Source organism: Perna viridis, chromosome 13 (assembly GCF_037379345.1).
Source record: "Perna viridis isolate PV_CMFRI_1.1 ecotype Kerala chromosome 13, ASM3737934v1, whole genome shotgun sequence".
Classification (NCBI taxonomy): Eukaryota; Metazoa; Mollusca; class Bivalvia; order Mytilida; family Mytilidae; genus Perna; species Perna viridis.
In genome coordinates this window covers 19295851-19530165 of record NC_142457.1, presented here as the reverse complement: position 1 = coordinate 19530165, position 234315 = coordinate 19295851, and the positions used below count along the sequence as shown (strand labels likewise).

The following is a 234315-nucleotide window of genomic DNA, read 5'->3' as shown; positions in this document are numbered from 1 at the left end:
CAATGAAATTGAATTAAAAGAAACCATACCACTAAAAAAAGTTTTGATTGATTTACGGGGATATACATGTAACTCTAACAATTAATTAAGGACCAAAATTAAGTTTTTTTTCTGAAACTGCATAATCTCATTATTGATGTTATATTCACTAAGTGCCAAATTGGTTGGCAAATAACTAAATAAACAATCAACAGTTTCACTGGATATTTGATTAAAAATTTTATGCATATAAAGAGTTTTATTGGCAGTTTCATGAACCAAAAGAATTTTTCAATCATGGTAAAAAATGAAAAAAAGTTATAATGATTTAAAAATGATGCCCCATGCTACTTGATAATGTTTTTCCTACCAAAATCAAATCACAAGTGATGACATCACAAAGAACTCTCCTAATGCTTATTCTGAATATTGACAAGAGACATACCAATGCATAAAAAAACAGAAGGACAAATCAGATACATCAGAATTTAGAGTCGAAAGACATGGTCAAAGCAGGAAACAAAGACCATAGACACACACACACCAAAGACAACATGCATGATAAAATGAAATTATTTGTTTAAACTGAAAATTAGAAAAGACAAGGTGGTATCCAAAAACTAAAGCACTTACAATAAGTAACCTTGAGTTACATCAAGTGCCTCAGAAAGGTAAGCATACACAAATGTACCCTGTTCCTCCAGCCGCATCCATCCCAAATTCCAGCAATCAATCCAGTTCGGTGGGTTGTCAATCTGGTAACAAATAAAATCTAACGAGATATTTTTTTCTCATCTGTGAGAAATTATTATTAATATATGTTAAATTGCAATGATAACAATAAACCTTTGGTGATGATAACATTAAAGACTACATACATTTGTGTTCAAAGCTTGTTTGATAGTGTCATCGCTCTTACGGAGTCCGTGTACATACCATAAACACAACGGTAACGGAACAGCTGAAAAGTTAATACCCCTCAGGGGAAGTTTACAATTGGAACGTCAAACTCATCATGCGTGCCAATAACGTCATGTACATGTATGGATAGGTTAATATGGTAGGTAGATTTTGTAACAAACGGAGGTAGATATATATACGTTGTCCCAGTTAATGTCGATTTAAAAAAATCAAATTTTCGATCGGCGGCCATCTAGGAAAAGCGGCCATTTTTTTTTAGTTTAAATAATATTCAGAAGTAGTTTGATTACAACACATTACAAAACATAATAAATTAATTTGAGATAAATACTGTAATCTGATTGGTTAAAATAATTTTGTTATATCAATGGATAAAAAAATATTGACACGCCCTTATTCAGTTAAATTCAGAGCTACTTTTCTCGTGTTTAAAGATAAAAATTTTTTTTTTAAATTAATTTATAAGAATTGGCTATGATAAAAATTTTGTCTATTGAAAAATTTTTATTATTGCCAATTCTTAAATAGTAATAAGACAAGGATTCGGAAACAAGCATAGCTTATACAAAGTCCGTCTCCTAATAAAAACGACAATTTGGTTAGCACATATGTTAGAATATCGCACGCTCACATGTTGAAGGATATAATATGTGGCGAGAAGAAAATAAGGCATTTAGAAAAAAAAGGGGTGAAATGCATTAATAGGTAATTGATTGTAGTCAGGTGTTCACAAACCGTTTACTGTCTACTATATACTTTTGCACATTTGTAAATATATGTATGTTTTGTGCTAAAGTTAGAGCATCTGATCCATGAAGCAAAATTTTGGGAGTTAACGGGATTGATAAATCTAACGACAATATGTGTGTCTGGCGAATGGCTGGATACTTATTACAGAGAAGAAGATAATGGGCTGCCGTTTCAGATTGACCGCATTTACAATATGGGTTATCGACAAGATTTCGCACAAATAAATGAGCATTCAAAGAACTACTATCCACATGTAATCGTGTATGGAGCACCTGACCGATTCTACTGCCGATATAGAAATATGTTGGGCATTTTACATTCTGAACTTTCAAATAGTTCTTGAACGTTTTTACGAATGTCAAGAGGCAAGTTGTTCCATAATTTGACACTTGAAGGTAAAAAGTAACCAGAATAGATATTGGTTCTCGTACGTATTTCGGCCACGTTGTTTGAATGTCGAGTAAAATGATGATGCAAGTCCGAAACCGCGTTTGGTATCAGGTTACAAAGATAGTCAGGAGCATTCTTACGTACCATTTTATAAATCATAAGTTTATGATTCTTTCTACGATCTGCGAGCTTTTCACACCCTGTCTCAAGGTATAATTTTGTTACAGAAATTAGTTTAGTCCCACCCATTACTATTCGCATGGCCTCAATTTGCACACTCTCGGCTTTTTTAGACAAATATTCTATATTGTTGTCCCAAATGACGTCGCCATCTTCCTTTCGTGGTCTTACGTACGAGAAATACCTTTTTTTCGAGTGTAAATTTATCAAGAACTAATCTCAAGCGACGAAGTGCATTTACACAGCCATTTTTTTTATTTCAATATGGCCGACCGAAATTTTTTTAATTTTTAAACTAAATATCAGATCCCTATTCTTATGATTCTTTTTTGTCTTTAAACAATTGAATTTTCAGTATGTGCATGTACACCTCCAAATGGTGACCTGTTTTTGTGCCAAGTTTGGTTTGCGAGAACACAACATAAAAATACCAATCGTATTAGTATTGCCAATTTCCTTCATCAGCAGCATTAAAATCAAATATAAAGAAAAATATTAATTAAAAATGTATTATACATACAAGAAGTACTCAAAACCAAAGATATCGATCAGAAAATCAAGTCCAGCACCATGGTTCTGCCATGTGCAAAACAAGGATTTATATAACGGAAGTTTTTGAGGAAATGACCCAGTTGCTTCCCATTTTTAAGTCGATATTATTGTCAGCGATTTCTTGCACTCGTAATTTCAGTACTTAATATTCGCATATGATTTGCATGATTATATACATTGTATTTATACTCCACGTAATGCTGCAGATCTTCGCCGTGTTTACAGCCAAAGCGTCATAGTTCTAGCTTAATACGAGATAAAAATGTACCTCTTAAGTATCATACACATAGTGTTCTGTGTGTGTTTCTTGCTTGTACGAAAACGGGAAGTTACATGAAATGATCGGTTACTTTAAACATTACCTGTTTTCCTATTCAGGTACCGAGGCTCGTAACAAGACTATATAGGTCATATACATTAGCACGCCCCGATATTTATGAATATTCATTGCCAGATGTTTAATCTGGTTTCTAAACTGGTGCCCTGGTTAATATCATAAGAGACTCAAAGACCGCTAAAACGTATCTTTTTAAAACATATCATACACATGTCCATGCGTATTTGTTGCTTGTATTAGAATGATAGTAAATATTTGACAATTAACGACTTTGAACAATCTTTAAACAATCCTAATTTCGGGGATTTGATACACCGCATCTACCCAAAAGAACTTGAGATAAAGGATACTACAGACACTGTGAAGTCAACCTCATATCTTGACCTACACTTAGAAATCGATGGTAAAGGCAAACTATTGACCAAACTTTACGACAAACGTGACGACTTTTCATTCAGAATTGTCAACTTTCATTTCATCTGTGGCAACATCCCTTCAGCTCCTGCGTATGGAGTGTTCATATCACAACTCATACGTTATGCCAGAGCTTGCCGAAACTACGCAGACTTTTTGTATCGCGCTAGAACTCTAGCAAATAGGCTTCTGGAACAGGGTTATGTTGCTACAAGATTGAAGTCATCACTACAGAAGTTTTATGGTCGTCATCGTGACATCGCAAAACCCATACCATAAGGCAAGCTGTAAAAGGCATCAAATAAATGAAGTGAAATTATTGATTAAAGACGAAAAACTACTCAAGAGAAAAACAAAACGTAAAACCAATCAATAAACAACGACAACCACTTGACTACAGTTTTCTGGCTTGGGACTGACATCCATTGGACTACAGGTTCCAGGCTTGGGACTGACATCCAATGGACTACAGGTTCCTGGCTTGGGACTGACATCCATTGGACTACAGGTTTCTGGCTTGGGACTGGCACAATAAGTATGTGGTGGGGTTTAACATGTTTGTGAGCCCTGACCTGGGACAGTGGTGGGAAAATACTACAATACAACAAACGAACTATAAAGATCTGTTGAATTCGAATTTAACTCTTGTGATCAATACAGAATACAAACACTTCAACAAATAGAACAAAAGACAAAAAGCTGTATCTACCTCAAAATGGAACTCGCTTTTTCTGTAAGCTGGTTAAAAATTCAAAAAGCATGCAGCTGATAAGCACACATTGTTTGCTCAAACAAAAGTATCAATTAAAACACAACAACGTCCTCATTCTGTTACTATCACAAACAGCAGAAAAAAGGGATACACCAGTGGACAAATGAAAATGACTTTTGAGATTCTGACGATTAATCACATGCAATTGACACGTCAAGCAATTGATGGAAATAATGTGTATACCTAGAGTCGAACAGAATCTACTGAAATATATCATAAAACGTCTAAGTAAAACCAGGTATTCGATGAATAACCAATGACGGTTACATGACACATTTTTGACGAGATAAAATGCGGATTTAGAAAATTTTTCCAAGTTGAGAGTAGAGCCTTCTCTTACTAAAAAGTATTTTCATAGTAAAAGAGAATATCATTCTATTTCCCTTTCTTGCATTTTTTAAATACTGGAATGGACAGGGCTGGATTCAGACACTTTGAAAAGGAGGGGTGCCAGTCGAGGTACCTCAGAAAAAGGGGATGCCAAGACATTATCTGCCTTTTTTTATTGCAATTTTTCACATGAAAATGACAAATTTTCCAATAAAAAGTGGGGATTGCAAATCTCCTGCAATCCCGTTTTGGATCCACCACTGAATGAACTGTGTCGTTACTGCATTATACTGCCTCCTCATTCTGTTACTATCACAAACAGCAGAAGAAAGGGATACACCAGTGGACAAATGAAAATGACTTTTGAGATTCTGACGATTAATCACATGCAATTGACACGTCAATCAATTGATGGAAATAATGTGTATACGTAGAGTTTGATGATGTTTAAGTGTAAGTATTTGTAAGAATCAGGCAAAATGGAAAAAAATATCAGAATTATGTCAAAACCCCACCGATCTGACAATACGATTTCAATCAAGGATGCTTTTTCTATTTGAAAAAAATGATCTCTGCATTATTGGATTTCCTGGTAAATTTTTCAGTGGAATGTTAGTAAAACGAAGTTTTTGAAAGAGTATCCTACCTTTAAATGTTCATTTTCAGTGTATTTCAATGAAAGTATACCTCAATGCAGCAAAATGATACGGAAAGTATAAGTATTTGTAAGAATCTAGTAAAATAGAAAAATCAAAAACATATCTGACAAAATAATTTCCCTCAAGGATGCTTTCTGAATTTGAAAAGACCATTATTTGACCTCTGCATCTCGGATTTGTTCGTAAATTATTTTTCAATAGAATGTTAGAAAAATTAGGTTTTTGACAGAGCTATCTACCCTTTTTATGTTCATTTGTAGTGCATTACAATGAAATTATACCTCAATGCAGCAACATGATATGGGAAATCTTTATTTTTTCCCTGGATTCTGATCGTGCAAATAGTTAAATTACACTATCAAAATTATGCGTTTTTTTATACTACGTTTCATCCACTGCCTGATTCTTACTAAGACTGACACTTAATGGTATATGTCTCAGAAGCCTTCTCAAAGCCTAAATATGAAAGGTTTATTTAAACTGTATTCAATTGTTTGTAAGATAATATTAGTAACTTCTCGAAGTGCAAATTTGGTCAATACACGATCTATACGATTGGTACATGTACGTATGTTGGCACGATTTAATTCATATGAAAAAAAAACGCAGTTCAATAGGAAGACACGTGCTAGAGCGTATACGTAGAAGGTATTTACTGGAACCGCATAGAATAATAAATCCTGCTATACAATTGTTTTAATAAAGGAATTGCTTCCACTGTTATTCCAACAAGTATCAAATACACAATTTGCACTCAGCGTAGATAACCCTATCTCAATATTCAACATTACTATACAAACTCACCAATTCGTGGAAACGAGTTGCTCAAAAATGCATCGACAGCACTTTTACACTCAATGATCTAAATCATCTCAATCAACCGACACTATTATCAACGACGGTAATGGGAAACTAGATGTTCACATATCAAGTTCAGCCAACAATAATACAAATGTAAATACCTTGAGCTTTAATTTCATTACAGTCATAATACAAAATATATTACATTGTATATCATCAAAAAATAACAGTGTATTCAAATTCATAAGGAAAATGATAATACAATTTTTGAAACAATATTAAATTTCTTCTAATGCTAACACTCATACAAATGCCTGTTCCATACATTTTGCGTAACACTTAGTAAACATTCAAAAGGACTATAAACTTACTGATACAAAATATGATACTAAATAAACAAAATATCAGTAATGCAATGCATGACTATGAGAGGTCTGCAAGATCTTAGAACGTAGTACCATGTATTGTAGTGGAATCAATACTTTACTAACAGCACTACTAACATATGTGTGCAATATGCACAGCTACCTGCAGCTGAATTACTAATGAATAATGGAATATTTCATCCTATTGCATTCTCTGAGATCATATCAAACATCCAATACTTTTTATGTTGTTCAAGTCTCTCTCTCCCTAAACTGGGACCACGGCTTTATAAGCCAATCAGAATTCAAGACTCGCAAAACACTTCAGTGAACACTGAATACCATAAGAAAATCAATAGACCATAGACAATGGAAGACACAGTTATAAGACATAGACCATTGAACAATCAGAATATAAGGACAGGTAAACTCAAAAACATTTAATCAGTTTTATGAAGAATTTTCTATAGCCCTGAAGGATTAAAACAATTAATAACAATAAAAAGAATTAAGGAGGTAGACCTAAGGTAAGGGACACAACTCTTACAAATCACTAGAACGTTTCCATTCAACATTTCAGATCAATCTCATGTAAGCATTAAAGTAACTTGAATTGATTTCATTCTGTGTCAAATAAAAGCTTGATAGGCTTTGGTGAAATTGAATATGATGCAAACATATCACTGATTTCAAAAGTAATGTACCTCACTTATTCTTATCTGTTGACTTATGATGCCATTCAAACTGCATCCTGGTTCTCCTTCTATATCATTATTTGTCCACGTGAACCTTTTTCATCTAACATCTAACATGCAAGTTTGCGTTATCATATCATATATCAAAATGTTTCTTCGCATGTTTCTGAAAGTTCACTCTTAAATCTTTTTCAATGTGGTATCAATGTTGTTTTTCTCTTTTTCTGTATCATTTCTTGTGCCATATAGTTTTAATTGAGTAGAGTATGAATCTAGTTGTGATAATTCTAGGCGGGATAGAACAGAAATGGTTTTTTTTAATCTTCCTGTTTTCACAAATTCCTTCTAAACTTTTTTTGGAGATACCAGAACACGTGCTTGTCTGAGCTGTAGAAAAAAGCATTCCAAAATTTAGATGTTTGTTTGTTGGGGTTTAACGTCCGAGCAGCAATATTTCAGCTATATTCAGACGATGAACATGAAATTGATGACAAAATGAACATGAACCAAAAATTTAGAAATAATTCACCGAAACTTCATGTTAATATAGCATGGTTTAAAAACGGGAAGACCACTTAAGTCGCATTGTTTTACCGAGGGATTAAATAGCGACATTAATGGCCAGCCCGTGGTAAAACAATGATAAAAATGATAAATAGAGTTTACATGATTTATTTCGATTCTAATGGGACTAGTTTTTTTCATAATTTTAAATAGACGCAGCCTATGTGATGCACGAGTAGACTTGATTTTCAGGTTATTCACATGACAGTATAGAATATAAACAAGCTAGAGTCACGAAATATCCACATACTGATAAACATATCAGTGCACCCTAAAATCCAGGCCACTCTTCTGATACTGAACCCTATTGCATGTGCTGTCGCGGGGATACTCTGCTTGGGTCGTGACGGCTAAGTAACAGGACAAGGGTCTCTGTTCCGAAAGTCGTGACAGCTAAGTGACAGGACAATGCTCTCTGTTCCGAAAGTAGTGATAGATAAGTGTCAGGACTATGCTTTCTGTTCCAAAAGTCGTGACAGCTAAGTGACAGGACTATGCTTTCTGTTCCGGAAGTCGTGACAGCTAAGTGACAGGACAAGGCTCTCTGTTCCGAAAGTCGTGACAGCTAAGTGACAGGACAAGGCTCTCTATTCCGGAACTCAATCAAGAACTAGCCGCACTAGACAGAGATCACGTGGATATACTGGTGTAAAACACTATATGTCTTCATCAATATCGCATACTTGATTCTTTTATTCAAATATTTTAGTATTTTTTTTAAATGAAATTTGAATGAGAGCCAAAAGATTATACAACGAATGCAACTATTTTATCTTTTATTTTGTTGTTGTTGTTTGTTGTTTAACTTGTTTGTTTGGTTGTTTTTTGTTTGTTTTTTAAGGTTATTTTTTGTTTGTTTTTGTTTTATCACAAGATTCGTCTTTCCATTTCCGTTTTCTATTCTATACACTTGTTAAAGTCGACAGTATTTTGTGTATTTTATTTTTAAATAAAATTACTAGTACATGTATATATGGATAGCTGTTCTGTTGTTAATGGGCATGTGTCTGAGAATATTCGGCCTTGGTAGGAGTGACGTAAGAAGTCGAAAGCTTCAACACTTACATATTTTATTTTGATGCGCTATGATCTAGATCATTCATAGACCTTATGTGCACGATTACAAAATGCATATACAAAATTTTCATTTTATATTCCTTTATCAATTCTATCCAAGAATTGAGCCGCCGCCACCACCAACGGGCCTGGAAGAAAAGGAAATGAATTTAGAACAGTTTATAGTTTGTATTCACATAAACAATGTTTGGACGATACAGCTTGTATATGTACGTGGCTTCGAATACCGAATTTGTTTTGTTTTTAAGAGATAACGTTTGTGCACGAGAACCCATCTGTTTTCGCAAGTTAATACGGACAGGCCTTGTTGCATACAACGTAAAAAAATTTTGAGGATTTTAATCAAATGTTTCATTAAGCTATCTAATATTGCACGAAATTGTTGTTGATGATGGATTCGCGAAAATTCTCATATTGGTTCTTTTTGATTTTCACGAAACATAGACCTGGTTGTATTCCATGTACATGTACTTACACGTGCTCGCAAACAAAGTATGCTCCTTCACCACATTGTTCGGATTTCCATCTATTGTGATCATCTCTGTCGATATAGAGACAGTTTTTGTCGTTGCTATTGTCTTGAACACTGTGGATGCCGAGGCCGTTCAGATCTATTTCTGTGTTAGTATTAGCCCAAAGCCAGTGTCCTTCTCTTAGCATGTCTGTTCCATCGATCCAATATTTGTCCCCGTGCGAATCTATAAACCAATTAACTTTTTGGGTTATTTACCCTTATTTAAGATATATAAAATATGTATTACTCGAAAACTTCATTTTGGATATTGTTGAAAATTTGATTTAATCTGTATTTTATGGTACTTAAAATGTGCACAGTTTAAAAACGACCTCATTCATTTGTTCTTAAGTTATTATCTGGAGACCGCCGCGCGGGAACGGACAGACGGACGGACGGACGGACGGACGGACTAGCAACTTTTCAGAAGGAACCCATATAATACCTCGCCACTTCGTGTGGCAGGGTATAAAAGCATTTTTTTTTAATTTTTTTTTTTTGGATCTTGTATATATATCATTGATACCACCGGAAGTGCCCGCATTGTCAGAATCCAATGATTGCAATTCAATCGGAACACCTCAGCCCTTCTAGTTATTTTTTAGTGTAGCGGAAATGGCCGGGTAGTTCCGATTGGATTGCAACTGATACTTGAATAATCAAGTGACGTGTGGTTTTAGGTAGTTATATAATTATAAGATCATAGGAGGTTGCTTGATATTCCACAAAAACAATATTTTGACTTACGCCTTATAAAGGACTCAACAAAATTCTTCACTTGTAGATCTGGGATTTGTGCCAGTTCGCCATGGAATGCTTCACAGAAGGCCTAAAATGTTTATACGTTACGATTATTTACGTTACCATTGATTTATATAGCTTTCTCTGAATGTATTTTTCCAGCACACGTGTTCATTCGCTACTTCAAAGCTCTTAAAACTCCTGTCATATTTCAGTATTGCATAAACGTAAAAAGCAGTAATTGTCTCTTGTGATATTCTCTGTCACTGATTTTGGCTTACTTTCAACCTCCAAAATGGCAAGAATGCGATGTGCTCTAAAATCGGGTGACTTCCGTTAAAATCGTGGTTTCCATGATATGATTGCTTACTCTTCCGTAACCGTGATGACCTGGATGTTTTCAATAACACGGAACCAGATTAAACAACTGGCAATGGCTATAATGACTATATGCCTGATAACATATATGACCTATATGTAGTCAATTGTAACGAGCCCCTGTGTGTGAATCGGAAACTGGGTAATATTACATAAATTCAATGCTAACCGATCATTATATTATTTAATGTGAACTTCCCGTTCTCATACAAGCAAAAAACACACATAGACATGTACAAATGTATGATTTTTTTTTAAAAGAGGTACGTAGTAATGATCCTTGGGTCGCTTATAATATTGACCAGGGAACCAGATCAGGAACTAGATTAAACAACTGGCAATGAATATTCATAAATATTGGGGCCTTACTAATGTATATGGCCTATAAGGTCTTGTAACGAGCCCCTGTGCCTGAATCGGAAACTAGGTAATGTTCAATGCTAACCGATCATTTCATGTAAACTTCTCGTTCACATACAAGCAAGAAACACACGTAGAACACATATGTATGATATTTAAGATGTGCATTTTATCTCACATGAAGCTAGAACTATGACGTTATGGCTGTAAACACGGCACAAATATGCAGCATTACATGGAGTATAAATATATAATTATGTAAATCATATGCGAATATAATGTACTGAAATTTCGAATGCAATATGTCGCTAACAGTATACGCGACTTAAAAATCACTTATAAGATTGGTACTTTTTTTAAAATTCAATAGCGACAGTTGTTTGTTAATTTGAAACTTACAGATGCGTCCGTCCATTTCAGTTTTGTTTTACTAGCAAACCAACAGGAACCTGAACTTTCAGTCCAATCTGTCGGACATGCGCCCTCAACTGCAACTGTGTGAAATAAAACATTCGTGATTTTTCTGTTAAAATGTCTCTTTTTTTCCCTCTTTGCTTCTATCTTATGTTTTGAAAATTTTTAAAAATTAAATGGCTTCCCTTGGTAAATTTTCTCCAATAACACCCTTAAAATTTGCAAGCTTTGCTTTGCTGAATTCAAGCCCCTTTAAATCGAAATTAATTCCGTGATCCTACGATCGGTGCATTGTGGAAATTGTGGAATATCTCTCAAAAATTCGTCATTTCGTATCACAAGGAATGCTTTATAAGTATTGAGAGAGACATATTTTCAATTTTGATTAAAGAAAACAAATGCATTTGTTATATTCTTGAAAAGTCAAAATTCAAACTTTCAAAAATTCAGGAGTCAGAAGCTGAATTGAATGTAAATGCTTTCAACAACTGGAATTCCCGAAATACTACACACAAATGTGGTTTATTCTCTTTATCAAAGTGTACTAACAGTTACATGTAGCAATAATGTAATCTTTCACAAATGTATTTAGAGAACACGTTTTCAGATAATGTCGGATCTGACGATTCACTTCGTAAAATACAGTGCCAAATTCAAGGACATCGAATTATAGCTTAGAACATCAAACATAATTATTATGGAACGTTGTGTCCATGTTTTGACTTTATCAGAGATATGACTTTGTGTTTACATTGTGCTGTGCATTGAGCATTTTATGTAATATGAATATTCTATACTTATCTTTCAGGACATTTCTAAAGTTAAAGTCTAAATTCAACAGGACTGTATGTATTAACATCAAACGTATAATTTATTATTATATTGTACCAATATCGTCTGTGGCGAATGAAAGTCGACAGATACACGATGGTAAAACACTAGAGATAAAATAGAGCCATGACACCTTGACATTTTTCACCATCTAACCAACAGTGTAAAATGGCATGCACAAACCCTCGTAATTTTTTGTTTTTCAAATTACTTTCAGTTTATTTTTTGTTTGTTTGTTTTTGTTTTTGTTTTTTTTTCAATTATACTTAAATTTCATTCTTGTTCTTGAAACTAAACTATTCATACGCCGGTTTCGCGTGGGATGGTACTCGAAACTTAAGTTCAATAGTTATATCAATAAAGAGATATATAACGTTTGTCCGATTTATCTTAATTTGAAAGATGTTTTTGTGAAGTCAGTCTCATATCTTGACCTACACTTGACCAAACTTTACGACAAACGTGATGACTTTTCATTCAGAAATGTCAACTTTCATTTCATCTGTGGCAACATCCCTTCGGTTCCTGCGTATGGAGTGTTCATATCACAACTCATACGTTATGCCAGAGCTTGCCGAAACTACGCAGACTTTTTGTATCGCCCTAGAACTCTAACAAATAGGCTTCTGGAACAGGGTTATGTTGCTACAAGATTGAAGTCATCACAACAGAAGTTTTATGGTCGTCATCATGAACTCGTGGATCGTTATGGTGTATCCATCAGCACCATTAAAACTGATTTGTTCAACGGGTCATAGTTTTCCTTTCCTCGTTTGTCTACCCCGGACTTGACTTTTTATGAGCAACTCGGCGGGTGTTTCTAGAAAAGCAGAAGACGCTTACCCCACCGGTGCACCTGGTCCATGCTCTCAGTTTTTAGTGGAGTCCGAGTTGCTCATTTACTTTTGTTACTTTGTATGTATGATTTTAGTTACTCTATGTTCTTTGTTGTGTATGTCTGTTTTACATGTCTGGTCTTTGTCCCTGGATTACATTCTTTTGATTACCGCTATAACCTTGGTTCCCTTGATTACGCTTTGAATTCCACGAAGTCATACATCCCAGGTATATTCAATGTTCTGGAGTTTTTTGTATTTTGTATTGTTTTTAATTATTTTATGTAAACTAGCCCAGATAATACATTTTGCAAAAATAACTATAAAATTACCTTTATATTTAACCAATCTTGCATCTTACACCAATACAAAAAAAAAGTGCAACTTTCACATACAGTAAAAACATATCAACATTTTTGTCCATTGAACATTCAACAATAAATAACTGTCTGTATTTAAAATTACATAATTTCGGCCTTCAAACCAAATCCCGTGTTTATTATACAAGCTCTGATGTCCAACGACCCCAGCTTGTCTGGCAAGTCAAAGCAGTCTCGGACTAGCCACATTGTAACCTACTATAGATCAGATATAATTCAATATGGAACTGTTAGCCTTCTTATAAGAGATTGACACTCAGTTAATTTCTAATGGTTTCTTATATACCTTGTAAAAAAGACAAGAAGTCATTAGAATAAGAAATTCCTTTCTTTTGTGAACTTGTAAATTAAAATATAAATAATAAGCGTTGGCCAAATGAAGCAATTTTTTGGGGCTGAATTTCATCGTAGGATATGATTTCAGGCCTGTCGGACATCTACTTCTTGTTTAACAGAATTCGGCAATTTTTGTCCTTGATTTATTTTTTAAATATAAGCTCCATATCTCATTTTAAATTGCAGTTAGATTTCCGAAAAATATTCCACTTAATTTAAAGACGTTCCAACATATCTAGAAATATGCTTTAGACTCATCAAATGCATGATGAATGAACAATCCATGCGTGCCTTTAACTCGAATGCTCTTAACGTTAACACGTGAGAGAAATAGAAGAACGAACAAAAAGGAAAAGTTACCTGCGAGCATTCTTAAAACAGATAAACAAACATTAAAAGATGCACGAAAGATTTATAGAACAAAATGTACGTTTCGATGAATGATTTCAGTTTTACACACCTGATTTAAACGTTCCCCATTTGTTTTTCTCTTAGAAATGAAATATGTGCCTAATTTTGAAACAAATATATATTTTATTTGAAATTTGCTGCATGTAAGATAAACTTTAAGCTATTCAGAGGAAAGTTGATGTCTTACCAAACACGATCCCGAAAAGAAATATTAACACCTTCATTTCTTTCCACCACGAAAATCTGACAACTCTTTGTTGGACGAGGCAACAGCTTTATGTTCTAATCTGACCTAATTTTAATCAGAAGTAAGGCGCATACGTGTGTCAGGAGTGAAGGAATTGACATTTTGACCGTCAAGTATCAGACAAAATGGTTAGATGAAAATAAATGTACTATCATACCTAATTTCGCACATGTTTTAATGATTTTGGCTTCATTCGCGGTCACGAAAATCTTCATACTCAAAGCAAAACGTTTGACCCGGCAACTAACCCCATGAAAATTACCAATAATATGGTATATCCGTTCACATTGATGTCATCTGTGTTCCAAATTACTTATTTTCTTAAATATGAATTACATTTTTTTTTGGCCTTTGTGATAAAGAAAATATATCTTTACCTGTAAAAATATCTTCAATATTTTGTTTTCCTTTAAGATTTGTTTTCGTACGCGTTATGTCACATTTCTTTACTATTTGAAACTCGATCACGCACGAATGTATTTTCTCTTGTCGACGTTTTTTTTTTTTTTTTTGGAAAGAAATATAAGTCTAGGTTTGTTGGCCACTAACTTTGGCGTAAGGTTAATCCACGAATTTCAATTTTCAACTAAATGGATACCATCTTTTGTTAACTTACCTAGAGTCTCTACACGAACCCACGGACTCAAAACTCTGCGTACAAATGAAATTGTGACTTATCTCGAATACTGATACAACACATATAAGGTAACATAGATGTCATGAGATCTAGACATGTCATAAGAAATGCCATAGGACATTGGCTAGAATAGTCGTATGACCAACTTACGATGAAGCTTAAGTTGCACAACAAAGAACAAAGCCATCTTACAATCGTTATAAAGATAGTCTTTAGATGTTCATTACGTCTCATCGCGTCATTTTGTAAAAAGAAAATGGATGTGATGTACATGCAGTTGATGAGATATGGTGTATCCATGTTTTTGTTTTGTTTTTTTTTGTTAAGTTAATATAACAAGAAAGTGGATCAACTGTATTTTTTACAAGTATTAATATGTATTATCAGATGGAAACGAAAATACAAGTCCTATATATTTTAGTAAATCTTCATAGAATTTCATTTCGGAACTAATTCGCAAACTTTTTGAGCTGTGCCTACACTTATTTTGACAAATTGGTTCGATACAATAAAATTCCATGATATGGTTTCGAGTACAATGGAGCCGTTTTGTTCAGGAAGCTATCAAACACTACCACAAATGCCAACAAAACTACAACTTTAGGGAATAATTTGAATTATATTACTCCACGTCTTATCTTTAAATGATCGCATGACTACAAATTTTAGGTTCTAAAGTTAAAACCAAGATAAAGAGATATCTTTATTACGACATCTTTGATAAACAGACTAAGGACTAAGATACACCCTAAGACCATTATAAGACATGTCTTAGTTTTAAGAAAGGTTCGTAAAACAGGCCCCATGCACCGTACTAATGAATTATATTGAGAAAAAAAATTCCACACAGTCGGTATATTTTCGCTTTTTGTCAAGGAAGACTATTTACAGCCTGAACTTGACTTAGAGATCGTCGGCAAGTGGGATTCAACCGGAAGTGGGATATTGCCACATGGAACCGCCTAAATATTTTGCGGTCTGTTCTCTTTACCCTCCCCCTTTTCAAACTTGCAAAGTTTACGTTAGTATATCTCTCCGCCGCCGATCATTCAATTATCCACACTCCCATGACAAGTTTAACATGTGATGTTTTATTTTTCATAAGAGATGGAGGTATAATAACATTAAAGCTTTTGTAATATTTGTTGAATTGCAATATTTCTAGGATTATTTGCTTATTTTAAACTATATAAATTTTGTTTTAGCGAACAGGACTATGTTTTTCTAGTTGACCTGACGCACGTTAAACACGTACCTCCAATAACCGAGAACATGTCTCTTTTCCGAAAACTACATGGAAAAACCGAAACCTGGGTGTATATATCTGAAAACCTCAATAATTTTTTTTTTTTTTTTTGTTTTCTTTGTATAATTGCTTATTACGTCATTTAAATATACTATTATGCATTTTTTTTGTGAAAAAAATTGCTTTTATATATATTTCAACACTTTCTAACTAAGGGCAAACTGACTAGGGGGCACAATCTTCCGGTAGCCTCCATGTTAAAAATTTCCCTATCACTTAAGATTTTCCACAAAGTTTTTCAAAATGTAATTTCTAGCGTTCGAATGGACAGATTTACGTGGAATTGTGATATATCGATTCAGAAAGTTGTAAATTTTAGATTTATCATAAGGAGATACACAAATTTGGTAGATATAAAAAGAAATTAACCAGGTAAGTGGAAAAGCCATGTTTATCATTGTCCTGGTAAAACCGAGCCTTGGTTTTATGAAAAAAAAAACTTGATTTTGCCCATTTGCACTTAATGTTTTCATAGTTATGTTAAGATTTTTCAATTATTTATCATCATTTATGATATTTATTTGCATTTTAGAGAAATTTTATTGATCTAGCTCACATTTGCAGCTCATTCTACACATGGCTAATTTTTTGTTCATATTGTACTAGTCCGCTATTTCTTATGTGTGTTTTTAGGAACCCCCCCATTGAAATACAAAATGTATGAGATGATGCAATCGTAAACAAGATTAATTTCATCAACGATATTAATTTGCTTAATATTATTGCAGATACTAAGATAGAAAGTCGTGACAACTAAGTGACAGGACCAGGCTCTTTGTTCCGAAAGTCGTGACAGCTAAGTGACAGGACAAGGCTCTCCATTCCGGAACTCAATCAAGAACTAGCCGCACTAGACGGAGATCACGTGGGTATACTGGTGTAAAGCACTATATGTCTTCATCAATATCTCATACTTGATTCTTTTATTCAAATATTTTAGTATTTTTTTGAATGAAATTTGAATGAGAGCCAAAAAATTATACAACGAATACAACTATTTTATCTTTTATTTTGTTGTTGTTGTTGTTGTTTGTTTTTTAACTTGTTTGTTTGGTTGTTTTTTGTTTGTTTTTTAAGGGTTATGTTTGTTTTTGTTTATCGCAAGATTCGTCTTTCCATTTCCGTTTTCTATTCTATACACTTGTTAAAGTCGGCAGTATGTTGTGTATTTTACTTTTAAATAAAATTACTAGTACATGTATATATGGATAGCTATTCTGTTGTTAATGGCCATGTGTCTGAGAATATTCTGCGTTGGTAGGAGTGACGTAAGAAGTCGAAAGTTCCAACACTTACATATTTTATTTTGATGCGCTATGATCTAGGTCATACATAGACCTTATGTGCACGATTACAAAATGCATATACAAAATTTTCATTTTTATTCCTTTATCAATTCTATCCAAGAATTGAGCCGCCGCCACCACCAACGGGCCTGGTAGAAAAGGAAATGAATTTAGAACAGTTTACAGTTTGTATTCACATAAACAATGTTTGGACGATACAACTTGTATATGTACGTGGCTTCGAATACCGAATTTGTTTTTTTTTTTCTAAGACATAACGTTTGTGCACGAGACCCCATCTGTTTTCGCAAGTTAATACGGACAGGCCTTGTTCCATACAATGTGAAAAATTGATGCAAAAGAGATGAGCCTCAATTTTTTGAGGATTTTAATCAAATGTTTCATTAAGCTATTTAATATTGCACGAAATCGTTGTTCGTGATGGATTCGCGAAAATTCTCATATTAGTTTTTTTTTATTTTCACGAAACAAAGACCTGGTTGTATTCTATGTACATATACTTACACGTGCTCGCAAACAAAGTATGCTTGTTCACCACATTGTTCGGATTTCCATCTATTGTGATCATCTCTGTCGATATAGAGACAGTTTTTGTCGTTGCTATTGTCTTGAACACTGTGGATGCGGAGGCCGTTCAGATCTATTTCTGTGTTAGTATTAGCCCAAAGCCAGTGCCCTTCTCTTAGCATGTCTGTTCCATCGATCCAATATTTGTCCCCGTGCGAATCTACAAACCAATTAACTTTTTGGGTTATTTACTCTTATTTAAGATATATAAAATATATATGACTCGAAAACTTCATTTTGGATATTGTTGAAAATTTGATTTAATCTGTATTTTATGGTACTTAAAATGTGCATAGTTTAAAAACGACCTCATTCATTTGTTCTTAAGTTATTATCTGGATACCGCCGCGCGGGAACGGACAGACGGACGGACGGACTAGCAACTTTTCAGAAGGAACCATATAATACCTCACCACTTCGTGTGGCAGGGTATAAAACATAATTATTTTTTTTATTGGATCTTGTATATATCATTGATACCACCGGAAGTGCCCGCATTGTCAGAATCCAATGATTGCAATTCAATCGGAACACCTCAGTTATTTTTTAGTGTAGCGGAAATGGCCGAGTAGTTCCGATTGGATTGTAATTGATACTTGAATAATCAAGTGACGTGTGGTTTTAGGTAGTTATATAATAATAAGATCATAGGAGGTTGCTTGATATTCCACAAAAACAATATTTTGACTTACGCCCTATAAAGGACTCAACAAAATTCTTCACTTGTAGATCTGGGATTTGTGCCAGTTCGCCATGGAATGCTTCACAGAAGGCCTAAAATGTATATACGCTACCATTATTTTCGTTACCATTGATTTATATAGCTTTCTCTGAATGCATAAACGTAAAAAGCAGTAATTGTCTCTTGTGATATTCTCTGTCACTGATTTTGGGCTTACTGTCAACATCCGAAATGGCAAGAATGCGATATGCTTTAAAATTGGGTGACTTCCGTTAAAATCTTGGTTTCCATGATATGATTGCTTACTCTTTCGTAACCGTGATGACCTGGATATTTTCAATTACACGGAACCAGATTAAACAACTGGCAATGGCTATAATGGCTATATGCCTGATAATATATATGACCTATCTGTAGTCAATTGTAACGAGCCCCTGTGTGTGAATAGGAAACTGGGTAATATTACATAAATTCAATGCTAACCGATCATTATATTATTTAATGTGAACTTCCCGTTCTCATACACGCAAAAAACACTCATAGACATGTACAATTGTATGATATTTTTTAAAAGAGGTACGTAGTAATGATCCTTGGGTCGCTTATAATATTGACCAGGGAACCAAATCAGGAACTAGATTAAACAACTGGCAATGAATATTCATAGATATTGGGGCCTTACTAATGTATATGGCCTATAAGGTCTTGTAACGAGCCCCTGTGCCTGAATCAGAAACTGGGTAATGTTCAATGCTAACCGATCATTTCATGTAAACTTCTCGTTCACATACAAGCAAGAAACACACGTAGAACACATGTGTATGATATGTAAGATGTGCATTTTATCTCGTATGTAGCTAGAACTATGACGTTATGGCTGTAAACACGGCACAAATATGCAGCATTACATGGAGTATAAATATATAATTATGTAAATCATATGCGAATATAATGTACTGAAATTTCGAATGCAAGATGTGGCTGACAGTATACGCGACTTAAAAATCACTTATAAGATTGGTACTTTTTTAAAATTCAATAGCGACAGCTGTTTGTTAACTTGAAACTTACAGATGCGTCCGTCCATGTCAGTTTTGTTTTACTAGCAAACCAACAGGAACCTGAACTTTCAGTCCAATCTGTCGGACATGCGCCCTCAACTGCAACTGTGTGAAATAAAACAATCGTGATTATTCTGTTAAAATGTCTCTTTTTTTCCCTCTTTGCTTCCATCTTATGTTTCGAAAATTTTTAAAAATTAAATGGCTTCCCTTAGTAAATTTTCTCCAATAACACCCTTAAAATTTGCAAGCTTTGCTTTGTTAAATTCAAGCCCCTTTATATCTAAATTAAATCCGTGATCCGCCTTTTTAAATACGATCGGTGCAAAAATTGTAGAAATTGTGGAATATCTCTCAAAACATCAGTCATTTCGTATCACAATGAATGCTTTATAAGTATTGAGAGAGACATATTATCAATTTTGATTAAAGAAAACAAATGCATTTGTTATATTCTTGAGAAGTCAAAATTCAAACTTTTGCAGGAGTCAAAAGCTGAATTGAATGTAAATGCTTTCAACAACTGGAATTCCCAAAATACTACACACAAATGTGGTTTACTCTCTTTATCAAAGTGTACTAACAGTTGCATGTAGCAATAATGTAATCTTTCACAAATGTATTTAAAAAACACGTTTTCAGATAATGTCGGATCTAAAGATTCACTTCGTAAAATACAGTGCCAAATTCATGGACATCGAAATATAGCTTAGAACATCAAACATAATTATTATGGAACATTGTGTCCATGTTTTGACTTAATCAGAGATATGACTGTGTTTACACTGTGCTGTGCATTGAGAATTTTATGTAATATGAATATTCTATACTTTTCTTTTAGGATATTTGTGAAGTCTAATTTCAACAGGACTGTATGTATTAACATCAAACGTATAAATTATCATTATATTGTACCAATATCGTCTTTGGCGAATGAAAGTCGACAGATACACGATGGTAAAACCCTAGAGATAAGATAGAGCCATGACACCTTAACATTTTTCACCATCTAACCAACAATGTAAAATGGCATGCACAAACCCTCGTAATATTTTTTTTCAAATTACTTTCAGTTACTTTAAGAGATATATAACGTATGTCCGATTATCTTAATTTGAAATATGTTTTTGAATTCCACGAAGTCATACATCCCAGGTATATTCAATGTTCTGAATTTTTTTTTTTTTTTTTTTTTTTTTTTTTGTATCGCATATTGTTTTGAATTATTTTATGTAAACTAGCCCAGATAATACATTTTGCAGGAATAATTACACAATTACCGTTCTATTTAACCAATCTTGTATCTTACACCAATACAAAAAAGTGCAACTTTCACATAGAGTAAAAACATGTCAACATTGTTGTCCATTGAACATTCAACAATAAATAACTGTCTCTTTTTAAAATTATATAATTTCGGCCTTCATACCAAACCCCGTGTTTATTATAGAAGCTCTGATGTCCAACGACCCCAGTTTGTCTGGCAAGTCAAAGCAGTCTCGGACTAGCCACAAAGTAACCTATTATAGAACACATGTAATTCAATATGGAACTGTAAGCATTCTCAGTTAATTTCTAATGGTTTCTTACATACCTTGTAAAAAAGACAGGAAGTCATTGAAGGCATTAGAATAAGAATTTTGTTTTCTTTTGTGGACTTGTAAATTAAAATATAAATAATAGGTGTTGGCTAAATGGGCTGAATTTCACATAATGAAAATCGGGTTATAGTACGATGAAAGTTGATTGGGCGAGCGGGCGGCGTGGGAAATTATTTTTGTAACACTTTTCTGACCAACTACTTATCGCAAATTCATAATATTTGGTGTCAAACATCAGATACGGGTCCCATATCGTAGGATATGATTTCAGGCCTGTCGGACATCTACTTCTTGTTTAACAGAATTCGGCAATTTTTGTCCTTGATTTATTTTTTTAATATAAGCTCCATATTTCATTTTAAATTGCAGCTAGATTTCCGAAAAATATTCCACTAAATTTCCTACGCATTGAGATGTTCCAACATATCAAGAAAATGCTTTACACTCATCAAATGCATGATGAATGAACAATCCATGCGTGCGTTTAATTCGAATGCTCTTAACGTTAACACGTGAGAGAAATAGAAGAACGAACAAAAGGAAAAGTTACCCCCGAGCATTCTTAAAAACTGATAATAAAACTCTTATAGGCATGCGTATAAATGCACGGAAGCAAACGCACAGATAAACAAACATTAAAAGATGCACGAAAGATTTAAAGAACTAAGTGTACATTTGTATGAATGATTTCAGTTTTATAAACCTGATTTAAACGTTCCCCATTTGTTTTTCTCTTAGAAATGAAATATGTAACTAATTTTGAAACAAATATATATTTTATTTGAAATTTGCTGCAGGTAAGATGAACTTTAAACTATTCAGAGGAAAGTTGATGTCTTACCAAACACGATCCCGAAAAGAAATATTAACACCTTCATTTCTTTCCACCACGAAAATCTGACAACCCTTTGTTGGACGAGGCAACAGCATTATGTTCTAATCTGACCTAATTTTAATCAGAAGTAAGGCACATACGTGTGTCAGGAGTGAAGGAATTGACCTCTTGACCGTCAAGTATCAGACAAAATGGTTAGATGAAAATAAATGTGTATGCCATGTACTATCATACCTAATTTCGCATATGTTTTAATGATTTTGGCTTCATTCGCGGTCACGAAAATCTTCATACTCAAAGCAAAACGTTTGACACGGCAACTAACCCCATGAAAATTACCAATAATATGGTATACCCGTTCACATTGATGTCATCTGTGTTCCAAATTACTGATTTTCTTAAATATGAATTACATCTTCAGATGAACTTTAGGACAGGATCAATTTTTCTCTAGTTTTTTTGGCCTTTGTGACAATGAAAATATATCTTTACCTGTAAAATATTTTCAATATTTTGTTTTCCTTTAAGATTTGTTTTCGTACGCGTTATGCCCCTTTTCTTTACTATTTGAAACTCGATCACGCACGAATGTATTTTCTCTTGTCGACTTTTTTCTTGGAAAGTAATATAAGGCTAGGTTCGTTGGCGTAAGGTTTAGCCACGAATTTCAATTTTCAACTAAATGGATACCATCTTTTGTTAACTTACCTAGAGTCTCTACACGAACCCACGGACTCAACAAAAACAAACGAAATTGTGACTTATTGTAATCGAATACTGATACAACACATATAAGGTAACATAAATGTCATTAGATCTAGACATGTCATAAGATATGCCGTAGGACATTGGCTAGAATAGTCGTATGACCACCATACGATGAAGCTTAAGTTGCACAACAAAGAACCAAGCCATCTTACAATCGTTATAAAGATAGTCTTTAGATGTTCATTACGTCTCATCGCGTCATTTTGTAAATCATCTCTTTTGAAAGAAAATGGATGTGATGTACATGTAGTTGATGAGATATAGTGTATCCATGTTTTTTTTATTGTTTTATTGTTTTTCTTTTTTGTTAAGTTAACATAACTAGAAAGTGGATAAACTGTATTTTTTTTACAAGTATTAATATGTATTATCAGATGGAAACGAAAATACAAGTCCCATATATTTTAGTAAATCTTCATAGAATTTCATTTCGGAACTAATTCGCAAACTTTTTGAGTTGTGCCTACACTTATTTTGACAAATTGGTTCGATACAATAAAATTCCATGATATGGTTTCGAGTAAAATGGAGCCGTTTTGTTCAGGAAGCTATCAAACACTACCACAAATGCCAACAAAACTACAACTTTAGGGAATAATTTGAATTATATTACTCCACGTCTTATCTTTAAATGATCGCATGACTACAAATTTTACGTTCTAAAGTTAAAACCAAGATAAAGAGATATCTTTATTACGACATCTTTGATAAACAGACTAAGGACTAAGATACACCCTAAGACCATTATAAGACATGTCTTAGTTTTAAGAAAGGTTCGTAAAACAGGCCCCATGCACCGTACTAATGAATTATATTTTATATTGAGAAAAAAAATTCCACACAGTCGGTATATTTTCGCTTTTTGTCAAGGAAGACTATTTACAGCCTGAACTTGACTTAGAGATCGTCGGCAAGTGGGATTCAACCGGAAGTGGGATATTGCCACATGGAACCGCCTAAATATTTTGCGGTCTGTTCTCTTTACCCTCTCCCTTTTCAAACTTGCAAAGTTTACGTTAGTAAATCGCTCCGCCGCCGATCATTCAATTATCCACACTCCCGTGTCAAGTTTAATGTGTGATGTTTTATTTTTCGTAAGAAATGGAGGTATTATAACATTAAAGCTTTTGTAATATTTGTTGAATTGCAATATTTCTAGGATTATTTGCTTATTTTAAACTATTTAAATTTTGTTTTAGCGAGCAGGACTATATTTTTTTCTAATTGACCTGACGCACGTTAAACACGTACATCCAATAACCGAGAACATGTCTCTTTTCCGAAAACTACATGGAAAAACCGAAACCTGGGTGTATATATCTGAAAACCTCAATAATTTTTTGTTTTGTTTCTAACTATCCAACGAGAGGCTCTAATAATCAATATGGCGTCGGAAGGACAAACCGACTAGGGGGCTCAATCTTCCGGTAGCCGCCATGTTAAAAATTTCCCTATGACCTAAGATTTTCAACACGTTTTTCAAAATGTAATTTCTAGCGATCGAATGGACAGATTTACGCGGAATTGTGATATATCGATTCAGAAAGTTGTAAATTTTGGATTTATCATAAGGAGATACACAAATTTGGTAGATATAAAAAGAAATTAACCAGGTAAGTGGAAAAGCCATGTTTATTACTGTCCTGGTAAAACCGAGCCTTGGTTTTATGAAAAACACTTGATTTTGCCCATTTGTACCTTATGTTTTCATAGATATATTAAGAGTTTACAATTATTTATCATCATTTATGATATTTATTTGCATTTTAGAGAAATTTTATTGATCTAGCTCACATTTGCAGCTCATTCTACACATGGCTAGTTTGTTGTTCATATGTCACTAGTCCGCTATTTCTTATGTGTGTTTTTAGGAACCACCCATTGAAATTCAAAATGTATGAGATGATGCGATCGTAAACAAGATTAATTTCATCAACGATATTAATTTGCTTAATATTAATGCAGATACTAAGATAGAAATTTTATCATATACAGTTAAAAGGCAGTATTCTGAAATTAACCTTCTTTTACAAAATGTATGTACATTTATTTCAAACACATTTCCAGTCAAGTTGTCTGAATTACATTATTAAAAAGATACTTAGAAACTACTGGACAACAAACCAAAAATAACAGTAAGTCAGTTAGTAATACATTGTATCATTTGCCTTTACATGTATGTGTGTGTGTGTGTGTTTTTTTTTTTTTTTTTTTGGTTTTTTGGTTTGTTTTTTTTTTTTTTTGGGGGGGGGGTAGGGAGGTGTGCGCTATATTTTCACAAAATAGTAAGGCAGGATATAGTTTACAAATGTAGCTTTCCATAGAGATAAAATGGTTGCTCCTTTTGATTTTAATTCATTTCATTTAAACATTCAATTTTACAATGATATACAGAACAAGAGGAATCGAACTTCCTACTGATTGCTAAATATGACATGAGTCCACCAGGAAACTGTCATTAAACGTATTTTCTACTTAACAATGTATTGAATACATACCGAAACTGCATAATAAAACACAATCAAGTGCAGTATCACAGTTGTTACCATCCTTTTCAATCAGGTCTGAACAAAATAGTACAAGTACATTGTACATATAATTTATAATCTTATATAGATATTATAAGCTTACAATTATAGAAAGCTTTCAATTTTTGTATGTATTACATGTATATTGATATTGGTTGGTTTTAATTTTCAGCATTCTAAGCAGTGTGAATTGAATTAATAGACAATGTACATGAAGCAGAAGGAAACATGACTTGCATGTCTATTATTCAACTGATTTGACCTATTTTAACAGCATATTGGACACACAATGACTTAAATTCAGTAAATGTTAAGTATGGGAGAATCCACACATTATTTATATTTTGAGCATAAGGAAGGCACAGATTAAATATTACATATATTTACCAATTTCCAGGGAAAAGTATCTGCCCAAGACTGACACTTATTATAAAAATGTAAAACAATACATTTGTAAAAGTTTTCAGTATCTACAATAAGACATATTGTGGTATAGTGTGATACATTGTACATGTATAATAAAAGAAAAGTTCTTGTTTCTTATATGTGGCAAAGCCCAGTGGAAATTTCATTATTCTGATATCAGGTACATTTACTATATACATTTGTACATGCAAATACAATTTGCATTAGGTGTCCATCTCTTTTTTCCACTTGTTTTTACACATTAGGCCAACACAATGGACAGTCCAATTAAAACATACTATCATTATTACACTTTTAAATTTAAACTTAACCATTACTGTGAACAAGGATTTATATATAACTCTGTGCTGTGAACACAAATTTTGCATAACCAACCAGTGTATTACTTAAAGCAGTAAAGCAGTGTTCTAGGATTCCTATTTCCCATTACCCGGGGCAGGTGAAGTTTGGGTCAGGGAAAGTTAGGTACTTAGTTACACTTTCCCGTGGCAAGTTGAAAACTTCATATGCTGTAAGGATTTGTTTTGTTAGGAAAGCAAACTGTGGAAAAGTTGATTTTATATGGATTTTTCCTGAGGAAACTTCAATTTTTTAAAAATCCTAGAACACTGGACTTAGTACATGTACATTTGTACATATTGGTTTGACTTAGGAATAACATATCTGGTCAGCAGTTTAAAAAATAGAAAATGAAAAGTTTTACATGTTAAGTTGACAATTACAAAAGTCCAGGAAGCCATGCAGTCAACAGAGGCTAATTTTGGTATCAGTATCGCCTGCGCTTGTGACTTTAGTGTGACAGAAGTGACATACAGGCATCTCTGATTCAAGTACATTTTTTCCATCATTGCCAAATGTTACATGCATACATTAAAAATAAAAATGTAGCATTATACCACAGCAAATATCAGGGATACGTGTGTCTGGACTTACATTATATTACTGTACTGAAAGTTCACAGTATGAAAAAATTAATATGAATGGTTTTTAACATCATGAAAGTGAACTGCTACATGTACGAATGTATGTAAGATTTTTTTATAGTTGCAACTCTGTAAAGTCTACTTAAAACCTTGCAATCCCTTGTTAACATGAATTTTCAAATGAGTCTCTGTACCCTCAATGTGGTACAGACCTAATTAAGATTACAATGTAAGTAAAGTTGCAACATTTTGATCATTTAAATATATAAAAGATGGTAGAATATCTGTATCTAGAAATTTACAATATAAATCATAGAACACCTTTCAGCTCATCCAATTATTAGTGGTATAAAGAGTAATTAAAGGAACCAAGGTTATAGGGTAATCAAAAGAATGTATTCCAGGGACAAAGACCAGAAATGGAAAACAGACATACACAACAAAGAACATATAGTAACTAAAATCATACATAAAAAGTAACAAAAGCAAATGAGCAACTCGGACTCCACTAAAAACTGGGAGCATGGACCAGGTGCACCGGTAGGGTAAGCGTCCTCTGCTTTTCTAGAAACACCCGCCGAGTTGCTCATAAAAAGTCAAGTCCGGGGTAGACAAACGAGGAAAGGAAAACTATGACCCGTTGAATAAATCAGTTTTCATGGTGCTGATGGATACACCATAATGATCCACGAGTTCATGATGATGACCATAAAACTTCTGTAGTGATGACTTTAATTTTGTAGCAACATAAACCTGTTCCAGAAGCCTATTTGTTAGAGTTCTAGCGCGATACAAAAGGTCTGCGTAGTTTCGGCAAACTCTGGCATAACGTATGAGTTGTGATATGAACACTACATACGCAGGTGCTGAAGGGATGTTGCCACAGATGTTTTCACATGAAATGGATGAATTCTACAGGAGGAAGCATGCAAATTTCAATTCTCAAAGTCATCAGTCAATTCATAAATGGCTAATCATATTGAAAATGTAGTACGTAATATTGAGTATGAAGTTGAATAGATATTTACGATGACATTAAATTTAATGTGAGCATTTTAAACGGTTACATTTCTTCTATTAAATTTCACAAATGATAATTACACATTATAATATTAGAATCAAATCATATCCAAACATAAAGAATCTTAAAATAATGTCCATATAAGTAAGCATCTCAATTTAAATGTCCATAATTAACACAAATATTATTCATATAAACAATGCGCAACGAGAAAGGTAGGTAACTCCGTCCACATTGCTTCCAAATCCACACACAAATACACATAGTCTATGCGTTTGCACTTAACTAAAGCATGTGCAAACATTATAGGTCTATTTGAATACAAAGAATTGAACTTTACCTTTCAATATTTAATCAGTCAGTATGCAAATTATCTATCGTAGTAAGTTATCTGAACCAATAAAAAAAATCCGGAACTGTTCTTGTTCCTTTAACTTTTCTCTGAAATAGATGGCAATAATTAGAGAGGTTCCGATGATGTAAGCCATATATCATTAACATCTGAGTCGACTTTGGTTCCCCTATCTATGAACTCCCCTGAACTGACTGATTACAAAGTACTGACGCCGTTTGGATTATTACCGACTTTCGTTAGGTAGCTAGAAAGTGTTGGAATACTAATTAAAAAAACTTATTTGCAAGTATATTTAAATAACACAGTGAGCAATTAAACAACCCTAAAAAGTGAATCATTGAGGTTTTCGGATTTTCAGTCTGGTTTTCGGTTAACACCGAGGTTTTTGGTTATTCGAGCAACCCGGTCAAACTTTCACAAGAAGATGTCGGAAAATTTTAATGACGGATTTTTGGACCTGCAGTGTAGACTCATTGAGTTGTTAGTATATTGTTAATGCCTACAATTACAAGATGGGTCATGTAGGTTTGAAAGTGTTAATTTTTTTGTCAGTCTTACCAAAGAGTTAAATATAGACTACTATCATGACTAAAACATCCTTGTTCTTACTCTGTTATTAAGAATGTCGGGAGCTTCTAATAATGGATTTTCAGAGCTGCAATGTACGTTTTTTGTGATGTACAAAAAATGTAAGTATAGTTTTAATGTTTATGATTACAGTGATGGTGCATGGGGTTGGCATCCCTCCTTTTATGAGAAAAATGTAATTTTCATGTATAAAATTGACAAAAAATGGCAAATAATGACCTAGCTCCCCCTTTTTCTTGGGAACCCAATCTGCCACCCCTCATTTTCAAAGTGTGTGGATCCGACCCTGCCAGATGGGTCCTGAAGATTTGAGAAAGTGTCCTGGTGTTTATAGATTACAGATATTTTTGTGAACAATTTTGATAAAAAAATATTTTACACATGCTAAGAGTTTTTAAGTTGTTTTATATTTCATACACATTGTACTTTTAAATACATACATATCCTATATACATGTATATCATGTGTGTTTGATTTGATCCCAGGAATTTAAAAATGCAAGCAATGTGTATATGTACATGAATAAAAATACATGTAGCAAACAGTATGAAGTATTGAAACTAGAAAAGAAATATTCTAATCATGGAATTGTTAAATTAGTACAATTTCAAAGCATAGACAATAACAATGTCGGTTTCAAAGGTAAGAAGGAAGTCATGTGACACAGAAAAAAGGGGGAGCAATTAAAATCTAACCTGAATTAGATTGGGAAGAAATGAGGCCATGTGGCATATTTATCACATTAATCAGTTGATCTTGATCTATAAAAAAAATCATGTGACAAAGAAAAAGGGGGAGCAATTAAAATCTAATCTGAATTTGATTGGGATGAAATGAGGCCATGTAGCATATTTATCACATTAATCAGTTGATCTTGATCTATCAAAAAGGGGGATATCAAGTAAAAATTAAGTATTTATATATAGCCAAACACATTTTTAGAGCATAACGAGTCTCAGCTTATGACGTTCCTGCTGGAAATTTTCCTAAATATGTTAAAAATGATTTTATTACATTTTGATTGTATAAGAAACTGCCCCATTCTCAAATTTTCAATCATTATCATTGTGGCTGACCTGTGATTTGAATGCCCTATATCACACCCCTAGACTTGTAGCGCATACCCTAAATCACAAGCCTAAAACTACTTTGTGTAGCCCTAGACCTACATGTATATTGCATACTGTACAAATGTACATGTATATCACAACCCTAGATCTATATGACATACAGTATATACCACATTTAGACCTACATGTATATCGCATACCGTATATCACACCGCTGGACTACATTGCACCCTTAGACATACATATGTACATCATATACTGTATATCACTCCCCTAGACCTACAGGTATACGGCATACCCTATATCTCACACCTAGACCTACATTGCATATCCTATATCACACCCCTAGACCTATATTGTATACCTTATATCGCACCATACACAGTACACACTTGAAGTATTATTAAAATATATGATTTAATGAACATGACATACCAAAATCTGTATATGATGGGGTAACAACCTCGACGTATATCACCCCATGGATCAATGACCCTAAGTGGGTTGACATAGGAGTCTTCTGTTGATACCGCATGTGATACAGTTTTTGGCATGTGATATTCAGTATGGAATGTAAATGTGTATTATACATCATGTATCCATATACATGAAAGTCATAACTGATTATCGATAGTTTTTTTTAGCGTATTGTCAAGATATACCAGATACATTTATTAAGAATGCAGATCTTAAAGTTAGATACTGGATTTTCATGACACATGAAGGACACAGTCAATTAGGTTAGACATTCTATGTCCATGAAAGTGGATTGAAAATGTGATGGATATCAAGGCACCCAAAAGTATACCTTTCCTAAGAGCTAATTTTCAGGGATATTCATACATGTACAATGTGTAAGGTAAGTGAAGGTATACATAAGTTTGTTCATATACTTCCAATGTACACAATGATTTAAAATGTTCAGAGCTGATGATAGGTCTACTGTAAGCATTGCTGATGTAAAACAGTTGTCATATTTCTTAGCAAAATTTGCAGTTTACATTTGTATATCTATGAACAGGAAATTTATACTGAAAACAACAAAATTACATGTACATGTACTCTAACTACGGTTACTGGCATATGCAGTACAGTATTAATTAAAAATTTCATACTTGAAAGAGTAATCAAGGAAACCAAGATTATAGCGGCAATCAAAAGAATGTAATCCAGGGACAAAGACCAGAAATGGAAAACAGACATACACAACAAAGAACATATAGTAACTAAAATCATACATAAAAAGTAACAAAGGTAAATGAACAACTCGGACTCCACTAAAAACTGGGAGCATGGACCAGGTGCACCGGTAGGGTAAGCGTCCTCTGCTTTTCTAGAAACACCCGCCGAGTTGCTCATCAAAAAAGTCAAGTCCGGGGTAGACAAACGAGGAAAGGAAAACTATGACTCGTTGAATAAATCAGTTTTCATGGATACACCATAACGATCCACGAGGTCATGATGACGACCATAAAACTTCTGTAGTGATGACTTCAATCTTGTAGCAACATAACCCTGTTCCAGAAGCATATTTGCTAGAGTTCTAGCGCGATACAAAAAGTCTGCGTAGTTTCGGCAAGCTCTGGCATAACGTATGAAATTATGATATTTGTAATATGATAATACAAGTATCTAATTTGTTATCTACTTTACAGTGTGATATTAATTGATCATAAATAATTCAACATACAGGGATGGATATAGATATTTTGAAATGGGGATCTAGACATTATAAATAATCAGGTAAATGGAAACCATACATGGGAGAAGTCCTAAAGCATTATCATTAGTAAACTTTCCATTTTCTGTATTTAGAAGATTTTTGTCTAGTACATGAAATGACTTTAATTTATTGTTATAGACTCACCACTTCAAGCCACTTTAATGATGTATATTTTCATAATTTACATTATAACATATTGCTTTTATTAGAGACACTGTTATTATATTTTTTCCTTGATTTATTTTCAGTGGTTATCCCTTTTAAAGTTTCACTAGATGTAGCGAGAAGAAAGCAAAAGCAAAATGGACTATTCATGTGCTGGGACACTATTTAAGCATGATACAAAGTTCATGATACTCAAGTGCTGGTACATGTCAACATCTCATAATAAAGTACTACATATATGAAGTCTTACATGATTGATTTCTTAGCACTTATTTGTTTGCAAAACATAAAAATTACTTGTATTGTAATCTAATACATATTTGTGAAACAATCATGCAGAAAAAAAATGAAAGAAATGCACATACATTATTAAAGGCAGACAGGTATAAACACTCTGCTTAAGCGCAATAACTATTCATCATAAAAAGTGGTACTCATGGCCCATGAGTCATGGGGTATGGGTCCACTAGTAACCTTTTTGTTCTGGAGAGTAGAAAAGATGGATTTATATTCAAAGTGCATTTGTTATAAAGAAAGACATGTTTCCTGTATTCACCTTTCTCTTAATCCTTGACTTTTCAAATTGATTTGAATCTTAAATTGCTAAAATATATGAGGAACAAAGTTTTTTTAGTTTAAAGATCTTTAAACTGCATAGTAATTTTGATAACAAGAGTTTGTATCCTTGTTTGAATTGAAAAATTCCTAGAGAAAGGTAATCATTTATTGTTATAAAAAAGTCTACAGTTTAGACCTTTCTCAACTCTAAACAATAATTATATGGACAAGGTTAAGTAAATAATGTTTGAAAACTAATAATATTGACATATTTGTTCATTTAATCTATTACAAATCACTGTCAAAGTAAGCACAAACAAGGAGAAGTTTTTTGCTCATTTCTCCCTTTAGATTAGGTTTTGGTGAGCCCTCCCTAGTCCACATGATTCATTTCTACTTAAGCATCTCCAACCCGAAATTTCAAAGTGTGGATTCACTTTTACTTTGAAAATTCATCTAATATTGATAGTCAGGGATTCCCAGTTTGAGATCATATTTTTGAAGAAATGTTGGACTAGGTGTAAAGTGTCAAGAAATTTGAGGACATAAACGTACACAGCCAGAAATATTAAAAGCAGTAATAGAAAAGAAGATCCATAAATACATTAATAAACATGCAGTATGGATATCCATTTCATTAAAACAGATGGTTACTCTTTAAAGTTTTTGATCGGTATTTGGTTACATGTATATTTATAAGGCATTCCTTGACTCGGTGCCTCAGCACTTTGATTACCGTTTGACCTTAAACACTCTCTTCTATGGAAACGCAAGTCATCTGATCGCAATTCTCTTAACCGATTAGGTAAATACTGATAACTTAGTAGAGTTCGAAAAAAAATGTATCGAAAATTGAAATTGTGTGCCATGTGACGTCATTACTTACGATCAACTTCACACTTTTTGTGAAATCGCCGCGTATTGTTCAAATGTATTATCACGAGTGTTGATGTCTTAAGGTTATGTTCAGTAAAGTTCAGAAGGAACTATATACATAATATGCCCTAAGCTTTATCATACTGACCCTGACATTTTGGAAAAAGATTCTTATGATGAAAAAACCGAAATTGATGAGCGGAATATAAAAAACGCCGAAAACTGTGCACAAAATGACTCTACCACCACTACCAACATTTCGAGAAAAAAATTACGGTCTTCCAAGATCTTCAGTTTGTACTTAGCGGTTTGATTTTATCCAATTCAGCTCACAACAGAATTAATTCAAACATTATGTGGTCCATCCCAGTGCTTTTAAAATTGAAAAAAAAATTCTACGCTTCTTTCCTTAGATAGATTATCTAATCGGATGTCTTTACCCTACCTATAGGGAATGGGGAATAAGGATGGAGAATTGGGATTTCATAATTGGGATAGAGACTTTGAATGGGGACTCGGAATTGAGAAATCAGTTTACAAAGTTGTTACTTATGTATATAATGTACTGATTTCAATGCAAAATTAGAGTTTAGATATTAAAGAATCTTTTTGATAATAAAAATAAATACTATAATAAAGGGAAATATGCATTGGGTATTACATGTATATGGGGAAAGGAAATGGAAAATTATCTATATAAAATGCGGATGGGGACGAAAACGAATGGGGAATTTATGGTGTAAATGAGACATTTCTGCTATTCGGTGAACAATCGGAACACCTCAGCCTTTCTAGTTAAACAGAAGACAAACTTCGGAGGCACTGGTAATAATAGGTTAATTAATTGGAAAGAGTGGATAACCAAAATATTATCACGAGTACCGAAGAACGCCTAGATTTAACAAGTGTGCGGAACTTGAATCTTAATGCGTTCTTGGCACGAGTTATTCACGATAACCAATAGATTCTCCTATTTATTATATAGATTTCTTCCATTATTCATTGTTATTTTCAAAAAAGTCAAATTAAAAATTTTGTGAACGGCGGATTGATATTTGTGATGTGACGTTTTGGCGGGAGAAAGCGCGAGAGTGAAATTACCAAATTTATTTCACAGTGTGAATTATAGAAAACAAATACACTGCGAACAATCGGTAAATTACTGCTATCTATATAATAATGTACTATCAGGCCATTTTCAAAACTATTTACTTCCTTACTTACAGCTGTCAAAGGGGGTTTCTGGTCTTACAACGACACTTGTTACTCCCGTAATGGTATCAATTCAATGTGGATTCTATGAAATTTGAATGATAGAAACAAATTTTGCTGAACTGCTCGCTGACCTATTCCTACACTTTTATCAGGCTGACACCGTAGCTGATCTTTTCCAAAAGTAGGGACATCGTTTAGCCAGGTCATTTGATCTCGGGACCCGCTATATAGATGACGCGATGTCCTAAAAAATCCAAGTTTCCATGATTTTATACTTCGTATCTATACCACCAAAAAATAGATAGAGAACACTACAGAAACAATAAAGTCAGGCTCATAACTTGATCTAAAATTAGAGATCGATGGAAAGAGAAAACTTATTACGAAACTACTCGACAAACGCGATGACTTCTCATTCCGTATTATCAACTTGCTGAAACAACACGTATATTTTGTACTTATTTACCGTTTTTGCTATATTTCATTTTACAAATAGGCATCTGGGTTAGGGTTACGTTGCTACAAGGTTAAAGTCTTCACTACCAAAAGTTTATGGTCGTCATCATATGCATGAACTCGTTGATTGAAATGATGTATTCATCTGCACCATAAGAATCGATTTTCTTCACCATGTCAGTCTCCCCTTTCTCATTCGTCTACCCCAAACGCGACATTTTATGGGTGGGTGTTTCTAGAAAAAAAACAGAGGACACACACCCTACTAATGCAAGAATCTTTGTACGTGTTATTTGTGTTATTCCGTGTTCTTTGTTGTTTGTGTCTCTTTTCTTTATCCTTGTATAATATTTTTATCATCGCTCGCTCGAATCTTAGATCCCTTGGTTATTGTTATTTTGTAGTTTCTAGTCTATTATTATATATAAATATATATATATATATATATATATATATATAAATATATATATATATATATATATATATATATATATATATATAGCAGTGATTTATTGAATGTACCCAGTGTATTTTTTTTCGATAATTCACACTGTGAAATAACTGTGAAATAAATTCGGTAATTTCACTCTCGCGCTTTCTCCCGCCAAAGCGTCACGACACGAATATCAATCCGCCGTTCACAAAATTTTAAATTAATGTTGAAAATAACAATGAATAATGCAGGAAATCTATATAATAAATAGGATAATCAATTCGTTATTCGGCACTCGTGATCATATTTTGGTTATTCACTCTTTCCAATTAATTATCCTATTACCGGTATTATTTTGATAATTTAAAATTTGTTTCTTTCTTAAATACAATGGCTTCCATGTTATTGATTTTCACGTGAGCGATATCGACACTGGCTCTTTAAAACCAATATTTATCACTTAATCTGATTGTTATTAGCATTTTCTGTTTTAAAAGTATAAACTTACGAATATTAGTAGGTAAAAAGAACCGATTTTTCTATTTTAAAATTTCTTAGTTTTTGAGGCATAGGAATGATCACATTAACAGTGAAACCTGTCTGAACCAAAGCCATTCGTTTAAAAAAAACAAAATTATCGAAAACTGATAATTTGATCGTTTTCACTAATTACTCAAAATAATAATTACATTTATAATAAGGATGTAGACGTAGGGAAAGGGAAATAACTCTTGAAACCAGTGATATGTTTGTATCATATTCAATTTCACTAAAGCCTATCAAGCTTTTATATGAAACAGAATGAAATCAGTTACTTTGAAGCTTACATGAGATTGATGTAAAACGCTGAATACAAACATTTCAATAATTTGTAAGAGTTATGTCCTTTACCTTAAGTCTACATCCTTAAACTGATTGAAAGGGTACTTTTAAAATGTTTAGTTTAGATAAGTGTTCGGATTGTTCAGCGTTCGTTATAGGGGGGTGCTAGAACACATGTATTTACATATTTTATATGGCTTAAGATTTTTAGTTATTTTCCATCTAAAACGATTTTATCTGCCAGGGGTGGATCCAGATATAAATGACAATCGATGTTCCAGGCTACCATATGCTTCTGTTTGCAAAAAAAACAATGCACGTCATCTTCCTTCTTGCAAGAAATATCAGCAGACGGTCACCTTCTTGTACTAAGTTAGTAAACAAACGTTACAGTCAAGGATGTTGAAGAGTCAGTGATAGTGACTTTTAAAAAGATATCGGCTTGACGTACTTAATGTTGGTAATCTTTATGTGTCAGTCCCTGTAAGAATCAGGCAGTCGGTGAAACATGGTATGAAAAAAACCATCATTTTGATAGTATATTTTGACTATTTGCACCATCAGAATCAAGGAAAACAGACAAGATTTTTCATATTATGCTGGACCTTTGAGTTACAATTTCATCGAAATGCACTGAAAATGAACATTTCAAGGGCAGATAATTCTGTCAAAAACCTCATTTATCTTTGAAAAATTTCTGAGCAAATCCTATGATGCAGAGATCAAATAATGGTATCTTCAAATAAAGAAAGCATCCTTGAGTGAAATCATATTGTCAGATCGGTGGGGTTTTGACATGCATGTTCGGATTTTTCCCATTTTGCCTGATTCTTACAAACACTTTCACATAAGTGCATATCCAACAAGTGCCACTGAAAGGTATTGGATGTGCGTGTATCTACAACTCATTGGTAGTCAGCTACACGTCAACACTTATATCTAATGTCAAATGGTTTTCTCGAAGAAATCTTCAGCAGTTTTACTCTTTCTTGAGGTAGGTTGTTTTGTTAGCTATAAACGTGGAGATCAATTCATTTAATTAACCATAGCCTCTGGTTGAAGTAAATCACGCTGTGGATCTTCGTTAGCTGGAAACAAATACCTCGTATACAGTTCTATGTTAACGTCATGCACATGATTAATTGTGTTTATGTTGAAGACAATTTTTTCTCCACCTTATTATGCATGTATTGTTTTTAGTGCTAGCGGGTAGTTGAGGCACATTCAATATGATGATTAAAACTGCAACATCTTCAGTGGTAAGCAAATTCATTGCCTGCATTTCATCATGATTGATTTATTGGTAGCCATCGTTTAAATATATATGTTTGTCATATTGGTCGATAATACAAGCTTTTGGTGTATATGGCATGGAGTCTACGAACATTAAGCAAGTTACTTGTTTGTTGAGTTCATACGCCTTGTGCGATTTGATGACGCTTTGCCGTAAGGTGACCAACCCTTCTCTTTCTCCGAGGCAACACCCAAATGCATGACATGGCCCGTTCAACATTCAATCCGATGATTTCTTACTTAAAGCCGCTTCCAAAGCAAGGCCTGTTGTGCCACGCTGGGTTGAATTTATACAATATCCCTCGCAGATCTATAACCGCTTGCTGAATTACAACGTATCTATCAGCTGGCTTACAGGCTCAGCTATCAACATGACATGCGCACTAATCATTACAAATCTTTTCTATTGTACTAATATGCATATAAAGGCGGGGTCTAGCAATTAGTGTGGCAGCGGTGTAAAGCTTTAAAATTCAAATATACCCTCTGTGCGCGATATTTGAATTTATAGTGATCATAGTTCATTTGAGTTCACAAACAGGACCATATAAGGAATGTGGTAATCGTTAACTGTAATTGTAAGCAGCTGTAATCGATTACATTTTTGCATGTAATTGGATGTAACCAGTATTTAATTGAAATGTGCTTACTTGTAATTTAATATAATTAATTACTGGACTAAAATGGACAGTAATCATGATTACTTTCGATGATTTTTATTTGATTATATTCTGAATACTTTTTAGGGGCAAGAAATTCTTTTGGCATCTGATCTAGTATTTTTCTGCTTATTCTATCAACCAAAGCCGTCTGGGTCTTTTCATATACATTCCTACATATCAGAAGAAAGTGCCCCAAAGTGTTGCCATCCCATACATTACTGGAAGGAGAATAATGCAAGTTATTCCACATTATCTATGATGGCAACACCACATTTGGTAATACCGCCATCATCTGCTCCACTAGAGAGACTCTTTAACAAAGAGAAAAATATATTTCGTCCAGAGAGATGCCGTTTTAGTGATGACACGTTTGAAAAGCTACTGATGATAAACATTCAAACATTCAGTTCATTGCAAACATTGATGTACACTATATACATGTTTTGAAAACATGCTGACTTTGTTATCTACCTCAAAAATGCTCATATTTCTTGAGAATGTTTCATTAAAGATGTACCAATAAAGTTTAAATTTGTGGTATTACTTTCATGTATCTTTGCGAAAAAGTATAAAGTAATCCAAAGTAATCATGATTACATGACTAAATGAATTGTAATTTAATTAATTAAACTGCAACTATGTGATTTAGTTGTAACTGTAATCACAAAATGTAAAAAAATTGTGCCTTAATCAATCACATGTCTGGACCACACCCGTTTTCTGGTATAGAGATGGTTGAACGGATGCTAGTGAAACCATTCTCATTCCCTACTTTCTGGGCAAAGGCAGTAGGTTATGCTTATCAAGATCTCATGGAAGTTTTTATTCATAAACTATTCTTGAGACTATCAACAAACATTGAACACAAGTAGAGAAGTTTCATCCCCCATTTCTTGTTCGTACCGACTCCAATTTCTTGCTGAATGAGATGTACATTTTACATTTTTAGTGATATTAGGGATACATATAAGCTGTTCAGTGGTCGGACATGGGCTCCGAAAGTTGAGCATCATAGCCAGCAAGATTGGGAAGGAAGAAAGATATGAGGCTATTTTTGTATTATAAGTTATAATCCACTGTACGATATGGCCGTAAACTCACCTGCGAAATGACCGCCAACACCCCCTCTTCTATGACCTTTGTGTCAAATTACTTCTTAAAATAGTTTTGTTCTTGGCAAAGAAGGCATCGAAGCCTCGCTGGAGGCTTTCAACTAGGGTTCGTGAAACTCTTCTTTATGGTTTTGCATGGTATGAAGCTCTATTTCCATAAACGAAAATTCTTGACCTGGCTTGATTAGCCCAACGGCATGTGATTCTCATAAGTTTTGGTGTCCGGTCAGGAACTCTTGAGGCCATTTCCATTTGCAGACACTTTCTGCCTTCTTTCTACGAAATTAAGTTAGCTACCAGTATCTTCAAAGTTAACCTCGCTTTAAGCCGACTGCATAAGACCAGAACTAACACGAGACAATTTAAATTTGCAAAACACTAAATTGCAAATCTTGCGCTGCTTTTTCTTCAACCTACCATGTCATATGAGTAACCATTGGATGCAGATTTGCATGGGATTTAATAAAATGCATTTGTTTTACAATATTTACTAAAATAAATTTGTAGTTACAATTTGAAATTCATGGGACTTTTTTTCTCCCATGGGATTTTAATTTCTCCTATGGGATTTTTTCTCCCATGGGATATCTTGTGTTAAAATACAATGATAGTCATAGAGAGTGTATGCCTTACATATTCACTTAGTGCATTTTTCTTCTGTGCAGTATGAATAAAAAAGCTGAACGACTAAAAGAGAGAGGTTTTTTGTATTGTTTTGAGATGTTTTTGAAGTTTTTAATTTTTTATAGCTTTGAAATGAAATCACTTTGAAAATTCACAGATCAACCACAAATGTAAAACAACGAAATAGGAAAAAATATTCAAAGATACTCTGACTATAAATATGCTGTTTAAGAATATAAACTTAGAATGCTGTATGAGAAGTACTTTTATCTTAGTATTTAAATAAATTATAAAAATTCTAGTGGAAGTCTAAATTCAGGTCCATAATCAACTTTTTGGCACTTCTTTTTTTCTTGGTCAGCTTCAACCCATGAAACATGTTTCCTTTCTCGTCTCTGTAGAATAAAACAAGTAAAAATCTTTATGCAAACAAAATATATAAAATATTTTACAGTACCATTTTATTTGTAATTAAAGTGATCTTATTTATTCTTACTTGATATATGTTCATTTCTAATATCAACAGCTGAAATTACTTGCAATCAGACATCTAAAAGATAACATGAACAGACAAACAGACACGCAGATAAAGTGCTTTCTATATAAGTTGGTGGCAGCACTTTTGATTTATTGTGCAAAGTATGAAGAACAGATGGACGGACACCAGTATGCCATAATATGTCCCATCTCAAAAAGCAGGAGTACAAAAATTCTGGAGAACAGTGTATACCTGATATGATTAGCTATCAAGTTTGCATATACTGAATTAGTCATTAACCATAGAGGCAAGCAGGTGGCTGGTCCCTGAAATGGTGAAAAACAATTCTGCATGATAATACATATGGTACCTTTCAATTTAGTTGAATTAATTTTCATTGCAAGCATCCTTAAAGCAGTTATCTTGTAATGCACATAAGTAAAATTCAATGTTAAGTCCAACATGCTGGGGGTAAGTTTAATCAAAATTAATTAAGAGATTGTGGAGAAAGCTGTCGTTGAACTTTCAAAAAATGTAACAAGTTTAGTGTAGTCTGAGTTGCTCATTTACTTTTGTTAATTTGTATGTATGATTTTAGTTACTTTATGTTCTTTGTTGTTGTCTGTTTTCCATGTCTGGTCTTTGTCCCTGGATTACATTCTTTTGATTACCGTTATTACCTTGGTTCCCTTGATTACTATTTGATAATCTAAAGTTCTGCTTGGCTGATTCACATTGTTCAAAGAAAGATAACTCTAACTCAAATCCCTTTCATTTTTTTCTGACAAAAACAACATGGGCTATTACATTCCTTTGCTTGCTGTTATTACATTGGTTCCCTTGATTACCTTTGAAACAATAGGTATGTTAGTGGTGCAAAGATAAGAGCTTAAAAAATAATGGTCCAGTTCAACTATAATTTTAGAATAGGACTTGACAAACTCTATTTGCAATTGAATATTCACACAATAAAGATATTTGTTTTTGGCTTAATCATATAACAAAAGCATCTGTATATAAAAAGAGATATCTCCTGATAGCAAGTAATAGTGATTTTTAGCAGAACTTAACATCTAGCTAGAGCTTGTTTATCTTTCATCAGACATAGTTGGTTTAATATTTAATTGTGCAAGTTCTTTATACGTCACTCACCTTTTACGTGTCATTACTAAGAATCCTTTCATGCATCCTCTAATCTCTCTTGAGCAACATAGAGCACCTTCAAAACAAAATTATACTTATTATGCATTATTTCAAAATTAGATAACTTTCAGATTCTGTATATAGACAGTAAAATGGAGTTATAAATATGTAACTGAAACAGAGGCTGCACTGGCTTCAAAAATTCTGTCACCAATTTTTTTAATCAATGTTCAGAAATAAGAGCAAAAAGTGGTGCCAAAAACAAATATTCCAATTTTTTAAAAATATGACAGTACTAAGTCCACTGATGAAAGTCCATGAGAAGAAAAAATGAAATCAGTAAAACTTATATGCCATATATATATAATTTCCAAATCGTAACACCATTTCTCTTCAAACACAAGAAATCTGACACCCCAATTCCCACTAATGAAAACTTGCATCCAATCTTCAGTGTGTGATGGACAGGTTGAAAAACTAAACTAGTATTTTTACATTTAAAATGCTAAAATCAAAACTCTGTACTATAGTTGGGTCTAGAAGCACTGAATCTATTATGGTTTCAAATGATCATATCTATATTGTTAATTTCAAATTTAAAGCCTTTCTGAATTGTTAATACAGAAGATTAACAACATAAACAAGTAACATTTGTACCCATAACTATCCATATCTACATTTTAACCAAAAAAAAAAAAAACCATTTGTACTGTATCTTATGTGAGAAAGTACCTACCTCTATCTAGTTTGTCTTACTGCGTGCACAGATAAACTTATGGAACATATACATAATGTATTAAAAACTATTATTCCAGGATTCAAAAATGGTCATTGCTTAAAGTTATACTGTTTTAGTCACATTTTTCTCTCAATATTTATTCCATCACTTGTAGAAGAATTACCATTGCAGTACATAAATAAAAATCATAGCTTAAAATATGCAAACTATAAAGTTTGACTCTGCCACATTTGCCCAAAAAATGGCAAAATATTGAAAAAAAATTCCAACAAAAAAGGGGGGTCTAATCCGGATCAAACCCATTGAAAAGCCATCATGTTTACACGGTTTTAGTAAACATTATCTGGAAGTGAGACCTGCTCTTGTTGTCCAGTACATGCAACCCCACTTGTAGCATTAAAATGTTCATGACGGAGTGATCATTCAACTCGCGTTTATTTCCGTTTAGTAAACGACAATATCGAATACTCGGGAATGAATGATACTAACTTGTTTCTATTTTGGTAAGAACGAGTTTAAAATATTAATTGCATCCAAGATTTTGAAAGCATTGAAAGTTATTCTCGCGTGCTTATTCTCATGCGAAGAGTTTCTCAATGAGTTTGGAAATGCAGGGGAAAGGAACGAATCATGGTGTAATGTGACAAGTTATGATTTGACCACGGACCAAAAGGAAACAACACATGGAAACGTTCTATCGTGCACCACATTTCACACTCCTAGTATTTTAATCGTAAGTACATTTCTTTATCAAGCTTTCTAAAAATCAGACAGCACGTCAAAAATCAACCCAATTTAATTTTATTTCTTGTTTAGAAACAGTAACTGATCACATAACCAGTCTTAGTTTTTTATTTGTTTGTTGCGCTAAATAGAGCAAAGTATGTACAAAAATGTAGATTGTAAATGAAATTTGCACAAAAGCATCGTTTGTTTGGTAGGTTTTTCTTCACCGTGAATAATTTATCCAACATGAATCACTTCTCCATTAGCAGTGTCTGAATTTTATGTTGATTGGTACTTAACATTTGATCTAAACGGAACCTTTCAGCCAATTCAGGGCTCTCCTAAGTGTTATTTGTACAAATTTGTTGTTGAATTTGTACCAAGTCTGCAAAAATATTTAACAAAACGGACTTAGTACAAAAAATGCCTTACTATATGTTAACTATGATAATTATCACATTCCTTGTATAGAGATGTCAAATAGATAGTGTGCTTTGTGCACAATGAAAAGTTTCGAGGATGAATTTCATTTTGTATCGAGTTGTGACGCCAGTATGTCTAGCCTTATTATTTTGGAAGCCCCTCCTCTTTCAAAATATAGTATATGCATATATTTCAAAATCATTGGAAATTTCAAGGTGATGCGTAATTTATGTAGGTTCCTTTTCCATGCATTTACAGTCTTAACTTAATTACTTTAATTATGATTGTGTATTTGCAATTGTAACGTATATTATCTTCTGTTCAGTTGTTAGAATACTGGGATATGTACTGTTGTTTGTTGTAACATTGTACTGGTGAGCATGATTGCCTTACTTAACTTATACAGATATTGATTTGATTTTATCTTTACAATGAATTTTAAAAAATCAAAATCTGCAGTCAAAATGTATACGTAAAACTCAAATTTTCGTTTGTTACGAGAAAATGACTACAGGCATTAGCAGCTCGATATTCCATTTTACTGTTAATTAAGTACAATATACAGGAAGTGGTCGGTTTAGCTGGGGGCACTTATAATCTAGGTAATAAATACATCCCGTAATATGGCTTCGTACGTGTTTCGTGTGGCAGATCAAGAGATTTACAAAATAGGAGCTGACATAGGACCCTAAATTTACCCAAGAAAATTATGAAAATGATACATTCTATTCACTTTTGTCGAAAATATGTGAAGCAACTATTTGTTTGATTATTTCCTATGCACAAATGTCACATTAAAAAATCAATTTATAAGAGGACCAAGGACGGGCGCCATAAAACCTGGTTTAATCCTCAATGTCCAAAGGAAATGCCTGTACCGAGTGACGATGACCATTGCAATGGTTGCAAACTTTCCGGTTGTACTTTGATAAAACCATTTAAATTTTATGCAGACTTTTCATTTTGACTCTTATATAGAGTTTTTCACTTCGATAACTTTGTTAATAACCATACATTTGTTATAGACAAATATCCATGTTTGTCTCTCACCCTTTGTTTTACGGTAATATTCTACACATAGCACGGAAAGCTCAATACTCGCCCAATAAGTAAATTAAACCGTTTACCGTAAAAATGTTATGATATTCTTGTCAGATCTTTAAGGATGACATTTTTTTGGTATTTCATTGATTCGCTCATGAAGTCTTTAAATAGAAATTGGACCACTATAGGAGAGTTCGCCAATCTCATTAGTGATGTCATATTCACTAATTTTCATATCACTAAGTGACAAATTGGGTGGCAAATAAACAACGAAATAAACAATTAGCAAATTCATGATTAGAATCCCAATTTTCAAAACTTTTTAACTTTGTTATTTTATATCCAATTTTGGTTCTGTAAAATGTTTCGTTTAGATAAAATAATTCATATTTTGTGTGTAAATGTTTTACTCTTTTACTTAAAAAATAAATTTGAAATGATATTTGGTAAACGGACGGAAAGTCACAGGACAAAAAGTCACAATTTTGGTAGGACAAAAAGTCACAGGACAAAAAGTCACAATTTTAGTAGGACAAAAAGTCAAAATACTTTATATAGCACCATAGACATTTTATACAAAACAATAAACACACAACAATATAAGCACAGAAAGTCAATAAATAAAAAGTTTTGCAAGGTTTTCTTTAAACACACAATATCTCTTTGAGCATTTTGTTTAAACACATGAGTTCATTTTCACTATTGTCACTGTTTTAGCAAACACTGTTGAAAGTCTATTTAGTTAGAAACGTCTAACTCTGCACCTGCAGCTGTAGTACGTCTACCCAGGCAAATGTTGGAAGGCGACACCATTCAGGAATTCTGGAACTGTCTTTCTGCCTGATACACGGTCTTGGCACAGATTCTGGAGTCGTTTCTGGAGATGAACTATCTTCTGCCGAACTCTCTTTGCTGGCTGTGTACCGATTGCGCCTTGGAGAATAATTCTGGTTCTGGCTTCTGGACAATTGTCGCGGAGGACGAAAATCTGCTGGTCGTCATCTACTGTAACTGATAACTCAGGTGGCACTGTAAGCTCTTTTAGAGATGCTGGAACAGGAAGTTGAGGTCTGCGACGTCTGATGGATCTTTTAACGTAGTCTTCTGTAGGAAACATGGCTTTTACTGCATTGGATGTAGTTGATACACATTCTGCGAAGATCTGGCTGGGCTTGTTGAAAGTAGACTCTGCTTTGTGGTTCATGTTGTTGCGATATTTTATGAGATTTGCTGAGTCTTCTTGTGGTGCATGGTTATGTGGTTGACTTGGTACTGGATTCTCATTGTGTAGGTCTGTGGACAGGCTGCCTCTGCACCCCTGACTGGACTTTAAGGTGCACTTCCACCACTGCTTGGTCTTGCGTAAAGCATGTCTTTTGTAGGTGTAACCTTCAAAGCAAAGCTTTGAACCGCCTTTGTTGCTCTTTAGGATCTCCATTTGGAACTGAATGACGAGGCAACAAAGCCTGTCCTTTTTATGCCAATTTTGCAAAAAGCCAGACATTTACTCATAAAAGCTCTACCATGGACAGAGATATATTTTTGGAAAAAAATGAAAGTTGGCTGTCTCCTCTGTATTGTTTTCCTTTCTAGGGAAGCCCTAAATTATCCCACTGATTATAAATTGTTAAATGTTGTAAAAACTAATTACTAACTATCTACCCCAAATTGTTTATTTCGCAATTAGATTGTTGTTTTAATTAGTACATGCAGGTCTGTCCAGATGTTCATGCATTTCCTTGGAAGCCATACATCTTTAAAATCACACATTGATTGGTCAAACAAAACTCACAACTTTCACTATGCACCTCCTATCAAGTCATACAGATTTTGTAGCACATTCATTGGTCATAAAAAAACTACTGGAAATTTCACTTCTACAAATGTATATCCAACAAAAAAGAAAAAAATAATAATACTTCAAATTAAATATTTGCCTGTAAACTTTAGCAAAACTCTTATTATTTTACCATAATTGAAAAAAAACTATTTAAAAAAAATACAAAACGAAAAATTAATCCTCCCAAAAATTAAAAAAAAATATTTCTATTTCATATTTGCCTTAACAATTATCAACATTTTATGATTTGTGACTTTTTGTCCTGTGACTTTTTATCCTGTGACTTTTCGTCCGTGACTTTTTGTCCTGTGACTTTTCGTCCTACATTCTGATATTTATATGTAAACCTCTATTATCATTAAAAATTATTTTAAAATTTTTATGCTCACATAGTCTAATTACTGAATATTTATTTTAAAATTCCGTGGATAAAAAGAGTATTATTGGCAGTGTAGAGAACCAAAAGAATTTTTCAATTATCTTAAAAAACGAAAACGTTATGATGATATAAAGTTGATGCCCCATGCCACTCAAGGGATTTTTTGCCAACCAAATACAAATCACAGGTAAGTGATGACATCACGAAGAACTCTCCTATAGTTTAAAACAGTTTTTGGCATGACATGGGTTGTGTCCTTATTGTATGACGTGTGAAGCACCGTGGCTCAACCGCGCATGGGAATAATTGAAATTGATTTTACATATGATAGGGACATCCAGACTTGGGACCGGCGAGTTATCCGGGCGGAGTTAATGTTCATTTAAAAGATTTTTCAATACTAGATCCAATACAAGGTAAATCTATTTAAGTGTAGATTACATCTTTTTGGCATTTTTTGGATATATATATTCTTAACATCTATTTCATATTCACATTTTTATGAAATATTTGATATCGCTACCTTTTACCGGTAAACTGACACAATTAGTGCCAGTCTTTTTAAGCGCAATTCAACCACGGGGAAATATGTTGGGACAATTAAACTAGTTTTTATCCAATTGGCGCAAAAGTTGAATCGAAAAACGCGCAATGTACGCTTTCATGGAACATCAACGTGTAGACACTTGTAACCAATATGAACTGTACAAAATAGTATGTTCAGTGTACACCAGGTATAGATTGTACATATAGATTCCACCGTATAGTGTTTCGAAAAGTAGAATGGGTGAATCTTATTATACGTATGTACAATACAGTTTAATGCATATCATATAAATTTTAGCTATAACCAGAGGTATGAAAAACTTTAGAACTTCAGTTTCCCTACATGTAAGCAGGCGATTTTGAAATTATACAATTAAGAATTTTTACTGCAATGTTGGAATATACTAGTATACCTTTGTCATCATCCCATCTGGAAAAGCTTCTTGTCTATAACAGGAACGCACTTTAGTACACTATATACACACGGATGATCAGAACTGTAAGGGAACGAACATTTTCTACTGCAATATTGGACAGGTAAATCCTGTCACCTGTTGAGTCACCTGTTCTGTCTGAACCATAAAACAATTACTTTTTTTTTAAATTACCTCAGGGCGATTCTATTCGTCACCTGGTCTGTGTAGTGTCGTACGTAAACTTAACCGAGATTTAGAAAGTGGGTTCTAAAAGGGGTGAGGGTCTAGAAATAAGGGGTGTGTCATAGTATAATATTTCCTCATTTTCACCCAAATTTTGCATGAAATTATCCACATTAATCCAATTATATCATTTTTAATACTTTTTTTTAATATAACAACCGAAGGATTTTGATAGGCTATTATAAAAGTCCTTGTATATAATTATATTTACTGAAAGGATCTGCTGACTAGTGAATGAGTTTTTTTTTATTTTTTAATTTATATAAGTTTTTTTTTTATAATTTTACTAGCGAATTAAAACCGTACATGTAATAGGGAGTTATAATTAATTACAGGTCTATGGGTGTAACTGTCACCAATGATTTTACAGTCCATGCTTTAATTTAAATTACAAAACCGAATTACTGCAGCGCGTGAAAGAGGTTCGCTTGCATGGAAGTTATTTTCTGATATGGCACCATCCTATGGACGAACGGAAATGCCAGCATCTTACGTTAGATCTGGGTATTAAAATGTACACGTACTATGTTTAATCAAGACGAAGTCCCGAGAAAGTGCAGTTTCATTCGTTAGCCCAAGGATTTATATTATATATAGCATTTACCTAAATTTAACTCCTTCGCTAGCTATGAAATAACTTTTTGTACAACTATTTACTACGTTACTGGAATGCTCATCTTATGCGTTCCTGCATCGATAAAACAACAAGTGTTATACGAAAGGATAATTACAGAGAAAACCTCGGATATGTATTGTCAGTCAGTGGCGAAATGGGGAGGCGAAATCACGCATGATGCAAGACGCTTTTGTATACTGTTCATTCCCCGCTATGACCTCGTCCCAGCAGCGAGATAAGTGTTGATGCTGCAGTCGTTCAGAAACTAACGAATTCAATACAGCAATGAATCCATACATCAAGTTCCTACTATACAGTAAGTTAGGAGTTGTACTGCTCCAGAAAATCTGCATGATTTGCTCTGACTACTCTGCTCCTGAAACAGCCTCCTCCTTCCACAGTCACAGGTTGGGAACTAAGCTGAATTCTCGTGCGGCGTTTACCCATTATAAAATTAGATTTTTTTTTTAGTATTTTATTTGAAGGGGGAATATTTATTGTATCTAAAGAATCTTTTTTGAATTAGGTTCACTGTAATTGTAATATTTAATGATTAAAGTTACCGTGGTCAGGGTATTTATATTACAGGGACTGGTAACTCCTTACCAAGTTGATAATATGTGGGGTAGGCATTGCCTAAAACAGCCAGCACTGTGAGCTTTACTATATATGTACTGTCAAAGTGGGGGGGGACCCGGATGAAAATTTTTGATTCGCAAGTGCAATATTTTTTATTTATATTTAACCAGAAAGCAAAATCAATATTTCTATTTGAAAATATGTCTTGTTAGTTAATGGGGAGTTTTTTTTCAGCTATACTTGTTTAGTGAAAAAATGAACACCCAGCCCTTTTTACAAATTTCTGGATCTGCCCAGCATATAGCTACTTATCTGTCAAAGAAGAATTAAAGTATTTGTAATCAATTAAACCTCATTTGAACATTAATTACAAGAATAAGTCACAAGTTTTCAGTCAGTAGAATAGACTTGCAATTTGTTTACTTATAGTACAAAACAGGCACTACCTGACAATCCTGCAAAAAGTTTTAACCGGATTTGTTGCTTAGTATGTGTTCCTAATACATGTTCGTTCTTAAAATTTCTTAAATAGAACTTAAAATAAGATATGCTGTGTGCAAAGATTGAAATATGTTGATAGGCATTTGTTTTTTTTTTTTGGTTTTTTTTTTTGTTTTTTGGAGGGGGGAGGGTTCAATACCAACAGAAATTTTTCAACAGAACCATATTCAACTCAATCTTTACACATGTCGCTGGCATTTTAATACTTGTACAACTACATTTGTCTAGCTGTATTTTTATTTTTTCAGAACTTTAATAAGTGAAAGAGTAATCAAGGGAACCAAGGTTATAGCGGTAATCAAAAGAATGTAATCCAGGGACAAAGACCAGATATGGAAAACAGACATACACAACAAAGAACATTAAGTAACTAAAATCATACATACAAAGTAACAAAAGTAAATGAGCAACTCGGATTCCACTAAAAACTGGGAGCATGGACCAGGTGCACCGGTAGGGTAAACGTCCTCTGCTTTTCTAGAAACACCCGCCGAGTTGCTCATAAAAAGTCAAGTCCGGGGTAGACAAATGAAGACTTGTATTTAAAAGAGAGACACTTACACATTTCTTAGAGAAGAATATTGACCAATTAAAAAGGGCGATTATCATTTGACACATTTACTGTAGCAGTAATTACGTATACATGCAATACTCAGTGATTATTAAATAATTAAACAATTTTTTTTCATCCACAGGTATGCATTTTTTAACATAATCTTGATGACATTGTCAATAGGCTGAAACACTTTTGCTTTGAATACACAGGAAGCTTTCATGACGAGCATTTTAATAGAAAGCACATTTAACTCGCAAAATAGTAGAGGAGATGTTTGATTTTGTTTTTCGTTTCACAGACTATCAGAAACTTTCACACATACTGTTTGAATGATTAAAAAGTCATCTAATTTTTTATATTATTAAAATTGGAAAGTTAGGCTTTATTTAAAGATATAATATATGCACTAGACCCATAAAGGGAGATAATTAAACTGATTGTTTTTTAATGTGAAGACCTTGTTAGCACAGCTCTTCCAAAACCACTCGAGGTATTTAAAAAAAAAATTATGTGAAGAAATGCATCAGTAGAGATTCAATGCAGCACTTTTAGCTTTGTATATTGTAGGGACAACCTGATAATACCAGATGACTATTAATACATTGACCAACCTGATGGATTGGGTTTTGGATCCTGTAGTGAGAGCAATATGTGATAACTTGTAATTTCAGGTATTTCCTATATATACATGGTAAAGCATTACTTGTACATGATTTTGATGTTTTTTTTAGGTAATCAGTTTACTTCAAATTGTTATTAATGTTGTGCACTCTGTTAGTTAATTTAGCACAAGAAGCATATTACTTGTAGTTAGTCTTTATACATGAATGAGTTCCATATAAATCAGAATACATTAATAAGTTATAAATATTTGTAAGAAACCTTTAAGAGTTGAAGACCTACAGATTATGCTTTGCATGGCTTTGAAAAGTGAGAGGGTGGTTCTTGCCTGCTGAAACTGACCAATCACCTTCAGTAATTAGTCAGCCAGTAACACAATTCATGTTTACACTAGGTTGTTACTTTATTATCTTTCAAGGTAGGTTTTTGATAATTGGCGTGTTGTTAAGCATTTTTAAGATGTATAGCCTTCTACATGCTCTAGGGTTAATTACCATTGATCTTGACATCACATTTTTGTGCTTTGTTTGCATTTTTTTAATTAAAAATCTACCCAATACTATGACATTTTTAGTTCTTAACTATTTTTTAGGTATCATTATTGGTTGGGATTCTATGGTCAGAATAGCTACTGGTATACAGCAAGAACTTCCTGCAAAATTTTAGGAGGATTTTCACATTATATTTAAGAGCAACACTATCGTGATCAGATCATCACTACAAAGTGTGCAGTACATAACATGAGCTTTTACTATTATAACCATCAAATGAGAAATTGAGAATCTCCTTTTGGTGATACTGGAGTACAGTTGTAAAGAAATCATCATTGCTACCTAAATATGATATATGTAAATACATGTACTTGTGACTGCTAATATTATTCCCACTGAAGCTAAAGTGTTGACATTCAAAAAATAGTTTAGATGTATCAGCCTCATTCACAGAAGGGTAAAATTGGAGGAAACTGTAGGGGTTTAGACATAAGCAACAAACATGTAAATTTTGAAATAGGAATGTAGTTACACATTTATTCATCAGAAGAAATCAATTCATTTTATTCAAAACCCCACCATTGCAAAAAAGGTTTTAATTTTTTTAAATAATCATTAATAAATGTCTGCCGATTCAGGAAAAACTTAGAACATACATTATTGAACCTTACTATGATTTGATGTGCTGTAATGTGTATCAAGCATTCATTTTCTGTTTAAGTAATTTTATATCTGTTTACATTCATGACAACATTAGGTGTTTTTATTATGTCTATGTTAGCCAGATTGGAATAGTTTATATGAACTGTGGTTCTTGCCCATGATATAAGGTTCAAAATGATAAGTTAGACTTTGATTCAGACATTTAAATCCTGTCAAATTGCATGGGCATCTATTTCATATCCTTAGAAATTATGAAAGACGGTTTAGGCGTTAATTTGCTCATTTTTGCCAAAATTTTGCACAAAATCAACCCAATTTTTACACAAAAGGAGGGGGGTGTATTAAATAAAGTTGATTTTGCATTTTAACACTTTTTGTTTAAGAATGGACATAAAATGCCAAAAAATACAGATACTTTTGTGTTGAATGTGGATATCGTTATGAAATGTTATGGAAGACTAACCTTTTTGTAGTTTATCAACAATATCAGTACTTTTGCAATGCAAAAAAACTGAACTATATTTTGTTATAAAGCATGTTCAAGAAATGACACTTATCAAGATAATTTAGCTTCAATTCTTTTTTAAGTTGAATAATTCAATACATAAAAACATATTCCTTATAAAAAGTAATAAATATACTTACTAAAAGTGAGAACGCATTGGTTATTACTTGCTTATAAATAATAGAGATGTAAAATTATTTAAATTCTATAGCTTCATTCAATCTACACACACATTTGTACTTTCTGGTATCTTATCATAATACCTCTTCATACACATGTACCCATTTTTATATGTCTCTAACTGTATTGATTTACAAACAAAACAAACCTATGGGACAAAAATAATCCCATGGGAGAAAAAAATCCTATGATTTTTAAATTGAAACTATAAGTTTATTTTATAAAAAAATTGTAAAATAAAATGCATTTCATTAAATCCCATGCGAATCTGCATCCAATGGTTACTTACATGACATGGTAGGTTGAAGAAAAAGTGGTGCAAGATTTGCAATTCAGTGTTTTGCAAATTTAAATTGTCTTGTGTTAACTATGAAGGGCTAAAATATGCTGATGGAAGTAGACGATTGCGCAATTGCTCCTTCCATCATTGGCATAGCCTAAAATCCTATTGATTATAATGATCATTGGGACATGTTTCAATTTCTAAATTAAAATGATGTATCTGGCTTGATGGGTTCTATTAAATTTTATTTCTTTTGATTTCGTTTTTTGTTTCGTTTGATGTTATATTGAGTTCGTTTCGGACTTTACAGGTACTTCTGACACTCTTAGTTTAAACATATTTTATTGCTAAAATTTACAGGCAATTGGATTGGACATAAGTTATACCAACTTACAAAGGTCCTTTCCACATAATTAATTACAAATATTCTGGCACTCTGTATTATAATTGAACCAGGAAGCTTTAACACAAACTGCAACAAGTAGCTATATTATTGTGACTCAATATCACATTGTTTGGCAGCTATAACAAAATGTTTCATACAGAAATTTATAGTTAAGTTTTCTAGAACTGAAAATTTGAAGCTGATATTCGGCCTAATTTAATTAGTGACAAGAGGTGTCAAGTAGGGACCAGAGGTCAAGAAGTCCAGAAAAGCGACAAGGTTTATTTCAATTAAAGGCAAAATAAAGTGACACAGGAAAAATCAGATAATTGTTGAAAACAAAATGAGTTAATTATTTTTAGAAAAATTTTGAAAAAAAATGGAAGTCAACTGTTACAAATTTAAGATTTAAAAACATCTTTTTTCAATTTGACCAATGAACAGTTTGAACAAATTAGATACTACAATTCATGAAGAAACTACAGTACTGTATATCTATATATATCAGATCTGATTTGACGTGTTTTCAAATTGATAAAAATATGGGAACATGTTTTATGTGATATTACAATTGAAAAAGTAACAAAAGGAAATTGTTTGGATTCAACATTCAGTGGTATGATTCAAAGAAAAGATGATTTCTATACGCCCGTCAAAGACGGGACGTGTTGTGGTATACTGTTGCCCGTCCGTCGTCCACACTTCGGACAATAACTCAAAAAACGCTTTCACAAACTTCAATGAAACATTGGAGAATTGTTCATATCTAATATCTATTGACTTAAGCTCCTTTTCGATTTTTATAAATTTCAGATTTTCGTTTCCTTGTTATGAATTTTTTCCTTAAAAAGGGGGCGATTTTCAAGTTTTCGGACAATAACTCAAAAGCACTTACACCAACTTTTATGAAACTTTGGGTAATTGTTCATATCTATTGGCATAAGTTCCCTTTCAAATTTTATTAATTTCAGATATTTCGTTTCCGTGTTACGATTTTTTTTACTTAAAAAGGGAGTTTTTCAAGTTTTTGGACGATAATTCAAAAACGCTTTCACCAACTTAATTGAAACTTTGGTGAGTTGTGCATATCTATTGACGTAAGCTCCCTTTTGATTTTTATAAATTTCAGATTTTTCGTTTCCGTGTTTTTGATTTTTTTTTTCCTTAAAAAAGGGCGATTTTCAAGTTTATGAAGTTTTACTCTTTAAAAAAGGCCGGAAACGGCCAAGGAAATTTTATTCGTTGAAAAAATGTATAAAACAGACCATTTGTTAATGGTCGACTAATAAGTATAAAAGGTACTTGGTAACCTTGTCAGAAAAGTGTGTTTTAAACAAGATAGAAATGTATGGGTGAAAAATCAAGACAACAAACTTAGTTAAAATTAAGGTAGCCTTGATAGTGCCAAATTTTTTGAGCATTTTTTATTTACCTTTCTGGTGGGAGGATATTCACAGTATTTCTAGTTGATCATATAAATTCATAAAAAAAAACACAAGGACAAGTTAAAAGGGAAACGGGCGTATCATGCGCTTTAAAGCGCAGCTGTTTATATATTTTCTTAAATGAAAGAAAAATATATAGCAACATGCATTGTTATAGAAGAAATCAGTTCAAAATATATGATAAAATGGGTTATTATCTAGAGAGATATGAAAACTGCAAAACAATAATACCAAGTTGAGCAATATGCGTTATTCTTTAAAAAAAATGGGAGAATTGAATCTTCTTCACATATTTTGAAGTCAGTTTTATTGATTTATTTCTTTCTTTTTTATCATTTTTCTTTAATGAAAAAAATCTTCCGGATGCTATTATCATTTTGGAAATAATTCAAACAACCTTTTACCTGTTATCTTCACATTTTTACCTGAAAAATATTCTTTTCCTGGTTTTTAAAATCAATATTTTCCTATTCTTTTTTTTTTTTTTTTTTTTTTGCTTGAAATCAAACACACAAATAAACAATTGTATATCTCTGTTTAAATGAAAACAAAAAAAACGAAAACTTCTTTCCGCTATTCGACTTGTTGTTTCTTGTCGCTTTTTGTCACTTCTTGTCGCCAAATAGTGAGACCCGCAGACATACGTCATCATTGAAACAGAAACTCCGCGTCTGTCTGACCGGTGGAGGACCACCGCTAATTTACTTCCCTGACCGTGCTGCTTGTCTGTAAGTCATACAAACATTTGTCCCTCAATAACTGTGATGATTTTCAAACTTGATATTTACGGTTGTGCCAAATTAAGACATGACAGTAACCTTTTGGGATTCGGTGCAGGAGATATTTTTTTTGTTTTGACCACCACCGATCCCTACAGGGATTAGACATGACATTACTTAAATTTGAGATTCCTGAGAGGTTTAACCTTACTCATACAACGTAAGAAGTTGGAATTCCGTTCCTCCATACCCCAACTCTTAGGATGGCACCAAGTCAGAAAATAGCTTGCCAGATGGCCTCTAGCATTGTTGGAGTAGGTTTAACCTGTGTAATCACAACTTTTGATTTGATTTTTTTAACGAAAAACAGGGGCTTGATAAACATGTACACACAGTCGTTTGAAATTAAGTGACAAATAGCAAGAAAAGAGCCAAATATTGCTATTTGTCACTAAAATTCAAACGACTATGATGTACGTAACTGTATAGTATTTTGACCACTCGGCTCCATGAGGGTTAACCCATATGAATAGTAATCAAGGTTCTAGCAGTAATCGAAAGAAAGTAATACAGGGACAGACAATACATGGAAAACAGACATATACAAAAAAAAGAACATGAAGTACATGTAACTAAAATAATACATGTACATAAGAAGTAGGTTAAGCGTCCTCTGCTTTTCTAGGAACACCCTCTGAGTTGCTCATAAAAAGTCCATGTAAGTTGAAAGATGAAAGGTTTATATAAACTCATTCTTAAGTCGATAAAAAAAATTTGGTAATAAGCTTAATTCACCACCGTCTAAACAAAAAAATATCCCCAATGCCAAATGCCAAATCACAACATAATAGTTCAAGCTACATCCACGTTTCGCAGCTCAGCTTTTACCCGAGTCCCTTGTAATCACACCTTTGGGGCTTAGGAGTAGTTTTTGTAACAAGATATGATAATGTACATGCAACCACCCCTCCCCCCCTACAATATGCTCCATGAGGGTTAACCCACTGTTTTTGGATTTGGCGCTGGAGATGTTTTTTTGCTTGGACCACCACCATCAAAACAAAAAAATATAACCAATGCCAAATCCCAAAAGGGATTATACTAAGCTATATGTTAATGATTTTAAGAAGTAAGAATTAAAATCCTATAGTTCTCTATTTATATTACAGAAAAATGGCATCTGAAAGCTGCAGCATCTGCCTGTTACTAGAAAAGACCAGCACTCCTGAAGTATGGTGTCCACAATGTGAGGAATCCCTCTGTCCAACATGTAGTGATCACCACAGAGTACGAAAAGCAACAAGGGACCACAGCACCATACCTTACAAAGATTACCTAAAATTACCATCTTTTATCCATAACATTCAACTTGACTGCGAAGAACACAAACAAAAATATCAATTTTACTGTAGGTCTCATGATTGCCCCATTTGCAAAAAGTGTTTGCTGAAGTCACATAAAAAATGTGATGATACCCTAGATATAGACGATGTCATCCATGAAGTAAAATCTTCAGCAGTTTTCGAAGATGTTTGGAGAGACATAAAATCGACTCAAGAAATCTTCGTGAATGCAATCATTGATAGGGAAGAAAATATGAAAAACCTACAGGAAAAAAAGGAAAAACTATCAACAGAGGTGAAAAAAAGAACCCAAAGTCTTATTGATCAAGTAAAGAAACTAGAAAACAAAACATTATCAGAGTTAGAGTCAGTTGTCAATGAAAATGTAAATGAAATCAAAGCCACCACAAAAATCCTGGAATCAAATGAAAGAAAACTTGGTGAATTATTGGGACAGGAGGAACTCATTAAGAACCATGCATCAAATTTCCATACATTCATAGCAACAAAACAAATGGAGAAAGAAGTTGAAGAATCGGAAGAAATCTTACACAAATTATCTGAAAAAGGAGCCATGGATAATACAGACATAGAAATGAATGAAAACATCACAGCAGACGACACAATTTTTGGAATAAAAACTCTGTGTGACATTAAAGTATCAAGAGAAAAACAAACAACCTCCATAGACATAAACAAACCAAACATGGGTCAGGCAGAGGTGAAGACAAGATTCCCCAGACAACTGACACTTAAACAACAGTTTACAATAGATCAAGGTTTGTGTCGTGGTTGTTGTACGCTGCCTAATGGACTCCTGGTGTTGACTGATTGGTACAATGGTGTAGTAAACATACTACACAGTGATGGTCAACACAAATCATCAGTCAGATTTAATGGAGGAGACCCATGCCCATGGGATGTAACAGTCATCAATGAGAACCATGTTGCTGTTTCTAATCCTCGCCATGAAACAATCTCCATCATAGATGTAGACAGGAGTAAAATCATTAAAACACTTCAGATAAAGAGTGATGTCAGAGGAATTACACATAGTGATGGACATTTATACTTCTGTGTACATCAGGTAGGAATCCGAAAAATTAATATAGATACAGAAAAAATAGACAAACTCCATGATGACCGGACTGTTTATGTTCATTCATATATAGACACAGATGGCAACAGAATATGTTATACCTGTCCTTACTACTACAACAACACAGTTACTGTCTTAGATTCTGACCTCAGAGTTATCTTCACATTCAAGGATCGCAATACACTGCCTCGTGGAATATCAATGGATCAACACCGGAATATTTTTGTGTGTGATAATAACAACAATAATTTATTACTAATTTCAAGGGATGGAGATAAACATGAAGTTGTAGTCGGTGGAGATGATGAGTTGTGTTACCCTCAGTGTGTACATTATGATAAAGTGAATCATCATCTCACTGTTATTGATGAGAATGTGGTCAGGATATTTACTGTATATTGACTTTTGATGGAGAACCAACAGGCAACACTGAGATAAACAAATTATTGAGATTAATTCAATTTCAAGGTAAGAAAACATTTCCACCTTTTTCTTAATTGTCAGACATAAATAAACATGTGATAATTAACTTGATTAAAAGAAAAGAAAAGAAACATGATTTAATTTTTGGACTTTATTTTTTATATGTAGATCTACTCGAATTCACCTCAGCCTGTTTTTTTTTTTTAATTATCTTTTAAATTACTTATAAGTTCTTTTTAAAAAATTGCCATTTTATTCATGTCTTTCTATACTACAACTTTCATACAAATATTTTTCGTTCTTACCTCCGAGATCGAAATATTTCCATATTTATTTTTTATGAGAATTTTGCATTGAGCGTATTGTTTATCCGCCATCTTGTTTCTATGGGTATTTTGAAATGTTCCCTATTATCTCACAATTGAAGAGCTGACATACCATGATTTCACGCCACATGTCTGGTTCCCTGCCAATTGAATACTATATGTGGTAAGTTATATATTAAGTACCAGTTGTAACATTTTCATTTGGAACCGGGTTTTTCTTTCATTAAATGTAAATAGCAGAAATATGATATAAGATCATTTAAAAAAATAAAAACAGGCTGAGGTGAATTCGAGTATATAAGGTTTGTTTTTCTAAAGTAATTTTAATCATATCAGACATTTCCACCTTTTTTTTTAATTGTCAGACATAAATAAACATACATTTGTTCATATGATAATTAACTTAATTAAAATAAAAGAAAAGAAACATGATTTAATTTTTGGACTTAATTTTCAAAAATCTTAACAATATTTGACAGAACTTTCTACTTTTATATTGGCATAAGATTACAAAAATATGATAATTATTAACTTATTAAAAAATCTTTCAAATAGTACAGAAATTTCATATTGAGTACAGTGTAAAATAAATTTAATTTATATTTTTTTATCAATCAGTGTTGGTCTTCATCAAGATTGTCAAATACATGTACATGTATCTACATGTAGATGTGTCATCATTGAAAATAATTTTTGCCTTTTGTTGTATATATTTGCATTTTCATGTTTCGAAATAAATGAAATTTTCTCGTTTGAAAACTGAATATAATTAAAATTAAAAATTTTAATAATAGTATCACTTTGTGTAAATATCTAACACCATTACAAGTTCCAACATCAAAATATGAATGTGGTAAAAATTAAGTACACAGACCCATCTAAACCTGCCGGACCGTCGGACCTGTCCGGTAAATACACGTTGCTTGTTGGCCCGGGTGTCCCATGTTTTTTTCTTATGTTAAAGAAGATTTTCTCAAAACTGAAGTGGTTTTTGTGAATAACTAGAACGTTTTTATAATTACGTGAATTAGTCTACAGTCTAGCGAGATAGTCAATCAATTTGATTGTAAACAATAATATGTAACTTCCAGTTCATTCGCTACACGTCATTTCGTCCTTTGATATATCGTCCCTTCCGTTGTCTCGCTACTCGTTTACATGTGAAACATGCGGTCATTATATTGTCAAAATAATAATGAAAAAAATAATAAAGTATATTTCTTTTACATCGAAATTGATAAAGATTAATAATTGAACATCTGATAAAACAAATTTTCATTTGAAATTTTGTTGGGTCGAACTGTAAATGAAACCCAAAATCAATCCAAAGAGCCTGTTACTAATACCAATTTGGAAACTGAAAATGAAACACAAAATACTGTTGATGTTATAATGACTAATGATGCAGATGTTGAAATACTTGATGAGGAAAAGAATGATATTGATAATGTACAAGTTGAAGTTAACTCAACACTTAACATTGTGGAGAGCCTTTGTGACAAAGACAATGATGATGATTATGAAGACAGTGAATGTTTTGACTATCAAGATGAAATGTTGAATTTTGAAATGATTATGTTATATGCCAGAGATTGAGAATAGATTTTATAATTTAATAACAATACTTTATTTCAAATTTAAAAAATCAACAATATATAATACAAAGAACTCAAAACAAAGTACACATGTTTCGTTTATGAAGACTCATCAGATACACTCTAGCCAAAATGAATAATGGTGACAAATTAACAAATTCAAGAGCCCATACCCAGTAGTTTTAAAATCAGCTTGATAATAAAATGTACTTGGAGATTCCCACCCCCCATCAAAAATGTTAGCGTGTCCATAAATTGTTCAGAGTTTTTTCGGTCAGACAAATTGTCGTTCGGTCAGACAAGTCATCACCTTGTGTCTGACCGAATGTCAGATGTGCTTAAAAAAATTTCGATGGGTCTGAGTACATGTACATTACTGTATTAGTGATTTATTCATACCCAGTATTTAGATGTAGGCCTTTAAAAATAACTTTCTTTAAAACAATAATTAAAAAAGTACAGTCATGTAATGTACATGTAGCATTTTTTTAGTCATGGTTAGAATTAATTTAATAGAATTTTTTTTGGCAACATGTGATATCCTTATAAGTCTTCATTGCTTCAACTAAAATGAACATATTTTTTTTAAATGGTTGATTTATTTCAGAACTTTTATTGTTTTTTTTTTTTTTTTTGAAATATCAATTACATGTATATTATTGAAAGATACTACTAAGGACATTAAATTACCCACAACAGTGATTACATGTACTTGCAACTTCAATAATTAAAAGAAATACATGTATCTCCAATTTATTGATTCACATGTAGGTACATGTACATCTACATGTATAAATGTTGATTTTTAAGTTTGTTGTTCAAAAATAAAATGTACATGTATGTGTATTTGATTTTATATATTTAGCACTAACGGGCGGATGGAGAAATTATGAAAAATGGGAGGGGTGCCAGGTTATTACCTGCTCATTAAGGTCCATAGATTACAAAAATTAGTAATTATTTTGTGTGTGTGTGTGTGGAGGGGGGGGAGGGAGTTGCACCTTGAACCCCTGGATCTGCCACTGTAATTATGTTAACACCTATACCTGTATTTTATAATTAGTTCAAATCTAATGAATGATTCATGTGAGGAACAATGCCAGTTCATATTTTTTTTAAAGGAATGAGCAAGTCATTTAAGACAATTTAAACGACAGTAGGTGTCAATAAAGTCGCAGAAAATATTTTAATTCAAATTTTAACAGTATGTTATTTATGTGATGCCGAGTATAATAAGATTATAACATGTATATGTACTTTGAATGGTGCATTCAGAATGATTTGGTGTTTTTTTTTTCTCTTGATGGACTAAGACAATATTAATTTATTAAACAAATTCAGATTTAAAGATAAATAAAATATGTTTAATCTATAATGATTTAATTTATCAGAAATCTTTATAACAATATCAGAAATAATCTTTTTTTTTCTAAGAAATGTTTTTCAGAAACATGTTTTAATTTATTGACTTAATTATCTTTAATAACTTTTTACCTTTTTATTTACATAAATGTAATACATTTTGCAATTAACTTAATTAAAAATCTTTAAAAGAAATAATACAAAATTAGTTTATATAGTAAAAAGATTGATTTTTTTTTGGAAATTATTTCATATTTCTTTATAAATAAGTCTTGGTCTTCATCAAGTTTTTCAAATACATGTATCTAGATGTGTCATCAGTGAAAATCTGTTCTCTTCATTGTTGTTGTACATGTATATAGTTGTATGTATCATTTTCATGTTTCTATCTTTGATTTAGTCATACTCAAATGATTTAAGAAATATTTATTTGTTATTTGTCATGAATATCATATATACATGTACATGTATATTCTTTAAAAAGACTCTTTAAAACAATGAACATTTTAGGCACTGTAAACAAATAGTTATAACTTATTGTAGTTATAAATATTATGAATACATGTACATGCATGTATCCTTTTACTGACTATTTATAAAAACAATACTTTCAAAAAATTAAAATGAAACTGTAAAAGAAGTAGTTATGTAAAAACATGTACTGTACTTTATTTTTATTTTTATCCATGATTTGAATTTTTTTACAAGACATTTCACCTTCAACTTTGGCAACTTGTGATATCCTTGTACATGTAAGTCAAATTTAATTTTTTTTTTTTAAATTTAAATACATTTCTTCATGCACTTCATGCACTGTACATTTATAAATCCTTGTGAAGTTACATGTATATTCATTTTTTTTTCTTGAAATTTTAAATATTTTTAACTTTAAATAAATAAACTGGAAATTATTTTCACTAATTGTAAATACATGGAGATTTCTTCAATACTTACCATGTGTACAGCATATCATCTACGTTTAAATGTAATTTTTATCAGTATATAAATGTACATGGCATGAGTAGAATGCACATTTATTTATTTACAATATTTGTTTATTTTTCATTTTTATTTTTTTTTTTTGTAAATATATATGTTTCGTTTTCGTGTGTATGTACAATGTACTACAGAGTTGGATTGAGAAACTTTTAAAAAGGGGAGTCCCCCAAGGGCACTCAGGTCATTATTTGCTCATTGGATATTTTGAATGAAGATACATGTAACACAAATTTTCCAACACCCCATGAACCCCCTGGATACCCACTGTAAATATGTTTACATCAATTATTTATAATTCAATTCCACCAAAGTCTGACAATTTAATAGGAAATCTCAAGTGACTTGTTAACAAGGCTTTTTCCTGAGATGGATAAACCCAGTTTTTATTTTAGAACTAATGAGGCCTAGCCATATGGAATTACATATTCATGTACATTGAACAGTAGAATGATTTGGAATTTATCTTCTGATACACTAGGAACAATATTCGTGTATCTGCATGTAGATGGCCAAGGCATGGTGGAAGTTTGTTTTAAACACTAAGTGAATTTGGATTTTCCGATAATGGGTGAATCCAACATATTTTATCATGATCAATATGGATATTAATGACAAACCTAATATTTAATGTCCATCAAAAATGTGACACATTCCAATAGAGTCTGTGGAATATGTATTCATCTTCAGGATGCAGTCAACATGGACTATTTAAAGATTGTGTATAGTTCAAGCGACTTTGCCAATTCACGGAGTCTTTAATTATGTACTCTGCCAATATGGATTATCGCATGAAAGACAGACTAGGTGGATATGCACACAAAATGAACATTTCAAGGGCAGCTAATTCTGTCAAAACTTTATTTTTTCTTACTTTCTCTTAAAAAATTATTCTGAACAAATCTATTGATGTAGAGATCAAAGTATAATCTTTTCAAATAAAGAAAGTATCCTTGAGTAAAATTATTCTGTAATATTTGTGGGTTATGGACATGCATTTTTCCTGATTTAAAACTTACACTTAATTATTTAGTATCAACAGAGATCCAGTCCAATGATATTAATTCTAAAGTACATTGTATTACATTGTACAGGTAGTTCTAAGGGAGATAATCCATTTTGCTTCCATGTCAATGCTGTCCATCATTCATCAGTAGTAAAATTTTGTTTCTGTGAACAAACAAGAGTTTGAATCATCAAGATTTTTTTCATAGTGGTGACTTTCATTGTTTTTGTTTTTTTTGTTGTTTTGTTTTGTTTTTGTTTTGTTCTTTTTTGTACACTTTATTACAATATTTTAACAACATTTACCACTTAATTTTTTTGGAATTTTTTTTAATGCAATAGAAATTAAAGTTCTAAAGTTACTATTGCAATAACTTAATAATACATGTATGTCAATTTTGATCATGTGTAAATTAAATATGCTTTCAATTCAAAATTACTGTGAAACATTAGCAAGCTATTGCAGTCCTCCATATTAGAAGAGAAGAGTTATTGTTCCTGAATTTTTTCAAGTATCCAGAATTTTACTTCTAATCCAAGCAAATTTGATATTTTTTGTGTAAATTGTCATGTAATAGTATTCAGACTGCTGGTGTAAAAAAAAATAAAACATTTTACGAAAATCTCTTTTTGTTTGCCCTTAAGGGCTAGTTTTAATGTCTTGGCCTGTCTGTGGCCATTTTCTGAAGATGTTCCCATGAGGGGTTAATTTTGCGCATTTCCAACACAATGGTATGACGCCATGTTATCTCTTCTTGGCTTTAACTCTAGTGTCAATGGAAGGGCTGTTAAAGTGGTCTTGTTGATGTTTTGTCAAGATGTGTCCAATTTATCGCTACCATATGATGATGGTATGTTTCATGCCTTCATGATTGTATCTACTAAAGAGGTCATGTCTTCCTGATTGTATCTACTAAGGAGATCCATGTTGGAGGCCTTATTAAAGAGGGTTCCTTTCAATTTCACTAGTATAACAACATTTTACACAAGAAAAGTTTGAAACAGATAATTAACTGTGGTGGAATAATGGTATCACGCTGTCGTCAGTTCGTTGTTGTCGTCTGCCATCGAATAATGGTATCATGCTGTTGTCCGTTTCTTTATTGTTGTCTGTGGTGGAATAATGATATGCTATAGTCAGTTTCGCCATTGTTGTCTGAGGTGGAATAATGGTACTACACTCTAACTAGTGTCGTCATTGTCGTCTGCGGTGGAATATTGGTATGCTGTTGTCAGTTTCGTCATTGTTGTCTGTGATGGAATAATGATATGCCATAGTCAGTTTCACCATTGTTGTCCGAGGTGGAATAATGGTACCACGCTGTTGCCAGTTTGGTCATTGTCGCCTGCGGTTGAATAACAGTATCACGCTGTTATCAGTTCCTCTTTGTCGTCCGTTGGGGAATAATGGTATGATGTCGTCAGTTTCATCATTGTTGTCTGCGGTGGAATAATGGTTTAAGCTATAGTCAGATTCGTCATTGTTGTCTTGTGGTGGAATGATGGTACTACGCTCTCGTCATGTCATCATTGTCGTCTGCGGTGGAATAATGGTATCACGCTTGTCGTCAGTTCATCATTGTTTTCTGTATTTGAATAATAGCATCATGCCGTCGTTATTGTTGTCTGCAGTGGAATAATGACATCATGCTATCGTCATTGTTGACTGCGGTGGAATAATGATATGCTATAGTCAGTTTTGTCATTGTTGTCTGTGGTGGAATAATGGTACTACGCTCTCATCAGTGTCGTTATTGTCGTCTGCGGTGGAATAATGGTATCACGCTTGTCGTCAGTTCATCGTTATCTGTATTTGAATAATGGTATCATGCTGTCGTCAGTTTCGTCATTATCGTCTGCGGTGAAATAATGGTATCATGCTTTAGTCAGTTTCATCATTGTTGTCTGTGGTGGAATAATGGTACCATGCTGTCGTCAGTATCTTTGTCGTCTGTGGTGGAATAATGGTATCATGATGTCAAGTTTCATCATTGTTGTCTGTGGTGGATTAATGGTTTAAACAATGGTCAGTTTCGTCATTGTCTGGTGGAATAATGGTACTACGCTCTCATCAGTGTCGTCATTGTCGTCTGTGGTGGAGTAATGGTATCATGCTCTCGTCAGTTTCGTCATTGTTGTCTCCGGTGGAATAATAGTATCCTGCTATAGTCATTTTTGTCATTGTTGTCTGTGGTGGAATAATGTTACTACGCTCTCATCAGTGTCGTCATTGTCGTCTGCGGTTGAATTATGGTATCATCTTGTCGTCTGTAGTGGAATAATGATATCATGCTGTCTTCAGTTTCGTCATTGTTGTCTGCGGTGAAATAATGACATCATGCTATCGTCATTGTTGACTGCGGTAGAAAAATGATGTCATGCTATAGTCAGTTTCATCATTGTTGACTGCCAATATGGATTATGGCATGAAAGGCAAACTATTCAGATTTTTTTTTAAGATGGAATTATTTTTTCTAGCGAGAACTTCCATTTATGCAGAAATAAGCTATCAAAGGTTTTTCAGATATTATACATTGTGTCGTGATTATTTTGATTGAACTTGCACTTCAGCATGTTGAAGAGTGAAGTTAATAACACTTATAAAATACATGTACATGTAGTGTTCATTTGTAATTATTCATTCAGTTGTAGAGAATTCCAAATTTAAAACATTATTGGTAATTGGCTAAATTGGAAAACACTGTCATGAGGCAAAAAAAAAATTGTATGTCAATATTACTTGTTTTTTTATTTTAACACCACACCACAGTGCACTTTAAATGCATATAATTTTGGTAAGGTGAATTATAATCTTAATGAGTTTGAATCATCAAGATTTTTTTCATAGTGGGGACTTTTATGTTTTTTTTTTGTTGTTTTGTTTATGTTTTTTTGTTTTGTTTTTTATCTTTGTCTGCGGTGGAATAATGACATCATGCTATCGTCATTGTTGACTGCGGTGGAAAAATGATATCATGCTATAGTCAGTTTAATCATTGTTGACTGCAGTGGAATAATGGTGTCATGCTGTCGTCAGTTATCGATTTTCATGAAATTAAACCACCAAAGAAAGCCTGGGATTGATTTTAGGGGTTTCAACTTGAACTAATTACGAATAAGGGATCAGAAACAAACATTTTCCTGTTTTGCAGATAATAGCTTGAGTAAAGATGAATGGATCTTATAAATGAGCCTCAAGGTGACATACCTATCCTTAAAAGAAAGGCTTTGATTGATTGTAGGGGTTGTGCTTATTGAGCAATAAAGGGCAAAACAGGGACTTTGGGGTCAAGTTCTTTTCCTGGCTAATTGCTATTAAAATTGAGATCTGTATCAAGCTTGGAAAGTGCGTAAAATTTTTGGCCAAACTGTTCATGATTAGACATCTGCATTCTAATCAAACATTGCACTGCGAAGCAATCCTTTTGCTTAATATGAAAGTAAGACACAGACCATTTTCTTTTTGAAGGGGCTCAGATTAAATGTTGAGTTAATTTTTGCCCACACACGAAAAGTATTTCTTTTTTTCAGCAGCAGTCGTAGTTCAAAATTGTATTTGAATATCTATATTGTTAAGGGATGGTGGAAATATTAAACAATATAAATGTTTTTTTTCAATCAATGACTGAGTAAATACTTATGGCTCAAATTTGGAGTAATCTTACTTTTTCCATAACAAACCAAGCCTCCCCCTCAGTACAAAAAAATGTTTTGTGCCTAACAATTGGTGCAAGAAACAGATTAAAGGGAAATCTATTAGACTAAGAAGACAAAATTATCAAAAGGGTGGTTCTAACCCTTATACCCCACATGGAACTATAGCACGTGAGCTGAGATAGCACCCGTGCACATCCCCCACCCTAATCAACTAAACTATGATTTTCAGGTACCCTTATACCTCCCATTTCCGAATCTTTTTGACACCAAGAGATAAACTGAAGCATTTTTGTATTTTTTTGGCAAATTTTAATACCTCACTGAGGCAAAAATCAATTTTTTAAAGTTTTTTTTTCTACTCAATTCTTCTTTCTTCTTTAGGTCAATGCCTGAGAAAAAAGAAGATAAACAAGAGGCTCCCAGAAGCCTGAATCGCTCACTTGTTTAATGTTGCCTTTCAAAAGCAATACATTTTAACGAGAAGTTTTCCAACAATTTTGACTCAAGAATTCTTTGGTAGGACTTATCATAAGATCTTCTCAACAATTGAAAGTTTCTTTAAATCTATCATAGTTCTCAAGATATTGACTGAAAACTGTTAAAAAAGGAGTCATTTTCCCCTTTCAAGGGCAATAACTCATCTGACAACTCTTATCCCAGAAGACTTTTGTAGTCCTAATAATATGGATCATTTCGGCTATCGAAAGAATTTTGCTAAACCTAACGGTTTAGGAGATCTATGTGAAAAAACTACTGTCTGACCCCTATGTTCTATTTTTAGTAACAGTGGCAATGTTTTTCGACGAATCAAAAATCCCCACATTAGTTCTATGCAGGATACCCCAAGGAACATTGAAAATGGCAATAATCATTGAAAAAGGGCAACAACTCCAACATTGCTTAAGGTCTCACTAACCACTTCTAACGTTTCCATTACTTTACATATTAAAAAAAAGTAATTTCCAAAGTCTCACAGTGAATTCCCAGGACAAAAATCATTATGCTAATGGTACGATGATTGTAGAAATTCTTCACAAAATTTACTTGAATAAATAATACTGAAAATTCCACATTTTTACCTGTTCTGCTAACTGACAGCACGGAGGCAAATTACTCAAACATGCAAACAATATTCATACACTTTTGTAGTTAATTGCATATATGATTTTAAAGTACACATTCTCAGCTTTATTTTGACTACTTTTAATCATAATACACACAAATAATGCACTTACAATGCATATGTCTAAGTTCAGTGTGTTTTTGGTACTACATAGGGGGAGTGACCATTTGACCTGGAAGTGGTTAGTGAGACCTAAGAGATTAAAACCAAAATTTGACCTGAGATAGATCTCATCATGCTGAACACTTTTACCCCTGTCAGAATTTAGCTAAACCTAACGGTTTAGGAGATATATGTGAAAAACTGACCCCTATGTTCTTGTTTTAGTAATGGCGGCAATGTTTTTGGACGAATTAAGAATCCCCACATTAGTTCTATACAGGATACCACAATGAACATTCATACCAAGTTTTGTTTCAATTGGTGAAGTAGTTTCAGAGGAGAAGAGTTGTGTATAATTGATAACGACGACAACAGATGCCAAGTGATGGCAATAGCTCACTTGGCCTTTGGCCAGGTGAGCTAAAAATGGCTTAAATTTTGAAAATTACTTTTCTCCAAATTATCCGACCCCACCCTCTTTCCCTTCAGTATTAGAAAGATTCAGTGCCTAAGATGGATATAGTGTTGGTCTTCAGTTTTCTTTGGGTTGTAAAAGAAGTTTTCAAATATTATGACTATAAATATTAAGAGTGAATTTGAGAGAAGCTAAAAATGGTCTAAGGGAGGTAATTCAAGAAAGTTTTCACTTCATATTAAAAAAAAGTTTGACACAAAACTAAGATGGTTTCATATACGGTGAAACGTGTCTATACCAAACACTTGTTTTTAAAGATCTTTATATCAGTGTAAATGTACATTTTGGAACCTTAGAAAACCAACCACCTATACAAGTCTGAACTGAGCCAGTTTTAAATTTGAAATATATAGGTTTAGATAGATTTCTCACTATGTAGTTTTAATAAAATAATGCTCACAGATAAATAAATATTGCGACATTCCTTCGTCAGTTCATTTTGTGCCTTAAACAGCTTGCCCAAAACCTGAAACTAGTAAAACCTGACTCAGGTTTTTGAAACATGTGAGAGTTTCAGTTGCGTTCTCAAGAAAAAAATACTGAAATTGACTGTTCATTTAGTAGTAATTGAGTTAATGGCACAGATTGTTAGTTAGTTGCACTGTTTGTTTGTATAATATTTGAATTGTAATGTAAATTGTCATATCAAATGGCCTAAACCCTACAGATTTGGAAAGCCTTAATCACTATTGAGTTTATTACACTGAAAAAATACATCAGAAATGTAACAAGATGATCCTCACTGGTTATATTTCAAACCCCCCCCCCCAAAAAAAAAAAAAAAAGAAAAAAGGTCAGGCTGGTTTTAAAAAAGGAGGTTTAGGCTGGTCTTTAAAAAAAAGGGTTAAGCTGGTCTTAAAAAAAGAGAATTGGGGTGGTCTGAAAAAAAAGGTTAGGCTGGTCTTAAAAAAGACGGTTAGGTCGGTCTTAAAAAAGGAAGGCCTAAATATATTTTAGAATACTCAAGAGGTCAAGCTGATTTTACATTTGTCTTGAGAAAGGGAGAGTCGGAATCCATTCTGGAAGATTGAAGAGTAGAAATTCTATGGTAGGTCCCCAGTTGCTGAATCTACGGATGATGAAATGCCATAATCTCAAACAGCCCCATGCACATAGTACTGGAAGATGATATATACACAGTCAAGATGAACATGGAACAATTGAGGTGAAAGCAAACTTTGATTCCATCTGACAAATTCTTCAATGCCACTAGATACAAATGTCCTGAAAAAGAAGAACAAGAATAAGAACGCTGTACTTCCATGCATAAAATCAGTAACAAGTGAACGAATGACCTTAATATCTAATACTAAACACTAATCTGTTATCAGTGAACTAATGACCTTAGTATTTAACAAAGAACACTAATAAGTTACAGTGAAATGTTTATTTTTATATCCAAAACAGAACACTTAAACCTGTCTTAACTGAACCTGAATACCTGTCTATAATAGACACTTTTTAATACAAAGAACCTTAGTGAGTGCGCTAATATACCCCGCACATCCACAAATATGACTCAAATTAAAAGTATTTACAAAAAAAGTTCAGGGGGCTTATAGAAAATCTCAACATAACATGGACTTGATCTGTAACTGATCATGATACATTGTGAACTCACATACCAAACATCAGCTCAATATGTTGAGAAAAAAAGTCCTGAAAATGTTGATTTAAAAGAAATTGTTAATTCGAAGGACTGTAATTTTGGTAAAAGTCAGCGGAGCAGAACAAAACCTATGGATACTCAGCATGGTAGAGTTACATACCAAATATCAGCTCGATATCTGTAAGCGTTTAGAAAAAAAGTCCCAAAAACTTTTATTTTTTAAAATTTGCTCAGTCCAAGGCAAGTAATTTCGGTAAAAATCAGCAGAACAAAACGTAAACATGATCTGTTTCTCAAGATGGTAGTTTCACAAACCAAAAATCAGCTTAAGGTACGAGATCACAATTATCTGCCCTTAGCTATTCCTTGCATACGAATATAGTTCCTATTTTAATAGGGTATTTTTTAAAATTTATTTAGACAACCTTACCTTAAGAATTTATTATTCTTTTTTGGTTCAACTGAAAGAAGAATAATGGAAAGAATTTAATAGATGTCTTGAATTAATAAAAAAATACATATAGGGTGTGATTTGGTGAGGTTAGAAAGGGTCAATTTTATGGCCTTTGGAAGCCATTTTGGGTCAAATTTGAGGGGGTCTCTGTGTTCAGTAAGTATGCTTGAGTCAGAATATTTATTAACATTATCAATTAAGCTGGGTAACTTATTTTCAGCTTATTACATTATGTAGAGGCGGTCTTGTTTATTATCAAAAACTGACATCTTAACCGTGCCCTCCTTCCTTCGGAATCAAATGTCATCCCCTTGAGTTTTAAGAGGCTGACTATGTAAATTTCCTAATGAAGCAACCAATTTTTGCATGAAATAAAGAGTTGTCTTCCTTTTGAACAAATTTCAATGCTTTCTGTGTAATTTATTTTTCTTCAGCTATTGCAGGTTATCTAACTACATGTAACTGGTTTATTTTGAGAAAGGATACATTTGTGACATGAAATGGAAGAAATTTATTGAAAACAGAATCTATCATGTGCCACCAACTGCCTGGTTTTTGCATGGACTCCTATTTAACGTCACTGAGACAATAACTTACAAATGTCCATATGGCAGTTTTGATAATGTATATGAAGTACATGTAAAGTTTCAATTCAAAATTATTAATTCAAAACCTTTATGAAGACATTTAACTCTCTAATCATTGGTCTAATTGTTGTTTTCTTTAAATTTTAAGAGAAGAGTTATTGCTCTTGAATTTTTCAAATATTCTGACTTTTACTTCTAGTTCAAATTAATTTTGTATAAATTAATTTGAGATAAATACTGTAATCTGATTGGTTAAAATAATTTTGTTACATGTATATCTCATTGGATAAAAAAAAATAATGACACACCCCTATTCAGTTAAATTCAGAGCTACTTTTCTCATGTTTAAAGATAAAAATAAGCTTTAAAATTAATTTATAAGAATTGGCCATGATAAGAATTTTGTGTATTGAAAAATAAACTAAATTTTCCATGTTCATATTTTGTTTATTGCACTTCACACAATAAACAATATGCACATGGAAAATCTGTTATTTTACAAGTCAAAATTTTTAAAATTGCCAATTCTTAAATAACTTTTGTAATTGGCTTTAAATACTGACTACTGTTGTATAAAAAATAAAATATTTTATGAAACTCTATTTTTGTATGCCTGCAGGGGTGAATTCAATATCCTTGCCTTAGGTTAGAGTGATTATTGGATCAATGTTTTCTGATAAGCAGTTTTACATGTACTATGTATCCATTTGCACCATGAAAACTGATTTGTTCAATTTGTCATAGTTTTCCTTTCCTCTTTCGTCTACCCTGGACTCGACTTTTTATGAGCAATTCAGCAGGTGTTTCTAGAAAAGCAGAGGATTGCTACCCTACTGGTGCACCTGGTCCATGCTCCAGGTTTTTAGTGGTGTCCGAGTTGCCTATTTACTTCTGTTACTTCGTGTGTATTATTTTAGTTACTTTATGTTCTTTGTTGTGATTGTCTGTTTTCCATGTCTGGTCTTTGTCCCTTGATTACATTCTTTTGTTACTTCCATGGGCTAGCACGTTTAACAGTTAGGTTTGTTGATTGGATCAAAGCAGTTCTTACTGCCCTTAAAGCTATATGGCATTTGGCCATCTCCAGTAAGCTTCACTGTGAGTGATCAAGTTAGCTTATTTCTGACAAAGTAGTATGCTGCCATGTTATCTTGGACCTACCTCTGCTTTCCCTCTGGTGTCTAAACAGAACCCGAATAGTCCAAACACCTGTCTAAACCATTTAATCTGGAAACCTGTCTAAACCAGACGTGTTAAAATGTATTTAGACACTTAGTAATCCAAATACCTGTCTAAAAACAATTTTTTAAGTTCAAATAGGGTTCAGTTGAAACAGGTTTAATTGTAAACACAAAGCATTGAAAACATCAACAGCATTGACTGCAGGCTTATATCAGTCAGACTGTTACAATTAGGTTACACACATAAGAAATCCAGGCTTATATCAGTCAAACTGTTACAATTTGTAGGTTACACATATAAAAAGTCCAGGCTTATATCAGTCAAACTGTTACAATTAGTAGGTTACATGCATAAAAAGTCCAGGCTTATATCAGTCAAACTTAAAATTAGTAGGTTACATGCATAAAAAGTCCAGGCTAATATCAGTCAAGATTGTAACAATTAGTAGGTAACCCACAGTGTCCAGTCTAATATCAGTCAGATTGTAACACATTAAAAGTCTTCATGTATCAGACTATAAAAATAGTAGGTAACACATACAATGTAGAAAGTCTGGGCTTATATCAGTCAGTCGTATTGCAATAATTAGTAGGTAACACACACTGAAAGTTCAGTCTTATATCAGTCTGACTGAAAATTAGTAGGTAACATGCATAGAAAGTACAGGCTTATATCAGTCAGACTAACAATAAGAAGGTAACACACAATGATAGTCCAGGCTTATATCAGTCAGAGTGTAATTATAATACATAACATGCATAGAAACTCCTGGTTTAAATCAGTCCGACAGTAACATTTAATATTACACACACATAGATAGTCCAGGCTTATATCAGTCAGACTGTAACAATTAGTAGGTTACACACACAGAAAGTCATGGCTTATAACAGTGCCGGTAACCGGCTTATATCAGTCAGACTGTAACAATTAATGGTAACCCACATAGAAAGTCCAAGTTAATATCAGTCAGATTCTAACAGTTAATATGTAGCACACATAGAAATCCTGGCGTATATCAGTCAGACTGTAACTATTAGTATGTAACACACAGAAAGTCCGGGTTTATATCAGTCTGACTGTAGCAATTAAAAGGTAACACACACAGAAAGACCAGGAGGTTTACATCATTCAGACTGTAACAGTAGGTAACACACAAAGAAAACCTGGGCTAATATCAGGCAGACTGAAAAATTAGTTGTACATGTACATATAACACACATTAAAACTCCGGACTTATATCAGTCCGATTGTACCTATTAGTAGGTAACACACATAAAAAGTCCGGTCTTATATCAGTCAGACTGAAGCCATTAATAGGTAACACACATAAAAAAGTCCAGGTTTATACCATTCAGACTGTTATTATCAGTCAGACGGTAACAGTTAGTAGGTACCACACATAGGAAACCCGGGCTTAGTGGGTACAAGTAACACACATAGAAAGTCCTTGCGTATATCGGACTAGCAATTAAAAGGTAACACATATTTAAAATCAAGGCTTATATCAGTCAGATTGTAACAATTAGTAGATAACGCACATATAAAGTCCAGGTTTATATCAGTCAGACTGTAACATTCAGAAGGTAACACACATAGAAAACCCGGGCTAATATACATCAGACTAACAATAATTGGGTACATGTAACACACATAGAAATCCTGGCGTATATCAGTCAGACTGTAACAGTAATTAGCACACACAGAAAGTCCGGGCTTATATCAGCCAGATTGTAACTATTAGTAGATAACACACATAGAAAGTCCAGGCTTATATCAGCCAGACTAATATTAGTACGTAACACATAGAAAGTCCTGGCTTATATCAGCCAGACTATAGCTGTTAGTATAACATAGAAAGTCCATACATAAGCCTGGACTTTCTATGTTATACATATTTTATATAAGTCAGACTGTAATAATTAATAGGTAACACACATAGAAAGTCCTGGCTTATATCAGTCAGACTGTAACAATTAGTATGTAGCACACATAGAAAGTGCGGGCTTATATCAGTCAGACTAACAATTAGTATGTGACACACATAGAAAGTACGGGCATATATCAAAACAGGAAATGAAGAGACAAACTCTTATAAATACAAATGCATAAAAAACAGAACACCATACAATTACATGAAAACATTAAGAAATACAGTACACAAAACCTGAATCTATTGAAATATAAACTCCCGCTAAAAATGAATGTGACATAAGGTGTTCCAAAGGGTAAAATCTAACTAAAAATACCTTCTCAGTGCTTACTGTGAATTAGAGACTTCATGCATTGTATCTGTCACACAAATTGTGTTGAGGGCCATAAAACGGCTGTAGTTTCTTTTATATAAAAAGCCGAACATATCCCAGTCTTAGAAGTTTATTTGATGCTACAAGCTGAACAAGGGGCGTAGCTAGGCCTGTTTTGGTGGTACGCAAAATTACGTTGAGGGGTCTTTGGGGGGGGGGTTGCTCAAGGCCCCCAGTGAGCCCGGCAAGGCAAAGCCCTGAGGGAAACTCCTGAATTTTAACGATTTTCGAGCCAGTTTTTCAGAGCCTATACTACGTTCATGGTTTGCATATGCGATAAATAACCTGTATTTCATCTTTTAAAATGTGTTTTTATTTTTGTTACTTTTTCCGAAAGTACGCAACTGCGTATTTGCGGATAGGCAGCTACGCCCCTGTGAACTATGTCCTCCAGTTCCCTAATAAATACCAGCTGCACGATATCCTCCAGTTACAAGATGTACGATATCCTCCGGTTATCTAACAGTTACCAGATGGACGATGTCCTCCACTTCAATAACAGTTACAAGCTGGACGATGTCCTCCGGTTACCTTACAGTTACCAGCTGGACGATGTCCTCCGGTTACCTTACAGTTATCAGCTGGACGATATTTCCAGTTACCTAATAGTTACCAGCTGGACGATGTCCTCCACTTACCTTACAGTTACCAGCTGGACGATGGTCTCCAGTTACCTAACAGTTACCAGCTGGACGATGGTCTCCAATTATCTAACAGTTACAAGCTAAACGACATCCTCCATTTAACTAAGGGTTGTATATGACTACTTGGGTGATTATCACATTGCAACCAACATTTATAATTCACTATTTTAATGTAAAGAACAAAAAACCAAGGCTGTTGACAGCTTTGATTCTATTTCTATCATTCGACAATCTGCCTGGTTTCTGTGAATTTGTTGATTACAGAGCCAATATTTCCAAAGTTATATCTGCATAACACCCTAAAACAGTTCCTCGTTAGATATATATTCAGCACCAACGTCTATATAAATGCCAGTGGAATGTGGCAACCTCCGAAAAAAAATCAAGCATTATTAACAGTACTTACATGATATAACTCTAATTAGATGATTATACATGTAAAGGGAGTGAAGGAAAAAATATTATATTTTGTATATTGTTCATCGAGAGGATGTTAATCAGGAAGTATATTCTGATCGTTTCCTGGTTCAGGGATTTAAGTCTTGACGGTGTTAGGGTTGTAACAGTGATTTCGTTCACTTTTATTTGAGTAAAAATGCATTTACCACACTGGTAGGTAAACTCCTAACAATAACCAAAAGGGAGATAATCAAAAGAGGTTATTTTCGTGTTACAAATGCCAATGGAAGTGATACATGCGGTTGTAAAGAGAAATGTGACCGACATGATTTAAAAACAAGAGACACATATTCTGGGTCTAGCAGTAGAACTACTTTACAATTTTTTTAATCCATCGTAAGTTCATGCGCGGATACAAAGATTTTGTAAGAATGGCTTAAAGATTATGATTTGGGTTTTAGCTATATATTATTGTTCAGTGTTTACCTATAAATATACAAATTACATAAGATGTGTTCAACTGAAAGAAAAACCCATGGATCTACCATTGAAAATCGTTGATGGATGACATAGAACAGTTCAGTGAACTCCGAAATCTGCTCTATAATTGCTTGCCATTTAACTCTGACTTCTTTATTTTTGTTCTTTTTCAGCTATGCAACTGTTGTATTTGTTTTTATTACTCCCCGTTACTTCCAGTCCATTACCTCAGTAGATACTGTTTTTGGGGTTTTCTCCAGTTGTTGCTAATACATTGCCAAGCTCGTCTTTTTTTTTTTGATCTAAAGACAGTTTTGTTTTTTTCTGGCTTGTAAGCTCCCGCCAAATATTCGTTTGTTATTTTTATTGGCTACCAACTTTTTTATACCGTATGTGTCGTAGGCATTTATAGGTTTTATTCTGGATTCTTTGTTGAAGTACCGCTGTTATTTTCCATCTGTATTAATGCCGCTGATGATAGGTTACTCCTTAAAAACATATTCAACTATGCGCCGAATATTGCAATATTTATCAGATTAGTATATTTGTATTATGAAACTCATCTTGATCGATTCCAATGGAGTTAACAGCTAAGCTTTATCAAAGTTTCAAAGGGAAACCCGTTCCATCCATTCCAATTTGCATTTCCGTGGATGGAATTGACTAACATGTTGGTATCATAAATATACCACATGCACATGCCTTAAAGATCTAAAAAAAAAAAACGACAAAATTGACATTACTTTAAATAAAACTATGTACTATATATATAATGTATTACAGCTACAAAATTTAGTAGTTTTCCCTATGCAGCTGGTAAACACACAAAAGTATATACTTTCGCCGCTGAAGATCGAACTCATAACCGCGCTCTGCAATAAGACAGTGACAAACCGATTCGACAGAAGAATTAATCCTTTAGCCAGGACAATTAATTGACTATTTAAATCTCACTACCCATCATACAACACAGAAAGGCCGCCCTGTCACATTTTGCTTAATATTATAAAGCATTTTTGAATAGTTGTATCTTATATATTCATTTACATGTTTGCTTTGCTTTGTTGTCTTATTTGTGTATGTGAGTAGGCTCATGTCTTGAATGTTTGTTTTCTTTTCTTTTTGTTGTTGTTTTTGTTGTTTATTCTAATGGTCAACTTCAAATATTTCCTTTAATCAAAGGAAGACAAACTCTGTTCCCTGTTGTTAATTGTCTTACCCGCTGTAAATGCGGCTACATGTATATACAAAATTTACCAATCATATTTATCATGATTGTGATAGTGTAGAAGGTGTGAATAAGGGCGAGACTAGTATACTTCGAAACTAGAGTTCGATTTTATTACCAGATGTTAATAAATCTGAAACAACAAATAATACAATGAAATGATATCACAATCTACGCATACATGTCATTTATATGAAATATTTCATTAGTGCTTGATAGTACAGCTACATGTATATCAATTAAATCTATAAAACCACGCTTCCTTTTAACTTAAAAGTTACACTTTCAACACGGTGTAAATATGCAGTTGAAATGTAAAAACAACGTTATCACAGATATACACTTTATACATATATATCTGAAAATAGTCCGTAATGTACTTATCTTTTTTCATGTGCTATGTACTTATGACCATCTACATGTATAAATAACGGAGATAACTCCATTATGAAATTCTATATGCGATAATCTACAAACAATATTAAAGGACCTACCAATTGTGGATTGAAATACATCCGGTTTACATATGACACCAGTTTTATGGTAATCTCTTCAATACCCAAAAAACAAATACGATTATAAGTATATTTCTACACTTAAGCTTTGTGCGTATTGCCGACAAAATAACAAATAATGTAGAATTCACAATTACGAGCCATCATAACCATTATCTGAAAATATCGTACGTAACTTAATACAATACTTGTAAAAAATATTTACGCGCCAAACCGCGCAATTACAGAATCTAAAATCTTGTTTACTGGTAATTATAAAATAAAAATTATTAATAATCTTTATCGTGGCTCGCATTCTCCCTATCACTCTCATAATCAAAGTACTCATGTACTGAATCAATTTATATCGATCGTTTAAGTTTTTACGCCGCAAATATTCTTTAAATTGCAAAAATTGGGCCGGATAAAAGGAAAATACCAGGACCAAATTCAAACGTATCTAAACATAAGCTTATTGTAAGTTCACCATTCTGATTACGAAGGTCATTACCAAAAACACACACCAAATCCATGATGCATCGTAGCAGTGCGCCAGTTTGCATAATATTCAGGTTCGATGTCGGTTTACATTGAGCACCTAAATGAATGAACACAAAACTATCCGACATACTGGATAATTGAAAAAGTAACTACTAGTTGGCCTTTCGCAGTTTCTAAATTTCCAAATCAACATTCAATTTATCGACCACCGAGTTGAAATATCTGTCGAATAATTCAAACTTCAGTCGCAACATTCATTGAAATATATCATCTCCTTAGATGCATGTCCCTCTCAACTAGCTATATTCCTTAGTTTAAACCTTTATACCTCAAGTGCTTTAATTTATCGCATAGACACCTATGTGTCATTTAAAGTGCTTGATTTCTTAGGCACCTTGTACCAGACACACGTATTTTAACATAAACGCCAAAGTCTTAGAATATAATTTTAATAATTAGGTCGTGGGAAGATACTACCCATGCACTTTTAAGGCCTTGGATCACCTGGAGCATCCGCATGCAGCTCTAATATCTTCACACATGCACAAAATTATCCAATAGAATGATTATTACAAAAAAGCAATATCAGCAGACCTCAGAATCACACCATCCTGAGAAATGCATTATCAAAATTCCTACGCTATCGTCTAAGCAAGATTTCATTTTTATTTGTCTTCACCGGGCCTCCGATGTCACATGGCGGTAATCGTAATAGAAATACTATATATCAGGATTTCTGCTACCCTTCTGTACAAAATTTGGCCCAAAAACGATAGCATTGAACCTCTTTCTCTATATAAGTTTCTTGATCGGATCCACATCCCCCTTTTTGTAAATATTTGGATCAGCCAGGGCCTGCATGAAATATCTAATGACAGCTTCTATGATTGATGAATATTTATAGCCTCGCACAGTTTTCATTTCTAGCTAAACATTAAATAGGTTGTTATGCGTCTAAAATAGACAACTTGAATATATCGACAGCGAACGACTGGTTGCTTAGAAATAAACAGGTACTGATAAGAAGTTAGAGGTCAACTATTTTTAATTGGATCGTTGTGAATACAAATGTACTCCTAATTAATCAGCAAATTTAGTTTGCAGTAAAAGTTGTTTATTGGGTTTGTTTATTGTCGTAAATAGCGTAGAATTAAATTTGATATATTAGATTTACCTGTAAAAAGGACTCAATTTCTGTATTTGAACCTACATGGCGTATGCCAATGGGACTATTTTACGGCGGTAGTGTAAGATAATCGCAGATGCCATTAGGCTCTACAAATTTAAAGGCTATGGCGACTGCTATATCAATTCTGATCTTCGATCTAAATTGGTAAAAATCGGTCACACGGGCATTAGGAATCGAACATGCCGTAGTGCAATCAAGCGTGTAGGTTTAGCCAAGAGAATGTACTTTAACTTAGCCTGTTAATTGCATCGTTAATTGTGAAAAATGAATAGAAAAGAATAGTGCAACTTACGTCTTCTGTCGGAGGTCGGTGTTTACTGAACAAGACTACATGGAACTGATGCAATGTACAACGAACTAATGTTAAGAAGGTGTGTCCAGCTCGAAACCCAAAGACAAAATTACCTAAACTTATGAATACAAAATCAACCGCGAAAAGTATGAACTCACTCACTGAGAACCAATCAAACACTACCAAAACTCGGTGACCCTAGCACATATGCAAATTTACAAGTACATGTACAAGAATAAAGGAATGAATCATTTTAAACAAAGTTTACGCCACAAGGGAATGTTAATATTTTAATTGTATTTTATGTCAATACATATTTATTTCATAAAACAATACAACTTTACTTTACAATAACAAATAAGCACTCTGCTACAATAGTAATGATTATATTCTCCCTATTTCCCACTCGACATTGGTAAGAACTCGGCCATTTCCGCTACACTAAAGGCTAGAAACCACTAATTCCACTTCCCATAGGCTTCCATGCTAATTTCACAATATTCAATGGCTTCTCTGGACTTTACCTTAACTTTAACCTGCAGAGGACTATATATCAGCATGATTCTACATATGTCAGCTCACGATTCTTAGAATGGCATGTGGGGTTAACAGACTTGCAGTGCAGTACTGGTCACCGGAAGTGAAGGGTCTATAAATAGTATGGGAAATCTCAGTGTTTTCACAAGATAGGGGTATATTTAGAAATCATTATGGAGATTAGGCTTCACATCACAAGAAGCAAAATGCACCTATAAAATGTACAGAAATGTTTTTCCTTTCATAAACTGTTTAAAATTTTAAAATAAGATGAGAACTTTTTTCACAGGGCTATGAGGAACAGGGATAATTTCTGCGTAGGACTATTTTTACGTTCCAAATGCTCATTGGTTGAATTGGTGGTCTGTAACCTAAATTAAACTTTCTCCGTGTAATTAGAAAGGCCGATTATGCGCAGTTCCGATCGGGTGAGATATGCTTCAATCCCAAGACTATTCGTCAATAAAACATAACAATGTCTTGCACGATGCATAGTGTGAACAGTCAATGTTAAGCCCATTGACATATAGTCACAAGATGTTCACTTGCGCAATAGTCACATACATCCGATCAAAACCAGGTTATTTCGCAGTTTGACTACGTGAGTTCTACTAAGGTAAATATAAAGTGAAGACTGTTGTAACAATTTATTTATTTCCCGAAAAGGCATCCTGTGGATATACTTTAATGGAAGGTTTGAGTTTTTTTTTCTATTTTATTGTTATCTTTCAAAATTTATTGTTCTATTGCTCTATTTCTGTAATTAACATTTTTTTTATTCTGCAAAGGCGAGTATTGAATGAGTATTGTTCTTCCCCTTTGAATACTGGGAAATGAATCTGTGAGGACGTGTATCAAAAGAGTATTTTGTTCTTTGAATACTGGTAAATAATTCTAGGAGGTTAATGATTCCAGGGTGGTCGAGTGGGTACGGCACTTTGGTCGGAATCACCGGGAAGAAACCGTTACGGGTTCGAGTCCCTCATGTGCCGAGACTACAAAACGCCTATTTTATCGATTGGAGTCAACATAAGCATTGCGACCATGCGAGAAAACGGCCCTTAATCTTTTAGTGAAATTTTATGTTAAATTCATAAATTTGACTCGGTGAGTGTCAAATTATATTTGCTCAATTCTAGTGAAAATTGTATGCAATATGTAAGCATTTGATATCCAAAAATTGAGAATTTTTAACAGTCACAGAAAATTCGAGTGTGTTTTTGATTGACGTTTGTGTGCCCTCTCCCTCCTCCCAAAAAAATGAGTATTTGCATTTAAAACTGTGGATTTCGAGGCGATAAGAGTTCTTCTGATACATCGCATTTAATTTCAAAAATATCGTGTGAAACATATATCCCCAGCTTTTTCGCGGGTAAAAGGCTGTACGACTTATGAGTACAAAGCTACTTACATTTAAGTGCGAATGTCTAAGGTCACAATATTAGGACGGATTCTTGTATCAGCTACAAATTCGTTCTACAAAACCCTCTTTTTGACCCGTCACATTTCTGGCCATCTAACCCGCGAAAAATATCAAAGGGGAGACCACCTGACTTTTGATAAGGTATACATAATGAGTGACTTAATTTACATGTATGTCTATACCTGACATGTAGTTGAACTTCGTTATTTAGAACGTTTTGTACTACTACGAGTTTAGCTATATAATAAAGCGGGATACACGTTCAAGACAGACTCGGAAACAGATCGAGATTTTGGAAAGGGGTTTCGTTCCCACAAATAGGCATGAAATTAACTTATTTAACCAAAGGGGAGTTAAAAGAATGACATTTTCCCTTGAGATACGTCCATTGATTAGCTCAACCATTTCATTTTACAAAGGAACTGCATCAGAGTGTTCCAGACACTTTGAAAAGGAGGAGTGCCACTCGGGGTGCTAGGACTTTGCCATTTTTGTCAATTTCACACTTGAAAATGACAACTTTTCTTATAGAAAAGGGGTGCCAACCCCCTGCACCCTCCTCTGAATCTGCCACTGTACATTTTGATATAAATAAAAAAAATACTTTTTTTGAACTGGATTTTAGCTTTACCCCATTAAATTAAAATATTTCAAGCCTTTGAGCTTTTTATTTCACATCATATTGAATGACTCATCATAGACAGATCTATGGGGAATGGTTGACGTGTCGCTTCTCCATGCTCAAAAACTTTCGTTGTGATTATATAGAAAAAACCTGGAAATGCCCCCCCCCACCCCCTTTGGAATTTCTGAATCCGCCTCTGCTAAATATGTAAGGTTGGTACGCTGTTGCCAGTTAAAAAGAAGTAACAACACCGGAAATGCATACAAGGAGGGTGTTAGGATAAAATAATTCAGGGAACACCGAAAGAACAATGTATATACCCAGAAAAATATGGCTCAACACAAAAGAACTGATCTATACGCACAGAAAAACTAACTACATGAACTCAACTAAAAACTAATTTTTATAAATTTCATCAGAGCAGTGCAAAAAATACAAGTGTGAGATAGAAACCAAAGTGAAAATAAAAGGAGGCGCACTCATTCAGAGATTTTGAAAAAGGGGATTCCAGCTAGGTTCATGGCTATTACTTTCTCGTTTATGCCAAATTTTTGCAAAATGTTCATACAGAAAGGGGGGGGGGGTTCCAAGCCACGGAACCTTCCATAGATCCGTCACTGTTATCTGACGCTCACATTTACCAGTTGTCTATCTAGATTTTTTTCATTATCGCTGTTAGCCATGAATTTTATAATTTTTGACAGTGAATTTGCTCTCGATCTAGAAAATACAATGACATTTTATCCGATAACGTTACCTTAACCAGATCATTGCTGTTTACAATTTAAGTGTAGTAGATTATCTGTATATACAGAGTGGACTTTGCTTAGTACTTTTATTCATTACTTTTAGGATATGGCCGGGAGAGAGGTGTTTCGTTATGTCCGTCAATATTTGGGCCCGGTGAAAGCTGTTATTTTGGACTGGAGTGGAACAACGGCGGATAAATATGTTATTGCACCCGCAGTGGTGTTTGTTGACGTCTTTAAAAAGCATGGTGTGCCGATTACTATGCAAGAGGCCCGGGAGCCGATGGGACTCAGAAAAGACCTTCACATAAAGGCTTTAACGGAGATGCCAGATGTAAGAAACAGGTGGCGAGAGGTGAAAGGGAAGGACCCTAATCAAAATGACGTCGATGCCATGTTCAAAGACTTTGTTCCGATGCAGTTAGCATGTTTACGAAAATATACGGATTTGATTCCTGGAACAACTACGGCTGTAAAGCAACTCCGAGAAGAACTCAATGTCAAAATCGGCCACACTACCGGATTTCTAAGTTCAATGGTTGAAGTTCTGCTCGAAGATGCAAAAAAGCAGGGTTACGTCCCTGACGCCTCCGTGGCTGGAGATGACGTCATACACGGTGCCCGCCCGAAACCATTCATGGTTTATAGAAATATGGATTTGCTAAACGTGCATCCCATTCAAGCTGTTGTCAAGGTTGATGATACCGTATCAGGCGTTGGAGAGGCGCTTGAGGCTGGCTGCTGGGGCGTCGGTGTTTCTAAATATAGTAATTACATGGACGTGCATAGTTTAGAAGATGCTGAAAAGCTTACGTCGGAAGAGGAAGCTTACAGAATTATTAAATCACGTGAGCTATTACGTAAATCTGGAGCACACTACGTTATTGACAGTATAATCGAACTACCGGAAGTTGTCGAAGACATAAATCAAAGACTGAGACGTGGAGAAAAACCATGAATAGAAGGCAAAAAAAAACCTTGAATGACACAAGTTGCTCAATGAGCTTTTTCAATGTATTAGTTGATTTATTCATTTATTCGGGAAAATATAATGTCCAAACTATAAAACTCATAACCAAGTTGGATTTACTATAGTGAAGCGAATGTTAAAATACAAAAACAATAAATTTACATCTTAAATCGTGCTTGTGTCGACGTCTTTTCATGCGAAAACCATGAAAAATGTCCCCAATTAGCGTTTTGCTTTGTAGACCTGATTGCATTAACGCATTGCTGAATTGAATGCATGTAGATAGCCACTTGCGAGTCTTGGGCTCTGTTACCCTAACTACTGCTTAAAGATAGACTTTCTTTGAACTAATCTCATCTGATTCTCCTTTTTTAAAAAAACCTGTCTGCAGTCTATTCAAAGAAATCGGTTTCAGCGTGTAAGTTTAATTTTGGTATCCTAACGCGTCTAGTCCACCCTGTTTTTGATTTTTTTTCTTTTCAAGCGAACCATAGACGAATATATGTCTCTGAGCGAACTAATGAAGCTAATTCAAGTTTACCTAAAAGTACAGATCTCACCTTCCGTGGATGTTTATCCTGAACATGCATAGTTTTGGGACAAATATGCTTAAGTCTTAAAAGCTGGCGTAGCTAACAGTCGTGTGCAACAAGGGAGGCTCCCAATAACACTATATGTTGATAGTGCTAGTATTTAGACGCACAATCAGCTGGAAAGGGGTTATTATGTGAGCTTGGTCGGTATTGACCCTATAGCTATTAACTAGTGTTTTAAAGGTTCGATGTACCCTGGGGTAACTTTTACATGGAATAAGCAAATAACTTGGGTTATCCTTTCCTGAAACGGATATGTTTATTCTGTGAAGGAACGAATTCCAGCAACTTTCGTTTTTTTAATGCATGATGCGTCCTCTTAAGTAAGGGTTTGGCATGGATTTATTTTACCCTGGCTGCTTAAATGTACAACTTGTGCTGCTTTGTCTCGAGTTTCAGTTTAGCATGTCGCATATGTTACAGGTATCAGGTAAACATCTTGTATTTATATGCTCGTATTGTTTTTTAATCTATACACAGCACTGCTTCTCCTTGAAAAAATGAAAACAGAAAGATATGTTATTAGTTGTTGACAGAATTTCAACAATCTGGATGTCTTCACTACAGGGTATGCCATTCCCAATTTTTATGTTCAAATCCCCTAAATCTGAAGCAAAATAATATAAAGCCCACGTATTTGTATTAACGTGTACTGTACGATAATATGTCCGTCAAAAGACCAAGTGTAAAAATGCTTGAATTAACCATGAGGATCTAATGGAGGCGGAGGGGACGTTCGCCCCCCTAAAATTAGGATTTTTTTAAACATGAAATCTTGATTTTTAACGAATTCCACTCCAAAAATGTTTTTGCTTCGCTTCGCTCAGCATTTAATTCTATTTACGCCAATGGTGTGACTCGGCCGGGGGTGGAAATGAGCACAATACCCCATGGCCACCAAAGTTGGGGAATCAGCAAAGGGTTAAATTTCCGATGGTTATAATTCTCTTTTGCTGGAAAAGTTTTGTGATGTTTAGACAAAAATGGGCAAATAGTAGCCTGGAACCCTTTCATAAATTTCTGGGTCCGTCATTAAAGTTTAACTTACTTAAAGCCTAGCTTTTACCAAGGTATTATGAATAAAAAATCATATGAAACAGTCTCGTTGTTATAATAGAACAAAATTGGACAATTTTCAAGCAATAAATACACACAGTATGTCCCTAATTCAATGGACAGAAGTTGTCTACTTAAAATTACCATGTATTTGCCTTATTTTCAATTTGTCTTCCAGCCATACCTTTATATTCCTCTGCACTTATTACCTTATTTACAGCAAGTGATATACAAAACTTCGTGGAATAAGGTTGCTCATTCTTTGATTGAATGACCATAATTGAAGTTCCGGCCCATTAACTGTTCCGGTGGGATCTTGTATTCTATAATTGAGGTTTCGCTTCACTGTAATTCTGGTTCCCCTCGTGTACGTCAGGTTCCACCCAAAGAGAGGTCAAGTCGTCAATTAAAACGATGACAACTTTCAATCATTCAAAAAATTTGTTAGAAAGTTTATATCTCATTGTCAATCATCCAGATAACTAAGGTGATTGTCATTTAATAAAGGGAAGACAAACTCTATTATATTAGCTGAAGATAACCACATTACTTGCTGTAAAATTACTGTATTTTTTAATCCATTGTTACCCTACATGTTTAAGTAGTATGGAGCATCAAGACCTCAACGTGTTGCTCAACTCTGTTTTTGTTTCAAAATATTTAAAAATCTAATCTGAAGGTTCTCGGCATTCCATATTCCTTTGATAATTCCTAAGTCATTCTTACTGATCTTGAACTTGATTGATAGTGGTTTTACGTCTTATGGCAGATATTTCATGCAGTTTAGGAGGGAAATGTTTGATCAATAAAAAATATCCTGTTTTGTACTAGTTGGGACAAAAAACTACATGTCACACCACTCCAATTATAATTCTGACTTCTATATGCAATATAGTGGAAAATTTTCGGGATGTTCTATTTTTTTTTGCTATATTTTAAAGGTTTTGGGAAATCACGAAAATAAAAGCTTGCCAAATTTTAACCACGATATTTTTCATAATTACTTTTCCTTTATACCTGAAGATGTGAAAAATAAAGACCAACATTTAATAATCCTATTGAGTACATTGTGTAAATTGCAAAATTTGGCACTGTTAAAAATTATCAGCTTTATGGTATATCATACATGCTTGGCAGATAAGCAGTGTCTATAGATTTCAGTCTTTGTTGTGACTCGGCTGGGAACTTAGTCACAATTCTTTGGGTTTGATCAGGTGCAGATCTAGATATTTTGAAAAGGGGGTTAAAGAAAAAAGGAGGCTCTAGTCGATTATTTACTTATTTTTGTCTAAAAATTCTGTAAAACAGAACTAAAATTTCCAAAATCAAATGCTTCACAGGGCTTAGCTTGATATGACTGCAAACAATCAAAATGACAACAATAGCATAACACCATTATACAACATTTGTTTAGGTTGTATAAAAAGGGGGAGGGTACAATCTAATGAACCCTAGATCTACTACTGTTTGACTATTTTTCACTTGCAAAAAAAAACTAACAAATTTGTCATAAATATGGACTTTATTCTCTTATATAACCACATATAAATTGTTTATTGTAACATTCCTACAGAATTCTCTTCACAATAAAATCATAAGCTAGGAGTCTAAAATTAGAAAAGGGGTTTTCCTATTTCACAGGGAGTCTTTCACAAGTGAATAATAGACATAAATTTCTATTTTTTTCAGGAAGAGTTCAGACAATAACTAATTTTGAGCCTAAAATTTTCTTTGTTGCACATTTTTATAGTCAAATTAATATTTTAGGGTTTAGTTTTTTATGTTCTATTTTTGTTTTCTGCAAATTAAGTTTTGGAACTGTCAAATTTCTTTTTCCAAAATTGAAACAAAATAATCAATTTCATCCACAAATGAAAGAGCTGTGAAATAAGTTCAAAAGAACAGGGGAGATTAATCCTACCCAATAAAGAACTGGTTTCCTAGTTACAATATCCTACATTTGAGGTATCAGTTTTAATCTCTTAAACACCATTGACAAATAAATTGAACTTAAAGCAGGAAGGAACACAGAACTACATGTAATGAGGTGAGGGGCCACATAAAGGAGAGATTTAACCCTCTGCTTCATGTATGGAAATATGACAGTGTTTTTGGTAAATGGAAGTAAGTTATCAAATCTTCAAAATGTCTTGTGGAATTGTGTATAAAAGTTTTATCTCTGAGTAAATATATCAGAAGACAACAGAAAAAAACATGACAGAAATCACCCTTCAGTGGCCCCAGTCCATCAGATCTACTGAACTTAGACTTTAAGCATTTTACATAAATCTTAGCACTATACAAAGTATATATACTAACTCTCAAATTCGAGTAATAAAAATTTGCAGAAATACAACAACCTGCTTGATACTATTTATAGATACATTTTTACAATGAAATAACATATGTTACCAAAAACAGACACATGTACATAAAAAAGGGGAGTTTACAAATTGCACCAAAAGCAAGCAAGCTTTACACATCAAACATTTCATATCAAATGTGACGTTCTTCATCAAAAGAATCGATATAATTGAAATTTTTCTTTCAAATTTTGAATGGAAAAAAAAGAAGAAAATTTTTAGAGACAATCAGAAAATTATTTGGTAAAAATGGTATCAAGCATTTTTTTACTTACATATATTTCAATCTTTCTCTCTCTGTACGTGACATGACAAACAAATATGTCCTAAACATGAATTGTATCTTTGGTGAAAGTTCATCACATTTTTGAGAAATAAAAGATTTCATTTGAGATCGTATATATAATAAACCTAGATTGGATCTTTCGGTTTTGGCTACACAATTTTTTAACACTCAGATGAAAATAACAACTAAAACTAAACATCCGGCAAGATCTTGATAGAGAAAAGAATACGTAAATGCATTACATTTTAACCCGTAGATGTAGTAACAAAAAGCTAGAAGCTCAGAGATACATAATTAGAAAGATACACTGATAAAAAAAACACCTAAATTAAACTGACACAGACCAATATAGCTATTCACATCAGTGTGCATGTTCAAGGATAAAAAATGCAACAATGAAATAATTATCTCAATCAATGTTTGCTCATAATAAACGAAATTTGGTGTGAAAAGACTAAGGCTAAAGCGAAATATGAGCTGAAAATAAACTCACTCAAATAACAAAGGAAATATCCAATTTCCCTCTCGAAAGAACAATACAGTACATCAAATGCTATATATGTCATGTGGGTACAAAATATTCATAGTAATAAGAGGGTAATTCCCCTCATTATCAATAACATAAGGGGCAGCTGCTAAAAATAAATCTATGCACTGCACTAAAACGGTAACGCTATGCAACAATATTTTTCATAAATATAGATTTCATATACACATATAAACAATGAAAATAATATTATATAGACATGATAATCTACAACCACTCATGAAAAAAACAACACAAAAATGACATGAATAAAAAATTTGCATATTCCTCCATCAGCCAATCAGAAAACATCAATGTATTTCATCATAAAATGCCATTTTCAAAATTTTTACAAGGCACATATCATATGTTCTTAACAATGAAATTTATTGCAATTGTGACATTGTTTATTTTTTTTTTTTAATTAGGGGCTTTCCACCATCGAACAGCTTCATGGGGTTGAACCTGTCCTTTTTTGTTGTTCTATACTTTTATATTTGAGGTGATGAAATTTATCAATAATATTAAAAAACTCACAATTGGCTAACATGAAGAAAAAAACAATCTGTGATGTAAAGCTCATGTAACAAATGATAAAGTCACAAACACACTAACTCATAACACACTTACATACACAGTTTATACATGTATGTGAACAATAATTAAAAAATAAACAAACTTCTAAGTCATTAACAACATAAAGCTGACATCAATTTATATGTACTAAAGCATAAAAAACTTTTTGACATTCAAAATGGCCACCATAGCGCATAAAATCTGAAGATCATTTCATCAGTGTTAAAAATTAGAATGGATTTCTTCCCGCAACTTCAATTCATTGATTTTCATCATTTCATGCCGTTTTAACATCTAAAATCCTCTTAAATCATTCTGAAACATTCTCTAAAATTGACATTTAAACAATTGACATTATCGATTCGTTTTTGTATTCCAGTTCATGCCATTTTGACAACATGAGGTCATGATTATAAAGTTGCACTGATGATGTTTTTTTTTTCCAAACAACAACTTATACATATAGGATACATTTATTGTAGCTGCGTAAATATAAAACGATACACGTTGCATTATCACATAATCCTTCACTTCTTGCTACCCTGCCCAATCATTATTTTCGTTACAAAGTTCACAATGGCTGAGGCTGGTTGTTCAGGATCGAGTTCAGCAAACAGATGACAGGCATTGTCTGAAGCACCGCTGTGTTTCCTAGCAACAAAGCCAAAAACTCGACTGTCCTGTGTGACTCCAGCAATATCAGTGTCTCGCTTCCATCTGTGAAAATAAAGCAACATTATAATACATCAAAATAAAAGCCACTTCTTAGTTTTCTCTATGAATTCTTTGAAGATGTCGGATATTTTTTAATTTTACATTTTTCTTGGCTGTAAAATGAAAAAAAATCCTTTCAACATGTTGATTTTTCAAACCTTTTTTTTATAATTTAGAATTCTATCTGAAAGTGGCATTATTAAGAAACATTAAGAGAAATTAAAATTTCATTTCACCAAAATGCAAATATAGAAAAAATGATTCATGCATGCAATAATTTCCTAAATTACTGTACATCATTGTTTAGCAAATGTGGAAATAATTTCTTCACAAATTTATTTCTGCAATATTACAGACATACAGACTGAAAAGATATTAGCCCATTTTAATGGCTGGGCAATTAATGTCTAACTTACTGACTAAACTGATATAATTTTTATATGCAATGGTAATTGTGGGCAGATGTACAAATTTATTTATTGCAATTTTAATTCTGCAACATAACAGACAGACACACAGACTGAAGATCTATTAACCCACTTTACTGATTGAGACATAAACTTACTTCCTGCTTTCAGGATCCATTCCACAGTATGTAACAGCTGATACAGGGTAATGTCTTCTAAAGAATAATCTATTGAAACAAAAAAAAAATAAAATAAACATTTACATGGTTTTCAAAGCAGGTGCTTCAATCTGGGACATAACTTCTGAAATGTAATAATCTGAGAAATACAGGTTTACACAGTATTCAAAGCTAGAACTACTGTCTGGGACATAACTTCTAAAATGTAATAATCTGAGAAATACAGGTTTACACAGTATTCAAAGCTTGTACTACTGTCTGTCTGGAACATAACTTCTTAAATGTAATAATCTCAGAACTACAGGTTTACACAGTATTCAAAGCTTGTACTACTGTCTGTCTGGAACATAACTTCTAAAATGTAATAATCTGAGAAATACAGGTTCACACAGTATTCAGAGCTTGTACTACTGTCTGGGACATAACTTTTAAAATGTAATAATCTGAGAAGTACAGGTTTACACAGTATTCAAAGCTTGTACTACTGTCTGGAACATAACTTCTAAAATTAAATGCTAGAAAATACCTTTTTGTAGTAACTCAGAGTGTTTCATGAAAAGCTGAGAATATGCTTATCCTACCAGTGCACATGCACAAATTTTAATGTTGTCCTTGTTTTGAGTATTTACATTAAATTTTGTATTTTCTGTATGTTTTCTGTATTTCCCTTGGTATTTCTATGCTGTTCTTTGATTCTTTCCATCGCCTGAATATAGCTGAAATATTGCTGCTCGGGCGTTAAACCCCAACAATCAATCAATCAATTGTTCCTTTCCCATTCTTCCAACTTGATTTTTAAGTATTTGATTGATGTCTGTTTTTCAGATACTTTAAAGAATTCAACTTAAAAAACCTAACTTAAAAAACACTGCAAGGGCCTTTCCTGAACTCTTTATGAACCACTTCCTTTTTTCAATAAAACTTACTTTCGTTGGTTGTCTGTCAGCGTGATACCCTGATTTGATACTTTAAAGTGCACCACGGTTGTTGTTGGTGATGGAGCTGTATCAAAGGTCAACTTCAGTGCCCTGGCAACAGCTTGTGGGCCAGTCAACGACTCAGTGTCAATTGAGTTGATATACAACACATTACAAGCTGCAACAGATTGACTGATTGATTATGCTGACATTATTTTGACTGCCATTCAACCAGTTAACTCTAATATTCTGTATTTTTTAAAGAGAAGCAGAGACTACCATACCGGTTAACCCTCCCACATTAGAGGTAAGACTCTCACAAAATCAATGAAAAATTGAGAATCTTTCTAAGGTTCATGGGAGATATTTGGTTAATACTAATATATATTTTATGAAAAATACTAAATATTCTAATTTTTAGATAAAAACATTTGCTTTTATGTAAAAATCTCTTACCTAACTGTCAAAAAGCTTCAGATATGTTATAGACATACTATAAATTGTTTTTTTTTTCTTAGGTTATTTTTCAGTTAATCTAATATTGTGACAAAGCATGGGTGTCTTGCAAGGTCATGTTACAGATCTACAGACATAAATGTAATGCCTTGTCCCTCTGGGCTAACAAGGCAGTTGCCAAGTAAGTTGCTCAGAAAACTACTTTGGTGTGTGAATTAAAAACCACCTAGCTTATTAGGATATGAATTTATAAGATTACAGACAGACAGACTTTAAAGAAACCTACCTGCCCCCTGGGCTAACAAGGCAGCTGCTGATGAAGGCTGTTCTGATGTGTGAGTGACATCCATACTGCTTTCAATTGATGGATCTGTAAAACATTGTATATGCTAAGTCACCAAAACTGGAGAATTTATAAATAAATGGGGATTCATTTATTTATACATATGTACTATGAATCAGCTTTCACTTTGGAATAGCATACAGCCTGTAAAAATCAGTATATACATTGAGCTGTTGTGTGAAGTGAGCTGCACAGATTGGAAACAGACATTGTAAATCATGAGGAATGGAACCAACCAAATAAAAAATTGTTCTTGATTTACAAAATAGCTATAATGAATGCACTTAATTATTTCTAAAATTACTTTTAAATGGATTCAACATAAGTTTCTCTTCAAGTACATGAATTTTTCATTGTATATGACTGTTACAAAAAAACAGACACAATTATGATTTAAATTTATAAATAAAAGTACAACTCATAAATATTTTTTCTATACTTTTCTTCTAAAAGGAATTAATAAAATACTAGCATGATATAAAGGGTACAAAATGAACTTCATTGTTTTTATCTAAAGATATACATGTATGTGAATAAAATAGGTATAAGCTTAAAATGTCAAAATTACAAAAAATGTTGGAGTCCTTTCATAAATAGATATAGAAGAGATCTTGTAGTCAGCATAGCATTAATACAATTTAGGTAATAGACTCATGCAAAGGTAGTTTTGATGAAGGATTTTTGCTCTCTACTCCAAGAAAGGATTTACTATTTAAAAATGGGAAAATTTCAGATTTCAGAGTTTCGCACAGTATCATACTTGAATACATGCTTAAACAGTACAATTTTCAGAGATTTGGTACACATAGTTCACCTTCATAAACTGGATAGTATGTTGGAAGTCTTGGAACAGCTGTTGATATAATGTATATTTACTGAGAAAATTTTTTTTCTTCATTTTTTGTTACTTTGGTCAAAATTCCATGAATGGATTTGACAATAAATTATGCTGTCTTTTAAGTGTGAAGTTTTTGCCACTGTATAAACGAATTATCATGGGATGTGTGCCCCAATTTTCTTTGTTGGATTTTTTTTTTCCAACTAACTTTCAGATTAAGTGTATACAGCAATTCAGAAGAAAATCTGTATTTTCAGTCTTAAATATAACTTATTTTTTGCTTATTTCCACTGCCTAGGTGTTCTATAAATACTTTTCTGTTCAATTTATAGCTACTCTAAAAAAAGTTATGTTCTATATTTAGCAACTCTAAACAGTTTTCTGATATATTTTTGAACTACTTACCAACTTCAGGCAGGACAAGTTTACATGGCAGAGCAAGTGGAGTTATTGAGTGCTGATATACAAGAGATGCTAAACTACCTGTAATAATATGAATTAAAATGAAATTAAAAATTTCTGTGAACGACTTTTGTAAGCAGTTTCAATTGTAGAAATACTGGAAAACAATATTAGCTGTGACAAGCTATTTAAGTAATTCAATATTTATCATAAAAATGTCTTGTCATACTTGCATAATTATGGAGCCCCCAAAATACCCTTCAATACATTTAAGAATCACATCATCTGATGTTACAAAAAATGTTTAAAAAAAAAAAAATATAAACACACTATGTACACTTACACAGGAAGGAGTTGAAATTTAACTTAGCAGATGTTGAGATAAATTATTTACTTTCATCCAACATTTCAATTTTTGAAAGAGCTGTCTGTTAAAAAACAAAAGAGATTTTCAAAAGTCTGACTCGGATTTAGTCTTACCAAACACTGGTTCATTGCTGCAGCCTCGTAACCGAACTCCTTTTGGAGTTGGTTCAATCAGGAAGTGTCTCACCAAGTCAGCGGCAGGATCGCCAGATGACTTTGTCTGAACATTTGGAGGTATTGTAGCGACTTTCAAGGCAAGACCGAAGGCACCTGGGAAAGAGTTACTGTCCCTGACAACAAAGGTTCCGGGAGCTTTGTCCTTCAGCATTGAGATAGCTTCAAAGGGAGATAATTTTAAATAAAACTGATGAAATTGCACTTCTTACACAAAACTAGAACAAAATCTTTATAGAGATATCACTGTTTTTGATATAATATTTTTCATGATTCCTACTTCCTAATTTCTCAATTTTTTGTTCATTCAGCAAATTTTATATCATCAATTCACTGGCATTAAAATGATGATTTTATCAATATAAACATGTTATTTATAAGAGAACTCAAACAACATAATACTGTGCCTTACCCATATCATATTTTTATTTTTATCAGTGCTACAGTGGTTAAGTACGTCATAATGTTGATCTCTACTGGTTTTCTGAGCTACATTGCAATTTTTTCAATGCATCATTAGCCTTTGAAAACATTCAAGTCAGATAACCCTTGTGGTATGATGTAAATGATGGACTTTCAAAATTTCTGGCATACAGCAAAATATGGACTTACCTTCTTCCCTGGTAATATTTGGCATGTACCAATATTTGGATGTGTTCTTTACAAACTTTGGAGTGGCATGGACTGCATCGGCAGTATCTGAAATTAAATAATCATTTTAAAGGCAGGTATCTAAAGTCTATATAAACACAATTTTGAAAGTTTGTATCACATTTCACAGTTCTCAAGTCAGAATATCCCTTGGCTTTTGTTCATATTTTCAAGTAGTACCCAGAGTTTAAAAAAATTTGCTTAATGTTGCCAGGGAGACAATAGTTTTAAGTTATTTTTAACTTTTCCCTGAACTGACAAAACCTGTTAATTTTTGCTCCAATGTAAAATTTGATATTCTGACATGCCCAAAGTGCTAGTTATTCAAGAAATGAACCATAATTTCCTGATATCTTTAATGTAGGCAGGCAAGTGAACAAGCTCTTAATTCTAATTTTAAAGTTTTCAAGAGATACTGGTGTTAAAAGTCACATGATAGATTCCTGTCTAATTGTTGTACATTTTTGTACCAAACTTAAAGTAATCACATACATTTATGTACCAAGCTAAAAGTAATCATATATATTTTTATACCAAGCTAAAAGTAATCATATACATTTTTGAACCAATCTAAAAGTAATCAGTATTTTTGTACCAAACTAAAAGCAACAGTCAAAGAAAAGCACAAAGTATCTTACCTGCAAGCGATGTCAAGCTTCCCCTCCTTGACATGCCAAAGTACACACTTGGTGAACTTTGACCTGTCATCGAGTGGGGGCCAGGACTAAGAGCACCCCCAGAGCTGGAAGACATGTTGTGGGCTACATGCAGCTGCTGACGTAAGGCATTCAATGTGTCAGGCGAGTGGGGACTGAAAAAGAAAGAAAAAAATTATAATCAAGTGCTAAGTTTTATACCATAATTTACTTCTTTTTACAAAATACTCATCTTGATTTCTCTTTCTTAATATTAGTTCTCAGGTCATTAAGTTTTCATGCTCTGAATTTAATTTAAATTTAAATTATCTACAATGTATATAATGGGAGCATGATACTTCTACATGTATCATTTACTACATGTACATGCATGACATATTCGATAAGCACTAGTATACATGGGGTACAAATTTTCATGATTTCTAAATATTTGGTCAACCACGGTAATTGGCCCATCGAAATGTAAAATCATAAGCTCTACACAAATCAATAAATTTTAAACTCAACGAAATTTAGATTTTAAATGAATAGTGATAACATACACCTATAAGCAACTTCACCGTACATGTATTCTTGAAAACGAATTGCTAAAAAAGCAATAACAGATTTATGATTGGCACTCCCAGTAGCAAAAGGTATTAAAATCAATTAATTCAAGGTCTTAGAAATACCTATGCCAAGAGAAAAACATACAAGATAATAAGAAAGCTGACAAACTAATTACCGATGTACAAAAATAAACCACTTACTTAAATATATCTAAAATCAAAGGGTGTTATTTCCCCAAAACATTTGCCGTTACACAACACACCAGATGATTCACATGCTCAAGGTAATAAAGTTTCAATAAATGACTTTTTGAAATGTTGATTACCAAACCAGGTACACACATTTTACTCTCGTTATTATATAACTAGACCAAGTTAAGCATGGATTTAAATTTAATACAACCGGTAATTCCCATTATTTAACATGACCAAATGAATCATGTGAAACACACTCTTCAGATGGGGTACCTCCAACGGTTAGAATGGGGAAACATGTGTGGGGTCTGGTAGTAGGCCACAGCATATTTTGACTGAGTTCCTTGGTAAGTTTTCCCAAAGGATGGGTTCTACCACCAATATACATTGGTTTTTCTAATCCACTAATACCGGCCATGAGAGACCTGTTATTAAAGGTTAATAAAAGGCCCTCCCCCCCCCCTAATCATCAGCAGGTACTTCCAATTAGGTTAACTTCATATACTGTGAAACCTGCTTAAACCAAACCCTAGGGACATGAGATTGTCCATTTGTGTTTGGTTAATAAAGGTTCTTGATGTACTCTGATTACTATCAAGGGAATTCACAGGGAATCTGCTTTAGACAGGTTTTCAGTTATTTAAGGTTCAGTTTAGACAAGTTTCATTGTTTGCTTTATGGTTCTGTCAATCCAAGAATTATGATTTCCCAATAAAATAAAATTTTCTATGATTTTTAATAAATCTCCAAATTTAAATCTCCATGAAATAATGAAACTTAAACTACTCTTGAATCAATCATGAAATTGACCTGCTTTGATCGAGTCTGACACATTGACCTTATTATGCTAGCTCACAGAAGCAATAGCCTGACTATGTTCCAAACCTAACAAGAAAGTCAATGTTGAACTTTAAAGAGTTGTAAAACTCAGCACATGGCAATTTGAACTTGCTATTAGATATAGCTGTAACAGTGCAGCAGAAATGTTAAATGAGAAAATTTACTGTTCAAATTTTTCAATTCCAATTCAATAATTCTTTACAAGTATATTATCAACTTTTAGAATTTCAAGTCCTGTAAGGTGTGAGAAAGTGTTGTAAACCTGTCTATTTTGCATTATATATGATCATATGATATAATCCACAATTAATTAGAATGTACTTAGCTTTTACAGTTTGAAAGATAACTTTCTTTCCAGCTGAATGCTTTATACACCTATGGTTACATATTGCAAGCTTGAGAGGGGACCAAAAACGGGGTACACGATAGAGGCATCCCTTATTTCATAGTATTAGCCAACAATTCTAACCTATTTGTCCCCCATCTTATTTTTTCACGAATAATTACCACATTCTCAAATAAAAGGTTTATATAAAAAAAATGTTAGAAGCTTGAGACAGAAGATTTTTTTCAAGTAGGGTCAGAGGTAAAAATTCTATGAACATGGGACCAGCTGATTTCAGACCTAGGTAATAGCATAATCAAAATTCCCCCATTTTTATTAATAAAGTCCTACATTGTCCTTTAACACCAAAACATAAAAAAAAGAAATAAAAAAAACAACAACAAAATGATGGAGGGACAGATGTACAGACATTTGAATACCATATGCCCCATCCAGAAAGACAGGTGTACAAAAAGAGCCACTTAATTTTTTTTCAGATGAAAATTTTGATTAAAACCCCATGACTAGCCTCATCTTAAAAGCTACAAAAGTAAATTCCATTCTTTTATACAATGGCCATGAATCTTTTGGAATTTTCATAGAAGAGCAAAAATGTTTCATCAATCACATCAGTATCTCGTGAAGCAAATCACATCAAATCTTAAATCTTAAGACAAGACACCTGTGTAAGGTAGCTGTCCAACTGGTATATACCTGTCTTGGTATGCAATGAGGGCATACTCTAAAACATAGGCTGGTCCAGCTAGCATGGCCTGGTCAAGCCAAAATTGAGGCTAGACCAGGTCAGATCAAGCCAACATCAAGGTAAGGCCAAAATTGAGGCCAGACCAGGTCAGATCAAGCCAACATAAAGGTAAGGCCAAAATTGAGGCCAGACCATGTTTTAGAGTATATCTGCCAAGACTACCTCAAATGCACTAAAACTGCCAAATGGCTTCATTGAAATGATTGATAGATTGTGTTGGTAATAAAACACTTCAATTTAATTTGATATATTCACCTGGCAAATTTACACTCTAAGATGTTAAATTTTCAAACTTGAAAACAGCTCAAACTAGCAGTAATGCCAAAATCTAATGAAGCATTCAGTAAAAAAAAAAGACAAACTGGCAAATTTTCACATAATCTGCAAATTTTCAAAACTGAAAAATTAAGAAGTTCGACAGAGTCGCCAAAATGCAAAGTATCAGTAATTTAGGATTTAATTTAATTTCAATAGATCCTTGGCAAGCATACTTAAAATCCTTTTTAAAATTTGAACGCAAAACATATTTCTTTCTTTGAAAATATTTAAGGTTTTTATGGCCAGGGAACAAAAACTTCAAAGTATGGGTTCAACCACTATGTGAAAGATCTAAAAAAAAAAGAATCAAGTGTCTAAGAAAAACTTTACCCTAGCACCTTTGCAGTGCAATACGAAACAAAACAAGTAAAATAAAGTGATAATGGTGCCAATTTTCAGATGATTGTACCTAAATAATGGAAATAGTTTCTCTAATTAGCAAATTCCATGCTGATTACACTAGAAAGAAGAAATTAGGTGCAAGATAATTTGGCTTAATCAATGACCCCTATATTTTTATCATGTGACCTTACTTACCTCCCTTGTTCATAAGCACTTCAAGGAATGAAGATTTTGCTTAAAACACATACAAACTTTCTGGCACAAGTAGTTGGAAAAAGGATGTTTCTACTGCTAATTATATAAACATGAAGTTGCTGACATCACTAATTCTAAACAATTTATTCAGAGATTTAAAGGGCAATAACTCCTCCATTTTTACACAATAATTTTTGTTTAAAGTTCTTAACTCTTTTTATTTAATAAGAATACTGATTAAACGTAAATTATTCTCAAGAAATCAGCTGCTTGGAAAGTAACAACTGTTAAAACATCTAGATAATTTCCTTCGATTGCGGAATTTTAAGTAATTATTTTTTTAATGAAAACTTGCCAAAAATTAATATGTCATCAATAAAGTACATTAATTTTCACATTTTCAAGAGCAAGCATTTATTTATATTCTCTTAATAGCCTCAAAAAGGTAATAAAATCAGAATAACTTATTTTGATACAAAGCATAAATATAATTGCATTATATAACCCCCTTAATTGAAAAGAAACTGTCCTCATTTCTAGGCATAGAATAAGAAGAAATGATGATAAAAGGAAAAAAAGAGCAATAATTTTGGTACAAAACTTAAATAATAATTACATAAGAATGCCCCTTACTTAACAAAGAACATGTTCTCCTTTCTTGGCATAGAAGAAGAAGAAATAATGATAAAATCATTTTGAAAAACAAAATTCCAATCTTTTTTTAACCATGTCAACTACAAGTACATGTACTAACCTTCTTGCATAATACATAATGGGAGAACTTCACAATATCAAATCAGCTTCTATCATCAAAATCCATAGAAAACGCTCTAACAAAAATCACAGACATTTAAAACCCACCAAAGAGTCCAGAACCCAGATCAATTCCAATGCTACTGTGTTACAAAGTTTGAAAACAACATGGTAGTGTCACATTATACAATGTCAAACTGTCATGTAGCAGAAAACATAGATCATACTAAAAACTGATTGTAATAACATCAAATTTGTCAATGCAAATTGTAATTATGCATTATGTGAATATTTCCTAAAAACATCACACAACTTATAAAAATAGAGAAAAAAACCTATTTTCCATAGAATCTGCACATCAATGTCAATATTTCATGAAATCCATTTCAATTCTTGCTGTCAAAATGTACAAGTGCATCAAAACTGATTAACTTGGAGAAATGCCATCAAAATTACTCTGTTGTAATTAATAAAGTTGCATTGCAGATTTTTTTGTAATTCCATTCCATTTAGCAAATAAACACCTTCAGAAAACCAGTTTTTTTTTTTGTGAAGTGGGTGTCAATTTCAAAACAAATGGGTGATCCATTTCGCCAATAATGTTGAAATATACATGCACATCAAAACAGATTACATCCAAATATCAGGAATTCAGTAGAAAAGCATGTCAGTTTCAGCCACAAACAAATCCATTTCACCACCCGCTGCTAAAATCTACAAGATCATCAGAACTCATTTATATTGATGTATCAAGAATTCGTCTTCAATGTTTCCAATAATTTACAAATCCTTTTCATGTCTTGCTGTTGAAATCTACCAACTCATCAAAACTCATTAGATTGATATAGTGTAAATTTCATATCAATGTTTCCAATTTCATGTCATGCCATCAAAATCTACCAGCTCATGGAAACTCATTCATACAAAAGCATGAAGAATTCATTATCAATGTTTTCAATAATTTACAAATCCGTATCATGTCATGCTGTCAAAATCTACATGAACACAACATCAATTATACCTTAGCACATGGAATTCCTCTGCCCTGTACCCCTAATGAAACAGGCTCATTTTCTACTGTGGTATAATTAGAGGCAACATAAATAATGCATATCTAAGTATAAACATTGGAAAGATATTATCTTCCTAGTAAAGACTGTTGAAACAATCAGTAGAAAATGATCCCAAAACCAAGTTCTTCTTAGAATACTTTAAAGAAGACAGTAGAAACTTCTGAAGTGCTATACTCTGTAAGAATCGGGCAGCAGGGGGGGAGTCAAGGTGGAAAAAAAATACAAGTCTTTCCATGAAATGTTATTCATAATGTTATCTGAAATGCAGAAATGGCACTCATTTCTTTTTTAAGTGTCAGTAATTTGAGGTATAATTATATGAAATGCATTGCAATTTCATCATCAAAGGGAGATAACCCACTTTTCCCCTATCATTCTATTGTAACTGTAAACTCACTTTTCTGCAATCCTCTGATACTTCTCAGACAAACAAACTCTCCACTCATTTTCAATAGACCAAAAACTAAGATGTGCCCACAATGTCATATTCATTTGGTTTTTTTTTTCTGAGTATGATTAATTATTTTTCAATTTTGCTTGATTCTTACAGATACTAGCAGTTCAATTATAATAACATATTGTGAAGCAGTATTTTCTATGGTGTCAACATTAGAAAGGTACAATCTTTAACCTTCTCTCAAGATACTGAATGTCAAATCAATCAGCAGACAGATTAGATTTCTGGGAGCTAGAAAAGAGTGGGAAGTTTCATGTGAATCATGTCATCAAGTAAAAAATGTCATACTTTATAGGTTCATAATGCAAACTTTCAGGGATTTTTTACTTTTGTTAATCAGCAGGGGTGGATCCAGGATTTTAGATTATGGGGTGCACAGTTAATATTTCGCTGAGCGGAGTGAGGTGACAAAGTTTTTTAGGTTAAACTTTTGAAATATTCTTAGAGTGGGTGCAATGTAGATATCATTTGAGGTAAAATTGGCGAGAAATTAAAGTTTCAACTTAAAACTGCCTAAATCTACCCCTGACAACCCATGCTCTGCAAATTTTAGGGGTAGGAGTGGGGGTGTGGGGGAGGTGCACACCTGCCAGGCCCCTGCCTGAATCCGCCCCTGATAAGCCTAAGAGAGGTTGCAAGTTCATTGACGGTTTGGTTAAGATAGGTTACACTGTAGAGAACAATAACCTTGACCTCCATTTTTTCTGTATCCACTTCTCTGTTTCAACACATGTATGATAGCATCTGTATCATAATCTATTCTAGCATGTGTGTATTTTGGATCAGAAATAAATCAGTTTTTTACACCTCTTTTTTCTAGATATCTATTTCAACATCATATCCAAAAATAGTTCAGGGACAGACTGACTAATGAAGCAAGTTAAAAATTTTTTTGTCTTCATTTTTGAAAAATCAAAATGCCATGAAAGATTTCTATCTATTTTAGAGAGGCACAAACTTGCCTTTCCTATGATTCCAAACATCTCATTACAATTTAGGCAAAATCAACAAGATATTCACCCCCCTTTTTTCCAATAAAATACCAACACATACAAACTTTCAACACACCCATAATTTCAGGCATAAATAACCTGAAGTCCTCGACATATTTCAACTTTACTTGTAAACACTGATAACCTGTGCAATAGAAACTATTTGTCTTCATTAAGGCTTATATACACACTAAAATAGTTCTAGATGATATTTCTGCTACCTCTTCATAAATGAGGTTCATTTCCTATACACTAGTTCTCTTTTTTAACCCTTAAGCAAATATCAATACTTTTTATCTGACCCTCTATAATCTCAGATCAATTGAAACAGGAAACCCTTTTAACCTTGATTACATACTACAATAAGACCATTCAGGTTTTCTAGGAATTGAATATAAGAAAAGGCTGAAGCATTTGTTCTGTTGTTTCCCTGAAGAACCAAAAAAGACCTCTCTTTTAACTGTAAACAAACCTTTCTTTTAGCCTGAACATACAGTGGCAGATGTGGAAATTCTGAAAAAAGCATTAAGGAGATCACTGATTTCTAGTTTTTTTTTCAACTTTTCAACAATATAGCCCCCCCCCCCTCCAACATGGATCCACTCATGCAAAAGACACCCTGCTGTTTCAATTATTTCCATGATAATCCCCTTTCAAGCTACTTCCAATAGAAATCCCCCTTCTCAGTTATCTCCACGACAATCCCTCATTTTGCAGCTTTTCTCAAAAGAATGCTCTCCTGCTAAGGTTATTTTCTATTAAAAATCCCACCTTTTTAAGCTCTTCTCAAAAGAATCTTCTTCCTTTTTCAGATATCTACAAAAGAGTCCCCCCTTTTTTTAGCTATCTTCATAAGCCCTTGACATACCTTCAACCTTATTTGTGAATGATGATAAACCATGTATTGTAAATGTTTTATCATCATTTAGTGGTAATTTGTACCTAAAAAGGTAACAATTTAAGATTTGTTTATTCAACACATAGTCTTAAGCGATAAACTTTACATAAATAATGCTATCAAAAACTTCTCTTTAGGAGGTAATATGATACAACAATGCAGAAACATGTACTGGTACAGTGACAGATTTGGAAAAAAAAGGGGGGAGGGACCCAGAGGCTATTATTGATTGTTTGCCCTAAATAAGGCAATACATTTGCCAAATTTTCCAACAAAAGTGAAGCCAACTACAATTTACAAGAATATCACTTGGGTATCCTAATGTTTTAAAAGAAGCTATCAATATAAATTAAACTATCATAACAAGAAACAAAACTTTGCAATGTATCAACTTCAAAAGAAGAAGACATCATCAAATTTAAGATTGATTGATTGATTGATTGGTATTGCCCAGGCAGCAGTCAAATTTAAGATTGATTGATTGGTGTTAAATGTCCAAGCAGCAGTCAAATTTAAGAATGATTCACAGATTGGTGTTTAATGCCAAAGCAGTAGTCAAATTTAAGATTGATTGGTGTTTAATGCACAGGCAGCAGTCAAATTTAAGATTGATTGATTGATTGATTGGTGTTAAATGTCCAAGCAGCAGTCAAATTTAAGAAAGAAGGGGTTCTTCTTTTAATTAGCACACCATACCACTCTTTCAATCAAATTCTCTGTTTCATGGTTTAGCACCAATTTTTCATGAGATGCAAAAATATTTTGCTCAGAGGACAGTTAACACAAAGCTTTGAAGCTCTTCAATTAAATTTATTACCTAAAGTTTTTGCCCTAGTTTCAGGTACAAGTACATGTACTACATTAGTCTATCTATGAACATTACATTTGCTTAATGCAAACAAATTTGACCTTATTTTAGTCTTGTAAATAAACCTTGACCAAGAAAAAGGTTGAAAAATATTGACCAATGCTACATGTACATGTACTTTAATATAAAAAAAATAAAACCAATTCTAATGTAACAGAAATGAAATTAACATTGAAAAAAAATACATTTGTATCAATCTTGATTTTCAAATCTTATGCAAAGTAACCCTCTCCCCCCTAAAAATCAAATTTTACTTACTCCCCCTCATTATAAATCCAGGATCAACCCCTGTTAACATGTGTGATACTAAGTAGTACATGTACATGTGCACCTACAGATTTTGTAAAATATTCACATTAAAGTAAACCCTACCTTATTAAATAGTATCCTTAAAATACACAAATATTCCATAGAAAGTTTAGAAAACTTTCACTTTTCAACAACACAAAATAATTTTTTGATGGACATTACAGTGTTTGAACAAAGTCAATGAAAATGTAATAATTGAAATGAATGATGGAATTTGAGGTACCCTAAGGAGGCTTTTTGGTAATATTCTTGAAGAATTGTAATATTTTAATGTTAAAATTGATAGACTAAATGCATAAATTCACTATAATTTAGATTCAAGGAATAAAGAAAATGTATTTATGCTTTGTTCTTGGAGCTTCAGATAATATTAAAAGAGAGTCCCCTTAACAGTACCCCAAACATCAGTATCCTTCAGTGATCAGTATAATATGGTTCATTTACACATTATTAAAAGTCAAAATTTTAATGAGATGATTTTAACTTTCACACATCAAAGAAAAGACTATGAAATATCAAATACTAGAATGTAAAACTAATGCTAAGAGAACTTTTAAGAAAATGTTAATATCTTCGATTCATTATGGTAATATTAATTTTGGTACAATTCATAAAATGAAAGTTTAAAACTTGTATTGAGGAGATATATCCTGAACAAAATTCCATTTCCTGCTTAACATCAAGACTGCATTCATTGAAAAGATTGAAAGATTGATCTAACTGGGGATGTAATTACATATTAAATACTCTTTTGTATTTATTTTAAGAAGATTTTTTTCTGTAATAACTGGAGCCAGTCCTAAATGGTATTTTTTTTAACAAAAATATTTGCTAAAAGTGGCCTATTTGGAACAATTTTTGGTAGAATATATTGAACCTTCCACTTTTATTGAAAAGATTTTGGAAACAAACTATGCAAGTTGAGAAAACCAAATTTGTGCAGATGTGACACACTAGCCAAAAGTAGGTAGACCTTGCTTACAACCCAAACCTGCTTCCAACTCCTCCCCACCCTTCCTCCCCCCCCCAAGAAAAAAGGTTCTTTTAGAGGCCTCCATTGTATATGCAACTTATGGACCAAGACAGACAGACAGACATACAATCATAGATGATGGGGCAATACAATTCAATTCTCCTTACCTTGCAGAATGAATATAAAGTATTTTCAAATCCATCTTAGTCTATATGTAACTTAAAATAAAGAGTTAAGGCCTTGAAAATCAACACTGATTCATATCATGCACTCCCCTGTATAAACATTGCCCCTTAACTTCAAGTGCTTCATAAATCATGATTTTGCTTTTATAAACTTTTTCCTCCCATAATAGCAAAGATTATGACCTTTCACAATCGTAACATCATGAATTCAACATAAGACACTAATTCCTTTCATAATGTTTTTTAATCTGTCAAAACTTAGCCCTCTTCGGTTACTTCAAAATCGTAATTGTAAATAATCTCTTATTGTCAAAAACAGGTAATGACCACTCAACAAAGATCTTGACCTTTTTCATGTTCATATTTAACGATGATGCTAAGAGACACTATCTAATTTTACAGCGTATGAAGTACTTCAAATTCCAATAATTTCACACCCAAAACAAAAATGTGTAGTTTAAATCATGTCCAAGCAACACTGCAGGGGTGAATCAAGAGATTTTGAAAGGGAGTGGGAGGGGGGTTCTAGGCGATTTATTATTTTTTTTATTTAAGCACAAATTTTGGAAGAAATTAACAAAAATTTCCAAAGAAGAAGATCCAAGCTTCAGAACTCCCTACCCCACATGGATCAACAACTGCACTACAAGCCAACTGACAGATATTTATTTTATGATGTCAATTCTTTTTCATGGTAATCTAGTCCAGCATCAAACACTCTCTATAAAAAGGTTTTATGTGATAAAGAAAATTATATATAAATTTGTTTTTGTGTAATTTCTTTCTTCAGAAACTAGTTGAGTACACAGTATCCTGATTTTACTTGCAAACTGTCATTTTTTTTGTCTACTGATTATTAGAACACAACCTAAACAGGAAATTGATATAGAAAGTCCCTTATTCAAACAGTAATTTTCACACCAAAACACTCTGATATTTTAGTTTTTGCTTTGATCTTTAAGTCTTACAAACCCAGTCATTATGTATTTATGTACATGTATCAGTTCAAAACACTTCCCATTAAATTTGCAATTTGACCAGGTTTTAGAAAATAACTTTACCTCCTTTAAAAAATATATCATACCACTACATTTTATTAACAATAATATCAGAAATTTTCAACTGTAAAGAGTCAAAACTTTAATATTTGACTGAACATTGAAATACTGAACAATGAATTTTCATATTCTTACTTACACGGAAAAGATTAAAAATCCATTTCTTATTTAACATCATATATACACATATCGTAAAATTGTATGCCGTAATATCGTATTGACTGTATAAATCATACTTACATCCCAGCTGATACACCAAGTCTTGTCAATTTTGTTATAAAGTCTCCACTGACTAATAATTGTGTATTGATTTTAAAATGTGTGACAATCCAAACCCAATACACATCAGTAGGCCAACACTAAAACATGTAGTTAATATGACTGTCTTTGTTTGCGTTTCGTGCTTCAAGTAAATAAGTTATAAAATGAAAAGTTTTGTACATACACATATACATGTATAAAGGTTTCATTTCATTCACAGTAAAAGTTTAAACTCTTGCATTACTAACTATTAATGAATTGAAGTAAGTTATTTGTTATATTAACATCAAATCAGGGGCGGTTCACAGATTTTAGATTGGGGGGGGGGGCACAGTTAAAATTTTCAGATATTTTAAATTTTTTAAATATTCTTCTAAAGTGGGTGCAATGTAGATATCTTTGGTGATAAAATAAGCAAGAAATCAAAGTTTCAACTTAAAACTGCCTTAATCTACCCCTGGAAACTCATGCTTTGCAATTTTAGGGGGTGCACGCCCGCCACGCCCCTGCCTGAATTCGCCCTTGCAAATACTAGACAAGGTATTTTGTTTTGGGTGGTAATGCCTCTTACCAGCATTACAAGCAATGAAAGACCAAGGAAAACCAGGCATGGGAGAAACCTTCGGATGCCAACCCCCAACCTCTCACCTCTTTAAGGAGAAAAAGAAGGACAGGCATTTCAATTAACACCACCTCTCCTAGTTATAGAAGGTAATAGTGCTTGTTAGACCATAATTATATCAAACATGATCATTTGAATCTTAAGCCTATCAGGCCTCTTCAACTGAACTAAGACATAGAGTGCAGAATCTTAAACACTCCTTAACAAATAATTATATTTCTACCATTGTCTGATCTGAAAGTAGGTATCAAATTCTCCCAACCTAACTTCCTGTCAACTGTTATTCTTCTACTTAGCTTCCTGTTGAAGGTAGTTTAAAAACATTCAATGCACTTTTGCCTCCCCCATTTTTTTAACTTAAAAACTACACTTCTGCTCTATTGTTACCTTCTTTATAAAGCAACAAATAAGCTTGAAAGTACAATTCACATATTAATTAAACTTTTGCCTCCCCCCCCATTTTCTCTTCCCCCTTTTTAAATATGAAACTACACTTCTGCTCTTTGCAAACTATTGTTACCTTCTTTATAAAGAAACAACTTAGCTTGGAAGTACAATCACACAAATTTAATTGAACTTTTGCCCCCTTTCTAACTAAGAAACTCCACTTTTTCTCTTTGCAAACTAATATTACTTACTTTATAAAGTTGAATGATTCATTAAAATTTATTCCTTTGAACTCAAATCACTAACTACATGACCTAAAGTTACTGGTACTTCATGGTGACAGTAAATATTGTCTACACCATGCACTTATACCAAATACAGTCTAATTATACTTTCAAATACATACTGTTGTCTGGGATTTTATACCTTGGGGCAAGAATTCAGAAATTTAACATTGATCATTAAATATTTTAACTTGGAATATGGTCTAGTTAGATTACTTAATAAATTCTTAATGACTTATGATTCGACACACAAACATTCCAGTTAAAAACTTCAAAGAAAAAACTTTTAAACTAGAAAAGCTGAATAGTTTAAATAAATGTTTAGTCTATGTATAAAAATACTTTTGTTCAAATCTAAAAATATTATTTTCAACTTTTAATTTTTTAAAATGTGAGTAAATATAAAAAGTTATTTACCTTTAAAATAAGTAAACATTTCCAAATACATACATAGTTTAATACAGCCTAGAAAAATTTCCCTCATCACATGTTAAAAAAAAAGACAAGTTGTATTACGATTATACCCCTTGGCACTTTGAAAACATCTAAGACAGCTTAAGTTACGATCAAAATACAATCTGACTCCTTTGGATATCAATCCCCCAGGTAAGATGTCAATTTCTCAGGTCAAAGGTCAGAACTTAATGTTTTCACATTAAAGATAATGACAAAATACAGGTGTGGCCCAGAGCAGCCCATTGCCCTTAAACATAAAATGTACCACATAAAATATGAAATTGTACCTTGGTTTTGATAAATTTGACCCGTTTGTTGACATGCTAAGGACTTGATGTATTGTTTCTTACAAACAACAAAGAAAGCAGAATTAGATCTTTTTTATGGCAGTGTTAGATATTTGTCTCTAGATTTTGTCATCATTTTCCTTTGTAACACCATTGATGAATTGAAAGAAATCACCTAACACAGTGTATGAAGTGTGCACATCTGAAAAAAGCTTTTCAACTTCATCCTTTGTAATTCATTCAGACAGATAAATTAGTTTGAATTCAAACAATTCATTAAAATAATACCAGTAATTATGCCTGGGACTGGGAGAATTGATTTTTTTTTCAATTTTAAATCAAAACTTGAGTATTCTGGAAGTACACTCATACTGACACTCCTCCTACTAACTTTCATTACATGCCTCTATATATAATATGGCAACACTCTAGTATCCCACTATACATAGGGTGAAAAAAGTCCAACTTTATTTTTTTTTTAAAACAACCAATTACACTGTCATCTCAAATGGAACACAGAGACAATGGGGAATATACTGTTACAGAAATAGACAAAACATGAAATGTTTTAAAACAGTTTTAAGGAAACTTTATAGACTTAATGACCATGTTCAGATCAAAATCATGAAGGCAATTATCAATTTAAAACCCTATAAAACTCCCACACACCTTCATTCAAGTTGAAAAGTTTGTTGAGTGAATGTAAACAATCACAGAAGGACGGAAACCTTCAAAGGATGAGTAGACCCATTAACAGCATGCTTGTGTAAGAATGCAGGATTAATTTCTCAAGAACTTTAGTCAAAATTCTCAATAAATTCAAAATCATAGATTTGTTATATTCTTGACAGGAACAGACCTGTGGATTTCCTGTGGATTTTGATGATCATATCTTACACAAAAAAACATGATTTGAAGACAATATTTCATTGTATGCGTAACTAATACACCAACACTTTTTTTTCTTTGTGGCCTTTTCAGAGGCGTAGCATCCAGATTTGTTTTGGTCAGCAAGTCAGATGGTTTATTCATGAAGAAAGGAGGGCAATTTGCATGCTGTGTTAAAACTTCTTCAAAGTTAGGCATATCATGCCATATCTATAAAATTATTAGTAAAGAAAAGCAAAAATGTTCCTGCTTTTTTTATAAGCAGAAACCCAGCATTCTTTTATACAGAGGTAAATAATTTTTTTAACCTCCTTGAAAAAGAGCAAACAGTTGTCATAGAAACAAGAAAGTTTTTCTTACCTTCCGGCAGAAGAGGGTCCACTGTGCATACTTCTGTTAGTGGTGTCAACATGAAGTGAGCCATTCTGCTGTGAACCCATGGTGTTGTATCCATGACCTGAGCTCATGGTACCGAAGTTCTGTGATCCCATAGTTCCAAAGCCATCATGTGACCCAGATGAACTCATGGTATGGTACTTCTGATGTTGTTCTGTTCTGTAAGACTGGTTGGAGCCGAGTGTGTTGAAACCTTGTGGTGACGAAACCGAACCATGCCCTGAACTCATTGTATTGAATTGGGAGCCACCTAAAAACCAAACAATCTTTCTTGAACTGAAAATCAATAGACATTTGAGCACTGAAAATGAACAATCTACTGGTGCAAAAGTCATACTTTAATCTTCTTCCTAATTTTATTTTTAAGTACTTCTCTGTCTAAGAATCAGGCAGAATGTGTATAAAATGAGGCACAAGAAGTAAAAACTCAAGGGATTTAATTACATTATCCAAGTATTTTTTTTATCTCATAGCCTCCAAGAATACCAGTAACCATCAAAATGTTCGTAAAATTTGCCTTTTTCACATATTAATAGGTCAAATTTAGTTTGTAATGCACTATTTAAAAAAGGAGAGAAAGTTTTCTCACATTTTTCCCTTTATAAACAGTAAGAAAATATCTATGTCACAGATGCTCCAGGACAACTTTAAATAGCTTTCCATTTTTTTTTTCTTTTTAAATATTGAATATATTTGAGAGAAAAAAGACCCAATTGAGAATAATGATGTGCCAGTAATTGCCTGATTCTTACACAGAATGATACTTAAAACATTTTCACTATTCATAATATATAGTTTCATAACCAGTCATTAATATCAGACCAAACATACCATGGTTGTGCTGTATTGGCATATTTTGGACAGGCATCCCATCCAACATGTTGTTGATATTTTGCTGAGAGCCTGTATGGTATTGTAGTTGTTGTTGATGTTGATTTTGTTGTTGTTGATACCTACCCTGTTGATGTTGTATAGGTATATTCTGGGCTGGCATTCCCTCTGTCATGTTGATGTGCTGTTGAGAGCCAGTCATAAATTGTTGATTCGGTTGTTGGTTGTAGTTGAAGTTCTGAGTATTGTACTTATACTCCCGATGTTCTGTGTGTTGAATCTGTTGTTGTTGTTGCTGGTTTTGTTGATGTGATGCTATGGAAATGGGAGAAACTGAATTAAGAGTATTTAGCACCAAACCAGGACAGTCAAATTAGGAGGAAAGACACAATCTAGCCTCCATGGTTTCCATAGTTACATGTTAAATACTAAGTCTACCTATTAATCTTGGACTATTTCTATTTAGAAGATTCAAAAACTTAGAAGAGCAATGGTAGCATATTTAAGTAGTACTCCAGCTAAGAATCATGCAAAATGTGATTCATGGGTAAAAAGCCTACATATTTTTATTTTTGATAGTTTACTTGAATTGCCATAGTAAACAGAAATTAACATTCAGTTTTTCATATAACCTGTGTTCTTAGAAGATAAAAATTATATAGAATGCACTGTAGATTTCAAAATTAAGGGAGATAACTCTGTAAATGACACCCAAATACAATAGAATCTATTGGATTTTCAATGTTGATTATCTCCTAAGAGCAGGCAGAATTGAATGAATAATTACACATTTCATAGTATAGACCCATAAAACAACTTAATTACAAAAATAAAAATATGTAGCCTTTTTTGGGGTGTATCTCATTTTTCAGATTTTGCATGATCCTTACAAAGACAGTTACTTAAATTTTGAGCTTTCAATTGATGCTAATATCTTAAAATTTCAGAAACAAACGTATTTGAAATTTTAAAGACTTTCTCAGCTATGCCCTCGGTAAATTGTATGAGTCATTCTGCTGAGTGTTTACAACCAATGTATTTATAATTGTCAGTGGGATAAAAAACCAGCAAGTAGGAGGCAGTATTTAGCAACTGAATTTTCAGTTATTGAATCTACTTTGAGAACATGAAATTGTGATCATAATTAAAACAGTTTCCTAGCACCATTGTGAAATTCATTGTCTACTGCAAGAAAAAATTATTTTACAGTGTAAACTTTGACTACTGGTACACTGACTAAATCAAATTGATCCACTTCTTTTTAAAAAAAGTTTCTTTGCAAATAAGAATCACTTGATTTTCAGTATGTGTAGCCAAAGTTTGAACTGTTAATACAAACAGGGAGCCAGTGCAGTGTCAGGTACACAGAAAGCAACCAACAGATGTGATTGGTTATAAGGAAAGTTACCAGTCCTAGTTGAAACCCAGATGCGTTTCCTCAAGAAGCAAGAGTTATCTTTCTTACAATGCAAACAACATGCTTAAAGTTATGAAATGGCATGTTAATAATTGACATGCTTTATTCTAGACCTCATGCAGTTGATTATATTTGTTGATAAAGTTGTGAGAAATATTTTGCAGCTTTGCTTTTTTTTCTATAAATATGAAAAAAAAATGCATTTTTCTGTAGGTTATTTGCAGCAAAAAAGCATTGTATCTGAGTAACTAAAGTTTTGAAAACAACATCAAAATTATTTTCTCAGAAAACTTGCAATACTTCAAATCCCTCAGCAAAGGAAAACTGAAAAATTTTATAAACCTACAGTACAAAAATGATTCCTGCTTTTAATAGAAAAAGCAAAAGTGTAGACCAAGCAATGATCGATTCTCTTTCCACTTAATAAAATAAAGTGCCAAAAGGCAGCAAAATATTACAAGCTTTCTGAAAAATTTGGATGATTTCAGCATTTTTAAATCTACCTGACTTATGCCTTTTAGTAAAGTCCTCAGGTATAGATGCATAAAGGGCTTCAGGACTTTGCTCCGAAGCTGATCGTGCAATCTGTCGGCTTACAATACGATTGTAATGCTCGTCTTTGTCAAAAACACTATTTGGTGTGGTTGGTGACAGACTTGGCATCGAAGCTACACAGCCACAGACAAAAAGCAAGATGCAGAAATTACTCGCGATAACAAACAGTGTTTGAGAGGAGTGAATTTGGCGTTAAGCAAATTTAGGCTAATTTTAACCAAAACTAAAAGCATAAAGTGGAAATAAGCAGGTTTAGTATAGTCACTATGTTTTTAAAATGTTATGGTTATTTGAACTGGTTCCTTTTCAAAGTTAGTTACACTGCCCCCTTCTTTGAAAGAAGTCTGTCCTCACATTATCTTTTATCAAGCTTGCTAATTCTTGTTCTGTAATACTTTCTGGCTTTCTACATATTGTCAACTAAATCTACTGTAAATTTTATTTTCATCCTCATTTGCAATATTTGCTAGGTCTTTTTATTCAATTATTTTCAAATTAGTGAACAATATTTTTCTTAATATAGTATCATAATAGTAATATGCATTCTTTCCCCAAATATATAAAACTGAAATCATAAATGCACTTACAAAAGAAAATGTATATATTCAAACTCAACATGAAATGAAAATGTAAATGAAAATGAAAATAAATGGATGAACTAACAAACTGAGGATGAAAAATGAAAAAACAAAAACAAGAAACAGTTAGTTGTTGCTATTTGAAACAATGTCTGTTAAAAAAATCTCTCAATATTATTTCATGGTAAAAGGTAGGAGCTTTAAATACTAAATTCATGAAAAGACTATCAAGTGTTTCCTGTCCAAAACCATCCCCTTGATTTTGAAATTTATTTATTCTTTCAATACCAACAGATTCATGGATAATTTACTAAAAAGTCCTAAAATTCATTCAGTTCCTTGCCCCCACAACCACCTCCTTACAAAAGCCCTACATCTTTTACTCTCCATTAATTTTAGAACAATGTATAAACAAATCTTGTAACTGTTTTAGAAATAGGACACAAGTCATTAGTACATGTACATGAAATAAAAACACTTCAAAATAGCAACAACCATGGAAACACAAAATGCCAGACATGCTTAAAAGTGTAAAACATTAGAACAAAAACACCATGCAGGGATTTAGTAAGTGAAAGACAAAAAAACAAGTTAAACATACGAAAAAAAAAAAAAGTAAATTAAAAGATAACTCCTGAAAAAAATTGTGAACTACAAAATGGGCTTTATTTAGTGAGTACAGTTAACAATATTAAATATAACAACAGTTTTTCAATTGTTTGCTACAAACTGTTATCATAGATTTCAATTTTAAATTTTCAAAATAATTCACAATTTCTATGTAAACCCATAGATCTATTATGTTGATTTATGTGTAAAAAAAGGAAGAAAAAGGAAAATAGTTACCTTGCATTGTATAGTACTTGGGGGTCGTCGGGAATGGAGGTGTCACTACAAACCAAGGCAAAAAAAAAAACGTCATCACAAAACAAAATAAAATACGCAACAGCATTCATCAAATAATCAAAATAATTTAAAAGAGGATGCAGAAATTTTGAGATGATGTCATCATCACTGGACACTATGCCAATTCTTTTCTCATCAGTTTTTTTTTTCTCTCTAAATTTATAATTTCTTTTCATATCATACTTATTTTCTAAAATTTTCTGCCTCCTCATCTTTTACTGTGAACCAGGCATTTGAAATATGAGTTTTCATTTAATGTAAAAAAAAATTTAAAAAGCTTAAAATATGTGGTTCAAAAAAGTTAATATCTGCATATGTGGTTCTCAATTTTATTCATAGGTTTTTTTTTTTTTTTTTTTTTTTTTTTTTTTTATATAAATTTGATCATTTCAGTGATGTTCTGAGCTCACAGTAACAATACAATATCAATTTCAATCGTGAACAATAGTTAAAATACACTACATTTCCAATGAATGTTGCAATTTCCACCTTCCGTGGTAATTTTGTGACCACATGGTGAGTAAATCTTTTCATGGTTTTTTTTTCATCACAGATGATATTGAGTAGGCACATTCACTGAAGTACTTAAACATTCTGATGTGTAAAGTATAACTCTGAAAAAGACTGCAACACTTAGCCATATATTCCTCTACTAATGGTAAAATTTGTAACATTAAAATGAAGTGTGATATGCTTATTAACATACCATGTCAAACCACACTTCGAAAACCTTAACAAATTCAAGCACTGGTGACAGACAGACAGAGACTATTACAAATGGGGCAGTTCAGGTAAATATTTAACATACAATTGATCCCCATAGACAGGTGGGAATTGTGAAATCCATCAGAATGTAGTGCATAAATGCAGTCAGTAAAGAGCTATTATTATAAACATACAATGTAAAGTAAAACCTGCTTAATCCAAACTATTCAGTAAAACCTGTCTAATCCAAACTATTCAGTAAAACCTGCCTAATCCAAACTATTCAGTAAAGCCTGTATAATCTAAACAGATTCACCTGTCTAAACCATTATTATAAGGCATGCTCAATTAAAAAAATATTTTAGAATACGTTTTAAATGTCTTAATGCATTCTTGAAAAATTTAAGCGTAACACTAAAGGAAATAAGAACTTCAAAACAAACAATTGTTCAAATATATTTGCTTTTTGTTAGCAGAAAATGTTTTTTGTTTAATTTGGAAGTAAATGTCAAAAAACAATAAAAAGAAACTATTTGTTGTTCTTAATAGCTAATGTTGAACTTAAAAAAGAAAAAAATTGGCTTTTAGGGCAAAAAATTCTAATTTACCAAAAGCTAAATTTTAATTTACATGACTGTTATCCAAAATACATTCAACATTCAATTACCGGGAATTACATGCAACAACGAGGTTAAAATTCACAACACTAAATCTGGAAATTTGATCTTGTGGGGGAAAAGTATAAAATTTGGAAAGAACAGACTATCGGACATAAAGTACAGGTTAGAGGACTTAACAGATTTTGTTCAAATACAAAAACAATTATCTCCCTTTGTGCTATAGTGAAAAAAGCTTTTGGATAATAATTTGTGCATTACTTTAGGTTACATGTGCTACTCAAAGTAAATCATAGTGAATATTAACAAGATTCTTTTGTTCAAAATCCACTAGTGCAAGATTTTATTACTGGTTAAAACTGACTTAAAATCAATTTTCAAATGTACATGCTTAATTTCAATTAAAATGTAAAAAATAAGATTTCTTACCTTCTAAATTAAAAAAAAGTGAAAAGAACTCAAAGAATGAAAATGTTGTTACAAAAGAGTTACAAAGAAAAAAGTTCAAAGAAAAGATCAAATTTGAAACAAGAGTTAGCTCCCTTATGTCATTTAAAAATGTATCAAAATATGCGAAAAAATACAGTTTTTCTAGATACATGTACATGCAAAATAAAGGATAATGATTGTATGGAAATAAAGGAAGCAACAACAACAACATATTTACCATGTTTACTGTTAATATCTCGGACGGATCCGAGGGAGAGCCGACGAACCTTTTGGTGTACTGACTGAATAACTTGTTCTAATAGAACGAAATCAATTCCATGAGTAAAAGTTCTTTTGTAAGTAAAGAAAGGGGATTACTTTGCAAAATATATTAATGAAAAAATACAACTTATTTTAGTGAACTTTACTTCTGGTCATTTTTGTGAAAAGAATGATTTTTTCAATAAAAGAATAAGGGCATGAAAAATATGATGAAAACAAAAATAAAAAAATGATGAAATTAGTAAATTAATTAGTTCCAAGATTTACAACTAAATATACTTTGCTCACACAAAAGATGCAAAAAAACTATTAATAAATCTGTTAATTTCACTGGTCATATGACATCCAAACCCAATGCAACTCTAATCTCTAAACCAAAAAACAAAGCTGACAAGAGTTATCTGCCCTTAGGTCACACTAAATCTTACTAAAAAGCACAAAACTCAAAACAGACAAATTCTTTCCACTAACTTACTATCTTCTATTTTGTCAAAAGCATCTGAAAATTTTTCGCAAACAAAAACAAAATTGAAATGAACTATCAACTGTAACTTAGCAACCATATAAGATGGACTAAATTAAAAGAGGAACATTAATGTAAATCTACTAATTTCTACATAAGTCACACAAGTGAGTACTGCTAATTTCCAAATTTAATGCAATTTTCTACAACAAACTAAATACTTCATTTTTCTTTCTTCTGAACAGTGTGTAAATTTTGGTGAAAACTAATGTTTCAAAAGGGCAGGTCATTTTTCAAATGTTGGAAATTTTTATCTTTTTGATAATAAAATAAATAATTTGTTCAAGTATTTACAATGTATATATAAATTCAACAAAAAATATTAAAATATAGATATGTCTACTGGTATATAAAAAATTCCACATCTTATCATTTCAAAAATAGCATCCAATCAGAACTTACCTGCAGATGCCACAGGGCTGACTGGAAAACTGGGAGTAGTAGATCTAGGCAAGGTACCAGTCTGTATGCCTTCTGGTTCCAGAGGTTGCATACCAGGTCCAATAGGTCTCAAACTGAATCTGTCTTCTTCAACAACATTGATGTGCTTAGGTCTGGGTTGGACTTCTTGTCGTTGCTAAAAATAGTTTACACATTTCATTAAAAGTTTCAATGGTGTTTAAATTTTTTATTGTCAAATGTAACTTCAACTACTGGTACTTAAAACAGATAAGATACCTATGGTCCTTTCAAATTCATGTACTTTTGATCTCCCCTCCTTTATTTTAGGAGTGGGTAAAATTGTAAGTGCAATGAAGATGGTGAAAATGAAGTTTATGCAAAGAAATTATTTTTCAGTTAAAAAAATGTTATTTCATCATTTGATTTGAACTCTAATGCAGCAATAAAGTACAGATTCTGGTTAAGGGTACTTTTCTATTTAACATACATGCACATGTGTGCAAGTGTTGTCAATTTCATTCAATATCTAAGCAGATTTAAATCTTTAAGGATATAACATTTCCTTGAACCTGGCTTTATTAGCTACTAGACTATAATAATAATAATCAGCAGTCATTTTCTAGCAAAATAAATTATTATTAAAATCTAACAGAAGAGGAACTAATTGTCTTATTCTTCAATAATAGTGAAAAATTGGAAATTTCAGATTTTTAAACTTTAAACATTTCATGATGTCAGCTCGGGCTTACTCCAACATGGAATTATCATTCAAAATATAAATATTCTACTAATGTTTAAAAAATATTTACCATCAGTATATAAAGCATGCAAAGATATGTAAAGTTCACAACATCAAAATACCAGTATAAGGAATATTTCATGCTTTTACCAGATGGACAGACATACTATCTTTCATCTGTCTGCTTTTACCAATAAAAAGAATCATACCTTATTGAAAAATAACAACACATGCTAAAGTTTTGTATACAAAAAAGAAAATGGAAAAACAAGGATGCATATTATATGATATTGCTTGTAATACATTTTATAATACTTATTTATATGGAATATATAACTGGTTCTTTCTAGAATAATACTTGTATAATTTTTATATTTACATTAAATGTGAATAGTTATTTATTGTTCTTGAATATGAAAACTGAAAGTACATTTTGTATAAGTGTTGGTATACTTAGAACTATATCACATGTTTATATGATAGTTAAACTTATGAAAAATGGTCATTTGCATCTTGTAAACAATAAAAAAATACACCCTAACTTGACATGCATACAGCCATATGAATGAAAGTTTTCAGAAAAAAATATTTGAAAAAAAAATAGTGGATGAAAAGTAATGTCCCTTTTTCACCCCAAGCTTGTTTCATGTTTTACAATTTTTTAATGCAAATATCTAAGAAAGATATATATATATATATACTATAAATAGAAAACAAGGAAAAAAAGAAAGTAAAAAAGAATTGCAAATAACTTCTTTTTTTAATGCAAAGTAATATTTAAGTAAATAATATTTCTTAAAGAAAATACATTGAGAGATTTTCACTGTAGATAAATGTATCTTGAAAAAAATAATTTTGTCATGCAAAAAACTACCTCATTTTCAATAAATTGTTCCATTAGATGTGAAACTTCCGCATCTAATTCCTGCATCTCATTCTTTAAATGGATGAAAGTATAATCATAATCACCATTTGACATTTTGAAACTGTATTATATAACGAGGCAAGGACGAGGTTCATATACAAATAAAACTTAGTCCATGTAAGAATCACTCAAAACTTTAAAGGATTCCCCAAATTTTAATTATCACAATACAATATAAAAAACATCCACAATGTTATCCTCAGTGTAGCAAAGAGAATTTAAGAAATAAATTAATGTTTCAGTCAAAATAAATCCAAACATATTTCGTGATAAAATCCAGTAAATATCAACAATTTTATCACTTCTGACCAGTCCAGACTGTTTAATCTGTATAAAAAGGTCATATAATCCCCATCATTAATATATTTTATTGTATTTATCATTTCCTGAAAAGTATTGAGAGACACACGTGTAAAAGTACAGATCCTTTTTGTAAAAAAATATTGATGTCATTTACGGTCTTAAGTTACTGTCAAGGTGATATAAATTACTATGTCTTAATTTTAGCTTTTTTTACATGAAATACATGTATGATGAAAATGACTGGTGGTACAAGAGATATAGTCATGCTGAAGTTCAGTGAAGTTGTGTTAAATTAAACAAACTTATTGTTAAATCAGGAAAAATGGGATATTTATGGAAAAAATAGGGTAAAAATGAACTTAATAGGATATAAATAAAAGAAAACTATTTTGAAATGAAATCTTTTTTAATATATTATTCAATTCAAAATTTTACAGCAAAAATATAATTGACTTCAGGAAATAGAGTTTATGTTCAATTGATTCAATAACAATCAACTGATAAACTTCCTATGTAATTACCTGGACAACTGGCAAGGTGATATAAACTTTCTATCAAACAAAAATTTAAATACCTATGAACACAAGGTTTAAATCTCCTGATTAATTGTCCAGGTAAGGAATTTCATCAGGTAATGCTAATTCAATTAAGGGAAGATCAACTCTGTTCCCTGAAGTTTACTATATTACTGGCTGTAAAATATTTTCAAAATTTATCCAACAAAAAATAAACATTTCATAAGAGAGGACTCATAAAGGTAATAAAGCCAAGATTTCATTTCAAATGGAATTTCACATACTACTAAGTGCATACATGCATGATATCTGCACTGCTTTTCTTTATTTGAGAATAATTTAGACACCATCAAACTAGAAAAAAATTTAGTTTCAAATAAATTTCTGTTTACTAAAAGTCATTTTACCAATGTTATGAAAGATGATAAAAAATATATAATAATAATTCAATTCTTTTTGTTTTAAAGTGCAATTCACTCAGTAGTTTGCGAAAAATGAAACTAAATACACAAATACATACATCGATAATTTGAATATCATGCGATTCTAAGTTATCCCACGTCGGTGACATGCTCCGTTGCTCTTCTGTACTCACTGATTCTTTATTATGAGTCTCATAAGTTCTAGTCTCGTATTTACGAGTGACTCTCTGTGTTTGCTCGATCTTTTGGAAACCCTGGTTCCCTGTTGTCGTCTGCTGTTGATTCTGTACTTGCCATGAGGGTTTTGTGGCAATTATTGAATTAGAGGCAGCTTGTAATGATCGTTCAAGTTCGTCCAATGACCTTGACTTATCAACCTCAGTCTTTTCCGTTCTTTCCATTGACTTCGTTCGATGGTGCTGGACTGCGAAATAAATTGAATAATAAGATGACAATGTCTTTTTCAACAAGAATTTATTAAACATTTGTGTAATTTCCAACCCAAAATTTCCATTTTTCTATCAATAAAACTTGACAGATGAAATTCAAACTCATAGACAAAAATAAAATTAGAATAAATAGAAATAAATTTCCATTTTATGCTATTATCATACTTTTTTAACGTAATCCTCACAATGGTTTGAAACTTTACCAAAAGAAAATACTCATGGAATCTTCAATACAATGAAAACCTGCCTAAACCACACTTTTTAAGCCCTCTTTATATCAATTTAAAACTGAAAACCTCTATAATTCAAACACATTTTAAAATCCAAAAGTGGTTGCTTTGTACAGGTTTCATTGTAGGTCTGAACTAATTTCTAGCTTCAGATCCTTTAACAATTCATGGTGCATTTTAAAAAGTTAATTATTAGGAATAAATTGTTAAGTTTTTGTGAGGAGGTGAAAACTAGTGTGCACACAGCATTAAAAAGCAAATTGGCAAAAATATTTGTAAACATGCAATTACAATGAAATTCATTTTAAATCATTGAAAAACAATAAAATCTGAATAAAGAATATGGTTCATTCAATATATTATATTATCGAAGCTTTTCATAAACATATTAAATTGCAAATTCTTGCCCAACCCCTTTTTTTTATCAACATATTGAATGAACAAAAAATAAATATAAAACTCATGCAAGATACTTTTATCACTACAAACTTGTATTGTCAAATATTATTTTCTAATATAGATTTTAAAGTGTCATGCTTGAAAATATACACCAAAACCCTTCAAAATAAAGCAAATTTCAGTCTGACTCTTTCAAAATAACTGCTTTGATGTCAACATGATATTTGATTTGCATGGGGAGTGATCAATCATCCATTCATGGTTCATCCTATGTCTATTTCGCTTCCGTAAGACCAATTTTGAATTCTTTAATTGGTCAATTTTACACAGGAAATCACAAAATAAAATATGAAAGGTCAACATGAAACACCATTTGTATTCATGTATATTAAAAGCGAATCATCAACAAGTTTACTTGAAATAATGATATCAAATGTAATGGAGGGTGTCCTACAGTTCTGACATTTAAATGATGTCTACCTAAAATATTAAAATACAACAGCTGAAGAACATTCAAATAATTGTTTTTTGTCAAATAACATGTTTTTTTTCCCATACACTTCTTTTACTCTACTCAGAAAAGAACATTTAGCTTTCTTGAAAAGCAGTTATTTTGAAAAAGCCTGAAAAAAAAAAAAAAACTAGCAACAATCAAATTTAAAAAAAATCCAAAAACTCTGTAAAAATCAAAAACACAAAATTGCAATCAGCAACACATTTAGAGTTATCTCCCATTCCATAGCAGTAGCCTCCCTTGGATCATTCCTTGATTAGTGTCTAACAACAAATCATGGCAGTTTTACAAGTTGAAAATTTGGATCATTCGCAGCGGTCATTCCGGTAAAAATGCATTCTATTTTCAGAATCATTCTAAATATATATTTGCAGTCTATTAATAGTAAAAAATTTGACAACATCAGGAAAGGTAAAACTAACGCAAGGTGCACTTGAGAGATACTACCTACCAGTGACTTTAAATATCTATTCAGAGGCTTTTTGTAATTTTAAAAATTAAAATTTTTAAAAACAGTTACTCAATTAAAAAAAAATACAAAAATTATAAAAAAAACAAGAATAAAAGAATGATTAAAAATAAATATTTAAAAAAAAAAATCTAAATCACAAGTGACTTTAGACAGTTTAGACAAGTGACAGTTTATTTTCAAGGTCGAATTTTTTTTTTGAGTATCTCTAAAGTGCCAGATATAAAAGGAAAACGGCGGAAATTTTGCATGTGAGCTAACCTTGATCACTCGGGGCATCTCCGGCAGTTCTATGAACATAAACTTCCGTGATGTAATGAGATTTCTTATCCCCGTCAGGGTGGTTAGTTTCTTGTATCTCCGTAACCTTGGTTTTTGTAGGAGAATATCGTGGAAGACTCTTAGTAAAGTCGGGTGACTGATCACGAATTGTTTGATGAATTTCGTAAGATTTTTTAGAAGTCTGCTGACTTTGTTGTGAAGTTGGTGAAAAACTTCGCCTAGATTGGGGAGGGGTCGTAATAGTAATAGTTTTTACAACAGGTGGTAAAATAACTTCTGACTGCCGATCAAAAGTGTTGTCAGAATTCTGACGATGCAAATTTGATTGGCCAGGTGAAGACTGCCATGAATTGCTGGTACTACTTGTTCTTGTACGTTGCATGAAATCTTTGCTACTACTCCTAATAGGGGGTGAAACAGGCATATTTATTTGAATATTCGTTCTAGTCTGCCCCGGTGATGGGGGAGGTTTGTTAGATTGTGATTCCGTCCTATATGACGTGGTTGAGGTTGAATATGAGCTATCACCTGGGTATGAACGAATAGGCTCCGGTGTTTTTTCTGTTGAATATGTATGAGTCTTTTTCATAGAATATGAATAATTTCCTGACGTGGGTCCATTACTCAAAGGAGGTGGTGATGTGCTTTGGAAAGAGCTCATCACTGCTTGTTCGTCTGCTTCATTTTGAGCCCGTTTTGTAAAATATTTATTCTGTGCAGAGCGTAATTCATCGACAAGTTGTCGTTCTTGCATTTGTCTCTCTTCTGACTTGCTATCTTTCCGTTCTCTTAACTTTTGTTGCTGTTGCTGTAACCAAGAATTATCTGTTTCAGACCTTGAATATGAGAACTGATCGCCGTTTTGAAAGTCTGTTCTAACACTGTATGGTAAAGTTGTAGTTTTTGATGATTCAGTTCGTCGCGCCAACTCAGGTGACGCAGGGGTGTAACTGAAAGCATTTGGTGGCACATACGACTTACTACTACTATTCTCACTGTGTGCTGTTTTGTACGAGTAGCTTTGTTGTTGGTGCTGCTCAGGCATTTTGAAATTAGCCTCGGCAGTACGATACAAAACTTTACCATCAGGACTTCGTTCAACATCATATTCCCTGTAAGTCCGTGTCTCATTAGATTTATTTGGTGGACTTTGAGGGTTAGACACAAAAACTTGGTCATTAAGCAAGTCACTTAGAATCATATCTAATTCTTTTTGTTCGTCCATTGTTGCTGGTTTTTTCGGCAGTGTGCTTGAGGAGCTATAACTAGATTTCATGGTATTTGTGCTTGTGTTGTAGCTTTGTTGCATGGGTTCGTTGCTTCGCACTTGAGTACTGTATTGGCTTTTACTTGTATTTCCAATCATTCCTGAAAGAATATCAACATAATTAAGGTCATAAGTTCAAGTTCAATAGTTCAAAGCAATATTTTCACTTGTTGAAGAAAAGTTGAACAAGAAGTTTATACACCTAACACCATTAGTGAATAAATTATATTAATGTATGAATTAAGTTATGTACCTACCATGGATTGACAAGGTCAGAGGTCACTAATGACTTAAATAACCTTGACCTTAGATCATCTTCAATTCTTTTTTTTAGTAAAAAGTATGTATATATTTGATGATGATATACATATTTGATGATAATGCCGTTAATTGTGAGAGTTAGGTAGATGAAGAGTTAGTGATTTGTATATTGTATGACAAAAACAAAAAAGACGAAGTTCCAAATAAGTAAAAACAAAATTAACCCACAATCTAGCAGCAGAACCAAATGTTATTTAAGTCTTTTCAGTAAAAAGAAAATTGATAATTTAACTTTTATCAGTGTCTGATAAAAATGTACAAGTAGATCAAAACTGCTATATAAACCTTCACCTTTGACCTGATCTCTAAAAATAAAACTTTTTTTTTATAAACTCTTGGTTTGCTGCTATAAAAAAAAGCATGTTGGGAAATAAAATGAATACCCGAAGAAGCAGAAATGCCAGAGTCCACGCTCGACGCCTGGGACCCATTTTGTTGGTGGGTAACATCATTATGAATAAAGGTCGTGTTTTCGACAAATTCATGCTGTCGTTTATTGACCCTTGCATACAAGCTCCCGTCCACAGGGCCCTCTGCATGTGCCACACCGTATGAAATTCGATTCAAGCTCTTTTCTCGAACATCTGAAAATTAGTAGCTTCTTCTAATAGGTAGAAAAAAAAACATGCATCTGAATAAGTTAAAAATGAAGAAATCTATTCAAACAATTGATTTATTCACCAAAATTTAGGGTTCTCATAGATGAAGGTCAAAGGTCAAGGACTTTCCACCTAATCATAAAATCAACCATGCAAAATGTAGGTATATTGCACAAACACAACTATCTTTTAATCTGTTTAATTGCCATCCAATATAAAGTCCTTGATAACTTTACTGTAAACAGTCATTCAAATTTGAACTCATAGCAGCCAGTGAAGCTATAATGGAGATTGCTTCTCAAAAAAAGCCAAATTTGTTCATTCTTTTCAAACTTCAATTTTTATCAAATTACCTATACATTTTTTAATTACTGTAACATAAAGTTTCATGAATAGATTTCTTGTAAAAATAAACAACATAAAATAAAACTAGCATATGGAAATAGGGTGCAGTAGTGGGAAAAAAACAAATATTGTGATTGAAGTCTGTAATGAATAACCCAGCATGCTTGAAAAAGTTAAAAGCACAAGTGTTGTAAAAATCTGGCAAAAAACTTTGATAACTGTTCACTTTATAAACCATGCAAATGATAATTCTGGCCATCAATATTTCACATTTCAAAAGAAAATGATCATGATCAATTAAAATGAACCATTCCATTTTACCAGTCCATATTTTAGTATTACCCCAAATTTAATGGTCCAATCCATTATGCCATTTCAGCTTAACTACTCCTTATTTCAGTACAGATTACACTTAACCAAAGATGGGCAAGTTCATGACAACTTTGTGAAGGTATAACATAAATTAAGGAGTAGAAACTGCAAAGGACCACAGTTAAATCACACAAAATCATTTTTCTTGTCAACATTTTTCTTAGCCTTTGAGCTGGAGGCTGAGTTTACTTAAGAACAACATCAAAGAGGCTATGACTAGGAGATATGAGTAATAAATATGTATGTACTTTGTGAAGAAGTCATATTATCTGATTATATACAAATTATCAAAAAAATGTTAGCTTTGTTTTGAAACATCTTATACACATTTCAAAGCAAAAAAATACTTTATAAAAACTTAAAGCCTAATGATTTTAGAGATAAACATATACACTATCTTGTTTATTTATTCCTACTCTTATTTCATTTCATTCAGTACACGAAAAGCTGCACACAGTTAACTTCTGTAAGCAAATTCCAAATCAAAGATGTTGTCTGAAATCATTGTATCTTAACAAGTACTTATTATCTTATTAGTACACACATAGATTATAGCTTTTTTAAAAACCTATACAATACAGTGGCTAGACCCTTTCTGGTCAATATGTCACGAAACCTTAAGAAATACAGAAAAAGTGTGAAAAAAAAAAAAAAAAAAAAAACACATCCAAATCAACAGAAAATACAACTGTATAATCAAGATGTATAATTCATATATGAAAACTCAGGAGTATCTTAGCCACTTACTCTTCCGTAACCCTGGATCTACCTTCCCTTTGGGAATCAAGAGATGCTTCAGAAGTCTACTCCTCAATAACCCTGGATCTACCTTCCCTTTGGGAATCAAGAGATGCTTTAGGAGTCTACTCCTCCATAACCCTGGATCTACTTTCCCTTTGGGAACCAAGCAGTGCCTCAGTAGTCTACTCCTTCATTACCCCTGGGTTTACCTCACCTCCAAAAACCAGGAGTACCTCAGTAGTCTACTTGTCCATAACCCCAAGATCTACCTCACCTCCAAAAACCAGGATTGCATCAGTAGTCTACTCCTCAATCACCATGTGATCCTTTACCTAAGATTTTCATACCTTTTATGAAAATATGGGGCAAGTCTGTTACCATACTCTTTCCAGCCCTCCTATCATCAATGTTTATTTACACAAACAACTAGCTGTTTATAACCAAAACAACCAGACAAGTTAAACAATTTACAGATCCTGGTAATTAATGTTAGATACTCCTCAGTCTAAATAAACAGTTGGAAGCAGGCTAAACAAACATTCATTACAGACATATGTACTTTGACTCAAAACTACCCCTCCCTTTTGGATTATCAACACCCTCTATCTTATTTAGTCAAGCTTGTAGCCCTAATGTTGTATTACTTTTTATACCACAGGAAGTTGGCATAATACATATCATGTATTCTACTCAATACTGCCCTCCTTTCTTCAAAAATCCACACCCAAAGTTGGCATAATACATATCATGTATTCTACTCAACACTGCCCTCCTTTCTTCAAAAATCCACACCCAAAGTTGGCATAATAAATATCATGTATTCTACTCAACACTGCCCTCCTTTCTTCAAAAATCCACACCCAAACTTTTTTTTAGCTTTTACCCACTATCACTGTATTACTTATCATTTACCACAGGACATGTGCTACATGTGCTATATCTACATTTCTTAGAGACACATGTATTTTTACAAATGAATATAGCCCCATCCTTTTTCTAATCTATATAATTTACCACCACCCCTCCTTTTTTCTACTTGCACCAGATTGTCATATCTTATACATATGTATCTTTCAACCACACAAAAAAGTTAAACCACATATACTATTTCAAATATAAATAATCCCCCCTTTTTCAATCCTAATAAACATCTCCTGTTTATTTTATCTTGCACCTGCAGGCCATATCTCAACTACATGTATTTCTCATCCACAGAAAGGAAGACGGTTAAACAAACAGACTTACAGACACATGCACTTTTACTCAATATAACTCCACCTTTTTTTTGCTGAAATAACTTTAACCCTCCCATACTCTTATTCATGTATGTAATTTCCAATATACCAATTTTTTTCCCTTTGTTTAGTAATTTTGATAATTAAGCCAAACTTTTTTAAGAAAAGGAACAGACATAATTAATTATTGCTACCACTCATAGAAACATTAACTTAAAACATCCATCCAAGTTATAACAACTTAACAACTTCTTTGAATTTAGTAATTAAGGTATCTTTTAATTGAAAGAGTAAACAACATTACTGACACAACAGGAAGTTCTCATTTTTTCTTCAAAATTTGAATTATTACTACATGTAGCTCGTCATTGAAAACAATTATTAGGATTGTAGCAAAATATTTTTAGTGGTTTGGAAGGCAATAGTGCATTACAATTTCTGAGCTACATTTTTAAGTTCATTCTTCTTTTTTTTTTTTTTTTTTGTTGTTGTTTTTGTTTCCAAGGTTGAGTTTGGTAATTAAGGTAATTTTTATATCAGAGCAACTTGTGCAACAAGAAAACTTTCGTTTTACTCTCAAAATTTCAATTATAGCCATCTAAGAAAACTATCATTCTCACAAAAAAATCACATTACATTCCCCACTTAATTTATTCTCATGAACATTTGAAAGATAATTTTGGTAATAAAAGTATCTTTTAATCAAAAGAATACACAATTACAAGCAGTTACCCTTCTCCCAAATTTGTCCCTCAACCCCCACTTGTTTTCATGCCCACTATTTTGTCTATGAAACATTTTGGAGGTAGATTTTTGTAATTAAGGTATTTTTTAATCAAAAAGTAAACGAACCATTACAAATATATTATACTTATCGCTGAAGAAGAAACAGATTTTTGGCAGAGGAAACTGTGAAGAAATTCCAATCTAGCTTCAGTATAATTGGTTTCTGACAAAGAACCAAAATATCTGCCTATTATTTTTTGCTCTGAAGAGATACTCCACTATTCTATAGTTACAGGTAATACAACAATATTTCACCTTCTTATCAATTATCTGTACAATACAGTAAAATCTGTCTAAACTAAACCCTTTTTACACTTTAGAATTGGTTTGATTTAGACAGGTGTCCAGTTTACCAAGGTTCAAATTACATCTATATTGATGTAAAAGGATTGTTAAAAGTGCCTGGTTATGACAGGTTCAGATTATTCAGGATTCTGTTAAGGCTGGTATCACTGTAGCTCAGGAAAGAATTAATGGTATACTGCAAGGGTTGAAGCAATACTAAAGCACATTGACAGTAAAGAGTAAACAAGTGAAACAAGATTCAAGCAGAAACCAAAAGAATATATTCCAAGGATAAAGACTAGACAGAAAAAAAAGACAAACACAACAGAGAACCTGGAATAACCAAAATAAATCGTACAAAGAAACGAAAATAAAAACATACTCCCACTTTACCCAATACTTCTAATTATTTTGTCGCATTGAATGTAAATACCCCCTCCCCTCCTTTTTACCCTAAATGCCACTCATGTTAACATTACCTGGAGGAATGTACACAGTACATGTAGCCATTTTGTTCTAAATAGAAATTCTTTGCTGCAGAAAACTCCTAGATCCAAAGTACAAGAACCTAAAGCATCTTCTGCATAGCTTTGGTTTTTTCAACTAAAAATCCAACTTGAACTTCTAATCCAACTTCAGAATAAATCTTTGAAAAACTTTGAAAAGTTATTCTAAACATTTAACTCAAACAAAGAATATACAGGATCCTTGCAGCAAAATTCAGTTCGAAAAATGCACAGTTTCCAAACACAGCTAAACACGAATGATTAATTTCTATGTTATTTCTCAATAATGCTTTAAAATTTAGTGAATCACTGGATACTCATTAATGACACCCACAATTCCACATAGTACTGAATCTCTGCCACAAGTCTGAGAACAAACAAACCTAAATCCAGACATCGAACAAAACAAATATACTTATATTATGTCACAGGAAACTTTAAAACTTTCCGAATTCACATAAAAAAAAACTTGGCATCAAAGCTATTCCTTCCCCGAAAAACTCAAAACGTAGCAACAACTAGTGAAAGAGGAAACTAGTAATCTAATAAGCGAAAAAAATTTCCCATTATTTATCCAGCTATTAGAAGGAATAACAGAAGCAACTCATCAAATCCCACAGGTAGAGTTCCTGTATCATAAACACATATCATGTCATAGCAAACAGTTCAAACGCACCCTAAAATGCTCCAAAACCTATAAATACTAGCTGCTGCTAATACAACACACTCGGAATGCTGTAGTCACGAAAGAAAAGAGCAATAATTAGTGACACATGTTTCTCATTTACGATCTTGTCTATTGGAGATCATCTTCATCATGTTCATGTAGTAGAACAGTGATGGGACATTGAGTAATTTTATTTTTGTCTACAGAGGAAGTTCATCTTGTGCCTTATCTGCAAGGAATTATCTTCATGTAGTGGAGCCAGTTAAGACTGTGCAGGGCATCAAGTAAATTTGTCTGTAGTTAAAGATTAAAGAGAATTTTTCAAACTCAAAATTAATAGAATAATTCAATGGTTCAAAGGTCAGCAAGTTAACCATTATAGTAGTGGTTTTAATGATTTCAAAATTATTTCTTAATTTAAGCATTATTTTAGCATGTTTTGTTAAAAATCTGAACGAATACAAGAACACTCCTCAAGTGTTTTAAGATTTTTGAAAAATTAAGGTTTCTATGGGAAAACTCAAATGAAAAAAAAAAAAAACATTCCTTTCCAGCAAAGAATTTCTGTTTTCTAAATTTCATAAGTCCATTCCAAATTTTAAGTTTTCTATTTGCAAAAGAGAGAGTGGAAAATGTCAAACAACTTCCCTCATCATAATAGTACTTGTCCCAGGTGACGGGGAAAAAGGGAATCCTAGAACATTGTTTCTGCAATTCTAAAAAAGGGGGTTACTGACTGGTCGGGTGGGGGTTTCTATTTAATCCTCCAAACTGGAATCTGTTTACTCATGATCTTTTTATTTACAAGAATACAATAAGATTACTGGTAATATAATTAACAAATTTATAAAAGCATTTCTGCATCATATCAGTGCAGCCAGATCTTTGAAAACAAAAACAAATAAGATAAAGTGATCAAAGGATGTTTTGTGCTGGCTAAGTATGTACTTTGTTCTCATCAGTGTGAAATCTCATTCATATTCCCATGTTATTACCCAGGATGCAATTAAAAACATGTGGCACAAGCCAGATCTGCTTCCCTGCTGAGGACCAGATAACATGAGAGGATGGTAATGGACAAGAAACAACTGCTTAGTGTTATCTGTAGATTATGGTGTATATTTAGATTTTACTACTATTTTCCAGCTAATTTTTTTCAATCAGAACCTAATAAGATTTGCTTTGTCTACCTATATTTTCTCTACAAATGCCTAAAAGACTGAAACAAGAGAAATACCTGGAGTAACAATGCAGGAAAAAATTGTATTAAAACTTCCAAATATTTTCTTTAGTATCAATCTTCTGCTACTTACACCATATCTGCTATTATCTAAACAAGAACTTCTTGACCCAAATTACAAACAACTTCAAATAATGTTGGTCCACAAATTCCTCCTATCAATGGCACACCTGTTTTAGCACATAGTAAGAAGCACTTAAGCTTACAATTTTCGTGTTTTCAGCCTTGTTTTAACCTGAACAGCTGATTGGCTTATCAAAACATGAGTTGCATCTCTGAAAAGCCTCATTGATAAAACAGATATTCTATATCCTATAAATGAAGATGGACGAGATCTTATCAAAAGGCAGATGCATGTTGGCACCATCTGAGTGTTCAACTATATGGGTTTATATCTTTATGGCTAAATGGATTTGCAAGACAGTTGTCAGTGGGTGAAAAGAGGCAAAAATAGAGACAAAAAAATCATTTAAGTTACTTCATCTCAACTGATGGCATGTAAGATTGTCTCAAGAGGGAAAACAGTAGCATGTAGAGGGGGATATCACTTGAATGTGTCCACTTGTTTTAACATTAAATTCTTTTTTTTTAATTCAAGTATATGACTTAGTAAGAAATCGAGCAAAATATAAAAAAAAAATCTTAAACATGCATGTAAAACAGCTACCAATCTGCATCACTTAAGATCTTTGGAAATTTTTCATTTAAATGTTTGAAAATTGAGGTTTGAGTTTTGATAGAGTTATCTGCCCCTGAAATGTACACGTGCAGTATTTTTCTATTTTTCAATATGAAAGTAAAAATCTGCAACAAGAACCTCTATTATACAGCTGAAGTTTTCAAAATCTACCAGTCAAAAATATTTTGAATAGGTAATAAGCTTCAATGCCACTGAACCCCCTTTGAAAGAAAGAAAATTTGAAAATAGCAGATCCCTAGTCCCGTAGTTTAGGCTTACTGTTTATCCCCAATCCCACCTCCCTTTATAGTAATTGCAGCCATGAAAGATCAGCCTAAAATATGGAGGACTTAATCAGTACCAAAATAAACTGAGCTAAAAATTCTAGAAATGAATCATTACAAACTGAATGAATACATGTCTAAATGCAAGTTCCACTTGAAAAAGAATTTAAATTTGGATCACTTCCAGAAAAAGAGCATCATAAAATCATCAATTATACTGAAATTCATACATCTCAATTTTAACTACACCCATAGTTTTTGTTTCTAAAATACCTACACTGATTAAAATTACATATTTCCTTCTAAAAAAACCTGGATAGAACTTGGCATTCATAAGGAAAGTGATGCCTTGACCACCTAAGACAATAACTACAATGAAAATTAAGAGAATTTAATTTTCAATTCTCTATCAGTGCTTCAGTTCTTTTAATTTTCTTTAATCACTGACATAAATGAATTTTACTTTGATTTTTATTGTCCATTCTCTTTCTGCTTTCCATTACTTTTTTCAAAATTTTAGACCTATATCATTTAGTTTATTAGACAGAGACAGATGACTATGGAAATAGGAAAAGACAAAATATCTCTGCACGAGTTAAAGATTATATGAAGTTGCAAAATGCACACACCCAAAGAGAAATATACAACTTCAAAATTAGCAACCTGTCAATCATTCCAAGAGACAGAGGGTGATATAGATTATTATCAGGTCGTTAATCAACCAATCACATTTCAATGTCAAATTTGTGGCAAAAATAGATAACAAATGTAGACCATTGTCAAATACAATAAGAAAGAAAATACAAATCTATGATGGATGGATGGAGAAACTTTGCTGGACATAAATGAGATGAAAACATGCTGTGAGTTATCTAATTCTATGCATCTTATACATAAATCAGCTTATAGCTAACTGTTCGATATTTATTCTAGAAGATAAAATTATCACTTGTATTACGTAACAGATATATTCCCAATAAAAATAAAAGACACTTATGATGTTGTATGACTTGAAAGTTGAAAACGACAAAAAGGAATAGTGTTTGAGTTAGAAAATTACATGCTTTTGTAAATTTATGACAAGTCCATAAATTCCAACACTTGAATGGTTTTCAGATGTACTTAGGGCCAATAAGAATCCTTAATACCCCTTTTCCTTTAGTGTTAAAATAGATGAAAACAACTATTAGGAATAAAATACTGGAAGCATCAAACATTAAAAAAATAAAATTCAATCAGGTCTTTAAGTCATGAGATGGGGAAAAGTGGAGAGTAAAAGCCTTGTTTTGGACAGCACTTACCATTGGGACGATTGGTATGAATTGTGGAAGGCATTTCTAACAAACTTCCGAAAAAAAAAATCACATCTACATAAAAATCACTAAAATAAATATCCGTCTAAAAAATCTGTGTACTTCCACATAGGATGAGATATAGATCAGATTCCTGATAACCAATTAGAAATCACTAATTGTCAAAATCCCAAACGAAATTGATCACTAACACTTTCAGAATTAATGCCTTCCAGATGCAAACACTCTTCACTGATGCATCTTTTTCGCATTTCCTGCCAAATTCCTATCTATTTTTGGAAACTTCTTGATAGTGATAAAAAAAATCTCTCCTTTAACCACTTCTTTTAATCCATATTACACAATAAGCTACTTTTCCTTTTTAAAAATAGACAATATGAACAAAAAAAGATATTTTTTTTACATAGTTCACGTTTTTTTCCAACTGTTTCACCCCCGGCAGCTTATTTGAATTTTTGTTTCAAATCAGTGGCCATACGAAGCAACTCAAAATGCCTGTGCAGTGATGTTTGCTGAAGAGTATTAATGGTTCAGTTATGAACTCAGGTAGATGATGACTACTGCTGCAAGGTACTATCTCCCAGATGCCTCTGCAATTAATGACTGGGGTTACCAAGGGGTGATCTTATTTATTTAATTAGAAAATTATTTCCTGTTTACACATGAAGTAGTAACCACTGATTCAAAAGATAAGCATTCATTAAACGATTGATGAACTCCATTAAGCAGGAAATTAGGATGGCTTAGTCAACGATAAGCAATAATGTTCTTTTTGAAGATTAAAACCTATTTATAATGGCAGTGCCTGAGTTTAAAATGCATTAGACATAAAAAGATTACACACCCACCTCTGACTCCCACAAGTTAAAGAAACACAATTTACATATACATAAATGTAGCAATAATTTCCTAATCATTTTAAGGTTGTTTTTTTTTTTTTTTTTTTTTTTTGAAATATTTTTAAAACAAATTTCATAACATCAAAGTACCATCAATTTAGTCATTTTATTTGAGAAACTTAATTAATTTCAATCCTTAATACATTGTATCTGTTTAGCTTGACCCACCTTTTTCCACAACTGCACTTTATTCCCTTAAGAGCCCCCACATTCTTTATCCTCAGATTAATGCCTCCTGGGATCAAATGTAGTATATTTATAACAGTTCATGATTGTTATATATTACACATGTAATTAATAATGTACATATTTGTGATAATTTTTGGATAGTTGTTACTGTGCATGGAAAAAAAGGGGGGGGGCATCTAAACCTAATTATCATCAATTGGTTTTGATAGTCGTTTGAATACCCAATCGATGAAAATGTATTTCTGTATAATGGTACCATTTAGGTGTTAAGTATCCCACTTTTGGCAGGTACCTCCCTATGTTTCATGAAAAATTCAACAAACTTCTACTTGCATGCCAAAGTCAAAGTGGGAGATTATTTAGCGACATTTGCAGAAATTTTTCCCCTTAATTTAAATTTTTAGCTAAAAATCATATTGAATTACTTCAATTCTTGTCAAAACATGACAAGAAAACAAGATCTATGAAAATCTCCCATTTGAGAATATTTTGAGAGGGAGTTCTCCCACTTTAGAATTTTTTAAGGTTAACACCTATGATAACTCTTGAGGATACACATAAGTGAACAAGTACAAAAAATGTACCTACAAACTGCTCAAAGAAAAAGGGAGGGGTTGTTGGCCATTAAAAAGGGAGGAGCTAAATACATGTCATAGACTATTACTGACAGTCAATAAGAACAAGTAATTGCAAAGTATAGAGAAACCTCTGGAAAAATGGGATGCACATCTTTATTAGAGTGTTTTATAGTATTGACTATATAATTACCACAAACAAAATTTCAAGTGCACAATCCAAAAAATGAGTGAAAATAGTTAAATATTTTTATCAATGATTTTCATTAAAGTTATGAATGAAAAATTCACCTAAAGGTTTTCATGTACAAGTTGATACAAATAATTTATCACAGTTTTCACCTTTCCATGTAAAGACCCGTTAGGAGTTGTTTACGTACCATCTTGATACTGTAGTACAACATGATGACTTACCAACCGCTTTTCTGATAACCTATGATTTATTATCAACAACCTGACAACTAAGCATAATAAATAAAAAGTATAATTATTTTTCTGACAGTTGTATTGTTTAATAGTTCTTTTTGTTTTTATTTTTGTCATCTTATTTGTAAACAAATGATTCACTCTAAACAAATATTATAAGTTAAATTTAAGAACACCCCCTTTTTTTCATATATAGATTCTGATTTCAGTTGAATTCAATTTTTTTTGTCGTTTATTTTGAGGATTTATGAATTCATTGATATTTTACATGCCATTTTCTTTTTTAACTGAAGAAAATACAAAAAAAAAATCATCCTAAAGTTTTGTTGAATTTCTTAAAAATTCATTCTACATAAATTATTGACTTTGGAATGAAAGGGAACGATTTTATCCCACAGATAATGATTTTATTAAAAAAAACAAAACTTTTAGCTAATTTTTATTAAAAGAAAGAGAACTGACTTGCAATCCCTGCTAGGTTTCATTGAACTTTTACTTATGAAAAGTTCATTAACAATTCAGTTCAAAGTTGAAGAATTAACTATATTCATTTTGGGAGATCAACATTTTTAAAATAATTTGGTTGACTGGTGGACAAGCTTCAATAACTCCCATCTTGCCTCCTATATAACCAAATTTGCCTACAATATCCCACTTATAAAAAATATAACTTCCATCTTGCCTCCTATATAACCAAATTTGCCTATAATATCCCACTTATAAAAAATATAAAACATATAAGATAAATAATTTGTCCAAAGGGCAGATAACTCTTAAAACATAATTGTCCCAGCCATTTTCAACTTGACTAGGCAAGTGGGCAATTATTGCTAATTTCAAATATTTCTAATACTGCCCTAGATTGTATCCTACTACATTTACAAAGGCAATAAATAAAGTTAAATGAACACATAAATGAAGTGCTAAGCAGATAATAGAAAAATTCCTTCCAGTACAACACTGATCAGTGTAAAATATACAGCACAAAAATGTTTCAGATACACTGCCAAGATTCACAGGCCAATAAATTATAAAGAGTTCAAAAATAGATGTTTTATATATTCTTAATTCCTTTACAAATAATACAAGGCTATTGAGGACTTCACAGAAATGTTTATGTAAATTTACGAGCCTAATATTCCCGTTAAGAAACTTGCCACATGCAATTATGTAATTTGTTGAGTACATGTCAGAAATTAAAACTTAGTAAGTTTTTATAGCAGTTTCTGTATTTCTCCTTAATTGGCTAGAATTACAACAATTAGAGAAGATGCAAAGCTTAAGAAAAAGCACTATTAACAACATTACGTCCTGCCATGTGGGTAGCACCTCAATTTCCCCTTTCCTCCAGCAAGAAAAACATTTTCTTTTAAGAGAAAAGTACATTTTCCCCATAAATCAATCATAGAACCCTGTCCACCCTACCCCTCTAAAATCCCTACAAAAAATCAGTAGTTTTCTAAGAATAAATCTAGATCTAAGGAAAAATCCAGTTTGGACTTCGAGTCAATATTGATACCAGCATCATCAACATTTTCCATTGAGCAATCAAAACTTCCCCTACAATAGTAACTAAATAATGGATATGCCAACAAATCATTGCAATATCCAAGCTACATGTACTCTTCTGACAATGGACTCCTCAATGTCTGTTAGATCACATAGCGATATAAATCCACAGTGTAGCTATGTAATCATCCTTTTAATCATTAACAGGACATCATTACTTGTCAGTATCAATGCATAATGAAGTCTTTATATTATTCACCACCTTGCAAGGTTGGTGATACATGTACCTAAGCAAACTGTGGGTCACATGTTTACAGGCAAACTGAAGTTCAGAACGAAGGTTCTATCACAAACAGGTATCCAGTCTTACAGAAGCAGATCTATTTTTAGTTACAATGACATTAATTTTGGGGCAATGATCGCAAAATTAACTATTATTGAACACTTGACAAGGTGGCATAACTTCTTTTCATTAAACTTAGCAAAGTATAAAAAAAAATGGTTTGGAAAAAATCAAGTAGATGAAAAAAGTAGGAAACTGTAATTCATATTTATAAAGAAAGGGTGATAGTTTGAACACATAATGGGTTTTCATGACAACTTAGATCACACAAAATGACATTCCAATTTGAAACAGGCAAATAAAAATTATTTCCCATGTAAGAAATTATCATTCTTTTTATAGGATAAAAAAAATAACTTGGAAAAATTTGTATTCAGGAATCAAATTCAAAGCTGCATAATATTGAACAGAAGCTATTTAAGGAGGTAGACCTAGGGTAAGGGACACAACTCTTAAAAATCATTCAAATGTTTGTATTCAGCATTTTACATCAATCCTAAGTAAGCATCTAATTATCTTTTTATTTTATTTTATTCTGCTTCAAACTAAAGCTTGAGAGGCTTTGGTGAAATTGAATATAATACAAACATATTGATTTCAAAAGTTATGTCCTTGACCCTAGGTCTACCTCCTTCAAAGCAAAAAGATAATTTTTTATGTCAACTCATTTTAATTTCATAAATACAATTTTTTTCAAGAACTTCTATAACACTGTGTGAAACAAGTTCATATTCCTGGGACATGTACTTCAAATTAAAATAAAAAATACTAACAAATCGTGACAGAAAGTTCTACATGAAAAGGCCATTATGAAAAACAGCTGAAAAATGCCTTTAAACTCAAAAAAACTTTGTCTAAAAAGTTATACAAGCCTAAAAGTATTTACAGTTATTACAAGAATACTAAAGGCCAAAATATTAAAGTATTTATTCCTTCCTTAAAGTTTTGAAAAGTCCCAATCCAAAAACTAACAAACAAAAAGATACATATTACTTGTATTGGATCTCAGAACTTATTGTACACAGTGTAAAAATCAAAGACAAATAATGAAATACATGTACATGTATATATTAACTTAAAAATAAAACATTACGTACAAACTCACCTCTAATTTAGTAAAATATAGCAGCACTATTCTAGAGGCTAAAAGTCGGAAAATTGTGACAAAAAACTAAACAAATAAATAAAAAAATCTAACTATGCCCAATTGATGTGGACCACCGAAACATGCAAAATGGCAAAATTAATCTTTTAGTGATATCCAAACATAAAATTATATCCTTTCATCTTTTTTTTTCCAGATCATTAAAAAATATAGAAATTAATGATAGAAAGAGTGTTTGGATATCATTAAGTCCCTTGAGAGGAAATGACCTTGAATCTATCAGCAAAGGTCAATGTCAATGCTAAAGTTCAAAGTTCAATAAGAAACTCGGAAGAACATTGTTTCTATATGATCCCATTCCCCAAAGAATATAACTATAGAAACTTGAATACAGTGAATAAATTTATAGATTCTATAATTTTAGCATCCACCATCCAAAACTTCCAGCCAACTTGCTAAGTGACAAGATAAAATTTCCCATCATGCTTTGACCAATATGGAGGTATAACTGCCTGCTGCCATGTGTATTTTGTATATTGATACAACTGTAGGTGTGTGAATAAGTGTGTTATATGTGAGTATTTACCATCAATGTTTACTCCTCCGCTACGGAGAAAATTCTCATAAGAGTCTGAGCGTTTTAATCCATCCTCATCAATTACTGGAACTGTAACATCAGATTTGAAATCTTGAACTGAAAAAAAAAGTAAAATTTTTGTTTTTCAAGAAGCAAATATGTGATTGTGAAGCTTATAACAAATTCATTTAAGTGAAAGGACTTTTGTTTGTAATGAACCAGTTTTGTGGTTTTCTTTCTTCACACCATTTTTCAGTTACATCTTCCCCACAAAGTTCAGCAGGTGATTTACTTGATTTTTATTGTATTAAGGAGGTAGACCTAGGGTAAGGGACACAACTCTTACAAATCATTGAAACATTTGTATTCAGCATTTTACATCAATCTCATTTAAGCATTAAAGTAACTTAGACTGGTTTCATTCTGTTTCAAATGCAAGCTTGATAGGCTTTGGTGAAATTGAATATGATACAAACATACATGTATCACTGATGTCAAGAGTTATGTCTCTTACACTAGATCTACCTCCTTAAGGAAGATTAAATCCAATCATATTTAAAAGTACAGCAGAGAGTTCATTTTGAACATTTATTTATTATTCTTTTCTTCTGTTTTGTCTACTGGTTTTATTCAATTTTGATATGCAATTATATCTCCTACGTGTTTGTGTTGAAATATATATATATATAATATTCAACTGTTAAGGAAGCGGGAGGTTTAGTTTAAAAACAAGGACCATTGCAGTAATCTCAAATTTTCCCTGATATAGTCATTTGTTATACTATCTTTTCTTTTGATTAAGTCTAGAGAATATCAGTTCAGCAGTTTTTGTTATTACCCTTCATCATGCATGTATGTGAATTGTAGAGCTTGTGTAAAATTCATAAATGTGAATGAACTAGCTAGTCATAACTGTTTTAGTGACAAATAGCGAGAAAAGAGAGTCAAATATAACTTGGACTCCACTAAAACCTGGGAGTATGGACCAGGAATCACATTTTTCAGATTTTGCATGATTCTTAAAAAGACAGCTACTTAATAAAATTTCATTGTTATATTTGTATGTGTTTAATACAAAAATATATTACAATGAAGCCTGTATAAACCAAACCTCTATGGGACTCTAAAATCATTCATTTCAGGGAGCTGTTTGGTTTAGACAGGTTCAAAATGAATTGATATTGATATGAAGGGACAAAAACAAATCTGGTTTGGACAGGTCAACAATTTATTCATGGTTCTGTTTAGACAGATTTCACTGTATTGAAATAACTAGGTTAATTCCACGTCAAAAGCACCTATACCTGTAAACCATTGGAACCATCCATGTGGGAGATCCTTACCAATTGACAATGTCTTCTTTGGGAAATTTTTGCATAAAAGCAAATTTTTTATGTAAAAATTCAATTATTTCATACTTTCACAGAAACTGTTATAATTTTAAACAAAAACCTCCCTCAAATCTTTCAGTTTTGTGTGGAATATTCTAAATTTTTCATTGACTTTGTGGGAGTTTCCCCCTCCCTTTATGGAGGGTTAACAGAAATAGGAATCCTTTTTGAAATGGAAAAGTTAGGTTTTTGTGTAGTCACCACAGAAATTTTTTTATCCTTGAAAATGATTTTCTTGTAGCTTGGCGACTTTCAGAAGTACATACCTATAACTCTGCTATCTTGAGATTTACCAAACACAAATTCTACTTTTCCGTTCACCGGAAACCGAGGATCTGAAAGAAAAAAAATGAATGTTTACAATACAGACTCTATGTAATGGCAAATGATCCATCTTATCCTACCGGTGCACCTGGTCCATGCTCTCAGTTTTTAGTGGAGTCCGAGTTGCTCATTTACTTTTGTTACTTTGTATGTATGATTTTAGGTACTTTATGTTCTTTGTTGTGTATGTCTGTTTTCCATGTCGGGTCTTTGTCCCTGGATTACATTCTTTTGATTACCACTATAACCTTGGTTCCCTTGATTATTCTTTCACATAAGAACCATATGGAGGTTGATAAATGAACTGTTTTTTTTTTTACTGGTAACAACAAATGATAACAAACAGAAGAAGATTCAACAAAAGTGGAGAAAAAGTAACTGAATTATTGTGATACATGTGTTTAAAAATATAAACAGCAGGGGAAAAGTTTGAAACAATTTTCACAAAATTCAAGATTCTGTGTGTGATATGTATAGTCACAGCTGTTTGAATAAACTGCAGAATTTAAAAAAAAAAACAAAACTTCAAACAGTTGTTTTTCTTGTTTATAAACATTGCAGTTATGCATTTTCATCAGTCTGAGATAAACGTTACACCAGTTTTGAAAAGAGAGATTATCTCCCTGTTGGGAGTATAAGCATAAGACCTGTTTAAATAGGTTTTCTGGTTCTCTTTTGAGGGTGCCATATTACCATTAACTCTTTGAATAAATAGTCCCTTCTTTTTTTTATATGGAAAATACAAAATGGAAAAATAGACATACAGACATCAGACCAAATTAATTGCCATGACCTTTCTATGGGCTACAACAACTACTTTCGTTAACTTAGAACAAATTACATGGCCATTATTTTCTGACTTGACAATTAGCACTTTCCTTCTAAATGGAAAAACAGACATATGGTCACTAACCCAAATTAAATGCCCTCATCTTCTAAAGCGTGAAAAGTACCTTCTTTAGCCTTGTCAAACTGTTTACACCAAATATATTTAGCCGTAACTTTCCAAATGGTTAATAATACCTTCCTTTTTAGCAAAATACAGATTGGAAAAACAGACCTACAGGCCAAACCTAATAAATTGCCCTCCAAACTTAATGGGCAACATTTACCCTTACCTTCTTTAGCCTCATCCAACTCATTTTTAGAAAATAAGACACTCATATTAGATATTGCACAAGTATGGAACTGTGAAGTCCACATCGGTTCCCGACTTCCTGACGGATGTTTGTGAAAGCACTTAATCATAATGTCTCCTCGCAATGGAATTCCTGGGGATATTGATATACACACTTTTTGCATCTGGTCCGTTACATTGCTGAAAAGACAAAAAGATAAAATTGCAATATTTACAAAATTAAAGTTAATTGAATGGACTAATTAGTGATTGCAATTTTCAACAGTCTCTGACACTTCTAAGATAAATGAACTGTCAATTCATCTTCTGTAGATCATAAACTAGGATCAATAATGTCAACTTCATGAACTTTTTTTTTAGCATGTTAAATTTTTATTAAATTTTGCCTGAATCGTACAGATTCCAGGATTTAAGTGTACAACCTTTGTGTCATACCACCAGAAGGGCAGGACAATATGTCCCCCTTGAAAATGGTAGGAGGAGGAGATATGTAGAAAATAATATGCATGGTGTGGCAATCCACCTGTTTTCTACTTTCCAATTTCACTTTCAAACTATTGACTTTAAATATACAGTTAAGGAGACAGAAAAAAAAACATTTTTCTACATCTGAATTAAATTAAAATTGTATTTTTTTCATTTTCCTATCGAGATAATTACATTGCAAAGTTTCTACCTCAAGATCTTAGCTGGTCATGTTCAGCCATTTTTATCAGATTTTCTGACTCGTCTGATCTCATCCATTCCATAAAATTAAATTTTTTGCCCCGTGACCCCCACTTTTTTTTCCATAACTTCATTAAAATGTTATTTGGGAAGTTTTTTTTATGAAATTCTCATTATTTCTTCAGAGGTTTTAATAGATGAAACCAATTAAGACAAAATCTATGGACAATCTAGAGAAACCCTTTTCATGACAAAATTTCAAATGCTTATATCTGAAAACAAGCACTTTCTTCTTATACTGTTAAAAAAACTTAAAAGATTTCACAGCATTTTGAAATTCTAGTTATTCTTCAAATAGAGCAGTGAACATCCTAAGTTGTTTCAAAATTTGCATTTTTTTCTCCTGAGTATATACCAAACATTTTGAGATAACTTCATTGCATCTTGCTGTTATTAAATATCAACCATGTAAAGAAAACCCTAAAAACTGGATTACATCTCTGACAGAAACCAGGGCTTGGCATGAGAACATCAAATATGGGAGGTAAAAACCTCCACATTTCAATTAAATTGATCCGTAACACCTTAACTTGGTTTTTCTGTTACCATGGCAAAAACATCATAATTTTCATCACTTTGTTAAACAGATTTATTTCACAGTTAATCATCCAAAAAAGATTCTTATAGCTGGTTTTTGTCTATCAAGAAACAGGTCTTAAAATTCAAATTGTAAAACAAGTTGTGGGCTATAGGATTGGGTTATAGAATGGCTTTAATTTATACTAGAGAACACATAGAATTTAATTAGCATACATTCTATTGATTTTTAATGACATTTCATAATACAATGAAATTGTTGTTTTTATAATGAATCAGAGCAAAATAAATCATGTAAGAACATCCTTGAGACAGACAATGTACTCCAATAAGTATAATCTATTTATTAGTTCAACAAATCTAATGAACATATCCACTCCACATTTTTATATTTGCCTCAACTATGAAAAGATATAAAAAACAGATCTCCTTCAATTTGGAAGATGTTCAAGCCAAAAATAGCAGAAACTGGTAGCAAGTTGCTTCTTTCAGATTAGATTACATTTGGGGTTCATCACAGGTAATTTAAAGTGGTATTTTAGTTAACAGAATGATTATGTCAAGAAAACATGTATGTTTATACTGGAAGCCCCCCCTGAAGACCCTTGTCTACTGATAATGAGATTAAATTGCTTATATAATGAGGAAAAGCATGAAGATATTTGTTTATAAATGATTTTCATCCACTGCATCTGACTAAGATAAAAGAAGATGGATGTTTTGAGGTCCTCAAGAGTCAGCTTCAGCTGTATTATATTACTTTTATTAATTTGTTTTTGTCACAGGTTCAAATAACACTTAGACATTTAAAGTTTTTTTTATTTTCAAAAAGGACCCTCCTACCCGAAGTAAGCATATATATTTATATAGAGGGATTAAATAGCATGTAAAAGTAAAACTTCCAGCCCTCTTTGATGATGGGGGGGGGGGGTATTTTAATTGAAAGAATATCTCTCTTGCTTAGCAATAGAAACAAATATAAAATAAAAGAACATTGAAAAACTGCCATTTCATTTGCAATAAGACTGTTAGCATATGAAACTGCAAGTTCATTCTTAATGGTCTACTATGGTAGATTTTTAAAATTTTTTTATCTGCAAATGCAGATTTTACATGCATTTAGAAAAATTTGTAAAACTATTGAGACAGGACCTTTTAATTACTCTGTCAAAGGAATAGCTCTAAGCACTGGCACAGCAAAAATTTGATGGTCTTAGGGCAATAGACATCAAAGCAAACTGTACTCAATGCACTTTACTTATTTTTAGGCATTAACTTCAAGGAATTGCATAGTGTGCACATTCGCAAAACCCCATGTGAGCACCCCTTAAAAAAACCACCATCAGGAATTTTCTGTGTAGGAGGGGAGATAAGATGAATCAGCACAGCTGACAAACATTTCAATAACCCTTAAGTCAGGGTCAATCAAAAGCTTGGCTACTGATGATAAAAGACTATGATGCAGGCTAATTAATGTAGGCTTCAATTGATGCCCCCACATGCATACCAATGACAATTTATCATGTAATTGTGGTTGGAAATATATATATAATAACACCCAGTCAATGAATTACCAGACATTAAAACCTGCATACTTTATAAATTGATCATTTATTTGAATCTACCATCCCCAAATATAGCGAGTGAACAAGTTTAAGGTGTTGATTTAAATGGAGAGGGGTCAGACCCAGTCTCTCCTTAATCCTCAATTTAAGTAGTTGTCTTTGTAAGAATCATGCAAAATCTGAAAAATGTGATACACCAAAAAAAAAAGGCTACATATTTTTATTTTTGTAATTAAGTTGTTTTATGGGTCTATACTATGAAATGTGTAATTATTCGTTCAAATCTGCCTGCTCTTATGAGATAATCAACATTAAAAATCCAGTAGATTCTATTGTATTTCAGCATCATTTACAGAGTTATCTCCCTTAATTTTGAAATCTACAGTGCATTCTATATAATTTTTATCTCCTAAGAGCAGTGGTTATATGAAAAACCACATGTTGATTTCTGTTTACTATGACATTTCAAACAAAATATCAAAAATAAAAATAAGTAGGCTTTTTACCTATGAATCACATTTTGCATGATCCTTAGCTTGAGTGCTACTTAAATCTTCAAAAGCACTACTAACACCAAATATAGTTGGTGTTGATCAATTAAAATCGGGATGGGTGTCATAGATGTCCCTCGTCCCATTAAAATGAAATGAAATGTAATCATGAAACATCTATTCTTCTGACATCATAGGTCTAAATATTTTAAACAGTATTTTGTACATTCCCCCCAACTTAAAATCCTGTACATCAAGAGTGGCTATACCATATACAGGCCGAGTAATTGTACTCTCTGTTTTACTATTGATATGAATGAATAGCCCAAGGGTTGAGTAAATACTTACTATACTCCTGAAGTAAAGATGGCTTGCATTCCCTGGTAAACTCTGATAAATGGCTGACACCCTCCTTTGGCATCATAGTTAGGGACACCATGGATTACGAGATGATGTAAGTATAAAGGGTTACTGTTAATTTTAATCTTTCCAGAGAGTAATCCTGCAAAATACTGTACATATCTGAAATGGAAAAAAAATTAAAATTAAAACATTAAAAACTGCAAATCTCACTAGTAGATACCCGAATTCCCCAGCAATTTAATTTACCATATGATAAAAAACCACTGTACTGCGTGGTTTTTTATCATATGGTAAATTAAATTGCTGGGGAACTGGGGTATCAAATACTGACAGAAAAATGAATTTTCTTAATTGATAATTGGGCTTGTAGGTCTCGTCAAGTGATCATGTGAATTCATGAGAATGAGAAAGCAAAGGATTAGTACTAAATACAAATCAGTCTTCAGTTTTAAATAATTTCAACAGTAGAAATTTCTGGTCGAAAATAAAAAGGGAGACAAACCCTATACAAAAAGCAAAACCAACCACCTGCGATAAAATACAGAGAAGGATTTAAAATGAAATTGATTTAATTTTTTGATACCACAAGATCAAAGACTCTCAAGTTCCCTTGTTCTATATAAAGCGTACCAAAACAACACTGCACTTTCGTAGCTCTTTACATTAATTAATTGTGACTGATATCACAAAATGCGTAAATACAAACATTATTACAGCGAGGTAGTTTGGCAGTGTTACCGTTTCTCTTGGCAAGACATTTAATGCGTTTTCTTAAGTTTATATTTCGGTCATTACTTTGATAACAATTGGACTTTGTTATTGAGACTTTAGAATAATTGAGATAAGTTTTACATAAATAACCCTTAAGTTTTGTATACTAAAAATATACAAAGGTAAAAGTACTTTTCTATTTGAAGACTTATTCTATGATCATTAGCATTTTGTTAAAATGTACTTTTGATACTGTGAAAAAAATGTATTTCATGGTGTATCAATTTTTTGGCAACTTTTCACAGTGGACAGATACCTGTGAAAATTAGTACCAACTTGGTTCTTTATAAATTACACATGCAAATGTGCCACATACGATAATCATATGGTAATCATATGACAATCATATGATATTTAACATATGATATTCATATGATTATTATATGATTCTCATATGTTAATTTTGGCATGAAAACATGACTTTCATATGTTTGTGAAAAAAAAAAACATATGATTATCATATGATAATCATGCAATTATTATATGTAAACCGAAACATATGATTATCATGTGGTGCTCGATTTAAATGATAATCATATGATGCAAACCATATGATTCTCATGTGTGGCACATTTGTCTGTGTACTGGTTATACATAGAAAAAGGAACAGACATGGCAAAATGCAACAAATACACCAGCCTATAGTTAACACTTCCAGAAATCATTAAAAGGTCTGCAACAAGTGTAAACACACTTTTAAGTAAGCTCTGAAAGGCCCTGACAACAGAAGTAAAAGTTTGTTTGTTTGTTTAACGTCCGAGCAGCAATATTTCAGCTATATTCTGACGATGAACATGAAATTGATGATAAAAAGAACATAAAATGACGATGAAATGAAAAAGGGATGGGACACAAGGACAATGGGGTCGACAAATTTTGATTGCCACTGGAAATAGGGAGAGGTGGGTATGGTCGGGAAAATTAGCCTCCTGTGGCGGAGCCCTATGGTTCCTACTCCGGGAGAATACCACAGCAGGGTTCTTTAACGTGCGAGGAACATGGCATCTTTCCCAACACTGTGCACCATTATGGTTTGCAGTCAGATTTTCCGTATTATAGCCTGACAACCCCAGCATGTAACACGCCAGGGGTACCCCATTCCACCACCTGGGGCACACATCTCAGTTGCTCTGTGGGCAGAGCGCCCTAGCCCCCGGCTAGGGTTCTGAGCACTATTTAGTCACCTTTTACGACAAGCTTAGTGCTGCTACAAGCCTATTCTTTTAACTCCCGGACCTGCATGGGGCCAGAAGTAAAAGTAAATAATTCATTGTAACATAATGATAACATGTTTTTTTCAAATAAACTGAAAAGTCTAATAAGGACATACATTTTTTTGTATGCTCAAAAATGTGTATTTGACAGAAACCTAAAAAATGTAAACAACTGCAAAATCAGTCCCTTTATGTTTAATTCGTAAGACTACTTATTAGCAAATGTATAAATACCAAGTATTTTTGAAAACTATGGTTCAATACAATAACACTTGCAAGTTTGCAATAGCTAAAACTTGGACTTCAATTTTAACATGACAGACTTTTTAATATCTTGCAAAATTTAAAACAGACATTCTCATCTTCATTTAGCATTTAGAACAAAAATTTACATGGATAAAATGCTCTGCTTTTTTGCCTTATTGATATTGAGTTGAAAAGGTCTTAACTATACTTAACAAATAAAAAACACAGACAAACAAAATTCATGCAATAAACTTAAATAGAGTTATCATGTATTTTTAGGAACTTGTTTTTTAATAATTAAAGAGTAATAAAGAAACTGAAAAAAAATTCTAGCAAACCCTCTGCTTGTGGGTTACCAATCCTAATGAATAAGAAACTGTTGGTAAACTTATCATCTGTACTACGAATCAAATCTAAAGTGTAAAGTGTTATTTGGTCATATCAGTAATAGAATCTCACCTCTCTTGTGAAGGCCTTAAAGCACCACCGAGTTTATCATCATAAAATCTTTTCATGGCAAATCTGTCCATAGCTTGGTCAGAGCTAGATAGAAAAAAATATTGGTGAATCAAAATTATCTCCCTTTGACCACAAACACAGTGACAACTATTACAATATCACTTTCATAAGAAAAAAATGACAAAAGTCTTAATGCTTTTTTATTAATATGCAGTTTTCGTTTTTTCAATAATAAATAGAATGTTTTGGATTAGAATGTTAAATTTTTGTTCTTCTTCATTTTTTGTTCAAGTTGATTTTTATCCTTTTCATGAAAATAAAATCAATAAAAGAAATGTACATACCTTGCACAAATATTGCAATAATGCATAAAAGCTGCTATCACCATGGCAATTCTATCTTGACCTCCTTTGCAGTGAACCACAGCAACATGATTGGGGTCAGAGTTCAGCCAGGAATCCATTGATTTACAAATGTTACACAGTCTCTCAAGTGGTGGAGCTAGGTGAGCAGGCCATCCATAATCCACTACTCTCTGAAGCATGAAAATTAATGTAAAGTAGGGATAAAAGAACTACCCGTAACAAAAACTGTATGCTTATCTTTTCCCTATCATATCGGCTATATATCAATTCTACCATTCATATTTCAACAGCTTTCCCAGTCCTTTGGTGAAGCTACTGTCAAATTTAAAATTTTTGCTGAGCAAACTGTTGCATTTCATACAGTTAATGTTGGTTCACCATGGCATAGAAAAATTTCAAATTTGTATTGAATCGTAAGTTTTCCTGTGGACAGATTGATAGTCAAATAAACACAATTATTTATATCTCCATTTCTCTGTTCCAAGATATTGATTATCAAACAGTTATCTCCCTTACCTGTGTAACTTTCTGTAGGTCAGGTCTCTGTTCTGAGACATTGATTACCATACAGTTATCTCCATGCTTCTGTTTAAGCATGTTCATCACTTCATTTAAGTTATACTGGTAAGTTGTCTCATGGCCATCAGAGGGAAAGGACATAGCTGAAAAAGACAGAAAAGGTTCAAGTACACCAAGAGATAAAACAGGCCCCTTAATTTTTGCAAAAACAAAATTATGTTTGATTGTAGGCAACAACAAACAAACTGCTAGACAAAATTTTGATATCTAAAATTACTTTTTCTATTTTAATTTTTTTAGTTGGTCTTCATCACCAATGACCATAGATATTGGAATTCTTCAAATCCAGGGATTAATACCTTTATACTATTTATTATTTTTTTTATTACTCTAGAGTTTCTTTGCAATATTCAGCATTTTTCACATATCTAGTTTTCCTAACTACTATTAGGTTAGGCCACAAGTAATTTCATAAACTGTTTCACAATTAAAACTGCCAGGTGATATAACTCTTTCACATCAGTATAATTAAACTTCAGAAGTAACATACATTTTTTATCCATGGTAATAATTTTAGTTTTTTTAATGAGTTGCACGGTAAAATATTCATACATCAAAATGTTCTAAATTAAAGCATAGAAAATTGTCTATGGTTTTTGCAACTTACAGATAATCCTTTCCGTGATGTAGACAAGGTCAAGGACAAGGTCGTCCTCCCTGTTGCCATGGTGATCTTGGGCCCTGGTGATCATGTTTCTCAGTGTTGAGGATGATGACATTCCAGGAGTGCCAGAGAATTGCTGGAAAGGTGAAAGACAAATCAAAACACATGGAAATTTACAATGTACCTTTCATCCTACAATATCACCACAATACTGACCAATAACATTGCTTAAATGTACCATTCATCCTACAATATCACCACAAAACTGACCAATAACATTGCTTAAATGTACCATTTGTCCTACAATATCACTACAATACTGACCAATAACAATGCTTAAATGGTCAAAGATGATTTTTGACAGGAACTATTGTGGGTCTTTTCTTCAGAAAAGCTTGGCTCCAAAATCAGGGAGCACTCTGACACCTACTTTCTGTATTTGGATAAAGATTAGGAGCCTCTTTAAGGAGGTAGACCTAGGGTAAGGGACACAACTCTTAAAAATCATTGGAACGTTTGTATGCAGCATTTTACATCCATCTAATATAAGCATCTAATTAACTTGGATTGATTTTATTCTGCTTCAAACAAAAGCTTGAGAGGCTTTGGTGAAATTGAATATGATACAAACATATCACTGATTTCAAGAGTTATGTCCCTTACCCTAGGTCTACCTCCTTAACTATCAGAAAGGATATCAACTCATATCCAAAATGAATATTTTTTTGCTAATTTCACGAACAAGAAAAATGGCGAAATTAAATCTCCATGAGCATGTTTCTTCATTACGGAAGACACAGTATAGACAGAGTGTTGGGCACGAAAATAAAAAGTAACAAAATTGAATTGATATCAAGAAACACAAAACAATCATCAACTAAAATAGGTTACCTCCCTTAATTTTGAAATCTATAGTGCAATCTATATAATTTTTTTTCTCCTAAGAACACAGGTTATATGAAGAACTGGATGTTACTATGGCTATTCAAACAAAATATCAAAAATAAAAACATGTAGGCTTTTTACCCATGAATTACATGTTACATGATTTGTAGCTGGAGTGCTTCTTAAGAATTGGTTTGGTTTAGATGCATGTTCAGTTTACCGAGGTTCAAAACACATTTAAACTGTTATAAAGAGACTTTTATAAGTGTCTAATTAGGACAGGTTTTTGGATTATCCAGTGTTCTGTTTAAACAGGCTCCACTGTATATTGTTTCCACACTGCTTGTTTTTATCTAATTAACTTACATCTCTGGATGTTGAATATTGGTATCTGTTTACTGTCTCATGTTTCTAAAAATAGAAAAAGGTCAAGGTTAAACCAAGTGCAAAAAGTTCAAGTAATTACTATGTCTGACTAAGTTCAGAACAAGATTATTGACAGAAGAATTTGTTTACCATCCTCAATTTAGAAAGCCAAGCAAAAAATGAACAGAAAACAAGGTGAGGTAACTCTGCCATGCTTCTAACTAGTACAGAGCATGGTCTTTTCCATTGGTCAAATTTTCTCATCCTAAAATGCATGAATTACCAGCCATAAGACTAAAACCAAAATCAATTCATCAATCTGCTTAAAACATGAAAATACATGCATTATCATGCTATGTATACCGTAAAAAACATGAAAATACATGCATTATCATGCTATGTATACCGTAAAAAAACATGAAAATACATGCATTATCATGCTATGTATACCCTAAGTCATATAGGATATTGGACGTTAATGGTGGACAGACATCAAAATCACTGAAAGTCACATGTATATAAATTTAAATCATTGGAAGTCTAGATAATTGCAACACAATTTGGATATATAGGCAGACAAGTTGACTCCAAAACATTGCACACTTGTTGAGTTGGGGTCTAATATCAAGCAAACTTCTGGACAGCACATGAAAAATTCCAAAGCACATAACCATACAACCCCACTTTTATTTAATTGCTTTGATAGTTTGACAGTTTGACAGTTTGCTGCTATACTTTGCACTCACGCCCCTCTTTTATTTAAAATCTCTAAGTCCATGTCTGCTTGGTTAAAACTATTTTTTGAAAGTGAGAAATGTGATTTATGACCTATTTTTTTCATGTACCTTATCCAAGTTGAAAAAGACATGTAATGGTTTGTTTTCTTCCATAAAACTTCAAACCCTTTTCCTTAGCCTCATTAAAAAGTGTCAAACAAATTTGCTCAAGTACAACTGTTTTCAATATTTCTAAGTTTTCTGTAAATTGCAGCAAGAGTTTGGAAATGGGCTGTCCAATTACTTGTCCAAATCAAGAATAAATTTGACAGTTTACACTGAAATACTCATAGTTACGTCAAACTACGGTAAAATTTCGCTAACTCCAAATTTGATAAAAGTGAAAGACAAATATTCCATTTAATCCCACCACTTAATCAGCGGTGAGTACAACCTGTTCGCCAAGGTATTTCATAGTAAACTACATGTTTACGAACATGTAATAGGCATTCTTATCAAGTTATTAATAATATGTAATCGATTTTCACTTCCCACTCATAGCCAAATACAGGGCAGAATACCAACACTTAAAATAGCTGGATAAACAATAGTTAGGAAAGAATGTAATGATTGAATCAAGATTTGAAAAAATTCTACAGATAATATTACATAGAGGCCAACAGATCTAAATATTTGATTGAATTGAGACTGGACAAAATTAGAATGAGGCCAAAGGAACTAAATATTTGATAGAATTGAGACTGAACAAAATTAGAGTGAGGCCAAAAGAACTGAATATTTGATTGAATTGTTGTACAGATAATTTTAGATCAAGGCCAAAGGAAGTAAACATTAGGTTCATCAAATACAAATAGTACTTACAAATGTAATGATCGCTAGAGACAATTTTAAAATTGATTTAAAAGCACCCTACTCTAGTCTATCAATTAACCTTAGAAAGTTTCAAAATAAGATGTTAATGCTTGTATGATGTGCCTTCAAATTTTCTTCTAACATGCTAGAATACCTCTTATCACTATAATCATGTGCTCAAAGTTCAATAGATTGATTGATTCATTATGGTTTAATGTCCTATGGCAAAAGTTTAATGGAAAAAAAACATTTTTCCTCACAATTCACTTCAACTTGAAACTGAATTTATTATTAAACTTAAAGATTTAGTTCATAATTTTTTAAGAGTGAATTATTTGCCTTTTCCAGGAAAAAGTAGTGAAGTTAACCTTCCCACATTAGGTAAGTGAATGAAAGGTTTGGAATCACCCACATATACAAATATAAGATTTGTGGGAGATTTTTGGTTCAAATTGCCATATTTTCTGTGAAAACATTTTCATGTGAAAATTTTATTTTTACTGCAGAAATTTTCCCCATGAGGCAGTTTCAATAGGAATCTCCTGCATGAAATGTTAACAACAATAGTAATGAAAAAAGTTTTACAAAAAAATTATTTATTTGCTAAATTTTGCTTCTTTGAAGTCAAAACTTGTAAAGTTTCAGAATTTCATCACTGCAATTTCTCACACCCTTAGTGAGGACCATTATAAATTTATCAAAATATGACAATTCTGGGTCATTGAAACTCTTGTCTTTATGGTTATCATAGCCTTAACAAGACAAACATTTTTAACACCTTGTAATATACATCAATAAATAAGGTTATAAAATTGATCAATTCTTCAATAATCTATTTGAGTGAGGAAATGGGGACCTACTTGACACGTTCCTCAAGTGGACGATGATTATATTGACATTCAGATCACTGTCGTTCCAACTAAAATGACCACCAACGTGGAGTGGTTAGACAGCAAAATTTTAAATTTTATTTCTTTTCAAATAATCTATGTAAGCGTTTATATTAGGACCAATTTGACAAAGTCTAAAGTGGGCGATGACATTCAAATTGACCACCACTGAAATACGGACAGAGAAATAATTTAAAATTTGTTTTGGTCTTCACTGTAACTCTTTCCCCTTTGTATGTTTCTTTACTATTTAATGGTAAGGACATTAACTAAAACTATTAGTTAAGTCATGAGTGATACCCTTAATTCTCTTTCATGATTATAACCTATAAGATGAATTACCATATGGCTCGTTACTTTGGCAGGTGTTAAATTTGGTGATTTTGAGGGAAGTGCATACAAAAAAAATTTGGCATTTCTAATTTTTGCAGATGCTAAGTGGTGCAGTGTAAACATTTTGCAGAATTCATTTTGGCATTTTAAGACAGTCCATTAAAATATGCAAAAATTAGCACCCTCTATATATATATATATATAGCTATAATCATCTTCCTCCATAAACATAAAATATAAAATGCCATATCTTCATAAAAAGTTTGACATTAAGTCATAGAATGGTTTTGGAGACAAGGTGATCCCTATTTCCCCACATTTGATTTTAGACCATTTTTGGGAAGGGGAAGTCTATAAGAACTACCACACTAACACAAGGATAGTCAAGGTTTGACAGCTATAATGACTTTTTGTTTTATAAAAAAAATGAGCTACTTAACATGGCCTGTAAGTAGCCAATAACAACAGAGCTGTCATTTTTGTCACTTTATTGCAGGAAATGACCACCAAAGAAGTCTTCGAATAAAGTTAACCACATGAATACATAATTTGACTGATGTTCTTCTATTTGGTGATATTAAAGCCATAAAAGAAAGACATAAAACAGTAGAAATAAATTAAAGTGCAAATGTAAATAATGCACTATTTTTATCTTTATTTAAACAAACACCGCAAAGTCCATTTCTAGATTTATTAAAACCGTTTTCCCACAAAATCAGACTATATTCAGAAACTTCTTTATGTCCGTGGAAAGGGAAGGGGAAAATAGATAAAAAAAAATCTAGGAAGAGGGGTTTAACTCTACAACACAACCTCTTTCTCAGTAGCCATAAGTGCAACCATCATTCCATACACTTACCCTACTGGTGCATCTGGTCCATATTCCCAGTTTTTAGTGGAGTCCCAGTTGCTCATTTACTTTTGTTACTTTGTATGTATGATTTTAGTTACTTTATGTTCTTTGTTGTGTTTGTCTGTTTTCCATGTCTGGTCTTTGTCCCTGGATTACATTTTTTTTATTTCTGCTAGAATCTTGCTTCACTTGATTACTCTTTCAAATGGTAACACTTGTATACTGACTAATGCAAAAGCTGCATTCCTTAGTAACAAAGTAATTCTATGATAAATGGACAGACAATATATAAATCATAAAATAATTAATGGCCAATAAAATCACTGCCTGAGACAGACAGATTGTTCTGAGTGACCTTTGACATTCAGAGTACTAGGTGAGATGAGACAATACTTTTTAAGTGTCATGATGACAAAGTCATGTTTAGATTGAAGATTGTCACTTATGTGGTTCAAGGTCACTGTATATTGCCATAAATACTGTAGTGGGGGTGTACCAAGGAATATTTGAATGAGCTTGTCTGTCCATCTGTCCTTTATATTTTATTAACATCTCTAATTACTTCTTCAATGAAACTTTTTACTATCACTTTGATGGAAGAAATTTTGGAAATGACCTTTTCTTGGATTTCAATGAAACTTTACATGAAGGACTTCAAATATAGATGTGCATGAAGCAAAACATTTATCACATATTGTAAGCAGTGGGAGACAATCCAATTAAAGGGTTCCGCACAATGCAAGCATCACTCAACTGTCAATTTACTGACATTTCAAATGTTAGTGGATGGTCAAATATGTGTGTATTTCTTAGATTTTTCAGCTTCAGAAATGTCATGTGCCCATGAATATCTACAAATCAACTTTTATGGCTTATGGACCCAAAACATAATAGCTGTAAAATTTTAACCCCAGAAACAATAATAGCTTGATATAGTATACAATCCTACTGCAGAAAAACCCCTTGAAAATAGAAAAGATTTTGTTTCAACTTGGGAGTTCAAAAATTCTTTTAGCTATTTTCCATAAAAAAAAATATTTGTAAAAAATATATAATTCTTTTTAATACCACCTCTTTGTAACTCCTATTTCAGGGTTAAAGGTCAGGTGTCCTATAATAATCTTAAAAGAATAGATACCATAAGAGTCAAACTTGGCCCCCAAAAACAGTAATGTAAACATCCTTGTTGGGATCTAAATTGACTTGTAACCCAATGGATAGAAATTAAGTGCTCAGAGAATGAAAGTGGCCCTTGTTTTCAATGACTCTTATTGGCTAAAACTAAGATTTTTAATAGAAAAACTTTGTCGTTAAAAGGCTAATAAACCTTAAAGTCTCAGATCTGATCAGCGACAAATACTTGGAATTTTACCTGATATCAATGGCCAAAAAATCAGCCTACCTATACCCACTCCTCTAGAAAAAAACACCTGTTCAAATGACTTCAATTTCCATCAAAAGGTGACAATTTAATTATGTTTTCTAAACCCAAAATAACTAACACCAATACATATGGTTGCCATAAACCTGTTTTAGATCATGATTTTAGTATAATTTTAGGGTAAAAATTGGACAAGAAAATTATTATTTGTGTATAAAATTGACAGTTATAGTAAAGAAAGGTTAAATGTTCATTGTAGGGGGTCAAAAGACATCCAGGAAGACACTACTGAGGCTCTAAAGGGGTAAATCTAATCTTTCTTCATAGTACACATTTTCAACTAAAACTCAGGCACACATTGAAAAAAAATATCTGGCTATTACACTGCAGTAAAATATTATGAAGTACATTAAACTGAATCTCCTATGGCAGATATTTTAAGCAATTCGGGATGAGAATGTTCTATTAATGGGACAGCCTCACTTTGAACCTGTCTGACACACTGAGTCAATGATAGGCCAACAGCTCACAGAAGTAACAGCCCACAGGGATAAGCATTTCATCCCATTTTGATGTATCATTTAAAACTCCACGCCATCTATACATCCCTCTTTCTCTGATATGGTGCCTGTTGTTCAGAGAAGTGTGACTACCTGTCCCAAAGTCTTTGACTTGACTTTGACAAGGAATCCCACCAACGATCTCCCTAACTCAAGAACAGCATGCTTCTATGGGACAGCCCCACCTCTCCCCAACAATGACCTCCCTAACTCAAGAACAGAATGCTACCATAAGACTGCCTTTAGTGGTCTCGTGGTAGCACCCCCACCTCTTCCTACTCAAGATCACGACCATCAAAGTAGTGGTTACATTTGTGATTCTTAATTCAAAACCAGTACTTACCACATCATGACTATTAATTTGTGGGACACAAGATGTCATCACCTGAAAAAAATAAAAAAAATAATTAATTTGTAAATCAATAATTCAACATCACTGAAATTTAACTTAAAAAGTTTAGATGGAAATTCTGATAAAGGTTACATTTCACATCCATGTACATTGCCAACACTAACAAGAAGACCCTATTAGATAAAAATAAAACCTTTATAAGAATCAGGCAAAATAGAAAAAATTCAGAAACATGCATGTCAATATCCCACTGATCTGACAATGTAATATCACTCAAGGATACTTTCTCTATTTGAAAGACCATTATTCAATCTCTGCATCACTGGCTTTGCTCAGAAATTTTTCAATAGAATCAAAGATAAATGAGAGTTTTGATAGAGTTATCTGCCCTTGAAATGTTCATTCTCTGTGCATTTCAATGAAATTGTAACTCGATGGTCCAGCATGATGTGGAAAATCTTTTCTGTTTTCCTTGATTCTGATGGTGCAAATAGTCAAATTACACTATCAAAATGATCTATAACATGCATGTCAAAAATCCATTGTTAACACAGTGTGCTTTCACCCACTGCCTGATTCTTACAGAAATGAACTGTTAAAACTAGATTTTAAACACCCCTATTTATAACATAAAAATGTCAAAGCAAGGACTATCTTTGTTCACTTAAAACATGTATGCACATGTTTCTGTGATTGTATCTTTAATCCCAAAAAGACCATGTAAATAAGTCAAGAACAGCTCATAGCGCCATCATTACACTTCTAATGTTTGCATCCCACCTCATCTTAAATTTCAAAGGTAAAGAGTGCACAAAAAATTGCAAACCTATTTCACTTTTAAACCTATTTCCTTTTAAAATAGATCAATCATATGCAGAAAAATACATTATCTGTACAATCTGCGAATCCTACACAGGTTTCAGTTCAAGTTTACCAACTTTCAAGTTGACTGCACAAAGAAAACATTACTTTTCAACTGATAGTCGATTCCTACTTCAAAAACTACATTGAAATTCATGCAAATTGCAGCCATTTAATAATAACACATTTCATATGCTGAAAAAAAAATTATGTAAATTTTGCCTTTTTGAATAGTAAGCAAAATTTGGCCATGTGCAACAGACCTGAAACTTTATGCAAGTATTCCCACCATGTGCCGTGTTATCATACTTAATAAAGCATATTTCAATAAGCCACTGTAAGTGAAGCAGACTAGACATTTTTTTTTCCCCAGTTACAAGTATTCAAGTCCTGATAGTCAATTAGCAGATAACTGTTTTGTATTAGAAGATTTGGTTTTCAATCATTGATTTGTCGGTTGCAAATTGAGTTAACTCAGGCCACACATCAGCAGTCAACCAGTAAACATTTATTTGAGAGATCATGAATAAATCTATGAAAATGGCCTTAAATTTGTTCAAAAAATCTCTCAACAAGGATCACAATATTGCACTGATAATCATCGAATTGATATCCTGAAAAAGTAATCAAGTGAACCAAGATTCTAGCGGAAATCAAATCCAGGGACAAAGACCAGAAATGGCAAACAGACAAACACAACAAAGAACATAAAGCAACTAAAATAATACATAAAAAGTAACAAAAGTAAATGAGCAACTCAGACTCCACTAAAAAATGGGAGTATGGACCAGGTGCACTGGTAGGGTAAGCATACCATGTAATCCAATGACATTGGAAGCTGCGACAAATGCTGCATTAGATTGTAAATTTACATAGTCAAAATCACAAAAAACCAACGGAAGGGGAACCTGGCCTAACAATAAAATATATTATTATGACATACCCAAGTTTTAGTAGTAGAAACTTAAAATTTGCCTTTCAATTTAGCACAAAACCCAATGTCACAGACTGAACTGGCATGTAATGTTCCCCTACTTCTCAATTTTTAAATGTCCAATTAAAATTTTGTGAAGAGTCAAATTAGATTCTAGTTATATAACCTAAAAGTACAAATATCCTGAAATCTACACTTCCTTATATTCAATTATCATAATAAGATAAATATTTTATAAATTATGAAGGGAAATTATTCTATGTACTCTTAATTTATGATTTTGTCCAATGGAATGGATATTGTTTGAACTGAGATTTTGTTTAAATGAATATGAAACCAAAACCATATTGAAAATATTTCCAATTCTCTATAATTAGCATAATTAGCTGCAGGATGAAAAAGTTCATTGGGACTTCTATTACGAATCTCTTTTTCAAATGAGATGTCTTTCATAAGCATAATAAAATTTCAATGTGATGAAGCCTTAAACCATTTTATGAACAGTATTGGAGGGTTAAAAGGAAGACAAAAAATAATTTCCATAATTACCATGTCATGTTCCTATAAAGAGATGTGTAGAAGTGCCCATCATACATGTAATTTGACAGGTTATCATATTCCAAGGTGGTATAGGCCTCCGGCAATATCCAGATGTTTTCATACAAAAAATATCATATTGGCCTAGGCTCAGATAACATTATTTTCAACCTTTTATGTATAAATGCCCAGTGGTATTCATAAACTTTAAAATGATAACACATTACATTCAAATGTTTTGAAACCCTTTTAGCAAATTGTCTGCTGCCCTTGAAAATGCAAAATAATGTATGTATTGTCCTTGTAAGGAATTTCTTCAGGCAAAGGTAGGTCAGGGTAAATTTACATATGTACACCAAAACAACTTTGAATTCTATGAGGGATTCAATTTATAAAGGTTTTACTGTATTACAAAAATAATGATAGCTTTTTCATTATTACCCAAAAAGACAATGAAAAAATTTCACAATAGAAAATATGAAGAATTGAAAAGTGGAGAAGTTCAAAACTAGCACTAAGATACCAAGAATAAAATAATAAATTGTTAAACACGAAATAAGCTTAAAATTGAATTCTTGTATCTTCAAAAAATTCAGATATGCCTTCAATAGATCTGTTGAGTAATATACTGAATAGATAGTCAGACAGACGGACGGCCAGACACACAACTTTCACATAATACCTTGCCACTTTGTGTGGTGGGTATACAGTACCTGAACTGATCCGTGCAACAAAAATCGCGATCGGTCATCGGTCACTGATCAGTTTCAAGTCAGTCATCAATCCGTCAAACTGATCCATTAAACCAATGATCGCAACTGTGATAAAATTGGTCACCAGTTATCGGTCATTGAACGGTCAGCGATCAATCAGTCAACAGTCATCGATCTGTCAAATCATTGCGCGGATCGGTTCAAGGACTTAAAAAGTCAAAAGAAGGAAAGTCCATATAACACAAATAGCAATATAAAGGCAAGAGTTTGGACGTTGGAAACAATGTTTCAAAAGGAAGAAGAAAACCATGCCTGTAATGTAATAAAAAGAAGTCGTAAAAATATGAACCAATTTAGTACTAACAGGAACTCATTATAACAGATCCAACCCCCATTGTAACACTACCCCCTCCTTAATTAAATTTGTCCCACTAAAGGTGATACATCTAATTCACTAAAAACATCACACATATCAAACTGCCTTAGTTGCATAATCAATTTCTCGATAAAAATGTGATCAAAATGCCGTAAGATCGATATATAATATAGAAGAGTCGGTTTGAACAATGGTGAAGTGAGAAAAATTCAATAATATATAGAGAGGTTCGTCAATAGATAAACATGTTACTATTGTAACAGGGGAAATTATTTTGACGAGTAATGTCCTTGAAGGGCTTAAGTAAGTGGAAAAAAATGGTACAGGGTTGACCTTTTTGGACTGTCAGTACTTCAAAAGTTTAAAAATATCCCTTGTAAATTGTAATGATTAGAAATGGGTGGGACAAGACAGTAATTCTAAGTAGAAATATCAACTGAGAAAATAAATAAAAAACTGACTCACTCACAAACAGAATATTCTGTCAGGGGCTGATTCAGGCGGGGGCATGGTGGGCTTCGGTCATAAGTTGGAACATTTCTAGGTAATTCAGGGTTTGGTTTAGGTTGGTTACATTGTAGTATTAACTGTCTTTAACTCTACAGAAAGTTGAGGAGATAAAATAAACAAATTTCACAGTTCTCCTTTCTTGTATTTTTAATATTCTGGGTAAAGACATCCTTTATAGTAAAATTAAAAATTCTAGATAAAAGCAGCACACAATACACTGTTCTCTACAAACGAAGAATTTTACAGACTTACATTTAAACACCTTTACCATGCCGTACACATTTCTGAAAGAAGGAACACTTTAAATATACACCCCCCCTTTCCTATCTAAAAAGAACTAGCCAAGAATACACTGACATTTCCCTCTTCAAGAAACTTTTAAGACCTACCATTCAATTACCCTCACTAACCTTACACATTTCTGAAAGTTTGAAAACAAAAGATATGCTCCCTCCCCCACCTCATAAATGAAAAAAGCAGTACAGAAAACACTGCATTTCTGTATCACCACCTACAAGGCACAAGGCAAAAAAAAACAGAAAAAATGCCTACCATATTGTTCCAACTCATTAGTTATAACTTCCTCTATAGTAAAGTATACATAACACCCAAAATAATACATATTGTTAAACCTCTATGTAAAGATTCGTTGAAGAGCAGTAGGAAAAAAGTTGTTGACCTGAATCCAATGGTATTATGGTATTACGATATTCAATGAACACAATATGGTGCATTGACAAGGGCAATTTCCTCTCATTGTAAAATGTGCAATATTCCTGAAAGGGAAATGGTTAAAAAATATTCATTTTTTAGACACTAATAGACAATATATAAAGTGGTATGTGTTAATAATCCCTATAGGTACGCAATGGCACTTGCAAGTTGAAAGATGATACAAGATTGTGTGGCAATACAGATGAAAGGGACTGAAAGACTAGATGAAGGGACTGAAAGACTTGATGAAAGGGAATGAAAGACTGAGAGACATCAAGACAGACAGACAGATAGATAGATAGACAGGCTTTATGATTCCACAATGCCAAATATTCAATGTTTTCACTTTACATATCCCAACATTGAATATCTAAACAAAAGATAATCCAAAACATGAAGAGTAGTAATTGATAAGGAAAAACTTGCCGACTGATATACTGAATCAAGCACCATAGCAACTTTTTCAATATTGTGTTGTTATAAGAGAGAATATTATGTAAGAAACTACATGTACAAAAAAAACAAATCAGCAGATGACACACTATCTCACTGTTCAAGCTATTCCAACAGACAGACGGACAGACAGACAGACACTATAAGACATGAAAGAGCAATGGTTGTCACACTTAACCTATCCTGTTCATGCTAAATAAATCTCTTCATCAAAAACATGTTTATAATTTTACTCTCAAGATTTTGAGCAACCAAATATTTCACTTATTTGAATTCAGCATCTTGGCAACGCTAATATAAAGAAATTTCTCTTTTATAAAACCCACACACACAGTATTGATAGCTAAGCACTGAAAAAAAGATGGGAATATGGAAAATTTGGCAACTAACTAAGTTTGAGAATTTAGCAACATCAGTACAAGACAATGACTATATTATCTATGTCACATAATCAAAGTCACTTTACAGCAAACTTTTTGCTTTTGTCGACTCACCCTTTTTTGCCTATGAAAAACAAACTTTTTGTTTTCCACCAATAGAAATCCTCAGAAATAGAAATTAAGGAAAAAAAGTTACCAAAATTAACACATGAACATTTTTTTTTAAAAAACTTGAGGCAAATTTCAGCAATAAAGAAGCAAAATAGAATGAACATCAGGAACAGGTAAATCTAGATAAACACATTGCCCCCCTTATTACTCTAAAATGTCTCAAACCACTTAAAAGTGATGGAAAAGCAAAAGTAATTCTAGGGAACATGCAGAGACTGGTTACTCTGAAAAAAAAAAAAGAACTATCCTTCATATGAAGACAAATAATTCTACTGGACTCTCTGCATCCCACTTGTAAAAACTGCCAGCAACGGAAACCATTTAAAATTTTTAGGCCAACTTATAACACTAAAACAAAACCTTTTCAAACCCCATCCTATCGTATATACCACTATTGAATACTTTCTTTCTCCCATATGTTGCTATGTACTTATTTAGCTCATATGAAATGTAACGACATGTTCAATCAAGTAAACCGCTGATGTAAGACTTTGGATGATCGATGAAAAACAGGGGAAAACTTGCCCAAAGAGGCAGATATCTTCAGGAAAGGCAATATATTTGCCTTAGGAGGCAAAACATTTGCCCAAAGGATCAAATAAGGTGAATACCAAGATTTAAGAATTTTTTCAAAAGGTACTTGGGCTAATATAAATAGAATAATGTAAAACCTTAAAAATTAATGGGCAAAGGGCTATCATGCACCAAAAAATGTCCACTCCAATAGCAAGATTCAAACGATGTCAAACATTCAAAAATAAGAAGTTTTTGGAACTACCGAGTGAGGGTAGCTTAAAAGTAGCAACTATTCAATGATGTACAGATTGAACTTAAAGACTTTCCCAATTTTTTTTAAAGGGGTAGACTTCAATAAGCGTTATATCATAAATAGCTAACATTCAAATTGAGTCAAAACAGGGGCGAGGCAAAATACTTTACAAAAGATGCTTTGAAGAATTGATTGCGTTCAGCTTCAGCCTCCATCTTTAAACCCAGCCAAATATTCAATGAAGTTTTACTAGTAAACTTACTTATTATACACACAAAATACTACACACTTATTATCCAATAGACACATGTAATTTATGCAAATTAACTCCTTAATGTATTCCAGAATGAAAATGTAAATTCTCCTTTTCACAGACAACCACGTTAACAATGAAAGTATAAGTCCGAAACTACATAAAATAATCCAAATATATCACAACGAAAAAAACTGGCCTGTATGGCTACATTAATGTCACATGAAGCCGAAATACATCTTCAATTTTCTACCAATTGATAGAAGATGTTTTGAAGATGAAATGCTAAGATAAAATCCGTTTTGATAATCAAAAGTGTAATCTGTTTTCCCAGGTAAGAGTTGCTTCACACTTCAGTAACTTGATGTAGGCGAGAGGAATTGGGAATGTTGTAAAATATGGAGCAATGTTAAGGATTGGAATTTTGATATGGTCAATGTTAAATTGACACACATCAATGTAGTAGAAATTTTGAACAGTAAAGACAAAGGATTGATTTCAGTCACAGTGCAAAGATCCTGAGAATAGAGTTGATATAAATTGTGGTAACATTTATTAAACTGGAAATGAGGTATGTCATATTTAATTATCATTATAACATTATATTATATTATATTATATTATACATTTGTATTATATTATATTATATGTAGTTAAATAGTCAAGAATGTTGACGGATATCATTTTGTTGTGTTATAAACTGGCTTTATAATGTTGTTATGAATAGTGAAAAACCTTAAATGTGTGTTCTGTAAACTTTTTTTTATTTATCTAAACAAAATTTGTCCCTAATAAATTCTAATTCTGTTTTTTATTTTTTTTCATGCAAACTCCATACAACTGATATATGCTTATCAAACATATTGATGAATCAATCTTATTGGCTAACCCATTTATTATTCATGACTGACAACTCTTTTATCTAAACTGGAAAAAAAAAACTTGTTTATCAAAATTCTAAATGTCCACATTTCACTATATCCCGCAATGCAAACAAGCCATCAAAGAAAACAAATTTGGTGTTTAAAAACAAATTGTAGTTTGTCAATGAACAGATATTTGTACAAGAAATTAAAATGTTAAAAGACTTCATAGAATAAAATCCGTCTATTCTAAAAATACAGTTAAAAGACACTATTGTACCTTACAGGAGGGTTCGCCCTTTTAATCAAGTTTATATTCAAGTTAATGTTTCAACCTTCGGTATTGATGAAAGACTCGTCTTTTTAACATGGGTTGTGTGAATCAGTATGTTAAAATGAGACCACTTGAATCATGAAGTATTATGAATGGATGTTTACTAGAGTGTGTTATGGGTTGCATAACAAGATCCCTTCTTGCTAAATTGTTGCAATATTCACCATTTTCTCACGAATTTGAAAGACATGGAGGGTACTCCAAACGATAAATTAGTCTTTTTAATGACAATACAGAAGTTTATATTCCCACATGACTTGCACAATTTAATAGATAATAAGCTGAAGTAACATTTTTAATCTTTCTCAGTGTCCTAGGTCACTGTAGAGTATTTTTGAACTCACCCTATTTTGACATTTATGGTAATACATGGAAAAGTAATTGATTTATGACCCAGAACTTTTTACAAATCAAAAATATTCCAAATATAAACAAGATTTTTCCAAATTAAATAACAACCTAATTTGAAAACTCATTTTCAAAATCCATCATAATCTGATCACATAAGCCTATATTATTCTTCAAATAGGTGAACAAAAAAGAAACTCTTTCTGAACCCACACTTTATCAAAAAAATATTGTCAAAATAAAAATTTTATGTGAAACATTTAGTAAACAAAACGTATCATATTTACCTGTCAATTTTCATGAATGAAAAAACGTCCTTAAATTTTCGTGTGTGACAATATATGCACTAACTGGCCAACACGAACGGTAAGCAACCTTGAAGATTACTCGGCCATTACGATATCAACATACATGGTAAAGCTATTTAAATTCGTACACCCTGAAAATTCTAAAGGTGATTGTGTGCCCAAGCGATATGCATACTAATAGCTATATTGTTAGTATATCAGCGTATACGGTTTCCACTAAAAAAGGGGGAATGTCGATTCACAAATACATAAAGGGTGACAAATTTTCTGAAATTCAATTTGAAATTTAGATATAGAGATCATATAAACAGAACTGATAGTAACTCAACCCAAACATCTAAATTTCTGATCGCCTGAATATAGCTGAAATATTGCTGCTCAGGCATTAAACCCCAACAATCAATCAATCAATCTAAATTTCTGATCCATTTTGAAGTAATAACACTAGTGAAAAAAACAGGAACTTATTACCCTGAACATTTTTCACACAGTCCTGATTGAAATCAGTCAAAGAACAATCAAGGGAACCAAGAATATAGCGGTAATCAAAAGAATGTAATCCAGCGACAAAGACCAGACATGGAAAACAGACATACACAACAAAGAAAATAAAGTAACTAAAATCACACAAAGTAAAAAAAAGCAAATGAGCAACTTGGATTCCATTAAACACTGGGAGCATGGACCAGGTGTACCGGTAGGTTAAGCATCCTCTGCTTTTCTAGGAACACTCACCAAGTTGTTCATAAAAAGTCAAGTCCTGTTTAGACAAACGAAGAAAGGAAATCTGTGACATGTTGAATAAATCAAAATTACTGTAAATGTATTTATTTTCATGCCTGCAAATTTTCATGGATTCTGTCAAGTGAACATATTCACAGGCATCAATTTTCAACGATTCAAAAAAAGTGATCAGCCTTATATAGTGTTAAAAATTATTTTACAGGATACTATTTTTCGTTGTATTCTTTCCACTGCCAAAATAGTGAAAATAAGCACATCACGAAAAATAATATATTTTCAGTAATTTATGGATGCACAGGTTATTGAGTTCACCCCCAAACAGGGAAGAAAGCATTTCTTTTCAACTAAAGTACAACCTGAACCAAGAATAATCCAAAAACTTATTAAGTAGCGCTCCAGCTAAGAATCATGCAAAATGTGATTCATAAGTAAAAAGTCTACATATTTTTATTTTTGATATTTTGTTTGAATTGCCATAGTAAACAGAAATTAACACTAAGTTTTTATATAGAATCTACTGCATTTTCAATGTTGATTATCTCCTAAGAGCAGCAGATTTGAAGAATAATTATACATTTCATAAAATAGACCCATAAAACAAAAATAAAAATATGTAGCCTTTTTTGGGGTGTATCACATTTTGCATGATTCTTATAAAGACAGCTACTTAAAAGTTGCTTTATATTGGATCAAATTTATAACCAGAATGAATATTGTGAATACAGATATGTCAAAGAGACAACCCCACCACAACGAAAAATGTCTGCTCAAGGCCACCCATGGGTCTTCAATGAAGAAGGAAACCTTTACAACATAGGACTGGCTGCAGCTGACCCTGGTGTATCATAACCACCTCTCTAAACCTCTATTTACCTGATATTGACCTAAATTGACAAATTATTCAAATTAATATCAGCCAAGTGCAATCCGGCTTCTTTGTAAAAGATCTAATTCCACTTTTACATAAAAAATCTGCTGCTTTGAAGTTGACATAAAACACTTAAATATAGTGTATTGGCATTTCATCACATAACATCTTATAAATTCAACATTATTATTATTTACAATTGAAACGTTAAAATAGGCTGTATTAACTATATACACTGAAATATTAGATAATTAACATTATGAAAATCCAACCTTTTGACGGAAATTCAAGCATGAAATGTATGTTACTCAATAAATGGGTGTTCAATTAGTCGGTAAAAAATAACGTGTTGATACTGACATTATCAGATAGATATTTAAAAATAGTTTACGACAGATTGTCACGCAATTTGGACTAATGTTTTCATTATATGGGTGTTATAATGACGACCTTTGATAATTTTTTTTCTGATATGTATCAGGTATGAAATTTGCAAGAAAATGGAAGAAATAACAAAATATGGACTATAATGGCAATATGCAGGTAGTTTTTGTTTTGGTTTTCTTTTGCACTGGACAAATAAGCATAAAATTAAATCTGGCAAAATGGATTTTCAATACAGAAATCCTTCAAAACCGTGATGGTCTGATTATAGTCTAATGGCAGATATTTGAAGCATTTTAGGACCAGAATGATTCACCAATGGAACAGACCCATCTTTGCACTAGTTAGACATTCTACGCAAGAACTTAATTGCACTAGTTCACTGAATTTTTCAAAACCATTTAAGTTGATACCAGTGAATATGGTCCTGTGACAGAATCCATGAAATTAGCAACCGGGAAAGTTATTATGATTACAGTACTTCATACACTGCATATTTATCTATTTTAAAATAATATCAATTCAACTCATAGAAACAAATCCCATCTTTCACAGTACCAAACTTAAGCTTATTATGGTTGTGAGAGGGGTTTAGAAAATGCTCTCTTGACCTAAAACCTGCATGTGATTTTAAAAGAAACAATGATTTTACCAAACGTCTCCGTTCCATACCACGATCTTTAAATATAATTATACTATTGAATGATGCTTACCTTATTCACAATGATATACATTTTTCCGTATTTCTCCAAAAAAAAAAAATTAATTTCATCCATGAAAATCTCTGTTTAAACACAACATACCCATAATTTGAAATATTATCTAACACTCGTTTTGTTGACTTTCCGGGTGTGAAAAACTAATCGTTGTTTGCAGTTTGTAAAATCATTATTTATACGTGTAAAAGATATGTTATCAAAAAAATATTCTATCTTTTATATTTTAACTGATGATATATTTTTGTAAGTAATCATACTGAACTTCAGAGGTAAGTATCTGAAACTAGCTCTTTGATCATAACTTGAATCTAATCAATAAAATTTCAATTACTGAAGGAGCATGTTTACAAAGATCATTTTTGATCCTAAATACTGTGGGTACATTTTTTTCATTTTCCAACTACATCAAGTGTATATGAACTAAAATTGACAAAAACGACTTAAAAACTATCAAGACTGAAATTATTTTTTTTTCATCATTAGCTTTTAAAAGCTATGAAAAAATAGATGAAAACTTTTCTTTCTATTTTGGGACCTAACTACAGTATTAGAGTACCAGGTCCTTTTAATTTCCTGTCATATTTGCTTTGGGTAATTGGTAAATAAAGACCAACCAAACTTCATGTACTTGTAATTTTCAATAATTTTTCACACCACCACTTAAAATATCAATTAATGGAACTCAACATTGAATTTTCTCACAATGTTAGTTCAACCCAAGCCAAGGAAATATAAACAAAAATGAAACAGAAAAGAGAGAGGGAAAAACAAATCTTGTAATCAAACACTGGGTGAAATGTTAAGTCTAGACGCCGACTAAAAATAAGCAAAACTTTGAAAAAGAGAAAAAATAAAGAAAACATGGTCATTAAATAGACTTGTAAGATGGAGGTTAAAAGGTCATGTGTAGTGGTATTTTCAAGGTCAACTTAGGGTCATTCTACAGCCTATCTAGTTTTCCCTGAATATAGATAGTAAAATCTGATATCAAAGGTAAGCCACAAAATTCCTATATATGTTACCATTAGCCCATCTACCAATGATGAAACTTCAAATTCACAAAAATGATTAAGTTTATCAACTCCCGTAAAATTTGTTTAATTAAATGGTCCTGTTACCAGAACATATCATATTTAACTACAAATGTAAGTATCATACAAAATTTCAGTCAAATCAAGGGAAGTAAGTCTTATAGAATGGCTGTTCCTTTATCATATGACTGAGACCAAAACCACTCAGAATGCACTTCTTCAATTGATAAAGTGACATGATCAAGTACTTATGATATCTAACCTCCATACAAAATTTCATCAAAATCAGAGAGTTAGTCTTACAGGATTGCCTGGATTAAATGTTGACGAAGAACACAAAATAACAAAGAATGCATTACTTTAATTAATACAAGTTATACTTGCCAAAATCCAATCAATTCACTTTTTTCTGCCAAATGCACATTAATCAAATGTGGTCCTTTCTGCAATCATTCCATGTCAAAACCTGCTTAATCTGTTTTTTATTACATAATACATCAATTAAGATTTATAAATAACATAAAATTAGATATTTGAGCCACATCATTGCAAAATTTTCTAATTAGTTATTTCCTCTATGGAGAAAAAGAAAGGTATTTTTAGATTGGTTCGAGCTTGCTTGAATTCAATTCATATGCACTGTGAAGAAAGATTTGATTATATTACACTCCCCTGCCCTCTTAAACTCCCCAAAGAAGTATAATTTCATTATTACCTTTATACACCATTAAATAAAAATATACACTCAAGAATTCTTAGCATTACACTCCCCCTCCTTCTGATTCCCAATTCTAAATTTTAAAATGTGCAAAACCTTTTTTTTTTAATGTTTCAGTGTCCATTTAGTTAGAACTTGTATTTCTGTTATCTTATGAACACTCACCCCCCTCCAACAGTTCTAAGGAACTTCCATTTCATTTTTTTTTTAATTCCCATAGACATGCTTTAATAACCAAAGCTGCTCTCTTTGCAGCCAACTGCAAATTAATTAAAATGATCAATCACAGTGAAGGCGCCATTTAATCCACATTTCATTACATAATAAAGCCATTATGTTCCCATAATTCTACAAAATAGGATATTTGAGTCATATTTTCGTTATTTTTTCTAATTAGCAATATCCTATTTGGGACATTACAGGAAAGAATTACACAGATGGATAAGCTTAAATTACTTGTACACTTAGTTAGTAAAATGTTGCTATAGGGAGCATAGCCAAAAGACACCTTTGCAGGATGCAGCTTGATACAACCACAGATGCTGAACCCTGAACAGTTGGGGCAAGTATGGATAACCTATACAGTTTTAAGTGGCTGTCTTTGTAAGAATCACGCAAAATCTGAAAAATATGATACACCCCCAAAAAGGTTACATATTTTTATCTTTGTAATTAAGTTGTTTTATGGGTTTATGTTGTGACATGTGTAATTATTCATTCATATCTGCCTGTTCTTAGGAGATAATCAACATTGAAAATTCAATAGATTCTATTGTATTTGAGCGTCATTTACAGAGTTATCTCCCTTTATTTTGAAATCTACTGTGCATTTTATATAATTTTTATCTCCTATGACCATGGGTTATATGAAAAACCACATGTTACTTTCTTTTTACTACGACATTTTAAACAAAATATCAAAAATAAAAATATGTAGGCTTTCCAACCATGAATCACATTTTGCATGATTCTTATGTGGAGTGCTACTTAAGTTTTGATTATGATAACATTGACAAACCATATAAACAAGTTCCCACTTTTTGCCCTCTTATTTCTAAATGGTTCCAGTCATAACTTCAAAAATAAATCCAGACCTTCTCTTAGGGGTATGGTACCTTGTAGTACAATTTCTAAGAGATACATTACCTGGTACTCAAGTTATCACCCAGATATCAGAAAATTCTTGTTTCTGTCCCTTTCCTAACTGGATCAATTCAGAACACCAAAAATTTATCTTGGCTTCCCTTTGATGGTATAAAACCATGTGGTACAATTTCAAAAAGATCCTTCATTCATAGTCACTTATAGGCTATTGTCGAGGTATCCGAGTGAGTAAAATACTCGTTTCAGACCCCTTTGTGGCCTCCCATTCTTAAATAGAGGAAGAAGAAACTTCTGGTAAGGTTTAACTTCTTAATACTATCAAATGCAGGTTCAAAAACAGCTATCTCTCTGGTTAACTCAAATCTATATTATGCAACAGAAAAAAAACATTTATACACTTAATTAGATTAACAGTAGTCAATTATCTTGTGTTACACTTGTATGAACTGATTTTTTATCAAATAACTATTAATGTGTGTGTTCTGTCAATGTAAGTCCATACTTTTTCTTCTAATGGGGGAAAACACACAAGAAAGTGGCAGATCCAACAGGGTTTCAGGGTTCAGACCTTCTCTATGTTAATATAACTTGTTACTTTTGGGCTAAATTTGGCAAAAATGAGCCATAATTGCCTTGAACCCCTTGAAGTAATACATGTACCACAGTAGTACAAAAGGAATAAAATTAAATGCAGTGATACCTGTCTAAACCAAACCCTGGATAAACTGGAGACCTGTCTAAACCAAACCCTAGATAAAGTGACCTTCTTAACCAAACCCTGAATAAACTGACGTTTCTAACCAAACCCCAGATAAACTGACCTGTCTAAACCACACCATAGATAAATTGGAGACCAATCTTAACCAAACCCTAAATAAACTGGAGACCTGTCTAAACCAAACCCTGGATAAACTGGTAATCTGTGTAAAATTCATATCAATTACTATGCATTTTAGAATTGAGTAAACCATACACTTGCCTTATGCCAACAACATTATAAAGAATTGTGGAGAATTGTGTTTGTGATCCACATAAAAATTTTGGGACCTTGAGCAATGCAGCATTCAGCAATTTCATTAATTATGTATTGCCATACGCAGTATTGTAAATTAATGAATTAATTCTTCTTACGGCATCTTCATGATTCCCCTTTATTCCCATTTTCTTCCTGTTCAGTTTATCATTACTTCCTTTCCTCCCAGAATATCATGTCCTACTCATCAATAAGAGACTTTAAAATGATACATGCTCAAATTGATTGCTCAATGAGCAATTACGATCACTACTTCTTTCCACTATATCAAGCATTTATTATTCCTGTTTCCTTCTTTCTATCTATCATTTTTTTTCCTCCTACCTTTTTTTCGGTCAACCATTTTCCATGTTCTCCACCAGTAATTTCAATTCACTACCAGACAAATATGTTTCTAATCCATTTCAACCTGTCAGTTTCATTATGTGAAATTAATTACAGACCCAATTTGTCAATTTCTCAATTATTCTAAGCCATAGGGGTCCACTGATTAGCATCTCAAAGAATTTATCCAAGATGACCATTGGTGTAAGTTTTCAATTTCCTACTATATGATAAAATGCTACAGATTAGGATAAATGAAATGACCAAGTGGGCTTCAGATCAGAATAATTGAGTCATGTTGAGTTTCCCACTGCTCAGTTTTGTTAACTAGTAGGGTCAATTTTTCATAGGAAATGTCCTTCAAAGATGTATGTGAAGGTAGTCAAGGACATTAAAAAAAACCCATCAGACAGCCATAGATATATTAAGAAACTGCTTTTGTATTTGGCATCAAAATCATGTAGTTCAACTCAAATTTAAGCTTTGAAAGTGTAATATGACCTCTTTAGTGATAAGGGCCACATTAGGCCTCAACTCAGTAATAACCTACGCTACATATGGCAAAGAACAGAAAATAAAAAAAAAAAGACTACCTTCCAATCATTCAGATTTTTTTCCAGACTATTAGAAAGGACTTGTACTATACTAAGAAACCACAACACCTTAATCTTAGAAATAAATGAAAATCACCATTAATTACACTCCAAGATCAAACAATACTGACGCACAAAAATCCAACTTCAATTTTCAGAACTACAGATATTTTTACCTGACTTTTAGGAAGGACTTGTACTATAAAAATAAAATGTGAACAACTTTACCTTGATCATAGAATTATCAGTAAATCACAATTAATTCCAGTCCAAAATAAACAACACAGAGAAGTCATAGCTTTCCCCCTACTGAGCAAAACATTCTATTAGTTTGAGAGTTTTCCTGTACACTGATACACCAATTTGAACCCCCGCCAAAAACGTTACAAAGTATGCCAAATCAAAGAGATTCATTATAGAAATTGGTTTGATCATTTTCAAAGTAGAGTTTCTGTTGAGTGTTTTGATAATGCAAAAAGAAAACTTCTGTGTAGTCTGTAAATTTTAATTTCTGTTGAGCTAGATATATACACATGCAGATTATTTCCTTTTTATTAAGTTAGGGCAAAAAAAAATTCTGATGAGCTAGATATATACACATGCAGATTATTTCCTTTTTATTAAGTTAGGGCAAAAAAAAATAGTCTCGTTTCCTGTGACCAGCAAGAAAAAAACAGGGTAAGTATGAAGGGTAATTATTTATTTTTTCAAAAAACATTTTACATTGAGTTAATGGGGAAACATTCGACTTTAGCAGTGCTTGAGCCAAAATGGCCATGAAATGTTTAGGGTAGGCACAAAAAAACTAGGATAAGATGGGTAACAGGAAACAGACATATTTGTTTTACCTTTAAAGGTTTGTTTTGTATGATCTATCACTGAAACCTATCAAAAACCTTTTTGACTTCAATTTTGGTTTCGTTTAGACGGGTGTTTGGTTTAGACAGGTGTTTGGTTTCAATAGGTGTTTGGTATAGACAGTGTTTGTTTTAGACAGGTGTTTTGTTTCAATAGGTGTTTGGTATAGACAGTGTTTGTTTTAGACAGGTGTTTGGTTTCGACAGCATTTATTTCAGACAGGTGTTTGGTTTAGACAATGTTTATTTTAGACAGGTGTTGGATTTATAAAGGTTCAGAAAACATTTAAATTGATATAAAGGACTTAACAAAGTGTTTGGTTTAGACAGATTTTAAAATCTGTAAGGATTCAGCATAGACACATTTCAATGTATTTTCCCATTATAGCAAATACATGTAATGTCAAAATTTCAATTATGAGGGAAAATTTCAATACATGAAAAAAGTACTTCTACAAGCACTGTAAAACATACAAAAAATATACTGTTCAACCATTGCGTTTTTAAAATTTTTGCAACTTTGTAATACCTGCAAAAATTGAAAAGTTTGGGAGACTTTTTTTTTAATCCTGCATTTTTAATGCTTAAATTTCACATAACAAGTTTTAGTTTTTGCAAATTCAAGCCGTACCTATTTTTCAAATAATAAAAACATAGCAATAATTTCTGAATTTACAGAATGCCCCTTACCACATTGTAAACATCCTGTGAAGGGGGAGGTAACTCAATCTCTGGAGAACTTCTCTGATCTACGACACATCCAGTACACAATTTCGAAAAATCCTTCATTTTTAAGAAAAATACTAATCCACACAAGCATTTACACGAAATCTGCACTTCAAATTGAGAAATCAAAATAATTATACAAAAATAGCTCCTATAGTTAGTCCATGGTATTAATTTTTTCGCCTATTCAGGAAATGAAAATTCCAATTTGCATAAAACTCACTCAAAGTTTTCAATTACTACAATTCCAATATCCTGGTAAAATTTTGGTGAAATTAGCCTAATTCACTGTTTCTCCAACTATAAAATCAAGTAGAAATGCTACTTTAAAAGTGAAATCTGTAATTTTGTCCTGCTTTCACAACAAAATAGCCTCAATTATTGGTCACTCGGGATTACTCAAAATGTCAACATCAAGTTCAGAGCAGACTAATTCATTACATGGTCATTAAAACTGTCATCTGCAAACAAGGATCCCTTGCTCATGTACTTTAACCATCAAAGTCTTGTTTCTGTACTCTTGTTTGTACAAGCAAATTTTCCGCTTGTTGAATGCACTTCCAATTATTCAATTAAGTAATTTTAAATCTTTTTTTAATTTTTTTTATACTTCCAAGTTCTCCTCTCAATTCAAAACAAATGAAATGAATTCACAATTATTTTTTTCAAATAATACAATTAATTCTGTTACATGAGAAAAATTTCCTAACATCAGCTATGGAACTCATTCCAAATAATTCCACAGCACGAAGTAAATCTCCATCAATATTTCAATGGCATAAAAACTCAACCTTACTGAGTTAATAATAGCTTAAAATCTCTGAATTAAGATAAAAGTTTCATCATGAAGATATACTAGGTTCCTGTTGGAGTAATATAGTTATTCAGCGGAAATCTATTAATCTCAAACCATAGCTAACTAACGTTTACAAATTCAAACATATACATTCAATCAAATGATGCAACATTTTTTATCTATTTCCAGGTGAGATCAGAAAAAAGATATTTTCAACCCCATTTGATCTCGTAAAAAGATATCTTAAAAATCAATCCATCACTTGGTTCCAAGAGCTTAAGTTTTGTGGTACACAAGAACTTGTCTCCACTTCACCCGTCACAATTAAGGCTATCATAACACAGCCATTAACATTTATCCTTGCTTAAAATCCAAACTCACTTAGGAGCACTAGATGTCGAACATGAGTATAAAAAAATTTCATCTCCAACTGCTTATCTTATTTTACAGGGCAAAAATGCAACATATTTTGACCCCAATATGCTAACATGTTGCAGCAATTAAATTTCATCGCTTAATGATTATTTGACCCAGTAAATGGCTCAAATTTCTGTATCAAAATATATTCCTCTTCCTGCACCCCTGGAACGCCACACCCATTCTCTGTCAGTTACACTTTTTCACAGTTTTGATTGGCTGAAAAAGGACAGAAGGTTCAGAACTTTATCAAGGGATGAAATTTGTAATCACTGCAACTGATAAGGGTGTCTATTAGATAGGAATATGGGGATTTAGTGCTGAAACCTACTGTCCATCAGACATGCTTTGATAATCTGGAAAAGTGTTTTAATGTTCATTTCTAATGATGCAGTGTGGCTCCAAAAGAGTTCCCCAGGCATTACTGACTAAAGGGTGCATCTGGGAAGATAAAACAGAAAGCAGATCTATTATCTACTGTACCTCAAAAATAAAGTAAGCGGTTTCTCATCTTATGACAGTAATGCTATATTCATGTTTTATGAGGCAGCAGTGTCTCTAAAGGGCTTCCATAGGTAACACTGCATGGAAAATAGAAAGAGGATCTATTCTCTTCTATATCTAAAAATGCTTTCCAGAAACCATCACTAAGATGATCACATAACCCATAGAAAACCATCAATACTTTAATTAAAGGAACAGAAACTGGAAAATGGACTATACTAATTAATGTATGTACAGGTAAGGTTAAAAACTTGGCTTTGATAGCATCCTCTGTTTTTTTTCTGAAAGTACTCACTAGATAAAACCTCTAGACCCTCAATCATTAGGGGAACAGAAAACAGATGCTTTTGAATATAATAAATCATTATACATCTGTCATGTAGGTTTATCTTATCCTATGACTATGTAGTTACTGGTACAGTTGCATTGAAGATAGAGATTTTTGTAGACTGAGAAAACTCCCTAACTTTATGATGCATGCTAAGTCAATTTAGCATTATCTGACAAGAGGAAAATCTCAGCTGGTGTAGGAACATTCATTGCAGTGAATATGGTATATCAATGAAATTTACACAGTGAGGTTGAGGTGATAATTATGTGTAAAACTGAGGCAAAATGACCTCCTCTAGCTCGAAATCTCTGGATGTGTCCCTTTCATATAAAACCTAGTTTTTTCACAACTATATTGTCTTTTTTTAACAAATCCTGATAAAAATCTCACTTTCTTTTCATTTAACTTGCCGGTGCACTGAAGGCCATAACGCATACAGTCAGGCAGACCAACAGACAAACAGACAGACAGCAATATGCCATGTAGGCAATGGAGCTAAAGTTTCCACAGTATAGCCCATCAAAACAACCTTGTTAGTGATCCTGATTAATATGACAGGACAATCAGCTAACAGGGCATGAAAATTATGCTATAATCATTTGACATCTTTCTTGTCATATGAAGTTTTTATCAATGGCATTCCTGCATATCAAAACAAAGCTCCTGTAGGAAATATGACCCTAGTTGTGACCAGTTGACAGAGGTCAAAAATGTTATTTTTCAATGAAGTTATTGTCTAAAATTGTTGACATATTTATGAATTTAATTTTATCATCATCAAATATCACAATAAATTCCAGATGGTTTTTGATGATACCGATATTGTGACAACCTTGACCTTAAAAGGGGCACCACAAGGGGAAAACTTTTTTACCTTTTGTATTTTAAATCAATTTTGTGTATTTAAATAATTGACAATTTCCTTATACATGAAGTTGTACCCTAATATTCTAATATTTCTTTCTAGTTAGTTTATCAAAACATAGGAACAGCTTTGATAAACCTTTTTGTACCCAGATGTACTGAACAAATTCCAATGCTGTTTTCTATCAATAAAACATATCACTTACCCATCATTAAAACACTCTAAACCATGTCATTTTACCAGAAGGTGTGAAGTTCAAATTATGTACAAAAACATGAATTTTGATATCATTTTTATAGTTTCAACAGATAGATGGTCATGTGGCTGCTAGCAAAAAGAAATAAAACAGAGAGATTTGACCCCATAAATATCTGATCAATTCCTTATAAAATTGTTTTCATTCAATATAATGCTCTCTGTTTAAACATTGTTAGTGTTTTCACACAAATATTTTTTTTTGTTAGGCTCAGTCATCTATTTTCATTTAATATCAAAAGGCAGATGCTCTTAAGCTATTCCAACTAGCCTGGTAGGTAGTGCCAGACTAAAAATAAAATTGCTTCAAATCCAAATGGCTCCATCTGCCATGAAAGCATTAATAAACAGTAACACACTTTACATTTTATTTCTATTTGAAGTCCTTTGTTTAATATGCCAGACATAATGAAGATAGTCCTATAACTCAAAAGAAATATAACAAAAGAGACATAACCCTTTCAGGAAGAAAGATAAAAACTATCAAAGGGACATAACTCCAATGAAAAATTTTAATCACACAGGTAAAATATTACAAATTCTTGAGTCAAAACAAATTAGAAAGTGGATAGTTAAAGTGGTACTTGACTGACTTCAACATTTCGGGACCAAGTTCAATATTGAGCCCAAAAACTAAATGGAAAACATTGAATTTTAATGCCAAATTTATTCCAAACAAAACTTTAAAAGCTCTTTAAGCTAGTTAATCCTTAAACTTTCTCTGATCTACATTTCAAGGCTTTAAAGAAAAAAAATTCAAACACTATTGACATAAAACGATAGTATTCCAGTCCTTTGACCTTTAATTTCAAACAGATAAAAGGCCCAAATTTATACAAACCAAAAATCTCCATGTTTATAAACAGTGCCAAGATAAAAAAAAAAAAAAAAAAGCCAAATTTTAATGGCCTGGATCTTCAATATTTAAGGTCTTCACTAAGAATGGTCAATGTCATTATATCAAGATGGAAACAAATAATTTGTAAAAGGTTGGCCTTAATGACAAGTCCTTGAGTACATATAATTTGTACATATTGGCCTTATTGAAGACCTTGATTCTTCATACAAGGACATTTTTTTCACCAGGACCCTCAATTATTTATATGAAGACAAAACCTATCCAAAAGTCCTCAAAATAATATACAAATCCTTATTGAGAAAATACTTATTCCACAAGAGCCTTTACTCTTGAAAATATGTAGATAAAACTAGATTTATATTCTTTACTTGAAACAAAATTTTAAATACAAGAAATGATTAATCAAAGCCTATTATTTGTCAATTTAAAGATTTTAAAAAATTTTAAAATTAAGTGGTTTCCTGTAAATCTCTCAAACATTAACAGAACTTAAGACAGGATTTATGACTAATTGATATTCAAGGTTGAACCTACAAAGAAGAAAGATCTACTGTCATTTAATTTGATTTTTTATTTCTGTTCTTACACTTGGTTTTTCAAGGTCTGAAGTTTGTCATGGTAACCTTGAATATGTTTACAAGAGGTTTAAGTTAAAGCAGAAAATCTGAAATTCAACATTTTTCAACTATGATTTTATACATATCTTTTTAATTTAATGCACTTTCAACATCGTATTTAACAAACAAAAAAATTAATTTTTCGTTTAAGAAAGGCAAAACTACAGAAAAATTGTCTCACCTTTTCTGTGACTACTTTTATACACAATCCCCTTTTAGCTTTAGTTGGCATTTTATTTATTCCAATACACAATTTTCAGCAAGTTTTTAATACTGAGAATGTTTTTTTATGAAAACAGTATTCCAACAGTGCAATCTCAGATAAAGTTTATCTACACAAAAATTCTTTTCAATTCCATCAAAGAAATTTCATAAAAATTGAAATATAATGATTTCACTCGAAACCCCATCACACAAAATTCAGAAAATCTTCAAATACACTGATTTCTGTCAAAATCCAAATACAGAAAATTCTGAAAAAAACTAAAATAATTCACTTTTCTTTCACCTACATGTACACATCCAATACACTAACTACATGTACATGTAAAAGCAAACATTCCTACATGTAAATAGGACCCCATACTGTTTGTCCCACTAATTAAATGTCCAATAGCCAAGCAATTGACTAGGAAACATTGTCCCCCTATTGTAATCTATAGTAAAACCTAACTCATCCAAACTGTGACAAAAAGATAGAAATCAACACGAGTGGAAAGTTGGTATCAAAGCAATGTTGTAAAGTGAGATGTTTTTTCAGAGAAATATTTCTGACTCTATTTTATTTTTTTTTTTATTTTACAATATACTGGAATAAAAGATAAAATGGAAAATTCAAATACATCCGAATTCTTTCAGTTAAATCAAATTCAGAAATGTTCTTTTTTTTCTGGTAATTCACTCTTTTCTTATAAAAATCATTGTTGTCGACTACAACTTGATTCATTTGTTCAACATACAAGTATTAAATTTAGACACAATAAGATTATGAAGAAAAAACAGCTATTCCAGGACAAAATTTCAAGGTCCAATAAATGATGGTTATACTGTATAATGTCCAATGACCTATGACCTCTATCCCATAAATATCAACTAATGGCAATTGTTTGAGTATTTTATTGGTTTGAGGTGTGAGTTTAATAATACAGTACACGATTAATTGGTTTCTTGGGCCTTTAATTTGTGCTGTGACCAAACGCTTTTGAAAGAAGGGGGGGTTTGTATAAGTGTTGTTAAGAAAGAATTTTAAAATTAAGTGTGGGAAACAAACAACTCTTTAAGTACAAGGAGACTTAGTTCTTATTAGAAATAATCAGATAAGAAATGAAAAAAAAAAGAAAAAAAAATTCTTTATAAAAATTTTGATTTTACGACAAAAAAAAGGTATCTCTTGTCTGAAACAAAACAATTTTGTATTAAGTAGATGAGCATGCTCCATTTACACTTTCCACAAGAATTTTCCTCCAAGAAGTGTATATTGAGAATGCTCCCAAGCATGCTCATTGACAATCCAACAATAAGCACAAAAGGTTCTATTACCTTTGAGAATAAAGACTGAACTTGTCCTGTCAATTTCATTTTTTTCTCACAACAATAGTAGGGGAGTGTGCTGGTATAATTTGCACTTTTTTTTACAAAAATATTCCCAATATATTACCACCATATATAAACACAGACCAGTTAACTGTCCAAAATAAACATGTATATGCAATACTTTTGATAATATTAATCCCTTATGAAAATATAAAAATAAACCTGAAATTTAGATCACCACCTGTGATAAAGACCTTTAACTCAAATCAGCCATGAAAAAATTTGACCACCATAAACCTTGAATTACCATAAGAATGTTTAAAATCTGAATGACCTCTGGGTATGGTCTTGACCACAGTATAACATACAATAACTGTAGTTAATCCATTGTTCAAGGGGATATAACCAGGGACAAACAGAGACCAACCAACATAACTTCATTTAATATCCCAGACATTATTTATTGTAAAAACTACTGGATTTGATGATGGGTAGATATGAATTAGAAAAGGACAGTGGAATAAAAGGGTTTGCTTTTAGCCTACTTTTGAAATAAAGTCAAGCAAAATCTACTTATAATTTAGTGAAATAGTAATTGTAAAATCTACCAGATAGTTGGTAGTTGTAAATTAGGAAAGGATTGTGGATCTGAAAGAGTAATCAAGGAGACCAAGGTTCTAGCAGAAATCAAAAGAATGTAATCCAGGGACAAAGACCAAACATGGAAAGCAGACATACACAACAAAGAATATCAAGTAACTAAAATAATACATACAGTGTAAAAAAAAGCAAATGAGCAACTGGGACTCACTCAAAACTGGGAGCATGGACCAGGTGTACTGACAGAGTAAGTTTCTAATTTTGCCACATTTTAAGAAAACTCAAGGCAAATTCCATACATATACAATTTACTGAAAAAGGGCAACATTTGTACCTTGTAATAGTTATTCTAAAATGTATGCAAAGCAAGATCCTGTTATCAGCATATATTTTGATACACTTACCCTCAGAGATCATAATCCATTCAAATCCTTGAATTTCAAGTACTTAAAAAAATATTTCAAACAAAATCATATTCACTGTCGTATCCTATTACCAATGTAAAATGCTGCCAATGAGAGGTATAAACAACAACTAAAGCTACCTAGATTGGAGTTTCACCCTTCAAGTTTTTATTGAACTTCGAAATAGCCAATATTGGAACAGCTTCAAAAGCGGGCTTAAACCTAGTATTAAAGTATCTAATTTAATTCAGGCTCAACATTTATACAATATTTGCTTGTAACAGTGCATATGAACTGACCAGATGTCCAGTATGAATCGCTGTTTCTCCCACTAAGAGGATTAAAACTTAAAGAAAACAGTAAAACTTGATTTAGCCCAATATTCACCTACACTTGGTTTTTTTTAAAGGACAGCATTAAGTAAATAAAATAGTACCAGAAGTAGCAATACTTGGAACACCAAAAGAAAAAAACAATGCTGGGAATACAAAAATGACAAAACAATGCTCAGGGAACACAAAGTCCAGGACCTATATTGATGAAATTTGATGTCCTTCGTTAATGATGGAAGGTTCAAGACTGTGGACCTGCACTAATTTGGAGTACAACCTTCTTGTCTTTTGAAAAATATTGTGAAAGTATTATTGTTCATGGGGTATCAATTTTCTTGGTTTTCGTGGGTTCAGTAAACCATAAAATTACATTCCCAATGAAAAGTAAATTTTCCATTCATCTGTATGATAGAGTTGTCAAATCCACGAATTCAAGAACCAATGAAATGATAAATTTTCCCTAAACCACGATTGACTGATTGATTGATTGACTGTTGGGATTAAACACCCTAGCAGCAATATTTCAGTTATATTCAGGTGATTTAAACCACAAAAGTTGGTACCCACGAATAAAAGTACTTTCACAGTAGTATATTTCTGACTATATTGATTATAACATTTTCTTCAACTGACCATTACATTCAAAACTAATATTCCATTTTTATTTCCACACTAGATGTATTAATCACTTTTGTGCATGTACATGTAAATATGCATGTACATGTAAATATGCCACAATAGAGTATTATGTATATTCATCTATGGAATAAAACAGATTCAAAAGTTGTAAAGAATAATTAGAAGATCAAATCTGACACCCATCACATTAATCCTAAATCTTATTCTAAAATTGCCAGAATGTCATTGATCAATGAAATGAATCCCATCACTTCTTCAAATGTACAAATGCTACATCCCAGGGGAGATAATCAAAAGAACAATAGCACTGACTGGACAGCATATGTTATAACTGAATATGATGTCATAATTAGGACCTTACATGGTCAAATCAGCCCCTGAGGGTGCGGAAACATGTCAAAATTGTCACATTATAAATGAAGAAATTTGAGAAAACAGGGTTTGTTTATTAAAGGGGGTGATTCATCTATTTACAAAAATTGAATATTTTCATTATAAATTCAATTAATTTCCTGTTGACTTCAATGGACCATACATGTGATCATTATATGAATCAACATTAACTGATCATCACTTCTGATATGAAAAAAGAAGTCAAACAATTTTTTTTTCCCAAAAAAGAGATTCTTACAATAAGCATAAAGAGAATTAGCATTTATCAAAAAAGGAAAATATAATGCTAAAAAATTTTCACATTTGATATCTTTTCAAAAGGTATAAAAAGTAAACAAAAGATTCATACTTTTCCTTATTTTTAATAAGCTGTGATTATAACTGATTACAATTTTATTTCAGAATTGCAGAGTAAAAGATATTTGACTGAGGCTGACTCATCGTGAGTTGCATTCTCTCCTCCTTAGAAACTGGCATAAACAATGACCTCAATTCAGGAATCGTTAAACACCAAATTTATAAACATACAAAAATCTCGTATAATTATCTATCCGTTAAAGCCTTCAATTTGTACCAGGTTATGTAAACATTGCAACGATGCTGAGCAGCAAACTAGAGTTGGGAGAATTTGTCAACATTTGTGCAAATCTATAACTAGAGACTGCCTATAGTACATCACGTTCATCATATGGCAAACAGACACAAGATATGTAGGTCACAGTTGTTATAATTTAGGTCAAAGGTCAATGAGTTAGAGCATAATTCTTAAAAGTTCCAAAATTTATTGCTATACAGGTAAATTTTATTTTTTAATCTAATATAAATGATGAACACAAAAAACAGCAAAAGAACCATAAAGAAAAGAAAAATTTTAGTCTAAACTAGCGGGGGGGGGGGGGGATCTCAAAATGAACTCTTCCAAAGGTATGCTATAACCCTTATTTTACTACATGTCAAGAGAAATATACATTAACAGAACCTGTCCTGGACCAAAGATTTTCTCTGGTTTGGACTATGTTTGTTCAAAACAAATAATTCAATACAAAAGGATTCTAGACAGGTTCTGTCAGGTTTAGATAGGTTACACTGTACTGCATACTTTGACTTTCATACAAATCATTCGAACATTTGTATTCAGCATAATACATCCATCCCATGTAAGCATCAAAGTAATTTAGACTGATTACATTCTGCTTCAAAAAAAGCTTGAGAGGCTTTGGTGAAATTGACTATGATACAAACATATCACTGATTTCAAGACTTATTTCCTATACCCTAGGACTACAAAGTGTGTAATGTGTTCAAAGGGTACATGAGTAAATATCAAAACTTTATTTTTCTTCAATTAGATATTTTATTTTTCTCTGCTCTTAATACTATCACTACACCCTGTCTTAATAAAGGCCCAGAAAACTAGGCCTGATATTTGAAAGAGGCCACAAATGGACTGAAAATTTGTTTTGACGAAAAAGAAGGAGCAAATTTCTCTTTAGACACAGTGTGATATTTGTAGTGGATATGGTCCATAACTTGAACTTCAAAGAAACTTAACAAGTTTAACCACTTAAATTCTCCACATCATAAACGTGAAGCAGGTCCCGTCGCATAATCAATGTGTGCCGGTACTTGGCACCATAACATGCACGGCAAATATAAAGATTACATAACAAGTCCAATTGTTTATTTACAATCCAAAATTGTCGAAATCTCAAAAAGACAGCTAAGAAGTCATTAATTTCAAAATTTTGAAATCTGAATATGCTATACACCTACTCAACTGCATTTTTAGCAAAATGTGTGCCGCAATTTATCTTCAAAATTTACGAGTACTTGTAACTTATATTTGTTTAACAATGACATGATCGCCTATAATACTATAGTCTCATAAATTACCTAATATTAACAATCAGCATTTTAAATCCTCTATGATATTTTTCAGTGAAGATGGGATGATGCAAGCTCCCGCAAGGATCTGACCTGCGCTGCAACACACCCAAAATAAATACATGTACTGCAATACCTTTATCAACCAAACTTATATTTCGTTTTAAGTAGCACTCCACCTAAGAATCATGCAAAATGTGATTCATGGTTGAAAAGCCTACATATTTTTATTTTTGATATTTTGTTTAATGTGTCATAGTAAACAGAAAGTAACATGTGGTTTTTCATATAACTCATGTTCATAGGAGACAAAAATAATATAGAAAGCACTGCAGAGTTCAAAATTAAGGGGGATAACTCTGTAAATGGCACTCAAATACAACAGAATCTATTGGATTTTCAATATTATTATCTCCTAAGAGCAGACATATATGAATGAATAGTTACACATTTCACAATATAGACCCATAAAACAACTTAATTACAAAAAATAAAAATATGTAGCCTTTGGGGGTGAATCACAATGATTGCATGATTCTTACAAAGACAGCTACTTAAAGTCTAGACAGTTATTTGATTGATGCAGACTAAATATGGGTTAAAACAGATACAATGAAATTTAAGAAAGTGAACAGGGCTTCAAATTATAAGTGATCTCAGGTCCAAGATCCTTAATTTGTAATCCATCACCATTGAAATTTCATTTACCAAGATCTGGGAAATTCAGCCTTATACACTGACAATTTACTGAGGATTTTCCCCAAGTGGACTATTGAAGAACCAGAACAGTCTGCTCTTAAAGTAAATTTGGACCCCTGAATGCACAGAAACAGAAACAGAAAAAAAATACCATGTATGAACCAAACAGGTTGTAATACACATAAAAAAAAATATTAGCACAAAATTTTATTGCTGAAAAACATTCCATGCACATAGAAAACACTCTAGACTGGAACAAAAGTTTTCACAATAGTTCACTATACAGTTAAAAAAATGGACTGTGTGTGAGGATCTCCATGATTCTTAGAAAGCACTGTATTAAGAACTTGACTAGACCTGTCCTCATAATACGGAAGATGGCTATACTGCTGTACAAACCATTTCAAATATTAGAATGCTAAGCAAAGATCAAGTAAGAAAAACAAAATTTGATAAAAACAGTGGCATTTCCAAATTTTCTCACATTTTTCACGTAAGTTTCTGGGGCTGTTTTTTTCTGGAAAGGGGAATAACTCTATCACCTTACCTGCTGAATGTGGTGAACATCTGAATCATAATAATTCTCGCATTGGGCATAATCATAAAACTCTTCCATCTTGGTGAGAAAATATTTCGTCAATATGCTACCCTTTGTACAATCCTAATTTGATGTAGTAAATTCTTTTCGATTGAATTATAAAATTTAAAAACTAAAGTACTTTCTAATTTCCTGATTTCAAGAGCAATTTTATATGCACAGGAAAAGATATAGGCATGCCTTACATTCATATCTAATTTCTCATGCAAAGTATGACAAGAGCACCTTCGAGTACAGCTTGATATGACCACAAAGTTGCTTAGCTACCACACAGGTTTTTTTTTAAGAATAGCACCATACAAGTGGATACAGTGAAACCTGTTTAAACTGATCACTGACAAAATCAAAACCCTGTCTAAACTGATCCCTGACAAATCAAAAACCTGTCTAAACTGATCCCTGACAAATCAAAAATCTGTCTAAAGGATCTCTGACAAATCAAAAACCTGTCTAAACTGATCTCTGACAAATCAGAAACCTGTCTAAACTGTTCACTGACAAAACCAAAAACCTGTCTAAACTGTTCACTGACAAAACCAAAAACCTGACTAAGCTGATCACTGCCAAAACCAAAAACATGTCTAAACTGATCACTGACAAAATCAAAAACCTGTCTAAACTGTTCACTGACAAAAACCAAAAACCTGACTAAGCTGATCACTGCCAAAATCAAAAACCTGTCTAAACCAGACTGTTTTCAAAGTCCTTTTATACTAGTTCGAATGTACTTAATGTCTTTGTAAACTGAACACCAGTGTTAACAGAACCAATTTTGAAGTCCATACAGGCTTCAGTTTAGACTGGTTTCACTGTAAATAAAGACAGACTGTGTTACAGAATGCAAGTTATTCAAAAAACATTCTTAATTTCCCAATAAACAGGCATCATTCCCTCAAAAGTGTACTGAACAGTACAAAAATACTAATGACTTAAACCTCATCACAATATTGACCCTATTAAACAAACCATCTGTCACAACAAAAACCAATTGTATGATTTTTTATTTTTGAGCATTTGAATAAATTATTAAACAGTATCTACAAGCCTTTGAAGTTTGAGTATGTAGAAAATACTGATAATATCCCTGTTATATTGATATCAACACCATTAATATGATTAATTAAATTGTTTCTCCCTATTTCCATGTTTCAAGTAGTATCAGAGTCTACTAACTCGAAAACTACATTTGGGACTTTGCTGAACTTTCAATTTAACTTGTATTTTTTTTGTGGTACTATACAACTGTGTACATTGTTTACAAAAATCATTGAACTGTTCTGAAGTTATCATCTGGCTGGGTATAAAAACCATTTTCCTATCAAAGAGTTTAATGAATGGTCAATGGCCAACCAAAGCCTTGATTTTTTTTTTTTTTTTTTTTGGGGGGGGGGGAGGTAACTGTTATTTTAGGTATCCAGAAGCTGTTTCAAAGGAGAGCACAGGGATATTTGACCCTACTAAAAGAAAATAAAATGTGTATTTTTTTATTGGAAATATGTATTTTCCACAACTTTTACATATTTTTAACATTAACTGTCACAAGACTTCCAAATTCAAAAAACCAATATTTCCTCAAATAGGAATCAGAGGAGAGCATAAAAGACATACTTATCCATGACCATTGTTTAAACAAATGCACACACAAAAACAGCAGTTAACATATGTTTGAAATTGGATTGTTGTTGGTTTTCACCACAAAATGATTTCATCCCATCCTTCAAATCATTCACAGAAACCAAAAAACACCTTCATACATGAGAGCTACATGTTACAGATATTTGCCCTGGGGCTCCAAATGGGTGTAACTTAATATAATTAATTATTGGCCTCTTGGCTTTGTAGTATGTTATAGAATAAATCTCAGGTATTTATCCTATAATTCATACATTTCTTGTTGGGTGTTGTCTCAAACATACCTCAAGATTAGGTAAGAGGTCGTCCATCTTGACCCAGTGGCTTTCATCCTTTGAGAAAAAGAAATACGACAACAGCACAGTCATATTATTTTATACAATGACCCAAAAATGTCAGTTATTTGGTGCAAATTCCAACTTCTATATCAATTGTTCCCTATTTTTTTGTACCTAACCTCTCAGATGATAAAAGCTGTTTTTATTCCTTCTCAAATAAAGTATACATATAAGCTATTGAAACTGAATCCTGAACCAGCTAACACCAGGTAACTTTTACAGCCCTCTCGTATGAGTGTCAATGCCTTTTGACCCTGTCTAAAAAGAACATGTGGTGTTTTGAAACTGTCTAAAAAGAACATGTGGCATTTTGAACCTGTCTAAACTAAACATGGCATTTTGATACTGTCTAAACAGAACGTGTGGCATTTTAAATCCCTCTAAACAGAACATGTGGCATTTTGAATCTGTCTAAACAGAGCATGTGGCATTTTTAACCTGTCTAAACAGAACAAGTTGCATTTTTAACCTCTCTTAACAGAACATGTTTCTTTACAAAACAAATCCTTCCCTCCGAATAAAATTCAATGAAAACAGGTTTCACTGTTCCCTTGGTTACTCTTTCACTGTATTTTATGACACTAAAATAAAAAAAAATATCATTGAAATGAACAAATTTACTATTTGACCCTTATTTTTGAAAAAAAAAACTTAAAACTAATCGAAAAGCCCATGCAGTAGTCATGAAAACTAGCACAGTACCAATAAGTCAAAATGTCTTCAGTCCTGTAAATTCAGAGAATTTTGTAATACTATCTTATGACCAATGTTTTAAAAAAACAACTTGAGGGAAGCCATACAATGAAGCACAAGTCAAATAGCTTCACCAATGGCCTTGAAACAGCAACCTCTTTGAAAGACAGAAAACCAAAAAAAGCTATTTATTGCTAAACCAATGTTCAATCTGAAAAAGAGATTAAAGATGTTTTAAATTTCAGTACAAATAACTTATAAGAGTTATTTTCACTAAGCAAATAAAATCTAGCCATTATCTAAAACCATCTATTTTCTATTGAACTCCATATGTAACCCAAATATCTTTTTAAATTTAAACTTATGTAAAAGTATGGACATAGTACTCAATCCCAATCACAAGACATCAAAATAAAATTGTCCTTGATTGTTAAACATTTAATATCAAAACCTTCATCTTATTTACATAACTAGTTTAACAAGGGAGCACTGGAGAGACATGTTGAAATGAGGACACCTACATTGGAATGGATTTCAGCTTTGGAAATATAAAAAAATTGTAGAATGTTGGAGTGCATTTCAGGTATAAAGGGAAAAATGTTCCAACCAATGATTTTTCAGTTCTATTTAAATGTCACAAATCTGTACAATATTATACGTCCATAAAAGTTATTTTATGCAATTTAAGTTAATTTTGTCCAAATACATACAAAGAAAAAGGAATGGATATGATATTTGGAAAGGTTTAGCCAGATTATTAATATTTTTTTATTATTGATACCAGCTATGATTATTACTTCTTTCAACCATGAACTATCTATAAAGCTACCAAAAATTCAGATTAAAACAGCAGCTATCCATAAAACACGTAATTATATATGAAAACAATTCAGTATTTTTGAAAATATAAATCTGCCAGCATGAAGAAGGTAACAACTAATTGCTGATTTCAGGAAATGAATTACACATCACTCAGCATGCATATCTTCTGCAAAACAAATTGTTCTATAATAAAACAAAAGATCAAATTCTACAGCCTCAGCAAACTTTTCCATATTTCAATTTTATTCAAATTTATTGAAAAAGTTGTTTTTTTTTAAATTCATTACATCCTTTTTAGATATCTTAAGTCTATTTTTGACCTTGCAGTTGATAGCTTAAGAACTTCAAGGTCACAAAAATCATGGCAGCACTCAAAATTATCAATACTAGATATGCACAACATCATTTTGTAATTCACTGATGATTTCATAGAACTATATTATACTTCATAATCAAACGCAGCTTGAAGTAAATAAAATGGTCTAGGAAGCCATTTTTATAGTCGCCATGACAGCATCTGCTGCTAATTGTTTACTCTTATCTTAACCATCCTCCCTCCCACCTCAATTTTTTATAAGATTGCAGTTAACATGACATGATGCTATTTTTAATCACGATCAGAGGACACTTGTAGCTAATCAACAGTAGTTATCAAATAATTAAGTACTTTTACTCACCTATGAACCCAGTTTGCCCTTTTCCGAAACCCCTTTTGCCTCTGACCTCGAAAAGTATCCTCCAGGGAATTAACACAGTGTAACGGCCACTTTTTGAACAGTTGGCAAAACTTTTTCTTAACAATTGACCAATTGCTAATAGTATCCTATTTTGAGAACAAACATGGATCACCAAAATGTTTGAATCAGAGTCTGAGAGGCACTTTGCAGTATGGTTGCTAGGGAGAGATATCTTAATATGGCAATGCCAGTGTTGGTAATCAGTGTGTATTCATAAGATCACTTATCTTACTACAAGGAGAAGCTACTGTTTAGGACAAGCAAATGTAATTCATTGTTTCTTACTTTAGTTTTTGGCATGGCAATTTTAGGATAAATCTAACCCAATACGTATATCAGTAGGTACATCAACAAGAAATACTGTGTGGGACTATCTAAGTTTACTGTTGAATTCAGTTAAGTGTGAAATAGATTTTGACTTGAATGTTCATGAGCAAGATATTCACCCATTAAATCTTTCTAAAAGACAATTTTGAATAAAAGACAATAAATTTCAAAATTGCCTTCAAAGTCTGCAAGATACCGGTACAATTCTCATTCATTCAAAACCTTTCTCTACACATTACCAACTTATCCAAAACTTCAATTGATGCAAAGAAATCAAGGTTTTCTCTCTAGCTTTTCTATAGTTTTAGTCTACCACAAGTGCAAAGGTCATATACAGAGTCAACAGAGTATCTCATTGAAATCGTTCCTTTAGCCTAAGACTGAAATTCCATTATTACATAGCTATACTATCTAGGCGACCAATACTTACAATACAATATACCTGTCTTTTTTGATTAGGTTATGTTTGTACATTTAATTACTTGTATCATAAAAAGTATCATGGCACTAAAAAGGGGGTTGTACATGGGTGTGGCAGACATTCCACTTAAACTTAGTTTTATCTATGTTACTGTTACATATCACAGGACTATTAATATCTTTTTTATTAGCTTATATTTGCATGTTTCATTACCATATAAGCAAACGTCAAAATGCAATGAGAAAAGGGGGGACTAGATCAGAATGCTGAATTAGTCCTGACAGAGGATGGAGTTAAAAAAATGAAGACCAAATGGTTTAATGAGCTATAATAACTGTGTTGACAAATAATGGCTTTTGAAGTTAACTTGGATTAGACTTTAAGGATTCTGTAGGAAATTAAATTGGCACAACAGTCATAAATTAACACACAGAGAAAGAAAAGTAACTCTGATTTTAAGCATCATTCCTCCAATAACAAGCTTCCTATATTACTTTCACTTTGAGTAGATTGCACAATCAACATTCTACCCCATTCTATCCATGTCTATCCCAAATTTTAAAGATAACTTATTTTTAGCTATCAAGGATCCAAGGTATTTCCCCTAAATTAATACTTTATCTTTCAGCTTACATTTCCATTCCCATTTCTTTACCTCTAATCTTTGCTCAACCCTAATAGTTTCTTTCCCTACCTCTACATCTCCAATTACAGCCCATTCCTAACAGTTTCTTTCCCCTTTCTTTGCAGTCCTATCAAAGCCTATTCCTAATGTTCCTTTCCCCTTTCTTTGCATCCCCATCAGAGCCTGTTCCTCATAGTAACTTTACCCTATCCTTAGCATACATCCTACCATGGCCTATTCCTATTAGTTTCTTTCCCCTGCCCACCACTGCCTCTTCTGTGTCTCTTTTTTTTCTATCAAATTTCCACTATAGGCTAATACCCAACAAAATGCATCTACTAGTACACTTTATGAAGCTGTAATCAGTACTATTTCATTTTCTAGAACACTCTTAATGTCGACTACCCATTTCAGAACTGCACTGATGTCCCGTTTCTGACCAAAATCTATAATGTTTCCAATTTAGCATAGTCACTGTTTTCCAGTATCAGTTTACAACATGATATTGCACATTATGTGCAAATGTTAAGGTAACCTTACAAAATATAATATTTTCATAAATTGAATATGCAATTTGTATATCTAGGCATGAGTGGATATGTGTTAAAATTACACCATTGTGCTAAAAAGATGGTTTTTAATGAGTTACTGCATGAATATAAAACATATTAACATTATATAAAAGAGTTATCTATTCTCATTAAAGTCTTAAATTTCAGGCATCAATTTTTTTAACAAACATAAATTTCAGGTATAAATTTTTTTAACAAACATATATTAAAATGTTGTACAAGTATTCCTATACTGTATATTATCATATTAAATGCTAAAGTAAGGATGGCCGTAACATAAGAATAAATTTTCTCTTTCGTTAGATCCAAAAAAGATAAATGAGTTATCTCTCCTTTAAATCAGATTCTATGTAAATTTACTTTTAAACACAAACTTAATTTTACATTCATATTTTGGGAACGATGGAGAGCAAATCGTGATCCAAGCATAGCTGAAGTGTGGTTTCTAGTTTAGAAAAATATATTCAAAATGTACCAACTCATGGCATTTAAACTTATTTTGTCTATATAATCTTCAACAGGAAAAAAAACTTATAAAGAATTAAAAAATTAATTAATTCAAATAAGCATCCATTAAACAAGCAGTCAGACTTTTACAAACACATCAAAGATATTCATAAGTATTAACCTAATTCACATAATCACCCAGGGGGGACAACTGTGTATTGAACTCCTTCAGGGGACATAATCAAGAATAATGATCCTTTGATCAAACCAAATACAAAGGGATGGGTCATTCACTTGTGTTTAATCAAATGTTATCTCTTAACACTTTTCATGAAGAGTTCTTTTCATTGAAGACTTTATTTTATCACCTATTTAAGACATAAACTTTAAGAAAAATAGAAAAAGACATCCTTGTTGACAAAATTGATACTATGGTCAATGTGAATATAAATATGTTAAGAACTTGCAATTAAACGTGTTATTTTCTTTCAGAAAGATAATCCTCTTACATACTCACAGCCAAAGTGTCACCCAAAAAAACTTATTGTGTGGGCTCAAAATATGACATTGGATACCTCTACCAAAGGGAGGAAACTCTTTCCATGCTAATAAAGATGTTATCAATGAAATAATCAGTCTGGTTATTAAGCAACAAAAAGGAGAATTTTTTTGTAATACTTTCTATTTGACTATTTAATGAATGATGTTAACTACATGAAGGGATCATTCATGGATTTTAAAAGTTTCAACAAAATTTAGTGTTTAATTGATGAAGGCAGATGCAGAGATGCAAAGATTCAATGATGAGAGTTCTGGCAATATTCAGAATTTTATAGTGATATGCAAAGTCTACAGGTGTGTGTTATATCATTTACAGGAACAGTGAAAAAAGTAATTTTATCAAAATGCAACCAACCATAAAATTTGAAATTGAATAAAAATATGAAACATATTTACCATCTTGTCTTTTTACCAAGTTGAATGAAAACAAAACAATATTATGAAATTCCTCTTTTAACGAAAAACATTCAAATCCGCCAATTTTTTTTTCTCACAGCTGCATAACTACACCATCCTCAATAGAAAAATAAACCTCTAATACAGATAATTTTCGGTAAGGGACAAGATTTATCTTCAGGGCTTAGCTACATCTTATTTTATCCAGTGACACCCACGTTCCGGTTGACATCACATCCCAACCTCAGTTAATTTGCTTCAAGTCGTCACACTCATCAAAAGCAAAAATGTTGGAGATGATAGAAAAGAATAATATTTTTCTCTGTTTGCTCAAGTAACATTAAAATGCCTTAAAATACATAAATATTTTTTCACATAAAATGCATACATCACCAAACATTACACGAATAAATTAGCCGATTTTTTCTACTAAAATGCAAAAAAAATCTGGCTTCATGCTCCATTAATTATGACCAGGAGACTCATTATATGTTTATTTTATATTCAGTAGCACAAGAAAATTAAAAAATAAGCAAATACTTTAAGATATGAATGTTTCCTTACCATATAAGAGTATTTAAACAGACAAATATATTTTCTAAATTATGTAATCTAACAAAATTAGGCTCATTATGAAAATTTTATAGAAACATAATTTCACGCCCCTAGATCCATCGATTGCACTGTATGAATTGGCTGATGCAACTTGGAAAATCGATGAAGCGTAACTATGCTGGATTTTTATAGAGAAACTGCAAAGCAAAATCAATTTTTCCTTGTATGAGAGATGAAAGAAAACTTCTACATGATCTATTCCCTATCAGACAAATAAATGGCCCAAAATTCATTGATTTTACAATTTGTGAACATGCCTAGCATGCAAGAGAAAGCATATACTAAAACATGGTAAAACTCTATGGAATGGATTTAAGATATGGATCTTTCATATTCCAAACATTCTTAAAGTCAGTGCTTTGAATGTGAATTAACAGTACTGATATTTCCCCTTGTATTAACAAAACTTTGAAATCTTGAAATTTCATAGAATTCCTAAAACTGCAGATGTAAAAAATATTAAAAAAAAAAACAAATTTATTTCCTAAATACCAATTTTGACAACTTAAGTACCTACTTCATAAATCTACTTCACATTTTAATATCTAACACATAAAAAGAAAAAGGATGTTTTCAAGTATAAATTGCTTAACCATGACTTATTATGCAGGTCTTATTCTGGTGTATTTCTTTATCTATAACAAAATGAGTGTATTAATGGGGGTGCAAACATCTAAGTACTTCTCCGTCTAAGAATCAGGCAAAATGTGTATAATATGTGGCAAATGAAAACAAAAACAGAGATTTTATTGCATTATCCATGTATTTATACCTCATAACCTCAAAAAATTACTGTCAGAGTGTTTGTAAAGTTTGCGTTTTTAACATATTGATAGGTCAAATTCAGTTGAAATGCACTACGAAAAAATGGCGAGAAAATTTTCCCAAAGTTTTTCCTTTTAGTCAAAAAATATCTACGTCACCAATGCTTCAGGAAAAATTTAACTAGCTTAATAGTTGAATATATCTGAGGCAAAAAGAAGACCAAATTGAGAAAACTAATGTGCCATCCCTTGCCTGATTCTTACACAGAATGGTCCTTAATATGTTAATAATTTTCTTTTACAAATACAGTCGAACCTGTACTTGTGGCATCTGTGTTCAGCAATAGCCTGTCTTAAATGACAAATATATCTTTGTAGTGCTTGCTATGATAAAATTATATGCATTAAAGACCACCTGTATTATGGGATCATAATTCCACTCTCCCTTGGAAGTTGACTTAAGATAGGTTGGACTGTAATGAGAAATTCAGAACTGAGCCAACAAAACTTTCACAGATATAAAAATTTTCAATTTTCTGTTTTTGGACACTTATTTTGTTCATGTTTCACCATATCAATTTGACTGGCCGTAATATATTTTCATGACTGACACTTAACCTAATCTGAATCCTATAATGAAGGACCTAATTTACAGTTATATATTTTTTGGTCTTTTTTCCCTTACTTACAAGTTAGCAAAACAAATCACTCACAAAAAGAAGCATGCATTTTCATTGAAGAAAAACACTTATGTGCCTTACTGTCCAGAGTTATGCTGCTGGACATGTTTTATAAACATTTTCCCTATAACTCTGTCTTAAAAACACCACTGTAAAATCTGTTCAAATTGATTTACAAAGTCAGGTATAAAAAGTCTTATTAGAAAAGAATCTAAAAAAACATGGCTGATTCAGACAGGTTTCCGGTTTATTCAAGGTTCCAGTTTAATAAAGGTTCCTTATAGACAGGTCTTAATGAATTTCCATGTTTTCATAAACACTAAATATTGGCCTATTTTTCTTAGGATGTTAAGTTTATTATTGTAAACAATGTAAATTGTCTCAAAGGCTTTCAACCTCTGACAAAAATTTTGTCATATATTACTCAAATGAGACAGTAAGCCACCATATTAAACATAAAACAAGTACTTTTCATGATATTATGAAACAGAAAAGTTTCATCTGCAACCCAAGGAAATGGTTTGTTGTCTGCAACCCAAGGAAATGGTTTGTTGTCTGCAACCCAAGGAAATGTTTTGTCATCTGCAACCCAAGGAAATGTTTTGTCGTCTGCTACTTAAGAAAATGGCTCCTCTGCTGTTTATCTGCTACCTAAGGAAATGTTAACTACTCTGAAGGCTCCTTTTTAGTCAGAACCACAAAAGGATTTTCATTCTAAAAGTTCATTTATTTTGTCTTATGCCTTACACGTATTGTATGTAAACAGCCTGAATCCAGGATTTGACTTCAGAGGGGGTTTGAAAAGAAGATACAGGCAAAGCAGAGCTCAGAACACAACTTTTTGGTAAAACTATAATAAAATCAAAATTTCATGCAAAAATTAGTCATAATTTCTTCAAATTTAAGAAAATGAATGTGAGGGAGTCAACCTCTCCTCTTACGAATTCCAATTCTATTGAACAAATTGTTACACACCCTTTAGTTTATCTTTAAATTCATAAAAAAAATGTATAATGATACAATTTCATGATCATGTAAGATATAAAAAAAAGTGCCCTTAGACTTTCAAATGACAGAAATCTACATCATTTTGTTACTATGTTTAAGTAAGTGGTCAAATTGCCCATTTTTGTGTCAACAATTAAGTCCTTATACCTCCATATCTGATAAAGTGACCACAGGACAGGGTTTAATATACTTCCACACAGGAAACTGGGGACTAAAATTAATTCCAAGCTTTTCTCCCACCCAGATCTACTAAGCTTAACATCTTGTTGACTTTGAATGACAGGTTTATGAATTTATCCCCCTACTAGCTACAAACATGTTCTGATTTTGGAAAATTCCTGTGTTGTCAAGTTCTACCGATGACTAAACTGGAAAACAATTACACATCAATTAACCCTGTACAATGCTCCAGATCTGAGACATAAATACAGTATTCTGCGGCAGGGTGGCTAAGAGTTAAGGCACTTGATGTATAATCATCAGGTTGACACTGTTGTGTGTTTAAACCCAACACGTGTCAAGCTTTCCAGGCATCTATCCTAGCCAAGGGGTTTTACTGATTTTCAAGTCTGGTATATCCAGCTTTCTTCCTCGTCAAGCCAGGCAACCATGAGAAGATCATATTAGCCAAACAGTTGTAATTTTTGCTATTGGTTAAAAAGTTCTCTGGGACTTAAGTTTATTGCTAACCAACATTAAACGAAATTAATCTTTATACCTTTATCTTTACTTAAAGAAAATATTAAAGAAACCACAGATAAACTCTTAGGTATATTCTACAAAAACAACAGTTACTGAACAAACACCTATAACATCAAAAACCAATTCCTGAAAGTCTTATCAAGGGAACCAAGACTTTGTGATAATCAAAAAAGTATATTCGAAAAAAAAAGACTTAACAGAGAAAAAAGACACACACAACATGAAATAACAAAGATAACATCTTCAAAGAAACAAAAATGAATGAGCAACCCCGACTCCACTAAAATCTAGGAGTATGGACAAGGTGCACTGGTAGGGTTAGGGTAAATGTCTTGAACTTTTCAAATAAGTTTGTATCAGAGCATTTCACACTCTGTTTTCATCTCTTTGTGCACCAATACCTGCACCTTTCTTGGTTCAAGTCCTGAATCCAACCTGATTTAAGATATAAGAGAGATGCATAAATATACATTTTTCATCCCAGTGGAGTTGTTGTCTCTTTGACATATTCACCATATACATTCTTATAAAATACAGTAGATCCTGGGTACACATGGAAAGACTAAGATATAAATTCTTGAACCTTCTGAAATGCATTAACATTTTAAGCTAAGATCCCTTCCCAAAACTCTTTCTATCCCCTTTCAATCATTAAATGATGATTTTGCAAGGCAATAAATGGAGTCATATTAACTTAATCAAAGCCATAAATCTTTCCTGTTCAGGTGAAAATGACATCAAAATCTCAGATATTCATGAAATTGGCTGCAAAAAACATTTACAAAATTCTTCGCCAAATATTGACTTTTCTAAAGTAAACAAATCCCGTCTAAAATTTACAAAATTACGATAGGTTACGTCTTTGTTAGTGAACAAGTCCTTTTTTCTTATAGAATTTTGGAGTCATGACTAGGTCAAAGTTCAGCTTGCAAAATGTGTCTCAATATCATTCCTGGGGGTAAAATCATTGATTTAAAGTAGACTTTTCCGCAACTACTCAAACATAGTCTAGAATTAGTAGACATATGTGAATGAAACTTGGCACAATGGACTATCCTGTTATGGCCTTCCGCTGATAAGTTTCATACATTTAGAATCTCACTGCAAAGTTTAATCAAAATTTGACGCAATAAAATTTCATTCTGATAGAAGGGTCCATAAGGACATGCATATTGGCACCTTTCAGCATTTTTTTCAAACGTGTGACCTACATTAGCTATTAAAATTTTGGAAATCATACTAGGATGTTTTAATTATTGCAAAATATGAGACCCGAAAAATGACCACAAAAATCAATTCCCTAGTTTTGGCTTCAACAAAAAATATCAGCCAAACAATATAAGAGTTCAAGTTATGCAGAGTCACTTACTTGCCAGAATATTATCGAAGTGTCAAAATGAAAAGGTCATAATTCAGGATGACATGTAGAGCCTTATAACAGATTTTCGTCTCCTCAAAGGTAAACAATAATGATCAGTAAATCAATGAAGATCTATATTTAGAAAGCAGTATATTCTTATATAATACAGTCAAACCTGTGTCCACAAAACTTTAAATGAACAGGAAATGTATCTTTTACCAATACCTATATAAACCTAAAACCTGTCAAAACTGAGCTAACTTCCTTAAAATTTTGTAAACTTAAGGAGGTAGACCTAGGGTAAGGGACATAACTCATGAAATCAGTGATATGTTTGTATCACATTCAATTTCACTAAAGTCTTTCAAGCTTTCATTTGAAATGGAATGAAATTAGTCCAAGTTACTTTGATGCTATGTAGATTGATGTAAAATGCTGAATACAAACGTTCCAATGATTTGTAAAAGTTGTGTCCCTTACCCTAGGTCTACCTCCTTCAATTACAATTCCAAATACTACAAACATGCCCAAAATTTTCTATTTTTGTGGTAGAAAAAAATAAGTGATGAAAAAAGTACAAACATAATATTCGTTTACCGATCCTCAATCAAAAACTCATCATTTTGTAAAAGCTCGAAAAATGAATACCAACAAATTATTTTCATTTGACAGAATTAATGAAACTTTGTAACCAAATTAGTTGATATCTTTACTGTACATACAAATGATATCAATAACTTGATATCCTGCTATCTTTTTCTGATAACATAGTGGCGTTCATAAAAACTGTATCAAAATTGCGTACAATATTTTATTTCCTGAATGAAATGCAGAAAACTAAAAGTAGAAAGAACAAAATTTTACTGCGTCGGCTTTTTTTTTTTTTTAAAGATAGTACTTGTTTCTTCTATGTTTAAGTCTTGGTAACTACTGCAATCAGTTACTGAAATATCGTCAAGAACCCCCCCCCCCCCCAGAAACATTCTCCTCACTATTTTTGGACAAAGTAAACTATGGTAGGATGGACATGAAACAATTCAGCTGTTTTTATAAGAGCTTATAATTCAGGGATAATTTTATGAGGTCTACAAACAAAGCACAAACTCGCAAAATTGGAAGTAAATATACAGTAAAAAAAGAATCATAATGGTAAAATCTTGATTTAAAAATGGCCAAATTCTGCTAAAAAGCAGAAAAAAATCATCCCTGATAATTACATATCCAATCCAATGCCTTGCAAAATATTTCAAGGGCAGATAACAAGGCCAAACAACTAAATCTGGATGGTATAGTGGTCCTTATTCCTACTGTTGGACCCAGAGTGGGTTTCATAAAAAAAACCTCAAACTGAAATTATCCTCAAATCATTGAATTTTTCCTCAAAACTTCAATTTCAAGTAATTTGATTGGTCAAAATTTGAGCTAAGAAAAAATATTAAAAAATCTCAATTTGAGATTCTTTTTTGAAACCAGGTTCAGTTTATCATTGTGCTGTCAAGTTGAAGTATAACAATGTGTAAGTTTCATGCAGGAAGCCTCATTCATTAAAATAAGTTTCAAAATCAAAAGATTTTGCCTAATTCTTGAAATAAGTTATATGTATACTTAAATAGCATACCTCTTTCTTCTTTTTAGAATTTTTTCCTCCACATAGAAAGCATCCAGACATCTTTTAAAGTAGTTTTTCTTACATCTATTTTAAAACTTCAAGTATACAATATCTAAATAATCCAAAGCACAAATTATTAACTCCAATTATTATATTTCATGTAATATTATTTTACTGGAAAATCCGGAGTCTGTTTGTCCCACAATAATGATGTTTATACACAATTATTGTTTTGGCAGCTTTTTGTTTTTATTCTATCAATAACATTACTGTGTCAAACGGATGTCACAGAGAATTTGGAACGCATCGCTTTTTTTTTCCTTTAAAAATGAATTGACAGCCAATACAACTTCCTGAACAAATATTTCATATTCTAAAAATGGTAATCAAAGTAATTACAATGAAATATTGAGTATAAACTAACACAGTCCTCATGCAGGAATCCCTCAAAATTTGCAATTTTACACAATAATATATTCCAAGAACGTGATTCTGAACAAATTGTAGTGCTATGTTATAATACCAAATAAAAGTTAAACAAATTTTAAACAAAAAAAAAACTGCCAACGTGCCAATACTAATAGCTTGTGTCCACTTCCATGTAGTTCAATTTAATAATCCAGTAATAATTTTTTTTTAAAATATCATAAAATATTTTCAGATCCTAAATTTGAATAAGCACACTGACCACGGCTTTGAATTCCAGCAGAATTTCTAAGAAACGACATGACTTTTGACAACCACAAATCTTTATAATGCCACTATCAGTACTTATCCAGTGATAAAATTCTAAAATTTCAACTTCCGATGATAACAACGACCATTCCAAGTACTACACATCCTTGAAAATAGTTTATACTTCCTAAACCATTATAACAATACAAAATCTAAACTCAAAGAATCGCAATACACAACAAGTGTTGACAAAATTGAAAGTTTAGATTTCAATGAAGAGTCATCACCTCTAAACGTTTATCGAATACTACTCAGCAGTCTCTCAGATAAGGGCCTATTTAAATTCATATACGATTTCTATAACCCAGTTTATTTGCATTAGTTTCACAGGGTATTCAGCTATTGAAGGGTCTGAGATATCGTGATTCCACGTCAACCAAGTTCTGCTTAATTCTGCTCCATAGTGAAAGCAGAATGTTATACAAATTTGGTCATTTTGTGATTGGGGCCTTTCAAAGGGTGAAATTGTGCAATTTTAAGGTCCAGATAATGGTTAAAGTTTAAGCTTTTAATCCTTAAAGAGACAAAGTTATCTGAATATCCCACCAACTTGGCTTTTGTTATTGTTGTCAATGTAGGATGAAGGCATATTCTTTTTCGTATTGAAAATCCCACATACCAGTACATGCAAAACAAAATAAGGGGGATCAGGACTTCTATGTGGGGTGAGGGGGTGGCTGAATGTGTTAAATTCAATAACAATTTTCATCACTTTTTGGGTTTAGACGGGTGTTTAGTTTAGACAGATGTTTGGTTTAGACAGGTGTGTTAAGTTCTGACAGGTGTTTGGTTTAGACAGGTCTTTGGTTTTGACAGGTGTAAGGTTTAGACAGGTGTTTGGTTTACCAAGGTTTAAAATACATTTACTGATAAAAGTGTTTATTTTTAACATTTTTCCAGTTTATTCAGGGGTCAATTTTTACAGGTTTCACTGTAAAAGTGTTTTTTCTTAAAAACAACTGCTCAATCTGGAGGATTGAAAGTAGCATTTATTACTTCACAGTCTTTTCAAAGTATCATGTTAACTAGATACTTTAAATAACATGGAATTCAGGCAGGCATGTGTCTGAATATCAATTAGGAATTTAGGGTGGGTGATTATTCCGTCAATTGTATACATGTAGTGTCATCTCATTAGATTTACAAGTACATGTAATACATGCGTTCTGAATATACATGTTGTCATGAGTTTCAAAATGACTTAATTACATCTCATTGACTTTTTACTTTACCCTTTTATTTTGTAACACAGACAAAATATTATATCTATGGACAGCAAACTTGCCAGCATCTATTAGTGTCCAAGAGGAACAAAAGGGGGTCTGGGGGTGGGTGGGGATAAGTTCGCACAATTCTTTGAACAACCATTCTTTGGGTCTTATGCTATACATAGTCTGCCAATTTAAAACTTATAAACTGTGAACATTCATACTACTGTGTCTAGTGTGATAAGACCATACTACTGTGTCCAGTGTGATATGACCATACAACTGTGTCCAGTGTGATATGACCATACTACTGTGTCCAGTGTGATATGACCATACAACTGTGTCCAGTGTGATATGACCATACTACTGTGTCCAGTGTGATATGACCATACAACTGTGTCCAGTGTGATATGACCATACAATAGTGTCCAGTGTGGTATGACCATACTACTGTGTCCAGTGTGATATGACCATACTACTGTGTCCAGTGTGATATGACCATACAACTGTGTCCAGTGTGATATGACCATACAATAGTGTCCAGTGTGGTATGACCATACAACTCTGTCCAGTGCAATATGACCATACTACATGTACTGATGTTCAGTACAATATGACCATACTTAACTACTTTCAGTGTGATATGACCATACTCCCATGTCCAGTGTAGTATGATCACACTACTATGTCAAGTGCAATATGATCATACTGCTGTGTCCAGTGCAATATGACAATACTGCTGTGTCCAGTGCAATATGACCATACTGCTGTGTCCAGTTTAAATATGACCATATTACTGTGTCCAGTGCCAATGTCATTTTAAAGGTCAACAACTAATTTGTTCTCCCTGATATCAGTATTTGTACAGTATCTTATCAAAACATCTGGATTAAGACCAGATAACCGATATCGCCACAAGCCTTCCTTTCCCTTTACTGGTGTGTAAATTTAGTTATCAACTAAAAGTACAAGCATGGGCTTAGTCAAGGCTTCAATGTGGGTTATATAAGGTCCATAACCAGAAAATCTTAAAGGTAGGAAGGAAAAGGGAAGTAGTATTTCGGAAAAAAATGTGCCTGTTTTAATAGTGCTTAACAAATTTAAAGCTCATTTTTTAACATCTTTGAATACTTTTTTGCTTAAAAAATGGGGTCTCATAACAGTCAGGTTACTGCAGGCTTCTCTGGTCAAACAACAACCATGGATTCTATAGCTATCGCAGCAGGCTTCTATGATGCAGGCAAGATTTGTACTCATCCCGTTATAGGCTATAAGTCTTTTCTTTAAAATGTGAGTTAAAAAAAATAATATTTTTTTTACAAGGTAGAAACTTTAACATGTACATGAAATAAATTCTTGAAAACATAGTAAATGGAGACAATGCAAGTCTATACTTATTTAAAAAAAAACATAACTACTAAAATTAAAAAGCTCACAACTGGAAAAAGTATAAAAGCACTTCAGGCTTGTAGCATTTGAATGTTACTTGGCAATAAACCCAAAAAAAACCTATCAAGGAGTTATCTCCCTTTATTATGGCAGTAAAGGGTTTAAATTTTCAAACAAGATTCCAAATAACAAATTAAATTGGAAAAAAAAGGTATTTTAATTAGACTCACAAAACAACAAAATTTGTTTAAATTTCAAAAGTATCATTTCTTCCAGATAAAAAACAAATAAATAACAAAAATAGCAAGAACTAGACAAATTTATTTTCTCCCAGCTATAAATCAGTCGTCAAAATAAATATTATCAAAAGTTATTGCCTTTATTATCATATCAAATAAAATAGAGAATGGCAAAAACCTGGGCAATGTTGAAATCAAGAATTACACTAGTATAATAGAAGAAAAAGCCTTTTTTTTCAAATACTTCATATGCAATTTCCTGGTGCACATCTCAGTGATACATTCACAGAGCACCATTCGGCCAAAGAAAAAACTTGTCTATTCAAGGGTATCCTACCTACCATATTTTTCCTGCCAAGTCTAGCACATCTTAAAATCAAGAAACCCTCCCATAAGTGTCTATATAAAAGAAAAAATAAAATGATTTAACCAATCTTTCTACACCATTTTTTCATCCAATGTAATCTATTTTTTAACCTTAACTCATTTCTAGGATGAAAATAAACATTTGAGTTAACCTATTTAGAAGATTGATTCCAACAGGGAGGAAGATGACCAGGAGTTTGTTTCATAAAAAAACATCCTCTAATCTAATTTTTTTCCCACAAACCAGAAAACCCAAAACTTCATTAACCTTCACACAACCTTCCTCAGCGGAAATCTTTATTTGTTAATGTTTATACAACGATTATTGAAATTTCCTTGGCCTTTCTACCTATGAAGCCTAAAGGTGAAGAATTTAAACAGATTTTTGCACCTTTCTTACAGCAAGGCATCTGGTTTTTTTTATTAGTATTGTTATAAATAAACAAACCTGCTAGCATGCAATTGTTTATGATTCACGTAAACCCAAAAATAAACTTTTTTTACTTTTTACCTTGGTAAATTATAATTAATTAGTTCTAAGAGATTCTTTGCATATAATCAAGAGCTGACTCATACAGTACTTAAAGATTTTGAGAGGCGCTCATTAGCGAGTGAAATCGAAAGGTATGCCAAGTATCAAATTTTTCTAACCAAATAGAGACTAATAAAGCCTTACTTTTAAAACATGCAAGGCAGTTGCACAGATTTCATGTTTTTAATTAAGCTTTTAAAAGCAATGAAGTTCTCTAAAAGTACATCAATAAAAATTTTATTACTTCCCTCCCCATTTTTCTTAGTAAATGAAGTATCCACACTATTAGTTTCTCTGAAACAAGAAAATATCATGTACATCAGAATACAAAATGAGTATATTTGAAACTCAAAACTTTAATAAAATACATGTACAAAAATGTGCTTCTTGCTTAACTTGCATATTGTTTTCTTCACATCCCATAATTTTAGTGCATCTGACAGAAACCATTATAGAATAGGTAAATTATACTATTTGTTGCATTTTAAAAGTATTTACCTAGATTAAATAGGGCACAGAAACAAGCAGCACTTGTTTAAAAATTCTTACAGAATGAATCAAGATAATTAGAAGGGAGGTAACTCTAACTTGTCTCAGAGAAAACAATAACAAATAGTTTTAGGGGAAAGTATCTGACAAGTAATGCATTTTCAGTGAAATGAGCAAACTAAAAATTAACACACCTGTGCTGTTCAATATAAACATTTTGAAATAAAGACCAGATAAAAAATAAGAAAACTTATTGTTTTCTTTTCACATTTTCAAAATAGAAAAAAATGTAATTTAGCCATATGAACCATTTTAATGTTAGACCAATAGGTTGTGAAAACCTCTATTCTCAGAAGGTCAAAGTGATTTCTTTCCAGAGTCTGTCCATTCTATTTAGACAGGTACCTTGACCTTACCAACTCCTATAATTTTCTTCAAAGTACTCCCCATCAACCAATCCAAAGAGGGTCCAAATAGTGATCCAAAGTCTAGGAACTTTTAAAGAGTAACCAAAGGCACAAAGATTCAAGTAGAAATCAAAACAATATAATCTTGGTACAAAGACCAGAAATGGAAAAACAGACACAACAAAGAACATAAAATAAGAAAATACAAAGTAACAAAAGTAAACTCAGACTCTACTAAAAACAGGGAGCATGGACCAGGTGCACCGGTAAGGTAAAAGTCCAGTTGTGACCTGGTTCGATAAACATCTGCTGCTTTTCTAAAAACATTCATAAAGTTGCTCATAAAAAGTTAAGACTGGGGTAGGCGAAAGAGCAAAGGAAAACTATGACACATTGAACAAATCAGTTTTCATGGTGCAGATGGATACACCTTAACAATCCATGAGTTCATGACGACAAGCATAAAACTTCTGTAATGATGACTCCAATCTTGTAGCAACATTACCCTGTTTCAGAAGCCTAATTGTGACTAGCATGATACTGTTACATTTACCTTGGTTCATGAACTTCAACCATTTCAATTGACGCTTTTTATTTTTGACTTTTCATTTTTAATAAGTGGACCATTGATTGAAACTTTGTGATGTCCAGGACTTTCCATTTTTGAAAGAAAATCTGAACCCCTACAATAACAAAATTTCTTGATTGTAGGTACGAGAACACAATTACTTTCAAAATGCATTTCAACAGATCTATTTTGACATATCAAAAAAAAATCCACCACCAAAAAAATTGACCATCATTTTTTTTTTATTTTTAGCACCTATACTTAGGAGACCCCGTAGAGATGACAAGGGACCACTGCTAACTGTCGTAAATTTAGACTTCTTCCACAGGACCAAATCACAACATTCACATAAAATTACAGAATAAACAAAAGTCTCTATTAAATTTGATACTTGCCCTACATTTCTGCAGCAAATGCTAAGCAATAAAGTTTAGAACAGCAGAGAAAAAAAATCAGGAAGAAACACACTGAAAAAAAGGAATTATTTTCATATACAACGAAAAATCAAGGGCAATGAATTGTGATCTCATACCTATTGTACCATTTTGTCCCTTCCTATATATCACCAAACAGTATTTTCTTGCCAATTCATATCACTTTTCACTTCAAACCTGCCTACTTGTCAGTATCATAAACTACCTACAGACATATCTTTCCATCACATCTAATCATATAACTGCTACTTAACACACTTTTAATCGACTTTCCTCTGATAAATATTTAATTAAATCTCTTTCCTGTGCATGATAAAATTCCATGTTCACATGCTGCAGTAGTTTTATGCATGTGTGGTCGTATCATGCAAGTACTTATTTATCTTGCTAATTACAAAAATAAAGCACATTTACTCAAAATAGCAGGAGTGTAGCCTGAAGTGAGTGGGACAAAAATGTCCCCTTTATTCTACAAATAGTACAGTTAATAACCCTTTCAAAATTATGCAACACTTTCTGATGCTTCCTAAAACTTTTAAATAAATAAGTAGAAATTTTATAGAATAAGATAAATGTTCCAGGACTGAAACAATACCATTCATTATGTTATATTCCTAATCCAAATTTACCGAACTGATCAAACACCCCTTTTTTTAAGTGACTACAAAAACTTGAAAAAAACTTGACACCAAAACAAATACCCTATTTTTATAACAGACAAAAAGTAACCCAATAAAATGTATATCACTCTAAAAATACCAGAATAGTGGAGTAATATATACAAGTACAACCTTCAGTAGGAATCAGACAAACCATAGCAGATATATTCAAGCACACCTTTTTTTGAAATTACACAGGTAAACCATAACAAATAACATGACTTTAAAAGACAGAAAAAGTGATACAGAAGGTGACAAAATAGGAAAATCCTTCAAAGTTAAAGCTGGGAACACCAAAATGAACATATGAAACATACAAAACGAAAATACTCAATAAAAGGAACTGCATGAATTCAGGAAAGCTTTCACTCACTGAGATATTTAGGTGCAGAGGCATAAAGTGTCACATGAGAGCATGACAGAAATAAAAAAATGATATCATCACCACAGAGGAAGGAACTGGAGACAGGCCAGTAACAAACCAGTTTAGATAAAGAATTAATTCTTTGGACCATATAACTAACTGGCTATTTAAATCTCACTACCTGTTACAAATGTATTATGCTCCGGAAAAATTCTACTTTCAATAACCTTACAATTATGGAAGCACTAATGGTAGGAGCAACTACCTATCTTAATCATCTGATCAATGGAAGGATATGGCAACTTAAAAACATCAGTTCTTATAGTAATGAAGTTAACAATCAAGTAGAATACTCAATTCTTATTTATGAATGAACTCAAATTCACAAAAAGGGGTAGGGTGGGGTGGGTGTTTTAGTTAAGCTTACTAAAACCCTATTCCCAACTCTCACCCTGAATACCCTCCAAAACTCTAACAATATATTTTTTCATATAATGCATGTATATTTTACAAATAATGAAAGTAATTTTAAAGGAGAGTATAAGTTTCACTTAATTTAAATGATCCAATAAAAAAGTGGGAGAGATGAAGTTTACTATACTGCATACCATAAACTTTTTGCAGCAGTTTTATTTTCATTATTTTCGGGCCAAGATTCATAATGAGAAAATGAAACTGTTTTGAATATTTTCTTCGAAGAACATTACTGTACAATTTGAGGAACAATCGCTAATTTAAAACAGTGCAAAAGCAGATTTACAGCAGAAACTGCAAAGAAGATAGCGTGAAAATTACCAGGTTTACAGTAATTAATCCCCTACCCCAAGATTTATTCAGCACACACTATTTTAGAATATTGAATACAGTGAAACCTGCTTACAAAGAACCCTTTCAGGACTTTAGTTTAGTTTAGGCAGGTGTTCAGTTTACCAAGGTTCAAAATAATTCAAAGTGATATGAAGGGACTTCAAAATCTGGTTTAGACAGGTGTTCTAATACAGGGTTCAGTTTAGATACGTCTCACTGTATAATTAAAGTTAAGTGTCAGTCTGACTCACTTCAGCCTATATTTTTCACCTCTAAATAAATGACCTTGGAAAACCTAAGCAACAGTAACAGATTATGATATTTTCATCATAAGTGCAAAAAAAGAAGAGAAAAAAAAACATATACAAAGAAAAAATAAAATAATGAAAGCTGTCAGAATGTGATTCATGGGTATTGATGATAAACTATCATAAGAGAATTTTATCGGTTCAGAGTGATGCTTTTCAGATAATGTCAGCTTAGCACAGTTTAACTGCAAAATGTTTTTTAAAAAAATGAAAGCTTCACTAACACCCTGACACACAGGGAACCAGCATGCACATAGGGAAAAACTAGAGGCTCCAAAAGGGTTCACTATCAGAAGTATTCATTGACCATGAATATTTCCCTTCTTTCAAAGAATAATCAAGAGAGAAACTGGAAAAAGCATCCAAGAAGTGGTCAAAATGCAGCCTTACCCACATACACATGGGAAGCCAGAACAATTTACAAGAAATAAACTAGAGGCTCCAAGTGAACATATGGTAGGAATAAGGTAACCTTCAATAAAAAATTCATAAATTGAAATGCAGTCATAGATGCCAACCCTTTTTTGATACAATTAGTAAAGAAGAATTGAGTTGTCCATAATTTGGCACTTTTGTCAGTAATCTTTATTAAAATTGAAATTGACATCTCAAATTTGTCTTTGATGAAAACATGTTTTAGAAACAGCAAGACCTTTTTTAACCATGAACCATGAAACCTGAACACACTGTATGATCCAAATAGTTTTTGTACTTAGGTACATGGATAACAAACAAAAGGCTCCTTTGAGCATTTCTTCCAGACAAAACACACTGGCATTAAATTTTCGTCTTCAAATTAAACAGACCTAAAGATTTATAACAAAACTAATCAGTCAAAACCAAAGCATACTTTTTAGGATTTCATAAAAAAAAAAATCTTTTCTTCAATTAATAAAACCAAATTAAAGAAAATTTTACCCTCAACAAAATCATATGACCTAATTACAAAAATAACTAGGCCAACAGAATTCAAACGCACCTTATAACAATTTCCTCTTTTCAATGTGAAAACCAGATCTACTTCATACCAGGTATCTGATGTAAACCACAATCAGAGTTATCCAATAAATTGTAACATGATTTAGTTATACATAACCAATTTTTCAACAATTCTGATTTCTTCTCCAGGTGTGAATGATGTAAAACTGCATTATCACGGGCAATAAAAACGTGTAAAACTAAATTGATATCACCTATTAAGCAGTTGGTAGATTAATTTCTTATCATGCGTTAAAGGAGGTTTTCATGGTTCCACAATATTCTATTCAGAATAATGCTATCATTGCCGCCAACTTGCACACTTTCATAGAATAATTACAGTGAGTAAAATTGTTAACTTCATGGGATATAGTTGGTATGGAATGACCATTACCTGACGAGCTACAGGACATTGACTTTCAATAATTACAATGTCTGAGAGGAAGTTTTTAAAAATCTCCTTGTCAATTGTCCAGTTAACTAACTGAGACATTTCATAAGTTATGGTCATCATATCAAGGGACAAACAATATTCTTTTCCGTGAAGTTAACTATCTTACTCGCTGTAAAATAAGACATCTCACTAAAACATATAAGGGGCTTAAAAAAAGGTCTTCTGCAAAAATCTTCAGAATGCTCTTTAATATATATTGATGTGGATCATTTTTCTAAACTTCAATAGCAAATAGAAAAATACCATTTTTCCAGAATGTACATCAAAAATGCCTTTTTCATTGACATTTTGCAAACTAAATTTAAACCAACATATGATCAAAAACTTTTCATGATTTATGGGAGAAATCCCAATTCAGTCAAATTTCAAACTAAAAGTATGCTGAAGTGCAAGTTCTGAAAGGTGGCGCAGACTACTTCAGGCATTATCATGTTCATGGTCAAAACCTGGCAAAACTTTTCTCCAGTTGCATCCTGTTTATCAGAATTGATATTGATCCTAGAGGATTTACTAGTACATTAAAGTTTCATACTGACTGATGTATTGCAGGAGGTAAAAATTGGAAAAACAAACTTACACTTGGTCTATCTTCTGGTTCACTGTAATTACTCCAATGTTTGTCATAGCTCCTATCATCAAAACTGCCAGAGGATCTGGTACCAGTTGACATTTGACTGGTTTCCTGTTGGTAACCATTGGTAATGGGATAAAAACCCAGTGAGTCTCTCTGTGAGTCCTTCACTTCATGAGGATACCGTCTGCTAATATTTTGAATAAAATCCAAATAATTCCCATTTTGATAAGCACTCTCTAGAAATGGTTTTAAATTTGGATTTTGTCTCAAAGGACTTTGTCTTGTTAAGTTCTGATTTGAATCTGAAAGTCGCTCATAATCTCCATATGATGTGTTGTACTCTGTGGAGAGGCGGGGCTTCTGTCCCCATGTGACTTGCCCAGTCATATCCATATCTGAGGCCCTGTTTCGTTTAGGAGTGCTATATATAGATGGTGAAAACAACAGCTTTGAGTTTACTGAAAATTCCCTTGGAGATACAGGGTCATTTGGAACACAATATGGAACACTAAAATTCCTCATGCGATTTGGGAGAATCGGAATTTCCCGTGGTGAATGAGGTCTTTTACCTTCTGTTTCAGATCCTGTTGATTTTTCTGAAGTTATAGGAATACTATAAGGCACATTAATATGGTTTCTCTTAAGAGTTTTTGGTCCAACAGTAGCGTAGGAGTTTGATGCAACTGATCTAGAAACTGTACTTTTACTCCGGTGTGGTAAAGTTACACTCGGGTACATTTCAAATTTCTTGTCAAATATTGGTTTTCCGACATGATGAACAAATTGGTCCCGTGGATAATATTCCAGTCGCTTTGATTGTGGTCTTGAATGCCCTGGTGAAGATAAAGGTGGGGGTTTTTTAGTTATAGTTTGATAAAGTGGTCCACTCATGTTTTGCTGAGGCTTTTTGCCTATAGACTGATAAAATGGTCCATCATGAGAATTTAACGCACATGTTCCTTGATGGTGAAGTTTAAATGGATGTGAACTATTTAAACTCTCTAAGTTATCCCAGTAGTAGTCCTCATGTTGTCCTGTCTCTTCACTACCAATTCCATTTGGAATATCAAAGGAAAACCCATTTTCACTTCCATCGGTCACATCTGGACTCCAAGTCACATGACGCAAGTGATGACCTTGACCCTTAAAGGGGTCATGACCTCCATGTTTCCTGAGAGGCAACTTTAGATTTGAATCAATACTAGATTCAGATCCAACTGACCAAGTCCTTGTATTGCTATTTTTAGCACTTTGAATTTTTTGTGACAACTCCTTTTTGGTCGAAGAATCATAATTATCATAATCTCCTAAGCGGCGATCCATTTTGTCAGCAGATTCTTCGCCTTTATTTGCTTCACATTTCCCAACATCTTTATCGAAAGTTTGGGGATTTTCTCGTTTTGAGAAAATCTTCCAACGAAAAGAACCCTTCTTTTTTCTCGGCCTGTTTTCATCGTCCGTTTGATTTGATTCCCCTCCTTTTGGCGGTTTGGTTGAAACAAACTTTAGCATGGTTACAGCAACAGGCAAATTACATAACAATAATCCACTTCAAGCAGATCTTATTGGAAATCAGCCATATCTGTATGTCATAAAACATTCAAGTGACTTAGATCACTTGCCAGCAGACGACAGGTCCAAGAGAAGAAGGGGTGCCATCTCAAAACACCTTTCCACTGCAAATCCAAGATAAACTGATCGATGGCTGATATTTTTCTCACTAAAATATCAATGATTTTTTTCTTGCAAGATTATTTCAGGGCAGAAATTCTTTACACAAGAATATAGATGAATTTTGGCAACAGTTCAAAGTTAAAGAGTTTTACCTTTAATGAGAGGGAAACTACTATTATCTCCTAGATGATGAACTTAGCAAATGCTTATAACAGAGCTTCACAATTGCTGAAAATCAACGGAAGCACGTTTTTTCTCGCAAAATGTAAACAGACTTCACACTAGTTCTTCAAAGGGTTTTCCAATTTTTAGTAGCATTCAGCATCCAGGTAATTGCAATTCTTTCTGTTTTCTGTGTTTGTACAGTTCAAGTTTTTTTTCTCTTCTTTCCTGTCCAATTCAACACTATGCAGCTTATTCATTTAATGCCGAAAAAAACACTTTTTTGAACTTACTTTATACTTTGCTAATCAGAAAGTTATGCAATTAGAAAGATTTCTCACTTAATTTGACGCTATGTTTCTAAATTACACTTGTTCCTTGATGATATGTTTCTAAATTACACTTGTTCTTTTATCATTCATTGATTACCTGGTGTGGTGGTATTTCTTAATTAAAACATGGTCATCAAATTTGTGATGTTTTGTCTATTTTAGAATCATCTCTCATTTAAATAAGTTTTGAATGTCTGTACTATAATTGATCGCAGTAACAGGATCTTATAATAACTCTCTCATGTAATGGTACTTAAGATATATGGTTTCAATTTTTCAATTGTAAATTAGGCTTTTTCTCATCAGGACACTTAGAACTTGCACTGCAATTAAAACACACAATGGTGCAAAGAAATATTCTGATAATCCCAGGCTTGTTAGGTCTTTTGCACTAAGTATTATATATCCAAATTGAAATAGATTATGCAGCAAAATTCCTACTGCGATTGTAAATTAAATCCTTTTGTACTAATGATTGTCTAATTAGTCAATTAAAGAGTAAAAATTACACTCATAAGAAACAATCATATAGATATATGAATCGCTTAATCATTTTTGTGATTAATCAACAATTAGTTTAGTCCTTCGATTTAAATCCAGAAACTGAGTAGCCTGTACAGATCAAAATTCATATAAAGTATCCACAGCATCAAAGAAATTCCAAAATGTATGTGTGTACCCACTTATTACATTCAAAAATGTAAGTTTATATCACGATTAATCCCTGATTGAAATCATAATCCTGATTACATCATGAAGTTCATATTTACTTCACTATTTGATAATTGCACAGCTTGCCATGTATAAAAGCTGTTTAATGGTCAGTATTTATTTATACAATCCTCAGAACAATCTCCTGAATCAACTTGTATGTATACAATCCTCACAATCTACATGTATTTGAAAATTTCCTTTAATCCAAATTTTTTTGGGTGATTTTAATCTGATTCAAACAAATGCACTTGTTACATTAAAATCTCTACCTTCATTCCATTTAGATATACTTCCAGCCTATAATTTCTAAAGTCAGACAATTTTTTTTAAGCAATACAGAAAATAAATTTGAAATCTCTCTTAATTATAAAAAAAAAACATTTACATCAATTAGCTAAGAAAACAATCCACTGCCCAAAACTTCTATAAACACATATATCATAATCACTATCACAATTTCGATTAGTTACTGATTTTTACTGCAGTTCCTATCACAATTTCAAAGTCATCAATTTCCGCAAGATGATTTGTGTAACGATTTAATAGATATTTAATGAAAGTTTAATTCCGATTCTTAGTGAAATGTACAAATATCTCAGCACTAAATCAGCTACCATTTCTTTTCAAACTTCTACACTTTCCTTCCAGCTACAGAAATTGTTCTCACTTTGTAATTTTTTACACATAAAATTGAATTTTAACTGATTTAAAAGAAAGCATACACCCAGAAAATCCAACAGTGAATCATATACCTTGATCTACCTTCAGAGTTTTCAAAGTTTAAAAATTTTTTTTCTAAATTTCAACACTTTTGATACTACATGAAAACCTTAGTTGGTGGAAAGAAATTTCACGTTACATTATATTCCATTAACACTGTAAAGAAATATTGGATGTTCAGAACAATTTCTTGTAGTATTGAGTATTTTTTTAAAGTTTACGCTAGATATTAGAAATTACAACTTTACAGCAAATTCTTATATGATAGGAAGTATATAGACCGGAATTCCAAGGTGCAAAAATTGTCTGAGAGTTGAGGTAAACTTATCACTCAAAAATGCTTACTTCCAAACTGCAAAAAAAATTGCTTTGCAATAAACATATAGCTGCCAATACTCTAAACACAACAGAGGTCAGTGAGGTTAACTGACTACATCCAAAACTACACATAAGTCGGAATATACTGACTCAAAAATCCCTCAACAAAGATACTGGTACCTTGGTTTACCGGTATTCTCTGTGTTTCCTCCCAATGTATAGCTTGCTATATGGCCTTTAAATCAGTTCAACGAATTTAGAACAAAATACCTCTTCCTGGAAATTATGCTCTTTTAAACAATTTCACAGTACCGGTATAATATAATGCAACATCTTGTACTAAGACTTATCACAAATGCTAGTATTTTTGTCAGAGCAATACAAAATGCTTTCAAAATGCACACATGACAGTACCATATATCCCTATATGTCTACTAAAACTATCCCAGAATACCAGTAAAGTGCAGTAATTCTTGTTTGTTTAATTTCATGTTTTTTACACAAATTAAAAAATCCACCAATTCATTGCTTAGCAACTCAAATATCTGTTTTCTGCACTTGTGTCAAGTTTGATAAAATAAAGTATTTTCACAGTATTTCATAACATGTTATCCTATGCAATACACAAATAAATAGTCACTTTACATGATCAGTGTTGGTGATTTACTATCTACGGGTGATAGTTTAAAATCTCGTTTTTCCTTTTTTAGATCACCAATCTCCAGTTGGCAAGTACAAAATTACAATCTAAGATGAAGTTTCCTTTTAAGGCATAAGGAGTTTAAATTCTCACATTTCTATCTGTGTTAGAACTGTATCTAACACATATTATGAAAAACCCCAAAATTTATCGGTCTTAAAATCCAAATCACCCATCTCAATACAACCTGATTCAATGCTAAACCAAATTCCTTGAAACAATACTTCACCAATTCTGCATCAGAAACTAAAGAAACTGAGGTCAATTTCCAGGTCAAAATCTAGAATGAAGATGTTGATTTCATCACTTTCATATGTCAAGCATTATAGGAACATGTTCCAATTGTTTTCAAAACCATGTGAATGCAGCCTCCAACAAATTTAATGGCAAATCTTCAAAATTGGCAATCTGGTGTACAGCTCGCAGATTAATTCCTTTACAAAGCTGAAGATGACCAAGCATTGAAATTCCACTTTGCTTGCACTAAACTTCAGTCCAATTAGCAATTAAAGTCTAAAAACCTTTCCTTGCATCCACAAAATATTTCAATATTAGAGAAAAGTAGGTCAACCTAAAACTCTATGCCATAAAAAAGATACATACACAAAATGGACTTTCAAAGTTAAAGAATTAATCATATGTCCAACTGCTAATTAAAATCTGTAACTGGACCCGGAGCAAGTAAACATTTACAAATTAATATTGTCCAGGTTTGGAAAAATATGTAAATATTAGCCCCAGGTATCGATGTAGAAAATGAACTGCCAAATAAATGTCACATGGTTTACGATGTAATTAGTAAAAGTAGACTAAATCAGCACTAAAGTATAAAAAATCGTAACTCCAGTCAAAGTTGTTATCCGCTAAATAAGTCACAGGTATGTATCCATGCTAATTAATCCATGTTAAGTATGTCTCTAAACCTCAGACAGATGTGATACTGGTCATTCAAGCATTTAAAGTCAGATGCACAGATCAAGATTTTATACAATAATTCATCTAATTCTCTGAAATGTTGAGATATGTACTGTAGTGAAAAACTTGAAAACTGCAGAAGTATGCTGATTTCTTAATATGTAGATAACTTCACTTTTGTAGTTGAACATTGAACAATGAACATTGCCTACTAAAGTTTAAAGAGCATCCACTAAATTTCATTTATATAGTGACCAACTTCGTAAACAAGATTCTTTAATAGACAAACATCTTCGGGGAAATCCTTTTAGAGAAAAACAGCATCGCTTATCCGCAGGAAGTCTCAAGCCCACAACACGATACTATCCGTGTTCTTCAATCACTTCCTACAAGTAATTGAACGACAAAAAAGAAACAATCATGATAAAATGTTCATTTCTTCTGAAGCACTGTTAGTCATTGCCCTTCAAATTGAGAAACAAATAATCATGATGGGTACAGTCAAAGTATCCTACACTATTCTCATGCCAAAATGTCTGTTTCACTTAAGTGTCCCAAATAAGTATCTTATAGAGAAGTATACACTGATCATATAGGCTAGTTCTGTTTCTCCTGGTGGGAAAATTTTAAGCTTCCTCCTAAAGTACAGTTAGTCACTACCATTCACATGTCAGAAAGTCCAAGTGTCTTGTACTTTCCAACAACTTCACAAAACAGAAATTTTAAAATGTAAAACCAGTGTGTAATTATGACATTTGTCCCTCTAGTGTGAATAAATTATATTTCCTTATAAATCATTACTCGTCACTACCGTTCACATGTCTGAAGTTCTCTTGAACTTGTAACTTTTTAACAAAATAGAAATAAATTCAATGAATAAGCAAGAAACAATTTCAATTTCCTCCAAAACTTGGTTCGTCACTGCCATTCACATGTCTGAAAGTTTCTTGCACTCAAATATTAATTTTATAATGCAATTTTACAATTAATATTAAGAACATGTTTATGAACTTCATTTCTTAATACAGGAACAGTTTACTTTTCCATCATTTTCACTTTCCTTAAAAGGCAATGACTGGCTCCAGTTCTTAAGTGTCCAAAGTGTGATATTTACATTGTAGAAAAAATCATGTGACATCCTACTGACAATCTATCTTTCTTCCTTCTTAAAAACAGAGTTGATACTTCTTCCTATTTTTGGTTTCAAATTGCTCAAAGAATAAGATCCTTTAAAGTTTACTACCTCTTATAAGCTTCTGTTCTTTTCTCTATACTGCAAACTAGGAATTTTTTATGCTGTCTTTATATCCAACACAAGATCTATTGAAAAAGGTCTTGAAGTTGATGTTTCCTTTAAACAAAGATATCTGTCAACTTCTAAGTCGGTAAAATTTCAGTTCTTAGAGAAATTTGGTTTATATTTCCATCTGACTTACACAAAAAAAAAACTGCTACTCTCAATATTAGGGCTAGTGTAATTATATATCTACAGCGTAGAAACCTCGATACTTCAAAAGTACTTTATAATGTCCATTCAAACTACTTAATTTACACTTACACTTGAGAGTTTATGAAGTATGATCTTCAAAAGTACCATCTAATTTATTTTTGATGGCTTTCCAACTGAAATCTTGTTATTTAAAGCAATACACATTTTTCTTTGCAATAATTACATTTCTTCTTTATCATGTTGACCTTTGACCTTAAATAGTATTTAAAAAAGAAAATGTCAACTTGACCATTGAAATAGATATCCAATTGTCATAGACACTCCAACTAGTCTGATCTTCTTTTTGTATACAGTGAAACCTGCCCTAACTGAAGCCTGCTAAAACTGGAAACCTGTGTAATCAAAACATCTTATGAAGTCCATTCAAATTCGTTTCAATATATTTGAATATATTTGAATCTGTGTAAACCAAACAACTGCCTTAAGGAGGCAGACCTCAGGTAAGGGACATAACTCTTGAAATCAGTGACATGTTTGTATCACATTCAATTTCACCAAAGTCTATCAAGCTTCAATTTGAAAAAGAATGAAATAAGTTACTTTGATGCTTGTATGAGATTGATGTAATGTACTGAATACAAACGTTCAAATGATTTGTTTAGACAGGTTACACTGTTAAACTTGTACATAAAGTCTGTGGATACTTCATTTAGTTCCTTTGAAATCTGAGAATGAACAACTCAATACACAAAATGCTTTGAAGTCCTTGCAAGAGTGTGAGTTGGCAATATGGTGATGGGACAAATTACAAAATCCAATCTTCTAGTTTAAGCATGAGGCTAGTAACCACAAAATTTTGACCTCACAACTCAAAGGTCAACATCATTTATATATAAAGTACACTTAGTACTTATAGGAGCCAACAGGGATCCATTAGATTTTAGCCATTGAAAATATATATACATGTAATTCATTTCAAGTAAAATGTTTTTCCCCTAAAGGGCATTATACACCATGTCCTTTGAATAAATTTGCATCAAACAAAACAATTTCTTAAAGGGCAAAAAAATTACACAGTTAAATATAAATTGTACAAAATTGCAAAGCAATTCTAGAAAATTATGTAGCAGCAAATGTCATGAATTGGTCAATTTTCAAAACACAAACCTGTTTTCAAAATATCAAAGTGATACACATTTTTCAAGAATGAAAAGCCTTAAATCTTTGCATTCAACAAAATCCTTATTTACATCTGATAAAAGTAAAGAACTTTCTGACTCACCCTTATAGTTTAAATATAAGAAAGCAATCAAATGTCAAAGAAAAATTACAAACAATATATGATTTATCTCCCCAGACATTTTTTTGTAAATCCAGATTTTCTCCCTTGCTAGTAAAATTTAAAATATATTTTAAAAAAATTCAAACACAAACAAATTTACTTCAGAGCTTTAAATTATAGTAGATATCTCAATCAAATTAACTGAGGAATGCAATTAAGCAGTGTTAGATTTCAAATTTCTCAGTACTTTAAATGCTGAGGTAATTTGTAACCCCTCAAAGAGCAGTAATGATCCGTTCAGGTAATGACTGAAGCCATCATGGTACATTCCTGTCATTCATATTATTACCAACAGTTTACTTAAGTAATGAGCACTAATTTAACACAAGTGTCCTTTACATATATCAGTAGTTTAAAAATCACAACTCATTTCCCTGAATCTTGGTTTAAATCTGTTCCAATTTGTCAGCCAATCAGCAAGCAGTTCAACCAGAAAGCAAAATGAAGAAAACTCCGAAGATATAACTACATATACAATAATATCCAACAATGAAATTTGCACTGTAACAATTCACTTGACAAAATTTCTTCAGTTCAAAACAAAAATGACCTCTTCTCAAGGTCAATACAACATGATCCTTTCAAGGTCAACACATGATTCTCTCAAGGTCAATACAACATGATTCTCTGTCCTTGAAAAATTTGGATCATGCATTCAAATTAAGCACACACTTTTGTGTCAATATTTCCATAACTCTTTCTAAAAAAAATCCTTTCAAAAATGATAAAACTTTCTGTAAATCCACTTTTCACACACAAACTAAATCATGAAAGAGGCGACAATCCAACTTCATGATAAACTTTGAATATTTTCTGTCTTCAATTTAATCACTTTCTCACACCCATGCAAGGATGAATGCAATGAAACAAGTAAAAATTCAAACTTTTATAACAAATAAAATGAATAAATCAGATTTTGTTGTCGAGGGTCAAGGTGGGAGCCTCTTTATCATGTTTACTGCAACATTTGTTCAATTTCATTTCAGACTTGTGAACCACAAACCTAGTAAGGTAAAACATGGAACAAAAATTGTTGATTAAGATTAAAAATGATAAATGAATGTTAGTTTGTTTGTCAAATTTTAACAATTGTTTTTTGTTGGAATAAATGAAATGCAAGTACCAGTACACAAGTCAAACACACCCAATCATAAGTCATCAGGCGTTTCATTATTTTTTTCCAATGCAGGTACCTTTGGTTTTATAGGAGGTACTTTTCATCATTTTGTTTAATAAAAATGTATGAAATTTTAAAATTCTGGAGGTACCTTTCAGTAGTTTAGAAGGGTAAAAGTACCTGGTACTGCCTCTTAATGAAAGGCCTGAGTTGTTATAAATGGCTAAAACCTTTAAATATGATCGATTATTTTATTTTAGAAAACCATAAAATAGGACATTTAAGGAGGTAGACCTAGGGTAAGGAAAACAACTCTTAAAAATCATTGGAATGTTTGTATTCAGCATTTTACATCAATCTTATGTAAGCATCTAATTGACTTGGATTCATTTTATTCTGCTTCAAATGAAAGCTTGAGAGGCTTAGGTGAAATTGTGTACGATGCAAACATATCACTGATTTCATGAGTTACGTCCCTTACCCTAGGTCTACCTCCTTAACTAAATTTGTAAAATTCATAGTACACAAGTCAAATACACCTATAACAGTCAGTGGCTGTGAAACTCATTAATCAAACACACCATGCATAAGCATATATACAGGTAAAAGAAAGAATGCAAAGAAAATGAACTGAAATTACACACGTAAAAGAAGGAAGAAGTAAAAAAATAAAGACTTTAGCAGTGAAGTACCTGTATATCAATACAGAAGTTAGAACAGGAAAGTTAGGGTATAATCACTAACTCATCATATTCAAGAAAACATTGAAAACTGTTCATATAATAATAGATGTGGCATGATTGCCAATGAGATAGTCATCCACCAAATGCTGAGCAACGAAAAAAGAACGTCAACAAGTCACCACACGGAAGGGAAAAGATGACTTTGAAGGGAAGGATAAAGACAAATCTTCATATTTTTAAGACCGGAACAATCGATCTTGATATCTTCAAGTTGATCATCGAATCAAAGCACCCCAAATGACCAATAACTGTATGTTCTCAATGATCTGTGCGCCACTTCCTGTGGGGTTGTTGTCTCTTTGACATATTCACCATATCTCGTTATATGTTACCCAACATAAACATTCTATTCTACCTCTAAACCAACCAATTTTCCTCTACATGCTAAAGAATTACTGTGGAAGTACTAATATTTGTGGGGTACCAATTTTCTTGGTTTTCGTGGGTTGGCTAATTCATGAAATTTGGTTCCCAATGAAAAGGAGATTCCCTTTGATGTGTATATACTGAAAACCACAAAACCATGAATTCGAGAATCTACAAATCTGTGTTTCTTCCTTAATCCACGAAAATTGGTATCAACAAATTAAATTACTTCCACAGTTTCTAGATTTTTGCCTGCATGTTTCCTATAACTCAAGCAACAGTTGTTGCTGAATTCCTTACATGTTAAAGGTGAGAAAAGGAAGCCATACATTCTATGAAAGCAACAAACTTTGAGCAGCTGCTCTGGAATAACAATTACAAGTTTACAAGAACTTTGATTCATTTCTAATGCCTCTACAAGAATCTAATTTTATACAAAAGTATCTATTTTTGTTACTACTTAAATAAACATCAAGAATTGCAAGGGAATTTATCGGAAGAAGTTGCAAGAGTCAAGCAATTGAGATGTATCATATTATCTGGTTATCTTAAAGCCCTATTGTAATAATGTGCATATATACGTCAGAAGACTTTATAAAAGTGGCAATGCTGAAAGATTCAGCACATATTTCAGTATGGCGGGAAAAAATGCTTCAGTTTTATCCAAATTTCAAGTTCTGCCCGAGTCTACACTCAAAGATTACAAAATCTATTTAGCAGTTAAAAGAGGAGTTTGGCTTACAAGAAATGTAGACAGACAGACAAACAGACAAACAGTGTGATTCCTATATACCCAAAAAGTTTTAGCAGGGGTACACACCAAGTTACGGCAGTTTTAAAGTTGAAACAAAAATTATCAAAGTGAGCTTGACATGGGAATATGTGATATTCTGTTGACATATGATTATCTTTATTGGTGATGTCACAGCAGAGGTTATATAACTTTGTAATTGGAAATTGCCAATATTTTTTGTACCAGGGCAGAAGCCTAAGACAAGACATTATCATGGAGTAGAAACAATGGAAAACTAAAAAGTTGCCAATAAAAATATTTCCCTTCAACGACAAAAAGGTACTATGAAGACATTTAATTTGTCCTAGCTATCTATCATAATGATTTCAAAACAATGCATAGATTGTTGCATTTTCAAAGTCTTAAAGATGTCTATTGCCTTACACCTTTTTTCTGAACTGATTGACAACAACAAACACTTAATTCCAAATCCCAAGGATATGTTTTCATTCAAAGATGCTAAAATATAAAAACAAACAAAAATTGTCTGGTTTTCATAAGAAAAAAAAACAATGCTCAATTTACAACTTAACTAACTTAACTTCTATGGCATCAAATGTTTATTTCGCCAACATCATCAAAGAAAACTTAATAAGAAACTCTATTTTCATCTGTACATTTCTAAAATAAACATAGCAGGGGTATTTTTAGAAGATGTATAGAGTCAGGTCTTATCAGCAATGCTATTGTTGTTAATGTATAATGGCTGCATTTTGAGTACATGTATTTGTGCATATTTTTTGGCTGCTACTTTGTTTTTTTGTTTTAGTTCAGATTTCAGTTTTTTCCTTGCAAAACATGAGGTCGGATATAATTGCATGTGCTTCTTAAATTATAAACTTATTTCAAAACTAAAAAGCATGTTGGCTGTGCTGACTGTACTTCAGTTGAAGGATTATTTATAGCAGAATAAAAGTGTAATGAAATGCTTCTACTTTTCTCATATCACTGTCAATAACACACCAAATCAAGCATATTTTTGGGCCAAATAAGATCAGTAACAAAGACCTGCACCAAATATGCAAAAATGAGAGATAAAGCAAAGAAGAATGAGATGTATTGGACATGTAATGAGAATGCCACAAGAACAGTACACCCAAGATTCATTAGTCACCACCTGGAAAGAGAAAGAGAGGTAGACCACACATCACATGGTTAAGAACTATAATATCTGAGTTAGAGATGGGCTACTCAACTGTAGTTTGTGGCAAAAGAAAGAGGTAGAAGGCAGCTACTTGTCGAAGCCTTATGTCCTATCCGGGACAAAGAGGATAAGTAAGTAAGTAAAAAAGTGTAGAGAAGAGCCTTGCAAAAAAAAAATGCAACAGCTTGTAGGTAAGCATGTCACCAGATACGCACATATTATTTCAACCCCAAAACAACCAGTCCTCACTATACCCCTTATACACCACATGCTTTGTGTGGAAGCAGTGAATACAAATTTCAAAGTCTCTGATATGACAAGGCCAAGGATCAAACCCACGACCTCTTGTACTAAAGAGGAGAAAGTGAAGATTAAACCCAAACCTCTTACACTAAAGAGGAGGAAATGAGGATAAAACCCACAACCTTTTGCACTAGAAAGGAAGGAATGAGGATCAAACCCACAACCTCTTGTGCTTGAAACAAAGAAACTAGTACAAGACACTGGGTATCAAACCCACAACCTCTAGCATAAGAGACAAGGAAACTACCACAAGACACTGGAGGTGAACAGGTAAAAAGACTAGGCGCTGCTCTCTCTTTTGAGTGTAGGTATAAAAACATTTTTACCTACTGAACAGCTGTTTAACCATTTACAATCCACAGTACTTAAGCCCTATTTTCATAAATACTTTTATACCATGTAATTCAATTATAATCAGTAATTGCTTATTTTATCAAAAGTTATTCTCACTTTGAATGCATACACACCACTACTGCACCGAATTATCTCTTATCTGTAGTTGCTATTGTATTAATGTGCATGTAATGCATGGTAAAAGATTTGATGCAAATTTAAGGAGCTAAAAAGATTTGGTAACAAAAAGTTGCTCTTTTATCAAAGCACTGAATTCTCTATGGCATGTTTATCTCCAAGCCAAGGCTCTTCATTGTTGTATGTGTAAATATGTCAAAGATTTTGTAAACAATTACATGCTAAAAGATTTGATACAGATTAAGACAGCACTGCCTTGACATGGATCAGACCTGTTATGTGATATCTGGTAATAGAAAGAAACCCATCTAGTTGGACACAAAAACCACCTTGGTATTCTCATGGTTCAATTCCTGGCCAAGTAAGTCAAAGACTTAAAAATTGGTAGTCACTGCATTTTCACCAAACATGCAGCATATAGAAACACATCATATGAACACTCCCATCAACCCTAAGATCAGGGATTTTTGTTTTCATGAGATCTTAGATCTCTTCACAAATTCTAGACCTATTAATTTTCTTCACTTGCTTCGCTCGACTTTTCATTCTATTTATGCCCCCCCCCCCCCCACCCCGTTTCCACCTAATTTGAAATCCTTTGGTGACGACTGGTTTGATGGAGTGCTCCGGTTGTCTGACAGACTACCTTCAAGCTGTTGCTTTCATGAGCTGGCACAAAGAAAATTAAATAATGAATAATGTAAAGCAGGGTCAGTTTATTTGGTCAAATATTCTTGTCTGTAATTGCAAGAAATATCTGCCATAGAATGTAAAACCACAATCAGTCTATCAATCTATTCACGACAAATCCAGTTCCATGCAAAAGCAGACAAAATACAATTTACATATTTTAAACACAAATAAATTTTGAACTTTAAGTAGCACTCCAGCTAAGGATCATGCAAAATGTGATTCATGGGTAAAAAGCCTACATCTTTTTATTTTAGCTATTTTGTTTGAAATGTCATAGTAAACAGAAATTAATATGTGGTTTTTCATATAACCTGTGCTCTTAGGAGATAAAAATTATATACAATGCACTGTGAAGTTCAAAATTAAGGGAGATAACTCTGTAAATGATGCTCAAATACAACAGAATCTACTGGCTTTTCAATGTTGATTATCCCCTAAAAGCAGGCAGATTTGAATGAATAATTACACATTTCATAATATACACCCATAAAACAACTTAATTACAAAAATAAAAATATGTAGCCTTTTTGGGGTGTATCACATTTTTTAGATTTTACATGATTCTTACTGAGACAGCTACTTAAAAGGTCTACAAGACAATGTCTTCCACTGAAAGTGAAGTGAAATTTAGGTTTTGCATTTACATGAATAAAATTGAGTAAATATCTATTTCATATAAATATGGCACATAAAAATTAATCTGTGATTTATCACACTGCATGATTTTTAGACAGACCTATACTTAAGAATTATAGTTTTACTAACATATGGTACAGGATTTTAATGCAAGGTCAATTCATCAGATGTTTAAAGCCTATGTAATCCTTACACAACAACATTCAGCTGTTATGAACTTCCCTATACTTGGTGCTGCTTTAAAACCTTCTGTCTGTAACCTTAACATGACCCAATGTAGTGCAAGAAAGAGTAATCAAGGATACCAAGGTTATAGCGGTAATCAAAAGAATGTAATCCAGGGACAAAGACCAGACATGGAAAACAGACATACACAACAAAGAAAATAAAGTAACTAAAATCATACATACAAAGTAACAAAAGTAAATGAGCAACTCGGACTCCACTAAAAACTGGGAGCATGGACCAGGTGCACCGGTAGGGTAAGCGTCCTCTGCTTTTCTAGAAACACCTGCCGAGTTGCTCATAAAAATTCAAGTCCGGGGTAGAAAGTTATGGAAATTCTTATTGGTCACATGACAAAAAATCAGCACATTACATTCTCAACACAACACAAAAAGGTTGGGTCTTTCTTATATTGTTGCAATGAACATTTGTATCAAGTTTTATTGTGATGTGACAAAATCTTCAATGGAAACAAGATTGCTACATAATAATATCTCTCCCTACTACTTAAATATGACAGACAAAAATGCGTTAGTCCTATAACTCCCATTAAATGCATCGAATCCAAATAGATGTGTGATATAAGCAAGTTAAAATGGTTTCAAGTAAACCTACAATATTTCGACATTAACGTCCAACAGCTGATTGACAGACAGGCAGACACAGAATAGAAATTACAACAATGAAGTCCAACAGGTGAGTTCAGAGGACTACAAAGAATCTGTGACAGATGGATATACTGGCAGACATACAGACACAGAACTGAATGAAGCCCCTCTGTCTTGTTGCAGAATGAAAGGAAAAAATTTACTCTAACCATAACCTAAAAAACCTCATACAAACAAAACAGCTTGATAGGAACAAACATGTCAGAACAAAAATCTACCACTATCTCTAATAGCAAGTCAATTTTAATGCAAAGGGAGCTGTAGTGTAGCATAAAAAAACCTACACAGCAGCATGTCATCTTTTATCTCTGTTTTTCTATTGTAATAATGAGCTAGCATGTCAAATGTCAAAAAATATGTAACTTATCTGCATGTTGTACATGGTAGAAGATATGATTCTGATAATACACAGCAAAACATGCAGATTAAAATTTAGTTATAGAAACTTGTTCTTCAGGTTCTGCCAAGTTTTATTCGCTTTCAAGTTCTCCATACTCTTTCATGTAATTATTCTCGTTATTACATTCTATAGTTTTTCATAAACAGTCAAGATTTCTCTATTTTTCACTAGTTCAACTCTAACATGGAATCACTTGTAAACTACAATGACCTTGCATAATCTTTGGCATAAAAAGGCACATTATTTCAACATGATGGCTATTCCTGAGGAATTTTAAGCTCAGCCTTTCTTCTTAATATTCAGCCAACACTTTGTTGGTATATGCACATGTAACTAATGCTAAACAAAGAGGTTGCTAATTGGTATTTACACAACACCAAATTCCATAAAATTTAAAAACAAGATTATCTCCCCTTGAAAAAAAAATGCCACCTACCTGACTTTCACATTGTCTGTGGCAGATGTAACGACAAACTGAAATGAAAAATCATACATTAGATGTCAAAACATCTCTCTAACCCTGATTTGTAACAAAATTACGTCATTTTGATGCATGACATAATAGGTTCCGAACCAATAGTTCCAGTAACAAACAAGGCTGTGTTCCTTGTAATATATGCATGTACATGTAATACAATGCTAAAATATGAATAAGCTTTAACAGTAAAACCTATTTTACTTGAACATCTTTAGGAACAGGGATTTGCTTGTTTTAGGCAGGTGCTTGGGTTAGAAATGGATTGAATCAGTAAGAAGGGGTGTAAGATAGTGTTGGTTTTGGGAAGATCTTTGGTCTATCAATATTCAGTTAAGACAGATTTTACTGTACTTTAGAATAATTTTTGTATTATACCACTTGTACATGAGGGTCATTTTTCTTGTTTCCTTTTAAAAGTGTATTTAGTTTTAAATGTTAAATGAGAAAGTATGAATAAGTTTATGACTTGTTCTCAGCTTTCTTAGAATCATGGATTCACCTTGGTCTGACCTCTGATATTTGAATTATGATAGCAGTTCTAGACCATATATGTTTCACTTCCTTAAATACATTACCGTGTGCATTGATGTTCTTTAGAAACAGCGGACCTTAAACTTGGGCATACCAAACATTGTTTAATCAGGATGTGTTCTTTCAGAGCAATGTTTTTCTTTGTTAATTTAGGCAACTTTTCTTTTGAAAAATAGGATATTAAGTAGTTCTCCAGATAAGGATCATGCAAAATGTGATTCATGGGTAAAAAGCCTACATATTTTTATTTTTGATATTTTGTTTGAAATGTCATAGTAAACAGAAATTAACATGTGGTTTTTCATATAACCTGTGCTCTTATGAGATAAAAATTATACAGAATGCACTATAGATTTCAAAATCAAGGGAGATAACTCTGTAAATGGTGCTCAAATACAATAGAATCTACTGGATTTTCAATGTGGATTATCTCCTAAGAGCAGGCAGATTTGAATGAATAATTACACATTTCAGAGTATAGACCCATAAAACAACTTAATTACAAAAATAAAAATATGTAGACTTTTTTGGAGTGTATCACATTTTTCAGATTTTGCATGATTCTTACAAAGACAGCTACTTAAAGAAACTTTCCAGGACAAAACCCAAACTGTTTAAGGTTACAAGGAATACATATTTGTCATTTTTCCTATGCAAAAAATTCATGTAATACCTAAACACTATCATTTCTATAAAAAAAATATTTCTATAATAAAACAAATGGATTTCCAGTGATACCCCTACATAACGGGAGTTGGTTGGTACAGACTGTTATCATCTATTTCTGTTAACCCTCTCACATTAGGGATGGAGACTCCCACAAAATTAATGAAAAGTTTAGAATCTCCCACATAAGAATGTAAGTTTCCTCAGTTTTTTTGTTTTGGTTAAAATGACTATATTTTCTATGAAAATATTGCATGAATATTATTTTTTTTTTTTTCACAATAAAAAATTTACTTTTATGTAAAAATCTCCAACATGAAACTGCATCAATGGGGGAAAATCTCCCGCATGAAACTGCATCAATGGAGGGGGGGATCTACCACATGAACAGTTCGAAAGGTAACAGGTATACCCATTTGAAAAAAATCAAAGAAATTCTCCAGCCAAAAAATATCAGAAAGTGTTTAATCAACTCTTAAGTGTCAGTCTCTGTAAGAATCAGGCAGTGGTTGAATCATGGTATGAAAAAAAACCATCATTTTGGTAGTGGAATTTGACTCTTTGCATGATCAGAATCAAGGGAAAAAACAAGATTTTCCATATCATATTGGTGCATTGAGTTATAATTTCATTGAAATGCACTGAACATGAGCACGTCAAGGACACATAACTCTAGCAAAAAAAACCTCATTTTGTTAACATTCTATTGAAAAATTTATGAGCAAATCCAATGACATAGAGATCAAACAATGGTCTCTTCAAATAGAGAAAGCATCCTTAAGCAATATTTTATTGTCAGACCGGTGAGGTTTTCAGATGCATGTTTCTGATTATTCTAATTCTGCCTGATTCTTACATAAACTTACACTTAGTAAACAGTCCTTTCACTGTAGCTTTTTTGTCATTTTACAGTAAAACCTGTCTAAATCAAACCTCTACTGGACTGAAAGAACAGGTGTTCCGTTCACACAGATTTACACAGGTTCAAAAAGTAATTACATCTTTATGAAGGGACTTCAAATGAAATCTGGTTTAGACAGGTTACCAGTTTATCCAGGGTAAAATTTAGACAGGTTACCAGTTTATCCCGTGGTCAGTTTAGGCAGGTTACCAGTTTATACTGGGTTCAGTTTAAACAGGTTACCAGTTTACTTAGGGTTCAGTTTAGACAGGTTTCACTGTGAAACTTTAGGTGACCTCTGTAAGTATGTACTATTTTTATGAAGGATTTACAATGAAGAATTTATTGTGACTCACCATATTTATTCCATAATCTATTGTATCATTTAAAAAAAAAATTATGAACCTTGATTCTACAATTCCGGTATGATCAAACATTTTTTTACAACTACTACCAGTACAAACAAGTATTTTTCTTACCAACTGCCTTTAATTTCAAGGATCATTACCAATGTAGTGCATGATAGGCATGTCTTAATAGGTAACAATTTTGAGATAACAGGTAAATCCTTTGATGTTTACCTGGAGAACTTTGTTTTGCACAATCTTATTTGTTTTGAGCACCATAAATGTATTGATAGTATTCTAAGGTTTGTCACTAAATGCACCAAATTGGGTTAGTGTAGGCTTTTAAATACTGTGAAAGTACTATTGTTCGTGGGGTGCAAATTTCGTGGTTTTCGTGGGTGAGCCAAACAAAGAAATTTGGTTCCAAATGAAAAGAAGATTCTCACTGATGTGTATACTGAAAACCTCAAAACCACTAAATCAAGAATCCACAAACTTGTGTTTTTTTCCTAATCCATGAAAACTGGTATCAACAGATTAAAGTACTTTCACAGTAGCATGGGAACATACAACCAGGAAAGAGTTAAAAACAATCCACCCACATACAATTAGTCCATTGCATATCAGACTGAAATGTACATACAGTAACACCACCCCCTCCTCATTCAAATCCATCTTTCTATATCACAATCTTTGAGGAATTTTTTAAAACAATTTCCAGAAATCTGAAGCCTGAAATTTTGCACCACATTTATCCTAATTACTTGATATTTAGAACTGGGTTGCAAAAAAATGTTAAAAGTCTATTAGATTTAAATACAATGGAGTGAAACTTGTCTTAACCAAACCCTGAATAAACTGAAAACCTGTCTGAACCAAACCCTGAATAATCTGAAAACCTGTCTGAACCAAACCCTAAATAATCTGAAAACCTGTCTGAACCAAACTGTGGATAATCAGAAAAGCTGTCTAAACCAAACCCTGAATAAACTGAAAACCTGTCTGAACCAAACCCTGAATAATCTGAAAACCTGTCTGAACCAAACCCTGAATAAACTGAAAACCTGTCTAAACCAGAACCTGAATAAACAGAAAACCTATCTGAACCAAACCCTGAATATACTGAAAACCTGTCACAACCAAACCCTGAAAAAACTGAAAACCTGTCTGAACCAAACCCTGAATAGACTGAAAACCTGTCTGAACCAAAGTTGAATAAACTAAAAACCTGTCTAAACCAAACCCTGAATAATCAGAAAACCTGTCTATGCCAGACACTTATTAGAGTCCATTCATATCAGTTTATATGTATTTTGCCCCTTAGTAAACCAAAAACCTGTCTTAAAATAATCAATTAAAAGTTCAAAGGAGTTTTGGAAAAAAATTGGTTGAAATCAAAGAAAATCACTGAAGCTTGAAGATGCACATCCCCTCTTCGGTCAATCAGCATACCTTCCCATCCTTCAATTCCTGTATCTGCCCCTGTATATAGTACTTGCAACCCACGCCCAAAACCTTCAACCTAATTTACATGTATTTGCAAGGTTCCTTAAAACAAATACCAATATATTACATAGAAACACATGCAGGAAGTAGGTTTCATGTCTGTTCTCAACTCTCTATAATTTCATGCATTATTAAAAGTGAAATGCATGTTGCATGTCGATTTGCATTTAAATGGAGAGATAACTGGATTGTTCCTTTGATCTTGTTACAGAAATACATTAGCTTTTTGTACTGTAATAATGCATTTTTAATGGAGAGAAATATGTAAAATCTATGTAAAAAATCATAAAATAAATGGTTTCCAGATAAAAGTTTGCGCCCCAGACTAATCTGTTCCTTTTTATTTCATTTTCCATTATAAAATTTAATTAATTTCAATTCCTGTTAAAAGGATGCACTTAGAATTAATTTGTATCCTTCTTTCAATTTTCATATTCAATAAAAATTAAAAGTTTACTTTTCAATTTTTATATTCTATTATTTATAAAGATCTATACAGTAATCAAACCTTTGTACAATTGAAGAAAAATAAAAGTTATTTAATTTATGAATACTCTTACACCTTGTGCATTGACAGAAGACATGGTTTTATTCAGCTGACAAAAAAATTTAAATCCAGTTTGAAGTGTGGAAAACACTATGAAGACAAAAGTTATAACTAAAAAAATCCTGAATGAAACAAAAGCAAAATTTAGTTAAAAAAGTAATTAATGGAACCAAGATTCTGGCGGAAACCAAAAGAATGTAATCCAGGGACAAAGACCAGACATTGGAAACAGACACACACAACAAAGAACATAAAATAACCAAAATAATATGTGCAAAGCAACAAGAGTAAATGAGCACCTGGGAGCATTGACCAGGTGCACTGGTAGGGTAAGCATCTTCTGCTTTTCTACAAAAACCTGCCAAGTTGCTCATAAAAAGTCAAATCCAGAGTAGATGAAAGAGGGAAAGAAAACTATGACACACTGAACAAATCGGTTATCTCGGTGTAGACGGATACATGGTAACGATACACGAGATCATGATGATGACCATAAAACAAAACAAAAATCATGTCTGAGAGGGAAAATAAAGCTTGTGTAAATCATCATCCCTCTTCAAAGATAATTTTTTCAACTATCAAGAAGTTATCTAACCTTCATCAAAAAGGTAGCAAAAAAAAAGACTCCAAAATTCCTTGAGTTTGCCCAGTTTACTACTTTTCTGATGAAGTTGGTTACTTTAACTAGTCACCTATCAGTGTAGCTGAATCAGTCAGTACAGTTAAAATTTACTGTCTGTCAGTCTGTTTTTGTGTAGTAGTTCAGATTTTTATTTTAAGTGGTAACAAATGTTGACCAGGAAATTTGGCATGTAAAATTTTGTCTCTTTTTTTTTCATTATATTTTCATTTTTTTCTCTCTATATGAATGTTGTCTCCCTTAGTAAATAAGATAGATCTCTTCTGACTTGTTTTCAAAATAAGAGGCTTGTTTTACAAGATGTCAGATTTTTGTATAGATAGAGTTACATACCTTGGCAGGCACTTCCCTGACTTATGATTCGTTGTTTACACCAAAAACACACTCGTGGCTTGTGAAAGTAGTAATGGCGAAATTTGTGTTTAATCCGTTCCTGCTCTTCTTGCTGAAAAATAAAGAAATATTTGATAGCTGAATGTCTAATAAAGGAGACTATTTACATTTACAGAAGACTGACATACGAGACTAATTACATTTACAGAAGACTGACATAGGAGACTAAATTACATTAATAGAAGGATAAGCGTCCTCTGCTTTTCTAGGATGCATGAAGTCAAAGTATTATTATCTTGAAACAGGAAAGCAAATCAATTGCACTCCTAATCCTAAGAGAGATAACTTAAAGATAAATAAGGACCCAGTTATCAGCTGCTTACACAAGGTACTAGTATTGCATTGCGGATGTACGTCAAAACATGGAATGTATAAAACTAGTGTTTTCTTTTTGCCTCTTTACAAACTAATGTTTTGTCAAATGATATGAAACGTGACTAATAAAATAGAGCAAACATCACACTGGAAGATGAAGAACTTTTTTAAGAGAAAATCTAGCATAATATCATAAAAAATGTCAGGAAGTATTTAATTGAAACCATTTAATTTTTTTGTTTTCATTTCTAAATAGAATTTTAAAAAAAACAACACAAATATAACACTATTAGATGACAAACTTTCTACTGATGAGTGCAAAATGAAAGTGAAAGTAGAGAAAATGGCTATTTATAGTTCAAGACTTCTTTTCCGTCCGATCTTCGTGGTCTCACCTACTTTTTTGCAGGAAATTATTTTAAAAATCCTAAAAATATGTACTTCACTAAAGAAGTCTATTGGGATATTGATATCATA

At 32.5% G+C, this 234315-nt stretch overlaps 6 protein-coding genes and 1 long non-coding RNA gene across 54 annotated transcripts; 3 read left to right on the top strand and 4 right to left on the bottom strand.

Annotated features, from left to right (window-relative positions):
* Positions 1 to 8762: 8762 nt before the first annotated feature.
* LOC148599853 (C-type lectin 16-like) lies at positions 8763 to 14904 on the bottom strand. The gene is made up of 6 exons (XM_088558807.1): positions 14851 to 14904; positions 14175 to 14279; positions 11179 to 11273; positions 10048 to 10129; positions 9262 to 9484; positions 8763 to 8914 (listed from the first exon to the last, which is right to left on the bottom strand). Exons 2-6 carry the CDS (start codon positions 14209 to 14211, stop codon positions 8878 to 8880), a joined length of 474 nt encoding a protein of 157 aa, XP_088414933.1. The 5' UTR covers positions 14212 to 14279; positions 14851 to 14904; the 3' UTR covers positions 8763 to 8877.
* Positions 14905 to 17544: 2640 nt separating this feature from the next.
* On the bottom strand, positions 17545 to 22356 carry LOC148599852 (snaclec coagulation factor IX/factor X-binding protein subunit B-like). The gene is made up of 5 exons (XM_088558808.1): positions 22237 to 22356; positions 19805 to 19899; positions 18744 to 18825; positions 17989 to 18211; positions 17545 to 17612 (listed from the first exon to the last, which is right to left on the bottom strand). The coding sequence occupies exons 1-5, from the start codon at positions 22271 to 22273 to the stop codon at positions 17576 to 17578; spliced, it is 474 nt and encodes a 157-aa protein (XP_088414934.1). The 5' UTR covers positions 22274 to 22356; the 3' UTR covers positions 17545 to 17575.
* Positions 22357 to 28388: 6032 nt separating this feature from the next.
* On the top strand, positions 28389 to 64141 carry LOC148599850 (uncharacterized). 15 transcript variants are annotated; one of them, XR_015918030.1, is made up of 4 exons: positions 35654 to 37151; positions 40375 to 40692; positions 50645 to 50748; positions 51291 to 53077. XR_015918030.1 is itself a non-coding variant. In XM_088558777.1 (3 exons), exon 3 carries the CDS (start codon positions 56543 to 56545, stop codon positions 58211 to 58213), a length of 1671 nt encoding a protein of 556 aa, XP_088414903.1. In that variant the 5' UTR covers positions 28404 to 28491; positions 40375 to 40692; positions 56539 to 56542; the 3' UTR covers positions 58214 to 64141. The 15 variants fall into 15 exon arrangements, 7 of the variants coding, with proteins under 7 accessions (XP_088414900.1, XP_088414903.1, XP_088414902.1 ...); XR_015918032.1 differs by lacking the exons at positions 35654 to 37151; positions 40375 to 40692; positions 50645 to 50748; positions 51291 to 53077 and adding exons at positions 28401 to 28491; positions 30554 to 30768; positions 31881 to 32040; XR_015918028.1 differs by lacking the exons at positions 35654 to 37151; positions 40375 to 40692; positions 50645 to 50748; positions 51291 to 53077 and adding exons at positions 28403 to 28940; positions 30554 to 30768; positions 31881 to 32040.
* LOC148599851 (uncharacterized) lies at positions 39128 to 46423 on the bottom strand. Of its 2 annotated transcripts, none has more exons than XM_088558805.1 (4): positions 42698 to 46423; positions 41479 to 41545; positions 40579 to 40652; positions 39128 to 40243 (listed from the first exon to the last, which is right to left on the bottom strand). In XM_088558805.1, exon 1 carries the CDS (start codon positions 45903 to 45905, stop codon positions 45183 to 45185), a length of 723 nt encoding a protein of 240 aa, XP_088414931.1. In that variant the 5' UTR covers positions 45906 to 46423; the 3' UTR covers positions 39128 to 40243; positions 40579 to 40652; positions 41479 to 41545; positions 42698 to 45182. The 2 variants fall into 2 exon arrangements, with proteins under 2 accessions (XP_088414931.1, XP_088414932.1); XM_088558806.1 differs by having other exon boundaries at positions 39129 to 40243; positions 42206 to 46423.
* A 17092-nt stretch (positions 64142 to 81233) lies between the features above and the next one.
* Positions 81234 to 84714, top strand: LOC148599849 (uncharacterized). 2 transcript variants are annotated; one of them, XM_088558804.1, is made up of 2 exons: positions 81234 to 81390; positions 83675 to 84714. In XM_088558804.1, the coding sequence occupies exon 2, from the start codon at positions 83678 to 83680 to the stop codon at positions 84527 to 84529; it is 852 nt and encodes a 283-aa protein (XP_088414930.1). In that variant the 5' UTR covers positions 81234 to 81390; positions 83675 to 83677; the 3' UTR covers positions 84530 to 84714. The 2 variants fall into 2 exon arrangements, with proteins under 2 accessions (XP_088414930.1, XP_088414929.1); XM_088558803.1 differs by having other exon boundaries at positions 81311 to 81468.
* Positions 84715 to 87693: 2979 nt separating this feature from the next.
* On the bottom strand, positions 87694 to 218587 carry LOC148599847 (tensin-3-like). Of its 31 annotated transcripts, none has more exons than XM_088558731.1 (30): positions 211632 to 218587; positions 157449 to 157490; positions 151500 to 151544; positions 150252 to 150384; positions 149582 to 149727; positions 149045 to 149235; positions 148701 to 148784; positions 145996 to 146169; positions 142309 to 142508; positions 141133 to 141201; positions 139485 to 139592; positions 125184 to 125384; positions 123192 to 124580; positions 120968 to 121293; positions 119579 to 119641; positions 117966 to 118140; positions 116997 to 117074; positions 114948 to 114992; positions 113472 to 113636; positions 111552 to 111866; positions 110685 to 110970; positions 96027 to 96199; positions 95350 to 95436; positions 94678 to 94899; positions 94201 to 94278; positions 93772 to 93810; positions 92901 to 92984; positions 92168 to 92336; positions 91221 to 91289; positions 87694 to 90658 (listed from the first exon to the last, which is right to left on the bottom strand). In XM_088558731.1, the coding sequence occupies exons 1-30, from the start codon at positions 213138 to 213140 to the stop codon at positions 90469 to 90471; spliced, it is 6855 nt and encodes a 2284-aa protein (XP_088414857.1). In that variant the 5' UTR covers positions 213141 to 218587; the 3' UTR covers positions 87694 to 90468. The 31 variants fall into 31 exon arrangements, with proteins under 31 accessions (XP_088414857.1, XP_088414860.1, XP_088414863.1 ...); XM_088558734.1 differs by lacking the exon at positions 116997 to 117074 and adding an exon at positions 117516 to 117539 and having other exon boundaries at positions 211632 to 218586; XM_088558737.1 differs by having other exon boundaries at positions 111678 to 111866; positions 211632 to 218583.
* LOC148599848 (uncharacterized) lies at positions 170768 to 194368 on the top strand. Of its 2 annotated transcripts, none has more exons than XR_015918045.1 (3): positions 170768 to 171007; positions 184030 to 184337; positions 185567 to 186238. It is a non-coding gene; the product is annotated as an uncharacterized LOC148599848 (long non-coding RNA). The 2 variants fall into 2 exon arrangements; XR_015918046.1 differs by lacking the exon at positions 185567 to 186238 and adding an exon at positions 193915 to 194368 and having other exon boundaries at positions 170769 to 171007.
* Positions 218588 to 234315: the final 15728 nt, after the last annotated feature.

Bases quoted from the DNA above. Each gene is read 5' to 3' on its own strand.
- LOC148599853 (XM_088558807.1), bottom strand. From the start codon at position 14,211: ATGAAGGTGTTAATATTTCTTTTCGGGATCGTGTTTG. The intron at 11,274-14,174 runs GTAAGACATCAA...TATTTCACACAG, and splicing joins TCTTTTCGGGATCGTGTTTG to TTGCAGTTGAGGGCGCATGT. The intron at 10,130-11,178 runs GTAAGTTTCAAA...TAAACATTTTAG, and splicing joins TGAAATGGACGGACGCATCT to GCCTTCTGTGAAGCATTCCA.
- LOC148599852 (XM_088558808.1), bottom strand. From the start codon at position 22,273: ATGAAGGTGTTAATATTTCTTTTCGGGATCGTGTTTG. The intron at 18,212-18,743 runs GTAAGTCAAAAT...ATTGGTTTGTAG, and splicing joins TGTTGAGTCCTTTATAGGGC to ATTCGCACGGGGACAAATAT. The intron at 17,613-17,988 runs GTAAGTATATGT...CTTTTCTACCAG, and splicing joins TACTTTGTTTGCGAGCACGT to GCCCGTTGGTGGTGGCGGCG.
- LOC148599850 (XM_088558774.1), top strand. From the start codon at position 28,424: ATGAACTCCCCTGAACTGACTGATTACAAAGTACTGACGCCGTTTGGA. The intron at 28,492-56,538 runs GTAGCTAGAAAG...TTTATATTACAG, and splicing joins TTATTACCGACTTTCGTTAG to AAAAATGGCATCTGAAAGCT.
- LOC148599851 (XM_088558805.1), bottom strand. From the start codon at position 45,905: ATGTCTGGCTTTTTGCAAAATTGGCATAAAAAGGACAGGCTTTGTTGC.
- LOC148599849 (XM_088558804.1), top strand. From the start codon at position 83,678: ATGGCCGGGAGAGAGGTGTTTCGTTATGTCCGTCAATATTTGGGCCCG.
- LOC148599847 (XM_088558731.1), bottom strand. From the start codon at position 213,140: ATGCTAAAGTTTGTTTCAACCAAACCGCCAAAAGGAGGGGAATCAAAT. The intron at 114,993-116,996 runs GTAAATATGTTG...CTTGGTTTGTAG, and splicing joins AGATATTAACAGTAAACATG to TGACACCTCCATTCCCGACG. The intron at 90,659-91,220 runs GTAAGTTTATGT...TTATTTTCACAG, and splicing joins ATGGATCCTGAAAGCAGGAA to ATGGAAGCGAGACACTGATA.